Below are 225,030 nucleotides of genomic sequence, written 5' to 3' on the forward strand. Positions count from 1 at the left end.
TTCTGCCCATATTCTTAGGACACACTGAAGTCGTTAAATTCCTGATTGAGGCTTGCAAAGTGAATCCTTTTGTTAAGGACAGGTGAGTAGGATTAAGCTAAAAGGCGGGGATGGGAGGTGGGCAGCAGCTTCCCCACCACTGCGCTCCAGCCACCACAGTTATGTATATAACCGGGGCACTCTCGATATCTTCTTTGCCTAATCATGGTCTTTGTTCCTCCTCTTAGGTGGGGCAACATCCCCCTGGATGATGCTGTGCAGTTCAACCACCTGGAGGTGGTGAAACTGCTCCAAGATTACCAGGACTCATACACACCATCTGAGACTCAGGCTGAAGCAGCAGCTGAGGTCCTGTCCAAAGAGAACTTAGAGAGCATGGTGTGAGCATGGGGCATGCGCAGTCCCTGTGTAAGAAAAAGCACGAGCTGGCCACACACTTTAACATGTAACCACTGGACATGCTATGGAGAGCCACACTGTTTCAGTGTGGACCAAGACTTAGGCCAGTGCTTTCTGTGAGAGTCAAAATACCCCGTTCCCTTAGCAGACAGAGTACAGAGAAGTGCCTTGATGGACACCGGCAGTAGAGCTATCCATGGAGTTTGGGGGCTTCTTCAAGGGACAGCCTGATGGCTTAGGCCACTCAAAATCATCCCAGGTCTTCACCTAGGTCCCCTCTTCCTCTCCTTGAAGAAACCATTATGAGAGAGACTCTGGTGAAGGGGCTCTAGATACCAAGCACGCGCATACATCCACAGAGGAAGTGGGGAGCTATGTACCGGGCTTCAGTTGTCTGGAAAGATCTGCCACCCACGTTGGCCAGGACGTGCTGCTGCTACTGCTAACAGCAATTTCATAGACAGAAAAAGTATTTTGTGCTCAAATAAACTTTAATTACACAAATTATTTTTACTGGACCCAGTCCTTCTCTTTCTCCCCTAGCAGCATCTAGCTGCATCACCATCATAAAGGGAGAATAAGATGGAACCACAGAGTCAGACAGAGCCCAAGCAACACATATTTCACACACATACTCACTCACCCCACTAGGTTTTCCTCAGCTACCAATACTGCTTTAGGTTACGTGTATTCTGACAGGGGAGGCAAATGGGTCTGAGCAGGTCTCAAAATGGACTGTGTAAGACCTCAGGCCTCCCTCCTCCTTCTAGAAGTCACAACTGTAGCAAAAATGAAGATGGAACTTCCCAAGAATAAAGTTTCTAACACCAATTCCCTCAGTAAGCCCCAAATGTCTCTTCCCCTTTGGTCATGGTTGTAACTGGGTCCAATGAGTCCAACAGATTGACCAGGTGTCAGAGGTGTGCAGATTAAGGCAGATGAGCTCAGGTTTAGGAGAGCTGCAGCTGTATGGGACTGAGTCTGTAACACTAAGGTATTGGGGAAGGATGGCTGTTACTCTGATAGTCAGCAAAACACTTCCTGAGGGAGCCAGAGCCCAGACTGTAAATGCTGTACAGAAAGGGCCAAATCATTCACTGCACCACTCCTCCAGCCAGAGGTAGAAAAGATTTACTCTGGAGAGATTCGGTAGAGTCCCCAAAACAAACAAGTTACATGTGGGCAAAAGGAGGGAGAGGTAGCACAGTGAAGAATAAATTCAAACATAGCTGGAAATTAAGCCCCCAGGACTGAATACAGTCTGTGAAAGACCAGGGTACAGGGAGGCAGAGAGACTGAAGGAAGCAAGTCAGAGAAAGTACATTCATGACAGCCTAGGAAACTAGCAGTAGTGTGGGGGTGGAGAGAGGGTGGCTGTATGCCTAGCTTTCACAGGGTAAGGGAGTGGAAGATGACTAAGATATTGCACAGAAGACCCGACACTGAATTGTGGGAGCTAGCGGTTGCTTGGGGAACAGTTAAAAGGTTTCGGACACTTAGAGCGGAAGACTGGCCAAGAGCATGATTAGGTACTTCAGCAATGGACATACTAGAGGCCTTCAGGCACCTCAAGCCCTGAGTGGGTCAGCAGCTCTCCATCCCAAAGGGCAAAGGCAGGCACCACTGGACCCCGGAAATCTGTCTGTAGTGTGTGGACCACAGCAACCCGGCTCACATCCACCAGGCTCAGCTTCTGGGCCTCATACTCCAGCAGCAGCCCCACCTTCTCTGGCTGCCCAATGCCCTCAATAGGGGCTTTCTCTTTGGCGAACATGGTGTGCCACTTGCGCTGGGCATAGGTGAACACCCAGGAACGATCGTCAACACCAATGCAGCTATCCCGGGACATGTCCACATCTGCCACTCCTATTCGGAATTGCTGGGAGCGCTTCACTGTCACCTCCCAGTAGTGCCTGCCACTGGTGACCGCTGTGTCTGCCAGCACCACTGCCCACTCCCGGAATCGCTCCACATTCAGGGCCAATTTTGTGGGCTCCAATCCCACCATGCCATATTTGACACCTGTGTCACCTCTGAAGAGTACCAGGCTGCTGTGAGCGGTCTTTTCTTCCAGTTTGAAACTGATGCCTGCGGGCAAAGCAAAGAGACGGGATAATGACGTGGGCTGAATCTCCGGAAATAGGGACAAATACATATCCCGATGTGAAACATTCACTCATGAGATTACAAGGAAACACGGGAAAGTGAGAATGTCAAGCCGGCGAGAGTGGGAGCGCTTCAGTATGCACAGCCCAAGGAGCCGAAAAGCTCGGACTGGGGAAGCCCTGGTATTTAAAGAAACCAGAGAGTGTCCTAGGTTTGGAATCTTAAGACCAACGCCGATGGGGGAAGGAGAATGAGTCGAAGGGGCTGGAGTTGTTTCTCCGAGCGGACTCCAGCCAGAATAACAGACGGGAACTATTTTGAAAGCAAAAGAGATTAAAAGGATCTAATCCTACCTCTGCGGGCTTCCGCGGCGGCAACTCCCAATCGTTTGGCTCCCCAGCGGCACACGCACAGCGAGCGTGCAAAGGGCAGCGCCATCTTGCAGCACGGATGAACAGGGCCCGCCCCCCGGCCGAGACCCCGCCGTCTGCCCGCCTGCTCCCCTCACACGTGGTGCGCAAGAGGCTGCCGCGCAGTGTGATGACGTGAGGGAGCAGCACCCCCGCAGGGAGCCGCCATTTTCGTGAATTCTGTTCTGACTCCACCCGCAGTTGACAATTTATTCAATTTTTGTGCAAAGAGGAATGCTGCCCACATTTTAACTAAATAGGACGTTTAAAGAGATGGTGTAGCAAGACAGTTGAAAGTATAGATTTGAGTTAAATAATAATTGGATTCGAACCCTGCACCTCTGTGTGACTTTGGGCAAAATCAGTTCTCTGAGGCTGCGTGTTCTCATTTGTAAAACAGAAAAATGTCTAGCGGTCAGACTTAAGTAAAAGTTAAACGAGAGAATAACCCGAATACATAGGCAGTTAGCAACCACTGGGTAAATGGCAGTTCTAATAAATATTAAAATGCGCAAATACTATAAATGTTTGTTTTCTGTTTTCAGGGCCAGCAATGGAAGGTTTGACTCAATATTTGGTTTTCTCAGTTTACTCTCCAAATAACACTATTTTGGTTCAGTTCAGAATGGAACAGTTATGAGGTGGGTGGTTATGGAGGGCCTACATTTTTAACATTTTGATTTGCTTGAGGCTCTGTATCCTTGCTTTCTAAGTTTTTCAAACTATCCACTTCTCAAGGCTCTGCTGGCCAGCCCAGTATCAGCATCCCCTCTCCGTCCTCCCCTCCCTCGAAAAAGTGATCTCAGGACTTTAATAGCCTAAAATATTAACCAAAAATTCTTCCCTTACTGGAGAACTCCAACCACTGGTCCTGTGGAGATGTCCCTAGTTAAGGCCACTGTCATCCTTGACCTGAATTGGGGCTTTCCTGTTTTAAATGTGGTAATGTGGTCACTTCTACAATGGACACCCAACTTCCATTTGTCTGCTTTAAATCCAATGTCCACACTACAGTCAGAGTGATATTTTTAAAATCACAAATCTGATCATGCCACTCCTCTACTTAAATCTTTTAATGTGCCTAGAATATGTATATATGCATATATGTAGGTATCACTGAATCATTTTGCTTTACATCTGAAACTAACACAACATTGTAAATCAACTATACTTAAATTAAAATTTTTTTTAATCTTTTAATGTACCTGCATCAAATTCCCTTGCATTGTCATAAGACTACATAATATGACTGCTGCCTACCATCTTCATTCTTTCTCACAAAACACAGCCCCTCTTTCAAAGTGGGAGGAGATAGATGAGAATATTGGCAGCTGCATTATGATGCACTACATGCTATGACTGAAGTGATGACAGGATACTCAGGAAGCAAAGGAGAATCCTCTGATTGAGTACTATATGAGGGAGTGTTAGAGACTTCCCAGATGCCATAGCTATGGCTTGCAAAGTGAAAATGGTTAAGTAGATGAGGGAACCCCAGTTTGCTCAAGATCTTGGCCAATGTCTTCTCCTTGAATATACGTATTTTCTCTTGACTATCCCATTTACACTGGTGGAGTCCACAATCACCTATTGGAGAAGAATTCTCAAAATCTCTACCCCGTATTTCTTTCCTGAGTTCCAGATCTGTATATCCAACAGCCTAGTGACATTTCTACCTGGATGTACCCCAGTCACCTCAAATGTAACATATCTAAAGCTAATTTTGCCTTCTTACACAAACTTCCTCCTCCTGCGCCTACATTACCTGACTTGAACTGCAACACATAACTAGACATTTGCCCAGCCAGGAACTTGGAAGTCCCTGACTTCTTTGTCTCCCTCACTACACGTATGTGATTGTCATTAAACCCCTATCACATTATTTCTCCCTTGGACTGCTGCATTGGCCTTCTAACTGGTCTCCCATTCTCCCCAGTGCTGCTGAGGGAACACTTAAAGAGGCAACATTTAAAGAGGCAACTATCTCACCCACTAAGTTGTGAATTCTCAAGAATGGGGATAAAGTACATTGTCCTCTGTGCTTCAGGGCCTCGGTGTTCCCCTTAGTACAGAGTAAGTGTTCACTGCTTTTGAATGACTAATGAGTGAGTAAAAAGGGAGTTTTATACCATCATTCTGGGCATGCAATGGCTCATTCCTTCCACCAGGAGTCAGCCTGTCCCAGCCTTTTCATCCCACTTAGTATGTGAGAAGAGAGGTTTCTACTCTTTTCAAGCCTAGGAGCAAAGTCATGAAGGCGACGTTTCCTTCAGAAAAGTCCAGCTTTGTCGGTACTTTGCATTTTGGTAGTAATGAGAGAAAAGTTTCAGGTTTATGCTTCTGTAGGGTTTCTCCTTAGGTTCCACCTTGGTCCTGAGAGCTGGAACAATCACTGGTTCCAGCTTTTACAGACTGAATATCCATCTGATAAGTCAATCTTCATTCTGATGATTTATCTGCCTCGCTGCTAGTGAACAAGTAATTAACTCTTAACATTTCCAGGCATAGTAATTAGGAAATTATAGAATTTTACTTGACAGACAAAAGAGGAAAAGACATTAAAGGTATAGGGAACAGCTTAGGCTAAAGCACTGGGTTATGAAACAGAGTGGGTGTTTCCGGAACAACAAGAAGCATAATATTGCCAGAGTCTCATGCTAAAGAGATAAGGAGAGCAATTGGAAAAGCTGAGGCTGGATTATGAAGAGTTGTGTATCCCATGGTAAGAATGTCTTTCAGGCATTCAGGAGCTATTGAAGGGAATACAGAGAAATGACAAATTACAGGTACTTTTATAAAGATAAAGCTGGCAGCAACATAGAGAATGAATTGGAGGGGATGAAACTAGAAACAGGGTCAAGCAGCTTCCGAGGCCACTAGAGTTCTCACATGAGACATGGTGTGGGCTCAGCTATCTAAGAGGTAGAATTGATGGAACTTTGGTGACTGGTTAGATGGGAGTGAGAGGAAGCTGGAAGGAAAGTTGATTCATAGGTTTCTCACTTAATGAGGGGATACAGAAGAAAAAGCATATTTGGATGGGGAAAGATAATTAGTACAGTTTTGGACAGGCTGAAGTTGAAGTCTATGGAACATTCAGGCGAAAATGTTCTATAGATACATGGATAAAAATTTCAAGGGAGAGGTAGATGTAGGTGAAGTTATCCAAGGAGAGGGTGTAAACTAGAGTAAGTAGGGAATAAACTGAAGGTGCAATCCTAGGGAATATCAGTATCTGAGATAACACATATCAGGTGCTTAGAACAGGACCTGACCCATAGGGAGCACTGGTCTGCTGGCTTGGGGTTGTATCTGACTCCACAGGAAAGAAAGTGGAGAAGGAGGCTAGGACAGGATGGGCCAGTCTATTTACTCTGTTTCTTGGATTAGCCCATTTCTACCATGTGGGGGCCTGGATCTGATCCAAGTGCTAACTGGAGCCCTTAACTATGAGTGGGAGAGGGATGATGCACTCAGAGCTTGGTGATTGTTCTGGACTTTGCCAGGAGTCAGCAGTCAGCAAAGCATAACCAGAGAAAGGGAGAGAAGGGGGGCCCTCAGGAGCTAGCCAAAGGGGCTGCTAGGCTAGCTTGTGCTATGCTGGGGCCTTTGTCCTACTGAAACTGTCCACACAATGGAGCTGGGTTACATGCTGACCTAGCATTCTGGGTACGGGGCTGGGATAGAGGTTCCACGTGGTGAAAACAGAGATGGATGGTCACCCAGCCCCTCAGGACCATGTTGCTATTCAACCACATTGTAATTTCTATAGAGGGTGTTCAATACTTAATAATCATAAATTATGTTTATGTCTGATTAATTCATGAATCCGTTCATTTACATGTTGATTTAAGGCAGCTAACTTAACATGTGTGTATTGCTAGGGCATATTATCTCATCTGATCCTCGTACAATCCTGTACGATCAGCAAGAGAGCTATTTTCATGGAACTCAAATCTGAGGTATTCTTTAGGTCCTAGTGCTATGGGCTGGCTAGGGAATAGCTTCAGAAAGGTAGTGAGCTGGTCCTGGACACCCTCACAAATGGCTGTACTATTTGGGACCCACTGTGGAGAAATGAAGCAAGATGAAGAGCTCTGCCTAAAGATTCCCTAAGCTTTGTAGACTCACTTGCTCCCTAGTATTATGGATTATGCTTCCTAATGGCACCTCTCTGGGACACAGAGGGGGCCTTCTCTATTGAAGGGGGTAGTAAACGTAGGATCACTAGCCCCAGGAATATAAATAGGTTGAAATGTTGATGGTTAGTAAACCAAGAGAACACTCAAGTGTAGAGATAGATGAGACTCCAGGATGACCGCTACTACAAGCCATTAAGACTTATGATAAATTTGTAACTACCCCAAGTTTGTTATTTTACAGATCCCTTTTCTCCATTTCCATAGTTCCTAGTGGAAAAAAAAACTTCAAAAATTTCTGTATGTTTACTTAAGGCCAGAGGAGAGAAAGGTGGAGAATCTAAAACTAAACTTTGTTGGCAACCTCTGAAAAGAACCCCCAAGTACAAGAACGGAGTCAAGTGATAGCAAAAAAAAAAAAAAAAAAAAGTGAACAAACTAGTCAGAAAAGACAAAGATGAAATGGGGTGTGTTCTGGGTGATCCCAGGAGTGCTGACCTCAGGAATCCCCTGCACTCCCAGGCAATTCCTCAAAGGCACTTTCCTTTGCCAGTTCCAGGGGTCCAGATGCCAGTTCGGCACTGGTACCTTCCCGCTGGTTGACTCAGTTTCTGGTGAGGGATGGGAATGACCTTACCTTGCCTTCCCTGGAATTCTTCTCATTATCTTCCAGATAGATCCTCACTTTGGCTTTCCTCTTTACCTCTCTGGCTCCTGAAACCCAGGTTCATAAAAGATGATTAGGAAGTGAAAGAATGAGTCTCTCCCTTCACTGTGAGCACCTCTGGTTGACAGAAGATGTTATAAGCTCCTTCTCCTCATTCAGCAGGCCTGGGGCCAAAGGGCTAAAGAGGGAGAGAAAAGGGACACAGCTGGAGAGAGTGGATACCTAGGTGTGAGGATGTGTGAGTACAAATGTCCAGGGCTCCCTTGAGGAGAGCACTGCCTAGGGGACGGGGTGGCAGGTTGAGGAATGAGGCTCCTCTACTGGCTGAAGGAAGGAGACGAGGGTTGTTCCCTGACACAAGAGTGTAGCTCTCATCTCTGGCTGCCTCTTTCTCTAGGGTAGGTGCCTGAAACACTTGCTCCTCACCTCCCAACCCCACTCACCTAGACCTGATCTGGGAGATGAGAGTCCTGCAGAGAGGGACTTTTATCTATAGACTCCACCCTTCTCCCACTGAAGCCAAGCCCTTTCCCCTTCTCCACTGTTGAATCCCAGTCCAACCAAGTGAGGCCTTATTCTCTGACTGCCCCCTTATTCTGTCCCTCAGTTGTTCTTCCTTCCTTTCACTTCAGGTGCTTGGGGGTCAGCGGGTAAAGAATGAAGAGTCTGAGGCCTGGTGGGGAGAGTTTGTTAAAGGGGAGGGGAACAGAGAGAGGGTGGGGAGGAGGGAGTAGGAGAGCAGAGGAGAGGAGACAGCCTGATCTTTCCTTCCCTTCCCCACCCTCTCTCCCAGGACTTGAAGAGCCAGTGGTTTTGGAGACAGGTGCTGGCTGAAGGTCTGGACACCCTGAATTTTGTGGGGTTTGTCCTTAGGGCATCGTGCCTCAGTGGGAGCTCCGTGTCAGGCACAGTCCCTCACCCCCATGCCTGGAGAGCTGCTGGTGGAGAGCCTGGCACTGGTTTTTGATGAGGTCAGTGAGGCCCAGACAAATCCGGCCCTGACTGTGGCACTATTCTCTGCCCATTGGCTTGACCCTCTCCAGGGGTAGCCTATATCCTGGCCCAGAGCATGGCAGCCATCCTGGCCTCACTCTTCTTCTACCTGGCTCTGCCCTGGGCGGCTGCAGCCTAACTGGTCACCCAGGTAGGCAGAAGGCCCCCTCCCTGAGTAGGGTGACACTACGTAGGTAATGAGGGTGGATGACTGATATGGCATTAAGGAATGAACAAAAGAGGGGCTAGCCCTGCTCTGTGTATCCTGTCATTATGCCACTTTCAATATGATTGAAATAGGCCAATGAGTTAGGCTCAGCAACTCAGGAATTTGGGTGACTCGTTGCAGATCCTTTGCTCAAATCTTCCTTGGTAGCTAGATGATGGGGTCTGTGGGCCAACGGGAGGGATGCATGTGTTCTCTCACCCCTTGTCCTAGCATCACTTGTCCCTTCTAGGCGAGCAGGAAGAGTTATGTAGGTCAGGGCCTGGGCATGGAGTTTTTCTCCACTTTCTAGTTGGTACTCACCATGTTTGCTGGGCTTCGCTGGCGGGTGGACCAGGTGGCCTGGCAGTGGGTTTCTCAGTGACCTGAAGCACTGGTATGAATAAGAACCCCACTCAGAACCCTCTTACACTGTTGGTGGGAATGTAAATTGTTGCAGTCATATGGAGAACAGTATGGAGGTTCCTTAAAAAACTAAAAATAGACTTACCATATGATCCAGCAATCCCATTCCTGGGCATGGATCTGAAGGAGACTCTAATTCAAAAAGACATGTGCACCCCAATGTTCATAGCAGCATGACTTACAACAGTCAAGACATGGAAACAACCTAAATGTTCGTTGACAGATGACTGGATAAAGAAGATGTGAGATACACACACACAGACATACACACACACAATGAAATACTACTCAACCATAAAAAAGAATGAAATAATGCCATTTGCAGCAACGTGGATGGACTTAGAGTTTATCATACTAAGTGAAGGAAGTCAGACAGAGAAAGACAAATATCATGATATCACATATGTGGAATCTAAAAAAATTACACAACTGAACTTATTTACAAAACAGAAAGAGACTAACAGACATAGAAAACAAACTTATGGTTACCAAAAGTGAAGGAGGGGAGGGATAAATTTGGAGTTTGGGATTAGATACAAACTACCATATATTAAATAGATAACCAGCAAGGGCCTACTGTACAGCACAGGGAACTATATTCAATATCTTGTAATATGTCTAATGGAAAAGAATCTGAAAAAGAATAAATTTATATATATATAAAAAACTGAATCATTTTGCTGTACACCTGACATTAACACAACATTTTAAATCAACTATACTTCAATTGAAAAAGAAGAAAGAGTTGAAAAAAATAAGCAAAAAAAAAAAAAAGAAAGAAAGAAAGAAAGAACGCACCCGTACAAAGCAGCAGGCTTGGGGAAGGCTGGATTCCACTCCTCAAGGGGAAACACAGCTTTTTTTTTTCCTTTCAAGAGTCTAGGCTATCAGAAAATATTGTGTATGCTAATTATATGTAAATATATGTAAAATCTCAGGTTTTGAGAGCTCACCTCTAATTTGAAAGTTTGGTGTTTACCTAAGTGGGGAGGCTGCTGTGAAAGAAAATGGGCTGGGGTTCGGTTCTCCATAAGGTTCTTATCAACATTTGATAAGGAGTAAAGGGGAAAGGTTGGTAGCTTCAAATAAGGAAATCTGTTCATTGGTGTCTCCGAGGGCACGACATTAGCTGCTCTTTGCTCCTTATTCTAAGAGGCCATGGGGTCTATGGTTAGGGAAAATCCCTTCCGATTGACACAGCCCTCATCAAATGGCTCCTATTTGTTAAGTGCTTTATTCTGTGCCAGGCACCATACTAGCCCTGTACCTACTTTTTCTTTGATCCAGAGTAAACTGAGGCTCAGAGAGCTTACATTAATTTATTCAACAAATACTCATTTACTGCCCACTGTGTGTCAAGCACAGGGTTTGCAGTGGTGGACAAATCGACAAATCCCTGCCCTCCTGGAGTTTATATCTAGTGGGGATAATGTCCCCGCCTAGAAGATGGGAAAGCCAGGGCTGGGTTGCTGCTGTTCGTTATGGATTTCAAGTGCAGAGAATATTCCTTTGTTCATGACATCCCCCTCTCATTGGCCTATATATGGCTCCAACTAATTTTTTTTAAATAATTAAGCGTCATTATTAACCATCTACCCAACAGAAAAACTAGAACCTTGAGAAGCACTTACAGAAATCTGTACTTATGTATGTAAATATCCCGCTTCATCCCCTCGTCTCCCCTAACCTAAGGTAAACACCATCCTGAGTCCTGTGTTTATCATTCTTTGTTTTCTTTTTTGTGTAGTTGCATGTCATATATATGTGTTTTGAAAAGCATATTTTTATTTTAGATGTTTTTTTTTTTTACTTTATGAAAAGATTTTCATGCTATGTATAATCTTCTGGGGCTTTTTAAATGACATTTTATTGCTAAAATTTATCCCTACTATTGAGTGTCACTGTGGTGGTACCTCGTTTTGACTGCTGAATAATTTTCTGTTGTGTGAATATACCATCGTTTATTCATCCATTCTCCTGTCGATGGGCATTTGGGTTGCTTCAAGATTTTGCTATTGTGAACAATGCTGCTGTAAACAATCTTGTAACTGTCTCCTGGTGTAAGTATAGGAAAGTTTCCCTTGGGTATGTATGTAAGTGAGAAGTGAAATTCCTGGGTCAGACACCCCCACCTCCAGACCTTTCCCTAGGGATAGAGGTTTAGGACTCCAGTGTCCTGATAATGGCCATATCAGGAGGCATCAGACCCTCCCATTGCTTCATAGCCATGACTCAGTTTCCATCCTTTCAGTATTTTTGCTAGCACCTTGTGAGTTAGGAAAGACGAAGTACAAGCTGATTCTGAGATTTAACTACTAACCCCTCTTCCCCTGCCCAGCTCCCTGACCCCACTTCCAGGCTATCCATGGAAGACACTTTTTCCTGCTCTGTCTTTGTGGTTTAAAAGGCCAGGCTGAGGGCTTGGAAAGGGAGGTGCTGGCATGGGGTAGGGGTAGGGAACCCAGGCTCAGAGAAAGCCAGACGCAGCAGATCTATTCTGTCCCAGAGCTGCAGGGTCCACAGATTCCAGCCCAAACCAGCCAATGGGAGAAGGCCTTCTAATCCCAGAGAACTAAAGAATTCTCTTCAGTTATCCAACTTCCCTGCTGGACCCCACTCCTGACCCCCTACCCCCACCCTTACCCCTGGCCGATTCAGAGGAGCCTGGAGGCCCCCTTGAGCACAGTCTCATACTCCATGAAGTGAACTCAGCTCGACTGACCTTCCAAGCAGAGTTGAGGAATGTTCTAATATAGATGTCAAGTAGGGTGAGGAACCCCAAATTTGACATGAAAAGAGAGGCAGACTCTTCCAGTCCCCCTCTTCTTGGTCCCTTCCAGTCCTCACCCTACCCACACCCTCACACCCATGGCTCTGCTCATCTCCCAGTGGAGGAGGGAGGGGAAAATGCAGCAGCTTTATCCGATGCATGAGGGTGGGCCCAGCCCTCTGCAGCCGTGAAGGGGTTAAGAGGCTGGGCCAGCCACCTCAGCCTGCCCCTCCCAGGGATTAAGAGTCCTCTATAAAGGGGACTGTCCATCCAGGCCAGGGGGATATTAGGGACCCAGGCATTGTGCCATCCCCCCTGCCATGTGGGAACTGCGGTCAGCCTCCTTCTGGAGGGCAATATTTGCTGAGTTCTTTGCTACCCTCTTCTATGTCTTCTTCGGGCTGGGGGCCTCACTGCGTTGGACCCCTGGACCCCTGCATGTCTTACAGGTGGCTCTGGCCTTCGGCCTGGCCCTGGCTACGCTGGTGCAAGCTGTGGGCCACATCAGTGGAGCTCATGTCAATCCTGCAGTCACTTTCGCCTTCCTTGTGGGCTCTCAGATGTCCCTGCTCCGTGCCATCTGCTATATGGTAGCCCAACTCCTGGGAGCCGTGGCTGGGGCCGCCGTGCTGTACAGTGTCACCCCACCTGCCGTCCGAGGAAACCTAGCACTTAACACGGTAATGGTTGGCAGAGTGGGGCTGGGGGAACCTGGTGCCCTGACTTCCTGCCTGGTGCAGGTGGATCAGTTCCCCAGGGGTCTGGGACATTTTGTGTGTGTGTGTGTGTGTGTATGTGTGTTTCAGGGTGGGGAGGATCAACAGGTGGCTTGGAGGGGTAAGGCAGGCATAGAGCTTTGGACTAAAAATCAAGAAACCTGGGTTCGGGCTCCAGCTTTTCTTTCAACTCCTTGCTGGTTCTTGAGGAAACTTATTTTATCTTATGGGACCTCAGTTTCCTTATCCACGTAAGTGGGTGCAATGATTTCTACTGTGAAGTATCATTAAGAGAAACTAAGGAACAAATACAATTACTGTGAAGGAGGTTGTGTTGTCCTTCGTCTCCAGGGAGCTGATGCCATAAGGGGGTTCCTGCCTGGGATGCACTGAGGAGGTAAGGCTGTGTCAGCCCTCATGAGCTGCCTCCCTTCTTCTTCCTTTGCCCAGTTGCACCCTGGGGTGAGTGTGGGCCAGGCCACCATAGTGGAGATCTTCCTGACGCTCCAGTTCGTGCTCTGCATCTTTGCCACATACGACGAGAGGCGGAATGGCCGCCTGGGCTCTGTGGCCTTGGCCGTCGGCTTCTCCCTCACCCTGGGGCACCTCTTTGGGGTAAGCAGGAGAGGGGACCAACTTCTCCAGGGCCTCCAAACATTTGCTGACTTCTAAGCATTCTTCCTGCCCACGTCACTGTCAAACATGAACATTATCCACCTCCCTTGGTATCAGTCAGCACAGAGGAATCAACCCTGCTCTCTTTTCCTCTCTTGTGATGGCTATATCTAGTTCTTCCTGACCCCAAGGTGGAAAGGCATGTAACATGGGTAGATGCGGGCTTTGCCTAGGGATTCACATCAGTGCCTAGGGAGCATCAGTGACTTCCCTCCATCATGGGACTTCCATATGGGTTGTCCTTCCCTACTTGCTGCTGGCTGGAGGCAAGGTACCAACCCTCAGGGGCAGATGGGTTGTGGGAGAGAAGCTGGGGAGGAGTGGAGGGGAAGTGTCTCAGTTACAACTGTGTCTTTTGCAGATGTATTATACTGGTGCAGGCATGAACCCTGCCCGTTCCTTTGCTCCTGCCATTCTCACCAGGAACTTCACCAACCACTGGGTGAGTGAGAGGAGAAGGGCAAGATCCTGAAGCCCTTCTGGAGGGGTGTGGACTGCAGGTTCCAAGTCTGGTTCCTGCTCTCCATCTGGATGTGTTGACTGCTTGGCCAGCACTCAGCTAAGGGGGCTGTCAGAGTTTGCACGCCTGTGTGAGCAGGATTCATCATTTTTCTAGAAAGATGGGCTCTTGCTCATAAGGTTCCTTCACTGGTTAGTCAGAGATTTTTACTAAGTATCCACTGGCTTCCAAAACTAGGAGGTATGAGGAAAGACTAGTGAACAGGAAGACAAAAACTTCTACTCTCAGGCATCAGAGTGTGTATGAGCACAAATGGTGGGGAGAGGGGGAAATAGGCAGTTGTTATTTAATGGGTATAGAGTTTCAGTTTTGCAAGATGAAAAATTCGAGAGATGGGCTGCACAACAACATAAATAGACTTAACACTCTAAGTGTACACTTAGAAATGGTAAAGGTGGTAAATTTTATGTTATGTATATTTTACCACAATTTAAAAGAATTTTTGAAATTAACACAACACTGTAAATCAACTATATTTCAATTTAAAAAATTAAATTAAAAAAATAAATTTTCGGGGGGTGGGAGATAGAGCTCAGTGGCAGAGCGCATGCTTAGCTTGCACGAGGTCCTGGGTTCAATCCCCAGTAACCCCATTAATGAAAAAAAAGGGGAGGGGAAACAAATTTTCAAAGCAATGTGTAAACTAGTGCAAACTAATAACAATAAATAGAATATACATGTGCTAAGAAGGTGTGGGATAAAGGAATGATTTAATGAGTCAAAAGAAATGGTGAGTTCTGAAGTATAGGCAGTGGAGCTGTCTAGAGTTTTAAAACAAACAAACAAACACTGATTTTGGCTTAAATAGTGCCCAACTGTATGTGCCAAGCGCAGGATGTCTGTTTTTCAACAGTGGGGTTGGAAAAAGAGCAGCCTTGCTCTTGAGCCCCTCCCCAAACCTGATTATTCCTTTCCTCTTCCTGCAGGTGTACTGGGTGGGCCCCATCATTGGAGGGGGCCTGGGCAGTCTCCTTTATGACTTTCTCCTCTTCCCCCGGCTCAAGAGCGTTTCTGAGAGACTGTCTATTCTCAAGGGTGCCAGGCCCAGTGAATCCAATGGACAACCAGAGGCCACAGCGGAACCTGTTGAACTGAAGACCCAAGCTCTGTAAAAGCTCCAGTGGGATAGAGGGAGTAGGAAGCTTCTGGGTTTACATGCAGGGGCTGAGCCAGCCCCTGGATGAAGAGACTGTGGGGAGGGGCATGTACTTCTTTATTTTTAAATTTACGTTTTTTTTTTTTTTTGGCCTTTTGCCGTGTGAAATCTTTCAAGTTGCATTCATGAGCTGGTTGGTGCAAACTTCCCTTCCTCCCCCTCCCACCCTTCTTCGCCGATGTGTGTGCAAGATTGTGATTGTGCGTATGAATGTGTGAATGTGGCTGTGTCTGAGTTTTGGGGCATGGCATGAGAGGTAGGGAAGTGAAAAGAGGCGTTACCCTATACCTTCCTCTCCCAACCCAGTGTGGTAAGTTCAGGGCACCAAGACCTTGTTTCTGGCCTCTGCCCTGCTGCCAGTCAGGTGTATGGCTCTGACTTTCAGACAGGGCAGGGGAGCAGTAGTTACTCCTCAGAGGCAAGGCATTCCAAGGGTTGGGAGAAGCAGTTGGGTGTCAGGGAGGAAATGGAGGCATTAGCCCAGATCAGGATGCAATTGTACCAAAAAGTTTTGGAGAAGTTAACAGGAGAGTGTAGCCTACTTATCTCAGGGATGCTTGCCCCAGGGACTTGGGTGGGGAAGTAGCTCTGAGAAAAATGAACACTGGGGTTTGAACTGTTCTGTAAATCCACATCAACCTGTCTACATTCACTGCCTGGGTTTTGTGTTCATTCTGGCAGGATGGATCTCTTTGGAGGCTCTGGGCCATTAGCTCCCAACCTAAATAAAGGGTGGGTGAGCCTAGAATCTACAAAAATTAAGTAGCTTAACTATTCTGCCCAACAGCCACCCAGTGCAGCCTCTAGGCAGACAGTACTTGAGCCCAGAAAAGCTCCCTAAGGCCAAAACAGGAAATCTGATGCCTGGAGCAAATGCAGAAATGACGATGGGGACACAGGAGGGAGAGGATGTGATGCTCAGAGTTTTAATTTAGATCAGACCAAAACACTCTTCCAATGGCCTCTTTCTGCTTTTATTATTATTTCTTCGGTCTTCTTTATTTTCCTTTTTGTTGTCTGTCTTTTCAACTTTAGCAAACCTCTTCTAACTCTCCACCTGTCCCAGAAATTGATTCTTTCTATTCAAATGCTTAATAATTTTCGAGATATTCGTTTGATCCCTATCTTCTTTCGTTGTTGGCAAAATACACTCATCTCAGCAGAGGTCAGAGGAGACCTTGAACAGACCAATGAATACTTACTGTTGATCTCTTCCTTTTAGGAGCCTCCTGCATACTTCGCAAGCTTTAAACCTATACCTATAGTAAGAAAGACACCCCAGCCCCGCAAAAGACCACTCTCCGCGTAGCTCAACTCCACTTCCTCACAAATAAAGCCTAACTTTTCTAACTAACCTTGTAAGACTTTGGAATAATCCACTTGATTAGGAGATGGGGACGAATGTCTGTAAATTCACTTCTAATCGGACTTAGATCCCTATTATCTTAAGTCTGCACGAAATTTATAGCGCTGTGATTTTTGGCTCATGTAAGGGATTCGACTCAAATACTTCCGTACTCGCTTCCCTTTTCCTTACTTCCTCACCGACACCCCTCCACGCTCGGGGTCACATGGACCAGCCCGATCGCCCCGCCCCGTCCCGCGCGCAGGCGGGGTCTGGTCCCGCTCAGCCTGGTGGCGGGAAAGGCAGCGGCTCAGGACCTGGGAGCCGCTGTCTCCGCGGGGATCCTGAAGCCCGGCGGGGAACGAGTGAGTGAGTCTGTGGGCGAGAGGGCTCTAAGCGAACAGGGTCCCTTCGAAGCCGCGGGGGCACTTTTGCGAGGCGCGGAGTCCCGTTTCCCGCCGCCAGGTTTAAAGGAAGGGGGCGGGGCGCGCGCTCTGGGTGCGCACGCGCAGCTCCCCACCGTGCGTCCTCTGGGTGCCGCCGCGTTTCCACCTCGCCTGGGACGCGCCCTCGTTCTCACACCGCTCGGCACAGCTGGGTCCTCGCGCGGAGGTGGGGCCGTGATAGAAAGGGACTTGGAACCCCTAAAGTAAGACAAGGTTCCCTGGCATTTCCACTTCGAAACTCCCCATCCAGTTCAGACCGAAAAAATCAGATGTGCCTGGTGGTCAGCAGAAGCCGGCATTCACTGGTCGCTTGACTTAAATCTTGGGTTTTTATAAAGTGGATTTCTCATTCCCTTCCCTCCTTTCCCTTGGGTGTAAAACTTAAAGGAGAATACTGCCTCTGCTTGGGTTTGTTAGCTGGACCATCAGTCGTTAATTAAGCTCCTTCCCTTAAGTCTCAATTCTTTACTCGGCCCTTCGTGCTGCCATTTATGTAATTACTTTTATAAAGTCAACCTAGTCATTTCAGATTAAATTTAAAAGAGCATTTTGGCCGCCCACGGTCAGATTTGAATCCTTAGGTGGGTGTCCCTGGCCTTTGGCAGTCTGACCCTGACCCTGTCAGCTCATTTTCTCAACCACCCTAACAATTTTCTCTATCTTTCGCACTTAACTCTCAGCCTGATGAAAAGAGGGTGTCCGCATTGTGCTCTTTCATGCTTCCCTACCTATGCTCCTGCTGTTCCCTCTCCTTGAAGTTCTTGCCACTTCTCCGCCAAATGAACTCTTTCAGGACCGAGCTCATCTGTCCCTCTGAAAACCTCTATTTACAGCCCTCCTAGGCCAACATAGTCACTTCTTCCTTTGTGTCCCTGGAGTATTTTACTATGATTATGATTCCATGTATTGTCAGTGGCACTTACACAACTGAGTAAAAGGTTACTGAGCCCCTAACATGTACTGTGCACTGTGCTGGGTACCAGGTGGGCAGAGATGAATAGAACAGAATTCCTATCCTTAAGGAACTGGAAGGAAGAACACATGTAAACGAGCCCTCTGCAGTTACAGGTGACAAAGAAGTCTGCCCAGGCTTCCTTACTCTTCTTACTCAGAACTCTCTTTTTAAGTTTATCTACTTTAACAGCTTGACACACCATCTTACGTCCTGTTGCCTCCAAATCTCCAGCCCCAACCTCCTCTCCCTTTACTTGGAGACTTTACCTACTTCAGTTTAGAAAGCATTAATTAAACACATACATTGTGCTGGTCACAAGGATTCATGACCTCAAGGAATTTATATTTTAGTGCATTTGTTAACAGGGATTGAGTTAGAATCACCCAAGGAGTGTTTTCAAAGCACACTCGTCCAAGCCCCACTCCCTGTAAATTCTGATTCAGTCACTAGACTCTGAAAATTCAGAGGTAAATAAGAAACAGTTCCTTCAGGGAATCTAAGGGTAATGGAGGGACACAGACATTTTAAACAACCTGTTCAAGTATTATGAACAACATGAGCTGTAAATGCCATGTGAAAGCCTGTTTATAGCACAGAGTGACACAAAAGAGAGAGGTAGCTTCTGTGTGGAGAAATCAGGAGGAAGTGCCATTTGAGCAGCCTTAAAAGATGAGTGGCTAGACTCTAGATGAATGAGAGAAGGGCATTCCGGACAAAGAAGTGTCTTGAAGGTAACCAGCAGGCAGATCATGAAGGACTTTGTATTGTAGGCACTGGGGCCACTGAAACTTCAGTTTCCTATAGTAGCGCATGCTAATGGTAAACAATTCAAATAACACTGAAGAGAAAGATAAATATTTCTCCTAACCTAGGCCCCCCAGTTCTCCCCAGAGACAATTATTTTGAGTTTCTTATGTAGCCATTGAAGGGTTTTAAGCAGTGTGGTTAAATGGCCAGATCTGGTTACCATATTGTGAGTAGATCTAAGGGAACAAGACTGGACACAGGGAAGGAGGGTAGGAAGCAGCAGAGTAAACTAAGCACGAGATAGTCAGGACCTGAAGTAAGTCAGTAGCAATGGGATGGACAGGGGCCAGATAGAAGAGCTTAAGGAAATAGAATTAGCTTGAGTTAATGACTCAAGGTATTTAGGATGACTTCTAGGTTTCTTATGTGAATAACTGAGTACATCGTGTCAGTCCCTGAGAAGTTCACAGCAGAAGCCAAGACAACTTGGGGGAAAGATGTGCCATTTTGGACATGTCGAGTGTGACGTATCTTTGAGATGTAGAGATGTAGATGGAGAATGTTCTTCATTAGTGTAACATGTAGGATTGGTGCCGTGAGAGTTCAAAGGGGCAAGAGATACAGATTTGCTGGCTAATGGCTCAGAAATGGTAGTTCAAGACATGGGAGTGCATTAGTTTGCCCAAGGAGGCTGTGTAGAGTGAGACAGGAAGAGGACTAAAGATGCAGGCCTGAGGAGCATCATCACTGACGGAGGAGAGGAGGAGCAGCCAATATGGGGTCTAGGAAAGGTTTTGTTTTATATTGGGTTTTCCCACCTCCTAAGCTGGAACATGTGGGAATGAAGCCGGTATAAAGATGAAGTTGGAAACAAACGTGAAATGAAGAAGAACCAACTGAGGAATGGGAAGTGGTTGATCAGTCACATATAGGAGGACTTAGATTAGAAGCAAAAAGGTCACCGTGGGCATTTGAAATCTGTATGTTTTTAGGCTTGAATGGAGAGAGTTGAGAGAGTTCATGTCATGATCCCAGCTGTTCCTGAGAGAAGGGGCCAAAGACATCAGCTGAGAGATGTGGGAAGCAGTGCAGTAAAGAGGCTTGAGGGTAACGGTGAACATAAGAAACAGCTGTTCCTTGGGAAGGAGAAGAGGGAGGGGACCAGGTTCACTCGGAGATTTACTGGGCCAGGCTGAGGGTCCTGCTCAGGATGGCGACTGTACATTTGTTGTGTATCATTATGCAGGGTTGTTTGGTTTCCTCCAGCAAATCTGAGTCTAGTTTTGAATCCAAGAGTCTAGAAAGCAGATGACTGCATTGATCTGAGGGTGGGATCTTTTGTAAAATGAATGCAGTGAAAGGAAAAAGGAGACTTCACAGAGAGTGATATGTAGTGATACAGTAGTAGGATATGTGATCCCACTTATGCACCCTCAGATTGATCATTTTGTTTTTCAGCTCAGAAGTCTTCAGTTAGTTCCTGGTTTAAATTCTAAGTCCTTGAATTGGTAGACAAAGACAAGGTTTTCCTGTAAAGCTGGTTCCAACCTCCTTTTTCATTGCTTTTCTATGAGACTCCTCTGTTCGCAGTTGCTGCCTCCCTGCTTTTGCTCTGGCAATTCTCTGCCTAAATTCCCCTCCTCTTCCCAGCTGCCTGAACCCTATGCAGCCTTCAAAGGCCCAGTTCTAGTCACAATTCCTCCCATAAAACCTCATTGGCCACTTTAACCTAAAAAGAGCCCCAGTTTTTCAGAATTGTTTTCAATACACTTAATTAGAGCTTGTACTGATTTGTCTTTTACATTGTTTCTTCTATATTGGGTGGGTTTTATTTCTGCAACTAAATTCTTAAATTTCTATAGTACTGCAGCCACTGCACCTGCCCTGACTTTTGCGGAAAAGGTTCTCCATAAGCACTTCTTAGTGACTGAGTATAGAGTCCAGTAGATGTAGAGGAAATTAATATTTTTGAGAGTTCTTTTTGCTCAGCACTCAGTAAAGTGTTTGATATCAGTGCTTTTCAAACTTTCTTGGTGAAGGGCCAGGTAGGGTTTTTTCCCTCAAGCTGTTGCAGGCCAGTAGTTTTTTTTCTTTCTTTTTTTTTCCCCAGCCTTATTGTGATATAATAGACATATAAAGTACTTTTCTAAAAACACTTTTGTAAAATAGTAGAATCGTATTACTAGAAAAATTGAATTACTAGAAAAATAACATAAAAAAGACATACAGAATATAGACTTTTTAAATTTTAGATTGAACAACAACTCTGTCAAGTTGCTATAAGATGTTCTAAATGTGTATGCTTTGTTTCTGTATTTATCTTGGTGCAGACTGCCAACAGCTTGTGGACTGGCAGCAGGCCACAGATGACACTGGGTAGCACTGACTTGCACGGTCTCATTTGAACCTCTCCACATATTTTTCTCAATGTACCAATGAGGAAACTGAGGTTTAGGTCAAGCCACATGCTCAAGATCACCAACTTAGTACTGGACAGAACTGGAGTTCAAATGCCAAATGTCATTATGTTCACACTAGTGATTCTCAAAGCTGGTTCTCAGAGCAGGGTTGGTTTGGGGTAAAGTTTTTTGTTTGGTTTTATTTTGTTTTCAAGAAGTGAATTAGTTTTCTATTTTGAATTGCAAGTGTATTTCATATTCCACCCTTGACTTTCCTTTGGTTCTTGCATTTTGAAGCCTGTAAGTATTAATGTCAGATGAATATTACTTCATCTCAACTGCTTAGTACTTAGTTGAGTGGGAAAAGTAACTAACATCCCTTTTAAACGTCCAGGTCTGCTTTGTCTAAGGCATTTAACAAAGTTCTCATCTATACATGATGAAATGTGAAAATACAATGTAGTGAGTTTTTTCACAGAATCACATTTATGAAACTTAAAGGACTGTACTTTATCCTGGGATTTTGTCCTTAGTTTTTTTTTTTTTTTTTTTTCATGTTTTAAATACTGAAAACAAAATGTAGTAATTGAGTGTTTTTTATAATAGTTATATTGAGATATAACTCACATACCATAAAATTCGTGCTTTTAAAAGTATACAGTTCAGAGTTGTGCTACCATTGCCACTGTCTAATCTTAGAACAGTTCCATCTCCCCCTAAACCCCCACACCTCCCTCCTAGCAGTCATTCCGCATTCCCTCCTTCTCCTAGTCCCTGGCAGCCAGTAGTCTACTTTCTGTTCCCATGGATTCACTTATTCTGGACATTTCATATAAATGGAATCATACATTATATGACATTTTGTGTCTGGTTTCTTTCACAGAATGTAATGTTTTCAAGTTTCATCCATACTGTAGCATGTATCAGTACTTCATTCCTTTTTATTGTCAAATAATATTCCATTGTATAGATATACCACTTTTTGTTTATCCATTCATCAATTGATGGACATTGGGGTTTTCCACATTTTGGCTATTATAAATAATTCTGCTGTGGACATTTGTGTGCAAGTTTTTGTGGACATATGTTTCATTTCTCACAGATGTATACATTAGTAGTGGAATTGCTGGGTCATATGGTAATTCTATGTTTAACATTTTGAGAAACTGCCGAACTATTTTCCGTAGCAGCTGCATCATTTTATAGTCCTACCAGCAATGTATGAGGTTTGTGTGTCTATGTTGTTATTGTTGTTTTTAAGTGTCCTTATGTTACAAAATGTAAAGATTATACAACCTTATGTTGGGTCTCTCTAAATTGAAAAACAAATTAAAGACCCACCCATGAAGTCTAGAAGCTTGAGAACCACTACATTGCACCAGTCTGTATTTAAAAACAAAGCCAAGAGAACAAAACAAAAAACCTAACCAGGAGTTTATCAATGAAAAAAAAAAAAGAATTTCTTTTTTTCTTTTCTGTTGGCTCTTTGGCAAGCCAGAATGGCTGGTTTTCCTATTGTACCTTTTGTTCTTGGTCGAAGAAGTGGCATGGGAGCATTGTTCTCAAAGTAGAAAACTCAGGAAGTAGAATAAAGTGCTCTTATTAGAATAAAGAGAAATCAAAGGGTGTGCATATCTGTTCTGTCCCCTTATCTGGCAACAGCACATGTGATTTCTCCTTTTCCCCCTTGTAGGAGGAAAGAATTTGATGGAGGTAATTATAGTGAGATCTACTCTCATGTCTATGCATCAGGATTAATCTTTGATGTTCACAGAAATACAAGGGTTTCCATGCTGATTTACTGTGGGAGATAAAAAGCACAAAAATGAATGACTGGGAAAGGTGACCAAAGGAGAACTGTAGGTTTTGAGAGAAGAGATGAGGTTTCTGCGTCTCTGTGCATAGAAGCAGAGAATGGTAATAACTCTCAGTCCACCAGTTCACCTGCCCCATTATTTCTCCCCCCCCCCGGTTGTTAATCTATTTTATTTGTTTGTTTGTTTGTTTGTTTATACTTTTATTGACATATAGTCAGTTTACAATGCTGTGTCAATTTCTCATGTACAGCGTAATGCTTCGGTTATATATGAACATACATATATTCCTTTTCATATTCTTTTTCACCGTAAGTTACTACAAGATATTGAATAGAGTTCCCTGTGCTATACAGTATAGAATTGTTGTTTATCTATTTTATATATATTAGTTTGAGATTTGTCCTATTTATTTCTGAAGGAGAGTTGGGAAGGAGACCTTTGGGCTAAGAAAGGGTTTGGGAGGGAAAAACCTGGGATTATAGCCTTGGCTACCTTTTGTGTTTTTATTGAAGAGTAACATTTCACCAAAAGAATTAAAAACAATGAATATCTCTATTTTAAAATACAAGATTATTTTAACTGTTAATTTCCAAGATCCCTCATCTGCTTCAGATCATTCACGTTTTTATGAGTTGTTATTGGGAACGTTCTACTTTATGTGAGCTTTTTCAATTTAATAGGCCTTTGAATTTTAGTTTTCATAGTTAGTTTTTAAATGATATACACTTTATTGATATTCCGGTATGTTCCTAGCTGTTCTCCGGATTTAGTACCTCTGGGTTGTCTCTAGGGCTTTACCATTAAAGAGAACTTGTCTATAAAGATCTTATTGGGGTGCTTATTCTTTCTGAGCCTCTGTTTCTTCATCTGTAAAATGGAGATGATTGTACCTCTCAGGACTTGTGAGTTTCAAAGTGTAATAATGCTGTGACGGCGTTTTATAAACTAGAGTGCACTAGGAAGAGATGTTATTCTTGTTTTTGTACAAATGATTTCCTTTCTTTAAAAATTATTTTCTTGGGTTATATTCCCTAAAATGGGCTCACTGATTCAAACAGTACAACCCAGGATAATCTGTTGATTCAAAATTATTTTATTCAACAAATATGTACTACATGCGCACTGTATGCCAAGCTCAGTTCTAGGCGTTGAGGAATGCAGCAATAAATAAAATAAAATGAAACCTTGCTCTCATGGAGCCTTCCTTTTGTTGGGCTAGTTTATGACTTATATAAATAGCATATAAACAGGTATATAAATCCATGAATCCTGGGGGTGGGGGATATAGCTCAGTGGTAGAGCACATGCTTGGCATGCATGAAGTCCTGAGTTCAATCCCCAGTGCCTCCATTGAGGGAAAAAAATAAAAATGAAAAATAAAATCAATGATTCCTAAGTGCCAGTCAGAAGAACAGTACTGGTCTATAGTAACATTTCTAGCAATCTGAAGTGAATGAGAAAGATAAGGACAATATATGGACTTTTTCATAAAGACTTGTTTATGCACCTTAAAGGGAAGGACATAACTGAGTTTATATCATATATTCTTTGTGTGTGTGTTAAACTCTTTCTTTTATGAAACAACTATGTTAATAGAGATTAGTGGGGGGGTTTCAAGTGTTTGTTTTTATTTTTAATATCCGTATCTTTAATATCCTTACCAATCAGGATAAGATGGTTTCCCCAATTTGGAGGGATACATACTGTTCATGAAATCATAAGGCATGGGAACCACTGATTTTCAACTTAACTTTATCTTATCTATCACAGTTTACAATGTGCTTATGAAGCTCAGTGGACTCCTACACTATAATAACCATGTAAGGGAGGTGGTAGGGTGGGTTCTGTCAGTTCAGTTTCTCCAGGGAACAGGCACAGAGGTAGAACTAGGGATACAAGAAATTATTGAGGAGTATGCCCGTGGTAGATTAGCAAGGAGCAGGATGGGGGCAGGGACAGCCTCTAACCACAAGGTGGATCTGACAGTCTCAGCCAACCCAATGGGAAACTCTGAAGCAAGGATTGCCTGGTAGGAGTCCTTGTTGGACAGAAATGTCTAGTGCCCCCAAGCTTAGTCATTAACGGGGGGCTGTCCAGGAAGAGTCGGGCTGAGGTTCGTTCTGTCACCTAACTACATTCTTTGCAGCTAAATGGCAAGTTATTTCTTGAGAAATCTGAGCATACACCTACATGGCTGCTACAGTATCCTTTCCCCCTTATTTTTCAGATGAAGAAACCAAGACTGACTTGGTGAAGAATAAATAGACAGGTAGACAAGTAGGCAGTGAAGCCAGGACTTTGGCCCCCACCTTGCTACCATTCTTTCTATTACAGCAAATTGCATTTAACAGTTTTTTAGTGAATGTCTATCCTATTAAAGACATTCAGTGCATAAAGCAACATTTAGTAGAGGAGAAATGATGTATTCTGGGTAATTATAATGTAAAGAAGTAGTTCAGTGCTGGAGGAGGAAGGACATACGGAGCGATATGTGCTGTCAGATTCTGTCCTGCTGTAGGCTATCAGGGAGGGCTTCCTGGAGACGTGGCATTGGAATTGGCTCTTGAAGTTCAGATAGGCTTAAAACTTTTGGAAGTTAAGGGAGGGTGGACCTTCCACAAGGAGGGAGCAAGGATTTGCAGAGCATGAGGGGCTCTGTGTCTTGGAATGTGTATGTTTATGTTCCTGGGTAGGGGGGCTTGATAGCCAGAGGAGGCAGCTGAGCCATGCGTCCAAGAGGAAGTGGTGAGTTGGATGGGATGTGTGATGTAGAGAGAAGACAAATAATCAGAGTATAAGTGGTCTAGAAGAGGAGGATAAGGCCAGACAGACGAGGTGAGTAGCTTCTAGTTAACTGAATGAAAAGAGAGTGAACTGTAAGTTTTCAGTCCTTGTCTGATTTTTTTCATAGTGTGTTTCCACCAGTGAGGGCTGGAACTCCTGTTTAGAGCTCTTTTATTCTAGTTCTAATGAATAGAGACCCAAGACTGCCAGCTTGGCTTGTGTAAACCCAGCTTGCCTGGGAGCTTTACTATAGAGGTTATCTGGCTCATTTCTTCCTCTACTTTGCCTGTTGCTCTCTGGTTTTGTCAAAACTGCAGGGGATTAGAACCTGAAGTCCTAGATCTCTTACCCCACCTCTTCCCTTCTCACATCTGCAAGGACTGCTGCTTCCCTATCTCCTTTCCCCTCCTGCTTTCATTTCAGTAGCCAGGTAACAGGTAGCTGTTATGTTACCCACCTGGGTTCTTGGACTCTTTAATTAACAGAAATTGATAAGAGGCCAGAAGAGAAGTTCAGGCAAGGCTTTATTGGGAACGAAAATAAGTAACTGGTACCCTTGCTTGCTCCCTGAGGAGGGGTAGGCTGCTCCCTTAGATGGAGTGAGGGTAGGGATGGATCGGTGGGTCAGGCCAGAGGGGTGGCGTAGGTGGTCTGCCCACCGCCTTGGTGGGGCTGTGTGCAGGGATCATGCGCTGAACTCTGCTTTTGCTCCTGGCAACTCAGAAGTGGCATTTGGGTTTTGGCCTTTTTCTATCTTGTTCATAATTTGCTCCAACTGCACGTCTGTGCAGTTACTTTTTAGTCCCTCATAGGTTCTTTGTATTCTGTTGCTCCAGGACATGTTTGTCCAGGTGCAAGCACTGCAGTAAAGGGTCCCAGGTCCCAGCCTATCTCATTACCACCTCTCATTGTTTTTACTTTCCGGGTAAAGTGACGTGTTGGAAGCAGCGGTTTGAGTGCTTGCTCCACTGGGGTCAATTTTACAAATATTGAATCTTTGCTTAGAATTGGTCCACTATGGATGAGGCAAGATACAGGGGGAGGCAAGCTGGGAGGACTGAATGGGGTTATCTTTCCAGACATGGCTTTGTCCCTGTTGTTAGAAGACTTTACCTTTCGCACTTTTGAGTGTCAGTGTGATGCTGTGCTTTAGTTTGAGGAGGGTGTGTTGGCTCAGCGTCTCTACAGACAGCTCTGCTGTCTGTCAGTTTCGTAAGCTGCCACTTAGAGCAGTCAGGGAAGCCCTTTAGTGTGTATGTGTGTGTACACACCAGTGGCCTGTCTGGAAAAGCTAGATGGCATTTTGAGGAAAGTCAGAGATCTCACATACTGCACCCACCTCACTGGCGCCCAGATCTCAGGGTCTCCAGGTCCCATGAGAACGGGCAGCAAAAGGAAGTCTCCCTTCAGTTTTCCTGGTCATTCAGTGAGTGTTTTACTGGCTCACTGTCGTTGGGCTGAGCAGTCAGAAGGATAAGCCCTGAGTGAGGGTAGAGGGGTAGCAGGCAGCCTAGAGAAGTGGCCCAGTTACATAAATGCAGCGAGATGACATCAGGCATTAAACCCTGGCCCTTTGGACATGACCCATGTCCTGTGGGGGAACAGGGGTGGAGTCAGGGGCTAGAGGAAGGTATGGAACAGGGAAAGAAAGATCTTTTTAAAGGAAGCTGCCACGCGCTGAGACCAGTGCAGCTAAATGTGCTAAAGGGACAAGATTGATAGATACTCTTGGTTTTCCGCGGGAGCAGGATGGTGAATGTAGTGTGTGTGTGTGTGTGTGTGTGTGTGTGATGAGAGTATGAGAGAGAGAGAGAGAGAGAGAGAGAGACTAGTGTCAAGTTTTGAAACATCCAGGATTCTGGATCTATGCCTAGTTAATTATCTGATAAGGGGTTAAGGATCTTAATAAAAAAGAGCATGCTTTAGAAAAGGAAGATGATTCTTCTGGGGAGAAGGGCAAGGAGTTTAACCAGTTGCTGTTTACTTCTTTTTCTCATGCATTCTGTTAGAAGCTGGCTTCTACTAAGATCACCAAAATTTAAGAGTAACTTCAGGGAGGAGAGTGAAGGAATTTTCTCTACACGTCCTCAGGTGCCTCAGAAGCCTCAGGGCTCCTGGATCAGATCTTCAGTGCAATCACTGTACAGTTAGAGCTGGGTTTTCTCGATTCTCGTGGCACAGAAGAGCTGTAACTATGAAAGTAGAGGGACTGGGTCTGGCAATTTTAAGGGAGAGGGAAGCTAATTCCCCTCTTCCTCCACAAGGCTGCAGAGCTTCCCTGGGGGAAGGTCTCCGAGTTGACACCTTTCGCCACCCAGCCTTTCTTTCTACTGGGGGCTCTCTTGGCTCTGAAACAGACTTTCTACAGTTTCAGACCCAAATTAGAAGATGGGGCAGGTGCTTAATTCTTAGGCTTGGAGCTGCCTTGGGTTTTGTTTTTCTTCTTTCCTTTAAAAAATTTTTTTTATAGTTCTTTATTTTTATTTTTATTTGAGGTACTGGGGATTGAACCCACGACCTTCTGCATGCTAAGCATACGCTCTACCACTGAGCTGTACCCTCCCCCGACCCGGAGCCTCCTTGGTTTTGATACGGTAGAAGCCTTAACTTAAAGCTTCCCCTGGGACTAAGAACAGCACTTTTGGTTCTGACAAAAGTAAAGCCTTTGGGGATCTTGTTCAGAAAACTCTGAGCATTAGGGCCCTGCCTGTTCCCCTCTCCCTTTTATGGAGAGGACCTTACATTTGTTATCTTTCCTTGTCTCTGCAGGCCTCATCATTTCTGTCTCCCTTGCTCTACCTGCCTTACCTGTCAGCTGGCCCACTGATGTATAGATTTTGTACACGATGAACTGTGAACTCCTAGCCACGTGTAGTGCCCTTGGGTACTTGGAGGGGGACACATACCACAAGGAGCCGGATTGCTTGGGTAAATACCTTTTTGAGGAAACAGGTTTTTTAAAAAAAAAAAAAAAAAAAAAAACTTTCTTGAGTCGAGGTGTTTTGAATTTCTCAAGCCATGGGTGTGAAAAGCACGTGGGCTTGGGTGGGGCTCCTTCTAGGGTTCCGTGTAAGTGTTTATCCTGTCCCCGAAGAGAGTGTGAAGGATTTGATCCGCTACTTGAAGCACGAGGACGAGACGCGAGATGTGCGGCAGCAGCTGGGGGCCGCGCAGATCCTGCAGAGCGACCTTCTGCCCATCCTTACCCAGCACCGCCAGGACAAGCCTCTCTTTGATGCCGTTATCAGGTTGACTCCCCAGCTTTTTAACTTTTACCACATTCCAGCCTTTGGCGTTTGTGCCTGGTGAGAAAACTTAACAACATCTCCCTCCTTCGTTGCCTCCCCAGGCTGACGGTGAACTTGACGCAGCCAGCCCTGCTCTGTTTTGGCAGTGTGCCCAAGGAGCCCAGCTTCCGGCACCACTTTCTGCAGGTGCTCGCGTACCTGCAGGCCTACAAAGAGGTGCGGTTTTCCTTCAGAGTCCCCGGGGCAGCACCTGGGGGTGGTGGGGAAGGGGTGGGTGGGGACTACTTAAGGCCCATCCCCCTACTTCATAGGCCTTTGCCAGTGAGAAGGCTTTTGGAGTCCTCAGTGAAACCTTGTATGAGCTGCTGCAGCTGGTGAGTCTCCACCCAACAGGACCCCAGCGGACAGAGCCCCAGGCCGGGCACTGTCAGGACATACTGAGTTTGCAGATATGGTCCCAGGCCTTGGAGATAACATTGTCCAATCCATTGTCTCTGCTGCCTCAGGACAGCTAGAACTCTACTTTCTTAATTCTGATTCTCCTCTGTGCCTCTGTCCCCCAGTCAGGGTAGATGGCGCCCGCCTTCCGTAGGGAGCCTCTTCCTCTAACTCTTCCTCTGACTAGGGCTGGGAGGAACGGCAGGAGGAGGACAACTTGCTGATTGAGCGGATCCTGCTGCTGGTCAGAAATATTCTCCATGTCCCAGCTGACCTCGATCAGGAGAAGGTGATCTTGGGTTGTCCGAGTTCTTGTACTTGGTTAGGTCCAGCTGCCCCTTTTTCTCCGTTCTGTCCTCTGACAAGTCTGGGAGAACTTTGATCAAGGAATGTGTTGGAGAACTTCATGGAAGGCCGTAGAACTGAATGACCTCCCTCTTTCCCCTCACCCCTCACCGCTCAGAGGATCGATGATGATGCCAGTGTCCACGATCGGCTTCTCTGGGCAGTCCACCTCAGTGGCCTGGACGACCTGCTCCTCTTCCTGGCCAGCTCACCTGCGGAGCAGCAGTGGAGCCTACATGTGCTGGAGGTCATCTCCCTTATGTTCCGTGATCAGGTGAGACCCTGTCCTGTTGGCTCCAGTCCCTTCCCCTATGTCGTTTTCTGCTACGCATCCAGAATTGCTCTTGTGTCATGATTGAATTATCTGGGGAAGGCAGGTGACAGGTAGAGTTGCCATGTCTTAAGTACAGTGTCCCATCAACAGTGCTATTTTGTTCACTCTTCCTGTCCCCACTAGGAATGAACTCACAATAAGGAATGACTGTCCTTCTGACTCTCCCCTCCTTGTCCCACATGTAGCACCCTGAGCAGCTGGCAGGGGTAGGGCAGGGACGCTTAGCTCAGGAGCGGAGCACAGATGTGGCAGAACTGGAGGTGCTGCGCCAGCGTGAAATGGCAGAGAAGAGGACTCGGGCCCTTCAGCGAGGCAACAGGTGAGCGGCGGGGAGCTGCTCTACCAGTGTTCCCATTCCTGCGCTACTGGGAGTGCTGGGGCTTGGGCCAAGTGCAGACAGTGGTGGCCGGAGACCATTCTGCAGTTACAGCGTGCTCTGATGTGTTGGTGAAAGAGAGTAGGGATGGAGCTTCAAGAACATTGAGGAATCACTCTGGACCTTTTTTTCTCTGCAGGCATTCTCGATTTGGGGGCTCCTACATTGTCCAGGGCTTGAAGTCCATTGGGGAGAGGGACCTCATCTTTCACAAAGGTCTCCACAATGTAAGTATGTGCCCGTCGGGGGTGGGAACATTGTGGAGTGGGGGCCCTATGAAAGGTAAGCATCTCTGGAGTAAAGCTTCTCTGTTCTTGGGCTTAGAAAGCTGGAGACTAGGAGAAATAGAGCCTTTGGCATTATTGTCTTTACCTATATCTTCAGCTTAGTACCAGAGGGCAGAGGGAGAGCACCTTCTGTGAGTTTCTTCTGAGAAAACTGCAGTACCAGAGACGTGGGAAGAGCTGCAGGGGAGGGTGGTGGTTAGGAGTAATTCTAATCCCCTCAACCCACACCCCCCAGCTCCAAAACTATAGTTCTGATCTGGGAAAGCAGCCCCGACGGGTGCCCAAACGTCGCCAGGCTGCCCGGGAGCTGTCTGTCCAGCGCCGCTCTGCCCTCAACGTGAGACTCTTCCTCAAAGACTTCTGCTCTGAGTTCCTGGAGAACTGTTATAACCGGCTCATGGGCTCAGTGAAGGTGAGAGCCTAGGGAGGATGGAGTAGGGAGGGGATGGGGCCAGGCTGTGGGTAAGAGGGGCAAGCTGCGGAGGGGCCGACAGGAAGCTGACCGTGGAGTGTGGACTAGTAGGTGGGAAGGGCACCCCTGAGAGATGCTGTCGGGGTCAGGATGGAGTGGGTTATTGGTAATGAAAAAAGGGCTCTAGAGAAATTGCTCCAGAGGAAGGGGAAGGGGATGGGGGGAGAACAAGAGAAGGATGGAAATTGTGGGTCCTAGAATATTGTTACTGTGGTGTCCGGGGTCCACCTGGTCATCATAGGACAGCGGGAAGTTGGAAGCCCTGAGGTCATAGAATGGTCTGTTTTTCCTGGACGTTAGGACCACCTGCTTCGGGAAAAGGCCCAGCAGCACGACGAGACCTACTACATGTGGGCCTTGGCCTTCTTCATGGCCTTCAACCGAGCTGCCTCCTTCCGGCCAGGTCTGGTTTCTGAGACCCTCAGTGTCCGCACCTTCCACTTCATTGAGCAGAACCTCACCAACTACTATGAGATGATGCTGACCGACCGCAAGGAAGCTGCCTCCTGGGCGCGCCGGTGAGTGGGAGGAGAACTGGGGTTAGAGCGGATGTCTTGGCCAGGCTGGGAATCTGAATACCTGAATTTTGGATGGTACTGCCTTTCCTCTTTCAGGTTGAAGGTGGTCAGGCTGGGGAGCGAGGACTGGCTGAGTCATTCAGTTTTTGATGAAACAGTTTGAGGAGGGGAAGGTGCAGAAGGATGATGCTGTTTCCATGAGCCAAGGTCCTAAGTTGTCTTCATTTCACCTCTGTCCCTCTCGCAGGATGCACCTGGCTCTGAAGGCCTATCAGGAGCTGCTGGCCACAGTGAATGAGATGGACGTGTCCCCAGACGAGGCTGTGAGGGAGAGCAGCCGCATCCTCAAGAGTGAGGTCCCAGCCTGGCCTCTAATCCACCTCCCCCGCTTCTCCACCCGAATCCCACTCTTCCCAGCCCCAGCTTCGCCCATCTCTCCTTTGCCCAAACTTTCCAGGCCAGTCCTTCCATTCCTTTCTCTTTCCCATTTCTAGACAACATTTTCTATGTGATGGAGTACCGAGAACTCTTCCTGGCACTCTTTCGAAAGTTTGATGAGAGATACCAGCCCCGCTCTTTCCTTTGTGACCTGGTGGAAACCACCCACCTCTTCCTCAAGATGCTGGAGCGGTTCTGTCGGAGCCGTGGGAACCTGATGGTGCAGGTACTGGGCAGCCCAGGGTGTGGAAAGAGCTGGGAGGAAAGGGTCCAGGACGGGGGTTCTCACATTTTCTGTAGCTTAAGCTGATCTGTGAGAACTACCCTGAACTGAGGGCAAGCGTTTCCGTGGTGTTGCCAGTGTGAGTCTGCCTTGTGAGTTTCCTTCTCCCGTTAGGCGAATCCCTGATCTACCATAAATATCTTAATTCATTCAGGAACATTTATTAAACACCTGCTCTGTGCTAAGCACATAGACTCTGAGGGTTCATAATTTTAGAATTTAGTAATTAAGCTGTGATATTTCTTGATTATACTTCAGAAGTACTGTAGTGAGATGGAAAGAGCCTTAAATTAAAAGTCAGAAGGTCTGGGATCTCGCCCTGTGTCAGTTATTATTAGAATAACTCAAGCTGCTTGGGTCAGCCTCCAGATCTTTTAAGTTGGTTGCAATATCTATCCATGAGCCTGAAATGAAATAATAAATGAAAAGTCTGGGGCCACCTCAAGGAATTTGTATCCTGGAGACACAGGGACTCTGCTTTGTGAAAATATTCCTATAATTCTATTTGCTACAGCTTAAAATCCGGTCAGAGCTGGACTTGAAAAGGGCTGTAGTACCAATGAGACTTTGCTAAAAGTTCTTTTTACATTCAGGGCTCTGTTGTATTATCAGTACTAATGGATGCTGTCATTTATTGAGTGTTTACTTTGTCACAGGTGTTATGCTAAGGTTTTCCTGTAAGTCTCACCACACTAGGACACATACATGGAGTGGTTAAGCAACTTGTCCAGGGTCTTACTGGTAAATAGCTAGCGTCAGCACGTACATCCTGATCTGCCTGACTCTGGAGTTCATGCTCCTGATCTTTGGTGTGTTTATAAGTTCCTTGAATTGAGCATGAAGCTTATTAAGGGCCTGATAGCCCATGCTGTTTGCTCACAGAGAAGACTGGTTCACAGCCTTGGCTTAGGGGAGCAGGGCTGGAGTATCGACTCATTCTCCTGTTTTTCAGGAGAAAAAATTATAGTTTACATTTGCAGAGTGCTTTGCATTTTACAAAGCCTTTTCACGTAGAATTTCTTGTCCTCCTAGTAGATCTGTTCATTCTGTAGACTTTTGCTTAAGATATCACTGCTTTGGGGAAAACTCTGGCCCCCAGGAAATGAGCCAAGTGCTTTTCCTTTTAGGCTCAGCCACGTTCTCGGTCTTATCCACACTGCAGTGTCATTTGCTTGTGTGCTTACCTGTCTCTCCCCTAGTAGACCACAAGCACCTCAAGGGCAAGGAAATGTGTGTTCACCGTTGCCTTCCTGCTGCCATCGAGCAGAACATAGCGGTCACACTGTGAATGTCTAGTTAATTCAGAGGTCTAGTTAATTAATTAATAGAGAAGACATGGATAGGAAAAAGGCCTCTCTAGCTCTCCTGCCATCCCAACACAGCTCTTTCTCCATAGAACAAGAGAAAGAAGAGAAAGAAGAAAAAGAAAGTCCCAGACCAGTCCGTTGCTTCTGGTACGGTCCCCTGCAGCCCAGGGGAGCTGGAGGCTGTGTGGCCGTCCCTGGCCGAGCAGCTACAGTGCTGTGCCCAGGTACGTAGCTGCGGAAACCCTGTCTTTCTCAAGGGTAGTGCTCTGGGCAGGCTGTCTGGGTCCCCCCAAGCCCCTCCTCGCACTGTTCCCACAGCTTTAGTAATCCCTCTCTAGGATCCTGAGCTCAGTTTGGACTCTATGGTTCCCTTTGATGCGGCCTCAGAGGTGCCAGTGGAAGAGCAGCGGGCAGAAGCCATGGTGCGGATCCAAGACTGTCTCCTGGCTGGCCAGGCCCCCCAGGCCCTGGGCCTCCTTAGGTCTGCCCGGTAAGAACCCTGCTTACCCATCCTCCTGGATCCAGCCCCGGGGCTTTTAGGGGCAGGGGGAGGCTTTCTCTGAGGTACCAGGTTCTCAGTCTTCAAAAGGGAAGTTCCATCAGAAGTCCTGGGGCCCTGTACTGAGTCAAGTCCTGGCGAGTTTTGATTGGTTTATTGGGGAGGTTTATTGTTTGTTTTCATTTTACTTTTGAGAAATACCAGAAAGTACAGCTAATTGGGGGAAAAAATAAAGATAATTCTACAAGCCAAATATAGCCATCATTAACGTTGTTTTTGAGTTATCGTCCATAGTTTTTTTCCCCTCTGTGTTATATATACAGACACATATACCTTCTTTCACAAAATCAAAATATTGCAATACTGATTAATTTTTTCACTTCTTAAACATTGTGAGCATCATTTCACATCAGATATAATTCTGCAATTGTTAATGCTTTTGAAACACCATCGTGTTGAGGGGAGGATATAGCTCAAGTGGTAGAGCACATGCTTAGTGTGCACAAGGTCCTGGGTTCAATCCCTGATACCTCCTCTAGAAAGATAAGTAAATAAATAAACCTAAATAAAACACCATTGTGTGACTATGTACATCTGTTCAACTAAACATCAAGCATTTAGATTGTTTGCATTTTGTTCCTATATGGTTTTGATTGCAATGTGGCTTCTGAGGGAAAGTTTCCCTCCAGTCTTTTTCATCTTTGAGATAACCGTTCATATCCTCTTTCTGGCTAGAAAATAAAATAAGTCTAAATTTCTTCTCCCACTTCAAATTGTAACTCAGATTCCCTCTGGTGAAAGCCTTTTTCTCTCTGTGCCCCAGGGAGGTGTGGCCAGAAGAAGATGTGTTTGGTTCTCAAGACATTTCCCCAGAGGAGGAGATCCAACTGCTGAAACAGATCTTCTGGGCCCAGCTTCCCCGTGAGTCTCCATTTCCTTCATGTCTCTCTCCATCCAGCTCCTGTCTAGCCCTCGTCGCAGAGACCCAGTGAGCCCCATTCTTTCTGTAGGGCAGCAGGGCCTGGAGGAACGAGGGGTGGAGGAAGAAGAGGAGGAGGAGGAGGAGGACGAGGAAGAGTTGCAAGTGGTCCAGGTGTCAGAGAAAGAATTTAATTTTCTGGACTACCTGAAACGGTGCGGCCCGAGAGGACTGAGATGGTGCCCGGATGGAGACTGGGGCGGTGAGGGCGAGCAGTGTCTTTCTCATGCCGACGTCCCCTCCCTCCCTGCCTTGGTGCAGCTTTGCAAACTCAACTGTCGTCCGAGCCTACGTGCTGCTGCTGCGCAGCTACCAGCAGAACAGCGCCCACACCAACCACTGTGTCGTCAAGATGCTGCACCGGCTAGCCCACGATCTCAAAATGGAAGCCCTGCTTTTCCAGCTTTCCCTCTTCTGCCTCTTCAATCGTTTGCTTAACGACCCTGCTGCCGGGGCCTACAAAGTGAGGGGATACAAGGAATGGGGGTCTGGAGGTGTTGGGGGGCCTGGGATAAAGGGATAGTCTTCAGGAGATAAAGTGCACTGAGCGGTGCAAGGCTGAGAGATGAGCGTGGTGAGGAGGTGGGCAGGAGGGTTGAGGGGGCTGCAGGGGGAAGGGTAGAAGATCCTGAGCCAGGAAGGGGCGTGTAGGAACAGGTGTAGAGAAAATACCTGGAGGGCTGTGTTTATATTTAGGCCCCAGGCCTCACAGGCAGCGTCCCTCCCCTACAGGAGCTAGTGACTTTCGCCAAATACATCCTGGGCAAGTTCTTTGCATTGGCTGCCGTCAACCAGAAAGCCTTTGTGGAGCTGCTGTTCTGGAAGAACACGGCTGTGGTTCGAGAGATGACTGAGGGCTATGGCTCCTTGGATGGCGGGTGAGCTTGGGGATGGGGAAGGCTGGGGGGTGAGGGGGGTGGATGTGACAGTCCCAGAGTGTCAGAGCTGGAAGAGCTTGCAGATCAGTTAGTGTAACCTTTCTCTCCCTTTCACAGGTGAGAAAACAAGCCCTGAAGGTGAAATGCTTTACCTAAGGTCACGCAGGAGGGGAACTGGGATTGAGCCTACGTCTCCTGTCTACCCTTGTTTCCTTCTCCTTCATCAGCCTCCATGGGGTGGGGGTCAGTGGGGAGTGGGGTGGCCCCCTAGAGACAGAGTGTATGTACCCTGTCCCATGATGTGCTGGGAAACTGTAAGGATGCACAGACATGTTTGTCATCTCTTCCTGAGCATCTCACTCCTCTCCTTCCACTCTTCTCTCTTTCCCATAACACTCCCAGTCCCTGCAGCGGTCAGGTTCCATAGGCCCAACCTGGAAAATCTTAGTTTGACTTTTGGGTGCTTAAGTGGAAGAGGAGTGAGAGGAAGGAAACACACCTTAGGCCTCTGCTAACGGGCTCCTTTGCAGTACCTGCATCATCCTTATTCCTTTTGGAACTGACCAGAGGGCACCTTTGATCTCCTCTTTTGGGGCCAACAGCCTACATGCTGCCCTCCTCCTTTCCCTGTTTAGATCCTCCAGTCGCAGACCCCCTGTGTGGAGCCCAGAGGAGGAGGCCCAGCTTCAGGAACTGTACCTTGCCCATAAGGATGTGGAAGGTGTGAGGCCTTGAGGTCTGAAGAGTAAGGAGGGCAGCCTGAGCTCTGGGACCCCCCTTCACTGCCTTACTCCTCCCCCCCAGGACAGGATGTGGTGGACACCATCTTGGCACACCTGAAAACCGCTCCTCGGACACGCAAGCAGGTCATCCACCATCTGGTACGGCTGGGCCTGGCTGACAGCATCAAGGACTTCCAAAGGTACAGGCCTGTGCCCTGGAAGGAACTGAGATGGGGAATCCACCGTTCAGTCCCTGATTCCCCTCTTCCCTGGACACATCCCTAAACAGGAAAGGTACCCAGATTGTGCTGTGGACGGAAGATCAGGAGCTGGAGCTGCAGCGGCTCTTTGAGGAGTTCCAGGACTCTGATGGTAGGTGAGGTGGAAGCTCAGGGGGCTTCCGAGATGAGGGCCAGACTGTGCGTTTCTTCTGCTGCTTCCTGTTCCCAAGGAAGGCTTGTCCTGTCCCTTCTGCCCACTTGCTCTATTTGTGATGTCGTTTTTGAGTGAACTGAGCCAGCCTTTCTCCACAGACCTCCGATTTCCTTTATTAATCCCTTTCCCCTGCTGCTCTTGGGCATTCGCACTTCCCCTCTCTTTAGACGTCCTGGGTAATATCATGAGGAACATCACAGCCAAACGCTCACGGGCTCGAATCGTGGATAAACTGCTGGCTCTGGGGCTGGTGGCTGAGCGGCGGGAGCTGTACAAGAAACGCCGGAAGAAGTTGGCGCCCTCAAACTTGGTAACAGTCTTACCCTGGGTCTGCCGGCTGGGCCCACCCCTACTGAAGTGATCCTTACAAGTAGCCCACCCAGTTCTTCCTGCCTCAGGATGCTCTGACCAGGTCTCCCAAGTGGGGCGGTCAGGAACCAGAGGACTCCACCAAGTTCCTCATCTGGTCTCCTTTATTTATTTTACTCTCAATGAAATTTAGCCTAATGAAGAGGAGTCCCTGCACAATTTTTGCCAGGAAGATCTAGAAGAAGAGGAGAACCTGCCAGAGGAAGAGAGTGAAGAGGATGAAGAGAGATGGAGGAGCTCAGAAGCAGAACAAGCTCATGGTACCTCCAGCCTTTCAACTCAAAACCTCGGGCAAAGCCTGCATCTGGAAGGTGAGGAGGGAAGTCAGGAAGGTTGGGAGAGACATCTCTGGTGGCGGAGCTGGAAGTATGGGCCAGATACAGGTTTCCCTCTTTCCCATAGGCTTTTCTGCTCCCCTCCTGTGGCTCCAGAATTGCCTGATTCGAGCAGCAGATGATCGGGAGGAGGTTGGTAAGTGGATAAATGACGGTTTCAGGAGGACTGGAGGCTCCTGGAGACCTGGTTGTGAAATGGAGGACCAGTTCTTTCTTCACAGCTTCACCATATGATTGTTGACCCCGTCCTAGGCTGCTCCCAGGCAATTCCACTGGTGCCACTGACGGCAGAAAATGAGGAAGCAATGGAAAATGAACAGTTTCAGCAGCTGCTGCGAAAGCTAGGGGTTCGGCCTCCTGCCTCTGGGCAGGTAAATACACCAGTTATTGCATCAGCCAAGCCCCGCTGGTGCTACTTCAAGATACACCTCCCACTCCTCCTCCTCTTTTCCTGTCATCTCTGACCGTGACTCCTATAACAGCCGTCCTGCAAGTCTTCCTCCCTCCTGTCTTCCACTCTGCCCCCTGAGTTGTCTTTCTAAAATACAGCCTTGATTATATCACTCTCCCGTCCAGAGCACTTGCTGGTCCCCCACTGTTTGCAGAGCAGAATTCACAGCCTCCAAGGGGCATGCCTGGCCTTGGCCGACCTTTGCAGCCTCACAGCCATGCCACCCGCTCTCCTGCCTTACTCTGTAGTCATCCTGGGCTAATTTCCATCCTCCAAACAGTAGGCCTTTTCATACCATCAAACGTTGGCCTTTTCATACTATCAAACAGTTGATCGTGCCAGTCCCTCAGCTGGAAGGCTCCAACTGCAGACACGCGGTGACATGCACGTCACCTGTCTTCCTGATGAACTTGCACCGAGTCAGTTCAAGAGTCAATTCAAGAGTCAGTTCAGTCGTCACCTCCTCAGAGAAGCGGTTTCTATTACTCTTTCAACCCCTGAAGCGGAAGTACAGTTGCCTCTGGGTTTCCAAGGAGGGGATTGGTTCCAAGACCCACTGCAAATACTGAAATTCACAGATGCTCATCTCTTTTATAAAATGACATAATATTTGCATATAACCTATGCGTATCATCTGTAGATTATTTATAATGCCTAACACAATGTAAATGCTATGTAAATAGCTGCCAGTGTACAGCAAATTCAAGTTTTGCTTTTTGGAACTTTTTGGAATGGTTTTTTTGTGAATATTTTTGAATCACTTGGTTGAATCCGTGGGTGTGGAACCCATGGATATGGAGGACCGACTGTAGTCACTTTGGTGGCTGGAATTTGTTCATTCCCATAGTATAGCCCCAATCCTGTGGTCTTACAGTACATTGGTTCTTTCTCCCATTAGATTGTGAGTTCCTTGAGAGCAAGGATCAAATCTGACTTAGGAGATCCCCAGGGGCCATTATTCATTTACTTACATAATTGACAACTATATTTACTGGGAACCTCCTGATGTATCAGACACTGTGCTCAACACTGGGCATATGCTGGAAAAATAAGCAATAAGTAGAGTTCACAACCCTTGTGGAGCTTCACCAGTGTAAGCTCCACATGTAAGCTCATGTTTATTCAGTGAGTAATATCAAAATCTGGTGAACCAGAGGCTGCTCCTTTCCCACCACTCTCATTTTCAACTTCTTTGCCCCCGTAGGAAACCTTCTGGCGAATTCCAGCCAAGCTGAGTCCCACCCAGCTCCGGAGGGTGGCAGCTTCTTTGAGACAGCCAGAGGAGGAGGAAACGCTTCAGCCTGTACTAGAACCCAAGGTCCCTGGAGAGCAAGGCCCGGAGGAGGAGCACCAACAGGAGCACCGAGCACAAGCTCTGCGGGCCCTCCTGTTAGCCCGGAAAAAGAAAGCAGGCCTGGTGTCCCCGGAGGGTAATAGCAGGACCACTCTTGTATTGAGTGCTTACTACGTGCCAGCCGTGTGAATCAAGAGGGCTGATAGAGTATTTTGAGTCTATGAGGACCTAGTTCCCTAATTTTATTCCTCCTGTGGTCATTTCAGAGGAAGGGACTGATGAAGGGAAAGAGCAGCTGAAAGTGGCACCCAGGAAGAGACAACTGCTGGACAGTGATGAGGAAGATGAGGACAGGAGCCCAGGTAGAGCGTCTGGTCGGACCTGCTTTCTCCTCTGCCCTCTAGCACTCCTCTCTCCAGTCCTGAAGATAAATGCTGCCATCCCCCTTCTCCCTTAACATGTTTAGGTAACCTCTCTCTTCTTACCCCTGACATTCCCACAGCACCAGAGTCGGGAGCTCCAGGAATCAAAAAGAAGAAGCAGTTTCAAATTGAGGATGAAGATGAGAGCGACTGAGGAGCCAGGAGTCTGGGGGAAGAGATAGATCTGTTTTTGGGTGGTGAATTTAAATCTGAGTTTGGAGGGCGGTACAGGATCCAGAAATTCCTCTTCCTGGACAGGAACAGTGGAGTCCTGGGCTTGCCTATCGATTTACAGTCCAAGAAGTTCAGGCAACAGTGTTGGCTTCCTGTATAGTCACTTCTTCTGTCTCCCCGTTTTATCAGTGGGCCTCAGTAGCTCTCTGGAGACTTACTCCTCTTCTCATTTCTTTGAGTTGATAGCACCCCTTAGCAAATGAGAGGAGGGAGTGAAATATAGAGGGCATCTTGGACCCCTCTTACCAGTCTGTTCCTTTTGGCTTTCAGCTGGAGGGGGCTCACAGCACCAAATGGGGAGTTCTGTGACATGATGGGTGAGGTGTAGGACCATCTTTGAAGGGCACCAGATGCTCCCATCCTCATTTTCTTTCCTGTGATCACCCTCTAGACACCAGATTGAGCCCAGTTCCTGCATTTGAAGTAGGGTTGGGATGCAGTACTCTCCAGATGATGAGTGTGTTTGGTTTATATTTGGTATTGATTTAAACATGTAAAATTAAAAGTTGCCCATGTTGATCCGACTTGCCAATCTGTCTAAGTACCCCAGCTCTCCACCTGTTACATTCATGGAAGAACTTTTAACTACTAGGGTTAAAAGAGACTTACCAGCCTTCCCTTTTCTCCCACTTTCCCTATAGAAGACACAGAAAAACATTTTCACCTCAAGATCCTCTGTCTAGGATAAATCTTTAGTGACAAGAGCATGCATGAGAACAGGCACATGAAAAGAAGCTCAATATTAATCATAGAGAATCACAAATCAAAACCATAATGACAGATCACCTGACACCTGTCAGAACGGCTATCATTAAAAAGACCACAAATAACAAACGTTAGCAAGGATGTGGAGAAAAGGGAACCCTTGTACACTGTTGGTAGGAATGTAAATTGGTGCAGCCATGTGGAAAACAGTATGAAAGTCCTCAAAAAAACTAAAAATAGAACTATCATGACTCAGCAATTCTAAGCTTGGGTATACATCTGAGAAAAATGAAAACGCTAATTCTAAAAGATACATGCACCCCCATGTTCACAGCACCATTATTCATGATTGCCAACATAAGCAATTCGTGTCCGTCAACAGATGAATGAATAAAGAAGACTCACACATGTACACACAATGGAATACTACTCAGCCATAAAAAAGAATAAAATTTTGCCATTTGCAGCAACATGGAAGGACTTGGAGGATATTATGCTTAGTGAAGTAAGCCAGAGAAAGATAAAGCCTGTGTGATATCACTTATATGTGGAATCTAAAAAATAAGCTACTGAATGTAATGAAAAAGAGACAGACTCATAGATAAAGAGAACAAACCAGTGGCATTACAGTGGGAAGGGGTGAGGGGCAAAATAGGGGTAGGGAAGTAATAGGTACAAACTATGTATAAAATAGTTAAGTTAAATGATACATTGTACAGCACAGAATATAGCCCAATATTTTATAACTATAGATGGAGTATAACCTTTAAACATTGAGTCACTATGTTGTATACCTGAGACCTACATAATATTGTACATCAACTATACCTCCAAAAAAAAAGAAAAGAAAAAAGCATATGCATCAGGAAGAAGCAGGAGCAACAAGAGAGAAAAAGCCAGTTTGTCAGCACAGAGGTAGACAAAGTCCAGGTAAGAAAGATGTGAGTAAACCTTGCAAATCTCTTGTCTTTCCTTGTTCTTGGAAGCCATCAGTTCTCTGGCTCCCTTGTGTTTCCAGCTGAGGTAGGGTGAAGGTAGAATTGTGAAGAAAGCCATTCAGATTAGGGAGAGCCCTCGCAGTAAAGGATGTGTTTCAACTGCCTTGTTTCTCTGACTTGTTTTTTTCCCTTCCATAACCTCTAAAGATAGAGGTGAAGCTAAGTCCAGGGTAACTGAAGTTTTCAAGGGCTAAGACACATTTTGCCAGTTAGAGTAAAGTGTATAAACCTTGTCTCTCCAGGTGTCTTTACCCTCTCCCATTCATACTATAATTATCTTGAATATTTCCTCTCTATATGTTGAGAACCATATAAGGCAATGTAATATTTTATTTCAATTTCCTAACATAATTAGAAAACTCATGAGAAGATGGATGGTATATAATTATCTGTATTTTTTACCCTTTCGGTTGCTTTTTATGGAATCCAGACAAGCTGAACCCCCAAGAAAGTTAGATGCTTCTTTCAGCCACTCAGAAGAGGAAAGCTGCAGCCAGTGCTGGAACCTGAAGTCTGGAGAGCCAGGGCCTGAGGAGGAGTGCTGAGCACAAGCCCTGAGGGCCCTCCTGTTAGCCACAAAAGGGAGTAGGCCTGGTGTCCCAAGGGGATGATAGCAGGAAGCACATGTGTTGAGGACTTACAGTGTACCAGCCATGCTGGTTGAGGGGGCTGACAGTGTTACTTTGATGCCTCCTATTTCAGTGGGAGATCAGGCTGATGGGGACTGGCAACTAAAAACAGCACCCAAGATTTTTAAGGCAGTGAAAGTATTCTGTATGATACTGTAAAGGTAGATTATACATTATACATTTGGTAAAATCCATAGAACTATGCAATGCAAAGAGTTGAACCCTAATGCAAGCTTTGGACTTAGGTGATAACAATGAATAATACATAATAATATAAACTAAATAAAAATTTAATATAATAATCAAATGTAACAAAGGTACCATACCAGTGGAAGATGTTAATGGGAAACTGAGGGGTTGGGAGAGAGGATACTGCTGGGGGGCAGGGGGTGTCTATACTTTATGCTCAATTTTTCTATAAACTTAAAACTAGTCTAAAATATAAACTCTTAATTAAAACAAGAAACTCATTACCCAAGAAGTGACAACTAATGGGAATTGATGAGGAACAAGTAGACGAGGACAGGAGTAAAGGTAGAAAGTCTGATTGCGAGGACTTGCCCCTGTCTTCACCCTCTGTCATTTCTCTCCGTCCTGGAGACGAACGTACCACCACTTTCCAGCCTCCTGCCATATTGACACAGTCTCTCCTGTCATTCCCAAGGCACCAGAGTTGGAAAGTCAAGGAATTTCAACGGAAAGTCATTTTTATATTGAAGATGAGAGTGACGCTGACTGAGGAACTGGAAATGGAGACAGGACCAGTTATGGATGGTGAAGTCAAGTCAGAAATGGAAGAATCTGATAGGATCCAAAACTTCCCCAAGCTGGACAGAAGCAGTAGACATTCCCCATGGACGGGGTTGGATATCTCTACATCCAGTTCCCCCAACTTTAGGAGTGTGTCCCCAGTAGCTCTCTGAAGGCTTACTTCTCTTATTCTTGGAACTGATTTCTTCTTGCTTGTTAAGGGCCCCTCCTGGAACTGAGAGGAGTGAGTAAGAGAGGAAGAGGAACCCAGGACCACTTCTTGGACAGTTCCCTTTGGCAGTCTGCCAGGGTGGGTTATAGCACCACAGAGGAAGCTCTGTGGCACAATGATGTGTGGACTTTTGTACCAGTTTTAGGAGGCACCATAAACCATTGTTCATTATTGTCCAGACTGCAGTTTCTCACCTAGAATCCTGGATGAGAAAAGAAGTCAATCCCTATAGTTTTGACACAGGCTTAGAAAGAGGTACTATCATGTATTTAATTAGGGTATTTCACTGTAATTAAGAATGTCAAAACTGAAAAGTTGCTCTGGTTTGATCTGACTTTCTGGTAGGTACTATCATCCCATTGCTCTACCTGTTAAATTCATTGAATAAGAATTATTTTGGGGTCTTTTACCTAGAAATCATTGGCATCCCTGTCTTTGATCTCCCTGCTTCCCCAGAAGATGTAAAGGAATTTTTCCTGATCTAAGTTTGGGTCTAGAGAAGTCCTTAGGTTGGGGAGAATATGGGGCGGGAAAAGCAGTGGCCACAAAGGGAGCAGGCCTGATTGTTGGCATGGGGGCAAAGGTGAGGGCAAAGCCTGAACCACGAAGAGGTGGATAAATATTTGTGAATGTTATGTCCTTCACTGTTTTCAGAGGGGTCAACTTTTTTGGCTGGGATAAAGAGAAGATCAGATCTAGAAAGCAGTGATTCAGATCACGGAAGCACCGAGGCAAAGGACGTGTTCAGACCTCTTTCCTCTGTCCTGTTTCTTCCCGGAGTAGGTGAGTATCACCCACAGCCTATAAGGTCTGATGTCCGGGGTGATTAAAGTTCCCAAGGGCTAAGACACTTCCTAGCTCTGACCAGTCTCGGTGTCTCTTCATCCCAGGCCTCTCCCCGCTTCCCAACCTGAGCACTGCTTCTTTCCAGCAGGGCTGTTCTGCTGACCCACCATGGTCCAGGCTGTGCTGCTCCTTTGCTGTGTTTTCCTGTCCCCAGTGGCTGCCTTTCCAAGAAATGGCCAGAAAGGAGCCTTGAACTTCCAGCCGTCTTTCACAGAAACTGGGCATGCTCTGAACAGGCTCTCCAACCAGATCCCTCTCCCAGATCCCAAGACCTGCCAGGATCTTTTGGGCATGGCCTCCTCCTTAGCCCCTCTGCCTGAGTACCTATCCAGCTTAGCTCTGGAGGTGGTCCTGGAGGAGGTTGGCTGCCCAACTGAGGCCCACCTTCTGCAGCTTCAGCTTGTTAAGATGGGAGGAAAGGATACCACTGAAACCCTCATCCGTGAGAGTAAAAAGCACAATGAGGAGGAAGGGACTGGCATTACTACGGTTGTTCTGAGGGATCAGGGAGGACCCCCAGGGGAGCTGAGGCGGGTCCAGCGCTCAGTTACCCTTCCTGAGGCATGTAGGCTTGAACATAGGTGGGTGCTCTATGAGACAGCAAAACTGATAGCTGAATTTGCTGACAAGCTTTCTTCTACTGAGCTGGTAACAGAACTAAAGGCTTCTGCCATTAATGTCACCCAGAAGTGCACGGATGAGTCTTGGAAGCATTTGGAAGCAGTAGGGAAACGGCTGATGAAAAGCCCTGAGGCTAAGGGCCTCACGATGCCTATAGAAGATCAGATATACTTTGCCAAGCGTACCATAACCCTTCTGCTGCACATTATACTGGAACATATACAGGAAGCTTCTACAGGCTTCATTGGATAAGGAGAGCCTGTGAGGCATCATATTTCCTTTCTCAAAGGTCTCCGATAGGACTGTACACAAGGACTGAGCACAACAAGTCGTTAGAAATGGACAGAAGTATGCTATTCTTTTGATCCTAGAGCTAAAAGACATGTGACCGGAGCCAGCTTTGTCCCCTCTCTTAGCAAGTCCTAGCCGCTATTTTTTCGCCCAATTTCTCTCTCTTTCAGTTGTCGAATACTGTGGATTTATTATGTACTAGACGTGAAGGATATTGTGACCTTTCCCCATTCATGTGCCATTCACTTTCTAATTGCCCAACTGGGTACTGTAATTTGCTTATGTTAATTTTTAAACTGAAAAGAGAAATTAAAAGTTGCTTCTATATCAGAATCACAGTTACTTGATCTCTCTTAACTCCGGGTCTCCATGGCTTCTTTTGTGAACTAGCAATAGAATGTGGCAGGGACATGTTGGAAATGCCAAGGTCTTTTGAGGCTGAGTGTGTGACAAGGGGACAAGGTTCAGTCAGTACAAATGGACAAACATTTGTAGGAGTCATGCCCTTGCTGATCACTGGGGAAAGCAACCATCTTCCCTCCTCATGGGACAGAGAGCTGGGCAGAGTGGGTCTAGACCTACTAGAGCAGTCTCACTTCTCACTGACTGGATTTTGTGGTAATTTGGGGCCCCATAACTGCATGAAATGAGGTCCATGTGAAGCAGAGGAAGTCCCTGGTGATCTGGATGGGGAGACCAAGAAGAGAAATAAGGTCCCATTCCTCATTCCAGGCCCCAAACTTAAAACAAAGAGAGGCTGGGGGTTGTTGGGTAAGATGTCCTCTGACTGAGCCCCGGGCTCCTTCAGACCACAGCCCAAGGGAAACAGTTTGAGTGTTGTCTTCCATTCTAGCGTAGTCCGATCCAGCTAGGCTTCACCGAGACCCATCATGACCTGCTCCTTTACTGCCTCCTGCTGTACCTTGTGGTTGTCACTTCATGTGGCACCCAGAAAAAGACCTTTTTCCTCCTCTCTGGGGATCTGGCCACCCTCTGCAGGCTCTTGGTTTTGCCAGATTCTGCTCCCAAAGCCCTTGCCTGGCCTCACCCACTTTGTCCTCCACCAAGCACGTCTCTGGAGCAGGCTGATCACCAGCCTGATTCCTAGACCCTGAAGCTTCATCTTTACAGCCAGAGAATAGGAAAGCCGTACAAGGTGCCACACGGACAGCAGCACAGAGATGGGCTTCGCAGGGGATTCTCTGGTCTCTGTTCTGCAGCTAGTAGGCAGGGAACCTGCCTAATACAGGGATACAGGGAAAGAAAGATATGCCTTCTCTACCCTAGAATGTTAGTATGAGCAAGAGCAGCGTGGTCCAGCTGTTGCCAGCAGTGGGAATGTGCTGCAAAGTCAGGCACAGCTTTGTACTCTGCTGCTTTTTTTTTTTTTTAACATTTTTTATTGATTTATAATCATTTTACAATGTTGCGTCAAATTCCAGTGTTCAGCACAATTTTTCAGTCATACATGGACATATACACACTCAATGTCACATTTTTTTCTCTGTGAGCTTCCATAACATTTTGTGTATGTTTCCCTGTGCCATACAGTATAATCTTGTTTATCTATTCTACAATTTTGAAATCCCAGTCTATCCCTTCCCACCCAGTACTCTGCTGCTTAGAACTACTTCAGTAGACCAAGGAGTGAGGCTGAGGTGGGGCCATAGACCTGAGCTGCAGCCTTCTGATGATCACGCAAAGGTTGTCTGGGGCCCAGGGGTTACTGGTGAGTTCTGTGCTTAAACCTGCAGCGAAGGCTGGGGTTCAGCAGCTGATCCAGTATTACTATGAGAAAGAGGCAAATACCCCTCTGTCAGAGACTGAGGAGGAGGGGTTGGGAGGCACCACAGATGTAAATTGCCCAGGGGTGACAGACAACAACCACGACGTCAGAGGACAAGGCTCCTGAAGAAGTGAACTCAGCTCCTACTCATTGTGGGCCTTATTCAAGGACACTGTTCCTAGGAATCTTACACTTCGTATAAATAAAGGGGTTACACACAGGAGAAATTAAAGTGAATTAAAAATTATCACCAACTCCTTTGTCCTAATCCTCAGATATGGAATGAAATATTCAACTATGAGTATGTCACTCTGTCATTATCCATTCTAGTGAGGAGAATCCTCTTACCTCAAAAAAAAAAAAAAAGTTTTCCTTCATAATAAAATTGTGTGGCTTCTTAAATCACACATATGTTTTCTTTATTCTATTAGGTTCTGTGTACTGTAATAAGTCTAGGTTTCCCAAACAAAGATCCGATGGCCCCAGCAGCAAGAATGCTGCATAGCCCAAGAGATCTTTCTTCGATGTGCTAATCTGTGCATTGAAAATCAGAGGTGACATAAATCTTAACAGTCTTTGCTGAATTTCCAGGTGGTTTGAATGAGAATGATCCTCTGATTAAGGAAGGGAAGAGGGACCTGGGGGTGAATTAGAGCCAATTACAACCTTAGGAGTTTTATGACTTCTTGCACAATTTCTAGACCACTGCTATCCAACAGAACTTTGAAGGACGATGGAAATGTTCTGTATCTGTGCTGTCCAGTATGGTGGATGCAAGCCCCATATGTCCATTGGGCACCTGAAATGTCAGTAGTGCGACTGAAAAACTGAATCTGTTTCTTTCCATGTTTTAAATTATTAATCATAGTTTTAATTCTTGGTATTACAGGACAAGGTCTCTAGGTGTTACAGACTGAATTGTATCCCCCTCAAAATTCATACGGTGAAACCCTACCCCACAGTGTGACTACATTTGGGGAGGGGGCCTTTAAAGAGGTAGTTAAGGTTAAATGAGATCATAAGAGTGGGACCGTAATCCAATGGGACTGGTGTCATAAGAAGTGGAAAAGACAGCAGGAATGCATACACGCAGAGGAAAGGCCGTGTGAAGGCACAGCCAGAAGGCAGCCATCTGCAAGCCAAGGAGAGATATCTCAGGACTAACTAAACCTGCCAATTCCATGATCTTGGACTTCTAGCCTCCAGACAGTGAGAAATAAATTCCTTTTGTTTAAACCACTCAGTCTATGGTATTTTGTTATGGAGTTCTCACAGACTGACGCATTAAGTATAGGCATTTTTCACCTATTTTCTGGTATCCTGTGAGTCCATTCAATCTGAAAAATTTTTCTTCTTCATTCCCCTCCTCCAAAAAGAACCTCTTATAACTGAAGAAAATAATTTTCTCACTTCCTCTTTTTTTAGTTTAGTTTTTTAAAATTGTGGTGAAAAACACATAACATAAAATTTACCATATTAACCATTTCTAAGTGTACATTTCAGTAATATTAGCTATTCGCATTGTTGTGCAGCCTGTTTCCAGAAACTTTTCATCATATAAAATTGCAAATCTGCCCATTAAACAGCAACTCCCCATTTCTACCACCCCTCAGCCCCAGCAACCACCCTTCTACCTTCTGTGACTTTGACTACTCTAGATCTCTTCCTCCTCATTGCAATTTCCTTGTCATCTTTTCTAAAATATACCTCAGCAGCCTCAGGGCCATGCCACCCACACACCTAATTTACATTGGAGTCATCCTCATCTTGGGCTACTTTTCATTCTCCAAAAGAGGCTTTTTTCATGCTTCTAAATGGCTAGTTATGCCAGTCCCTCTACTGGAAGGTTTCGATCACACACACACACACACACACAGATACACACACACGCATCCCAGTTGTCCTCCTGATAAATCTCTACTTTCAAGAGTCAGCTCAATGGTCACTTCTTTTGAAAAGTGGTCCCTGTTACCCTTTGAACCTATGTAGAAAATGTGGCAGCTGGGCTCTGTTCATTGCACTGCTATAGCACCAACCCTATAGCACATCTGCTACTTCTCCCCCTAAAGTGTGAACTTCTAGAGGGCAAGAATCCTGCCTTACTCACTTTTAGATCTTTAGCATCCATTCAATAATTTATGCAATTAACAAGTATATTTTTGGGCCAGCTGGAGAAGTAAGTGGTCAGAAGCACCTCCACCCTACCCTTAGCACAGCCCCAATGCCACCTGTGCTTTGTAACCTATAATAGTGTAATAGCTGTTGTCAAATTTGAGTGCACATGAGAATCACCTGTAGGGATTGTTAAAACCCAAATTGTTGAGCTTATTCTGAGTATCTGATTTAACAGGTCTGGGATATGGCCCAAGAGTTTGCACTTCTTCTAAGTTCCCAGGCAATGCTGAGGCTGGTGGCTCTGGGATCACACTTTGAGATCCACTACCCTATAGCCACTGGGGGGTACTGATCCATGTCTCTCTCCTCCTTGTAATGATCCCTGCTCTGCTACCCGACTCCAAGGCCTCTCTGGAGACTCATTCTCACTCCCCAGAAAACTCAGAGTCCAGTGTTTGGTTCAGTGGGAGTGATGATTTAACCCACAATCTGATAATCTGATTTCCTCCTTTTTAATGCTACCTATAGACCCACTTCAGAGGCATAGTTTATTAATATTTAGATGTCCAACTATCCTTATAGAATTTTTCTATAACTGTATATGCACATACATTTTTAAGCAAAAATAGGACTTTATTGTTCATACTAGCTTGAAGCCTGTGAACCCTTAACCAGTCCCCCATCCCCCCATCCTGGACTCATTCTTAATTTCTGGAAATAAATTTCCAGAAGTGGAATTTGTGGGCCAAAGGATATACACATTTTTGTTGTTAGTTGAGCCATTCATCTCTTTGTTAAAATGAAAAGAATTGCTTTGTTTTTTTCTGGTTGTAAATGTAATACATTCACATTGCAAAAAATTTAGCCAACTTAAAAGAAAAAACAGTCCCTCAAGTCTGATCACTCAGAAATCACTTCTGTTAATTTTTTGGCTGAGGTATATTTTACTTATAATAAAACAGGGGATAGGGGTATAGCTCAGTTGGTAGGGTGCATGCTGAGCCTGCACGAGGTACTTGGTTCTATTCCCAGTACCTCCATTTGAAAAAGGAAAAAAAAAAAAGAGATACCTGTAATAAAACAGGCAGATTTTAAATGTACAGTTCGAAGCACTTTGACACACACAAAAACAAGCACACACAAAGATAGATACATAGATAAATTACCACATCAATCAAATACAAAGCATGTCCTTCACTTTGGAATGTTCCCAGTTAATTCCACTCCCCGCCCTCTTCTCTCATGACTCTCTCCCCACATACAAACATTGGACTAATTTCTATCCGTGCAGTTTAGTGTTGCCTCTCTGTAATTTCACACACATGGAATCACAGAATATGTCTTCTCTCGAGTTTGACTTCTACTCAGCCGTCTATGATTTATCAGTGTCCTTGCGTGTATATCAGTAAATTAGAGCTTTTTAATGCCGAGTAATATATCAGTTTGTAAATGTATAATGGTTGTTTTTAAAATTCATGTGCCTGTTAGTGGATATTTGGATAGTTTCCAATTTGGGGCTATTATAGATAAATATGCTATGAACATACTTGTCTTTTATGGGACGTGTGTTATCATTTCTCTTGGGTAAATATTAAGAAGAAAAACTGCTAGGCAATAAGGTGTGTATATATTTAACCTTATAAGAAATTGCCAGTTTTCCAAAGTGATTGTACCAATGTATGAAAGTTCTAGCTGATTCTCATCAACACACTTGACATTATGTCTTTCTAGTTTTAGCCATCCTAGTGAGTATCTCCTAATGGTATTAATTTATATTTCTTTGATGACTTACTGCACATCTTTTGGCCATTGTTACCTCCTCTCTTGTGAAGTGTCTGTTCAAGTCTTTTGTCCATTTATAAAACGGAGTTGCTTGCTTATTTAATATTGTGTGTCTATATGCATATTGTATGTATCATACCACTGATATAAATTATAGTGGCATATGGTCCTCCTTCAGTATCCGAGGGGGATTGTTTCCAGGACCCTCCGCCCATACCAAAATTTGCAGATGCTCAAGTCTCTTACATAAATGTCACAGTACAGTTGAGCCTCCATATTCCAGGTTCCACATCCATGGATATTGGCTGTTTATCCCTGATATAAATTTCACACACATATCATATGTGTTAGAAATCCTTTGTCAGATATATATTTACAAGTATTTCCTTTGCACTATGCCTTGCCTCTTAATTTTCACAGCAGCAGAAGCTTTAATTTTGAAGTCCAATTTACTGATTTTTAATTTTATGGTTAATGCTTTTTATTGTGGTAAAATATACATAACATAAAATTTACCACTTTAACCAATGTAAGTGTACAATTTAGTGACATTAAGTACGTTCACACTGTTGTACACTGTTACCATGTCCATAAACAGAACTTTTTCTTTATCTTTCCAAACTGAAATTCTGTACCCATTAACACTAACTCCCCATTCCCCACTGTCCTCTGTAGGTACTTCATGAAAGTGGAATCATATAATATTTGTCTTCTTGTGTCTAGCTGACTTCATTTACCACTATGTCCTCAAGTTTCATCTATGTTATGTAGTGTTCAAATTTCCTTCCTTTTTAAGGCTGAATAATATTCCATCGTTATGTATATACCATATTTTGTTTATTCATTCATCTGTGAGGGACATTGAGGTTGTGTGAACTGGTATTTCATTGTGGTTTTGATTAGCATTTTCCTAGTGTTTGGTAATGTTGAGCATCTTTTCATGCGCTCGTTGGCCATTTGTATGTCTTCGTTGGAGAAATGTCTGTTCAAGTCACTTGCTCATTTTTAAATTGGATTGTTTGTTTGTTGTTGTCAAGTTGTAGGAGTTCTTTATATATTCTGGATATTAGCCTCTTGTCAACTATATGATATGAAAATATTTTCTCCCATTCTGTGGATTATTTTTCACTCTGTTGTTAGCGTCCTTTGATGCACAAAAGTATAAAAATTAATTAATTTTAATTTGAGTTTTTAATGAAATCCAATTTATTTATTATTTCTTTTGTTGCCTGTGTTTTTAGTGTCACATCTGAGAAATCACTGCCAAATGCAAGGTCACGAAGCTTCCTCCTATGTTTTCCTCTAAGAATTTTAGTTTTAGCTCTTATGTTTAAGTATTTGATCCTTTTTGAGTTATATTTCATATTTGGTATAAGAGAAGGGTCAAACTTTATTATTTTGCATGTGGATATCCAGTTGTCCCAGCACCATATGCTCCATTGAGTGGTTTCAACACCCTCATAAAAAAATCATTTAACTATATCCACAAAGATTTACTTCTGGGTTCTCTATTCTATTTCATTGGTCTATGTGTTTATCTTTATGCCAATATCACACTGGGTTTTGTTTAGTTTTTTTTTTTTTTTTTTGCAAATTTTCTTTTCTTTTTTTTAATTAAAGTTTTTTGTTTTTCTCATTGATTTTTATAAGTTCCTGATATATTAAGCATAATTTCTTATCCACATATCTGAGTTAGGGCAAAACTAGAATTACTTTCAGAAAATACTTGCCCAAGCATATTGTCTTGGGAGACAAACCTTGTTGAGTTGTGTGTCCTAGTTGGTATCTTCATTTATAAGAAAAGGAATTCTCTCACCGTAGCAAAAGCATACAAGTATGGCTTTAATTGGCCTTGCAGAATAGCTCCTATGAGGTACTTGTCATTAAGACAATAGCACACTCTTTCCATTAAGGTAGTTTTGTAATAAATTTTGAAATCAGGAAACAAATCCTTCAATTTTGTTTTCTTTTTCAAGATTGTTTTGGCTATTTAATGTCTCTTGAGATTCCATGTGAATTTTAGTTTGGTTTTTCTATTTTGGGGGAAAAAAAAAACCCACTAGGATTTTGGCAAGGAGTGCATCAAATTTTTTAGTCTCTTTGGGTTGTAATGACATCTTAAGAATAGTAAGTCTTCCAGTCCATGGGCTTGATGTCTTTCCCGTTATATATGCCTTCTTTAATTTCTTTCAGCCATGTTTTGTAACTTTCATTGTACAAGTCTTTGGCCTCCTTGGTTAAGTTTATTCCTAATTATTTTATTCTATTTGATGGCTGTTGTAAAAAAATTTTTTTTTATTTCTTTTTCAGATTTTCCATTGTTAGTGTATAGAAATGCAACTAATTTGGGGTGTTGATTTTGTTGATCCTGCAACTTTTCTTAATTTGTTTATTAATTCTAACAAGTGTGTGTGTGTGCGCGAATATTTAGGGTTTTCTACATATATGATCATATCTTCTGCAAACAGAGATAATTTTGCTTGGATGTTCCTTTTTTCTTTTTCTTGCCAAATTGCTCTGGCTAGAACTTCCAATACCATGTTGAAAACAAGCATCTTTGTCTTGTTCCTGATCTTAGAGGAAAAGCTTTCAGTCTTTTGTCATTGAACATGATGTTAGCTATGGGTTTTTCATATATGGCTGTTATTATTGAGATACTTAGTTTTTTCTATTTCTAGTTTGTTGATGTAAAATGCCTTTCTGCATCAATTGAGATGATCAATTGAGATGATTTTTTTCTCCTTTATTCTGTTAATGTGATGAATTACACTGGTTGATTTTCATATATTGAGCCACATTTATATTCTAGAAATAAATAAATGGTGTGTAATACTTCTAATATGCAACCATATTCAGATTGTAAGTGTTTTGCATTAATATTCTCAAGAGATACAGGTCTGTGGCTTTCTTTTCTTGTAGTGTCCTTGTCTGGCTTTGATATCAGGGTAATGCTGGTCTCCTAGAATTAGTTATAAATGTTCCCTCCTCTTATTTTGGAAGAGTCTGAGGAGGATTAGTATTAACTCTTCTTTAAATGTTTGGTAGAATGCACCAATAAAGCCATTTGGTCCAGGGCTTTCCTTTATTGAGAAGTTTTTTACTGATTCAGTCACCTTACTAACTGTAGGTCCATTCAGATTTTCTGTCACTTCATGATTCAGTCTTGGTATCTTGTATGGTTCTAGCAATTTGTCTGTTTCATCTGGATTACCCAATTTACTGGCATACACCTATTCATTGTACTCACTTAAAATCATTTTTGTTTCTGCAAAACAAGTAATAACATTCCCACTTTCATTTCTTATTAAATTGAGATATAGTTGACATATAACTTTATATTAGTTTGAGGTGTACAACATAATGATTCAATATTTGTATACAATGTGAAATGATCACAATAAGTCTATTTAACAACCCTCGGCACACAATGATACAATGTTTTCCTTGTGATGAGAACTTTCAAGATTTACTATTTTGGTAATTTTGGAATATAAAATAGAGTATTATTGATTATACTAATTAATAATAATAATTATTATTATACAGTATAGATACCATGCTGTACATTCCATCCCCAGGACTTACTTATTTTATAAGTGGAAGTTTGTGCTTTTGACCTCCTCTATCCATTTTGCCCACTGCCCACCATCTGCTTCTGGCAATCACCAATCTGTTCTTTGTATCTATGAGTTCAGTTTTTGTTTTTAAGATTCCACATTCCACTTATGATATAAGTGAGATCATAAAGTATTTGTCTTTCTCTGTCTGACTTATTTCACTTGGTGTAATGCCCTCAAGGTCCATCCATGTTGTCACAAACAGCAAGATTTTATTCTTTTTATGCCTGAATATTCTACTGTGTGTGTATATATATATATATATACACACACACACACACATACACACCACAGTTTCTTTATCTATCTATTCATTGATGGACACTTAGGAAGCTTCTCTTGTAAATAATAGAACTGCAATGAGCATGGGGGTGCATATACTTTTTCAAATTAGTGGTTTCATTTTCTTTGGATAAATGCCCAGAAGTGAAACTGTTGCATCATACAGTAGTTCTATTTTTAATTTTTTGAGGAGCCTCCGTACTATTTTCCATGATGGCTGCACCAATTTACATTCCCACCAGCAGCGCACAAGGGTTCCTTTTTCTCCACATCCTTGCCAACACTTGTTATTTCTAGTCTTTTTGATAATAACCATTCTAAAAGGTGTGAGGTGATGTCTCATTGTGGTTTTAATTTGCACTTCTCTGATGACTAGTGATACTGAGCACCTTTTCATGTACCTGTTGGCCATCTCTATGTTTTCTTTGGAATAATGTCGTTCAGATCCCCAGCGCATTTTTAAATCAGATCGTTTGTTTGTTTGTTTTTTTGCTATTGGATTGTATGAGTTCCTTACTTATTTTGGATATTGTCCCCTTATCAAATGTATAGATTGTAAGTATTGTCTCTCATTCAGTAGGTTGTATCTTCATTTTGTTAATGGTTTCCTTTGCTATGCATCCCACTTTTATTACTGATGTTAGTAATTTGAGTTTCTCTCTCTCTTTTTTTTAATTCAATGTAGTCGAAGGTTTGTCAATTTTGTCGATTTTTTTTTAAAGAATCAATTTTGGAAAAAAAAGAATCAATTTTGGATTTATTGATTTTATCTATTGCTTTTCTATTCTCTGTTTTATTTATCCTGCTCTAATCTTTATCATTTCCTTCCTTATGCTAGCTTTAGGTTTAGTTTGTCCTTCAGTCTTTAGTCTTCTTTAATCACTTTTGATAATTGTTTGTAGTTTTCAGTGCACAAGTTTTATACTTCTTTTGTTAAATTTATCCCTAAGCATTTTATTCTTTTTGATGCTATCAGAAATGAAACTATCTTGTAAATTTAATTCTCAAAGTATTCACTACAAATGTATATAAATGTAATTTATTTTGTATATTGATCTTGTATTCTACAACTTTGCTGAACTCACTTATTTTAATAATTTTTTGTGTGGACTCTTTGAGAGTTTTCTATACTGCAATATCATGTTATCTGCAAACTGAGATATTTATTTCTTCCTTTCTAATCTGGATGTCTTTTATTTCATTGTCTTGCTAAGTCACTCTGGCTAAACCCTCCAGTACAATGTTAAATAGAAGTGGCAAGAGTAAGCATCTTTGTCTTGTTCCTTCTTTTAGGAATTTTATGTGGTTTTTTGTTTTGTTTTTTATCTTTCCTTGCTTTTTTTTTTAATTTTGGGGAGAGGTAATTAGATTTATTTATTTATCTACTTCATTTATTTTTTTTAATGGAGGTACTGGGGATTGAACCCAGGATCTCGTGCATGCCAAGCACGTGCTCTACCACTAAGCTACACCCTCCCCCCGAATTTTATGTGTTTTTTAACAGCATTTTAATTAGAATTGTTTTTCTAAGTTAACTTTTCAATGTATGCTCCTAGAACACAGAAATATTTTTATATTAATATCTTATCCTGTCACCTTCCTAAATTCACTTATTAGTTCTGGTAGTTTTTTTAAAAAATTTGGCTCTTTAGGATTTCCTACATAAACAATTATGCTGTTTTTAAATAAATACAGTTCTGATTCTTCTTTTCTACTTTTACGCCATTAATTTTTTATTATTGCCTCATTACACTACTTAAGACTCCCAGTACAATGGTGATAAAGTGGTAAGCATAGATATTCTTGCTTTTTGATAGATTCTAGGAGAAAGGGTTAAATATTTACCCTTTGTTACGTTGCTTCACAGAAACTGTAGAGTCCTCGGGATTCCCCAGGGATTTAGTGTCTGGTCAGTTCAGTAGGGCTGAACCCCTTCGCACCTAGTTCTTGCTACTTCCAATTTTGGAAGTGTGTCCTTACAGATCTCCCCCTCTTCTTTCTTCTGTCTGCTCTTAGTTGTCAAGGGCCACTCCTGAGAACTGAGAAGTGAAATAAATAGAGGAAAGGACTCTGAGCCCCCGCCCCACCTCTGGCCTGTTTTCTTTGGCTGTCTGTCAGAAGTGAGTGACAGCACCAAAGAAACTTTTTGCCGTAACGCTATGTAGGAATCTGTACCAGTTTCAGAAGGCATCCAATACCTTCTTTCCCTAATTTTTGGACTGTAGTTATGGCTAGACCCCAAATGAAACCAAATGTTTGGAGTTTTGGTTAGATTTGGAAAGTGTTACTACCTAGCTGATGAACATGTTTCATTTATGGTTTGCATTGGAATTAGAAAAGTGAGAAATAAGAGTTGCACTGATTTCATTTAACTTACCAGTCTTTTCAGTTTTCCTGGCCTCCACTCAATGTATCTTTTTGAAAAAGAACTTATGGAATGTTTTGGAGGTCTCTTACCAGAGATCATCAGCCTTTCTGCCTTATCCATTCTCCCCTTCAGAAGATACAGAGGAACTTTTCCTCATCTCATGTATAGGATCCAGGGTAAAACCTTAGGACAACAAGGATACGGGGCAGAACTAGCAGGGCGAAAAGGGGAAAGGCCTATTTGTCAGTATGGGCCAAAGGTGAGGAGGATAAAGTCTGGACCTAGAAGAGATGTATAAATATTTGCAAATGCTATGTCCTTCACTGTTTTGGGCACTGTCAGCATTCTGGCTTCCTCGTGATTCTGGCTGGGGTAAGGGAGAAAGAGCAATTAAAAAATTCAGAAAAGTCATCCCAGTCATGAAGATACCAAAGCAAGGGAGATGTTTGGACTTTTTTGTTCCTCTGGCTTGTTTCTTCCTCAAAACAGTTGAGGATCTCTCATGGCCTTTTAAGAGTGGGAGTGAAGTATGTCCAGAGTAACTGAAATTTCCAAGGCCTGACACTTCCTAGCTCTGACCAGTCTCGGTGTCTCTTCATCCTAGGCCTCTCCCCGCTTCCCAACCTGAGCACTGCTTCTTTCCAGCAGGGCTGTTCTGCTGACCCACCATGGTCCAGGCTGTGCTGCTCCTTTGCTGTGTTTTCCTGTCCCCAGTGGCTGCCTTTCCAAGAAATGGCCAGAAAGGAGCCTTGAACTTCCAGCCGTCTTTCACAGAAACTGGGCATGCTCTGAACAGGCTCTCCAACCAGATCCCTCTCCCAGATCCCAAGACCTGCCAGGATCTTTTGGGCATGGCCTCCTCCTTAGCCCCTCTGCCTGAGTACCTATCCAGCTTAGCTCTGGAGGTGGTCCTGGAGGAGGTTGGCTGCCCAACTGAGGCCCACCTTCTGCAGCTTCAGCTTGTTAAGATGGGAGGAAAGGACACCACTGAAACTCTCATCCATGAGAGTAAAAAGCATGATGAGGTGGAAGGCACTGGCAATACTATAGTCATTCTGAGGGATCTTTGGGGGACCCGCAGAGAAGCTTGGATAAATCCAAAACTCAGCCACTCACCCTGAGGAGTGTGTTAATGATGGTGAGTACACCCACTGGAGTGGCTGGTCTACCTGTTAGCTCAGATGGTGGTTGAATTTGCTGAGAAGCAAACAGCTTCCATGTTGCTAGCTGATGACACAATTTAAAGCGTTGCTATCAACAACCCCTAGAACTGCAGATATGAGTCTTGGAAACATGTTGAAGAATTAGACAAAGGCTGAAGACACCTCCACGTTATGGGCCTCTCAGTGTCTATAGATGATTACAATATAATTTATCAAATGTTCCACAGTTATTCTGAAGTGTTTTGGGGGAAACTGTTTCAGGAATTTGTCCAGATTATTTAATTCAGATATTCAATGTCACCTAGGTGACAAGTCTGATTTCCCACGACTCTGTTCAAGGATGGAACACAGTAAGTAGGCAGAATGTTGGACACCACTTAGGACAGATGCATGTTCTTTATTTCATCCCAGTGCTAAAACACACAGGTGACTGGTATTAACCTTGCCCCTCTCCACTTAGTAGCTCTCAGTCCTTATTTCTCATTCCATTTTCCCTTTTTTTCTTTTCTTTATTTCAGTTATCCTATGCTGGGCATGTAATAAGCATGAGAAATATTTTGACTTGTTTTTCATTCATCTACCCTGTGCTAAACCCCCAACTTGACAATATAGCTTGCTAATTTAATTTTTAAACTGAAAAGAGAAATAAAATAAAAGATCATGAAAGACATCTAATCTGTTCTGATTCTGTCTCCTTTCTCCTATCATGGACTAGAGTAGGAATGTGGCAGGGAATTATAGGAAATGCCAAAGAACAGGGTTTTAGGTATTGAGGTTGAGTGTGACAAGGGGACGAGGTTTGAGAAGCCAGCACAAACAGACAAATATTTGCAAAGATTACATCTCTTACTGGTGATAGGGGAAAACAAATACCGACTTTCTTCATGGAACAGAGGAGTAGGCAGAACAGGATCGAGGAGCTACCAAACCTAGCAAGGCAGTCTCACTTCTTAATCGCTGGACTGTGTGGTAATTTGGGATCCCCTACAAATGGGTGCAAGTAAGGCAGAGGAAAACCCTGATGACCTGAAGATTGAGAAGGCCAAGTGGGAACAATTGGGTTGCATTTCCTGTTTCTTAGGCCTTTACCTGAAAAGAACAGAAGTTTGGAGGTAATAGATGAGATGTGCCCTGAGTCCTGGGCTCCTTTCAGACCACAGCCCTTAGGGACATGGTTTGTATGTTTCTGGTTTCTCCCCTCTCCAGCTCACTCTGTTCCAGACATGCGTGGCCTCAGACTCATCATGATGCTGATTGAGCTACTTCTTTGCTACTATCCTGCACGCTGTGGATGCCATTTCATATGGAAACCAGACAAATGTCTTGATGCATCTTCCCTCATCCTTGGGATCCTGGCCACCTTCCTCAGACCCCTTGTCTTGCCAAATGCTGCTCCCAAAGTCCCTGCCTGGCTTCATCCACATGGCCCCTCTACCCAAGTTTCTGGTAAGCCTGCCACTGATGATCGCCCTGGAGGAAACGGGCTGTCAGGCTGAGGTACGGGTCCTGCAGCTTCAGCTCTATCGCCAGGTGGGTGTAAATGCTACCCAGATCCTCATGAGACATCTTCAAGAGCTCGAGAAAAGCAGAAGCACAGGAAGGAGAGTGTCAGTGGATGCCCTGGCCTCTGCTCTGCAGCTGTTGGCCAGGGAGCATCCAGGCCCACAGAGGGCCCGACGAGCCTTCTCTGTCAAGGACTGTGAACAGGAGCAGGAGCAGGGTGTGTACAATACAGTCCAGCTGTTGCCGGTAGTGGGAACCTTCTACAGCCTGGGCACAGCATTGTATTATGCTGCTCAGAACTGCCTGGACAAGGCCAAGGAACGGGGCCAAGATGGGGTCATAGATCTGGGTTATGATCTTCTGATGGCCATGGGTGGGCCCAAGGGACTACTGATCGGTATTGCACTTAAACCTGCAGTGAAGTTTGGGGTTCAACAGCTGATCCAGTATTACAGTGAGAAAGAGGCAAACACCCCTCCACCAGAGACCAGCAAGGAGGTCTTGGGAGACACCTTAGTTGCGAGTGACCTGGAAGAAACAACTACCATGGTCCCTTTGGTATCAGAACTAGTCAGTTCAGCACCTTCCTGGAGTTGGAACTTATTCAAGGGCTATGGCTTATAATCTGGGTATGGGAATCTTGGGGTATAAAAGAAGGTGGTAAACACAATTACTAGATCTCGTATTCTGACAAGCTCTGTGTGTGTTCAAAATCCAAATCTCTGAAACGTTATCAAGGAGAAAGGCAGTGCTGTAAAATGTAGGAACTTTAAAGTTTGCAGTTTGGCTGAGGACTTGGTTTTGAATCCAAGCTCCACTTGTTAGAGCTTCAGTGATCGCTGACTAGTAACTTAAATTCTTTCTCCAAACTCGGTTTTTAAGATTTCTAAAGTGAGGATGATTTTCACTTCAGTGGGTTATGCGGACATTAAAAACGATACGTTGTACTAATGCTTAGAACGATACCATCAATAAACAGGTTTCTGTTGTTCTTGTTGTTGTCGTTACTTAAGCCCTCCCCTTCCTGTCCCAAAGTGTCGAAATTCCGTCTCGCTTCTTGGCATAGTGCCTCCAAGGTCCTGAGCTAGTCTCGGTTCTGGTCCTGTGGTGCAGGTTCTCGGAAATCAGCTGTTTCAGTCCTTGGCTATTCTATTCATTGGACTCCTCCCTCCGGAGGCCCGGGGCTCACTTTAGCTTTTCTACCAATCGCCGCGGCTGGAGGTGTGGTTTCGGCTCAGCTTGTCCCGCCCCGCGGAGAGGGAGGAGTTGTGCTGGCACCAATGAGCTCACAGCCTGGTGAAGAGCTGGGCTGAATGGCAGCCAGTGTCCGGGTGCCCAGCTGGGAATGGCGAGTTTTGAGCTTCAGCAGCTCACAGAAGCTTGCGACAGGGGGCGGTTCCGAGAGGCGGGCCGAAGCCAAGGGCGTCGCAGGAGGTCCTGGTGCCGGAGCTCCCTCTGGGGACCGGAAGCCTGCACGGGAGCTACTGGAGGAAGCGGGGGCTGAGACCCTGACCAGGTACGGTCCCTAAGAGGGCGCTCAGGGGTGAGGGTGGAGGCGCGAGTTTCTCCTTGTGAAGGGAGGCAGGTTCTGGTTGGGTACGCCCTGAAGGAGTCAGACTCTGTCCCCAGGTTGAAATAGGAGCTGTCGCCTGCTGCATCCTCCTGTCCAACTTAGGTCCCCAACCCCAAAGCCCACCTCCCCAAACACCCTGTAACTTCCAAGACCCGAAACCTGGCATTGTTGCATTGATTCAGTGTCTTAGCCAACGCTTTTACCTTCTGGTCTGTGTTATTTTTGATCCTCACCCCCCAAAAAACAATGTCCTAAAGGTATCATTATTTGTTAAAGTGTAAGGTATAGAAAGGTGAAACGATTTGCCTAAGGTCACATACAAAATGCAGTTCATTTCAGAATAGCTTGTTGAGCACACAATATGTGCCTGAGAGCGTGACGGATAACTGGAGAAAAATGAATTTACAGTCCTTAACCTCGGTATTTGCAATGTATTTGGGAGGACTAGGTTTTCTGTTTTTGTTTTTCATATTTAAACCTCAGGGTTTACTTGCCGCCTTGCTCTTTTAATGTCAGCCGATTAGTTCCTGGGGAATTGGGGCCTCGTCATTTGTTTTTTAAAAACAGTACAGGTATACCTGGGGGGAGGGTATAGCTCAGTGGTAGAAATGCGTTCCTAGCACGGAGGAGGTCCTGGATTCAATTCCCAGTACCTCCATTGAAAAAAATAAAAGTACAAGTACATAGTTTAAAAAGTCAAGTTAACCCTAAAAGAATTAAAATGAAAAACAGGAGCCCCTGGCCAATCCTTTCCTTTCCCTGTTCCTACTTCCCAGAGGTAGAAAAGCATCTCATAAGTATTAATTCTGGTAGAAAAGAATCTCTCCCACCGCAAGCATTTGATCTGTAATAAAGTCGTGTGACCTCTTTTTAGACCACGGATGTGGGTGTTTATTCTTTTCTGTTAGGCTCAGGCTGCAAGAAGTTTTGATTTCCTAAACAGACAGATGGCAGTGGGCGGGGAAAGGTAGGCAAAAGATTCTCCACCCAGCCTGCTTGGTGACAAGCAAAAGCCAGTTTTGAGTGAAAGTTCTCACAAAGTTGATAATCCACTTGAAGAATCAGAGATTGACTGAGGCCATAAAAGTGTCAAAATCTTAGGAATTGCGATTAAATACCCTTGCACAGCATTTAAGCATCTTCTAGAATGGAGCTCCTCCTTCCAACATGGAGAGCAGTTTATAGGGTGTACCTTATGTTCAAGGAGGTTTTAGCCTCTGGCAAAGCCGTGGGGCCAGCAGGGATAATGCTGAAGTAAATACTTAGGACCAATCTTTAAACACTCCGGCATAAATGAATACAAACACAAACAGGTAAATTTAAAATCAATTCATTGGGGGAGATAGATGAAATAAAGATGGTAGAAATATCATTAATGTTCGTTGAAACTGGATGATGGGTACATGGACGATCCTTGTACTAGTCCCTCTACTTTGTTGTGTGTTTGAAAATTACTACTGAAACAAAAAGGCCTACATATTGGAGCTCTTAAATAGTACTCCCTGGAAGAATGTGTACCAAACTGATAATACTGGTTACTTCCGGAGAGGAGGGGAAAGGACCAAGATTGGGGGTGGGTGGGGCAATCTAGACTAATTTTTTTTCTTACCTGTATAATTTAAAATTTTTTAATTTGTGGGGAGGGTTATGTGCGAACTCTCTGTATTTTCTGCTCAATTCTGTTGTGAACCTGAAACTGCTCTAAATGAATCAAGTCTATATAAAAATGTTTTTAGGGGAGGGGATAGCTCAGTGGTAGAGTGCCTACCTAGCATGCACAAGGTACCCCAGTACCCCCACTTAAAAAATAAGTAATTATCTCCTCCCATAAAAATAAAAAGAAAGGGAAAAAATTTTTTTTAATTTGTAATAATAAACAATCACGAGACCATGAATGATTTAGTCCAGCCGAACTTCCAATTGGAAACCTGCATCCTTCAGGCTCAGGCCCCAAATGGCGCAGTGGGAGATGCTGCAGAATCTTGACAGCCCATTTCAGGATCAGTTGCACCAGCTCTACTCTGATTGCCTCCTGCCGGTGGACATTCGGCAATACTTGGCTGTCTGGATTGAAGACCAGAACTGGTAAGGCCATTATGAAGTTGAGGGGATGAGGAAAGTGATTTCTTTCTTCTGAGCCCCCAGGATCCTGGAGATATCAGGGGCAAAAAGGAGTTGGGAGGCCTCAAGATAGTAGAAACCCTGCAGAAATACTAATCCTTGTCCTTCCTGGTCCCCAGGCAGGAAGCTGCACTGGGCAATGATGATTCCAAGGCTAATATGCTATTCTTCCACTTCTTGGACCAACTGAACTATGAGTGTGGCCGCTGCAGCCAGGACTGTGAGCGTTTTTTGTTACAGCACAACTTGCGAAAATTCTGTCGGGACATTCAGGTATGTGGAGGAGCTGGGAATAACAAAGTAGGAATGGGAGCTGGGTGTAGAGGAGTACATTTTAGGGTATGGAACATGGAACAGGATCTGGAGGTTCAAAGGGTTGGAGGAAGATCTGGGGAAAAGGGGACAGAGCCTCGACTTTGGAGATCACTGGCAGAGAGAAGAGCAGTCTAGGTGATCCTGTTGGGAGGAGGCTAGGGTTGGAGAGACCAGTAGTGAAAAGGGGTAGGGCTTGGGACCCTGAAGGAGGGGGAAATACTGAGGTCACTGATTGGGAGGATCTAAGATGGTAGTTCATTGATGGCAGTTGAGCTAAATGAATCCTTTTTCTTTTCCTACTGCAGGCCTTTCCCCAGGGCCCTACCCAGTTGGCTGAGATGATCTTTAATCTCCTTCTGGAAGAGAAAAGAATTCTGACCCAGGCTCAGAGGGCTCAGAGGGCTCAGTTGGTGAGAGCAATTTGGTGGTGATGCTGAAAGCTCCTGGAGTAGAGAGGGACCATGCAAAAAACTCAGGAAATTTGTCTCAGAACAGTATCACTCCACATCCTGTGATATAATTTCCGGCCTGGATTTCAGGGATGAAAGGTCAGAGTTGAAATGTACTCAGAGCCTCTTATTTCAGGAGCAAGGAGAGCAAGCCCTTGAAGCACCCGGGGAGAGCCAGCAGCATGAGATTGAAACCCGGATCCAGGAATTAAGGACGATGATGGAGGTTGGTAGATGTGGCAAGAGCCAGGGTGGGCAGGGCTCAGCCTGCCTCTTTCCACGGGAGCAGCCTCATCTAGGTCTCATCTCCTCTGCAGAAGCTGGTGAAATCCATCAGCCAACTGAAAGACCAGCAAGATGTCTTCTGCTTCCGATATAAGACCCAGACCTCAGGTAGGAAGCACATAGAGGGACGGGAGAAAGGAGCCTACTGGGAGGTCAAGGGTGGAAGAGAGCAGCAGGGAAAAGCCTCAGTAGGCAACAGGCACCTTTGGCTACGTCTCACTGGTTGTGGTCCTGCTGTCGTGCCAAGCAAAAAGTGCCAGGGTACATTGTAGAGGTTGGGCTGGAGGTGTGGCTGAGGGACAGCTAATGAATGTTGGAGGAGATGCTTGGGAAGCTGCCTTAGCAGATTAAGTCAGCTTCTGGTTCTAGCAAGGCCATTCAGAATTCGCCTGAGGGCCCAGGTGTGCCTGTGCTCTGCTTGGTTCCCCTTCTTTTCCCTTCAAAATTCCCCTCTCCTGACTCCGATTGAGGTCTAGGTTGGGGAAGGAGAGGGGGAGGAGCCTTAGGTCTGCACACTTTTCTCACTCCTGCTCCTGCCATCCAGCGAGGACACCCTCTTTGGACCCCCATCAGACCAGACAGCAGCAAATTCTGCAGGAAACTCTCAATGAACTGGACAAAAGGAGAAAGGTGGGAGGCAGAAGACAGAGGGAGTGGGCAGCAGGGAACTGGGGAAAATGAAGGATCTGAGAGCCCTGGCCTCCTAGCCTTGGCTTCTTTGTCTCTTCATCTTTAGTTAGATGGTGGAGGGTGATGGTGAGAGGTGCTCAGTACTCACTTTATGTCTTTCCTAGGAGGTGCTGGATGCCTCCAAAGCTCTGCTAGGCCGATTAACTACCCTGGTCGACCTGCTGCTGCCCAAGTTGGAGGAGTGGAAAGTCCAGCAGCAGAAAGCCTGCATTGGAGCCCCACTGGATGGAGGGTTGGAGCAGCTGGAGAAGTGGTGAGAGGCACCTCCCTGCCCTCATGCTTACCCAGCCCTAGTCCTAACTACCTCTCTGTGCTTTGTAGGTTATAACGCCCTGTATATGACAAGAGGTATTTCCCTCCTTAATCTCTGCTCCCCAGAATGATCCCTGCTCCCTTGTCTGGCTGCAGCTCTGCTCTTCATTCTCACCACCCAGGCAGCATGGAGCCCAGTCTTTGCTTGGGGAAAGTAATGGACTGATCCACAGTCTGATTTCTACTTCCTGTTTAATCATCTGAGAAATATCTTTTTACTTTTTTTTTAGCAAAATGAATATAAAGCCAAAAAAATAAAAGAAAAGAAAAGAAGGAAAATTATCTATTACTTTAATATCCAGGGTAGCTACTATAATATTATTAAACAAAAATAGAATCATACTGTTCATACCATTTTGAGACCTGTATGTTTGTTTTTTTTAACTTAGCAGTATATTATATTTACTCATGTTACTTTTTTTATTTTTACTTTTTGGGAAGAGGGGGTCATTAAGTTTATTTATTTATTTTTTTAATGGAGGTACTGGGGTTTGAACCCAGGACCTCGTGCATGCTAAGCATGCACTCTACCACTGAGCTAGATCCTCCCCATCACCTGTGTTACTTTTAATGGCTGCATCATAGTTCCCTACGTGAAAGTAATATAATTTAATTAATGAGCTCCTATATTTTGACATTTAGATTGTTTTTAATTTCTTGCTGTTTTTAATTTCTTGCTATTGTTTTCCACCAAACTCTTTATTTTAAATTAATTTTATTGTGGTGTAGAAGAAATAACTAATGTGTCCTTCAACATATTCCAGAAATACCTAGTTAAATATTTTCTCGTGAGAAAATTCATTATAATTTAAACTATTAAAAATATACCACAACAGTTCAGGTAAATTGAAAACAGATGAATAGGGCTTAGGGTACAGGATAAGTATTTACATTACAGTTGCATCTATATTCACTATCTTCTACAGGGGTTGGCAAACTATGGCCTGTGAATGATTTCTTACTATTTTAAACAGTGCTGTAGTAAGTAACCTCATAGCTACATCTTTCTTTACATCCCTAGTTATTTCTGTAATGTAAGTTACCAGAAGTAGTATTCCTGGGTTAAAGTATATACCTTTTTATGTTGGTGGTGGTGGTGCTGTCATTATGTTGTTTCTTTGTTTCATTGTTTTTAATACAAAGATTTCTTGCTTTTTCTGATCATAAATATAATGCAAACCAGTTGAAAAATTTTCAGACAACTTAAAAGGGAAAAAAAGTAAAAATTCCCCATCTGCATAATCTGATTGTGCAGAGGTACCCACTATTAATGCTTTTGAATACATTTTTCCAGATTTACCCTATGCATATATACAAATACACATCTATTTTAGACAGAAGTCAAATTATATCATATATGTACTATCCTGTAATTGTTTTTAATTTAATATTCTTGGATATTTTTTAATGTTAAAAATTTGAGCCTGTATCATTGTTTTTATTGGTTGCATAGTATTCCATCATGTGAATATGCCATAATTTATATTCCCAATATCAATTGTTTCTAATTTTGCTATTACAAATAACAAAACTATGAACTTCCTTGTACATTTGTCTTTGTCCATTTGTCTGATTATTTCTTTCAGATATATCTTAGAAATGGAATACTGCAAAATGTATGCACACTTTTTGAGGCTTTAAAAAAAAATAGTTCCAAACTGTTATCTCTGTCTGTTTGCTTATATGTAGTAGATGATTCTTTTCCTGTCACCACGTTGCCCAATATTTTTTTTTCATTATAGAGAAAGTAAAATACAGAAGTTAAAAGTGTGGATTGTGCAGCCAGACTGCCTGGGATCACATACAACTTCATCCCTTACTAGTTTTAAGTCACTTAATCGTTCTGTGCCTTAGCTTTATCATCTGTAAAATGGGGATAATAATAGTACCTATCTCATGGGATGGTTGTAAGGATTAAATTCATGAGTATGTACAAAGCACTCAGAATAAGTAGTACATATCAAGCATCATATGAAAGTTAGGTTTATTATGTTAATAAATCTCTTAGCAGTTTTATATGTAAAAGTGGCTTCAATTTTCATTTCTTGGATTATGAACCATGTTGAATAATCTTTCATTTGCTTCCTGGGTTCCGTTTTCGTCTCAATTTCTGACTCTCCCCATAGTTAAAGAAGAGCTCCTGAAGTCTGTTTGGGGGTTCTGGGACACCCATGGGCTCTCTCTCCCTTGGATTCTGTCACCCAGGTTCACGGCTGGAGCAAAGCTGTTGTTTCACCTGCGGCAGCTGCTGAAGGAGCTGAAGGGGTTGAGTGGCATGGTTAGCTATCAGGACGACCCTCTGAAGAATGGGGTGGACCTGAGGAAGGCCCAGGTCACAGAGCTGCTGCAGCGTCTGCTCCACAGGTCTAGAGGCCAGGGAGGGACTTGAGGGAGGCCAGAGGGAAGGAATCAGGGGAGCCACCCTTACAGATACTGACCTACGTGTGTTCTCGCCACATCTCTCTCCCCAGAGCGTTGGTAGTGGAAACCCAGCCTTGTATGCCTCAAACTCCCCATCGACCCCTCATCCTCAAGACAGGGAGCAAGTTCACTGTCCGAACAAGGTTGGCATTCCAGAACTCACCCCTGTTTCCTTTTTCTAGCCCCGGCACTGTTTGCTTTCTGGCTTTACAAATCTTCCTACCCTTGGCTGTTTCTTTTCTCTTTTCTCTTCAATCCACTTACCTTTTCCATTCTCTTCCCTTATCTTTTTCAAATATCTGGTCTATCCAGGAGATTGAGGTTGTCCACTTTCTCCCATCTACCTCCCTCCCCTGCAGGCTGCTGGTGAGACTCCAGGAAGGCAATGAGTCTCTGACCGCGGAAGTCTCCATTGACAGGTAAGTTGGGGTGGGTGAAGGGTGGGACTAAGGGGTGGCCAGGACATGGGGTGGTGGGTTGGAGGAGACCCCTACTCTCCACAACAGGGCTCGAGGGATGTTCTCCCCCTTCCATTCCTGCCTCATAGAAATAACTCATCCTTTTTGTTGAGCGCTTACTGTGTGACATGCAGCTTGTCCACTACTCAATTTAGTTGTCACAGGAACCCCATGTGTTAGGTATTATCAATGCACCATTCAAATGAGGAAACAAATTCAGAGAATTTGTGTTTCTAGTGCAAGGCCATATAGCTAGTGAGCTGCAGGTTTGGGTTTGAACCCAGGTCTTTCTGATCCCCATAATCAAATTCCTAACTTCTATACTATTTTGCTACCGTTGATTTTTTTGTGTGTGTGTGTATTTCTTTTCAGGAATCCTCCCGAATCACAAGGGTAGGTGCCTGACAGGAATGCTGCCTGCAAACATTTGTGTACTGCATGACCTGCACAACCACATGTGGCAGCCCTGATGGGGGCACAAACAAGGAGGAGGTTGATTTTGGGTGGTGTGTGGACAGAGGGAGGAGGGGAGATCTGAAATGAAGTGGAGCTTTTGTTGTTTTCCTGCTGAGTTTTTAGAGTAACTCCACTCCTGACCTCCATATATCTTCTTCATCCTGCAATAGCTTCCGGAAGTTCAACATTCTGACCTCAAAACAGAAAACTTTGACCCCCGAGAAAGGGCAGAGTCAGGGCTTAATTTGGGACTTCAACTATCTGGTAAGAAGGGATGGAATCTTAAGCTTCTAGTCCAATGGAACAGGCTGGGAGAAGTTCCCAGGCCTTGGGAAGTCCTGAGGGTAGAGCAAGGGTTCCAGGGACCCTGGGGTCCCACTCAAGGATTCCCTCTCCTTCCCCTCAACTCACAGAATCTGATGGAGCAGCGTTCAGGTGGTTCAGGAAAGGGCAGCAATAAGGTGAGGCCTGGACAGATGGTTGGGGGGCAGGAGGAATTTGCCAAAGGGCTCTCTGATCACTGTATCTTGGGCTGTCCCAGGGGCCACTGGGCGTGACAGAGGAACTGCACATTATCAGCTTCACAGTCAAATACACCTATCAGGGTCTGAAGCAGGAACTGAAAGTAAGTGAAAATGAAGCACACTGGGGGGAAGGCATAAGGAGGGGTGAAGCAGAAACCTCTTAGGGTGGGGTATTACCTGGCCCTTACCAAATGTCTGCAGCTAGAAGCATTACATCCCTCTTATGTGATTCCTATTTCCTCCCCAGACGGACACCCTCCCTGTGGTGATTATTTCTAACATGAACCAACTCTCAATTGCTTGGGCCTCAGTTCTGTGGTTCAATCTGCTCAGCTCAGACCCCCAGGTAGGAGATGAGGCCAACAGGTGAAGGGTGGCCAAGAGGGGAGTTGAAGTGGGGCATGAGGGCACTGCTTCTGAGCCAGCCTGTCCCTCCCACCTCTGCAGAATCAGCTGTTCTTCTCTGGCCCCCCCAAGGCCCCCTGGAGCTTGCTGGGCCCTGCTCTTAGCTGGCAGTTCTCCTCCTACATTGGCCGAGGCCTCGACCCAGACCAGCTCGGCATGCTGAGGGATAAGCTGTTTGGTACAGACCTTCTCCTTTTCTCTCAGCCTTTCCACAGCCTTAGTGCCCCCACCCTCCTTCCTGTCTGCCTCCTCCCATCATCTGAACTGTCTGTCTGCACACAGGGCATCACTCCAGGACTGAGGATGCATTTTTGTCCTGGGCTGACTTCACTAAGGTAACTCCCTGCATCCTGTGCAGCTAGACCCTGAAGCCCCATCCAGTTACTAGCCCTTCCTTTCACCGGGAGCAACTCCACATTTCTTCGTCTTTCCCTTCCTCCTTCAGCGAGAGAGCCCCCCTGGCAAGCTACCGTTCTGGACGTGGCTTGACAAGATTCTGGACCTGGTCCACGACCACCTGAAGGATCTCTGGAAAGATGGGTAAGGCCTTAGGCCTCTCTCCACCTGCCCCACCCCCCCAACCTTCTCAAGGCCCAGGTGCCTTTCTGGGCTTGAGAGTGGACTCTGTGCGCCCTCATGTGGCAAATAGGGGGAGAAAGCAAAAACTGGTGCAAGGTCACACTCCACCACGTTTGCAATAATAGTCTCATAGCCAGCATTAGTCAAGCATCCGCTGTTTTCCAGAGCCTGCTGAGTGCTCTTTCTGAATTCTGTCACGTAATTCTTACAACCCTGCTGAGTGATGGGTGTTGCCACCCTCAAGTGAGGAAATGAAGGCTCAGAGAGGTTAAAGGGCTCATGCAAGGGGCAGAGTTGGAATTTCAACTCAGGCCTCTCTGACCCTAAGCCTATGCGCTTTCCTCCACACTGCCTGCTCATTTGTGTGGCACTCTGCCTTTTACAAGATGCTTTTCGCTGTGTGACCTCACTGAATCTTCACACCTCTTCCAACCCTGGGAGGTGGATGTTGTCAGGAAAGCTAAGTGACTTGGCCAACATGGAAAAGTTTGTAACAGTTTGGCAGTGCCAGGGCCAAAACCTGGCACCCTTTCCCTGTATAAGGGGAGCAGAGAGACAAGAGGGCCTCACAGCTGCTCTCTGTGCTGCAGACTGCATCATGGGCTTTGTGAGCCGAAGCCAGGAGCGCCGGCTGCTGAAGAAGACCATCTCTGGCACCTTTCTGCTGCGCTTCAGTGAAACATCGGAAGGGGGCATTACCTGCTCCTGGGTGGAGCACCAAGATGATGGTCAGCTGCTCTGCCCTGCCATTCCCACAGCCTCTCCCTTCGGCCCCTCTGCCTTCCCTTGGCTTCCCTGGCTCTGTCCTGAATCCCTTGGCAGGCTTGGGGTTGGGGAGCCTCTTCCCTCAAGCCTGCTTGTTCCTATATCCACTCTCCAGATAAGGTGCTCATATACTCTGTGCAGCCCTTCACCAAGGAGGTGCTGCAGTCACTCCCGCTGACCAAAATCATCAGCCACTACCAGCTGCTCACCGAGGAGAACATACCTGAGAACCCACTACGCTTCCTCTACCCCAGAATCCCCCGGGATGAGGCTTTTGGCTGCTACCAACAGGAGAAAGGTGAGGATCATTGATATGCGTCACTGGTAGATTACAGAGATTCACAGGCATCCACAAATCCAACTCCATCCTTCCAACATGGAAAAACTGATTTCCAGAGAAATTAAAGGATTTGTCCATGGGACACTGCTAGTTAGCTGGGAGACATGACTGTCAGGACTGTCTGCACTAGGGGACCCTGGGGCTATGTGCCCAATCCACTGACCTCCCCCTCCTCCTGTGTCTGTTCCCTACAGTTAATCTCCAGGAACGGAATAAATACCTGAAGCATAAGCTCATTGTGGTCTCTAACAGGTGAGCTATGAACTCTTCACCCATCCTCCCTAACCCTCTTTGGCTCATATAGTGACCCAAACCTGCCCAGTTCCTGTCTCTCCAGCCTTCTCTCCTACTGACCCATACTCTCCAACCCTCTAGGTTTTTTCCTGGTCTTTTAGTCTCTCTCCTCTCTATGTTCCTGCTGCCATCCTTAGGTTGTCTCTACAAGGGTTCCCTGACAATAATGGCCCTGATCGGCAGGGGGTTGGGGGTGGGGGGTATAGCTCAGTGGTAGAGTGAATGCCTAGCATGCACAAGGTCCTGAGCTCAATCTCCAGTACCCACATTTTAAAAAATGGTCATCATCACTGCTGTTAATGGGCACCTACTTGATGCCAAGCATGGTACTAGATTTTTTTAGAACATTTTTTTCATTTAATCCATATGGGAACCCATTTGAGTCAGTAATGATAACAGCCACGTTTAATGAAAGTTTACTATGTGCCAGGCATTGGGCTAAATGCTTTGTGTTCGTTTTCTCATTTATTGAATCTTCTTAATAGTCCTATGAGGCAGAAGACACTGTTATTAACTGTTTTCATCTGAGAAACCTGAGGTTTAGTGCGTTGAAGTGGCATGCCCAAGGTACATGGCTAATCAGTGATCCAGGTCTGTCAGTTTCCAAAGCCCTGCTTTTAACCATCATGCTGCATCTCAAGTATTATGAGGTATTGTTCCCTTTTTACAGATGATAAATCTGAGGCTCAGAGAGGTTAGGTCACTTTGCCTAACGTCACCAAACTAGTAAATAATATGATTTAAATTCTGGTAAGCCTAACTCCAAAGCCGGGGCTCTTAAGCCATCTGCTCTGTTGCCTTTTTCGACTAGAGAGATAGCCTCTGCTTGCTCTGCCATTCTCCACTTCACCTAAACCACTGAGCCCTGCTTCTCTCTGTACTGGGGTGTCTAGACAGGTGGATGAGCTGCAGCAACCGCCAGAGCTGAAGTTGGAGCCAGAACTGGAGTCATTGGAGTTGGATCTGGGGCTGGCACCAGGGACAGAGTCAGGGCTGGGCCTGGACTTGGAGCCGCTGCTGGAGACAGGGCTGGATCTGGGGCCAGCCCTGGAGTCCCCTCTGGAGCCCGTGTTGGAGCCCACACTAAATGAGGTGTCCCAGAGCGTCCCAGAGCCAAGCCCAGGACCCAGACTGAAAGAGGAGCCTCTTCTAGCGCATATTTCACAGCCAGTGCCAGAGCCGGATTTGCCCCATGATCTGAGACACTTGAACACTGAGGAAATGGAAAGTAAGTGATGAGGGGGAGGGTATAGCTCAGGGGTAGAGTGCATGCTTAGATGCTTAGCATGCATGAGGTTCTGGATTCAATCCCCAGTACCTCCATTAAATATAGACAAACAAAAAAACAAACCTAATTACTCCCCCCACCACCAAAAAACCCCAGAAATTAAGTGATGAGATGCGGCTAGGGAAGAGGGGACACATTCCCTTTCCCATCTCCCCTCCCTCACCCATTACAGAAAAAGGCTGTGCTCTAAGCTCCTCATTGGAGAAAGGCTTATTTCCCTGGGGTTGCTTTTATTAGGAAATGTACATGCCTTCCCTTGCCCCACCTGAGTGCCCTCTCAGGCCAGGCCTCTGCTGCCTTCCCCCCACCCCCCTTTTTTCCTGCTGGTTTGGGAACTCCTTGCCTAAGATCAGGGCCTTACTTTTTCTCTGGACTATCTAGTCTTCAGGAACAGTATGAAGATTGATGAAATCATGCCAAATGGTGACCCACTGTTGGCGAGCCAGAACAACATGGACGAAGCTTCCATCTTCCAATCCAGCCATTTCTACACGGATGGGCCCCTGATTCCTTCTGACTACTAGGAACTACGTTTCTTCTGTTATCTCCTTATGTTTTGCCTATCCTACCCCTCACATCATGAGGATGTGAAATCAGGCATGTGCCCCTTCAAAGCTGGATTAACCCTGGGATTTGGAATGAGAGGTGGACGCATAATATGGGTAAGGAAGAGTCACCAATGAATCAGAACAGATGTTGGCCATAGTTCCAACAAGGATCCTGGAGGCTGCCTGCTGTGCTGGGAGGTATAGGGATTCGGGGGCAGGCCAGGACAGTTCAGAGGTACTTGGAGGGCTCAGGGCAGTGGCTTTTTAGTATGGAAGGATTTCAACATTTTTGTAGCTGATAAGGCTAACCTGGTGCACACTTCGTCTTCCTGGGATGCCCTTTCTGCTCAGAACTTCTGATCCTGTAGTGATTGGGACTACTGTCTTTGGTGAAATATATACTCTTGGCTAAGAAAGCAGGGAAGGAAACCCTGGGTCAAGGAGCAAGAGGGCCACACTTCGGAGCCCTGCTTCCTAATCACAACCTTCTGTGATCTCATTCAACTTGCTTAGCCATATAGGGATTAAGGCCAAAAAGATCCCATTTACTCTATATCCCAGGGAGTCATGAGGAAAGATCCCTCTCCACCATAGCCCTGCAGAGTAGAAGGCTATATTTTGTAGTGCTTTGGCCCTGTTTTTCCATTTTTTCTTTTTCCCAACAAGCCTAGAAAGTAGACTCAGATATCCACATAAATAAGTCTTTATTGAAAAAAGTACATAATTCATTATAAATATAATAAATAATCCTCCTCCCCAAACCACTACGAGGATCAATAATCCCCAAATTTCCCTTCCCATGTAATAAATATTCAACCTTGTCCTAAGGCAGCATCGTAAGTCAGTCAGTATTGGTAATTTTTCAACAGAGCAAGTCCCCATAAAATTACTAAACTGATTAACTTGTGGGCTCACAGGTGTCTAGGCTGATAGATTCGTTGTAGCATTGCTGAGCCATGGAGGTCTGGGTGCCACCCTTAAGCTGTTGGATTTAGGGGCTCAGGGTTGCTGCTCCATGGGCAAAGACCCGGGCAGCTACAGCCACAAAGGCCTGGAGGCTGCGAAGGATCTTGAGGCGGAGAAGAAGACGCTGCCACGGCTGGCTGGGACTAGGGCTTGGAGTCTGCTCAGTCTCCCAGTGGTGACCCTCAGGCTGAAAGGACACAGGACACAATCAGAGAGGATTCTAGATCCTTCAACCCCCAGGCCCTGACACCTGCAAGCCCTCCCCACCCCAGATCCCTAGCTCATACCTGCAAGAGTTGCCTGAGGCCCAGCAAAGAGGCATGAAGCTGGCCCACAGGGCCATGGGGGAACAGAGAAGCCTCCCCGGTGAAAATGTCTGAGCCCAGCAGCTTCTCGTAAAAGACCAGGCCTTGGTGGATCCTTTGCAAGCAGGACTGGGCAGAAAAGAAAGCCATGAAAAACACCAGATACCTTCTAATCACTCTATTTACCGAAGACCCATCTGATGTTTGCCATTCTTAGGCATGGCTGACACCTGAATATTTGCGTCCTCACAGAATTCATATGACCCCCAGCATGATGGCATTAGGAGTTTGGACCTTTGGGAGATAATTAGGTCATGAGAATGGAGCCCTCATGAATTGGATTATTGCTCTTATACAAGAGACCCACAGAACTCCCTAATCCCTTCCACAACGTGAGGTTACATGAAGTCTGCAACCTGGAAGAGGGCTCTCACTCAGCCATGCAGGTACCCTGATCTCAGACTTTCAGTCTCTAGAACTGTGAGAAATAAATGTCTCTTGTTTATAAATTACCCTGTCTGTGGTTGGTGGTTATGGAAGGCTGAATGGACAAGGACAAATACAACTTTTACAAATTCACCATGGTGTCCAGTTCTGTCCCCAGTCCCCTCTTCCTTGTGGCTCAGCCTCATCTTAGTACCTGACTGTTGTCCCTGAGTCCTTGGGGATCACAGCCATCCCCACACTGGATATGGGGGACACCATTTGTAGTTTCATCTTCTCCCTCTTCTCTTGGTAGATCCTGGAATGGAGGAGGGGGTAGAAGAATGAAGAAATAATTACTTTCAAACCCCACCTGGATTCTCAGGCCCTGACTCCCCCTGGAACCCAACCCCCTTGTCCTCTTTTACCCCTTCAACCCTCCAGCTTCCACCCCAGGCCACAGAGTCTTCCACTGCAGCCTTGGAGAGTTTGGATGGGCTCCTGTTTGGTCCCAGAGGCTGCCACTCACCACATGTCCCATTGGCAGATGTGCACTCCAGGCCAGCGTGCAGAGCTGCTGTGAGAGCTGCTGGCCCTGAACCCAGGCAGGGCTGTTGCCCTCCGGCACAGCCCGGCCCTGAGTGGTCCAGGGCAGCACCAGCAGCAGCAGCATCACAGCTCTGCTTCCCAACATCTTGTTGCCTGCTTCTCAAATCTGGCTGGCTCCGTGCCTTGCAGTCCCTGTGGAATCTCTATTCACTTCCCCTTGCTCTGAGCCTGATTCTCTCTGTTCTGGTGTGTCTCTGGTTTGGTTCCCTCTGTTGTGCACCAAGTTTCTGAGCTGCTTCCTGTAGATTTTCTCCCCTTGTCTGAGTCTCTTTTTAAGATCCCTGCATTGGAAGACCCGCCCTTTATACTAGCAGGTGACTCACAGCAGGTGGGATTCCCCTCCCTGCATCATCCCCCTCCGTGGGGAGCCCAGGTATGCAGCCTCAGTCCCAGGGGAAATGAGTCGTGTGGTTGCTGTGGCTGGAGGCCTGGGATGAGACTTATGTGTAATGCTCTCCAGGAATCTAAGTGGCTGCGGGGTGGGGGGGGGGGTGGAGTAGGAGTAACGAATATTTAAATGAATCAAGTCTCAAGTTCCTTCCTGTTTAACCTTTCCCTCATCTTTTTGCCTCTCAAAGCTATATTCTCCCTCCCTTCAAACCAACTCTGATTTCCTCACCTCCTCCTGCCTGAGTTAAAAACCAAAAGAGAAGCATTCATTTATCTCGCAATAGAATGGCAAGTTCAGTTTGGAATGAAGTTTGGTTCCCACCTGATGCCCTCAACCTAAGAAAAAAGGGGCTTCTTTTTCTCTGTTGGGAGCGTTGTTTTTTCCACTAGGAGAGAATGGATAAGAAAACACTTTGTGAACTGGGAAGCCACATAAGTTCAGCATAAGGTATTATTGCTCCCTCACTTCAGGTCTCACTCTGGAGGCTAGAGGGCTGCTGGAGAGAGAGCTGTGGCTAAGAACCAACTGATTCTTCAGCCTTCGTGGCTCAAGTGTCATGGGCTCTGTGGGATTCAGGTGATTTTGTGGGGGTGGGGAACACCAGTGTAAGCAAAGGCTAGAAATCCAACTTAGATACTTCAGCACCCAGTCCCTTCCCCATGGCTAGGAAGTCTGGGAGTTCTGCGTAGTTGAAGGTGCACAGTGTCAATGACCCTGGCTGGTCCTTTAGCCTGTTGCATCCATGGGTAAAATCCGCTGACACTGATTTCATCACCATCCCTGATGCAACATTCAGTGAAACAGCTGAGAGTGTGAGGTCGGGTGTGGGAGTGGAGGGTGGTCTAAATCTGGGACTGCCCCAACCCCAGTGGAGGGTCCCAGGACAATTTGGACGTCAGAATGAGGCCATGGATGACCACACAGATGGCTCCCAAAGCCTTCCCAAGAGGTTGACCCTTTTTCTCTGAGAAATTTACCCTTGATAGAAGTCTTCCTTCCCTTAGGACTATGTAAAACTGCCCAATGAAACTTCTGATTCAAATATGACTCTGTGGTAAATCCACTCTTTGGATAAACATTTCCAGCATCAGAGAGGTTATCTCAGTTTGAGTGAGAAATGGTTTGCCTCTTCTTACATCGGTGGATACACGCAGAATAAAGACATTGGAGGTGGGGTGTGGGAGGGGGAAGGGGAGATCACCTCACTTTTGTATAATGTCTTCCATGCTTTTACCACCTCTGGTTCTCATTCTGGGAGCCCTTTAGGATAGGAGATGGAAGGTGAAAAGGAGGAGGAGGAAGTGGAGCCCTGGGGGATGGGATGAGAGGGACAAGGGTGAGTTGGAGGCACGGGGCTTTGTTTCACTTCCTGGTGCTTAGGGAGCTGGGTAGGAAGCAAGAGTGGTGGGGCGACTGTGGGACTGTTGTGTGACAGGAACTACTTCCAGGACTAGATCTGACCTGAAGCTGCAAGGAGACCTTGACGTCAGCAGGACCTCAACCGTTATGCAAATTACATTGACAAGACACTCCCATGCAGGCCTTTCCAGCTGGATGTCCAGATGCTAAATCCAGCTGAAGTTTCCCCAGGTGGTTAAAATTATGGCTTATACCCAACTCTCACTTTATGCCAAGTACTTGATTTAAGCACTTTTCACGTATTAACCCATTTAATTTTCACAACCACCCAGTGAGATAGGTACCATTATTATCCCCGTATTACAGATGAGGAAACTGAGATGCAGAGATAAGTAACTTGCTCAAGATCACAGAGCTACTAAGTGGCCAAAATTATACTGCAGATTTCAGAACCTGCATTCTTGGTCATTCCATTATATTGGACTATGTGAGGCGACACAGCATCTTAATAAAGCAGCTCATTTAGCCCAGGTATCCTTGGTATCTCAGGCTCTGTTATTCTCAGGGTGACGTCTTTCTTAATTTGAGACTTCAATATGGACATTTCTAAAGATGAACTGGCTCTGTCTCTCAGCACTGGTCTTTTTGGGAGACTTTAAATCTAGGGACCTGTGAAGTCAGCTGAGTTTGAGAGACCTTCTGAGTTAAGCTGTTTCTCCATCTATGATCTCTGAATAAGCCTAAGACCTGTCTGAGTCCTGGAAATTTAAATTATTGGATTCTTTTATGAAGGTCTATTTACCAGTCTTTATTGAGAGAGAAATGCTTTAAACTGTATCCTCTATAAGGAATTCCTTTCACCAAAAAGGCCCTCTCTGTGGCCTTTAGAAACTGAGCTAAAAAGCCCCAGAGACATCTAACAACCTGGATCTATTCCAAAGCAGTTCAAGCTCAGAGCTAGACTCCAAGAATTCCTCAGAGTTAGTGTTGACGCTAAACTTGTAAGAGCTGGAGGAATGCAAGTATCTCAATTTGCCCTTCTCCGCCCCTCTGAGGAATAACGTCCAGCTCCACGAGCTAGGGGAACTTGATAGCTGAGGATTCCCGTTCCCTGAAAATATTACCGGGGCCTCTAAGGAGGGAATAATCACAGATGGGAGTTTCAGACCGTAAAAGATGCATCTACTTGGGCCGTGTTAGGAGGCTGCCTCCCGCTTCCTTTTTTCTCTCCCATGCTTGGAAATGATAGGAAATGCCGGCGAGTTTCGGGGGTAACAGAGACTGAGGTGGCGAAGCGCTCACAAGAGCACCACAGGAAGAGGGGGTGGACTGGGCCATACTGGGAATACCCAGCAGTCGATTCCCAATGCTTTGGCTTGGGCTCCCCTTATTCTAGTTTCTAAAGCTATAGGGAGCATGAAGAGTTGGTTTCCAAGCCTAGGGCTAATTTTGTTCAAAGGAGGCCTAGAAGAGAAGAGGTTACTGTCTAACGAGACCAAACACGGACAGAGGCTGACTCCGTTTGTCCTCAATTGCGTCCCGTAGCTCGTTTTTGCCCAGCTTCCGCGTCATACGTCTTCTCGCGGGGCGGGGTTAGGGGGTGTTTGCGCGCGCGCGCTGTACCTGGCTCCTTCCGATTGGCTGAGGTGAGCCCCTAGCCCTTTCTGATTGGAAGCTGTCACTGGGAGTGCGCCCTCTTTTCCGTCGTAGAGTTTGGTTGAACCTGAGGCGCGGGGGAGAATTGGGGAAACTGGAATTTCCCGCGGAGCTGACGGCGCTTGCTCTCCCCCTACTCGTTTTAATTCCACGCGCTCCAAAATATCCGCCATGGAGAAATCTTGGTAATGACCCAATCCCCGTAAACATCCCAGGAACACATCTGACCCCTACCCTAATCCCTCCTCTCCCCGCTGCCGCCGGGGGAGAATTATGGGTAATTGATTTTTCTGGTTCCCCAAGAGAATTCTGGGTAACTAGCTATTTCCATCACGTCCCCCCACCTCCGCCCCAATTGTGGGTAGATGGCCATTCTTATTTTCCCTTGGAGAATCCTGGGTAACATTGCAGAGGATTCTAGGAAACTGACTTCTCTTGTACTCACCTCTCAACCACCCACCCCCACCCCTAATTCTGGGAAACAGGCACTTTAGCTCCCTCTACCTAACTCCTACCCCTGCAGTTGCTGCTCCTTCCACTGTTGGTTCAGGAATGAACCAGGCAATGGGAGGCCTGAAGGGAGGTGAAAGGGAAGTCAAGGATTAAGTTAGCTATGGGGTGGTGGGGAGTACAGAGTGCCTAGAGAAGAGGAAGGGGCAACAGTTCTACCTCTACCCAACTTCCCAGCCCCTTCCTGCCTGCTTCATCCCCTGCTTAGCATTCTCACATCTGCCTGCTTCATCTCCCTCCTGCTGGTAAAACCTAGAACATACTAAATACAAGTACCTCGTCCTACCCCTGACTCAGCTACCTCTTTCCCTTTGCAGGTCAGGATGTCCATTCTAGGTCCACTGGTGCCATCCTGCTGAAGGTTGGGTCAGGCATCCAAAGGGGCTGTGGCAAGGGAGGGTGTGACACAGGTCTAACCTGCTGCCATCATCATCATCATCATCATCATCATCATCATCATCATGAACTTCGAGAGCCTGGACCCTGGACTGGCAGAGTATGCCCCGGCCATGCATTCTGCCCTGGATCCTGTCCTGGATGCCCATCTGAACCCAAGTCTGCTACAGAATGTGGAGCTGGACCCGGAGGGAGTGGCCTTAGAGGCTCTTCCTGTCCAGGAGTCAGTGCACATAATGGAAGGTGTCTACTCTGAGTTGCACAGTGTGGTGGCTGAAGTGGGTGTGCCTGTCTCCGTCTCCCACTTTGACTTGCACGAGGAGATGCTGTGGGTGGGAAGCCATGGGGTAAGAACTGTACCCCTTTGTAAGGTCTGAAAGGAGATGTTGGAGGTCTGTTCTCTGGTTTTAGCCCAAGGACAGCTGCTTTGCAGGAAGCCAGAACTAAGTTGAGGTGACAAGAATTACCTGGGTCTCTTAAGTCAAGCCAAGAGGAGGGGAGTGGAGGGAGAAGGAGGGAGTCATAGGATCCAGAGGTGGGTTACATAGGTGTTCTTATTCAGAAGGCATCGCAATTCTACCGCAATTTGCCCATTCCATGCTTTGATTTATCTTGATAACCATACCCATCAGTTAGCCTATAGCCATACAAATCCAGTCTCTAATGCTCCTCCTCTGTTTTCCATTTTTATAATTATATAACATTTAACACATATTTCTGCAACATGGAATCATTTTGTCTTCTCTGGCTGATTTTAATGTCTCTGAGAGCAGTTATCATTGTTAATTTTTTAAAATGTGTATCCATATTGCCAGTTTGCTAGGGAGCGCAAAGATTTTTTAAGAAATAGCATGGTATCCTTGGTTTATTAATTTACCTACCATACGGTGTGAATTGTTTTTCCATTGGAAGCAATGAAGTTTTTTGGTAGTACATTCATTTCAATAGGCAGTGTCTACTGCTAGGCTAGGCCCAGGGAATAAAGTGGGAATAAAACATAATCCTTGCCCTCAAGGGATTCACAGGACAATGGGGGGTGGGGGGAAGAAAAACATGAACAGATAATTTTATGGCATTTAAAAGAAATTAAAGTGTTTCACTTAATAATTATGAATTTAGGATTTAAACTAGTAAATACCAGTGTGAAAATATGTACTGGGTGTTGGTGAGCATAGCAGAGGATCAGAGGATCTCCAGAAGGAAGTGACACCTGAGCTGAGTCTTGAGAGATGAGTAGGAGTCAGGTCAAGAAGAGGGGGAAATGCTCTCTTGGCAAAAACAGTGGGATAAACAATGATTCCCAAGGTATTACACAGCAGGGTGATTGAAGAGTGTGGGAACTACAAGCAAGTAGGGTTTATTGGATGGGAAGCTGAAGCTAAAGAGTTAGACATGTCTTCATTCAACCAGTGCTTTTTGAGTACCTAATAGGTGCCAGACCTTGCTTTGGGGTCTAAGTTTGGAGTAAGCATTTAGAAAGGCAACAAAAATACCTTTATGATACATCAGGTGTTGCTTAATATCCTTAAAAAAATAAAGTGGATTAAGAGGGTTGAGATATTGAAAGGTGGGAGATGTTGCTATTTTAGGTAGTTGGTCAGGGGAGGTCTCTCTGATAAAGTCATATTTGAGTAGAGACCAGAGTGCAGGCCAGGATGTCTATTTTAATCCCGTCTAGAAGGGAGAGAGGAACCCATGCTGACTTCTGGGGGAGAACGTTCTGGAAAACCTCATATGCTGTGTTAAAAGAGCTTGGACTTGAGCCTTCAGTCCACTGAAGATTTTTATCCAGAATGGCAAGGTCTGGTTTGCATTTTGGGTGGAGTGCTGAAGTAGCAGTATACAGTTTGACTTAAGGGGGATGGGTCAGGATTCAAGTCAGTTTGCAGGATATTGTAGGAATTCACATAAAATACGATGGAGGCCTGAATGAAGCACTGTAGAGATTTATTCATGAGAACTGATTTGGGAAATATTTAGGAAGTAAATAAATAAGACTTAAGTCAGCTACCAGTGACTTACTCCTGGGTAGATCATGGTACCATAGGGAATATAATTAGGAAGAATTGAAATGGTGAATTTGATTTAGGATGTGGGGAGTTGGGGTTCTTATGGGATATCCAAGGAGAGATGTTTGGTAGGAATTTGGATGTGTAAGTCTGAAGCTTGAGGCAATGGTTCGGGCTAGGGAAGGAAATTAGGATTCATCAGCTTTAAGATGAATGGTTAAAAACTTGAGATGGGGTGAGATTACCTAAGAAGACCAAGTAGAGTGAGAAGATAGTGGGCTGGGAATAGCCATATTTCAAGAGGGGTCATAAGGGTTGCACATAAGGAGAAGGTATGAGCTAAGAGTCAGGAGTGAAACCAGGAGTGAATGATGTCATAGGAGCCAAGGGTGGAATGAGTTTCACATTCTCTCTGCTGTAGTCTGACCCACAGTATACACTTGCCACATGGATTTAGACTTGACTGTGGAACATAAGAAAGCCAGCTGGCCAATAGAGGATTGGACCTGTGTCCTTGACCTTCTGAACACTGTTATAACCAACTGAGCCATTAGCTATTCAGCAGGGTCATTGTGAGGATAAAATGAAGTAGAGTTTACAAAAGTACTCTGTAAAGTATTAAACAAACATAAGATAATATTATCAGTGTCGTTATCACTAACATTGGTGCCCAGCCTTATACCTTGGTCACTGCCAGCCAGAAAGGCCAGGCAAGAATGGAGAAAAACTGAGCAATGTCCAGTCTCTGATTTGTATCTGGGATGGCCCTTCCCCTCCACTCAAGTTGTCTCATCTTTTCATCCGTTACAGGGCCATGCCACTTCATTTTTCGGCCCAGCTTTGGAGCGCTACTCATCCTTTCAAGTCAATGGCAGTGATGACATTCGGCAGATCCAGAGCCTGGAGAATGGCATCCTTTTTCTCACAAAGAACAACCTCAAGTATATGACCCGTGGGGGTCTCATTATATTTGATTACCTGTGAGTGGCTTCTCACCTCTGGACTGGGAAAGAGGGTCCCTCATAGAGTGGGAAGGCTAAACGACTGGAAACTTGTGAGACTCTGGCCCGTCAGCTTTTCCTTTCCCACAGGCTGGATGAGAGTGAGGATATGCACAGTCTCCTGCTGACTGACAGCAGCACTCTGCTCGTTGGTGGGCTGCAGAACCACATACTGGAGATTGACCTTAACACTGTCCAGGAGACTCAGAAGGTACACGCAGGACCCAGGGCCTGAGGTTGTTAGTGGGGAGTATACCCGGGCTGGAATCGCCTGTGATGTGTGTGTGACCTTTCTGTTCCTTTGGTCTGTGGGAAGAATCATTCTCACTGGTTCCTTCCGCTTCCCTCCCCAGTATGCAGTTGAGACGCCTGGAGTCACTATCATGAGGCAGACAAATCGCTTCTTCTTCTGTGGCCATACATCTGGCAAGGTGGCGAAGTTCCATTTTCCCTCCCACCATAGGACCCTGTTTCACAGATATGTGATTGGGCTCTGTCTTTCCCTCAATTCTGGGGCTTTAGTTGGTGGGGTGGGAGGAATGAATTGAGTTCCTGCTCAGTCATGTTACACTATAAGATTATCTTCCAACCTGATGTTTTCTGTTGTGAATGGGTACCTTGGAGGCAACAGGATAAACGAGAGTTCTCTTTAGGGTCCCTTCCAGCCCTTGGCTTCTCATTTTGCCTTTTCTGTGCTTTAATTGCCTGTATTCTAGAACCTTAGTTCTTTTAGTAGGAGCCTCACAGGGTTAGGTAGATGTCAGTTCCTCTTCCTGATAACAGCGTTGGCAGATAACCAAGTTCTCAACTCTTCAGGTTTCCCTTCGAGACCTCCGTACTTTTAAGGTGGAGCATGAATTTGATGCTTTCTCAGGGAGCCTGTCGGATTTTGATGTGCACGGCAACCTGCTGGCTGCCTGTGGCTTCTCCAGCCGCCTCACCGGCCTGGCCTGTGACCGTTTCCTCAAGGTGTATGACCTGCGCATGATGCGTGCCATCACGCCACTTCAAGTACACGTGGATCCTGCCTTCTTGCGCTTCATCCCTACATATACCTCTCGTCTTGCTATTATCTCCCAGTCAGGTATGAAGGGGTTGAAGGAGCGGGTAGAAGGCGCCAGAGTATACTCCCTGGAATTTCTCTGTTGGAGAGAAAGTAACCTTTCTGAGAGGTCTCAGGGTCTCACTTAGATTTGCTCAGAGATTATAGCTTTTATTTTCTCCCTGGGTGTGAAGAACACAGGAAAAAAAAAAAAGGTGGAACAGGCAAAACAACTTCAGAACTGCCCTTTGCTGGATAGAAAATCTCCCTGTGGTTTATGGGAAGGCATCAGATAATATGTTTTCCTATCTCTAAGCATGGATTGGGGGCCTGTCTTTTCTTGATACCAGGAGAAGAGGGTAGGAAGGGCATAAAAGGATGGCTCCTTTTCACTTTCCAGGGCTCAGTGGGCTTCCTCCTCCCTCCTAGGGCAGTGCCAGTTTTGTGAGCCCACAGGCCTGGCCAACCCAGCGGACATCTTTCATGTGAATCCTGTGGGGCCTCTGCTGATGACGTTTGATGTGTCAGCCAGCAAGCAGGCCCTGGCCTTTGGGGATTCTGAGGGCTGTGTGCACCTCTGGACTGATTCCCCTGAACCTTCCTTCAACCCCTACTCCCGTGAGACCGAGTTTGCTTTGCCCTGTCTCGTGGACTCACTGCCTCCTCTGGACTGGAGCCAGGACCTGCTGCCTCTTTCCCTCATCCCTGTCCCACTCACCACTGACACGCTTCTCTCCGATTGGCCTGCTGCCAACTCTGCTCCGGCTCCCAGGTTGTACCTCATCTCTGGGCCCAAAGGAGGGGGGGTAGGGGAAGGGCTGAAACACCAGGATTCTCTGTGAGCTCTGTTACTATCCTACTTCTTTCCTTATTTTTATCAGGCTTTAGTGTTTTCTTTTTTTCTGGCCCCTTGGGGATTGGGGATTGGATGGGCAGACACCACTACCTTCAAGCCCTAGAACTGTACTGCATTACAGGCGAGCACCCCCTGTGGATGCAGAGATTCTGCGCACCATGAAGAAGGTGGGCTTCATTGGCTATGCGCCCAACCCCCGCACCAGGCTGCGCAATCAGGTATGTTCAGGGGGGAAGAGGCTCAGCCTCCACCTCAACTCACTGGCATTTCTGTCTTTTTCCTTTAGTAGTCCTCAGTAGTTTTTTTTAGTCAGTCAAAAAAGATTTTTTTGAAGCTTATTGAATTGAAGGTACTATATGAGGTGTTAGCAAGGATTCAGAGACTTAGATAGGGTCCTTGCTCTTAAGAAGTTCAGTATTTGGTTGGCAAAGATAAGGCCTATCCGTAACAGAAATTACTTACTCTTGTTAAATGCTAAAGGAATGTTAGAAGCATTCAGTGCCAGAGCTATTTAGAGGGAAGATGCTACTCTGGGCTAGAGTGGTCAGGGAAAGCATACTGAAAGAGGTGGATGTTGAGCTGGCAAGGTGAGAGATGGGTAGGTAGACAGTAACAGGGGAGCCTTTCAAGATGAGAGAATGGTGTTAGTAAAGGTCTCAGGAGGCTTAACGTCAGGTGCATCTGACGGGGACTATGCTGGAGCAGCTGTTAGTATTGGGAAACAGCAAGAGATGAAGTTTGGGAAGGGCCTGATTGTGAAGCCTTGAATATGGAAAAAGTGATGCAGCAGAAGGGCCATTCTGGGAGGGTGAGTTTGGTGGTGGTATGCTGGACAGAGTGAATGTGGAGGCCCAGTGTGGAAGCCATCGCCGTGGTCCAGCTGTGATGAGATAGGGCAATGGCAGCGGGAATGAAAAGGAAGCAGTGGATGCTGAAAACCCGTGAAGTTAGAAGGTTTAGGACTCAGTGACTCTTTCAATGTTGAGATAAAGGTGGGGGGAAACCAAAGATGATTATACAGCCAATGAGGATACCTCTTTTTAAAAACCCTAGATTCCTTACCGACTCAAGGAGTCCGACAGTGAATTTGACAGCTTCAGCCAGGTCACTGAGTCACCCATAGGACGGGAAGAGGAGCCACATCTCCACATGGTCTCTAAGAAATACCGCAAGGTGCTGGGGGATACCAAGGAAGGAGCCCTGGGATGTGGGGAAAGTTTCCCAGGGAAGGAGAGTCATATGGTAAAGGATTCAAGGCCTCATTCAAGAAGCCTTCACCTATCACTCAACTCAGGAAGGAGGTTTTGGGGAAGGTTATGGCTACTGCAAAGATTTAAGGGATTCAGAGGGTATCTTCATCTTGCTCAGACTGTTTCTGCTTCAGGTGACCATCAAATACTCCAAGCTAGGGCTGGAGGACTTTGACTTCAAACACTACAATAAGACACTATTTGCTGGGTTAGAGCCCCACATCCCCAATGCCTACTGTAACTGCATGATCCAGGTAAGCCTGGGTCTTCCTGCGGCTTGAACATGCCTACTGCTTTTCTTCTTCCCTGTGGCCCACAACCCTTACTCTTTTTTCAGAACCCCCAACAAGCCCACTTTAGCTTCCTTTACCATTCTTTCTTGCCCCATGGTCTTCAGGTCTCCTGTAAACTTTCCTTCTTCAGTGGACTTCTGCTTTGTGTTCTCCATCGGCTTTTCTTTTTAAAATTTTTTTTGAGGGAAGTAATGAAGTTTATTTATTTATTTACTTGATGGAGGTATGGGGATTGAACCCAGGACCTCAGGCATGCTAAGCATGCCTCTACCAGTTGAGCTATACCCTGCCCCCCCCCCCCCCGGCTTTCTTAACCTTCCCATCCCTCTTCCTCTCTGCACAGTTGCCTGCATCATTTCTCCTGCTCTTACCTCCAGGTGCTCTATTTCCTGGAACCTGTTCGCTGTCTAATCCAGAACCACCTTTGCCAAAAGGAATTCTGCCTGGCATGCGAACTGGGCTTCCTCTTCCACATGTTGGACCTCTCCCGAGGTGACCCTTGTCAGGTCAGTGCCTGGAGACCTGGGACAATAAAGCAGAAGGGAGGTGGACAGTAGGCAGGGCAGCGCTCTATAAATGGTCACAAAAGAGAAAATAACCCTTTTCCACCAACACACTTCCTGGATTCCAGGGCAGTAACTTTCTTCGGGCGTTCCGCACCATTCCTGAGGCCTCAGCCCTTGGTCTGATTCTGGCTGACTCGGATGAGGCTTCAGGCAAGGGCAATCTGGCCAGGCTCATTCAGAGGTGGAATCGCTTCATCCTCACTCAACTGCATCAAGATATGCAGGAGCTGGAAGTACCCCAGGCTTATCGAGGTGCTGGAGGCAGGTATGGAATTGGGACAGGAATAGTTAAAGCCATTGTGACAGGCCCCTCGGTGACTTTTGGGTCTCCTAACTCCCTCAGTGTGAATATACTGCCCTCCTCACTCTTAGCAGCTTTTGCTCATCGGGGGACTCTGTCATCGGGCAGCTGTTCAGCTGTGAGATGGAAAACTGCAGCCTCTGCCGCTGTGGCAGTGAGACCGTGCGAGCCTCATCCACCCTCCTCTTCACACTCTCCTACCCTGAGGGTAGCAACAGTGGTATACCCCGCAGCTGGGTTGGGGAGGCTCCCCCGAATGTCCTGTAACATCAGGGAAAGGGTGTTGGGGGCCTAATGGTGGATACAGGGAGGACCTGGAGTGAAGCATTCAGTTTCCCCTCAGATAAAACTGGGAAGAACTGTGACTTTGCTCAGGTGCTGAAGCGAAGTATCTGCCTGGAGCAGAATACACAGGCCTGGTGTGACAACTGTGAGAAGTACCAGCCCACGGTGAGTGGGCTGTTGCACTGGACTAGAGTCCTGCCATGTTGGGGACTTGGCCATGGTCTCATCTGGGACTGGCTGGGTCAGCACTGCCATCCAGAGATCTGTGGGGAGTGGGAAGAACCCTAGTTTGAGGATACAGATTCAGGCTTACCTGTTTCTGTTGGGGTTTCTTTTCCTATAGGCTCCCTGCCATTCCTCGTTTGTTTTATTTTCTCAGATTCAGACCCGCAACATCCGCCATCTGCCAGATATTCTTGTCATCAATTGTGAGGTGAATAGCCTGAAAGAAGCTGATTTCTGGAGAATGCAGGCTGAGGTAAGGACTGGGGCTGGAAACAGACCTTTAGGAGTACTTTGTAGTTTTCTCCCTCTTCTGACCTCCATGTATGATTGATGCTCCTGAGGAATTGGATATTTTCTCCTTTGTGTTCAGGTTGCCTTCAAGATGGCAATAAAAAAGCATGGTGGGGAGATCTCCAAGAGCAAGGAGTTTGCTTTGGCTGACTGGTAGGTTACTGTCTGTGGAGCACTCACAGGATTGAGCTACCCAGTGGCTCCTCTTGTCACTGGCTAGATCTCCTCAGGACAAATTTCTAATTCTTTTATCCTGATAGGAAGGAACTAGGGAGTCCAGAGGGCATGCTGATGTGTCCCTCCATTGAGGAGCTGAAGAATGTCTGGCTTCCTTTCTCCCTTCGAATGAAGATGACTAAGAACAAAGGGCTGGATGTTTGCAATTGGACTGATGGGGATGAGATGCAGGTTGTTGAAAAACTGGGAAGAGGAGGGGGAATGAGGGAGAAAAGTTCGGGGCAGAAGCAGGGCAAGGGGAAGGTGGAACTTAGTATAGGAAAAAAGAGGAATAAGGCCTAGTAATTCACCAGTTGTGGGCTTCTCCAGAGTGATTCAGTTCAGGGTTGGGAGTCACAGATGGGCTAGGATGGAGAGTCCCTACCCTGGTCCCCTGTCCCCATACCCCAAACTCCCTGTCCTCTATCCCCCTTCCCCTTCCTTCCCCAACCTTAAACTTAGCTTAGCAGCCTGGGTACCCCCCTCACAGTGGGGCCCAGCCAGGGCAGAGGAGGAGCATGGTGTCTATGTGTATGACCTGATGGCTACTGTGGTACACATCCTGGACTCACGCACAGGGGGCAGCCTGGTGGCTCACATCAAAGTTGGAGAGACCTACCACCAGCGCAAAGAGGTGAGTGAGGTAATACAGGGCAGGGACACTCCTGGTGATGGCCACAAAGGAGTCCCAGGTCTGTCCTTATCTCGAGTCTGAGCCAGAGTGGTTCAGCCATCACTTTGGTATCAGTCTTTCTCTGTATCTCCACAGGGCGTTACCCACCAGCAGTGGTATCTCTTCAATGACTTTCTCATTGAACCTATTGATAAGGTTAGTTGTAACACATTCCATTCCCCCTTTCATCTCCCCCTTTCCTAGCATCCTCATCCTCAGTGCCCGAGAATGCCAGGCAGATTCAGGAGGGAGGGATGGGTCCTCAGTAATAAAAAGCATTAGCAGAGCTAAAAATAGTACCTGAGTCCTGTCTTCTCTCTGACTTGGGAAAGAAGGGAAAGGGGGCATATATGTAGGCTACTGAGTGCTTTTTCTCTTTTAGCATGAAGCTGTGCAGTTTGACATGAACTGGAAAGTGCCTGCTATCCTTTATTACATCAAAAGGAATCTTAATTCCAAATACAACCTGAATAGTAAGTGGTACAAAGTAGACCCAAGGGTGTGGGCAGTTTAGATTTGTCTTCAGGAAGAGCTCTGAGAAATAGCTTGTTAAGATTAGGATTGGTAATCAGTGTTACCAGGTAATCAGTTTCCAGGTAAAGAGATTCCTGCTTCTCAGGGCTTAAATTTAGAAGCTGGAGATCCTGAGGGTGTATGGGAAGAGGTGATGGAGAAGAAGTCTGATCAGAATGGCTAAGATTATGATTTTGAGCCTAGCCATTCCTATCCCCAAGTGTAGGTCTCTTCTTTTTTTGGCAATAAACTCATTATTAAGTCCCTTTTTAGTATCTTTAAACCATAATTTCTCTGTAACTTTATTTTTCTGAATTTTCTAAGCTAAAGTTCAAAGTGAAAATCTTATTGTCTCCTCTCTGTTGACTTTTGTTTTCTCTTAGCATATTTCCTGATCAGTTTCTGATTTGACCTGTTCCATCTATCTCCTCTGTTTGTCAGACATGATCTTTTTACTCACGTGCTTGGATTATTGAGGGAACACAGTGTAGACCTGGTCTCTAGTCAGACGCTCTGGCTTCCCTCCCCTGGTCCCTTCCCTTTCCCCAGCTGTCTGTCTTCTGGATTCTCCCTTCCAGTCAAGAACCCTATTGAGGCAAGTGTTCTACTGGCTGAAGCCTCACTAGCACGGAAGCAGCGGAAAACACATACTACCTTTATTCCACTGATGCCAAATGAGATGCCACAGGTTGGGGACCTGGTGGGCTTAGACGCTGAGTTTGTCACCCTTAATGAGGTAACCAAGACCAAAAGGGTGGGGTGTTGGAACAGAACTCTGAAGATATTAGGAGTCATAAGCATTTCTCTGATTTTCTTACTAAGTCTTTCCACGTAGGAGGAAGCAGAGCTGCGCAGTGATGGCACCAAGTCTACAATCAAGCCTAGCCAGATGTCAGTAGCGAGGATTACCTGCGTTAGGGGCCAGGGACCCAATGAAGGCATCCCCTTCATTGATGACTACATCTCTACCCAGGAGCAGGTATTAGGATGTTGGAGGTGCAAATGAAACAAGCCCTGTGCTTATACAGGGTGCCCTAAAACCCAGGGAAGAGTGGCAGGGGGAACTGTGCGCCTCGCCTCCTGGACGACTTGCCCTTTTCTCTATCCCTAGGTGGTGGATTACTTGACTCAGTACTCGGGGATAAAGCCAGGAGACCTTGATGCCAAGATTTCCTCTAAGCACCTCACAACTCTGAAGTCTACCTATTTAAAGCTTCGTTTTCTCATAGACATTGGAGTCAAGTTTGTGGGTCATGGTCTGCAGAAGGACTTCCGGGTTATCAACCTCATGGTTCGGGCAGGGCTTTTTTAAGAGTCTTCTTTGCATGTGGTCCCTCCAGGGTATACATCGTGCATTTGGGGAAATGGGAAATTATAGATCCCCTGCCTTCAGCCTCTTACTCTTTTATCCCTGGCAGGTGCCCAAGGACCAAGTCCTTGACACTGTTTATCTATTTCACATGCCCCGAAAGCGAATGATTTCCCTGCGATTCCTTGCTTGGTACTTTCTAGGTGAGTTGCTCTGCCCTGGAGGCCCTTGTGGTGCTCAGGAAGAACATAAAAAAGTATAACAGACCAAGGGGAGCAGGGAGGACCCTGAGTTAGTGGTGAGAGTTATTAACGGATTTAATTAGTTTCACGATCCCTTCTCTGCACTAGGGATGATGTGTAGCTCTTTCTCGTAAGGGCAGTCGGGTTTTTTATTACAGTTTATTGAGAGTTGGGGATGTGAGTAGAGGACATGTTCTTACCTCCCTTTGCTAGGTTCCAAACTATTCCGCCTCTACTTCCCCCAGACCTGAAGATTCAAGGGGAGACCCATGACAGTATTGAGGATGCCCGCACAGCTCTTCAGCTTTACCGAAAGTATCTGGAACTAAGCAAAAATGGCACTGAGCCTGAGTCCTTCCACAAAGTGCTCAAGGGCCTTTATGAGAAAGGCCGAAAGATGGACTGGAAGGTGCCTGAGCCTGAGGGCCAGACAAGTCCCAAGAGTAAGGCCTGGGATGGGACAGGGGAAACTAGACTAGGGGGTTTTGATTGCATATGTGAAAATTATACCCACCATAGTAAGAATGACATGATGTTAACAACTGTACTACCCCAGCCTTAATATTTGTAAAGCACTTAACACTTTACAAATCACTTAATCCTCTCAAAATTCAGTGAAACAGATTTTATTATTGAAATTCTCTATTGGTCCTAACCTCCTCTTGCCCAATTCTGAAGTGTTTGGAGCAGATCCATGCCCTTTTTTCTCTTGCTTTTTTCCTTTATAAGTAGTATCCTAGGTGCTTTTTCTCTGCTCACCTTAAGAGTCAATGCTTTTGGTTTTGCCTCTTGACAGATGCAGCTGTCTTCTCCTCAGTGCTGCCGCTCTGACCTCATCATCTCCCAATGAACAACTCCCTCTCCCTTCAATGTTCTGTGGCCCAAGAACTGGGAGATGGCTTCCCAAGTTGGCTATACCCTGTCTACTTCCAGAATTGGACCTGCTCAGGGTCTACAGATGGTGCTATTAATAGAACTGGAATGCAGCAGAATTGTTGCAAAGGGTCTAGGAGCCAGATTCCTTTTTCATCCTTTGCAGAATAGTGGGCGAGAAACAGTCTAGAATTGACCCAGATGGAAAATAATTAGCATTCTTAATAAATATCCTGGGTAATTAATACTCAGGCAAAGAAGCTCCTGGAACCAAAACTTTTCAGTTCCTACTTAGTAAGTACTGAAGTCCGAGACAATGACATGATACAACAATAGTTCAAGACCTAGCTCAAGTCTCTGCCTGAAGGATGCCTGGAGGGGCCAACATTTAGGGTCTTGGTGGCCCCAGCAAACCAGTGTTGCCAACATCATCATTGCCAAAAGGGCCTTTGGGTCCTAGACTAAGCTTGGCTGTTGGCTTCACTCCTGCTGACAGCTGAGAAGCATCTGTCTTCCATCCACTCTCCTGTCCTAAGTCTTGTTTTCTTGTTATTTTTTTAAAATTTTGTTTTAAACTGCATGTTTTATAAAATAAAACCAAAAATATTATTACGTGTCATCTATCTCACTAGAAACGTGCCACTGTGTGGTTCTCTGACTTCAGCCCTCATCTCCTTTGTGTTGGCGTTACTACTGGTAAAAAACACTAAGGCTTTCTTTCAAATTTACACCTAGAAATCAAAGTAAAGCTCTGGAGTCCAAAGTTAAGGATTTTGAAGGAGTAGAATTATGTCTCTCCTGGGCAGTGTTATGTCTTTGCTGTGGCAGCGTAGAAGCCTAAGGTCGGATTCTTTTAAGACGTACAGTATGGTTTCCCTGTTAAATGTGTAAAAGGGGAGTTGGAGAAGCTGACAAACTACAGGTCCCAGGACATCTTAAAACCTGTAGTTACTACCAAAGAATTGTGTGGTGCTGCGGTGCTTCCTGGGAGATGTAGTTTTCTCGGTACTGAAACCAGGGCTTCTCAGCGGCTAGCAGCGCACCTTTCTTTTTGAAGGTCCCAGCCCACCTAGACTGGCAAGCGCGAGCTTGACAGCCTCCATGCACCACGTCGGGCTCTGTCCCTGCTTCAAGCCACTCCTATTCTTCAGCTGGCCCCTGGTGGTCACGTGGAGCTGCTCGCCACGCAAGTCTGGGTCCTGAGAGCCACCGGGGTCCTCGCTGCCTGGGAGCCGCTCCTAGGCTGCCTGTTCGCGCGAGAGTTTGGAGGGGCGGGCTTGGGGTCGGTCTTCGGTGTGGGGCTCATACTACAGCGCATCCAAGCCCTGCTTAGCGGTCCGCTTAGGGTGCGAGGAGCTGAGCTGGCTCAGGCGGTCTCCGGGGCACCCCGCGTCTGGAAAGCGCAGGAGCGCTCTGGAGAAGCCTGGACAGCCCCGCTTCCCCGCAGCCAGGTGGTAGGGTCGGAAGCTAAAGTGAGAATCCGGCTGTCTTCCAGCGCCTGGGCCACAGCGGCGGCCCTGGGAGCAGAGGTGGGACGGATGCGAGTGGCACTGAGGGTCGGGGATGGACTGGAGCGAAGGCAATGGCGGGGTCTTTAGAAAGGGGGCTGGTCCGCATGGGGGATAACTTATAGGTTGGTGTTAGGGATGCAGTAATCTTCGGTGCTGGGTCCAAATAGGCCTCAGTTTTTGAGTGCTCTTCGCCAGTCAGCTACCTCGCTACCTCCTGGCCAGAATCATCTACTCTCCTTGCCAGCAGCTCCTCTGTGCTTGTCGTCCTTGTTAAATCGCCAACCACCGATCCGTAGCTGCCACATAGGACTGTGAGTCCTAGGCAGCCGACGCCTAAGTACTGACATCTAGGGCCTCACCTGTCGACGTAGTGTCTGGGGCTGAGCCCCAATTCCGGGCTTGAGCTCTCACCCACCGCCCCTGGGAATCCGGGTCCTTGAGCGCCAGAACAGAGGAACCCCTTTGTGTCCCGGCTATTTCCTGGAAAGTAGAGCCAGATCACACTGAGGCCTTTGTAGGCCTGGGGGGGAGGGGGGGCGGTAGGCAGCAGGGGAGAGTGGAGCCGGCTCCTCACACCTATGCTTTATTTCAATCCAAACCCAGGTGGAGCAACCCCATTACGCTAAAGATGAAAGGCTGGGGTTGGCTGGCCCTGCTTCTAGGGGCCCTGCTGGGAACTGCCTGGGCTCGGAGGAGCCAGGATCTACACTGTGGAGGTAAAGGCACGAAAGAAGAAATGGGAGGAAAGGAGGTGGGGGAGAAAGCGCCTTGAGAGGGCATGGGATCCAAGACCTGAGAAAAGGATGAATGGAAATCCCTGGGTTGATTCTTTTCTCCACTCCCTCCCCCCCCTCCCCTTGCACCAGCTTGCAGGGCTCTGGTGGATGAACTAGAGTGGGAAATTGCCCGGGTGGATCCCAAGAAGACCATTCAGATGGGCTCTTTCCGAATCAATCCAGATGGCAGCCAGTCAGTGGTGGAGGTAACTGTGACTGTTCCCCCCCCAAAACAACTCAATCTTTGAATGAGAACTTAACTGATTAAAGAGGGACCTTAGTTTAATAGAAATGAAGAAAACATTGACCCACAGAAGTGTCTAAAAGATTAGGCTGTCTCATTTGGAAAAGGCTGGAGGCTTATAACCTATGCACTTGCTTCCTGGCTCCAAACCTTAATACTCTGTTTCTGCTGTAGAAGTTGTTAGCAGACAGGGAACCTTGATTAGCCCCCTTATTCATATCCTTAATCCACATGACTTGTGTTTTCACTACGGCAGTATGGTATACATACAAACATTCGTTCGAAAAAGAGGTAGGTCTTATCCTTATATTTAGGAAATTTATTTTAGTTGAAAACATAACACACATGACATAAACCTGTACCTAGTGAGCATCTGAGAAACGTTATGGTTATGATCCTTGTGAAATGCTTTAATAGTTATCCTCAAAGCCTGCACTACCTCTCTAATGCTTTCCCACTGAGGGCAGGTATTAGTCGCATTTCAATACAAAAAGAAAATCATTACCTTACATCCCAAAAAATGAAAGGAATTCAAAAATTTTTTTAAATGAAGGGAATTCAAATGGAGAGAACACATAATTGACTAGGGTTAATCAAAGAGGCCGTTTATCTATAATTTGGAGCTAATGACACCTATTTTATTTTTGAGGCTCGTGTAACAAAGTAAAATAAGATCATATATCAGAACTACACAAATCATACTGTTTTTAAATTAGGGGAGGCTTTTTAGAATAGGTTGGTTGAGCTAGATTTGGAAGGAAAAGTAAGGAAATAAATTACTAATGTACAGAGGTAGAAGAATGTGACCCAAGGCTGAGGACATTTCTAGGTGCCTTATGCTCGCTCAGAGGCCCACCTCACAGAGCTGCTCGAGGAGGTGTGTGACCGGATGAAGGAGTATGGGGAACAGATAGACCCTTCCACCCACCGCAAGAACTACGTGCGTGTAGTGGGCCGGAATGGAGAATCCAGTGAACTGGATCTACAGGGCATCCGAATTGATTCAGACATCAGCGGCACCCTCAAGTTTGCGGTAAGCTATGGGAGTGGGCAGCTGGTTCTTGGAAATTAGGGGAGTTATTGGAGAGCCCAAGTGGAAAGTTGGGTTAATGTCTTTGTCCTCCTCTCTGGAGGTGGAGACCAGAGGCTTCCTCTTGTTGTCCTCTCTTACTCGTTTCTCCCTTGGGTTGACAGTGTGAGAGCATTGTGGAGGAATATGAAGATGAACTCATTGAATTCTTTTCCCGAGAGGCTGACAATGTTAAAGACAAACTTTGTAGTAAGCGAACAGGTAAGCTACTGCCACTTTACCTCCCATCCTCACAGCCCTGTGGAACCTGGCACATTCTCTAGCGTGTGTCCCACCCCCACTCCTCCAGTACCCTCCTAACAACACCCCCCAACCTAATCCTCTGAAACTAGCTCAAGCTTCGACTTCCATTACATATGGCGTAGAAGCCTGGGTTGTTTCTCTCCCTTCTCTGTCAGCTTTCAGAATTTGAGGCTCCCTCACCTGAGATACAAGTGAGAGGACATAAGAATGTTTTCTCGTTTAAAAGCACATGCTCTGAAAAATGGTGGGGGGGTGGTGTCCATTTGCTTTGAAGTATTTTTCTTGATAGTGGCATATATCAGTATGAGAGTGGCATTTTCTTTCAAACTGTTATGTGCTATTTGCAGATCTCTGTGACCATGCCCTGCACATATCGCATGATGAGCTATGAACCACTGGAGCAGCCCAGAATGACAGGCTTGATGGATCACCCCCAGGAGGGGAAGAGGGTGGCAATGCCTTTTATATTATGTTTTTACTGAAATGAACTGAAAAAATATGAAACCAAAAGTATGAACTGTGTTGTCTTTTCATGCCCAGAATTGGCCCTTACGTTAGGCTTGAAAATAGGGGATTCCAGACTGGAAAGAAAAGAGAAGGAAGAGCTTTGGAAACGATGTAGCACAACGGTAGGAGGAGCCTGAAGCTCTCATTCTTTTGCCATCTGAGATTCCTGCTGGACTCACAAACTAGATAAGCATTGATTTGGTGCCTATTCAACATAATGTGTTTAGAGTCTAATTATAGCAAGAAGAGGAACCTCTATGAATAAGCTAGGAAACATAAATAAGTGTATGGTAGTATAGAATTCTAGAAATTTCTTGTATTCATCCTGATGAAACATAAGGTAAGACAGAGCTTCGTCTTGAAGGAAACAGATCATTCTTCCCTCCCTGCCCTTCCAGATGGAGGGATCGGCAAGAGCAGACAGGAGGGAGCAAATGGATGTGATCAACTCAGCTGAAAAGGAAAGGCTTTGTCAGATAGGGAGAAATGAGGTAAGGAATGGTATTTAATGAAAAGCCTTGCTTGGTGGCCTAAGCTTTCAGATTTGATGCCAACAGCAACACTAAAGTATACATTTTATCATCTCCATCACTAGGCATTGTCAGTCTGGACCATAAGTCTGTCTCCACTTTTTGTGGGTAGAGATTCTGTACTGGGGCATAGGGATGAAAATATAAAGGATACCTTCTCTGAGGAGCTTCTCAAACACTCTCATGCTGAGGTGTGGCTGTCTCAGGGTTTGGAATGGAACATTTCGGCCCCAGAAAAGCCTCAGGGGGAGAACACCTGTTTTTCAGGTTTATTCGATTTCAAAGACTTTTTAAACTAAGCACTTTAGAAGCTAAAGGGAGCTTGGAGGTCATCTAGTTTACCTCTGCAGATTTTACAGATGAGGAGACTGAGACCTAGAGAAATCATAGGTCCTGAAGTTCTATATTTAGTGGCAAAACTGGATCTATAAGTTAGTGTTCTCAAGTGTCAATCTGATCTAATATAGCTGTGAAGTAGCTTCTCCTTTAAGTCTTTTTTCCTCCTAAGATCTTGCACTAAGCCCTGGCACACAGATTGAATATAGTCACAAAGCTTTCTCATACCACAAATCCCTGTGAAACCTAACAATTAACTAGCCCAGGGTAAGCACCCTGATGTTAGTTGACAACTAAACTCAGGGTCTGGTGCTAATTCCTTCTTCTCTCATCAGTCATAAGAGATGCTGTCAAATAGTTTTCCACACTAGCTGTTACTAACCTTTATTTCTTCTGTGATGCATGTAAATAATGTTCACATGCTTCATATCCCTGTGAGTATACCCAGGATTCTGTCCATTGCCTGCTTGGTGTCTAAAAAGTTCTTACTCTGACACCAGAAAACTTACCAGAGCCTAAGTGAGAGTGCTCTTATAGGGACCTTGAAACTTTTAATTTACAAAAAAGCAAATTATTTACAAGTTTTAATAAATAAAACAAGTTTAATACTAACCAGTAATAAATTACCTGGGGTACACCTCACTGGTTTGGCAAGGTATAGCTGTTCAGAACTCTCCAGTCACTGGGACACAGGCATGTCTCATATAAGGAAGAGTGGACATTATTATCCTTGACTTGATCCTCAGAAAGCCAGGAGGATATACTTTGCATATCTTTTAATTCATATCCCAGGGTAGCACAAGGAATCCATGAATTTATCTGAACCTTTCTGGAGGCTCACTATAACAAATTATTCTAGTCCAGTATTTGGTAGAGCATACACTCAACCTTGCATATCTGGTTACACCTTAAGTTCTAGATGCCTTCTAAATGAGTTTATCAGTAAAATGTTAGAATTTAAAGAAACATTCCCAAAGACAGTGTTAAATGAGATCCAGGTGTGACTAGGAAATTGTATATGTGAAAACCTAGTCCTTTAAAAATAAGTTTTAGAGGATTTTTTGCTGTAAAAAGGATTCAGAACAAGAATAGGATTCCTTTAAATACAGAACAAAGATGAGCAGCAAGGGGAAAAGAACTAGTATATGATAAATACTCAGAACAAGCACATACACACACTTAGTTAATTGTTACAACTCTAAGAAATATTAGATGTTACTCCCATTTTACAAGTGAAGTAACCAGGCTCAAAGAGGGACGGGGGAGCCAAGGCTTCAATCTTATTCCTAGGCCAAAGGAGTCTCCATGTAGTCCCCAGTGGCTATATAAAGTAATACTTCTTTTATTTCTTTGAAAACTACCTTCAAGTTTGAACATGTGTTCTCTGAATCTAGTAATATACAGTAAAAAAAAAGCACTATGTCCTCTTTTCAGTCATTTTTCCAGGCTGATTATTCCCTGTAAGAAGTCCATTCTACCTCCCTGGTCATTTTAGGTGCTAAATGTTTGTCTCTCCTACTTTTATTACTTGCATTCTGGGAGGGTCACCATTTATCATGTATTTCAGGTATGAGGGTACAAAGGTTTTACAGGATGAATAAGACTATAGTTCCTTATCTTTTAAAATATCGTTAAATATAGCAACACACTGAACTGATGTGCCAGGAGATAGTTAACAATGACTCAAAAGTCCCCTTCCTGAATTGCAGCTGATTATTTACAGTCATCACCATATAAAGTAGCTAGTAGTTAAGATACAGCTTCTGGAGTAAGGCCAACCTAGGTCTGAATTCTAGCAATCCAGTAGCAAGCTATGGCCCTGAGCAGGATACTTCATCTAAATCTTGGTTTCCTCCTCTGTAGATATACTAATATTACCTACATCCCTTAGAGTTGTGAGGATTAATTAAGATAATGCATGTACCACATTCAAATAGTATCTGTAAATATTAAGCATTCAATAAATTTTAGCTATTACCCATTAAATAAGAGTTTGGTTTACTGATAATGGATTTAAGTTTAGGCTGCATTCTTCCACTTATCCTTGGCCACTAGGGGGCACCGTTGCCTCTGTCCATTTTTAAGAGGTCATCCCAAGGTCAAGATGACCTCAATTCTCAGCCTTCTCTCCATTGCCCCTTCCAGTTCTCAGGCACTTAGTTGTATTTGGACCTAGAGCTCATTTGGCTGCTTTATGCATGTTAATCCTTCTTTCTTAACTTTTTCCCACCTCCCCAGGTCCCAGCCATGTTCAGAGAAACTCTATGCCAGCTCCTAGGAGTTTCCATTTAGTCCCTTTGATCCCTAGGCTTTCCCATTGGCCTTATACCACAGGATGCCAGGACTAAATAGCTTCAAAACAAGTCTAAGAAAGTCCTCATGACACTAGGCTCCAGGACACTGTGAACATTATTGTTCCCCACTCTTACCCCAATCACTAGGACTCCAAAATAGGTTACCCTTATGGCCACTCAGTAATATCCCTTTGGTAGCCTCACCCTGAGAATGCCTCCTGTCTCTTAGGGCACTGGAGTTCAGTCCTCTGGTCTGCTGGCTAGTCTCTGGTTAATAGATGATTAACCAGAGAGAAGAAACAAGGCCAGACTATTCTAGGGTTAGGAGGAAACCCTCTGTGAGATCCTAAATTGGGAGCAAATATTGATCAGTGGAGCTTTGAAGTCACTGAAGAGATAGCTGAGGTCAGTGCTCCTCTGGGACACTGCTTGGCTTCTCTTTATGACGTTCTTTCCTGAAACCTACCGATCTGATCCCAAGCCAGAGGAGCATTGGTTCATAGGTGTAAAGCTGAGTATGAGAAAACTTGGGAAGGAAAAATGGTGTCCTTCTTTTTCCAAGTTCAAGCTATAAACTAGGTTCTTTATAAGGTCTATCTAAACCTGGCTTAGATGGTACTGAGACCTCTGAACTTTATTACTGCTATGTGAGGAGATAAAAGGACTGTTCACTTGGGGCTTGGGTTTGTAGATAAGGTGTCCTGGTCCTTGGGTTAGTTCCCCTCTGTCCTTGGGTCAATGGAAATGTTAGGCTTAGGGAGGTAGAAAGGTCCTATGGTCTCATCTACCCAGAGGAATTAATGAAGAGTGATTTGTAAGATCACTTTAGTGCCATGGTTCATTTAATGGCCTCTAGGGAGCACAGGATAAGCGTGTATAGAAGATAGCCAAGTAAGTGGAAAGGTCCAGAGGCCCTATGGGAGTGACGGGAGTGATGTGACAAGAAGGGAGGGTGCCTAAATGCCTTATTTGGGATGAAGTGTTGGTCTGCAACTCCTTATCTTATGGCTAGATACGGGGTGGACTGGCTGTATGGGGTTATGTGACTGGAGTGACAGTGAGACTAATGCCCAGGACCCAGAGGCTCTGGCCTGTGCTGGAAGCCTTCATATTAAGAGGGCATTTGTAAGACTTGGATTTCCCGGCACTAGACACACCAACTGACAGCTGGATGGATATTCAAGCTACTGCCTTTGCTTTCCTTCTCTGCATACTGGGGTCTGTTGGTATCTATAATACCATGGCTCTACTTACCTCAAATGATCTCCACCAAGTAGCCAACTCTGGCAACACAGCCTGTGTCCACATGATGTCACCTCTCTGGCCATTAAGCCATTGACCAAAGACATTGTTCAAAACTGCAGGCCAAGAAAGTAGGAGGAACGGGCCATGATCAGTTGCCGTGATAGTATATTAAGGGGTTGGCTTCCGAGAACCTTCAAAGGTCGAAGTCCTTGAGGCTTTTTTCTCTAATATCCACTTCAAATTAACCCCACGTGTGTTAAGGGCAAGGGGAAAAGCCTAAGAAGGAAGTTAACTGAGTTCTCAGGCAAATACTTAACCACCTACACGCTCCCCTCGGCCCATCCACCCTTAATTAGCCTCCCTCGGACGGTCCAATCCTCCCCGCCACAACAGCTGTCAACGGCTTAGGACCCGCCCCCCACGCACACTGGACCAATGGCCGAGCCCGGGGCGAGTCCCCTGAGAGGGGGCGGGAGTGCGTTCCGGGCGGTAGGCGGGGCCTCGCTGAGGACCCCGGGCTGGGCGCCGCTGCCGGCTGGTCTACCCTTTCCCTCAGCCGCCTCCTTTCAACCTTGTCCCCCAGTCGGCGCGGCCTCTGGTGCGGCGGCGGCGGCGGCTCCCGTTCCTGCCGCAATTCTCTTTCCTCCATCCCTCCCCACCAGATCCCCGAGTCCGCCCGCCATGGCTTTACTCACTGCGGCTGCCCGGCTCTTCGGAGCTAAGGTGAGCAACTAAGGGACGCAGTGCGCCGTCTTAGGGTGGGGCTGAAGCGACTGCAGGCCCTCAAGCGCCGGGGTCTCCCTCCCCTACCCAGGCGCACCCCAGCACGCCTTAAAGGGGCCCTGCGCTTGGCTGGCCGCCAGCCCTGCATGGAAGCTCCCAGGGCCATGTGCTTCGCTGGCCTTCCGGCCCCAGGGAGTGAAGTGAGCGCTGCCCGCCCCGGCATTCGGTCTTGGGCGTGTGGCAAGGCTGGACCCTACTGTCACCCCACATGTCTAGAGTGGAAGGGGGGGCGATGCTTGGCCTTGGAAAGAGAAGCAGCCGCCAGTGGAGAACATAGGTGTTGTTTCATTGGAATTAGGGAAAGAGCCTGTTTGGAAGAGGGCGCGGGGGTGAGAGAAGTGGCAGGGGTGAGCAGGTCTGCTCACTCTATCCCTGGACCAGAGAGCTAGAGCAGTGGCTAATTTCGGCTTCTGCTTTGTAGAGGGGGCCTTGTCATTTTCTGAACTGCCTGATTCCATTTTTCCAACCCAGTTGTTTAAGCCTTTAGTGACCAAGCCGCAGCAGTTCCTGCTAGAGGAGTGTGACTGGGGTCCTCTTTGTCCTTGGGACTCTTGTACTTTTAATATATAGGAGGAGCTTGGGTGGGGTGGAGCAGTTGTGTAAAACCTGCATGATTATCACATATGATTGGAGAAAGAACCAGAAAGGTTGTTCCCCCAAACTGCTGGCCAATAAATGAAGATACTGGGCAGGAGACAGTAATTCCAAAGTCACATGACCGGCCCTACTACTTGCTCACTCAGGTTTTACTGTTCCTCTTAAGTCTACTCTACTCAGAAGAGATTCCTCTTATTCTTTGGGGCCTTCTACTTGACTTTTGTTGCCGTTGGGATCATAAGAATATTGCTGCAGATAAATGGTGCTATCAGTTTCATATGCCAAAATTGTCTCTGGGTAACTTGGCTTTTTAAAAGAAAAACTGCTGTGCTGAAGGAGTCCCAGTCCTCTAATCCAAGCAAGGACAGTCCCACAAGTGACCTTGACCCCTTCAAGGAACCTACACTTTCTCTTCTGCAGACAGATTAAAGCTGCCAGCACCTGAAAGGAAGGAAAGGAAAATCTTAGAATGGTTTTGGCTTACTGTGTATTATCTTGCATGGTTGGCAGATAAGATGAAGCCTGGGGTTCTTCCAGGCACCCAGCAGCAAGGTGGAGGCTGATCACTTGGGAGATACTTGTCTTACTTGACTGTTGTTCTCCTGCTGCCAGGGAACAGGATAAGGAAGCCTCTTGGGAAATGAAGCAAGTTCTAGACAGTAGTTTGGCAGAATAGGGGAATACTATAATTAGCTCATTCCAGAGCTTCTAACCCTACAGTGGAGTTTGAAAAAACCTTTAGAATTTACATTTGATTTTATTTTGTCTCTTAAGCCTCTGGGGAAACTCAGCTTTTGGGTTGACAGGGCTACCTAACTGGAGAATCATTATTATTTTGTTTACTTTCCTGTTAGAGATAGACCTGAGGATCCCCGAAACCTGTGTATTGGAAGCCGTCGGAAGGCTTTTGACCCTTAAAGCTAACAAAGCCCCACAGACTCAGGAGTGGAAATTTCCTGAGATCTAAGCAGTATAGCCAGGATACCAAGAAGCCTTTCAGTTTGTCAGCATTGCTAGCACCTGCCTGAGCTTTCCAGATCAGCCTGCAGCCTAACTGGTACTCTGTTTTACTTTTGCTGTTAAGCTAGGCTTTGTAAGGGAAAAATACCTGGAAAAATTGACCCCTGCCACTTTGATTCTCAAGGTCAGGTGTAGTTTCACTTTCCTGAGAAATTTTTTTTTTAACCTTACTAGGAGACACAAATGCTAGTCATTGTTCTATTGCTCCACGCTACCTCCTGTCAGGTAATTTAATGAACACCTGAGTTGGAGAGCCCCCCTAATAAAGAGCCTTGAGATTATTTGACTTCTTGTTTACCTGAATGAATTCCTACTATGCAGTGGCTTTAGTATTAGCTGTGGGTGCCTTAGCTTTGTGCTGTAGATACTGTCTTTTCACAGGGGACCTGGATTGGGAATTGGAGAAGGGCCACCAATTAACTTATGGATTCTTAACACCAAAGTGGCTTAACCAACCCTAGTTCCATCCTGTACCATTGAATTGTTCCTCCAAGCTAGGATGTGTGATAACGTTGAGTAAATCAATCCAAAAGTGTTTCTAGATTATTTCTAGACTTTTTCAAGACACTTAAATTAATACCCATGATTCTTTCACAGCAGACTTGTACCACTCACAACATATCCTATATAAAACCTAATCTGAAATTGGGTTCATCAAAACTGAGTCAGTTTTGTCTTGTGAAATGTTAGGCTTAAAGCCCAAAACTTTTAAAGGTAAGAACTCAAATCTCTTTGCTTTCACTTTGATTACCAGCCTACCCAAAGTAATGGCAGTTCTTTGATGCTTACTAGATGGACCAAAGATGAAAAATGGAGAATAAAGTGTCATCGTCATGTGCTAGTGGTGCGATGATTGCGTTTGTACTTCCTAGTGGTCTTTAGTTTGGTAGCAGATGAATGCATGGGTGTGGGGAGGCATCGAAATGAGCAGTTGTGAAGGAGATAATCAGAAAACGGGAAGGCTGGCATTCCTAGTTCTTAGAATCCAAGTGGGCAGAAGGCAGGAAACCAGACTTGGTGGGTCTCCCTAAAGCCACAGAGTAATTCCTTCTGCCCTATTTTCAGTGCCTTATGTGATAGATTCGAGCAGGATTTGAGTGAAATTTAAAACAATAGTGAGGCAACTTTAGTAATAGATCTTAGGATCTGACGAACTTTCACTTATTCCCTCAGCTGCCCAAGTTCCTGTATTTCTTTTAACGTGTTATTATTTTTAAAGGTCTGTAAGGTCACAGTGGGTGTCATCACCTGAGGTGTTTGTTTTCATTGCACATTCATAAATCCTGTCTTCACATTCTGATTCAGCAGCAAAGGTGGGATGGGATCTGAAAACTTGTATTTTTCAAGCACCTCGGTTGACTGACAATGCTTGGTGATCCCCTTCTGTTGAACCAGTAAAACCACACGCAGTCCTTTTTGTTTGCAGCTGTATTTAATGTATGTATGAAGCTTTGAATGTTGGGCTTTTTTTTTTTTTTTTTTGAATCAATGATTACTTTAAAATGACTTCATAAGTGATTATTTTAAGCAATAGTCCGTTTTAGTCTATTTTCTCTAGGTTTGTCTTCCAAGGCGTTTTTCCCCCCCCAAAATGCCTCAGGAAAAGTTTTTTGTAAATCCCTGAAACAAAGCATCGTAACAACTCCTAGTAGAAGTGAGAGAACAGTTTCTAGTTCCTGAAAAAGTAGTGTGGTGACAGATCATAAACACTTTATTCGCTACTGTACACTTGGTGTGCACATAATAAGTAGGTGTTCAGCAACTATTTGTTAAAGAACAGTAAGAATTTCTCTGAACATCAACTGTTTGATAAAGGACAGCAAAGAATAGTAAAGGAAAATAAGAACTCTTGATTCTTTTCTGAGGCTGAATTTGTGTCCTTGGCTGTCTTCCTCACTGAATAATCAGTGAACCTTTTGGGAAGGGTCTGTTAGACAATGAGAATTAGGTAGAATTATTAAGGAAACTCTTGTGAGTATGAAGGGGATCAGAGTATGAACTCTGAGGATTATTCTGCTCAGGCTGTCAACTGGCCTGAACGAGCAGTGCAGGCTGACTTCCAATATCACCATTGTGAGACAGTTCTCTGAGCTGGTTCTGGGGAGAGAGGAACCTTTGTCCTATGCATGTTCTTTTTCCCTTAATGCAAGTTGTTTCTTCTGCATTGGAAGGCTTTGTAGCACAAGATTTTTCCTACAGTTATTAGTGAATTATGTTTGCTTCATCAACTAAGCCAGTTCTGCTGGCTTGGCAAGCTCTGATTTTGTTTTATGAAGGAGGAGAAAGGGCTCTATTAAAATCAGGAGCATCTCTCACAAGTTTTTTTTTTAATTAAATTTTTATTGAGTTATAGTTGATTTATAATATTAGTTTCAGGTGTACAGCATAGTGATTTAAAAATTTTGTAGATTATACTACATTTTTTAGAAGTTTTTTTGGGGGGGAGTAAGGATTTATTTATTAATTTAGTTAAATGGAGGTACTGGAGATTGAACCCAGGACCTCGTGCATGCTCTACTGCTGAGCTATACCTCTCCTCAATTATTCTTCATTTATAAAGTTATTATAAAATACTGGCTATATTCCCTGTGCTGTACAGTATACCCTTGTAGCTTATTTATTTGATACGTGATGGTTTGTAATCGCTCAAGTTTTTGATGTCAGAGCTCCGGGATATGTGGCAGGACTTGTTCCTGAATGTGCCTAGGATGGAGGATCAAGGAAAATTTGGCTTTTCCCCTGTAGAGTAAGGATCCTAGATGTGGACAAATGATGATAATAGGCTAAGAGGAGTAAGGGAGAAATAACCTTATCCAAATAGGATTCTACTGTTTCCAGAATTTGGGGGAGAATGGAGTAGCTTTAATTGATTTTTGTTAAGTTATTTGGCCAATACCCTGTCCCAGAAATAAGTATTATAAGGAAGTCTTTTTTTAACTTTTTTTTTAATATAAGCAAGTTTTTAGCAGAATTTCCTGCTTGTATTATTTGTCTTTATCCTCCATTGGCCCTTTAAGATAGAGGTTCCCTTAATTATATTTTTCTATCCTAACATAGCGCATGTGAGAGCTACAGCCCACTTCTATCAATAACTCTTTTAGACTTGACCCTTGATAACTCCACATCCCAGAGCCTTTATATTCTACCCTTCTGCTCGCTTAACACTTTAGACCATGACTACGTCTCAAATTTTATTGTTCATAGGAATCACCTAATGAGTTTGTTAAACTGCAGATTTGTGTTCAGTGAGTCTGCGATGAGGCATTTCTGACAAGCTCCCAAGTAATGCTAATTCTGCTGGCTAGGCAGCCATACTGTAAATAGAAGGCTTTTGACTACTTTTACATATGTCCTTATTGGAGTCTTAGAATCAAACTTGGAGCTAAGTAGCCTGAGCATTACTAAATGTGGAGAAAGAAAGGGAAACAGTATTTAGTTGTTTTGCTTTGGATGTCTCAGTTACATAGGAATGGAGCTGGGACTAGAACCCAGATTTCCTTTCCTAATTCCAAGTCATGTGTTTGTCTCCTGCACTACTAGGTAAAGTTGCCCTAACTTGAATTTTTCCTATTCTAGCCTTTTGAGTGGTCATATCAATGAATTGCTGCCTTTAAAATCCTTCGTATTTCTTCAGTTTCTTCTAAGCTGCAGAGTAAGCTAAAAATATGACTAAACCTGACATCGAAGTGTGCTAAAAAGTGGCCATTCTATTTGATTTTCTATATTTCTTGTATAATAAATACAGAGCACTTGCTATGTGCCAGACATGGTTTTGAGTGCTTTGTAAATATTGGCTTGATTAATTCTCATAGCAGTCCTTTGAGGTAGGTACTATTATTGTTCTCATTTTACAGATAAGAAAACTAAAGCACAGAAAGGTTCAATGGCTAGGGTCACACAGTAAGTGGCCGAGAAGTGTAGTAGAAACAGAATATACTAGCTTTATTCTATAGCATAGAGCCAGCTTCTCCACAAACTAGCATTGCTTTGCAAATTGGAGATCTGGCTAAGAAGTGTTACTGTTGGAGATTAGGGACAGTTGAGATTAGCTTTCCTTAAGTTACTCCTGAGGCACCTCATTAAATGGCATAGCTGCTGTCTACCAAGGCAGTTAAGACTTTGCTGGTGGTAGAAGTGGGGTGATAGTTTAGTTCCAAGTTCTTCCTTAACCGTTGCCTTAAAGTAGTGTTTATATAAAAAGATCTGAGAAATGGCTGTAACTAAGCAGCAGTTGTAACCCATTTGATGCCCTTAAATGATGCTGCATTCTTACAGCCTTGTTAGGTAACCTTCTACATCCTTTTCTTTCTGATTTCTCTTTTTTCCTTTTCCTTTTTTTATTTTTTATTTATTTTTTTTACCTTAAGTGAAGTAAAAGAAGAGGGAAGCTTACTGATTCTAGCAGTTCTCTCTCTCAAGGGAAAAGACTGTATTTGTTTTATGTTTATATTGGTGGAAGAAAGACCTCCAGCCTGAGGAAATTTCTATTTTCATCTTAAGATCTGGCTCTCATTCTGTCTTTTGAGCTTTGGTAGATTTTTTTCCCATAAGATTTAACCTTAAACTATTCTTCTTACAATCTTTCCTCTTGCAAATGAAGCAGACAGCCATTATAGAAACCTAAAGATGGTTTAGAAGTGGACAAAATGATCATTATGAAGAGATTGCAACTTTTTTCTCTTAGATGATATGTTCCCCTATAGCCTTTTTAAAAACAAAACCAAACCACAGCAACCACCTACCCACAGTTAAAAGGTCCTGCTGAAGGCTGATGTGGTCTCTGGGAGATGGGACCTCTATAATAGGGGATCTGTGGGAGTATGGAATGGCTTGAACATGGTTAGGCCTGTAGAACAATAGTTTAAACCTATTCACAGGTTTTCCCTTGTTCATTTTTTGGTGACTAGTTAAAAAAAAAAAGAAAGTTATTTCTTGAGTGCTGGGTCCAGCCTCTGTTTGCCCCATGTAGGATGAACAAGCTAAAGGGCTATTTGTGCTGCATACTTTCTGCCCAAATGGTCCTCGGTGAGCTAGAGGAGATTCTTTTTTTTTTTTAATTGAAGTATAGTTGATTTACAATGTTGTGTTAGTTTTGGGTGTACAGCGTAGTGATTCAGTTATACATATGTGTATTCTTTTTCATTGTAGGTTATTACAAGTTATTGAATATAGTTCATTGAGCTATCCAGTAGGACCTTGTTGTTTATTCTGTATATAGTAGTTTGTATCTGCAAGAGGAGATTCTTTAGGAAGTTAATGTAAGGAGTTGTGAGCAGCCCTGGTTAACAAGTTGAAGCTTTCCCCCCTTTGTTTTAGGGCCATATCAGTTTGCTCTATGCTGTCTGAATTTAGCTTTGGGTTGATTCTTTTTATTTTTTTTATTTTTTTAACATTTTTTATTGATTTATAATCATTTTACAATGTTGTGTCAAATTCCAGTGTTCAGCACAATTTTTCAGTCATTCATGGACATATACACACTCATTGTCACATTTTTTCTCTCTGAGTTATCATAACATTTTGTGTATATTTCCCTGTGCTATACAGTGTAATCTTGTTTATCTATTCTACAATTTTGAAATCCCAGTCTATCCCTTCCCACCCTCCATCCCCCTGGCAACCACAAGTCTGTATTCTCTGTCTGTGAGTCTATTTCTGTCCTGTATTTACGCTTTGTTTTTGTTTGTTTGTTTTTGTTTTTGTTTTTTAGATTCCACATATGAGTGATCTCATATGGTATTTTTCTTTCTCTTTCTGGCTTACTTCACTTACAATGACATTCTCCAGGAGCATCCATGTTGCTGCAAATGGCATTATGTTGTCGGTTTTTATGGCTGAGTAGTATTCCATTGTATAAATATACCACATCTTCTTTATCCAGTCACCTGTTGATGGACATTTAGGCTGTTTCCATGTTTTGGCTATTGTAAATAGTGCTGCTATGAACATTGGGGTGCAGGTGTCATCCTGAAGTAGATTTCCTTCTGGGGTTGATTCTTTTTAAAATAACCTTTTTTCAAGGGCCTTTTCCCTTTTCAGTCCTCACTCCTGCCCTAGCAGAAAGAGGGGTATAAAATTCTAAAAAGGCTTAGGCTCTACTGAACTCTCACCTTAGGCATGTAGTCTTTTGGAGTTTATACAGTATCACTGGTACAAATGATTTTCAGCACAATCAGAGAGCAGTGCAGTCCAGTCAGCCGTCTGTATCTGCAGGTTCTGCATCCATAGGTTCAACCAGCTGTGGATCAAAATATTTTTTAAAAAATTCTGGAGAGTTCCAAAAAGCAAAACTTGAATTTGCCACCTGCTGAGAGCTATTTACATAGTATTTACAATTATATAACATTTACATTGTATTAGGTATTATAAGTAATCTGGAGGTGATTTAAAGTATATGGGAGGATGTGCATTGGTTATATGCACTTACTACAACATTTTATATAAGAGACTTGAGCTTCCAATTTGGGTGTCTGTTGAGGGAGAGGTCCTGAAACCAATCCCCTCTTGGATACCGAGGGATGATTGTAGTTACTACAAAAGATGTCTCTGGCCTTTTGGCAAAAGGAGGAGAGGTGTAGCCTTGCTCCACCATTAGTTTGTGTGCATGTGTGTGAGGTCTTTTTAATTTGCAAGGTGCTTTCACATCCATTGTAATTTAATCATCACAAGACAACCCTGTGAGATGTGTGGTGGATGTGTCAGCACCATTTTATAGATGAGGAAACTGGGGCTTACTTTGACTGTCTCATTTTATCTTCAAAATTATCTTGTGCAAAAAGGCAATCTCCTTGCCTAAGCCCTTATGATAAACTTGGTAGTAGTATAACTGGTTGTCTTTTTCAAAGGCAGTGTTGAACTTTCTCTTGCAACTCAGCAATCTTCACATAGAAAAACGTAGGCTAGCTACACTATTTATATTTATAATTGCCAAGATATGGAAGCAGCCTAGGTGTCCAACAACTGATGAATGGATAAAGAAGATGTGGTATATGTGTGTGTGTGTGTTTTCATATACACACACAATAGAATACTACTTAGCCATAAAAAAGAAATTTTTGCCATTTGCAATATGGATGGACTTGGAGGGTATTATGCTAAGTGAAATAAGTCAGAGAAAGACAAATACTGAATGATACCACTTATGTGTGGAATCTAAAAAATGAAACTAGTGAGTATAACAAAAAAGAAAAACACTCACAGATACAGAGAACAAACTAGAGGTTACCAGTGGGGAGAGGGAAGGAAGGTGGGGCAAAATAGGGGCAGGGGATTAAGAGGTACAAACTGCTATGTGTAAGGGATATATTGTACAGCATGAGGAATATAGCCAATATTTTATAGTAACTATAAATGGAATACAACCTTTAAAAGTTGTGAATCACTGTGTTGTACACCTGAAACTTACATAAAATTGTGCATCGACCGCACCTCAATAAAAAAAAATTCCTTTGGTACAGTGTGTAGGTGATAAACTCAGCTTTTGTTTACATGAAATGTCTTTATTTCACCTCCTTTAAGATTTTTTTCCTCACCTGGATAACACAGCTCTAGCTTGATAATTATTTTCTCTCAACACTTTAAAGATAATTTTCCAGTTTTCTGGTTTCCATTGCTCTTATTGAGCAGTCTGTCCACTGTTACATTGTAGATATTGTCTTCTCTGTGTTTTTTTCCAAGAGCATTTCAGGTAGGGTTGTAATAGGCTGCTTCCACCTGTGGGCTCTCCTAGACTGGTGAGGTTGAAGTGCTGCCAGAAGACCAGGTGCTGAAGAGACCTTCCCATCTGGGTTAAGTAATTGATCAGTTTCCTCATTTGCTTTTCTCAGGGCTACTCAGAGCTGTTGACAGCTAGCTTAGGGTGGACTAGGTACTTTAACAGCTGCCTCTCTGACCTTTCCTGTGTGCCTAACAAAGCCCAGCCCTGGAAGCCAGGTGATGTGAGTCTCTGTCTGGAACACTAATGAAGCTGCTTCCTCCAGACTGATGCCTCCTTCCAGATTGTTCAAGGCCTTTTACACCTTTTTTACTTCAGACTGTCCTTTGACACTAAGACGAAGAGAGAGGTTGCGTCACCGTAACTACTTTTTAGTACATAAGAGGGAGGACGATTGCATAAGGTTTTGTGTTTTCTTTGCAGAATGCATCCTGTCTGGTTCTTGCTGCCCGGCATGCCAGTGCTTCTTCCACGGTAAGGTTTGAAAAAGACGGCTGAGAGTCCTCGAGGCAGCCTGACCCTGGGATGGGGCGGGCAGGAGGGCTACCACCCAGCCTCTCATCATTGTTGTTATATCTGTTATTACTATTACTGTTTGTTTGTTTATACTATTACTGTTTTAAAATAGCCAAATCACTGTGAACGTGGTATGGGTTGTGGGTTTCGGCTGGAAAAAGTAGCTCTGTAATGTACTTCAGCAAAAGTAGCATTCTCTTTACTGACTATTCAAAGCATTCTGACCCATACAAGGAAATGCTGGAGCTTATGGTGTTCATTAGAAATTAAACTATTCTTTATAGTTCAGTGGCAGTAAGTACATTCACATTATTGTGCAACCATCGCCACTGTTTTCATCTTACCAACTTGAAGCTCTGTACCCATTAAACAGCTCCCCATTCCCTTCTCCCTCTGCCTGATTCTTTTACGCTCATATGTAGGGTAGTTGACCATATTTCCCTGACAGACAGGAAATCTGAGAAGCAAATCTTGACATACCTACTTTGTAGAAATCTAATTAATATTTTGATCATCACTTAGCCTCTACTTCTCTTTTTAGAATTTGAAAGACATATTGGCCGACCTGATACCTAAGGAGCAGGCCAGAATTAAGACCTTCAGGCAACAACATGGCAAGACAGTGGTGGGCCAAATCACTGTGGACATGGTAAGGTTTGTGGGGTTTTGGCTGGGAAAAGTAGCTGTGTAACGTGCTTCAACAAAAGTACCATTCTCTTAAGGTAGGGTATAGCTCAGTGGTAGAATGCATGCTTAGCATGCACGAGGTCCTGGGTTCAATCCCCAGTACCTCTATTAAAAAATAAATAAAAATAAATAAACCTGATTATTCCCACCTCCAAAAAAAAGAAAACCAAACAAAAAACTCCCCCTCCCCCCCCCAAAAAAGCACCATTCTGTCTTATACAAGGAAATGTTGAAGCTTCTGGTGTTTGTTAGAAATTAGATTATTCTTTTCTACAGATTTAATAGTTGAGCCTAACCTAATTCATGTATGGGAGGGATGAATGAAGTTTCTGTTCCTTTTCCCAACCCCTCAGCTGTTGGGGCCAAGGCTCTCTGTCTTTGAGTTGATGCTCTACTGACCATCCAGTTAAACCGCAGCTCTAGCAGGCCTTATAGAACAGCTTTAGGACAGCTTCTTCTCCAGCCTAAGAGTCTAAGCAGCTCAGATGATAATTTCACAACAGTGTTTAGCCATTCACCTTTGTCTCCTTTCCCTGCAATTAAACCCTTTCTGTTTACTTTGGTTGGTGGGAATGAGGGGATAAGAGTAGACAGGAGAAAAATTAAAAAGAAAAGGGAGCAGAGGCAGAAACTAATTAAAGATAGTGATTTCTCAACTTAAAAATTCATTTCCCATGTTAGCAGTCTTCCTCTCAAAGTTCCATTCTATAATAAATAAACTTCTCAGAAATCTTCCCCCAAAAGAAGCCTTGCAAGTCAGAGAATAAATCTCCTCTTCCAGATCCCGTGAAGCACTACCAGTCTCTAGCCTGAATTATTCTTTTTTTTCCCTTTTTTCTTTTCTTCAGTAGGGGAGGTAATTTTAGGTTTGTTTATTTTTTTTAAATAAAGGTACTGGGGATTGAACCCAGGGCCTGTGCGTGCTAGGCGTGCACTCCAGCCCTGAGCTATACCCTACCCGCTAGCCTGAATTATTTTAATGACTGGTTACATCTTCCTTTCTTTAGATGTATGGTGGCATGAGAGGCATGAAGGGATTGGTATATGAAACATCAGTTCTTGATCCTGAAGAGGTAAGAGACTCATTGACTTTACTGTTGTGCACACCATGGATTAGACCACTAGGGAGCAGGAGAACCAAATAAAGCTCCTACCTGTGTATTCTGGAAGGTGAAAATAGGTACATATGGAATAACTAAAGCACGAATTTACTTTTTTACTATATCAACTAATAAAACTAAAAGCACAAAGCAGGAGTAAGTTACCTGAAGATTTTCACTTTAAAAGTTCTAACTTGTTGACAGGTCTGATAAAAGTGGAACAGGTCAATTATGTGACTTCAAGGCTAATAAACTTAAGAGTTGTAATCCTTACTCTTCTCCCTCCCTCAAGGGCATCCGTTTCCGAGGCTACAGTATCCCTGAATGCCAGAAATTGCTGCCCAAGGCTAAGGATGGGGAAGAACCTCTACCAGAGGGTTTATTTTGGCTGCTGGTAACTGGACAAATCCCAAAAGAGGAACAGGTAAGCCGAAGGACATTAGCTGTCTCATTTCCCTCCTTCTTTGCCTTTCTCTAGTCTCAGACACTTAATCCTGATCTGGTTATGGGTGGTAGTTGATAGAGATGTGCAGTGAGGGTAAAGAATCAGCAGAGTTACATGGATTGGATCGAATTATCTTGGATTTTCTTTACTCAGAGGTCACTGTCTTTTTATTTCTCTTCTTTTTCCTTGCCTAGTGTTGTGAGCAGTGTCTCCCTTTCCACAGGTATCTTGGCTTTCAAAGGAGTGGGCAAAGAGGGCAGCTCTGCCTTCCCATGTGGTCACCATGCTGGACAACTTTCCCACAAATCTACACCCCATGTCTCAGCTCAGTGCAGCCATTACAGCCCTCAACAGTGAGAGTAGCTTTGCCCGAGCATATTCAGAGGGTGTCAACCGAAGCAGGTACTGGGAGGTAAGGAAACTTTGGTGCAGTGATTGATGTGTGATGGAGAATCAGGACTTGAGTGTGAAGGAAGAGAAAGGAATGTAGAATCCTTAGGAAAATTACTACTCTGAGATATGCCAGAAATTCATTTTACACGTTTTTATTGTAGGCTTGCTTTTTATTGGTTGTTGGGATTGCAAAGAAAAGTGGAGCATGCTTTCTATCACCAAGGCTATTGATTTAGTTAGGGTGATATACATATAAAAAAAGAAACTACAATTCAGTAATCTTGCTGTAATAGAGGTATGTACTCAGTGCTGTTGAAACATTGAAAAAGATGTGACTCAACTGCAGGGTTCAGGGTTCCCGAGGAAGCTTTCACAGAATAGTCTTACCCTGGCCCCAAAGGATTCCTTCTCCTCCCCTTCTCCAAATAAGGAGAACCTTGAGAAGTTGGGTGAATGGCAGCTGAGTAACTGGAGCCTAGGAGGGCTAGTGCCTATCAGCCACAGTTCTGCACTAACCCACTCAAGATACCTGTCAGGAGTGGAATGGTGGTTAGCATCCTAGAAGTAGGATCCAAAAAACAAAAGAGCCACATTTTCTGAAAATGAAATATGACCTTAATAGTTTGAACTCTGTGGTTAGAGTACGAGAAGATTTTTGTGCCTTGTCCTAGCACACAGGACACAATTCCTTCCACCCTGTTTCTAACACCCCACATACTCACAAACACTGGGTACAGTACAACGTATCTGGCTAGGTTTACAGGAGGACATCTCATCTTCTTTTGTTTATTTGGAGACAGGTAGCATAGGAACAGAAAAGTTCCTTTTTACAAAGCAGATACACTAAGTGATTTTTGACCAGGAGAAGGCCCCCAGTGAGTTCATTATGAGGCAAGGCAGAAAACAGCATGGGCCACTGGTCTAAACAAATCCTCTTGGGGTTTTCACAACTCCTGCTTCATTTGGTTGGTCAATATTTATTCAATGCCAACTGTGTATTTAGAGAATTGTGTTTACCGTTGGGGGAAAGAGGGAGAAAAAGTTGTGTAATTGATGTTAGTCTGGTTGGTATTGAGGAGGAAGGTGTAGGAATGATGCAAACTAAACATATTCACAAGCATTTAAAGCATTTGTAGTTACACATCGGCAGGTTCAGAAGGTCATATAACCTAAATATATTGCTTTTCATTTTCTTTTTTAAATGCTGTTTAAGTAACTGCTATCTTTGTGGGTCACCATAAAAGGTTAAATCAAGCCCAACAGTTTTTCTACTTTATAACTTTTAGAAATGGACCACTTAGTAGTGCCTGTTACTACTTACAGTGCTATTGTCTTGTCTGTTGTAAAGTTCTGCATACTTTGCAGTAAATACTGTCAGATATTTCCCTTGTAGCCAAACATGCTGCATTCCTTCACACTGTCCTTTACTGAATCACTAAAATGAATCTTGTTCTCTGCTTGCTATTGCCTCCATTTCAAAGGACAGCCATTGACTGGTTGTTCTGCCACCTCTTTGTGAAATGTTATTGGGTGACTTTTGAAGTAAATGTTGTATTTCAGGACTTTGCTGCCTGGAGAGTATTTATAAGCAGCACCAGTATATCTGTCCGCTTCAGGATATGTATCTATTAAGTTCACACTGAACAGAAATTAGCACCAGTAACTGCTTTAGTTTAGTGGAGCTTAGTGCTCTTTTGCTGCCCTGTCTTGTGGTCTCTCTCTCAAGTCAAACATGCTATTTCGGTTCAGTTCTCTCATCTTGGTTAATTTAACCATAGGCTGCTTAAGTAGAATTATGTGACAGCATTCAGCTGGTTATTTCTGTTGAAAAATTTAAGTTAAGGAGTATGTGTGATCTAAGTCTTTACTAAAATCATCAGTTCATGCTGTTTTTTACATATACCTCAAGAGGATGATTTGCCTACAACATTTTCTTCCATCATAGTTTACGTGACTTTAAATAGTGTCATCTCTTGAGGTGAAACAGGTCTTTTTCTAATTGACTTAACTTCACTCATGACTAGGAGATTACTCTGATGCAACGAGCTGTTTAATTGTGAAGTAGCCTTAAGATATTGTTGAATTGAGTAAAATTTGCAAAGTGCCTGACAGATAAGGTTTTTCTAGTAAGGCCTATGAATAGTTTATGTAGGTTTTGAAGCTGTTTATAATAAAATCATCATCCCAGCACATAAGCTCTTGAAAACATACCAAGTATTATGTTTAAATGCTTTCTATTCATTATGTGAACAACTCAGAACAACTGCATGAGATAGATGTTACTACTTATTCCCATTTTACTGAATGGGGAAACTGAGGATTAGAGAAATTAAGTAGCTTGCCCAAGGTCATGCAGCTAGTAACTGGTAGAGACCAGATTCAGACTTGAGTTGGCTTCACTTTAGGGTCTCTTCACATTAATACTGGCTCTCTTCTTTTTCTGTGTCTTCTCAAAAATGATTAATAGCTAAATGCTTGGCCAGAATTTCTCTAGCAGTAGAGATACTGGCTCACAATGATGATTATGGTCCGTTTTACCTTTACTCCAGGCAGTTGTGATAGTGGCATATTTTAAGGTCTTTTTTTCCAAGGCTTTATAGATAAAGAATGAGTGAGTACAAGTAGCTAAATAGCACCTCAGTCTTAGCTTATTAAAGAAGAAATAAGGAGTTCTCTGTCGGTGTGTTTATTTCATCTCTTGACTGCAGCTTTGCCACCACACAGAGCCGGGTAAGGATCCCACACCGTCATACCTGGTCTGATACGTGTTCCTTTATAAACTTCATCTCAGTGGTAGAAGTTGAAACAGTCTCCTTTTTGTAGTTTTTTATGATGTGGTCATTCATACTTTACAGATGATTTTTGAAAGTTAGTATATACTCCACAGATAACCAGTTTGCCTAGCCCCGGATCCTGTTCTTGTCATACTGCTCATGAATCCAGGTCCCTTAGAACTGCATATCCTTGATGCAGGCTTCTGGAAATAACCTACTTCCTTGGGGGATGTAAATCTGCAAGGAGGTATAGTTAATAGTATGATTATCTTGCAGGTAATCTCCTGAGAACTTGCAAGTGTTAGCTAATATTTCTTGCTTCAAGTAGCTTTTTAATTTTGGCAGTATTCTCATTGAATCTTGGTGGCATTGACAGAATTCACTGAGTTCTTGAGTAATAGATGATTTCATAAGGATTAACTCATTTAGGCTAGTTACTGTAGATTTTGCCCTTTGTTCCAACAGAACTACTGAAACCTCATGACTTACTGCAGTAACATTTAGCCAGTAAGCTCGATAGGACAGCACCATGTGATATCATTCAGCAAGTATTTTCTCCATGCTTTCCGTATGCCTGGAAAGTTACGCTTTCTATGTACCGTGAATGAAAGTAGAAATTGTTTGTTATTAAAAAAAAAAAAAAACTACTAAAACTCTGTCCCCTCCCTAAAGGAACTTGAAATCCCTTTGAGAAGATGAAATTGAGACATAAAAGTTGAGCAAGCTATTAACATCACAAAAAGCAACCAGATATTTTATGTTTCTCTTAATAAATGAACACAGCACTATTTATCAAATAGTCTTGCTAAAAAAAATTGAACCTGAATCTACTCAAGCCTCTAGCTCTGTCAGTTTGTTGGAAATACAGTGGACAGAGGAACATGTTAAATGACATCACAGGTACATAACCAGCAAAATTTAAACTGTGAGAACAGATAATCTGATCTTCCACAAATAAGCTGCAAAGTAAAAGAAGGACAGCATAAGAAAGAAAAATTGATTAAAAGAGACTTCAGAGACATTATCAGACAGTTGCAATGTGGGCTATTTTTAATCCTGAATGAAATGAATGGGGGAGGGCAATTATAATAAGTGAATTGAGATGTGAGGATGGATTTGAATACTGAGTAGGTATTTAGTGGTATTGAAGATTTATTCAGTTTTTTTTTTTTCCAGTGGGATAATGATTTTGTGCTTTGATTATGAAAGCCCTTTATCTTCGAGAGATACATGCTAAAGTATTTACATGTTGAGATATCTATCTATCTATCTATCTATCTATATCTATATCTCATGTCTGGGATTCACTCAAAATAATTTGGAAGGTGAGAGGGGAAAGTAAGGGTATAGATGAAACAAGTTGATAATTATTTAAGCCAGATGATGCTTATTAGCTGAGTGGGTGACCTTGTGCATGTTACTTAACCTGGCAAGCCTCAATTTCTTCATTTGTATAATGAGGGATACATAACCTTACAGGATTATTGTAAGAGAAGAAAAAAATGCAAATAATATGTGTAGCACAGTACCTGTTACATAGTAAGTGCTTAAAAAATGGAAGCCTTTGTTAACTAACAACTGAATGCCACTGTTTGACCCTTGGCATATGTGATGAATTTTCTTTCAAAGATGAAACAGACTCATTAAAACCTAGTGTCTTAGCATTCATTGAGTGCAAAGTCGTGTAGCAGAAAACATGATTAAACATATAAGGATTCAAAATCTGACTTTGGCATTTAACCAAATGCTCCCTGAGCCTCAGTTCCCTATTCTGTAAAATGGAGGTCATTATATACTTTGTAGAGTGGAAGAAACTGGGAATAATGTTTTAATATACATGAGATAGTGTGTGTCAATCCCTCAGTGCAGTGCCTGGGTCACAACAGTTATTCAATTAAATAGTCACTTTTGTTATAATCCCTGTGTAACCACCCAGCATATAATCATCCACCCAAATAGCCCAATCCATGGATGACAGACACCACCCCTGCCTAATTCTTCTTTTTGATAATTTCTTTTTTTCTCCATTTTCCTCTTCTTCCCTCAGTTGATTTATGAAGACTGTATGGATCTGATCGCAAAGCTACCTTGTGTTGCAGCAAAGATCTACCGGAATCTCTACCGGGAGGGCAGCAGTATTGGGGCCATTGATTCTAAGCTGGACTGGTCCCACAATTTCACCAACATGTTAGGCTATACTGATGCTCGGTTCACGGAGCTCATGCGCTTGTACCTCACCATCCACAGGTGAGGGAGACCCAGCAACCGTAGCCACCAGGTGCCTGGATTGGTTGTGAATATTAAGAAAAGCTCCTTAACATTCTCATCTTCTGGGAACAGGTGGTGGGCAGCAAGGAGATGGAAACACAGCATAAGAGATGATACAAGGCAAAAAAGGGGTTCAGTATGGAAGGTTAGGAGGTCTAGGGAAATTACCATAACTGCCCTAAGATCATACTTCTAGCCAGGAAGAGGTACTAGCTGCTCACATTGGATAGGTCCGTCAGCTTTCCAGGAGCTCCCTCTTCTGGCCATTGCTATTAAAGTTGGGGTGAGAGTCCGGGAGCTTGGCACAGCAGCATCATCAACCAGTCACCTCTCCAGCCCTGTGGATTAGTGAACAAAGGCTGGTAGTAAGATTGGGGCATCTCTTACAAGAGCTTATGTAGAAATGACTGGCTGTAGGCTTGGTGAGCCCATAACTAGGCTAGTGTGTGGCCATAAGAGAACAGCAAGGTCTGTGTTCCCATAATCTATGCCTTCTTTCTCCTTTCTCTCAGCCTTGATTCTCTTTTCTTACTTCCCCACAGCGACCATGAGGGTGGCAATGTAAGTGCCCATACCAGCCATTTGGTGGGCAGTGCCCTTTCGGACCCCTACCTGTCCTTTGCAGCTGCCATGAACGGGCTGGCAGGGCCCCTCCATGGACTGGCAAATCAGGTAAGGCTACTCTTTTTCTTTTCCTGCTCCATGTTTTTCTTACTCCCATGCTGTGTCTGATCCTGTCATTCTCCCCCGGCATACGCATTGACACTCTTTTATTCTCTAAACCTTACTCACAGGAAGTACTTGTTTGGCTGACACAACTACAGAAGGAAATTGGCAAGGATGTGTCAGATGAGAAGTTACGTGACTACATCTGGAACACACTCAACTCAGGACGGGTAAGCAGAGATGCTGAGCAGTCAGGAGAGAAGCCAAGACTCAAGTTCTGTAATTTGGAAGAATGAAGGAGAAAAGAATGAAATAACTCCCTAAATTACAGAGGGAGATTTTTTTTTCCCATTTGCCTACCCAGAAGAATTCAGAAGAGATAAGAATCTCTGAGACTACAACTGGCTTTTCCCCTCATTCTTTACAGGTTGTCCCAGGCTATGGCCATGCAGTGCTAAGGAAGACTGATCCACGATATACCTGTCAACGAGAGTTTGCTCTGAAACACCTGCCTCATGACCCCATGTTTAAGCTGGTTGCTCAGCTGTACAAGATTGTGCCCAATATCCTCCTAGAGCAGGGCAAGGCCAAGAATCCTTGGCCCAATGTAGATGCTCACAGTGGGGTGCTGCTCCAGGTGAGTCCTCCCTTCCCAGCTTTCTCTCATTTATACCAAACCCTACTGTTCTCTACCGTGCACAGAGTCAACTCCCTAGTCAGAGCAAGGACTCTCACACCTCCTTCCTTCCTTTTTTGATAAAGTTGCCTTTGTTAAGGGGTGTGGGGGAGGGTGTGGGCTGGAGGAAAGGGGTGCTCTCTCTTCAAAATCCAATTGCTATACTTTTCCCAATGTCATTTCTACTGAAGGCTAACTAGTTTAAGGTTTTTATCACCCTGGGCTTGTACATGCCACTACCTGTAGGCCTTTAACAAAACCTGTTTCTCTTTACCTTACAGTACTATGGAATGACGGAGATGAATTACTACACAGTCCTGTTTGGGGTATCGCGGGCACTGGGTGTATTAGCACAACTCATCTGGAGCCGAGCCCTGGGCTTCCCTCTAGAGAGACCCAAGTCCATGAGCACTGAAGGTCTGATAAAGTTTGTGGACTCTAAGTCAGGGTGAAACTGGAGGCTAGGAGGAAACTAACTACCACAAAGTGAGGGAGCTTAATTTAAAAAATATACTTTTGTTTCAGGGGGCTTTTAAAGACTTAAGATTAAATTGTGTCTGAGGCACTGATGATAAGTTTGAGTTTAAAATATAAATTAAGATTTTAAAAGATGAAAAGTGACCCTTCTTCCCTAACCACCTCTTTCCCCTGCCTGGTATGAGTTGCCCATCAACTGTTGATGACCAGGACTAATGCACGTGGTATGCGTTAGGTTTGCCACCCCCTAGTCTCCAGAGAGAGAATCTGACTCCTCTTTCCCTGGGTCAAAGCTGGTTGCAGAGAATCTGCTGTCACTTCAGAGCTTTTGGTTCTATTCTGCCCACCCTTTAATAGGCCAGCAAACCAGGACTCTGCCCCTTCTGTTTCCATAGGAATCATGTTGGATCGTCAGCTGTACCAAGCCCCATTAACCTCCCATGCACACAGACACTTCCAAGCAAGGCCTATTGGTTATGCTTTGGCTTTTTTTTTTTTTAATGCTACCACATGATCTTTATAAAGGCCATGGCATTTGTTGTGACTGGCACCCAGTGTTTGATTTTTATTTTATCTTTTTAAAGTTATCCCATTAAAACTAAGATCTGGGAGTGTTCTGTTGCCCACTACTTTAATACTCACCTCCTTCCAGATTTCCTATACCTGCTGCGCCTCAAGCCGAGGTTGCTCTGGACTGTCCCCTCTTGGTCACTGTTAGAGGCCTCTTTCACGGGTTGTATATAGCACTGTCTGATCTGTGGTCTTTCCTAGTCATTTGGATTTATCAGTGCTTAACATAAGCTAAGCTTTTTACTTCCACAGAACACAAACCACTACCCTTTGGCTTTTTTCCCCTTTAACATGCTATGGGCTATAGAATAGAGACTTGGGGATGACTGACATTTCTTCCCAGAGGTGCTAGCACCTCTTTCTGAACAGGGAAATGATTTAAGATTGGACATGGTCTCCTTTGAATATCAAGTACTGGGACTGAGGGCATTAAAAATAGTAAACCTCCCTCCTCATCCCCTGCCACAAGCAGATATCCCTTTATTTATCAGGGTCCTTAATCCTGCACCTTCCCCAAGAGCTCACAGTACAGTGTTTGTTTTTAGAAGCCCCATATGCACAGGTTTCCAATGACTCAGAATGCTCTACTGCCTTTTCTTTTTAAGAAAGGATTGAAATACACTCCTGCTGTGCCCCTTTCCTCCCTCGCAACTCCTGCCTGTGTTTGTGTGGATCCCTAATCCCCAGAACCACGCTGTTGAGATGGATAATACTGTCTGTAAACCCCTGGGTAACTGTCAAGTCATAATGCAGACTTCAGGTTGTTCTGTATAAAATACAAAATAAATGTTTTTATTAACAATGCTTGAGCCTATTAAATAAGGTCTAAAAGAGTCTCTATTATGAGGTAAGGAATCTGGCTAGCAAGATCCTAGACTTAGTGGATTATAAGTTATCCTGTGTATCCCTTTATCTTGAGGCAGGTTTGGCATTCATTTACCCTAATTAGAAGACAGGCTCCCTGTGAGATTTCCAAAGGTGATTTTTGTCTTTCTTCAAGGTTAGAAGTCTTTGACCTTTAGCCCCCATCCTTCCTAAATTTGTTGTAAGGTAGAAGCCTCAAGGACTAGAGCTGAGACCTCACAACTGCTTATGTGACTGATCCAAGGAAGCTAGTCCAGCCCACTGGGTGAAAGGTACAAACGATACCAAGGGCAAACAGGATGGGACTGCTGGCTCAGGATCTGCACCTCTAGAGCGCTCGGGTACTTCACTGAGTGCCTATTCTTTGCAGCCTCTGTTAAGGAGACCCCCCAAAATAAGAGGTAGTCCTGTGGGCATCAGTTATATAGGAGGTCTGAGACCAGATTGCTCTGTCCTGAGAATCCTGCAACAACTGACCTTCTGAAAAAGTCTATAAATAGGCAAGGGAGTGGGTACTAGGTCCTGGCTTGTAGAATGTGCTACTATAGTTAGCAGGGACATTATGTCCAAGAGGCCTTCTTCCACCTTCACTCCCCTAGGGAAGGAAGCCATGACTTTTCTTCTTTGCTATATCTACATCATTCCCCTCCGAAAAACAATATAAAAAGCCAAATTCACACTGTCATAACTTATTTATTGAAATTTTATAAAAACTCAGGCCAAGTGGAAGAATAAGATACAACCCAAGAGTACAACTGTTCAGTGTTTTTTGCTCCTTGCCCCTGTGGCACTGGTGGTAAGAAAGCCCTTCGCTCTCCACTATCCAGGCAGCATGGAAATACTCTTAAAGTGAGGTCATATGGATTTCAAGCTGGGGCCAGATTTCGGGCATCTGAGGCTTTCAGGCAGGCAGAGTTATTGACCACCCAACAGCTCTCTGTCAGAGGAAAGAGCTCAATGAATTCAGTCCTTAAAAAGTTGCTGTCTTTCCCTGGTCACACACTAAGGCACTTTGACAAGAGCTGAGATAACTCTGTAGTCCTGATTATAATTCAGTGTGAGAAGGTTGCAGGCATCAAGCATTCAGGGCTCTCAGGATGAGCCTGACCATTTCCAAGGCATTTCTCCTTTCCATACCTCCCTGCCTTTTCTTTCTCCCAGCATTTCCAGCCAGCTTAGAGCCCAGTGTCTGGGGAATTGAGAGGGAGAATAGTATTACGAACACAGATTCTTCTCTCAGATTAGAGCAGGAGCCAAATGAAATAAATAAGAGAACTGGGTGGGAAGGGAGAGGAGAGGAGAGGCTAGGGAACAATCCTTTGCCTCAAGTCTGGTGCACCTCATGGAACATCATTTCACGGGGGATGATTGTTTCTGGACCAAACTTGGTTGCTGCCCGGCGCTCGAAAGCAGCGACATTCTTTTTGACAACCTCATCAAAAAACATGGCGGCCAGCTTGGAGTGCAGCAGAGAACGAAATTCAAAGGAAATCTGGGGATGGGTAAGAGATGGTCAGAAACTCTTCAAGACTATGTTGGATAGTCCCTGGACAAATGCAAGGATACTATTCAGTGCCTTTTCCTCCCTCCCCCTCCATTTCCTTAATCCTCTCAAAAGCCCCAGAACTGAGTACAAAGTACAGGTTTAATACAAGCTCAGACCTGTGGAAAGCATCACTGACTTGGAAAATGCTAAGTGCTAGCTATGCTTTAAAGAATAACCGTCACAATACTTCATTCAGTTCATCCCCTACAACCCAGTGGTAACCCTGTGCTACACAGCCTCTTGACTCACCGAAAAGTCCACAGTGCAAGTTCGGGGATAGGCAGGAATACCAGGGCTAAACCGCCAAATGGTCTCTAAGTGGTTGAAGAGCCTGCCATCAGTGCAAACAGCCTACAATAGGACAATTAGTTAAACAATATTACAATGGAATAAAGCCTGTGTCAAGTATAGGAGACATTAAGAAGGAATAGAAAGCCATTTTCCTTTCCTTCTAATATTTTATTAGGGAAATATTTGACACATGGAGACAAAAACCATTACAAGGAAAGGCAAAATAGCCCTTAAATACAAAACTGCCAGAGAACTCAGAAAAAACTTCCTGATCAGTCCCTCCCAGATTGGCCTCACCTTGACCATGTGAGGTTTGACCATGGAAACAGCAGAAGTATAACGTTCCACGACAGGTGGAAAGCCAACCTCCAACTGGGCCTTCAGGTGACCTTTGCGGCTGGAGACCACCAAAGACTTCTTACACCAGGGCACAAATTCACGATACTCCTGGACATTGGCTACCACCTCGTACATCTCCTGCATTGAGTACCTAGGGGGAGGAATCACAGGGAGAGGCCAAGGAACTGCCATCTGGGCCAGGTTCCTCCTTGCCCAGGCACCCTCACCTCATACTTTTGCCCACTAACCATGCACCTTCAGGAGCTGGAGAACCCAAATAAGCCAGGATGAATGACTTCCCAAAAGCAAATGTGCAGATTTCCATGATGTTCATGTTACCGTAAGTTTTGAGGTTTACAGAATGCTTTTGCATTTACTATCTGTTTTGATCTTAAGAGGGACCATCTAGGGAAAACAGGTTGTCAGTTTTACTAGTGATCACGCAAGGAGTCAGATCGCAGCTTTACAAATTTCTGACAATGTGGCCTTGGATAAATTACCTGTCTCCATTATCTCCTCTGTAAGTCATAGGTAATAATAGTACCTGAGTCATAGGTTTGTTGAGGTAATCATGAGGAAATCTATGGTAAAACACCTAAGCATCCTAACTGCCGGCAATAGCAAGTGCTCAATAATTTAGTTCTCATCCTGCTCAGAATACATAGTTCTGCAGAGAAATAATATCCTGTTGTCTTACGTTATTGTCCAACCCTAGTCATGTTTTACTTAATGCACATGCACAGCAACCAAGAAGGGGGGAATTAAGGTTGGAAGGCTGGTAGAGGAGGATAAAGGGTCAGTAATGTAGCTGGGGAGAGGGATGACCAAGGATGAATCTTGCCCAGTATCGCTACCTTTACTTTCTAGCCCGGACATGGCATTTTGTTTGGAGGGAAAGGGAATGTGGAGGGATGGTGAAGAGGAGAGGATGCTCACCCCATGATCCTACGCTCCGAGTAAGCCTTTCGCTTGTTGGTGAAGGGGGCAGCAAAGCCCATGAAGGAACGGCTGGGAGGTAAGCCAGCCTCAGGCGCCAAGACCTGGGCAGCTCGGGGCAAGAAGAGGCTGCAGGAGATCAGAACTCTAAGGCCAAAAGGAAAGGAGAGAGACAACGTCACGATTCTTTCTTTGTGTCCCTCAACCATTCCCAGGGGAAGGGGAAGAGGGGCGCATCCCAGAGGAAGGTCGTCCAGACAAGCTTTTCCTCTAGCACCTGCTGCAGTCGGCCAGGCTCCCTGGCCAGGCAGTCACGAGTGCGAAAGGTCGAGGGCAGCTGAGGACGGTGCCGGGGGAGGAGATGGGGAAAAGTGGGGTGAGTGCGAAGCGCCAGCTGCCTTTGGGGGCTACCCTACTGCTGAAAGCGAAGACTCTCAGGCAGCATCACAGTCCCAGGGGCCTCTTCAAGCTGCGCCCGCGAGGGGCAAGTGGGAATTTGCCTCGGTAATAACTTGCAAAAGCTTTCCCCAAAGCTCTGCATTAGACCCCAGGATACGACCGCTGCCGCCCCCCGCCGCGCCTGCAGCCAGAGTTTCAATCCTCCACCGCGGAACTTCGGGGTCCTGGGCGACCCCCTTTGCTCGGGTGCGGACATCCGCACCTCCCTCTCACCTCATTGGTCCCGGCGGTCGCGGAGGGCCCGGGGGCGGGGCCGGGTGCTGCGAGAGGCCGCAACAGCCTCGCGTCGCCGCGCGCGTCCCGGCCGGGAGCCGCCGCGCACCCGCCGAGGCCATGCGCGCGACCCTCCCTTACTCCCTTCGCTCTGTTACCCGCTGCGCCCTCCTCACTCTAGAGGAAGAGCGCAGGGAAGCGGCCGCCGGGCGGGTTCAGGGCCCCGAGCACAGGGGCGGCGCGGGGCGGTGGCTTCTCTCGCCCTGCTCCCGCCCGGGCGGCCGGGTAGTCAGAACTGAAGCCGGGACCGCGGCTCCAGCAGCTCCCAGTACCCCCACGTCACGCTGTTGCCATGGATCGGGACCAGGAGATGGGGGAAGGAAGGGGACCACGCGGCCTGTCGGGAGATGTAGTTTCACACCTCTGGCGAGAAAGGGCGCTGCAGTGGGTGTTTGAGAAGCTTGCAGATATGGCCCAGTGGAGCGAGGTCGCCAGGCAAACTACTTAGCGAGTCTGTGGTCAGGAACCTGATACATAAGCACTGAGGCGATTTCATGGGCGTGTCAACAGCAGACACTCGTTGGTCTTCTGAACGTCTGTCTTTGAACCGTTACCAGATTCTGCCTTGTTTATAGCTAGAAGTTCCATTCATCATTGTAGCCTCCGTGGTGCCTAATACACCTGGTACACCCTTGAGAAGGGAAATTAACGTACCAACCTCTGGGCTAAGACTTTGCATAGTTTTTTCTGTTACTATTTATAGAAAGAATTCGGGGTAGGAAGAACCAGACTTACTTTTAGGGTAGAGAATCATCTTTCACTTTTGGGGAAGAGAACCATCTTTGTCTGGAAAAGTGTGCACTTTATGGAGGTGAGACCTCATGAACAAGAACCCAGGCAAGGAAATGTCACTACACTGCTTTCAATCATGATACAAGGAGGGGGAAAAAAGCTCTCAACAGAAGTGGGGAGAAGGAAAAAAAGTGGGGAGAGAGAAGAGAGAAATCAGATATTAGAGAGAGAGACTGGATCTGGTGGGTACAAGAGCCCTTGAAATTCTCCTACGGCAGAGTAGAGGAAGGACATTTTGAGAAAGGTGGTGCCTGCTGTTGCATTTAAAGATGTTTATGGTACTATAGTGCAAGCCTCTCCTTTGTTTTCTTTCTAAGTCTTTAGTCATGCTCTCCACATTCAGGAAAGTTTCATCTGAGTAGTGTTGTGGAGGTGAGGGTGAGGAGCTAAAATAATTAGAGTCTGTATTGCCTTTTGGGTCTAACTGGTATGGAAGAGAGACATCTTGTCCAGAAATAGGGGCCTGGAAACAGATATAAATCCTCCAACCCCCGCCCCCCGTCTCCTTGAGATTGGCATTAATTTTGGGAATTCCACGGGATTTGAGTTGATATAAAATGCGAGCCCATTTTATCTGGATTTCGAGGAACAGGAGCCCTCCCATAAAACTCTGGCTTATATTTAACATTTTGTAAGAAAAGCATTTTAATCCTTACTTTATATTATACATACATGAAGTCCCAAATTGGGGAATGGTCTCACCTCTTTTTTTCTTTTAACATTTCTTCTTTCTCCCTCAGCACTCCCACCCCCACCATTAAGATACAGTATCTCCTTCGAGGAGCCACTCTCAGAAAGGCATGTGACTTTAAGGAACAGACTTACCCTTTCCAAGCCCACTCTCTTGTCCAGCCCCACTCCCTCTGACTAAGGGCTTACACATGTGAGACAGCTGCTTAGAATGAGCAGAAAGGATCTGGTCAGATAAAGACAGAAATTAACTGAGATACATGACTAAATTGTGACCTCTTTTAACACTATGCCTTAACCGAGTTAACTGCTGCAGAGTCCCCAAGGTACAATAGGCCTGCCAAGCCAATTTGCTTGTTGTCCCCCCACTAATTAGATTAGGTAATTATTGCCATTTAAACTTCTCCTAGTTCATTCCATGTTCCTGAAACAACCAACTTCCTGCTATTTTCCTGTCATTCTACATCGATAACTTCCTTCAAGTATTGACTCAAAACACACCTCCTCCAGAAAGACCTTCTTGACTGAACCCATCTCTCAACATTACTGTGAACACATAATGCTGCATGAAGTAGCATGAATCCTATATTCTCTAGTGGTTTCACATGTATATGTATATTCTACTGTTATGAACTCCACAGAAATAGACACCATTACTTCAAAGTTTCTACCTCCAAACCAGGCTGAATACAATGATGAATCCTCAATCAACATTTGTTACAAGACTGAAAACTGAGGCTTGAAGACAGGGAGGCATCTGTCTAAAGTTATTCAAATATGAATTCAGTAGTCGAATCCAGAAGGACTGTTTGCATAAGAGAGCTTTGCCACCACTTCCGGCCTCCTCCTCCCCCCAACACTATGCATCTCCCTGAGCTCTGGAAGTATCTGTGTTACCTACATCACAGTCCTTTTTTCCCTACTGGGAAATCCTCTTTCTGTGCTCTGAATAATATTAAAAATAACTCTTCTAGCCCTTCCTCCTCCTTTCAGCTGCCTAGAGAACCCGTCTGGCAGATTCCCTTGTTCACCTACACTCAGGAGCCAGAACTAGGCACGTGACCCCAGCTCAACCCCTGACTCCAATTCCTCAGGTTACCAAGAGCTATTTTGGGCAATGGAGGCCATGTAGTCCCCTCCTCCCTATCCTCTGGCCCATATCCTAGCTTAGCCCTTCCTGGAAGGTCCATCATAGCCAATAGCCAAGTCAACTTGTCCCAACACCCATATCCAGTGGATCCCCAGCTACCTTCATTTCTACGTCTTCAGCCTCATCGTCTTCATCATCATCATCATCATCAAGCATTAAGTGTCTGTTCCCATATGCAGCTCTACCTGAGCTACAAAGAAAACTTAATGTATATACTTGCCTTCAGAGAGCTCAACATCCTTTTTTTCATAGAAAACCAAGCCAAAAACAACGTACAGTCCTGTGTTGGAAGACTGGCTAACAAGGAGTTTAAAATTCATTCTGAAACATTAGACTCCTGTATGTCAAAGATGTAAGGTGAAATGAATGATAAAGGTGTGTAATTTAAACATGATTGTGACTACAATACAGGGAATATAGCCAATATTTTATAATAACTGTAAATGGAGTATAGCCTGTAAAAATTGAGTCACTATGTTGTACAGTTGTAACTAATATTTTACATCAATTTTATCTCTATTTTTTAAAAAGTAAAATAAAATAAAAAAGATTGTGACAGTCTAAGCTAAGTATGGAAATGTTAAGGAAACCTAACAAAAGGGAAAGAACATGTTAACCAGGGAAGACTTCCTGGAAGAGGTAAGTTTCCAGGAATACTGTGAACTTTTATTTTCAAAATGGTAAAAATTCAAAAAATTTAAAGGTATATAGTGAGAGGTAAATTTCCTTTTCATTCCTTATTCCCTGTTTCCCAGTTTTTCTCTCCAGGAAAAAACACTGGCACCAGTGTTGTGTGTATCCTTCCAGGGGAATCAAGATATTGAAGGTGATGAGGAGCATAGATTGTTGGAGAGCAACGGAGGGCTTTTATACCTCTACCTTGAGGGGGGCCAGTGTGCTACATTTCCTAAATGTGTTTCTTTCTTAGGACACATATATTGAGTTGCTAAGCTCTGAACAGTACCTGAATCACCTTTTATAAATTGTACCAATTCTTCAATATCCATTTTTCTTCTCCCCTCTTTTTCCCTTTCTGGGATGGGATGACCTCCATCCAGATCTTGCCTCCCTGGCTGCTCTCTGGCCTCTCCAATGGAGTGGGGTAAGCATCCCGACCGTTTTCTGGGGATAAACCGTTGAGCCTTTTAAAGTGTAGACACCCTATCACCTAAGCCTGGCAACAAAGTAATTAGGGAGTCAAAAAGCCCCCTTCTGCAGGCCTTGGAGGCTGCCTTCTACTGCCAGCTGTCCCAGCTTCTTCGTGGGGTCTGCAGCTGAGAGTCCTTGCGTTTTCTCTCTGCAGTTTGGCACTTTTGCTCTTTCCTTTCTACCCAACTCTTGTCACTGCCAGTGGAGACACGCGCCTTCCCTTCCTCTGGGACTATTGCTATATAACCCCCAGATCTCCACGCCCCTGCTTCCCCAAGTCTGTGGGGGGTTTTGGGGTGTGTATCGCTGACAGGAGTTAGCTCCAGCAGAGGTATTGTGGGCTGGGTGAGATCTGGTCAGCTATCTGGTCCTCAGGTTGGAAGACACCGCAGGGTCAAGGCGCGAGTTCGCGCTAGGGTCTTGAGGGGGACGCCCCGGACCGCCAGACCGGAGCGGAGAGCACGGCGCGGCCAGCCTGGGCAGCCGGAGAACCAGCGCGCGAGATGCGGGACGCCGGGGCCGCTCGACCGCTAGGGCGGGGCGGAGGGTGCCGCGGCCCGGGGCCGCCTGCGCGGCAAGCGCCCTGCGGCCGGACCCAGGACGGCCGCCAGGGAGCGCTGCAGGCTCCCGCTCGCCCGCCCCCCGGTAGGCGGGGCCGCGCTCTCCCCGCAGCCGCCGCCGCAGCCGCCGCCTGGGCCGCCCCGTGTCCCCGGTGGAGCCGCCGCCGCCGCCGCCGGGAGCTCGATGCGGACGGAGCCCGGGCCGGGCCATGGGGATCCTCAGCATCACGGACCAGGTCAGCCCTCCTGCCCTTGCGCGCTTCCTCCTTCCAGGGCCGGCCGCCGCCGCCACGCGAGCCCGGGGATGTGCGGCCTAGGCTGGGCCCGAGCCCGGGGCTCCCGCCCCGCCCCACGCCGCGCTCCCCTCAACCGAGCCGGTGTCCTTGGGGGCCTGGCGACCGGCGGAGACACCGCGGGAGCCCCCTGCAGCTAGGACCCCAGAGCGGAGCCCCTCCAGCGACGCCCCCCAAACCTGGTGCCCCCCCGCACCGCTCCCTTCCCCGGTTCTGCTCCGGCCCGCTCCCTGAACGCCGGTTCTCCCTGCAGCCGCCCCTGGTCCAGGCCATCTTTAGCCGAGATGTGGAGGAAGTGCGTTCCCTCCTCTCGCAGAAGGAGAACATCAATGTGCTGGTGAGTTGGGATCGGGGAGGATGGCGAGCCGGTAATCTGGGCCCTGGTGTTCTGGACCCCTCCCCACCAGTGGGGCGATTCCGTGTCTCCTCGGCTTGGGTGAGGCCACAGCTCTTTCCACCCTGGGATGGGCGACTGCTCCACATTCGGGGATGGAGAGCAGGTCAGACTTGGAGCACAGACCAGTGGAGCTGAGGATGCCCAGAAACGGTGTTCTCTTCTGAACCATCCGTGTCTGCAGCGCCCCCACCTCTCCTGGAAGAAGGAGACTCCGTCGCGGGCGCCGACCCTCTGACTCCACCCTCCCTAGGTGCTTGCTTTGACCTAGGATGGAGGCTTAGGAGGCTGCAGAATCTATGGGAAGAGGTTCTGGGGAAAGGCCTCGAACTCTAAGACTTGAGCTGGGGTCCTGGATAGTTCACCCCCACAGCTGCTCCTCTTTTCTGCCTTCCCAGGACCAAGAGAGGCGAACCCCACTGCATGCTGCTGCCTATGTAGGCGATGTCCCCATTCTCCAGTTGCTACTGATGTCAGGTGAAAGTGGGGAGCTGGAAGGTGTGGCGCCAAGGGAGGGGGCCTGAGGGAGGAGCCTTCTTTTCATGTCCAGAGATTGTCCTCTGGTGGTTGGTCCAGATGAGGTTCCATCTCCATCCAGATTCTCTGGCCTGGTTACTGCCCTCCTTCCCTACCTGCTCTCCACCTCCCACCAAAAGTGCAAATTATATCCCCACAGGTGCTAATGTCAACGCTAAGGACACACTGTGGCTGACCCCTCTTCATCGTGCTGCTGCCTCCCGAAATGAGGTACTGGCCTCCCACCTCCCTTCACCCTTCCAAAGAAGATGAGTTGGTTAAAGGTGAAAGATAAGGGTTGGAGAGTCTCTGTCCTCTGCCCTACAAACTGGTCCTCCCCCAGGTAGGGAGGAGACCAGACCTCGGCCCCTCCCTCCTACCCCTAGAACTGGCTGGTAAGGGGGAGCTAAGTGTTGCCAGCTGATGTGACGTCAGAGTAGAGCTTAACACTGGGCTGGCAGACTGTAGGGGGCCCTGCTGCCAGGCCTGAGTGACTCATCCCTCCCTGGGGGGCCACCTTGGAGTCTGATCCCCCCTGGGCACTGAGATTACTTTCCTTGTGATGGAGGGATGAGGGTAGTGATCTTTTGCATCCCTGCCCCTCAAACAGCATGAAAGTTGACAGCACAAGGATGAAACATTCCTCATCAGCAGGGTCCTTCAGCCCTGAAAAGTGGGAAAAGGAGATCTTCCTCTGGCTTTGTCAGTCTCTTCCCTGGCTCCAGCCACCAGGGGGAGGGACTGAGGCCAGTGGGTGGAGTGGGTGGTGATTAGGAGGAGCATTGTAGCCTGGGTTTTGGAAAGAAACCAGTATCTGTTTGCTTACCTAGGTAACGGAAATGACTTTGATGCCTATAGAAGGGCTGAAGGCATTAATGCAGCAGGAGCATTTATCTTTTCCCAGAAGTGGTGGGGGATTGGGATCCTCCACGTGTGTAGATTCGCTTGGTAGTAGCTCTACGTGTGGGTGAAGATTTTCAGGGTCTGGGTTGGGGAATGATACTAGGTGACTGAAGGAAGAGATCCACGTTTTCCTCAGCAAGGTGGGGAAGGTTTTAAGCTCTAAGAAGATCCAGAAGATGGGAAGTAGGTGTTGAGAGGCTAGGTATGTTGGAAAAATGAAGAGACTCTGCTTGCAGGGTGCGGAGACAGGGCCACGTGTGCTGTGCTGACCTCCTCTCCCCTCTGTTTCCTGTTGGTTTACCTCCTCCCCCTCTCTCTTCTCCCCTGCCCCCCAACAGAAGGTGCTGGGACTGCTGCTGGCACATTCAGCAGATGTGAATGCCCGGGACAAGCTGTGGCAGACACCATTGCATGTTGCTGCCGCCAACCGGGCCACCAAGTGTGCTGAGGCTCTGGCACCCCTACTGAGCAGCCTCAACGTGGCTGACAGGAGTGGGCGTAGTGCCCTGCACCACGCAGTGCACAGTGGGCATCTGGAGGTGAGGACTGCTCCAAGTCCACGCCAGCCTCGTGCCTTTTCCCTTCCCTTCCTGCTCACCTTCCCTGGCTTCCGGGCCATGAGGCCTGGGGGGAAGCAGCCCAGATGATTATACAAACACTTGGGTTCAAGCACCAAATGAATGGTCAGGTTAGATTGAAATTCTTGACTTGGACCTCAAGAGGGTGATAAAGTCTCTGAAGTTGCATGGAACATGTTTGTCTACATGCCTTTTTCTGAAGTGAGAGTCCTTGTCTTTCAGCACGTTTCGAAGACTTTTCTTAAGAGTTTAAGGACCACCAGATCACCTGAGAGACTCCCTTGAGTTTACCTCAGACTTCCACATCTACCTGGGATCTCCTTAGTGCCTGCTTTCTCTGTCCCCTCTAGTTCTCTAGATTGTGCTTCCCAAGAACAGAGATGTTAGGCTGCCTCGGCCTTTTCAGAGGCTGAGGGCTCTGCTCTTAGGGATGTTGAGGACATGAACCCAGCTCTGAACAGGAGTCTCTCATGTCCTGATACAGACGGTGAACCTGCTCCTCAGTAAGGGAGCCAGCCTGAATGTCTGTGACAAAAAGGAGCGGCAGCCTCTGCACTGGGCAGCTTTCCTAGGTGAGAGAAGAATTATGGGAGGAGCAGACATTGGACATTTGGGATTCCTAGGGTAGAAATGCGGGGGTTGCAGCCTTTGGAGAGAGGTGCTGGGGCATTAGAACTTGCCCTCCACCTCCTTGAGAGCATATTCTCTCTTCCCAGGGCATTTGGAGGTCCTGAAACTGCTGGTGGCACGGGGAGCAGACCTAGGCTGCAAGGACCACAAGGGCTATGGGCTGCTCCATACAGCTGCTGCCAGTGGCCAGATTGAAGTGGTGAAGTACCTGCTCCGGATGGGGGCTGAGGTCAGGGTGCTGGGCACGGGGGCTGAGGCTGAGGGTACGGAGGGGGAGGTCTCACACAGTCTGTTAGGGAGATGAGGTGTTGGGATTGCTGCTGTGCTTTGGGGAGGTCAGGAGGATGTGGTAAGAGGGTCTGAATAATGCTTATTGGAAGCAGTAGTGCCTTCAGTCTTTGGGTTTGGAACCTGAGGCAGTTGTTGGATTTCTGGGGTTCTCTAGGCTGCCTGTGCTGGCTTCCATTTTAAGCTGATACCTCCCTTATCCCCTTACCCTCACCCCTGGAAATCCAGATCGATGAGCCCAACGCTTTTGGAAACACAGCTTTGCACATCGCCTGCTACCTGGGCCAGGATGCTGTGGCTATCGAGCTAGTGAATGCAGGAGCCAATGTCAACCAGCCGAATGACAAAGGCTTCACACCACTGCATGTAGCTGCCGTCTCCACCAATGGCGCGCTCTGCTTGGAGCTGTTGGTCAATAACGGGGCTGATGTCAACTACCAGGTGCCTGAAGGGATGAGTCTGAGACCAATGGGGAGAGGAACCTGGCTCTGGGGGCCCTGACCGTATCATCCCCACTGGATAATTCTCTGGGGAACTGTCCACTGCCTCCTGGGCTGATCAGACCTTCCCAGGGACCCAGGAGGGTGTGGGCTGAGAAGATGTCCACACGATCACTCCGTTCTCAGAGACATGTCCTTTGGAAGGGGGAACAGGGCATTCTTCATGCTTTGCACTAGAAAAAAATGCCATGTTTCCACAGAGCAAAGAAGGGAAAAGTCCTCTGCACATGGCTGCCATCCATGGTCGTTTTACCCGCTCCCAGATCCTCATCCAGAATGGTACGGACTTGGGAGATTTTGTGATCTCTTCTCCTCCCCACCAGAGAACCCCTCCCTAGAAACCCCTTTCTTTCCTCATTCCGTCTCCCACCCCGTCTTCCAATCAGGATGGGCACCTGGAGCTCTGAGCAAGGCACCTGTGGAAATGGCCCTGCTCTGCCTGCCCAGCCCCCTCAGGCTCACAAACAAGATAACACGTGTAGAAGGCTTAGCCTGGCCCCTGGCACATAACAAGCACTCAGACGGCAGCTAACTAGCGTAAGTGGTCGGAAGCCTAAGGTCTGAGTGTGTGGGTGTGCATCCCCCCTTCAGGCAGCGAGATTGATTGTGCCGACAAATTTGGGAACACGCCACTGCACGTGGCCGCTCGCTACGGACACGAGCTGCTCATCAGCACCCTCATGACCAACGGCGCGGATACCGCCCGGTGAGTCCAGCCCCCGACCCCACTTCTGGGCTGTCTCAGGTCTGAACAGACTGCTCACGTCAGACCTGGAGAGACCACGGAGAAGCTTCCACAGCGAAGCTCGCTGTCTCCTGGGCTGGTGGGAGGTCCCAGAAAAGAGGTCTGCAACTGCGCCCTCCTTGACCTGAGGCCTGAATCCCTCCACTCCTCCCCAGGCGCGGCATCCACGACATGTTCCCCCTGCACTTAGCTGTTCTCTTTGGATTCTCTGACTGTTGTCGTAAGCTTCTTTCCTCAGGTATGAGCTGACTGGTTCGGGGCTTGGGCAGGAGGGAAGAGGCCTTTCCCCACTCTGCTCAGTGCCCTCACGTGGGATCTGCGGCTGTTCTGGCCCCGCAGGTCAGCTGTACAGCATTGTGTCTTCACTCAGCAACGAGCACGTGCTTTCAGCTGGGTTTGACATCAATACGCCTGACAGCCTTGGCCGCACCTGTCTTCATGCTGCTGCTTCTGGAGGGTGAGTTCTCTTCCCTCTCTTCCAGGTCTTGAGAGGAGGGCCTGTCGGCAAGGGTCTGGACCCCTCCTTTCCTGCCCGGAGCTCTCCCCTCTCACAGTGAGAGCAGTCGTGGCAGAGAGGGCTGTCTGGTTGCAACCTCCCTCAGCCCCTCCCTGGGGAGAAGCCAGAGGCGCTCTTTCCCTCCCTAAACCTGCGTCCTCCTTCCTTCCAGGAATGTTGAATGTCTTAATTTGCTGTTGAGCAGTGGAGCTGACTTGAGGAGGAGAGACAAATTTGGAAGGTGTGCTGATGTGCAGGGGTATATATACATAGGGAATATCTGATTTGAGAGACAAGAGATGGAGGGTGGGGTGGGGAGTTGGAGACTAAGTGAGGAGAACATTACAAAGCAGCTTTTGGCTGCACATCCAGTTGCATTTGGCTCTGCCCCTGATTCTTTTACCTACCCTCTTCCACTTCTCCCCAGGACCCCACTGCACTATGCAGCTGCCAATGGCAGCTACCAGTGCGCCGTCACACTGGTGACTGCTGGGGCAGGCGTCAACGAGGCTGACTGTAAAGGCTGCTCTCCCCTCCACTATGCTGCTGCCTCTGACACCTACAGGAGGTGAGACGCCCACCTGGTTCTTCTCAGCACCCCCCCCACCCAGGCTCCCCCCAGACTTCTTCCCTCTCCCTCCCCCCAGGGCGGAGTCCCACTCATCTTCCACCCACGATGCTGAAGAGGATGAGCCGCTGAAGGAGTCCCGCAGGAAGGAGGCCTTCTTGTGAGTAGCTGCGGAGAGCCCTGGGGTGCGTTCTCCCAGCAGTGCTGACTCTGGTCCCCTTGTTCCACCACCACCACCACCGCTGCTGCCCTGCGCCTGAGCTTAGTCCTGGACTATGCACTGTGGGCGCAGGAGACACAGTTCCTTCCCTCAAGGAATGATCTTGAAGGAACTAGATAAGCCGAACATACAAATTCATTAGTTTATTCCACAAGCATTAATTGAGTATTTACTTAATAGGTACCAAGTACTGTGCTAGGTAGTAAGGGTAAAAGATGAATTACCCCAAATTTCTGCTCTTTGAAAACTAATAATTTGTTGGGAAAGATAAGCAAAAGGGCACTTATACACTCTAACATAAGATATTAATAATAGGGGAAACGGGGTGAGGGATATATGGAAACTCTGTATTATTTTCACAGGTTTTAAAATTAAAGGCTTCTTTAAAAAAAAAAAAAATCCAAGAGGCTCAGCTGTGTGACCTTTAGCAAGTAACTTAACTTCTCTGTGCCTCAATTTCTTCAATCATAGCAGGGATAAGAATAGTATCTACTTCATAGGATCATTATGAGGATTAAATGATTTAATACACATGGCGTACTTAGAGCAATGCTTGACACATAGTAAATACCGTATTAATATTACTACTAGTACAACCACAACAACCTATGCGAATGGTGCCAATAGAGTACAGAGGAGGAGGCACCTGACTGGGAAGGTTGGGAAAGGTCTCACAGAGGAGGAGATTCTGGGAGCGAGTTTCAGATGAGTCGGACTTTTTCAGATGGGCTGGGAAGAGAAAGCAGGGGTTCAGCATGCCTGGAGATGGGCGAAGAGTGTGTCAATCAGCAGGTTGGTAACTGATGATTGTGCTCCAGGTTCTCTAGGAGAGCATTCAAGAATAAAGGAGGGCATTGAAGCCAGGGCAGACCTGGTGGGTCTGGAGCTGGAGTTGAATGGACAGGAGTTAGTCTACCAAGAGCAGGGGATGGGTGTTGGCCAGCTAGGCCTGGAGGGGCTCCCTCACCCTCTCCTCTGCCCCTCCCTGGCTGGGCCTGTCCCTGCCTCACAGTCTGTTCCTGCCCCCAGCTGTTTGGAGTTCTTACTGGATAACGGTGCAGACCCCTCCCTGCGGGACAGGCAGGGCTACACAGCCGTGCACTATGCAGCTGCCTATGGCAACAGACAGAACCTCGAACTGGTATGTGTGGGACCTGGCCTGGAGGTGGGGAGCAGGGCAGGGCACGGCCCACAGTCTACCTTTGTGTTTGTGGATTCTCAAACCAAGGGATGAATCAAATGTGGTCTCTAGATCCAGGGGCTAAGGGGATTGCTGTAAGGGGGTCAGGAGTAAAATGTTGGGAGTACCAGAACCTCAGCACCTACTGACTGTTCTGTCCATTGCAGCTCTTAGAAATGTCCTTTAACTGCCTGGAGGATGTGGAGAGCACCATTCCAGTCAGCCCTTTGCACTTAGCTGTGAGTCCCAGGTCTTTTCCTTTCGCCTTCCTTGTCCCTACCTGCCCCATGCCTACACACAGCTAGAAGCACCTGTGAGTCGGTCCTTGCTTCCGCCTTCTTGTAGGGATGTGTTATGCAGGCAGGGGTCTGGAGAGAGGCCCGAGGAGCCCACAGCTGGGCGCAGGCCTGCTGCCTGGAGTCTCCCCATGGGCCCTGAGAGCCAAGTAGGGGCAGTGTCCTGAGCTGTTTCCCTTGGTTGCCTGTGCCCCTCCAGGCCTACAACGGTCACTGTGAAGCCCTGAAGACACTGGCGGAGACGCTGGTGAATCTGGATGTAAGGGACCACAAGGGCCGGACCGCGCTCTTTCTGGCCACTGAGCGAGGCTCTACTGAGTGTGTGGAGGTGCTAACGGCCCACGGCGCCTCTGCCCTCATCAAGGAGCGCAAGCGCAAGTGGACACCCCTGCACGCTGCTGGTGAGCGCGCCCTTCAGGCTGCTCCCTCCCCTTGCCACCCACCCCAGGCTTCAGAGACTGGTCCCCAAATCCCTTCTGATTGGGACCAGGCTTGGGAGTGGAGTAGGGTGAGGGGAATGGAAACTTCAAGTACTGATTTGCAGCCTTCTGTCCCAGGTCTTCCCATAGCCTCCACGCTCAAGTCCTTTATGCTTTACCTGGTCTCCTCCCCCTCACTATGCCCTGACACAGGCCCCGTTTCCTCCTAGCTGCCTCTGGCCACACTGATTCCCTGCACTTGCTGATCGACAGTGGGGAGCGAGCTGACATCACAGATGTCATGGATGCCTATGGACAGTGAGTGTGGGCCGGGTGTGGGGTGCAGGTTTCCCGTCCCTGCCGGGCCCTCACCCTTTCTCCTGCCCACTCTGTAGAACCCCACTGATGCTGGCCATCATGAATGGCCACGTGGACTGTGTACATCTGCTGCTAGAGAAAGGATCCACCGCTGATGCTGCTGACCTCCGCGGCCGCACTGCCCTCCACCGTGGGGTGAGTGAGCTCCTAGGTGGGTCACTCACAGATGGGCCTGGATAGGGAGCACAGGACCCACCAGCAGTAAGACATCAGATTGTCCAGCAAGTGGGCCAGGATCTTGTGCCCATGGTCTTAGTGGGCCTTACTGTGTCTGCTCCAGGATGCATATCTGACATCTGTAGCTAAGAGCCCTGATTACCTTGCTCTATAATCACATACGGCCACCTGCTCACTGCCCAGACTCTGTCCCAGGATACCCGGCTGGCCCTGTCCCGTTAGATAACGATGTCACTACCTTCCCCACAGTCACCTGTCCTATAGCCGCCTCCTCCTCGTCCCCTGGGATTCTTTGGCCCCTTAGTCTCCCTCTGCAAAGGGCCAGGATTGACTCTCACCATCCTGATTGTCTGTTGGCATAGAATCAGGAAAGGAGACGCTGCTCCCTAACACTTAGAATCATTGCTGTAAAGATGGGTTGGAGCCTTGAAAGTGATTCTTCCTCCTGAGCCAGCCCTGGTGACTGGCCACTGGAAACAGAGTAGCTCCTCACCCTCACTCACACCCCCATGTCACCCACAGGCAGTGACTGGCTGTGAGGACTGCCTGGCTGCCCTGCTGGACCACGACGCATTTGTGCTGTGCCGAGACTTCAAGGGCCGCACCCCCATTCACCTGGCCTCCGCCTGTGGCCACACTGCAGTACTGCGCACCCTGCTGCAGGCTGCCCTTTCCACAGATCCCCTGGATGCTGGGGTGGATTACAGCGGATACTCGCCCATGCACTGGGCCTCCTACACTGGTGTGTTTCTGGGGCCTCTGGAGGCACAGCCATGTGTGTGTGTGGGGGGAGCAGACAAGGACAAGTGGGTTGAGGGAGGGACCTGGGTTGATCTGGAAGTGGAATGGAGTGTCAAGAGATGGGACAGGACAGACGTGGGGGACTTTGTTGTTGTTTCTCTCCATCACCACTCTTCCCTCCTCGTACCCAGGACATGAAGATTGTCTGGAGTTGTTACTTGAACACAGCCCGTTTTCATACCTGGAAGGAAACCCCTTCACTCCTTTGCACTGTGCAGTGTAAGTCCCTTCCTACACCCTAGCCCTTCTCAAGGCTCTGTGATCTAGGCTTAGGACAGGCAGTCTGTTTCCCCTGCCCCTCCCACTCACCCTTCCTCTTTCCCCAGAATTAATAACCAGGACAGCACCACAGAGATGCTGCTGGGAGCTCTGGGTGCCAAGATTGTGAACAGCCGAGATGCCAAAGGACGGTGAGTGTTAGGAGCCAGGGAGAAGCCTCCGTTGCCTCTGGCTTCCTCTTCACTCGGGAGAAAGGGCCTTCCCTGTTTCACTCTTCCCCGCCCCCCGCCCCCCAGGACCCCTCTTCACGCCGCTGCCTTCGCGGACAACGTCTCTGGGCTCCGGATGCTGCTGCAGCATCAAGCTGAGGTGAACGCCACTGACCACACTGGCCGCACTGCGCTCATGACGGCGGCTGAGAGCGGGCAGACCGCTGCTGTGGGTGTGTAGGGGCCGCGTGGGAAAGGGAGGCGCTCCCCTGGGTTTTCACAAGATGGGTCAGCCCTGCCTGTGGGACTCAGGATACAGGAGGCATGTCTTTAGCTCTTTCCCCCTCTGCAGAGGGGATGCAAAGTGTGTGCAGATAGGAGGGTGGAGAGCCAGGATGGTGCTGCCCTGGAAGGGAGCGTCAGTCTGCTCTGCCCCTTTCCCTTGTAGAATTTCTGCTGTATCGAGGGAAGGCAGACCTTACTGTGCTGGATGAAAACAAGAACACTGCCCTCCACTTGGCCTGTAGCAAGGTACTGCCTGGGCTGCTGGTAGGGTCCATGCTTGGTGAAGGGGGCTGGGTCTGGGGACCGAGAGCACGCTCAGTGGAGGGCAGGATTGTCCAGCCTGTCTGACTGGTGGAATAGCTTTTTGTCCCCCTGCCATGCCCTCAGCTCCTACTGTCGTGCTTCCACTTCACGAGCCCCCACCCCGTTCTCTCCCTCAGGGCCACGAGAAATGTGCCCTCATGATCCTGGCAGAAACCCAAGACCTTGGCCTTATCAATGCTACCAACAGTGCGCTGCAGATGTGAGTGCATGGGGAAGGGGGCTCCTGGCTGGGGGAGGCAGGTGGGTAAAGAAATTGCTGTCCACATCCCAGGGGCAGCGCACAGGATCCGCTCAGCACCCTTGCTCCCGTGGCTGGGGGTGGCAGTGCAGCAAGCTGCCTCCACACTCCTTCTTTTTCCTTTCTTCCAAGGCCACTACACATTGCTGCCCGGAATGGTCTAGCTTCCGTGGTGCAGGCCCTGCTGAGTCGTGGGGCGACAGTGCTGGCTGTGGATGAAGAAGGTGGGTGGGGTCCAGAGGCCCCCGCCTCTCCCAGGTTTGGGGTCAGAGATGTTCTTCAGGAGGTGACTTCTTAACCTTACTGGTTGAGAAACTGAATTTTCTTCACATGGGAAGTCTTCAGAGCAAGGCTCCAACACCAATACGCTAGCGTCTCTGAGGGGAGTCTGACGGAACTAGGTGGAGGCAGCGGAGTGCTCAGGAAGACCTCCCACACACCTCAGTGTCCCAGCCTCCTGACCATCGGCTCTGCCCTTTACCCCATGTGCGGACAGTCTGCCTGTCAGCCTCCCTGGGCCCTCATAGCCCCTGAATTCTGACCATGCTGGGTCTTGCCTGCCTTGGCTACCCTGCACAGATAAGAGAGCTCAGGGCCTGGGGTGGGGGGGTGGAGGGGGACTCAGGGATCCAGGACCCTGGGGCTCAGTTCTCTGCTTTGCCCTGCAGGTCACACCCCGGCATTGGCCTGTGCCCCCAACAAAGATGTGGCAGACTGCCTGGCCTTGATCCTTTCCACCATGAAGCCTTTCCCACCCAAGGACGCTGTCAGTCCTTTCAGCTTCAGCCTGCTCAAGAACTGCAGCATCGCGGCAGCCAAGACGGTGGGTGGCTGCGGCGCCCTGCCCCACGGGGCCTCCTGCCCCTACAGCCAGGAGCGGCACGGCGCCATTGGGTTAGATGGCTGCTACTCCGAGTAGCCCCTCCAGTGTCCCTCTCCCTGCCGGTGGCTTGATATCTTATTCTATTTATTTAGAAAAAGTCTATACATTTAGGGCACTTTAAAGGAGAACACGACTGGGTTGGGGGGCGGAGGGGGGAGAAAAGCACTGGGGAGCAGCTGCTCACCCCTTTGCCACACCATCCTGGCCTGGCAGGGCTCTGGGACTGACAGGGAGCACCCCGGGCCCTTGGTCCCCCCAGGGCAACCCCTTCTGCCAAGTGTCCCAAAATGATTGCTCAATGCCTGGCTCCCCTTCTTTTATCCCCTCTCTCAGTACCCCTTTCTGCTGCCAGCTCCCTCAACTCTTCCCTCTGACTCTCCGCTCTGTCCCCTGCCCCTGCCAGGCAGATCCCTCCCTCTACTTCCATACCCATCACTGCCTCCCTGCTCAGCTGGCCCCTCCATCCCGCAGCAGTGAGAAGCCTTAATTTCTGGTACTGTGTGAGCACTCTGGGGGTGTCCCCCTCCCCCTTCAGGGGCAGCTAGTGGACGAGGGGGGAGGGTATTTAGCACTGGGGCCTGGAGCTTTTCCCCCACTTCTGTTTCCCATCACCCCTAAAGTTCAAATGCAAAACACTTGAAGCAGCAACTACTGTACCTGGGCCCCAATCCTGCACTCTCCCTGGCTCCTCATATGCAAATCAAGGGCTGGTTCTGCCCCCACAGCCTGCCCCGCCCTGCTTCCCTCCCTGGCCTGGCCCCCTGACCACGCACTTTAACCTTGCTTCTTTCTTTTAACTTCTTTTGGGAGGGTGGAGCCTGTGGCCATTCCCCCTCTGGCTCTCCTCTCCCTTAACTTTGAGGCTTGTCATGAATTTTTAAGTAAGCATTTTATCCTTTAGGGGAAGAAACAAGTTAATTTCCTGCCCATTTCAAAACCACAGCCCTAGTATGTCCTCTGTGTTTCAGGCATGTGTTTGCATGTGTGTGGAGGGAGGGACCATATTCTTCCTCCTAGGCCCCCTAACCCCACAGCTCCTCTGTGCCCCGTCTGCCGCCACCTTCTATTAGGTCCAAGAGTACCCACCGCCCCCAGTCACTCCTGATCTGAAGCCAAAGATGGTGGGAGGGGCAGGGCAGACTAGGGACCGTGGCTACTTAGGGACCCAGGCTTCCCCTCTTGTGTGAGGATGAAGTTCTGATCTAGGGAGCGACGAATAGACACTGAGGCTTGGTTCCTGCCTTCCCAGCAGCGGGGAGAGAAGGGATTGAGCTAGGGGCTGCACTGAGAAGATTCCTAAAAGTCGCACCCCGAAAGCCAAACTGGGCTGGAGTGAGGAGGGGGCAGTTTTCTCTCTAAATGTAGCATTGCATTTGGCCCTGGTCCCTTCAGATGCCCTGTCCATCCATCTCCTAGCCAAGCCTCCTGGACAGTTGGACCTGCTCCTGCAGCCCAGTGTTCCCTTCCTCACACTCAATACCTCAGCCAGGGGCCAAGACACAGAACTTGAATAGAGGTCATGCCCCCTCCGCCCCCACAGTGCATCCTTGCCCAGTTTGGCTGCCATCAGTATTGTCCCCTGAGAACTGGATAGGCTTCGTTTACACAGAACAGGGTCTCCCCCTGGGGGTCCCTCAGCCTCCTTCCCCCACCCATGCTTGCTTTATTCATGATCTTACCCCCTTTTCAGTTGTGTTCCCTGCAAGTCTTGCCACTCGTGCTGAGGGTGAGTTGAGGGGAGAGGGGGGCATCCCAGTGACCCCTCCCCACCGACTGACACCCTTAGCCATACCTCATGCTGGTTCCCTGAAGCCTGGGGGTGTTTGTCCAAGTCCTTGTTCTTTTTGTCGTGGTCCCTTTTTATCCCCTTTCTCTCTGTGTCTCGCTCCCCTCAACCCTCAGTTCCTAAACCATTTCAAAGCTTCCAAATGACCATTATTGGTGAGAAGGATTGTGCAGTTTTTAGTTTTTATTTTTGTTTTCGAAGCCAAAGGGCCTTGCGACGCCCCTCTTGCCCACCTCCCTTCACACCCTATCCTCCCCTATACGACAATCAATGTGACCTCTCTTAAGGGCTGCAGCCCCCACCCCCAACCCTGCTGGTTCTGCAAAGCTTGCCCCCAACTTCAGTTCTCTCTCCTCAGATCTTCCCGTTCCACCCCCCTCTGCCTTCTCATTTTGGTGCTGGGAATTAGCTGTTGGGGGGCAGGGGAGTGGAGAGATGGGTCCTCCAGAGAAGACACTCGGGGTATCAGTCGTGTTCTCCTTTATCAATGTTTGGCGACGACAGGAAGAAGCTGAGTATTGTCAGGAGCCCCATCGTTGTGCTAGATGAGATTTCTGGTGGCTGCCCGTTCCCTGCTGCGCCTTCAGCACCCGTCAGCAGTGCTGGGGCCAGTTGTGGGGAGTCCTCTGTGCCTCCTCGTGTGGTCTTGAGGAGGCCTGGGGGATGGGCAGCCTCCTGTCCTTATGCCAAAGGAAACCCCACACCCTACCCCAGGCTCCCCAGCCCCTAGTGTCTTTGAAGCATTTTGACCATTCTCATGGCCACTGCATATTTATTTTAATGTTAAGTTGTTTTTTTTTTTAAACCTCTTTGACTTAAACGGGTGTGGAGAAGTAAAACAGGCAGAATGCCCCCCAATCTTAAGGGGGTAGGGTGGGGAGGAAACATCTTCCCTTTGCCCTCCCTCTCCCCCTCCCCCTCTCCCCACCGCAGCTCTAAAGCACTTGCTTCAAGTAATAAGCACTTTTGAGAAAAGGCCTATTTTAAGTGAGGACCCTGGGTGCAGCCCCAGGTCCCAGCAAAGGAGACAGAGCGAGGGCTACATAGGAGACAGGGAAACAGACGTGGGAATCAGAGGGCGAGATGAAAAGAGCCAGTTTTTAGTTTCTGATTTTTGGGGAGCTGTTTCTGATTGGGCGGTGGCTTTGGTAGGGTTGTGTACTATCCTTCAGAAAAACAAATGGCACAAACTGTGGGTCCCAGGATGGACCAACAGACCCAGGTCACTGCCACTGTCCAACTGAGACTGACGGGCCACCTCCCCCGCCCCGTGGCCCCCTGAGCCATAGGACTGCTGAAAACCACTGAATGTACAGCCCAGGTTGGGGTGGGGAGCAGCCTCTGGGGGAGGGGGCTTCTCCTTTTGTTTGGTGCTGTGGGGGGTGGGAGAGATGAGACTGAGGGACTGCCACCCCACTTAGACATGTGTTCCTTGGGGTGGAGGGGCTGAGGAGGGCTTGCCTCCCTCTCCAACCCCAGCCATGGCCCCTCTTCCTTCCTCACCCCTATCCGTTTTGACTGTAAGTCCAGCTCACCTTTGCCTTCAATATGTAACCAAAGGAAAACTCAATACTGTTTCCACCGCTGTCTGCCCACCCGAGCACCTTCTTACTCCCCAGACTTAGGAGGGGAGAAGGGCGGGGGTGGGACAGGGGGTGGGGGCCAGAGTGAACGGTTCTACAGCTGTACCCCCAAAGCCTCCTCTGGGGTCTTGGAAGGGACCCTGGGAGAGGAGGTGTTGGGGCCAGGCTGGAGGGACTGGGAGCAGGCATGCTCAAGATCTTGTGCACATGAGTGTGACTTCGTCTGAATGACTCCAGTGACTGCGCTCCAGAGGGAGGCCCCTTCCTCCTTCCCTCTCCGCCATTTCTCACCCTTTCCCCGCATCCAGTGTTCATCCCCCACCTCCCCTTCCCACCACAAAGGAAAATAGCCTTACAGACCCTAGCCCAGAAACCCTCCTCCCGGGGCACACCAGCACGGGGCCCCATCCTGCCTAGTTTGAACCCTACCTTTTAAGAAGGAGGGATAAGGAGCAAAGCAGCCCCTTCCCCTCCAATCGCAGCGACTCCAGCCCTCCGCGGCCCAGACTGGGCGAGCGTGGAGGTGAGGAATCCTTGAGGACCAAGCCCAGTGGTCTGGGAAGAGGGAGGTAGAGAGGGAAGGGTCTGACTTGGGGACCCCCTCCTCCTGACCCAACCCCTAGAGAAGCGACCAAATCCCAGAGATGGGAGGAAGCTGGGGTGGGGAGGGTCTGCTCTATGAATTACTTGAAGGTACTGACTCCAAGGCTGCTGTTGCCCACTTAGGTGTGAGGGGGACACTGTCACTGCATTTGGGAGGGCGGAGGGTGGCGGGTGACGAGAGGATCTGCCCTTGGCCCTCGCTCACTCCTGCTAGGCCCTTTCCCTGAGGAGCCTGTCTTTGTCCCCAGGGAAGCCAGGGCGAGCCTGCCCCTCCCACCTCCATCCCTCACTCTGGGCACCCTCTCCAATTGCACTAAAGTAGCTGTGTGCCAGTCTTACCCCACACGACACAGGGTGGGGTCTCTGCTTCCAGTCCTTTCTCCCCACTGCCTCTGCTCCCGTCCCGGACAATCTCCTTGATCCCCTGTATTCCTGGATAGCTCAGCTTTGTGTGTGTGTGTTTTGGGGGTGGGGGGTGGGTTCTGGCTGGAGTGGGTTTGGTAGGGGTTTGGGAAGGGCTAGGGGAAAGATGGAGGATGCATTCTTCTACCCCCTTCCTCAACTCCAAGCCACAGAAGCCTGGGAGGGAGGGTGCCTACTCTAGCTGCCGTGTGTCTTGCAGATGTGCCAAAATGGGGGTGGGGGGAGGGGAGGGTGCCTGGCAGAGCGGCCCCCAGGGTGACTCTCTCAAAGCAATACAGTTCCTCCTGCCTGGGGGATGGCAAGACAGGGGAGAGGGTTGGGTTAGGCACCTGGGGGTTCCCTGTGTACAGCTGTGTATTTTCAGGGGTGTTCTCTGTCTGGTACCCGCTGTGGGCGTCTCTGTGTGTGTGAACCTCCCCTTCCCTGTGCCCTGCATGACCTGTGATGCTGCAGACACCACCATCCTGTGTGCAGGGGTGTGTTGGGGGCACTGAGGGGCATGTCCCATGTCCTGTTGCACCCTCCACCCTGTGACCCATGTACTCGGTTGTAGGAAGTAAAGAGAACTGAGCACAATTCACTGGATTCTAGTTGAATCTTTCTCTAAGCAATGTTCCCCTTCCTGCCCTTCTCCCTGCCCTGGATCCATCTGTGGTGCTAGTGTTGGGGTTGGGGGTGATTAATGCTGGTGGGCAGCAATAAAGGGCAGACCTGCCCAGATGCCTGTATCCCCAGGGTGCTGAGGGCAGCAGGAAAAAGTGGGGACTTCAGTGCATTTGCCCCACCCCTCCCCCTCCTCCCTGGGCTAAAGCACAATGCTCTCCCCGCAAATCGCAGATCGAAGCACCCTGCATCCTCGAGGCCCCTCCCTCCCCCCCTTTGAGCCCTCCTCCCGCCACATCCTGGTTTTCTATGCTGTTTTGGTGCAAGTACAACTGTCGTAGTCATGGCTTTGGGATGGGTTCTGTTTATTAAAATCCTATTGCTCCTACTGGCCCTGTGTCCCGCTTCCATTCCTGTGGTTGGGGGGAAGGAAGGGCAACCTGGACGCCTTTCCACTGGCCCCCATCAGCCATCAGAGACCAGGGGCCACAGCCGCTCCTCCAGCAGGGCTATGGTGAGCATGAGGCTGCCCCCCAGCAGCAGCCCCAGCCCCTGCAGTAGCACGTTGAGCATAGGGAGGGGCTCAGGTGGATGAAGCAAGGCTGGGAGCTGAAAGAGAAGAACAGCGTCAGGATCCTGGCCTGGTCTCTGCCCCTGAAACTCCAGACGAAGATGTCAGAGTGTCAGCAGCCCCACTCAGACCCCTCCAAGCCCTTGTTTCTCAGACACTTGCAGGCCTGTGGTCCAGCCCCCTGCCAGGTGGCCACCGTGAAGGCGGAGGGACCGACACGCCCTCTCCTCCACACCCACCTCCCCGCTTCCCTTGGTCTGTCTGTACTTCCCCACACCTCTCACCATGTCCACAAGGGCCACATAGAGGAAGACCCCGGCAGTGGCCCCAAACACCCAGGGAGTGAGGGGGATGGGGCCCAAACTGAGCCCCACCCCCAGGGCTGCACCCCCCAGTCCCAGGACTCCAGACACCAGGCTCAGCAGCAGCAGGCTCCGGAAGGGCAGGCCTGCCTGGAGCAGCATCGCAAAGTCACCTGTGGGGAGAGGACAGGGCTGTCCCTCAGCCATGTCACCCACCAGCCTCCAGCTTCCATCCCTTGCAAGTCTGTCCTTTCTGAAGTCCACCCCACATGCTTCTGCCATCCCTACCCAGTTCGTGAGGCAGCTCATGGCAGAAGACTGCTATGGTGGTGCTGAGACCACTGGAGAAGCCGTCAGAGAAGGCAGCACCTGGGGTGGGCAGGATTGGAGGTGGTCAGTCCGAAAGGAAGCTTTCCCCAGGGGCAGGGGCCTGGGTTCCCTCTGTGGTCCTCCCATCCCCCTTTCCTGGTAGCCCTCTCCTAGCCCCAGCCAGTAGCTGAGAGCCCTGCCTTCTCCTTGGACCTCACTCCTTCCATCCCCTCCCCTCACACCTATGGCCAGCCCGTCAGTGAGGTTGTGCAGACCGTCTCCCAGGAGGACCATCCACGTGATATTGGTGCCACTGCCACTATGGTGCCCATGACTGTGGCCTTGGTGCCCAGGAGGTGCTGGGGCCTGGCTGTCCTCCCTCTGGCCCTGAGCCCCTGGCTCTGCAGAAAGGAGGACAAGGAGCAGTGTTGGTGGCTGCAACTGAGAGCGAGGAGTCAGGGGCCTGCTCTTCATTTTCTCCTCTGGTCACCTGGAGCTGCCTGTAGGGGCTGAAGTGCCATCCCACTGACGTTTTCCGGGTCCAGGTCTGGTGTTCCAACATCCTTTCTTTTCCGTCGGCAGTATCTCTGAAATGGGAGGGTATCCCTCTTGGTGGAGGAGGCAGCAGAGCGGGGACTAAGGAGAGGCCAGGCTACCAGCTGGGAAAATGAACACCCGGTTCCACCTCTGGTACTTGGGGGTGTTCTTTGGCCTCTGCTCTCTTCCCAGGTTGGCACCTCCCTGTTTCTTGCTGACTTGAACTCAGAGAGGAGGCCAGAAGTCCTAGGTCTATGCTGAGGAGCCCCCACCCACTCCCTGTTGTCAGGTCCTGCAGTCAGGCAAACGGCAGAGCCAGGAGCATGCTCAGCCCTTCACCTCCTGGCTCGAGTGGCCATTTCTAGGACTCTGGTCATGGCAGAAAGAGGGAAAAAGGGTGTCACTCACTGGCCCGAGCCCTCGGCGCCGCAAAAGCCCTAGCATGTTCTCCAGCACGAAGAGCAGGAAGAGACCACCAAGCACCGACAGTCCTGGTCCCAGGTCCTCCTCTGGCCTCCCGCCAGATCCAGCGTGCTGCCCTCCATGTGCCTGACAGAGAGGCAGTCAGGGCAGACTCTGGAAGCCCCGGCACCCAACACCAACCCCCTCCTGAGTGGGAGGTGGCGAGCCTTCACGCATACGCTCTACCAGAAGGCAGCTGTAGGCTGAAGCCGGGGTGGGAGAGAGGATGTCCTATGGCTGGGAACATCTTGGATTGTGGAGGCTGTCCACCCCTGGGGGCAGGGGAACAAAGAAGGGACTTCACGTACATGTGGCAGCAGGTGTAGCAGCGCATCCCCACAAAGAGTGCCCACGGCCAGGGCCCCCAGGAAACCCAGCAGGGGCTGCAACAGACGAGGTCCCAGGAGCCGCAGCAACAGCAGGGAGAGGGGAGTGGGGAGGCTGAGCAGCAGAACTGCCAGGGCACTATGAACCAGAGCTGGGGAGAATCAGGGGCTGAAGTTAGGCAGGGCTGGATGGAGGCCTCCTTGGAGGTGAGGTGGGGCAGAGATATGCTGCAAGGGGAGGCAGGACCCCAATGAACCCTCTTCCTCGGCTTGGGGCCCACCACCCACTCTCACCCACTGACCAGACAGTAGATCCCCTGGGGGAGTTGGGGCTGGGGTCTGGATGCAGACACGGCTCTCAATCTGATAAAGCAGGGCTGGACACAGCAGAGCAAATTGACGAGGGGTCAGAGGAGCAGCAGGGCTCAGGCCAAAATTGACCAGCAGCTGGGAGCCATTCAGACACTAGGGGAGTTGAGTTGGAGGTCATACATTGGGGAAGTCTGAGAACTGTGACTCAGATCTTTAATGTCTGCCCTTCCATTGTGTGGACTCCTGGGTCTCTCCCAGGGTCCCATTTGTTCACTGGCAGTGCGTCAGGGACTGGGGACAGTTATGTATAATCAGTGTGTGTTAATTATTAGTGAATATTCAATCCAATGTAAATATTCAATTCAGTGTGAATTGGGTGCTAGTGAACATTGCCACCAGCTCCCTCCTTCCCAAGCCCTTGATGTTTCATTGATTTGGTGATGGAATTGGTTGGACAACTAGAGCCCTCCATCCCGAAATCTTAGAAGGGAAAAGAACCTAAAATGCCATGTACCCTTCCTCTCAACAGCCCTGTCACTCGTTCACCCAGCCTTCGCTGGAATGCTTCCTGTGATGGGGTGCTCACCCTTACCAGGCCTGCTTCGTGGCTGGTTTTGGCTGCCTTCTGGTGTACGTGGAACAAGTTCACTGGCTTTCTGGAATGAAGACAGCCATCTACCCCCTGCAGGCCTCCTCTCCAGATAACCAACGCCAGATCCTACCCTGGGCTGCTTCTCTGAATTCTCTGCTTTGCAAAATGTGGCCCCTAAACCAAGTCTTGGAGTTCTGAATGTGGGTTTATCTGTTCTGAGCCCAGAGGGAACATATTTCTACTGGAGTAACATACCCTAAGATCACACCTGGATTTTTTTTTTTTTAAGTAACCATTTAAAATTACTGACTCTCTAAACATTTTAGGCCATCGAAATCCCGTGACTCATTCCCCCTCTCTAGAGATCATCAGACTCACATCCTCATTCAGATGATCAGCCAGTGAATGGTCCAGCAGCAGAAGCCTGTGAAAGAGGCCCAGGCCCGAGGGGCCTGGCCCATGAGGTGGTACTGGGGCCTCTGGCTCCTCCAGGTCGCCCCACCCTGAGGGATCCAGCGGCAGCCCTGCCCAGACATCCACACTCAGCTCAGGGTCTTGTGGCCTAGAATGGATGGGATAGCCAGTCAGACTCATGCTCTTTTAGAAAGGGGGCTTGCAAGGATACAAGGAATCAGGTTCCGAAAAATCTGTAATTCCAGGAATCTGATTTTAGGGAGCAGAGATGGGCAACTGCAGACTGAGTCAAGCACTGAGAAGAGCTGGGGTGTGACATTTTGGGGTGGGGTGGGGGTTACTACCTGTGCGTGAAATTGTCTCCAGCTGGGGGTATAGCCCGGCCAGCTGGCGGCCCATGGTGTCCCAGGTGGAGGGCCTGAACTCGGCCTAGCCCCAGGCTGTGGAGCAGCCGCGCCAGGCCCCCTGCAGTCAGCGTCCCATTCTCCCCGTACAGGCCAAACAGCTGGGCCAGGTAATGGTTCTGCTCCTGCTCAGCAGGGCCCAGGTTGGGGGCTGAGCCCCCTCCCCAGCCCAAGGACACCCATACACACATGCCAGCCAGCAGATGACTCATGGGGGACCTCATTATTGGGGGGACCGGGTAGAGGCTCTGGTCACGGCTTCTACTCCCCCAGGAGCATCCTGAACACTGTGCCCTGGAAGAACAAGGAGGAGGGGCTGGGGCTCCTGCTCTGCCGTCCCTCGCAGGACCTGGGGAGCCCACACACCTCAGACTGCCCCCACCTCAAATCCAGCGGCAGCCCCTTCCTTCCTCCCCCCAGTGCCACCTCCTGAGCAGCACTTGTTTGCCAGTTCCTAGAGCACCATCTCTGAACCAGAACACTCCCCTTACCTGACCCAGAGCTGACCATCCCTCCCCTGTTCCCCAAACCTGACCCCTCAACCTTGCCTCACCTCTGTCCCCCCTCAATCCCCAGGGCCTCACCCCCACTGGCAGTGTGAGAGCTGTCACTTCAGGTCCGTGGCAGGCCTTGCTGTGGACACTAAGAGGTTCCTGAGTCAGGAAGGGGAGCTGGGCTCAGCCTCCAGCTGCCCAGGTAGATTGGAGGCCACGTCAGGCAGGGGCTGGATGGACAAGCTCCCCACACCCCCAGCCCACCTGCCTGGGGGCGGGGTCAGGGGAGGGGCCAATGTGTGAAGGCTCACATCAGATAGGAGTTAATGGTTCACTGGTCTCTGGGATGGGGGAGTCAAAGGTCAGTCTTGGCTGGGCCCCTGAGTAGGGAAGGGCCACCCTCTGCCCCTAGAAAAGCCACATGGCTAAGAACTGGGCCTGATCTTCTAAATAATTTGCACACATACCAGCCCAGCTAGTACCATCTTAGCCTTTCCCTGTGTCCACTCCCACCCCACCTGCCTGACATCAGGCACTGGGCTTCATTCATCTCCACCCCCATCCCCACATTCCCTGGGAGGGTGGGACCCAGGTGTCCCTAAGCTGGAGAAGAAAGTGAAGAGGCAGATTAAGGGGCCACCTCAGATGTATAGGGCAGAAATTGTTTGTAGAACTTCCTCATCCCAAAAGAGTAAAAGCCAGAACTCTGGGAATCGATGACCAAGAAAAGGGAAGCACTGGTGGGAAAAGAAGTATCTGGGTCCCCTTCATAAGTCTGACCTGGTTTAAGATCAGGGAGCATAGTCTGATTGGGGTGATTGGTCAAGGGGGTCGAGGTTGGCATTACCTGACAGCAGGAAACAGGAAGAACGCCCAGAGGAAGAGGGACACAGCCTTCTTGGTTCCAGCCTTGGGAGGGGGGTAGGCAGGCAGGCGGACAAGGGTCACCAGCAGGGAGGGGGCAAGGGAGGGGCGCTGCCTTAAAGGGGCAGGCCTGCTTTGCCTAGGCCTTACCTGCAACCTATCTCCCCTCCGCCTCCTAGGGACACCCCACCCTCCCAAATGCCCAGCTGCTGATCTCTTCACTTTCTCATAAACAGCAAAGGAGTCTAGTACAGAGTGGTAATGTTTATTAGGAAGGGGATTCAATTCGACTTCCACATCACACGCACAAGAAACAGACTGTAATTGTCGTTTCTACAGAGGAAGGAGGGCCCTGAATTCCGGGGGACAGGCAGCTTCAGCTGGACAAGGAAGGGAGTATGGGCTTAGGGTGGATAAGGCCACTGTTCACCAGCCCTCCAGTGAAGTTTAGTGGCTAAAATACTGCTACAACCCCCCTGCTCCCCAAAGCCAGCAGCCCAGTATAAAGCTGTGTTCTCTAGCAGACACCTGGGTTATAGTTGGTGGGGGGAAGGGAGGAAGAATGTCTTGCTATCTCTTGCTGCTCCTCCGGGTTTCTTTGCCGTTACTGACAGGGTTGCTGGAAGGGCCAGAAGGGCCAGCAGGCGTGTGGTTGGGCTGGCTTCGGGTAATCCGGGTGCTGGGAGGGTGGGAGGGAGTGTGAGGGGGGTGCGAGCCACCACCAGGACCCGGTGGGGCACTCAGTCCATTCCCGTTCTGGCTCTCAGAGGCTAGTTGTGGGAGAAGGGGAAGAAACACAGGAGTTAGAGAACTGAGGTGGGAAAGCTGTCTACCCGCAAGGCCTCCCTCCCTGCTCCAGGAAGCAGCAGTCTTCACCAAGCACAACTGTGCACTGATGTCATGGGAGCAAGTGCAAAGAACATTAAGTTGTAGGAATGCAGCCCCAGAGAAGACATTTTTGACAGTTGCTACGTGAACCCTCATATGATATTTTTCCTCCTTTATTCATTTCTGTATTGTTGGGAGTCAGACCTAGAATTAGCTGTTTAGTTCTAGGCTCAAAGACCACTGACAAAATATCCCTTGACCAAAAGTGACAATAAAACTGGAGAAGCATTGGGAAGGGAAGGGCCTGAAGTTTCTGTGTTTAAATATAAGAAGGATCTTAAAAAAGAAAAAGAAAGAAAAAGGTGTGGTGTGTATCATGATGAAAATATAAATAAGAATAAGCAAAAAAACTATTGTACATACTCTCATGCCCCCAAAATAATGAGCAACATTTCTGTGTATGTTTTCAGCCTTTGATGGCTTCCTTAAACTACCTGAGCTGTGTCTATCACGATCACTGCACTCAACCAAAGTATATTATAACCGTCACCTGTGGGACTGCTTCCTTCATGGACTACAAGCTCCTAAGGGAAGTGCTGTGTTTTTCCCTTGGCATTCCCCGTCAGGAAATGCTTGTTACATGAAGGCAGAAACCTGCCTCTCACATACATAGGGCACCAGGGACCGAACCATATTCTAGATTTTGAGTTGGAAAAATCATAACCCTGAGGGTCAAGGCCTAGAAGCAAAGTCTAGTTTTAAGAAGATTGGCAACCCCGAAAGGGAACTATTTAGCGTTTACAGCTGTGCAGTGTGGACTCCATGTTGTCATGTAAGTAACACGCTGTATTAGAATTGTGTGATGAATCGAAATGGGCAAGGGGAAAAGGGGCAAGGTTCTTCCAGAGAAGAAACAGAGAGGAACAAGCAAAATGAATGAGGGCAATCCGTGTGGAGAAACTGCTCTCATTTTTGCCTTTGAGTGGTAGTGGCAAAAGGGAGCTCCACCAGTGATAGAAACACGTCCCTAAATATTTTCACCCCAGAGACTTGCAAAAGAGCTGGGAGAAGAATCAGGTGGAAGGGGATATATTGAGGAAAGAGAGATTTGGAAAAGGGAAGAGGGCAATGCATCTTTCCAGGCTGTGGAGATTAGGAGAGCAAAGAGGACCAATGGGTGGGAAGGAACAGGTTTACCTGTAGAAGTGGCAGGGGGTCCGGTGGTAGGCTGGGGAGCCGTGGGGCTGCTGTCGTTCTGTACCTGAAGGTACAGATGGCATATTTAGACCTTGCTCCCTTCCATGCTTCTTGGCCTGACATGCCCTCCTTCCCCACATCATGGCCATGGGACTCACCGTCTTGTTGGGTGCCTGCTGGGCGCTGTACTCAGGGTTTGGCTCACTGAAGTTAGGAACCTCAGAATAAACCATACAGAATCTGCGAGGGCAGAGAGTGGCAAAGCCTCAGACCCATCCTCTGTGCCATTCTGGAGGCCTCCAGGACATGAAATGAACACCCTTATGCTGCCTCCTTGCAAACCTCAAACTCCCCTCCTGGTCTGGTTCTTCTACATCCCAATCCCCAAGATAGGACTTACTCCCCAATCTTCTGAAGATCACCCCCACGGCCAGTGTACAGCGTCAGACAACCCTTGAACACTGAAGCGTACCTGTTGGGGGCAAAAAAAGCAGGATTCAGAATTACAGACTGTTAATCCCACCCCCTTGACTGTTGTTGCCGTTGGATAGCCAAAAGTCACCACCTGGCTTACCCTTTGGTGAGCCGGATAATGTCCCCAGGCTGGATCAGGTTGCCCACGTCGTCCCAGACAGAGATGTTGATGCTGCCAGTTTTGTCTGCCACTTTGCAGGTCCGAACCTCGTGCCCGTCCTTTGTCTTGGTCACTCGGCCTGGAGGGAGCAGATCAGTGGGGGTAGGGGGATGCTCAAATAAGTGGGGGCGTGGTCAGAGGGATGAGGTTTAGATACCGGTGGAGTGAGGAAAAAGGTGGACAAATAGGGCAAAGCCAAATCTCTGGGGCAGGTACGGGGGCCGGGGGGCAGCGGGGGAGGAGGGGCAGCACCATGGAGAGGGCCCTGAGTGGGAAGAGGCCCAAGTGGCATTGGAGGCTTGGATCTGGCCAGAGTTCCATCTACCCTACATTCTGGGAGGGGGCTAGGGGAGAGACTGGGTGTGCGCAGTATCCTGGGGTGCGCCCTGCATCCCAGGTGCAAGCTAAGAATGGAGATGATGTTCTCCCCCTCCTGGCCCCCAACTCCGAGAACCCGCGCAGGGGGCCCACCACCCCAGCATAGCCACCTGTCTCCAGCACAATGAAGATGAGGTTCAGGTTCTTGAGCCCGGGCTTGATATCCTTCACGAAGGTCTCCGTCGTCATGCTGCCCGAGCCTCAGCACCCCACTAGAAGGGGGAAAGGGGGATGAAGTTTCAACGCTTGGAGTCTTTGCCCCCATGTTCACTTCGCAAGGCCTATCTACTACACTAAGCTGGGGTCAGGCAGCCTCACACCCTCTAACTCCTCTAAAAGGTTAAAAACGAACTTCCCCTGGGGTCTCCAACTTAAGATCAGAATTTGACGACCTCCGGATAGGCTGCTGCGGGGCTGGAAGCCCCCCTCACGGCATGCTCTTTCAGTCTCAGACCCCGAGGTGGGAGAGACAACGGAGACCTGATTAGGGAACCTGGTGCAGAGCCAGGGAATGGAATCTTACTCATCAAACCTTCCCGAACCCTTATCTGGACAACCGGGGGCTCGATCCATCCCCTCCCCCACCCACAGCCCACCACCCACCAGCCAACCGGCCGGACAGTGTACGCCGCTGAGCCGCCTGCAGGGGGAGCCAAAAGCCCGGCTACCGCCGGATGCGGACCAATGAAACGCAGCAGGGCGAACATTCCCGGAAGTTTCCCCCGGCGGGCCCCCTCCAGCCAATCAGCACCGCCCTGGCTCGTCCCCGCCACCCCGCGTCCTGCCGCCCGTACCCGCTCAACCAATCGGGATTTGAGATTCACGCGCCCCCAAGGGGGTGGGATTTCAGGCATTAAAGGAGCCTCGGAGAGGGTTGACTCCGCAAGGAAAAAGATAGACCACGAGGGGGCGCATCAGATCCCAATTTTCCTCTACTTGAGTGGGAGAAAGCACTTAGACTAAGATTTTCTCTCCGAGACGTGACACAGTAGAAAAAGGGCCAAAGGTTTTTGGAATCCGGCGGACAAAAGCATGAAACCTGGCTCATCACTTCACTTCTTTTCTCGACAGTTCTTAAATTTGTGATTCCGTTTTGCAGAGAAGAAAACGAAGTTATATAAAAAGCAGTGCCTACCACGCAGCAGGCAGTTTCCTCCTCTTCTGCAACTGCTCTAACCCTCATCTTTATTCCTGATTTGGGGTCTTCATCTTTAATGCACTATCCAGCTTGGTCAAGGTCTCTAGAGAAAGTAGCATTCACACCAGAGACAGACGATAGGCTAACTCCCCTCCCCCTGCAACACACACACCTTTGGAAGTAATGGAATTAGAGGCCCAAAGAGCAACATTCGCATTAGTCTCTCTCACAGTTCGAAAGCCACCTGTTCCTAATGCACTTATCTCACTAGATCTCAGGGTCCCCCCGAGGAGTGAAAAGAGGCCTGAACCTTTAGTTTCCTTTGAGATTTGTTACATAGTCAACAAAAGGTAGCTAGCTCTGTAATGCTGTGTGTAAACCAATTACATACAAACAATGTATATACACGTCCATTACCATTTGCTTAGTGAATATCCATAACAAACAGTGCTTAATATTAGATTAACCTAAGAGGTCATGTAAATGTAATGTCTTGTTTTGGTCAATCAATCCCTTACCTTCTCCTAGAGCGCTTTAGGCTCCACCTGGACTTTTCCTCGAAGATCAGGTTCTCTCCCTCCCACACTCCCAGCCACGGTGTTGTACCCCAAGGAAATCAAACCACAACCCAGGAAGAAGGACATTTTATCTCCCTTCTCTCTCCTTAAGTGTTTCAGGGAGCTGTACGAGTGTTCGGAGAGCCGCCTAAGTATGCCATGAGTGCAGCTAGGAGAGAGGCGGACAACCCATAGGGCACCCTAGATCAAAGTTTTCCGGTCAGACACTCCCGCATTCCCCACCCCTTGATCGCCTTGTTGACTACAGTATCCACTCCCACGACTATGCGTCATAAGATCGGGAGGCTCTGGGATGCTGACCGCGGCTCTGGAAACGGGCGAGGGGCCGGACAGACGGCAGGTCACACTGCAGGCCAGCCTCCTAGCGACGATCTCGCACCAAGCCGCATCAGCCTTAGGGCATGGAACACGTGCACCCCTCCAAAGCCAAGTCTTGCGCCCGGGGGGGAAAGTCGGCCTCCAGCTCTGCCCCTGACGTTCACGCTGAGAAGAACACAGAGTTCGCCCTCCCAAATGACTACACAGCTCTCGCTGGGACCATAAAGATTTCCGGTCTAGAGCGGAGGTCTGGCTAGCCTTCCACTCTCCTCGTTGGCCGCTCGTGGTTTCTAGTCCAGGGCTGAGTTAAACAAAGAGGCGGGGTTTGGTGACGAGCTTCCGCCGGGTTGCGTAGCAGCGGTGGGCGGGGCCAAGGCTCTGTCTCACACCGCGACGAGTGGTCGGAGCTTTCTCCCCTTTCCTTCCCCTTCCCCTTCCCCTCCCAGGAAAGGCTGGGACCCGGCGCCCGGGCTATCCCGCGGCCGCTGCGGCTTCAGCTCCAGCCAGGCCAGGGTACGGAGAGTCCAGACCGCTTCCAGGGCGGTGCGTACGGCGCCTGCGCGGGCTCCCACCTTTAAAGAGGGTGTGGGAGGGGAGGGGGCGATGTCCCAGGGGGATTGGGGCGGGGGTTTGAGATACTGGAGGTCGGGAACAGGAATGGGAGTAAAGATGAAAAATGGAGGAAGGGAGCAGCGATAGGGAGAAGTCCAGAAGTGATAAAGAGGCGCTGGAGGGTGGGTTATTCGGGAGGTTCTGTGGAGTGGGGGAGCCTTAAGAAGTGCAGGAGAGGGCCTGAGCTGGCTGGAGGACTGGGAGGAGGGGACTCAGGCGAACAACGTGGTGTTTAAATGGGCAGTGACTGACGGGCTGGGAAGGGAGGAAGGGAACATTCTGGGGGCCAGCCTGGGCAGGGGCGGCGGAACCTGAACCCCCGCCCTCGAAACGCCATAGCTTGGCTCCTCTCCCATGCCTTGTCTTTGGCAGCCTTGTCTTCCTCCTCCGTTCCTTCCTCCTCCCCCTCCCCCCCTCCATGAAGGAATCTCACATTCCTTACATCCCTGCCCAGGGTTTGCAGCCAGTCCCTCTTCGCAGGCTTCACACACCGGAAAGCCTTCTCCAAACCAGAACGCAGGGGAAATTGAGGAGTGGGAGGAGGGGGCTGGAGGAGTAGAAAGCTGAGAAAGGGGGGGGGGGGTGTTTTGCCTGAGGCACTGACAGACATCTTCCCCATTCAGAAACTGATTTCATTCCACATCGTAGCGAATGTGGTCGTTAAATGAGACTACTGAGCCACTGTTCTTGTAGACTGGGCTGTGAGTGATAGTCTAATCCCTTCCTATACAGGTGGTTTTAGTCTGACAATAGAGCAAGAAGCTGATAGTGTTGCAGGCTGATAGTTTCCCCCCAGATAGGTATGGGGTAGACTCGTGGTAGGGAATCTGAGTGATGCAATAATGTTACTACTCTCTGTGTCCCGCCGACTTTGTGGCTGCGTCTGGTTCCCAGTAATGGAAAAGAAGGAACAAGCTTCTTTCAAGCATTTCTTCATGGGTCCTCAGTACTCTAAATTTACTTTACATTGTATTACTACAAATACCTTACCTGAGAACAACAGTATTTGGTATGTTTTCACGTTTATCATGTCATTTGACTTTTCTTAATAATATGGGTAGGTAAGGCAGGTTGTCATTTTCCCTACTTGACAGGTGAAGGAATTGGAAAGTACATAAGGGTTACATGGCATGATAAAAGTCATACAGTTGACAGAGCTGGGACCAGAACCCATGTCTTCTGGTCCTCTCAGTTGAAAAATCCTGTTTTGTTCTGATCAAGGAAGCACTGATGTAGGATTGGTTTTCCTAGGATGGACAACTGTTTGCTTTTTGAGTCTGGAACATTTCACTAGAAGAAGACAACGTAGCCAACAACACTGGTTCCTGAAAGCATTTCTTGAGGTGCAGGTGCATATGCCAGAAGTAGGGTTAGGAAGTAGGGTGTTGTCAGAATGGAAGAAGTATTATACCTTCCTGTGTATTATGGATGAGGGAGAGCCATATCAATTTCCACCCTACCTTCCTTCCCAACCACGGGGAAGAGAAAGTGTATCTGGCATTGCACCGTTATCTCTGATTAGTTTTAGAATACCACACTAACGTGTCGTGGCTGCTGAGCACAGTAAACTTATGAGCATGTATACCAGACTCAAGATGAAATGGTCTCTGTTTTATGTGTAAAGATCATCGTCATCCTATTCCTTCCTAACATAGCCCTTAATCTTGATGGATGTGAAGGTGAGGAAAGGAATTTGAATAGTTTCTATTCTGCATTTGAAGCCTTGTCTCCCTCTTCTTGATTTCATCCTTTTAGTACTGAGAATCTGAGCAGCCTAATCATACTGCTACCTCCAGTCTTCCCAGTTGCCTACCCTGGAATAACTTCCTGATCCATTGCCTCTTCATTTTTTTTTTTTTTCTAAACCCAATCCCCTCAGGAATATTTCCTGACTTGGGAAGTAGTACTGCACCTGTACCAACATTCTTGAGTATCCTCTCCTTATGAAATAGTGTTTTCCAAGTGGAGGGTAGGACAGAATTCTTTTTGTACGAAATACTTTATGTGAAAGCACTTTGGAAACCTTAAAGCCTCATCTTGTGCACACAGGGTATGTGGGTCACTGCATTGTATAGCTACAGATGTGGACTCACTGATGTTACTTACAGTTGTGTGCACTGAAGAAAAGACACTTTTTCTATCTCAAACAGCTCCTCCTCACTGCCTCTCTTCTTGTCCCTTTCTTTCCCCCTCTCAGCTATGTTTGAATCTCCTGGCTGGTGTGTATGTGATTCCTTAGCCAATGATCGCACTCCTTAGGGGGTCGTCCTGGATGCCTAGCCCTGAAACCTGTAGTACTTATGGAGTTGTTCATCCTCCTTAGCCGACCTCCAGATCCAAGTCTGTCTAGTCTCACTGCCAAGTGCAGGTGGTTCTCCTGACTCACCTTTTTCTTCCTTGTTCTTATTAATAGAGTGCTCCTGATTGTGACATCACATCCATCCCCTTGGCGATGGAGCTTGTCACTAGGAAGGAAGACTCAGTCGGAGAATAGCCAACAAGATGGGTCACTGGGAGCGTCTCCTGAGTGGCACTGAGTGGAGGCATCAGGGGGTTGGAGCCTTGTGAACAGGGAACCTGCCCCCCAACACTTGGAAGGTAAAGAGCCTTGATTTAGAATCTCATGCCAGGCTTCAGCCCCCTTCTCTGCCAGTCTGGGTTCCTTCTGCTCTTGAAAACCTGATTCTGAAAACTTGTATCATAAAACTTTCTGTGATTAACCCACTTCAGTCTGTTCTTCTTTGCATTTTTATGTGTTACATGAACTATGAACTTTTATTTGTTGGTAAATTGCTTAGTACACTTATGTCTTTTTATGTGTTTTATATCCTGTATACTCACGTATTGGGCTCAAGCCTATAGCTTAGTTTGAGAATAAGGATTATGTTTCTGTTTCTTTTACATGTCTCTACTGGCAAGGGGACTGTGTATATAGGGCGAAGACGAGGTTTGGGGTGAGCGTACAGATAGCGCTGGCGACCAAGTGGGAGGCCCTTGCTGGTAGGCCTCACTTACAGTGTCAGATGACTTCGTGAAGAATCATGTGCCCTCTGGATTCTTTTTTAAGTTGAACCAATTAAAGTTTGCTAAAGAAGCCTAACTTAAAAGACCCCCTGGGGCAAATCCCATATGGGTCACAACATTCTAGACTCAACCTTAGAGGCTATGTACCCCACCTCCTCATCTTAGAAGGGAGGAAGCTGAGTTCTGAGAGCTCAGTTCTCTAAGAGGGGGAGTGGCTTTAAGGACTCTGCTAATTAAATGAAAAAGACCACTTTCTTTCACTTAGAAAGTCGAGTTGCCTAAAGAGAATAAGGTCACACTTTGCTCTGGTTAAGCCAGGGTACCTTTTATAACATAATTATCCCCTAACATAACCTTTTATTGTTTTATATGCTGAATCTTAGAATCATGGAACTTGTATTAGTATTAGAATTAGTAAAAGGGAGACTGTTTACCTGCATTTTAACCTTATGCTTTTTCCAAGAATTGGTGACAGCATGCCCAGTTACCCTAAAATGGGTTGGAGTGGCTTCTCTAATGTTTCTCTTCCTCTTGTGTGTGTGTGTGTGTGTGTGTGTGTGTGTGTGTATGTGTGTGTGTGTGTGTGTGTGTGTGTGTGTGTGTGAATGTGAATATGCATGGTTTGCACATCTGTACATGGGTTCAAGAAGCCCTGAGTAAAGGAGGCTAAATGTTCGGGCTCCTTTAGGAACAGTCTGTTTTGAATTCCTCGCTGTCTCTAGTAGAAGATCAGAGAAAACAACTGCAGCAGTAAGTTAAAAGGGCATAGGAAAGGGTCTAGTAAAGTTCTTGCACTTTTATAATAATGCTGACAAGGAACAGAGAGAGACACCCTAGTGTAACATTACGGAAGTATAGCAACATAATTACCTGGTTATGTTCTGGCCTGCAGAATAGAAGGCTGGGAATACAGTTTCCAGTTTGGGTTCAGGATGTTCAAATCAGGGAAGTTGGCTGAACTATAAGCCTGAAGGGGCACCTCAGTGCTACTTTAGTTCAGCTCCTTAACTTAAGTGAAACCTTCCAAGGCCTTTTCCTTTTCCACAACTCAAGGAGAATATCTAGGAAACTGCTTCCAGTGGTTGTGGTGACTGGCTATCTCTTGAGGTCCCTGGGGTTTCAGTTTTATTAAGGCTTCTGTCCCCAGGGCAGTGAGCAGTTGAGTTCTCATGAGACATCCCCCTTGGAATGATAACACATCCCTATGACAGCCCCGCAGCAGTGTTGAGAGTCCCAGAGAGTGGAAGGAATAGTCAAGGAGCCTAGCCTGTCAGCTGGACTGTCTGCCTAGGGGCAGGGCGAGACAGGGCAAGGAGCTGGCTTCCAAGGTTGTGTATAACCCACGTCAGCTTTTGTTTCCCATAGATGACAAATGGGAAATACCCTGACCAGATTACAAATCTAAATTTCTCCTTAGCTCTTTTTCAGCACCTCTAAAAGGATGTAGTTATAGGAGGGTGGACAAAACAGGAGCATCTCTAAGCAGATAAAGGAGAGGTTTTGATTTAGGAAGAATAATGCCCAGCATCTCTGCAGAGTTTTGGAAACCCTGACTTTACGGTGGGAACCTTGCAACTCCTAACCCTGACTGGTGGCTTCCCACACCCTCTGGCTGTCTCTGCCCCAACTGAGACAAGTTCTTTGCTGTTTCTTTTGGGGACATGGGATCTCCTGAGACCTCATTAAGATAAGTTTTCAGAATTTGTATGCCTCCTTAAGATAACATTATTAGCACTGTTTTAAAACGAAAGTGCAGTGAAACACAGTGCAGACTTACAGCCTGCTTTCTACATTGCCCTACAGCAACAAGGGAGAGAAGGGTAATGTTTGTTTGTTTTTTGAGAAGGGTAATGTTTTCATTTTTGCCCCTTGCTTTAAGAATAACTGATTTTTTAAAATTAAATCTTGCAGAAACATATAACCTAGATCAAAAGTATAATCTCAGCATCTATATTTTTAAAATATCCACACTACATACACTACTTGGAAAAAAAAGTTCTTCTAAAAACAGGACCATAATATTCATACTGTTTTTGCAACTTGCGTTTTTCAGTTTGAGAGGCAGTTTAGCATAGCAGTTAACGGCTTGGGCTCTGGGGCTGGTCTGCCTGGGTTGGAGTCTGGCTCTACCACCTGTTAGCTGTATGATTTTGGACAAGCTTTTTAACCTTTACACATGTTTCTCATCTGTAAAATGTTGATCATATAGTCCCAACCCCACAGAGCAACTCATAAGAGTTGTAAGAATTAGTTAATATACGAGAAACGCTTGGAATAGTGCCTAGCATATAGAAATATTCAATAAATACTGACTTCATTGTTATTTAGTTGTATAAGTAAAACATGATCATTGTTAAAGAAAGGAGAAAAATTAATGAAGCAAAGCTGTGAGTGAAATTACAAGTACTAAAAATTTACATTTAGAGACAGCTTCTCTTGTATGTATCCTTCAGTGTGTGTACACACACTTTTTTAGAACACAAATGGCACTATAATATAATATGTATAATAGTATGTATAGTGAATGTTATTTTACTTACTATGTAAATAATGAATACATTTAAGTAATATAAATATTAACAAGAATCAAAAAAAAAAAGTCATACTGGTGCTACATTGTGTCCCATTTTATGGATACAAGGAATTCTACTGGATGTTTATATTATTTCTGATTTTATTTTTCTTGTATAAACAATCCTTAAACAATCTAGTATATTGTTTTACACCCTTGTGTAATTATTTCATTAGGCTAAGTTACTGGAATTAGGATTGCTAGGTTAAAGGATATATATATATTTTTTAGGACATTTACTGTTTTTTTTTCTTGGTTATGATTCACCTGATCACCTTGATCAACTTTTTCTTGCAAGAGGACATTTTTCCAGACCTTGGTATAGTATATGACATGTTATATGTGTATGTCATCTATGTTTTATTACATAAATGACAGGTATAGTCGGTGACACATTGAGTACTTTGGACATGTTTTTTGATTTAACCTTAATATTCCTTCATAACAGGATAATTATAGCCTCATTTCTTTATTTGAATATTGAATATACACACAGAGAAAAACTTTTTGAAAGGTACCAAGGAATTTTTAATTTCCTTAATTATTTCCCCCACTCCTCTTCCTTAATTACCCCTCCTCAGCAGCAACTACTGTTGGCAGTTTCGTGCGTCTCCTTCTGGAGAGTTCCATGCATATGAAAGGATATACATATACATACTTTTTTTTTGCACTCATGGTGGCATACCTTACATATACTATTATATACCTTAGTTTTTTTCTCTTAACAGTGTGTCTTAGAAGACTGCATACCTGGTGCATTTTAAGGCAGCAATAATTTTTTCCCCTGTGATTAGTTTTATAGATGTTGTAGAGAAACCAACTTACAATTTATTTAATTGAGGTAGATATTGTAAAGTAAGCAGTTCAACAGTTCAGTTATGGCTGTTTGGGGATATTTTTGCAATCGTGTAGAAGCTGTCTCAGGTAGCTCCTCTTCCTGACTAAGCAGTCTAAGGTTGTATTAACTGAAGGAGAGGAGAGGTGGTGATAGTCCCATTATGTCCATGTAGGCCAGCCCACAGGTGGCGCTCTGGGTGCCTTGTTTTAGGGGCCATGGGCATCCTAGAACACTGTGGGAGAACAGAGTCTGGGCTCGGTGTTTCTCCTCTGTGCTCTTGCTGCACCCTATCTTGACCTTTCCCAGGACTGTCTGAGTGCAGGGTGACTGCTGTTGGGTACTGTGGAGAGGATTCTTGCTCTGGGTTGTTAAACCAGATTGACTCTTACGGTCCATTCTAATTCTGAAGGCAAAAATAAAACTCACTTAACAGGGTCAATGGGAAAAACTTCTAGCCATGATCAAATTCTGTCATCTTTTATTCCTGTACTTCAAAGTAAAAGCATTCTTGTATTTTTTTATTCTCAAGTAACTTCTAAATTTAAATTTATATTTTTTCCATATTTGTGGAAGACAGATGTTTAAATTTGAATTATGACTTTTGGGGGATGGTTGGAGGTAATTAGGTTTATTCATTTAATTATTTTTGATTGTGGTACTGGGGATTGAACCCAGAGCCTCATGCATGCTAGGCGTGCACTCTACCACTTGAGCTATAACCTCCCCACTGAATTATGACTTTTAAAAAAAAGTATACTAATTAAAACTTTCGGTAGTTAAAAATAGAAGAAGAACATTATACTCAGTCTTACATCCAAATGAAACCATTGTTAATATTTTGATAATTCTTTCTGGTCTCTTTGTGTATGGATTGTTTATAAATACATGCTTTTAAACAGATCTGTATGTAAATTTGTGTCCTACTTTTTTCACCAATTATTATATCATGTTACTGAATATTCCTCATAAGCATCATTTAAAAGATATGTTATTCCATTAAATGAATTTGCATTACCATAATTGTTTAACTACCTTTACTGTTCATTTAAATGAATAAGTGATTATCTGATTTTTTTAAGTTTACTGGTATGATTTTTGCAAATCTATTTGGACCTCTTTTACTACTATTCTTTCTTCCTTCCTCCTTTAGCGGTGTCCCTCTTCCTATTTAACATAATTCCAGATCTCCTCCCTACCTCTCCCTCAGTGACCAGATTCTTTCCTGTCATTATTTTTCCTTCTTTACTAGTGTTTTCCTCTCAGTACATAAACATCTTCAAGCCTTTCTCATCCTGAGGGAAAACATCCCACACAAGCTACTTCCTCACGCTCCTGTCCTCCTTTAGCTAGTCCTCTCTTCTCCCTTGGAGATCAGCCTTTTGACAGGGTTCTCCTCAGTCCCTGTTTCTCTGTGTCATTTGTTCATTTTGAACTGCTGCAGCCTGGCTTCCACTGGCCACGCGGCACAAAACTGCTCTCCGTGGCGCCACCCAGCTCCCCGGAACCACGGAACCACTCTCTGCTGTGGTCTCCACAGTTCCATGTCCTGACAATTTTCACTTTTTTTTAATCTGACTTGTATTTGCAGTTTTTGACACCTCTTTTCCCTCTAAGCACTCCACTTCCTTAGCATTTTTTTGTGGTAAAAAAAAAAATTCACCATCTTAAACCATTTTTGAGTGTAAAGTTCAGTGCTGTTAAGTATCTTCGCATTGTTGTGAAGCAGATCTCCAGAACTTTTTCATCTTGCAAAACTGAAAACTACTCATGAAAGAAAAATTCCCCTTCCTCCTCCTCCCTCTGCAACTCCCTTGACTTTTGTGAGTGATTTTCTCTTATCTCTAGCCAATCTTTCTCAGTCTTTTTTGCAAGCTCCTTATTGTTTTTTCCCTTTTTTGTCATTGTTAAAGTATCCTCATGCACTGTTAGTGGTAGTGTAAGTTGAAAAGGCTTTCCCAAAGTCCAGTATGGAAGTGTCTAGGGAAAGAAATAGTAGGCACACCATTCAGCCCAGCAGTCCCACCTCTGCGTATCTGTCCTAGGAGAGAGATTTGTCCTTGTGCTCCCAAAAAATCGTATTACAAAGATGTGAATTGCAACATGAGTTGTTCCAGGGGAAAAGTTGGCAGTCAGGTAAACTTTAGTCATGAGGGGAATGGCAGAATACATTGTAATCAAAGTATAGACTGGTGGATTGGAAATTCTTACAATTAGAATGTAAATTACATGAGGGCAAGGACCTTACGTGTCTTGCTCATACATGAATCTTTGTAGAGCAAAGAAGAGCAACTGAAAGAATGAATGTTCACCAAGCAATGGATGGGGAGAGAAAGGTGGGAAGAGAGGCCATCTTCTTTTCAATGAGAATATAGTCATATGTATTTCTTGTGGAAAAGGAAAGACTGAAAAATAAAGCAAGGGTACTATAGTCTTCAGACCCACCTTCATTTTCTGTTTCCATTCTGTGCACTTTCCCTGTGTGGCTTCTCAGAAGTCATCAGCTAGATCCTACAGTAAAACACAATTAAATATAATTCACCATAGCAAAAGTTAAAAAAAATAAAAGAGAGAAATCATAAGCTATCACCTTTAGGATTCCTACTTGGAATCTTTTTCTTTTTTTAATAGACTTTATTTTTTTTAAGAGCAGTTTCAGGTTTATAGCAGAATTGAGGAAAATACAGAGTTTGCACATATATACTCCCCTACCCTCAACATCCCTCATCAGTGTGGCATATTTGGTACAACTGATGAACCAACATGGACACATTATTATCAGCCAAATTCCATAGTTTACGTTAGGGTTCACTCTTGATGTTGCCTACTTGAAATCTTAAACTCTGTATGTCCAAAATTAAGATCATTATCTTTTTACCCCAATCCTGATCTTTTTTTTTTTTTTTTTTTTTTGAAATTCTTATTTTGGTCAATAAGAATTCACCACTTGTTATCCGAGGCAGAAACAAAGGACTCATCATCTTTTTATTGCTTTCTGAACCAATATAGATTCTTAAATGCCTTGGTTTGAGCCTTTATACTTTTTTAAAATCTGAATTTTTACAACAACCTCCTAAAAAGGTCTAACTTTCTCTAATCTTCCCTATCCCCTGTATTTTCTGCATAGGTGCCAGAATCATTTGTGTAAAACAGAAAACTGATCGTGTCAATTTCTTAAAAATCCTTCAGGTGTACACACACTCAGAGAATTGTCCCTCACAAGATTCTCATTAATTACAAAGGAAAAAAGTAGTAACTCTACAGTAGAGAAACCTGACGGACAGCATTTAACCAAAGGGTCAAAGTTAGTATCACCAGGAACAGTACAAATCAACATGTGCTCCGTGGTATTTTTGCCCAAAATGAAACCTGCACTTAATCATGAGGAAACATAAGACAAATCCAAATTGAGAGGACCTTTTTTTAAAAAATTGAAGTGTAGTTGATTTACAGTGTTGTGTTAGTTTCTGGTGTACAGCACAGTGATTCAGTTATACATATATATATGTATATATTCTTTGTCATTATAGGTTATTACAAAATATTGGATATAGTTCCCTGTGCTGTACAGTAGGACCTTGTTGTTTATCTATTTTATGTATAGTAGTTTGTATCTGCTAATCCCAAACACCTAATTTATCCCTCCCCCTACCCTTTTCCTCTTTGGTAACCGTAAAGTTTGTTTTCTACGTTTGTGAGTCTGTTTCTGCTTTGTAAATAAGTTCATTTGTATCATTATTTTTTAGATTCCACATATAAGTGATAACATATTTGTCTTTCTCCTAACTTACTTCACTTAGTATAGTAATCTCTAAGTCCATCCATGTTGCTGCAAATGGCATTATTTTATCCTTTTTTATGGCTGAGTAGTATTCCATTATATATATATAAGTGTGTGTGTGTATATATATGTATATATAATTGTACATATACACACCACATCTTCTTTATGCAGTCATCTGTTGATGGACATTTAGGTTGCTTCCATGTCTTGGCTATTGTAAATAGGGCTGCTATGAACATTGGGGTGCATGTATCTTTTTGAGTCAGAGTTTTCTTCAGATACATGCCCAGGAATGGGATTCCTGGATCATATGGTAACTCTGTTTTTAGTTTTTAAGGAATCTCCATACTATTTTCCACAGTGGTTGCACCAAACTACATTCCCACCAACAGTGTAGGAGGGTTCCCTTTTCTCCACATCCTCTCCAGCATTTATTGTTTGTGGATTTTTAAATAATGACCCTTCTTACTGGTGTGAGGTGATAAACCGCATTGTGGTTTTGATTTGCATTTCTCTAATAATTAGCAATGTGGAGCATCTTTTCACATGCCTGTTGGCCATCTGTATGTCTTTGGAGAAATGTCTATTTAGATCTTCCGCCCAGTTTTGATTGGGTTTGTTTTTTTGTTATTGAGTTATATGAGGTATTTGTATATTCTGGAAATTAAGCCCTTGTCAGTCACATCATTTGCAAATATTTTCTCCTAGTCTGTAGGTTGTCTTTTCGTTTTGTTTATGGTTTCCATTGCTGCGTAAAAGCTTATAAGTTTGATTAGGTCCCATTTGTTTTGTTTTTGTTTTTGTTTTTGTTTTTGTTTTTTGCTTTTATTTCTGTTGTCTTGGGAGACTGACTTAGGATAACATTGCCAAGATTTATGTCAGAGAATGTTTTGCCTATGTTCTCTTCTAGGAGATTTATGGTATCCTGTCTTACGATTAGGTCTTTAAGCCGTTTTGAGTTTATTTTTGTGTATAGTATGGAGTATTCTAACTTCATTGATCTACATGCAGCTGTCCAGCTTTCCCAACACCACTTGCTGAAGAGACTGTCTTTTCTAAATTGAGAGACATTCTCATTTAATTGGTGTGTATTCTTAAAACATGTTAAATTTATGAAAGACAAAGATTTAGTAACTTTTTCAGATTGAAGAATTAAGGAAGCTTGACAACTTAGTGCAACACAGACTTGAATGTTCTTTTGCTAAAGGAGATTATTGGGACAATAGGCAAAATTGGAAAAAGGTAGATACAGTATTACATCAGTATTAATTTCCGGATTTGCATAGTTTTACTATCATTATGTAAAATAATGTTCTTCTTTTTAGGAAATACAGTACACATTAAAGTTATCTAGGGTTAAAGGCAGCAAGTCTACAATTTACTCTCAAGCAGTTCAGAAAATTTTTATTCATCTGTTTATGTATATGTATAGAAATTATAAAGTAAATGTGGTAAAATGTTAACATTTAAGGAATCTGGATGAAGTATATATGGGATGTTTCTAAGTCTGAAATTGTCAAAATAAAAAATTAAAACCTACAGGTTTATATCAACAAAAAGAATCCTTCAGGTATTCCTGTAGTTTTCAGGTTAATTCTAGTGCTGGTGTAGTGTCCCAGGGCCTTCCTTACTCTTAATTTATCCATCCCTTTCCGAACCTCTGGTGCTAGTATGCTATTTCTTTGCTGTTGATTGAGCCAGGATTCTTTTGGTTGTAAGATACAGAAAACCAATTTAAAGTAGCTTAAGCAAAAAGAGGATACACAGGGTGGTGTCTCACAGAAACCAAAGGTTGGAAGACAGCAGGGTCTTGGGAACAAATCCAGCCCTCTGAAGCCTCAGGACTTTCCAGCTCTCATCCAGGCCTTTCTCACTGTGTCTGTTTCAGTCTTGTCTTTCGCTCTGTAGATTTGTCTTCCTCAGTCCACATAACAGGTAGAGAAAGAACAACTTCTCTTTCTTGGTGTCAAGCTCAAATTCTCAGAGATAGGATCCTTTGACCCTGCTTGGCTTGCACGCTCACCCGTGGCCCAGTCAGCTGTAGCTTAGGGTCAGGTCTTACTGGTGAGCCATGTGGCTGAGAGAGAAAAGGAGATTTCCTAGTGAAGCACGCCATCGGTACGCACTGCAGCTCTCAATGACGGAGGCACACAGGGCAGTGACACTGTGGGCTGCTCTTGGCTCTCTTTCCACCATCCTCATTGTTCATTTCAGTGAGTTGCAATAAGGAAAATCACAAGGGGCCTTAGTTCTGGGTTTTACATTTCACTTTATGTCTTTAATATCATCCTTCACGTTCTCATCCTAATCCATCACTGTTGACGGATTATTCAAGGGAATGTTGGCATAGGAACTGAAGGTCAGCAGTCTAATGAGAGACACATATATGGATATCCCCATTTTATATGAAGATAGCCAGACGAGGGTGGTTTACAGTAGCAATTTTGGAGGGATTGTTAGTAAGCCCAAGGCCCTGAATTTAGGCCCTTGAGATGGAGGAATAAGCATGCAGAGAAATGGTGGTGACGGAGGTCAGTGTAATTGTAGCAGTGGCATCGGGTATCATTGTCTCTTATAAAACAGGTAAAGAAAGATAAGTGGTTCCAAAGTGAGCCTTGTAATTTCTTGTATCCATCAGCCTTGTGTGTTAATCAGGATTTTTGTCAGGTTAAAGAGATAAACTAGTAAACATACTAGGGAATTTACTGGCTCGTGTAACTTATGTTTGGAAAGTGATTGTGGCTTCATGCGTGGCTAAGTCCAGGACCTCGAGTGATTTCATCTGAATTTGAGTTCTCAGCTCTGCTTTCTGCATTATAGCTGCATTCTATAAGCAGCCTTTCCTCAGTAATGGCAGAGATGGTCACTGACTACTCTTGAGCTGAGCATCCTACCAGCTGTGCACCCCCAGGGGAAAGAGCACCCCTTGAGAGCTCCAGTAGAGTCCTAGGCATCTCTCACTGACCCGGGTTGGGTCACATGTCCACTAGGAACCAGGGTGTGATTCCTGAGGGAAAACTGGTGCTGTTTGCAGACAATAGGGTGTTAAGTAGATAAAATACATGTCCACTCTACCCTGCTTGCTGGGAAGCTTCCAGTTAAAGCAACATTTAATTACACCAAACATTTTATTGTTTTGTAAAGAACTGTGCTTGCTGCAAAATTGGATGTAGAATATGAGTTCCTACTCCTGAGAAATTTTTAATCAAGTAATAGAAATTAGATGTGTACATAAATAATGGTTACTCTCATGTACTGAGTGCCTAGTATGTGCCAGCAGGCACTTTGCTAAATGTTTCATATGCCTTGTCTCTTTGAGGACAACTCTGTGAGAGTCACTTCTATTATTACTTATACCCATTTTATCTATTTAAAAAACCATTTAGGCTTTGGAAATGTGCAGCGCCTACCCAAGTCACACAGCTAATCAGTAGTAGACTTGGGGATGTCACAACCGTCAGTTTTGATTCAATCCAGTGCTGTACTTTGGCTTGCACTTGACCTGTCGAGGCCCTCAGCATCCATCCCATCCTCACCGCCCGCCCCGCCCCTACTGGACAGAGTGATTCTAAATTCCTGAGAACAATGTGATTGACTCAGCTCATCTTTTTCAGGACATCACAGCTGATGGCTGATCTGTAGATTGTCTGCTCATCCTTGATCCAATTAGCCCACTGGTTGGATGTCCACAGGGGAGTTTCAGTTACTGTTAAGTGACCTCTTCATTAGGTTTGGCCTTTAGGAGCCCAAAGAAGGGCACGGCAGCCTCACTGCCCTTTGAGTCTTTGTTCTCCTGAATTTCCCTCCCATTCAGACTCTCACCATTCTCTCCTGCCTAGATGTTCTTCCTGTCTCAGATCTTGCCCCTGTTCACAGACTGATTCTTAAAGGGGACTTTTATCACATCATTCCTTGTATGTCTTTCAGATGCTCCCCATAGCCCTCAGGATGAAGTCCAAACTCCTTATATAAGACTTCTCAGGGCCTGGCCCTTGCTGGACTCTCCAGCCTTATGTTCTGACACTCCCTTTCTGGCACCCTTCATATCAGCCTTTTTCTGAACCGTTTATAATTCCCTGAACTCATCGTATCCCTTCCTGCTCTGGGCCATTAAATATACTATGTCATGTGCCTAAAACTCTTATGTCCCACCCTGGTCTGCCTCCCCCTGCCCCCCTACCCAGCCTAGCTAAGTCTTGTGTGTCTTGCTGGTGACACCTAGTTCTGGAAAACTTCTCAAAACCTCCTTCTCCTTTCAGCCTGGGTTAGGTATCCACATCTCTTGCCCTCATAACGCCCTGTGCTTATCCTAAAAGCATTTATCATTTCATATTCTAAGTGTATACTTATATAATATCTTCTCCCATTAGAATTAAATTTGAGTCAGCTTTATCTACCCCCCCCCAAATGACTGGCACATAGTAAGCTCTCAGTAAATATTTATTGGACAAATGAATGGATCTTGGCAATGAGAGAAGTTGGCACATATCTGATCTTCTGAACTGGCCTCTTTTTCCTCTGTTGTTCCTTCCAGGACCTGGGTTTCAGTGATGAGACATGGGGTATGATGTAACCCGTTTCCAGGGGGATGTTGACGAAGACCTTATCTGTCCTATTTGCAGTGGAGTCTTGGAGGAGCCAGTCCAGGTGAGTCTGACGGCAGCTTTGGTGAGGCAATAGGTGGCAGTGGAGCTAGTAGGAGATATTCATAGGTGATGGGGCCAATGGGGAAGTCAGTGTGTCCTGGCTCCCGTCCCCACTCCCCACACTCCTGACACACACAGAGGTTTGGTGCAGAGGAGCAGTGGCAGCTACAAGAGGAATGGGGCCTCCCAGAGTCTGTCTAGAGGTGGACGCCGCAGGAGTGCAGCGGTTCAGATTTCCTTCTGAGGTCACTGTGAGACTGCTGTGCTGTGAAGCGTTTGTTTGTTTCTGTCCTCTGACAGTAGCTTGGTAGCTTCTTTTCCTCTTCAGGGTCTCTAACTAGGTTCTATCTTCCTACCCATGACTGAACTTCAGGACTCTCCCAAGAAGTTCTCTGCATTTTCATGATGTAGTATTTCGGGTAATCAGCCAGTCTCCCCTCAGGCCTCTTCTGTCTGCCTACTATTTAACAAATAGGAAATAGGGGAACTGTATGTACTGACCTAGTTTCTTCCTGGGATTTATTGAAAAAAAACAATTTTTGATGTAGCCATATACTCTGCATTTCGGTATGAAAGCTGCCATTTTCATTAGGTCATTTCTCTACCAGCCTTGCCAGACCAGAGTCAGTTGTGTCTTCCTGGGGCAGGTATGAGAAGAAGCTCATGATTAACCAGGCAAGTATAATGAGTGAGATGAATTCTTAACAGTTGTATTCATGGGACATCATCCTGTATGGTCCTTATTGCCCACACTCTGTAAATACCAGTTGATCCTCCATCACTCCTGCCTGGCTGGAAATAATCCCATTTTCCAAACCAGGACACCAGTCAGTGAGGTCTCTTGGCCCTTCGCCTACTCACTGCTTATACAGCTCCCTGGAGCTCTCCTCGATCCTTGAAGTTTATTCTTACTGTCCAGTTTTCAACTCCCCAGAGCACAGATGCCTAAGCTGGATGAAAATCAGACTGCATCAATGACAGCTAGCCCTGGACCTATCCCCTGCCTAGGCCTTTGCCGCCTACTGCCGTTAGAAGCAGATTGGCTGGGTGTGGAGCAAGCTCTCCTGGCAATGTCAAGAGGTCATGGGGTGTGTCAGTTCCCTCCCCACCCTGGCAGGGCCTTGTCTGTTTTCTGGCACTATCATTTGAGGTAAGTCACACGTGGAGAAGTGACTGTCTAAGGCAGAAACCACCCCCAGCCCCCAGGCTTTACCTTCTGAGGTTACCAGATACATTTCCAAGGGTAGAAGGGCCCCTGATAGGGATGCTGATTTCCCTACATGGTATTTATTTATTTATTGAATAGACGAATTCATACGGTTCAGAAATCAAAACAGTATAAAAAGATACATGGTGAAAACTTTTGCGTCCATTCTTGTCCCAGTTTAGCTAATCCCCCCATGGATAACCATGTTTATTGGTTTATTTGGTATCCTTCCAGTGTGTATATGGGCAGAGATAAGCAAGTATGAATGTTTATATATATATTTGCCCACCTTTCTTGCACAAAATGTAGCACATTCTGTATACTTCCACAGAGGTGACAGGTTTAGAGAAGAAGGTCACTAAAGAGGTGCCTTTGAGCTGGAATCTGAATGCCAGGAGGCATTCTGGCAGAGGGGAGCAGCAAAAGCAAGAGCAGGCATGAGTAGGGTGTGGACAAGGAACAGAGAGAAAGCCCAAATGGCCTGAACTCGGTGCTGGGAGCATGGTGTGAGGCGAGGAGAGGCCAGAGGCACAGGGCCAGATCAAGCAGAATTTTATGGGTCCTGAGCAGGAGTTTGGATTTATTTTAAGTGCAATGGGAAACCATTGTAAAGTTCCAAGCAGGCAAGGGATATGATCTAGTTTGCATTTTTAAATGAGTACTCCGGCTGCTGAATGTGGAATGGATTATAAAGGGGCAAGGCAGAAGTAGGAAGACCAGTTAGAAGACATATTTAATAATGTAGATGTGTACACCTGAAACTGACACAACATTGTAAATCAACTATACGTCAATAAAATTTAAAAAAAATAATATAGATGAGAGAAGATAGCTTGAACTGGGTTAGTTGGGGAAAGTGGACAAATTTAGGATTTTTTTGGAAATAGGGTCTATAAGATTTTGGAAAGGATAAAATATGTCTTTAAGTGAAAAATACAATGTACTGACAGTTGGATTAGCGATACTGAGAATGACTTCTTTCGTTATGAAACCTTTCTGTTACAGACTTTGGTGTTTGTGAGCATCTTGAGGGTAGAAACTGTCTTTCTTTTTTTATCTCAAGGACCTCGTGAACTGCAGGGACAGAATAGGCACTCCAGTTACTCATTCATTCATCCACATCTACTGAGTGCCTGCTGTGTTTGTCCCACTGGAGGCCAGATAGTGTCTCCCCAAAGGCCAGGGAATCCTCGCACTTTGAATTATCAGGGAAGCAGGCTGAAATACCTTTATGAAACTGAAAAGAATGTGATTCTACAAAAAAAAAAAAAAGCTTGCCCTGTTTTGGAGCATAGGCCTGCTCACTGGGTCTCAGAGCAACGCCTTAGATGGGCCCTCATGAAATAAGAGCTTGGGCCCACCAAGAGAGGACCCTTAACCCCTCACCAGAAGTTCAAGGTTTTTGTTTTGTTTTACTTTCTTATATTGAACTTTAGCCAGTAAATCTTTGCCCCCCTCATCTCTACTCATCCCTCAAGACCTGTATCAAATTCTATCCTCTTCAAAAAGTTCAAGTAGAAAAATAGACAGTATGAGGTGGTAGAGGAATACCTTCCAGGCCAAGGTACAAGATAAAATCCCAGATGAAGTAAGTGATGAAGATTTAGGCAATCTATCCAAGAAAGAGTTTAGAGTAATGGTGGCAAAGATGTTCAGAGAACTCAAGAGGAGTATAGATCCACAGAGCGAAGTTTTTAGCAAAGAGTTGGAAATAACCAAACAGAGTTGAAGAATAAAATTACTGAAATGAATAACACACTAGAAGGAACCAAGAATAGACTAAGTGAGGCAGAAGAATGGATCAGTGAGCAAGAAGACAGATGAGTGGAAATCACTACTGCAGAACAGAAAAAATTAAAAAAGAATGAAAAGAAATGAGGATAGTTTAAGAGAACTCTGGGACAACATGAAATGCACTAATTGCATTATAGGGGTCCCCGAAAGAGAAGAGAGAGAAAAGACCTGAGAAAATTTTTGAGGAGATAATAACTGAAAACTTCCCTAACTTGGGAAAGGAAACAGTCACCCCAAGTCCAGGAAGCACAGAGTACCACACAGGATCAACCCAAAGAGGGACATGCCAAGGCACACAGTCATCAAATTGACAAAAATTAAGGATAAGGAGAAAACATTAAAATCAGTAAGAGAAAAGCCACAAATGACATATAAGGGAACTCCCATAAGGTTATCAGCTGATTTTTCAGCAGAAACTGTACAGGCCAGAAGGGAGCGGCACAATGTATTTAGAGTGATGCAAGGGGGAAACTTAAAACCAAGAATACTCTATCCATCAAGGCCCTTGTTCAGACTTGATGGAGGATTCAAAAGCTTCACAGATAAATAAAAGCTAAAAGAATTCACCATCAAACCAGCTTTACAACAAATGTTAAAGGAACTTCTCTACTCATCAAACCACAAGAAAAGAGAACAAAAAGAAGAAAGAAAAAAAAGACCTACAAAAACAAACCCAAAACAATTAACAAAATGGCAATAAGAACATTATTACCTTAAACGTAAATGGATTAAACACTCCAACCAAAACACATAGACCGGCTGAACGGATACAAAAACAAGACCAACTGACAGGTATGCTGTCTGCAAGAGACCCACTTCAGAGCTAGAGACACATGCAGGCTGAAAGTAAGGGGCTGGAAGAAGATTCCATGCAAACGGAAACCAAAAGAAAGCTGGAGTAGCAATACTTATATCAGACAAAATCGATTTTAAAATGAAGAGTGTTAGATTTTCTCAAAAACTTTGTGTGGCATCTACTGAGATGATCATATAATTTTGTGTTTTTCACAAAATTAATTTAATTTGGTGTATGTAATTTAATATGGTGTACTATGCTGATTGATTTTCTAATGTTAAACCAACATTGCGTTTCTGGGATGAACCCCATTTGGTCATAATGTATTATCTTTTTATAAACTGAGTTATATTTGCTGAAGTTTGTTAATGTTTATATTTATGTTCATGAAGGATATAGGTTTGTAGTTTTCTTTTTTTATAACGTCTTTTCATGATATTGGTATCAGTGTAATACTAGTCTCGTAGGATACGTTGGGAAGTGTTCCTTCTTCTACAGTTTCCTGGGAAAGATTGTGTGGAATTGGTATTACTTCCTCCTTAAATGTTCAGAAGATCTTATTAGTGAGCTCATCTGTGGCTGAGGTTTACCCTGTTGAAAGACTTTGGGGTATTGTTTTTTGAGTTTTGGGTATTTTTCAACAGCTGTATTGAGATATAATTTATATACTATTAAAAGTACGATTTTATGTGGAAAAAAAAAATCCTGTCCTCTTCAGAAATATCTGCCGTGATTGACCTAGACTGGAAAGATCTCACCCTCTGGATTTCTTTGGCAATTATTGTGTATATAATCCAGTTAGCAATTAATAATTGCCTTATGTCATCTCTCCCATTGTCTTGGAATATTATTTATATCTTTTGTTGTTAAATAACTTTGTTTTTCTTGTGTCACAATCCATTTGGAATCTTGAGCACAGGAAACACATCTGAAGCCTGTCGCCCACAATGCTTGGCCCATAGTAGATCCGTACTTTGCTGTGACCCCGGGGACCTCTGGTCCTAGAAGCTGCTCAGAGGCTTGATTGGCTTTGCAGAGTTAGTGTACCCAGGCTCTTAGCTCCCGCTAATTCTCTTGTGCCCCTTTTGCCCTACTCCCCCTTCTAGGCGCCTCACTGCGAGCATGCTTTCTGCAACGCCTGCATCACCCAGTGGTTCTCTCAGCAGCAGACGTGTCCGGTGGACCGTAGCGTTGTGACGGTCGCCCACCTGCGCCCAGTACCTCGGATCATGCGGAACATGTTGTCAAAGCTGCAGATTGCCTGCGACAACGCTGTGTTTGGCTGCAGTGCTGTTGTCCGGCTTGACAACCTCATGTCTCACCTCAGTGACTGTGAGCACAACCCAAAACGGCCTGTGACCTGTGAACAGGGATGTGGGTAAGATTCCTACCCTCCTCCTGCCCACACAGATAAGGGCCTTCCCATTTATACCCCATCTCTGGATCCCCTGCTCACTCGCTGAGGAGTTTCCTGTGCATGTCGGCAAAGAGTGTTCTTGGCCCCCCTGGCTCCCTGCTCCAGGATCTCACTTTTGTGCTGCTTTCCCAGCTATGGTCTTTTTGCTCTTGCTTTAATAAAAGGAGAGAGACAGCAATTCAGCAATCTGTGTGATAGCACTAAAAACTCGCTTACTTTAGTCCTCCCTTTTGTCCATTACTACTTTTTCTTTGTCAGATTGACTGCTCTAATTTCCAGCCTTCTCATATTCCCTCTGGACCTATTTTTTTCTTTCTTTGGGGTGTGAAATATTTGATTAAGTGCTGATAGCTAGGCCATGAATCTAGGGCTTCTCAGAAGGAATGAGTGCACAGGCAGAATCTAGGGGGGGAAGGAGAGGCACGTGGGAGATGAGCCACTTTCAGAGAGGGAAGGAGCCCCAGAGAAAGTAGACAGCAAAGGGACGGAGGGGAGTGGGGCAGAAGGTGGTGAAGGAAATAAACAAGAGGGAGCCTGAATGTTAGAAATGACTGCATGTTAGAAATTTGGGGTAGGAGAGAGCGCTCTCAGCAGTTGTGCACCTTTGGCCACATGTATCATTGAATGCTCCTGTTGTCCTATTCTTTTCCCACCCTGGGGGGCAGCCTGGAGATGCCCAAAGATGAGCTGCCAAACCACAACTGCATTAAGCACCTGCGCTCAGTGGTCCAGCAGCAGCAGACACGCATTGCAGAGCTGGAGAAGACCTCAGCGGAACACAAACACCAGCTGGCGGAGCAGGTAGGGCCCAGAGGACACAGGGCAGAACATGTCCTCTGTAGGCAGCTGTAACCTTGTGCCTGTGGGTGACAGGCTCCGATGTGAGTGGCAGGTCGGTGCCTGTGCTTGCGAGCCTCGGTTAGTACATACTCTGTGCTTAGCAGCCAATCAGACTGGAGCTCTTCTTGCTTCCCTTCTTCCCATCAGTGACATTCATTAACCTACTGTTTATCAAATGCCTTCCTTTGAAGGCACTTTGCTAAGCACTGGGGCTAGAGCTGTGAATGACAGTCGTATCCCTGTCTTCATGAAGCCTCCAGTCTGGTTGTTCCTCAGATCTCTTGATTTCCCTCATTCTCAGACAAACTTTTGTCTTTAGTCTGTTGTCTGTCATAACCATTATCCCTCATCTTCCTTCCCTCTAACAGAAGCGAGACATCCAGCTGCTAAAGGCATACATGCGTGCAATCCGCAGTGTCAACCCCAACCTTCAGAACCTGGAGGAGACAATTGAGTACAACGAGATCCTAGAGTGAGTGTCGTTCAGGACGTGGAGTCACTCCACATGCTGGCACTGAGCCCTGCGGGGGAGGAGCAGGGCAGTGGCAGAAGGAGGGTAATAAGAGGGCTGGGCTGGGGCCACCGCCTCTCAGATGTTGGGGTGAAGAACAAGGCCAGAGGAGAAAGGGATAATCTTGAGGATCTCATTCTTTTGGGTGGATGGAAGGGGAAACTTACCCAAGAATTAGGTGGGTACCCACATGTACAGAGCCGTCTGTTAAAGGCCTGTGGAGCGCTAGGAGGACCAAAAAGAAATAGAAGATATTGTTCATGCCTTCAGGGGGCTTACAATTCAGAGAAGAAGGTGCAAATCCAGGAAAGAGATGTAAAATGTAGCAAGAATAAGCAAAGTAAACAAGCAAAATCTAAGATCCCTTTCAGTTCTGGGGTTCTGTACAGTTCATAGACTAAACTGTTAAGTGTGAGTCAGTATATACAGCACACAGTGCTGCACGGGACACAGCAGAGGGGGATAGCTGCTCTTTCAGTACATGTTTGTGGAGCGCTTCCTGCATGCCAGGTACCATGTGCTAATAAGTATTGAAATTTTTAAGAAAAATAACAGGGACCCTATAGTCGTGGAGTTTAATCTGGTGAGAAACATGTAGTGACTTAGATGGGACCAACCAGGGAATTGTTTGAAGTTTCTGAGCCAATGATGGAAGGAAAGAAGGACGAATCGGGTTAGGCTGAGTGCAGAGCAGGTGGTCGTTCCTATTTGGAGGAAAAGCCAATGCAGAGAAAGGGGATGAGCTGGAATGACCACCTCCAACTCCCTCCACACAGGTGGGTGAACTCCCTGCAGCCAGCAAGAGTGACCCGCTGGGGAGGGATGATCTCGACCCCGGACGCTGTGCTCCAGGCGGTAATCAAGCGCTCCCTGGTGGAGAGTGGCTGTCCTGCCTCCATTGTCAACGAGCTGATTGAAAATGCCCATGAGCGGAGCTGGCCCCAGGGTCTGGCCACATTAGAGACAAGGCAGATGAACCGGCGTTACTATGAGAACTACGTGGCCAAGCGCATCCCTGGCAAGCAGGCTGTCGTCGTCATGGCCTGTGAGAACCAGCACATGGGTGACGACATGGTGCAGGAGCCGGGGCTTGTCATGATATTTGCGCATGGTGTGGAAGAGATATAGGAGATCTCGACGGGCTATGAGGAGGAGATGAAAATCAGAAAATCCTGTCACTCCAGCAGCGGGGCCCTGAGTCCTCCCCACTTCCCTTAATACCGTGGCTTACACCTGAGCCACACATCTCCCTGCTCTTCTGGCACTGAAGGGGGGCCCCGGGGCACTCTGCTCAGCTTTTCAGGTGGGGAACCCAGATTCCCTTCTTTTGCTTCATTTCTTCTCCTAAGATGTCTGTAAATTTTCCATCTGGTTGGGAAAGCCCCCACCTCTATATCTATTTTCCTGCCTAGGGTCCCTGGTTCCAGTTATTTTCAGAAAGCACAAGGATACTCATTTTCTCCAGAGGATCAGGGTGGAGTGAGGAATCTCTAACGGTTCCCCTCCTCCAAAACCAAGGAATCAGAACAGGCAGGACTATTGACTCTAAACAGCATTTAGAGGGCAGCTCTGGGGAGAAATGGTAAGGGTGGAACAAAACCCTAGAAATGAATAAGGAGGCCAGCCGGTCATTGTTGGTGGCCCTTAGGGGAAGACTGGACCTCTGTGCCAAGCAATACCCCATTCAGCCCACCTTAAAGGTGTGGGCCCCCGCTGGGTCTGCAGGTGTGCAGGTTAGGATGCTGAAAATTTCCAGATGAGCTCTTCTTTCCTACACTTCCTCGTGGTTAGGGAATGACAGGGGTGGGGGTGAGGGGTTAGTCTACTGGGGTGAATATGCTCAGCAGGAAGCAGCTCTCTGGCGTTTGCTGGAATCGGGTAGGCGCTGCCTCTGTGGCACAGGCCCGAATGGTTCCGTAGACCCTTCTCCAGCCCTGTGATTGTAACTAGTTATTTTGATAATTTCCTTTGGCCGTTGTTACTTGTTTATATTTCACTCCCTCCCTCCCACTTTTTTTTTTTTTTTTTTAAGAATGGCCTGATTATGGCTACCCCACTTTTCCAGCCCAGCCACATTGTTGGCAATTTAATTTATTTACTTTTTTTTTTTTTTAAGAAAGGAAAAAGAAAAAAAATTAACAAAACTTAAAACTTTTGCTCTTCCTATTGTGGGGATTCTGGATAGGGTGGGACAGGGATGGGATCTGTTTTATATTTTTCCTTTTCAGCACAACCTTTGGCTTTAATATAGGAGGGCCAAGGGAGTCCTTGGCTGAACTTATGTCTGTCCCAGTCCTCCATAACCCATCCGAGATGAGGAGCTTCCTCTATTCCAGTGATGGATGTGACAGTCCAGCATCGATGCCTGTGCCCTCTGGAGAACTCTGCTCCCAGCCTATCCAGGGTCTCATTGTAAAACTCTGGACTTAGAGTATTAATTTTGAAGAAATCCTGCCCACTACGCGCCTCCCCCACCCCCCTGGTTTCCTTGGAGATAAACAGCTGGGTTCTAAGCTTCACCAGGCAAAGTGGGATAGAAAGTATGCCCCTGAGTACAGGCTGTACTCTGCCTCACCCAGGCCCCCAAGGACTTGAGCTCCACTTCAGGCTGCCCAGGGCATGCTGTGATCCCTAGGGTGACTGACAGAGTAAGAGGAGAGGAGATGGTGGGTGTGGGGTAGTGGGTAGTGGGTCTTAATAAGCAGGTGGGAGGTGGGGTTAGAGAGATGGCCGTGTAACAGCTGCTGCTCTTTTTGGAGTTGCTCTCCTGGCCAGCTTGCTGTAGGTCTGGGTAGTTGGGTCATGGCCCCAGTGGGACTGTGGGCAGGAGAGGGATACAGCTTGGAGGGCGTGCGGAACAGTCGTCATATGTTCCAGCTCCAGGACGTTGTGCTCAGGAATTTGAAAACGCTGCTATACTTAGTCTGGTTACGACATTTCTTCCACCCCCACTGCCCCGGCCCGCCTTACCAAGGCCCATACCCTCCTGTCGTCACCCTCAGATGGAGCCAGGAAGCTCAGTAAAGGCTTCCCTACCCTTTGCACTAGTGTCTCTGCAGGTTGCTGGTTGTGTTTTATGTGCTGTTCCACGGTGTTGACTGCACTAATAAACCTTTTACTCAACTCTAAATTCTTAATTCACATCACTCCCCTCTTGAAGGTTCTCCTCTGCCTTGTCCTTTCTCTCGCCTTAATTCCCCTTGCTTCCTCCCCACTTTGTAACCCACTCTTGTCTCAGAGCCTCTGTTTTAGGAGGATGTCTGTCTGGGAGGAGTGCACTTCGTATCTTCTTTGCCCTGCGTGCCCTCCTTTGTCCTTCCCTCCTGTCCCCTGTTTTGTACAACCAAAGCTCTCACTAGTGATCTGAACTGTATTCTTTTCAGGGTTTACCTTTGCTCCAAATCCACATCTTCTTAGGTGCTCTGGGATTTCAGGACACTTTCTATGATGATATGCTAGTAACTTTCTCCCTTGTCCCCCAAGCACCTTTGCTTTGGAGTCTGGGATTCCATCACAGGCAGGAACCCTCCACCCTTGTGTCCTAACCAAGAAGGTAAACACAAGGGAAAGAACCTGGAACACCTGCACCTGCTGTGGTTGCTAAGTCTTGCTAAGCCCTTTTGTAGGCATCTGCTGCCATCTTCCTATCATGAGAAAATAATCTTTTACCGCAGTGCTATATTTTAAATTTCTTCAGCATTTATCATGCACCTAATATAAACTTGGTAGTACTCTAGCTACTCTAGTGGGGCAAAAAAAAAAAAAAAACCCACAAAACACCCACATATGGGCATTCCTGTGCCCACTGGATCTACTACACTTTCATAAATACAAGGTCTGATTTAAAAATGCCAATGAACAAATCACAACCTAGAGCACAAGCAGTAATATTTGTACCCTAGTGATACCAGTAGTGTTTAAAAAAAAAAGCTTCAAAATTACTTTCAGAAGCTGCTGTTCATTCTTTTGAATGTCATGAATGATGCAAAATCTTTTGAGGGTAGATTTGGTTTTTGCAAACTATTCATTGAGTGCCTATTCTACAAGAACTCACTAGAGTGGGACTGAGGGGGCAGTGGTTCATGTAGCAAAATGGCACCTATGTGAGCAGAGGGAAGAGAAAGCCACAATTCTGATGGGTTCCAGGAAAGACTTTTCCAGGAGATACAGTGTTTGCTCTAGATCAGAGTTTGGCAAACTACAGCTTGTATCCTGCTGCCTGATTTTGTAAAAAAAAGTTTTATTGGAACATAGCCATGCCCGTTTCTGTTTACATATATTGTCTATGGATGCTTTTAGATTACAGCAGTAGAGCTGAGTAGTTCCCATAGAACTATGGCCACAAAGCCTAAAAGGTTTGCTATTTGATCCTTTATAGAAAAGTTGCCAACCTATTCTGGACTTTTAAGGTCAGGAGAATGGGCAGGGAAGTGCAGAGAGGGTTGGTTGTTTTGATTTTTCACTTCAGTATACATTTGAAAAGTCAGAACATTTTCCTACCAAAATAACAAATGCTTAAAATTAATATTAAATTAATATTCACAATTCCTCAATTGTCCTAAGAAAAGTACTTTTGGAGCTAGTTTTTGTCCAACCCTGGATCCAGTCCAGGAACCCTGCCATTACACCAGTTAAGTGTTTTAACCCTCTTAGTCTGGATTCCTGGAACAATCTTTTTTTGGTGACACTAATTGAAGAAATTGGGCCAGTTGTCTGGAGAGTGGCCTTTTGGATTTGATGGATTGCCTCTTGACAGTGTCCTTTAACTTGTTTTTCTAACCCCTGTTTCTACTAAACAGAACTAGGTCTAGAGTCAGAGAGATTCAAGTTAAACAGTTCTGGGGATAAAAGACATCACGGGAGAGGTGTTCTTTACGTTGTGAAACATCAGGACGTAGGCCCAGCCGTCCCACCATTACTCTGATCTCTCCACTGTACGCTTGAGAGATGTTTTTAAAGCTGGCAAGGTGACAGACACGTGCCCTGAGACAAGGGGCAGCTGGCAGTGCAGCTCCGCCTGGTTACTGCTATACGAGAACAGGGCCCAACATTGCCCCTATTTTTCAAGAACTTTTGGACACCCTAATGTTTATACTAAATGTCACAACTTTTAAATATTAGCTCAATTTTTTAAAAAATGTGGGCCAAAAAAAGAACAAAACAAAAACATCGGGTCCACCAGTTTGCAACCCCTGTTTTAGGCTAAGATCATAGCATGAATAAGAACAAATAGAGGTGAAAGATTTGTTGAAGGAAGAGACTAGTTAATCAGAATCTGAATTTGTTGAAGGAACTCATGGAAGATAAGACTAGAAATAATTTGGGGTCGATTCTCGGAAGGCCTTGAATACAGGGCAGGGAGTTTGGACTTCAATTTTATAGGTAGTTTTTGAGAAGAGTGACTTCCAACTTGTGAGTCTGATGGCGATATTATTAAGCTTTGCAGTAATTCATGCAAAAGAGAATTAGAGCCTGAAACAGAGCAGGAAAGGGGACAAGAGACATCAGAGGAGAAAAGTCAACGGCTTTAGTAACTGACTAGATTCACTCAGCAAACATTGATACCTGTCTTATGCCAGATGTGGTTCTAGGCATTTGAGATATACAAGTAATTGAGAAGCCTTGAAAGGAATGTGCAGCTTAGTAGTTGACATACACTTGAACAAATAATGGAAAACACAGAATACCATGTTGCTAATAGGTAAGAACTAAGTACAAAGGGACAACAAGGAGGAAGGGGGTCAGCTACATACCTGGTGGGATGCAGGAGAGAAGGTTTCTCAGAGGAATCATTGGAGTTGAGTTCTGAATAGAATCAGATCCTAGCAGTGAGGAAAGGGGCCAACAGCCAGACTCAGCATTTACTGTGAGTCACGCACTAAGTATTAAACATCTAGTCATCCCAACAGCTTCATAAAAAGATGCCATTATCATGTCCATTTTCTATGTGGGAAGACCAAAACAAAGGACAAAATTAGCACAGCTAATACTCAGAACTGGGACTTGAAAGTCATGCCAGAGCCTGAGCTCCCAACCACTGCACATAACACAGGGCAGGTAACCAAAGATGAGTCACAGCTAAAGACGGATTTCTAGTCTGAATGAGAAGATAGGTTCATTAATCTGAATAGGGAGAAGAGGATGAGCAGGTTTTGGGGGTGAAGTAATGAGCTAATTTGGGGGCCAATGGGTTGGAAGTGCTTCCACACAGAGGGGTTTAGCCAGAAAATGGAAATGTGGGTCTAGAGCTCAAGAGCAAGAAGTTAGGATTACAGAGGTGGATTTGCAAGTTATCTGCCCAAAGATGATGAAGAAATTCTAAGAATGAATGCAACCACTAAAGGAAAGAACAGCAAGAAGGCTAAGAATGTGACCTTGGGGAATTCCAGAAGTAATCTGCAACAAAATCTGGAAAATAGATGAGAGATAAAGGTGGCTAGTGCTTCAGCTTTTTTTTAAAAAGAAATTTTGAAGTAATGAATCATTTAAATCTGGCTAATGAACTAGTTGTGAAGGATTTCCAGAAATGTTTTGTGCAATGACAGCATTCCTGAAATAAGCGTAGGTTGAGATCATTTCAGCTGAAGTCCTCTAATTTGCTTTACTGGATAAACTGCAGAGATCCAAGCCTCTTAACATTTGGAACAAGTCAACAACTTGGAAGGGGATAGTGAGTTCCTATGTGTTAGATTTCCCCACTTTAGCTTTTTACTCAGGTAAAAGCAAATTTGATTAAAATCTAAGAAATTGTAGCTGAAAAAAATCAGTATAGGGTGGCATTAGCTAGTCATTGGTTATAAGGTGGAGACAGAAGGAACTTCACGAGAGAAGGAAGGAATTAGGCTGTGACGTGGAGGCGCCTAGCCTGATTAGATTGGTGGTATCTTACTGGGAAGAATTAAGGATTAAAAATGGGTGATTTAGGCAGAGTGTATCGAGAATAGGAGCATGTGTTTGAACAGATGGGGCTCTGAAATTCCTAGACGGGATTAATACGATGAAAGTTGTGTTTTAGAGATTTAAATGGTGAAACTGGGGCACCTGAAAGGCCATTGTAACAAAAGCGTGAATTAGATGATGTGATGGAAGAGGCAATGATTGATGAATGATGGGCACGGGAAAAGAAAATGTCTAGTAATTCTTAAGGCTGAAACTAGACGAAATTAAGGTAATCGTATTAAATGGGAAAAATTGAGAACGTGATTCTGGGAAAGAGAGTTTTGTTTGTGTTTTAGGAGACATTAGCTCAGCCATGCAGATGAACACGCAGACATATAGGCAGAGGGAGATACAGGACCACAGTTTGCCTGAGAGGCCATGTCCGGGATGGTGGCATGGGGTTTTTGTCTTGGGAGGAGAGAGAAGAATGCAGCTTTCATACAAAGCCACAGAGGAAGGGAGAAAACAAATGAGATGGAGAAATAGTGTTCTAAGAGAAAAACAAGAAAGTACAGAGTCTCTGAAGCCCGATAATAAATCAATGGTTTTCAACATAGCAAAGTTTTCTGCCACAGTGTTATTAAAGATAGCATGAAGCTGAGGTAGAAGGTATACATTTTATTTTAAAAAAAAAAGAAGTAGAATACAACATGGTGATTTGGAAGTGTCGGGTGAAGGTGTAGTTCTGTTTGTCCTGAATTAACGAAGGATTGAACCAGTGGGACAGGAGCATCTTAACTTGTTATGGAAGAATATTTATGGACGGTTCCTTAGGTGGTTGAAATGAGTGAGACTGCAAGCACAGGTGGAGAAGGTAACATCAGGGCAGATGGATGAGCAAGGACAAATACTGAGCCAGAAACTAAAGAATGCCCGTGAGTAGAACGTAGTAAATATGTAAGAAGGGGGCGTGTGTGTGTGTGTGTGTGTGTGTGTGTGTGTGTGTGTGTGTGTGTGTTGATTATGCAACACAAAGATACAAGGATAGAGAGACAGGATTTGTTGGGATGGAAGAGTGAAAGGATTGTGGAGTTGTGGGCTTTGAGGATGATAAAAATTTGAAGTTCTCTCTCATACACGAAGGTTCGAAGTCTTAGCCCCTCACCCCGAAAGTTACAAGGGAGGTATTTGAGAGTGAAAGGTAGGATCCCAAGTACCGAATAACCTCAGCCCACTATTCTCGGTCCAGATCCTCCATTTTGTAAACCATGGGGGTGGGGGGAGTGCTTCTTCTCTTCACAACATAGTTGTCGGTTGCCCTCTGCTGGTCAGTTTTGGTCTTGGCTCTCTAGGTGTTTAAATTTGAGAGCATGCGCAAAGTGGGATTTGGTAGGAAGTCCAGTACTGAGCCCATTAGATTCCATCCATTCAGTACGTTTTTGATCACATCTATGTCTAAGGCCTAGTAGTGGAGATGCAAACAAAATACACAGTCTATCTCTCAAGAAGCTTACAGTCCAGTCTTAGTAAAGATTAAAACATGTACACATAACCATGTGAAAAAACAACCATCTCACATAGTAAGATTAGGGTGTAGGATATGGTGGGTGACAGGTGGTCAGAGAAGACTTTCAGGAGAACCAACATGTAAGTGAAGACTGAGAAGGTGAGGATGAGAAAGATTATTTCAAGCAGAGAACAGCATGAACACAGATAAATACTACAGCAGGAACTAAAAGAATACCAGTGGATGAAACACAGTGAATATGGAAGAGTAGGGAGAAAAAAAGGAACCAGGTCGTGGAACACAGAAAGCAGCCATGGTAGGGTTTACAGTCTCTGCTACAGTGTGGATGCTTTATTGCAGCTTTACGTAGAGCAACTCATTAGTCCTCACAAGTACCCCTACCCTCCAAATGAAAGCTCTGGCAGGTTGTAGGTCCATCCTGTACTCACCCCTGAGAAAAGTGGACACAGTTGAGACTATCTATATAGGAAGTAGACACAACATTGTAAACTGGCTATAACTCAATTTTTTAAAATGTTAAAAATAAATAAATAGGAAGTAGAATAAATATAACTTGTTTTTATTTTAATTAATTTTTGCAGAAGCATGTCAAAGGAGATGCCTTGCATGCAACCTAGTGGATGGTGGTGGTAGACTGATCGGTTCCAGCTTTTGTAATCAAGAGCCTTACAGAGGAAGAGTAAACAGACCTGCAGGATGGAAAGTGAGAATGGGAGGTGGAGGGGAGGCAGTGAGGGTGATCTTGGAAAATACAGCATGAGGAATGGTAGGAAAGGGGGAAACTCCAAAGTGTAAATGTGTAAAAAGCTCTATGAACCCCTGCCCTCTGTGGATCCTACTTGGAATTGAAGCTGTGCAAGAAATTAAATACAAAAAGAACATCGTCAACTAGTATCCTAGATATTCCCCACAGTCAGAAATTGGAGATAGTAAAAACTAGCTGAGGTGAGTACAGGAGGGTTAGAGGTTAGAGAAGATAAATTCCCTAGCTAGGAATTTGGAACCCGGAGAACGTAGAACAGTACTGGCACACAATGAGCACTCAATAAAAAGTAAGTTATCTTCCCACACTCTAGCTCCAGCTAGATTGGCAGTGTTGGTATTTCAATAGGCCACTCCTCTCTAGCCCTGTGATACCTGAGGAGGTGCATCTCCTCAAGGAAATGCCGGTGAGACAATGTCTTGTTTCCTGGGTCTTCATTGTAATCAGACCTACAATATGTGACATCTGGTCATGAAAGCCAGCGTGCCCTTTTTCCCCAGGGAACTCCAGTTTTGACTATTGTGGCACAAGAGGCATTCATGTTCCCAATCAACAGTTAACCCTTTCACCAAATCCTTTGCTGTGCCCTCCCAAAATAATGAAACATGCCGAAACTCTGCCTGCAAACCTGAAGTTACAGAATTCTTAAAGTGCTTTGTGTCCTAGCAGCCAATACAGTTGTGCATAATTAAGCTTCCCGTGATCACTCTCATCCCCCTCCCCCAAATCCGGGGGTGAGACCTGGCTTCTATTTCCTAGACAGAAAGGGAGGTGCACGAAAGGCGTGTGAAGACAAGGGATTTCCTTTAACACATCCTAATGGGAAAAAAACGGCCGTCACGAACAGGATTCGAACCTGTGCGGGGAAACCCCATTGGATTTCGAGTCCAACGCCTTAACCACTCGGCCACCGTGACTTCCAAAACCGGTCTTTACCGCACTTACAGAAGGGGTCCGCTTTGCGACCGGGGAGGGAGTGTGGCAGCAGCAGGAAGCCGGGCCCGGGGCCGAACACGCACACCCTGTGACCCCCTCCCATTCGGTTCCTTACCTCTTGCTTCATGCCACCCAAAGGAAAAAAGTCGTGTGGAACGGGTGACACAAGGAGGGAGAGTCTCTCGCCCAGCGAAGATTCGGGGTCTCAAGGAGCGCAAAGCTATTTAGGAGGCGATGGCGTGGCCTGCGAAGAAAGCAGTTGGAGGGAAGAGAATGGGCCCCTAGGGTGGCGGCTAGGGGACTCCTCGAGTGAAGGAGTGAGAGGAGAGCTAAGACAAGGCGTTAGGGGCGAGGGAGGCTCCGAAAGAGTTTAAACGGGGAACTTATGGGGATGGATGAAAGGAAGGAACTTTTGGGGGAAGGACTCGGGGGTTCCTTGGGATTAGGGGCTGCATAGGGTTAGTAATGTGCAGTGGGGTTAGGGCCACTCGGGGCTATGGGCTGGGGGCTCCTCAGGCGACGGGCACCCCCTTGGGGTAGGATAGAGAGGTACCCCACTCCCTGGGCTCAGAGGCAAGAAGAGAACAGGCTTCACGTCAGGTAAAGAGCGATCTCAGGGGAGTGTGCGCCCCCTCCAGGAAGCAGCCTCCGCCCCAATGCTCCGGCCGCCGCGGCCGCCGCCGCCCGGGAGGCCGCCGGGGTCCGCCCCGCGCCCGGCGCTCCGCCGCCGCCGCCGCCGCGCCAGGTCGGCCGGCAGGGGGCGCTGCACGAGCCGGGGCCGGCCTAGGCGGCGGGAGGCGGCGGCCGCGGCGGCGGGAGGCGGCGGGAGGCGGGCGGAGGAGGAGGCGGAGGAGGCGGGAGCTGAGCTGAGCGGGGCGGGCGGCGGCGGCGGGGCCGGAGCCCGAGAAGATGGCGGTGCGGAAGAAGGACGGCGGCCCCAACGTGAAGTACTACGAGGCTGCGGACACCGTGACCCAGTTCGACAACGTGCGACTCTGGCTCGGCAAGAACTACAAGAAGGTACGCGGGCAGGGCCGCGCGGGGGCCGGGGGCGGGACAAAGGGACCGCGGCCCCGCGGCCCCCCCGGATCCTGCCCACCCTCCCGCGGCCCGCGGCCCGCGGCCCCTCCCCCGTGGCGCCGGGAGCAGCCCCAGCGCGCCCTCCGCCGCCCCGCGCCCCTCCCCCAGCCTCTTTTACCGCCCCCCCCCCCCCCCCCGGCTCTGATTCCAGCCCCCGCCCCCGCTGCTGCGCCCTCTGCCCCTTGTTTTTCTCCACTGCCCCGGCGGGTCCCGTTGCCAGCTGCCCACCCTCCTGTAAACCATCGCCTTCCGGGCTTTTCCGGGAGAGACGGCCGGGGGCGGACGGAATGCCCCCCCCGCCCCACAGCGTGCCCGCCACGGTGCCCGCCAGAGCTCCCCACGGAGCCAGGTACCAGCAGGGCTGAGGCCTCCCCTGTGCTTTGTGTGTGTTCAGAGAGACGATGAAAGCAAGAGGGTAAACAGCCACAGAGCAGGCCCTTGACTGCTCATCAGCCTGAAAAGGGCCCCCACCCCGGGATCACCTGTCTGCCGCTCGTCCCCCACCTCGGTCCAAGGGGCAACAGAACCTCTTTGGGAACCAGAGTATAGGAGTTCCTGGGCAGCGACCCCTTCTTAAACCACTCCTCAGTCTCACAGTGAAGTCACCCCGTCACCTGGGCGTGCATTGCCTTGGGTTTGGGGTTCAGAAGCTAAGACACGCTTTATGTCTGTAGACCCCCACCCCATAACAGGAGATAATAAGGTAATGAACAAAGGGTTCAAGAAGCCTTACCTGTCTTTTCTACCAGACCTCTTCCTGGTGGTGTCTTTGTCTTTAGGCCTGGTTGAAGGGAATCTCTCTACATAGAATTTTCCTCTGGAAATGATCTCTCTTCCTTCTCACTACCCCCAGTTAGGGGTTCTCTTTATGACTTTCCTTCGCAACCTAGTTCTTCCTGCCCAGCTTTGCAGCCTGCCAGAAATGTGATGGGCGGTTTAGGAGAACGCCCCTCTGATCCTGGTTATGAACCCGGCCCTGCTCTCGGAGGTCTCTCTGGGTGTCAGGATCCTGACAAACAGCTGCTGGATCTGTGGCTTGTCTGTTCCCCAGCGTGAGACTGTGGTTCCCAGGCTTTTACCTTTGACCTTTTGGAAGGAAGATCAGTCTAGGGGCTTAATCAATGGCCTCGGGGGATTGACAGCCTGTGACCTGGTTCAGCTTTCTAGCTCTTAGCTCTTTGTCGTTTACCTTTTCTTTGAGGGATCTCTGTACACCTCCCACTGAAAGGTGCACTTTTCTCTGTGATTAGGGTTGAGGAAAAAGGTGTCAAAAGGTAAAGTGAAAGCTAGCTTCCTGGCTCAGTTTTAAATGAGAACAGAAGGCTAGGATGCTAAGTAGCATACTGTGGAAATGTTTAAGAAGGCTTAAGGTTGCTTGTCTCGGGTACAGTTTCCTGAGAAATGACAGATGTTACCTTGCTGTTTCCCACCAGGCTGGGTAGTAGCTGGTCTTTCCCACCTAGGAAGGCCTTTGAAGACTTTTGTGTCCAGTTCCTCGCAGAAGCAGAGTGTACACTTCACTCTCCATCTGTCCGCCCCACCTTACTTCCTTGCACTTGCCTCATTAGGCTGTATTATAGGGGGAGTCTTGACCTGCCACAAAGTTACCCCAAGAAACAGACGGTTGTCTCGCTTAGAGCCTTGAAGATGTTGCTTCCATCTTCCATTCTGAAGTCCACGAATCTTTAGAATTTTACACCCCTCAGACATCAGGGTCCTGAAACCCCATTTTTAGGGTGTAGCTGAGGAAGAGTAGGAAGCCGCCTTTACCTCCGGCACACAACACTGGCCGCCTAGGCTGGGGGCAGCAGAATTTCAGCTTCCTGGTGAGGGGCATCTAGAGCCTCCCTTCTGCCATTTTCTTTATAGAGACTAGACACATCAGGAAAGAAAGACACTATTTTCTTCTGCCCTAGATGCTTCCAGAGCTCCTGAGGAAGAGATAAGGAAGATGGTGGACGACTGATCTGGGGTCTATTTTTCTTTCCTCTCCCTTGTTTCCCCAGTATATACAAGCTGAACCACCTACCAACAAGTCCCTGTCTAGCCTGGTTGTACAGTTGCTACAATTTCAGGAAGAAGTTTTTGGCAAACATGTCAGCAATGCACCGCTCACTAAACTGCCGGTGAGTGCAAAAAGCAAGGGGGTGAATCCTCCAAACCGGAAAGAGAGTTGTTTTCTATGTTTTTGTAAATGTCAAAATTTTGAGATTTGGATAATTTCCTACCATCATCTTTGCATTACTGGCTTGACCGAGTCCCCAGTTTACCAGTCCCTTTGTCCTAGTAATACTTTGTGCAACAGGTTGTCTTGGAGTATCTGAGCACAGTCATGAAACTCATGGAATGGTTAAAACATGTGAGATTTGCATTTGCATAGGCTTGTGTTCAAATCCTGGCTCTGCCACTTGGTATCTCTGTAATCTTGGTCCTTCATCTCTGGATGGGATTAATACATCTACCTTGTAGCGTTTCTGTAGTGGTTAAGGAGGTGACCTAGTAAAGTGCTTGGCACATGACGGGGCTTTGCGAATATTGGTTTCTTTTTCTCCCCTCTTCCGGGCCACGTGATACAATGGCACAGGGGTTAAAGAATTCCAGCTTCCAGAGGGAGATCAGTTCATCATGGGATTTTGTTAAAAGATTGTTAAGCCATAAGACAATTCAGGATGTAATTCTCACATACTTCTCTGTCTCAATTTTGTAGATCAAATGTTTCCTAGATTTCAAAGCAGGGGGCTCCCTGTGCCACATACTTGCAGCTGCCTACAAATTCAAGAGTGACCAGGGATGGTGAGATGCCTTCTCGTCTGTCTTCTGTGCTTCTTATCTTTAGTTTAGAGGGAATCCCCCTTTATGATTACCTGGGGTCTTTGTGGGGTGGGAGAGCACAGACATTCTCGCAAGTCTCTTACTTTGCTAGGTCAGCAGGCCTGACTTGCTAGGTCAGAAAAATGGCTGGAAGTCAGAGCCAACATAGACTCTAGGAATGAGTGAATGTGTGTGTGTGTACATCAGCATGTGTGTTAGAGAGGAAAAGGGATTCTTAGGTTGGCATCTCAAGCTTTTCTTTGTCCTTTTGGACTAAATATGAAGTGATTCATGGAGTTGAGATTAGTGAACCCCAGATCCCAGGTGATTTTGGCAAAACTGAAGGCAAGATTGCCTCCTAATTTCCCATGTTAAAAAAGTCACATACTCTAACCTCGTCCCCAGTCTTGAGCTTTGCCACTTACTAGATTATTGCCTCTTCACAAGGCGGCGTTACGATTTCCAGAATCCATCACGCATGGACCGCAATGTGGAAATGTTCATGACCATTGAGAAGTCCTTGGTGCAGGTAATTGTCAAGAGCCTCCCGCATCCATCTCCCTTCCCTCAGTGAGAATCCGAAACACCCTTTTCCTGTGACCTCATCCCATTTATTTCTTCTCCCCACAGAATAATTGCCTGTCTCGACCTAACATTTTTCTGTGCTCAGAAATTGAACCCAAACTGTTAGGGAAATTAAAAGACATTATCAAGAGACATCAGGTGAGTGGATGGGTCAGGAGAGGTTTCAGAAACTCCATGACCCTCTTCCTGATGTTTTCCCTGCAAGAAGCTGCCCTGAGGTAGCCCTACCTACTTGGAAAAATATTAGAATTAAAGCATTGAGCCTCTCTTTTTGTCTGTTTCTCCATTTCCCAGTCTTGACAGGTTTGGATCACTGTTCCTAGAGACTGCTTGGGCCTGGCGGGGAGGGGCATCTGCTTCCGTTGAGCTAGAGGTTGTCTAATTCCAGATAAATGAAATTTTTGCTCTTTGTAACTCTATAATAACAAGCAGGTGTCGCTGGGACGTACAGGGGCATAAAATTGACTTTACATTTCCCATGTGTAATAGATTGTCTTTTCAGAGGGTTATCTGTAGCAATTTTCAATTCTTTGACTTTTCTCCATTATTAGCACAATCCCAGTTATTTCCCTCTGCCACTCAGCTGATGTGTGCTTGGAGAATGCAAACTAACTTTAATACCATTCTGAGCAAGATCTAATTAGGAAGGCATAGCTGTGGTTAAGTCTTACTTTGGTTTATTTACACCCGTGAGTCATTCGGAGGGGTCCATAACCTCTGCTTTACCTGCTTCTCCTTGTGCCATACAGGGAACAGTCACTGAGGATAAGAACAGCGCCTCCCATGTTGTGTGTCCTGTCCCGGGGAACCTGGAGGAAGGTGAGACTGGGGTTTTCTTGGTCACTGCAGTGGATGGCTTGGACTAGGAAGTGGAGGACAACTCAGCAGCTACATAGGGCCTGGGCTCCTCTCTCCTTTCAACCCTGAATCTTCCTACCATCTTTGTTCCTATTCCTAGGGTCCCTGCTGCAGCAGGCGTTGGGTACAGAGTTATTTTTGGTGCATATCCCTTTAGCTTATGTCTCTCCCTGCTCTGTCTCTGTCCCCAGAGGAATGGGTGCGGCCAGTCATGAAGAGGGATAAGCAGGTTCTTCTGCACTGGGGCTACTATCCTGACAGGTGAGGACGGGTTCCTGGGGCAGGTGTAGGTACAGGAGCCAAACTGAGACGCCCTAGAGCATATAGCAGAGCAAGAAGGCACTCTTTAGGGGTTATTTTTAGGTCTGTTAATTTGTTCTCTGCTCCCCACCCCCCCACCCCCGTTATGCAAATCCTAAGTCTTGGACATACTAGACAAGGCTTAGGCTAAAAGGATGGGGGTTTTTTGTGTGAAATGATTATCATAGTATAATTTTTGATAAGTAAATGGTAGAAATAATCTAAATGTCTAAGAGTGGGAAAATGTTTCAACAAATTTGTGTATCTAGTCAGTGGGCTGTTTTGCAGCTTTTAAACTGATAGACGTAAGATAGATAATTTGTAGGTGAATATTGTAAAAAGTAGGATGTAGTTATTATTGCAGTTATGTGAAAACAAAATTGTACAGAAAAAAGTTACTGGGGGAACAAATGCGCTGAATATCACAAGTATCTGTGTTAGGGTGATCCTTTTCCTTCTTCTGCTTTTGAAATGATTTATGATCATTTGTATTTTATACTGAAAAGAATCCCAATATTAATTGGAAAAATAATCTTGCCAAAAAATAATCCAACAACCCAATACTTTTTCTAAATGGAAAAGGGAAAAAATTTGCGCTTCGTTTTTCCATGACTCCATCCCACTGATTCTGGTTCACGCTTAATCCCCATGGCAGTTATGACACGTGGATCCCAGCCAGTGAAATTGAAGCATCTGTGGAAGATGCTCCAACTCCTGAGAAACCTAGGAAGGTGAGCTTTTCTTGTCCGCCCCTGTCATCCCCCAAGAAGAGTGCCAGGACCAGCCCACTCTTTGGAGGTGAAGCAGAGGCTCCTGTGTTAAGGGTCCACAGACAGAGCTGGGGCCTCCAGGCCTCTCTCCAGCACAGTCTGCCTTTGTGCTTCAGGTTCATGCAAAGTGGATCCTGGACACAGACACCTTCAATGAATGGATGAACGAGGAAGACTACGAAGTAAATGATGACAAAAACCCCGTCTCCCGCCGAAAGAAGATTTCAGCCAAGACACTGACCGATGAGGTGAAAGCTCCTCTTCTTTTCTTCCTTGAGCCTTTAGCTTAAGTCTCAGAACAAGTCTTCGCTGGAGATTGTTGGCTGACATTTGCCCCAATTCTCCAATTTGCAGGTGAACAGCCCAGATTCAGATCGACGGGACAAGAAGGGGGGGAACTATAAGAAGAGGAAGTGCTCCCCATCTCCTTCACCGACCCCAGAAGCCAAGAAGAAGAATGCTAAGAAAGGGTAGGCTAGCCCCTAGCCTGCCCCACCTTCACAGCTCTGTCCATATCCTGTTGAAGGCAGGAAGGACAAATCCCTTCCCTTAACCACTGGGCCCTGACCTGGGTGAGCCTGAGACAGAGCTGAGGAGGCCTTCTGTAGCTGGCCAGTGGTTGGTTCTGGTCCCGGCCACTAGTAAACTCAATCTCGAAATGAAAGGTCTTCACCTCTTCCCATCACTCTGTAGTGATTGGTTTCTCTTTTTGCTCAGCCCTGCCCTCAGGATTCTCTCTCTCTCTCTCTTTCCCAGCTTTATTGAGGTGTAGTTGACATACAGCTTCGTATAAGGTGTACAGCATCATGATTTGGTATACATACATCATGAAGTGATCATCACGATAAGTTAGGTGAACATCCATTATCTCATATAGACACAAAACTGAAGAAATAGAAAAACAAGTAAATGATATTTTTTCCCTTGTGTTGAGAACTCTTAGGATTTACCCTCTTAGCAGCTTTCATGTGGACCACACAGTGGTGTTACTTGTATTTATCACGTTCATCACAGTCCCTTTGGGAATCTCTCTTTCCTTTCTCGAACCTCAACTTCCAAAGGTTCCTTGTCTAAGGAGGACTCAGTTCCCTTGCACTGTCTTTCCTCCTCAGTCCCTCAACACCTTACACCAAGTCAAAGCGTGGCCACCGGGAAGAGGAGCAGGAAGACTTGACAAAGGACATGGATGAGCCCTCACCGGTCCCCAATGTGGAAGAGGTGACACTGCCCAAAACAGGTATGGACCAGGCCGCCCGCCTCTCCCAGTCCTGCCCCTCCTGTGTCAAACCCCTTGGTTAGGCTGACCTCTCAGGCACAGCTTCAGCGTAGAGGACCTTGCCCTTCAGCTTAGTTAGTTATTGGAATCGTTTTCATCACCACAGACAATCCTCTGACTTCATATCCATGTCTGAGTTGAGGACTGTGCTCTATACTTGACAGTAGTTGTCTCTAAACTCAGGGTTATACACTACTGGCAGTAAAATGTATTTGAGCACAAATTATATACACATACTGTTTACTGCTACTTTAGGAACATTATAAAACAGGCAAATGTTATCTAAAAATGGGAAAATGTAAAGAATAAGACTAAAAAGCAAATACAAACAGAAGTCCTAATGCTCTCAGCCTGTGTTCCAGTGGGCCATCTTTCACATCTTCACTTTGGAGACCGCTGATCTGCAGTGCTGCTTACAGCCTATATTCCACAGACGTCCAGGAGTGTGTTTCAGGAGTAGGGCCGGGGAGGCCACTGAGAGAGAGGCCTTCCAGCTCCTATCCCCTCATCAGTCAGGGCAGCTCTCCTCTCTGTCCGTGTTTCCTCCCAAACTTTAATGTATGAATTCAGTTGAGGCGAGTGTCCTTTGCTTTCAAAAATGTTTTAAGATTTGCTCAGACTCTATCTCAGTCTCTTAAGAACTTACAGACACATAGATGAAGACAAGGGTTTATCAAAGACAAGAATGCTGTATGAATGTACATAGAAGACACCTCTTTATAAGAAAGAAGTTGAGTTAAATGAATTTTTGGCAGGAGAAGGGGGGAAGGTGGCCAGGCCAGTGAATTTCAAGCCCTAGAATGATTGTGACTGGGGGAAGTTACTACATTTTGTCATCAGATGGAGCAGGATTTTGAAGAAAGTGAGCTCTCTGAAACTGTTAACAGTGGAGGTGAAGGTCTGATTTAGGCAGAACCTATCTGATAAAGTGACTCTCTCCTCTGGCAGTCAACACTAAGAAGGACTCAGAGTCAGCCCCAGTCAAAGGAGGCACCATGACTGACCTGGGTAAGACGGGGAGCTCGGGGCAAGGCATCCAGAGCCTGAAGGAGGGGAGGGGACGCTGCCACCCGCCCCTGCCTGCTGGGGCCTTTCAGAGAGCACACTTGTCCTCCCCTGCCTCAGGAGGCTCCAGCCTTCTATCTTGATGTCTCTCTTTCAGATGAACAGGAGGATGAAAGCATGGAGACCACGGGCAAGGTGGAGCCAGTTTAGAGAGGCCCTACCTCTCTATGTGATTCTGACTTGTGATTACAAAATTCCTTCTACCCAGAACGTTCCACTGCCCAGACTCTTCCCACCCCAGACTTGTTGCTCAAAAAACTCTGACCCTGTCAGAGTCCTGGGGCCCATAACTGTTGATTCCCACCCCCATCTCTAGTGCCCACATTCCTGGGAGGTGGGAGAAGCACGGGGTTGCTGGGGCGAAATGGAAATGCTGAGAGTCCAGCAGCCTCCATACTCATAGGATGAAGATGAGAACAGCACAGGGAACAAGGGGGAGCAGACCAAGAACCCAGACCTGCACGAGGACAACGTAACTGAGCAGACCCACCACATCATCATCCCCAGCTATGCTGCCTGGTTTGACTATAACAGGTAGCAGTGCTTCAGCGTCTCATTAAACCCTTACTTCCCTGCTGCTGGGGCTCAGCGTGCTGTTCCTCCTCCTGCCTCCAAATAAGTTATTTCTTCCTCAGCCAGACAGGCCCGGGTACAGTTCAGTTTTAGTGGGGCTTCTGGCCTCTTTGAATCATCCAGCCCTGGCGGGAAGTTCTCTCCAAGCGTCTCATCCTTCCTGCCCGCCCCATCTTTGGGCTTTTCCTCTTTGAGGCTCCCGTCTCTCCACTGGCGCCTTCTGAGCACACCCTGACTTCTCTTGCAGTGTTCATGCCATAGAGCGGAGAGCGCTCCCCGAGTTCTTCAACGGCAAGAACAAGTCCAAGACTCCAGAAATGTAAGGAAACCTCAGCTCGTGATTCTCTCTCCCTCCTGCCCCCCATTCACCCTTCCCAATCCAGTTTAGCAAACATTTCTTGAGCTTCTTCCACGAGCCAGGCCCTGTGCTAGGCTTCCAAAGACGTGGTCCCTGTCCACAGACACCCCCAGCCTGCTTGTCTAGGATCTGCCTGGGGGCGTGCTTTTCTGTACAAAACAGGTATCTGCCCCAGTGCCTCCATTTCTTTCAACAGGGCACAGAGCCTTTCCATCCATAATTACTGACGCCATCTAAAATGCACACATCCCTGGCACAAGTAATAGCTTTGACTAAAATGTAAGTGACTGTTACTAGGCTGGTCCCTGAGAATAGGTTTTGATAGAAAAAAAATGGGAGGAGGAACTGTGAAGACCCAAGTCTGTGAATTAAGGGATGGAGAGGGCTCTCTGGAGAGAAGTATTTTATAAAGTGGGGGCTTGGGGTTCAGAAGTTTTCATGTCCTTCAAGGCTCCCCCTCAGGCCAGACTTGCTTGGCTTTGGATGAGTTTGGCCATCTTCTGTGATTAGGGATGCTCCAGGATAAATGTGGTGAGGCAGGTGAGACTTAGTGCTGAGCTCAGGCCCCCTGAGAACTGAACAAGCTTGCTTCCCGGCCGGTCCTCAGCTTCCCCGCTCCTCACTCTGAGGCCACCCTCCCTTCAACTGTGTTTCTTTCCCCGTAGCCTGGTTTGGTTCTCTCCTCCTCCTCTTCCTGGGGAGAGCAGTGTGTGCAGAAGCCTTGCTCTCTCCAGAGAAAAAGGAAGGCGTGACAGGTGACATGAGTTCACCGTGATCTGCAGGCAGGGTTGGAACTTGAGCTGTTCTACACTGTGCACTCTCAGTATGAGATCGTAAATGATGGTAGTTGCCTGCATGCGTGGAGTGCTTTACTGTCTCCCAGGCACTGCCCTTAGTGTCCTACATACCTCAACTAATTGAATCTTCACATCAGCTTCAGAGGTAGGTCCTATTATCTTCAGTTTCCCGATAAGGAAACTGAGGTAGAGAGGGGTTAAGTCGCTTGCTTAAGGTCACACAGCTCGTCAGTAGTAAGACTGGGACATGAATCCTTTAGCTCATGTTCTCAAGCTTTACACCACACAGCAGCTACCATTTTTGGAGCTCTGCCAGCGTGGCCGGCATTGTACTTCATCTTTACAGACCCTTCTGATTCTCAGCAGACACTTTACACGTGAGGAAATTGAGGTTCAAAAAATCTAAGCAACTTGCCCAGGGCTGTCACGGGAGAACTAGGATTTGAACTTAGACGTTTCCACCTTCAAAACGTGTATTCTCAGTACCACGTCATGCTGACTAGGTGGGTGCGCCAATAAGGACTCCCTTCCCTTTAGCATCTGCCTTTGGAGTTAAGGGCACCTTTTCTTACCTTTTGATTCCTTGTTCATAAGTTGGATGAAACATCCCCAAGTATAGCCAAGGAGATAATTTATTTAACTAACAACATCAAGGGTTTGAATACCTTGCGTCTAGCACACAGTAGACCCAAGGTGGGACTTGAGCCAGGTGAGTTCTTCTGTCCCTGTCACCTAGGAGGAGTCCTTAGCCCTCGTGTCATCTTCCCTACCCTCCAGCCCTCTCATCGTTCACCTCTTTCTCTTCTAAGCTACCTGGCCTATCGAAACTTCATGATCGACACTTACCGGCTGAACCCGCAGGAGTATCTCACATCCACTGCCTGCCGCAGGAACCTGGCGGGCGATGTCTGCGCCATCATGAGGTGGGTCTGCAGCTCAGGGGCAGGGGTATGTGAGGATGTCTGCCCACAGATGCCTCTTGGCTGGGGTAGAGAGGCCAGCAAGGAGCATAGGGGACGAGTGGGAAAAGCACCTCTAGAGAAAGGTGAAGTTCAGGTTTGGTCACCTGAGGGAGTGGCAGTGGCAGTCTCTAAAGGGTGGAGGAAGGAAAGGAGCAGGTCTGTGGAGAAGGATCCTGGTTCACTTTACTAGCTATCCAGCGAGATACCCAAGAAGAGATGTTAAGTAGGCGGGTGGATAGGGAGAGGGGCCCCAGCTGTGGTGTAGACTTGGCTGTCACTGGCATTTGGGTGGTGGGAGGAGGTGGGATTTCTCAGGGCGTAGAAAGAGCAGAGAAGAGGGTGCCCCACCTCCACCCCAGCTCTCCTCTGGGTGTGCCTGTCTGGCTGTCCCGTGTGACTCCGTCTCTGCCTCTCTCCTCACAGAGTCCATGCCTTCCTAGAACAGTGGGGTCTTATTAACTACCAGGTGGATGCTGAGAGTCGACCAACCCCAATGGGGCCTCCACCCACCTCTCACTTCCACGTCCTGGCGGACACACCATCAGGGCTGGTGCCTCTGCAGCCCAAGACCCCGCAGGTAGGGTGAGGGGCTGTGGGGACAGGGTGGGGTGGGGCAAAACGGGGCTTCTTTGGACTTTTCTTTTCTGGTTTTTTAGGATAATGGTTCAGGAGTGTTTTGAGGCTTCTTCCTTTTCCATGAGATGCAAAGGGCCACAGGAATCAGCCCCGTGTGTTTAGCACCCTCTCTCAGCCTTTGTACCTAAGACTGGGAGGACGTGCTGAGGGAGAAGAGATGTTCCTTGCCCTCAGGGAGCAGACAGGCTCATGTAGGGGATGAAGCAGATACAGAAAAATGGCTTAAAATTAAATTGCATGAAATTTTTTAACTTTGTCATGTTTCCAACATTTTTTCATTTTTGCCTCATAGTTTTTTTTCACTTCCATTTTTTTTCACTTCCATTTCATACATTACAAAAATTAAGAGGAGAAAGGTTATGTGGCTTGCCCAAGGTCACAGCATATTAAATCCAGGATTAGAACCTACTTGTCCAGCTCCTAAGAGAACTGTAAAGATATGTGTGAATACCAATGGGTAACATGCCAACTACTGATCTAATTAATCATTAAGGGAACACGGAGGAGTGGCATGAGTGCCCCCCGAACTTGCGGGCCGCCCAGCATTTGGTCTTGAGGCCTCCAGGGCCTCGGCCTGCTCGTTCCTTGCCCAGCCTCCATGACGCCAAGCTCTGTCCCCCAGGGCCGCCAGGTTGATGCTGATACCAAGGCTGGGCGAAAGGGCAAAGAGCTGGATGACCTGGTGCCAGAGACGGCTAAGGGCAAGCCAGAGCTGGTAGGTGGGGTGTAGACCCCGCTGGGCTTCTTATTTGCCCCTTAACTGGGGGGCCCCTGCCCGGGAAGAAGAGCCTTGAGAGCAGAGGACCGCAGCAGTGAGGGAGGAAGTCCTGCCCAGGGGTGTCCCTGGCTGCGGGAAGGAAGCTCCTTCTGTCTGTTCTCTCTCTCTGTCTGCCCCTGGCTCCTGGTGGCCACTCGGACTCACCTCTTTCTTTCCCCTCCACAAATAGCAGACCTCTGCTTCCCAGCAAATGCTCAACTTCCCTGACAAAGGCAAAGAGAAACCAACAGATATGCAGAACTTCGGGCTGCGCACAGACATGTACACGAAGAAGAACGTACCCTCCAAGGTACGGGGGTGCGGGCTGCCCGGGGGGAGTGCACCTTCACTCCTCTGGGGCTGTGGGCGCCTCTCTCTGACCTGCCCCTGTTTCCCCTGCAGAGCAAAGCTGCGGCCAGTGCCACTCGAGAGTGGACAGAACAGGAGACCTTGCTACTCCTGGAGGTAACTGGGGCAAGGGGAGGAGAGTCCTTCGAAAACAGAAGTGGCCAGGGTGCTGGATGCAGTCATGAGTAGGGAGAGCATTATCTTGCCCTGGGGACCAGCTCCAGGCCAGGGATTTGGGCCATTTCGTTAACTCCTGGTCCTCTTAGTGCTACTTGGAGGTCCCCTTGGCCCCAGCAGAGTGCACAAATACCAGGACACGGAGCTTTGAAGCCAGACCCGCCTAGCGGGATGGGGGGAGCGGACCTTCAAGGGAAGTGGCTAAGTAAGTGAAGTTGTATTTCCACCACCAGGCACTGGAAATGTACAAAGATGACTGGAACAAAGTATCAGAGCACGTGGGAAGCCGCACGCAGGACGAGTGCATCTTGCATTTTCTTCGGCTTCCCATTGAAGACCCATACCTGGAAGACTCGGAGGCCTCCCTGGGCCCCCTGGCCTACCAGCCCATCCCCTTCAGCCAGTCGGGCAACCCAGTGATGAGCACCGTTGCTTTCCTGGCCTCTGTTGTCGATCCTCGAGTGGCTTCTGCTGCCGCGAAGTCAGCCCTAGGTAACGTGGAGGGGTCCTGGCCCTCTTTGGTTTGCATTTGAAGGGCTGGGTACTCAGGCTGTGAAACCTCCTCAAGCTTGGCTGCCCTCCTGGCCTTTCTGCTGCTGGCATCAGCCCAGGCAGCTGTCCACCTCCGTGCGGGTTTAGATGAAGAGATGGGCTTGTGAAGGTGCTCTTACAGGGAGAGCCAGAACTGCCTACCTGCCCCCTCCCAGCCTCTTCCTCTCTGGGTTTGGGTCTTACAGAAGAATTCTCCAAAATGAAGGAAGAGGTTCCCACAGCCTTGGTGGAGGCCCATGTTCGGAAAGTGGAAGAAGCAGCCAAAGTGACAGGCAAGGCGGACCCAGCCTTTGGTCTAGAAAGCAGTGGCATTGCAGGAACCACTTCTGATGAGCCTGAGCGGATCGGTAAGGCCTGCACCTTCCTGGATTCTTCCCTTTTTACCAAGACCCAGAGCCTCTTGGCCTCCTCGTGCTGTTCCTGCCTCCAGTTGGCCTCAGAACACAAGAGATATGGGGAGAAGTGGGTGAGGTTTTTATTTTCCCTGGAACTTTACCTTGGGGACTGTGGCTCCCCGCTGGTCCTCTCGCTAAGAGCTTAGCTAGGAGAAGAGGCTGTTAGAAAAGTGTTGCAAACAGACTCTGTCAGACATTTCCCATTTCCTCTTCCCCTGGGCCCAGAGGAGAGCGGGACTGACGAGGCACGGGCAGAGGGCCAGGCCACGGAGGAGAAGAAGGAGCCCAAGGTATCTCAGGACTGATGTGGGCTGGGAGGGTGGAGGGGCCAGGCGTGGACCGTGGAGGGGGAAGCTGGCTCTGTTCGGCTCAGGCAGGCGTGGGCTGGGCTTGGATGGGGCCGCGTCCCGGAGGCAGGTCACCTCCCAAGTAAGAGGCATGAACTCAGTTCCTGGTCTGAGCCCTCTGCGTGCAAACCAGCCTCCCTGATGCTCTCCGCTCTCCTTTCCCTGGGACTTCAGGAGCCGCGAGAAGGAGTTGGGACTGTAGAGGAAGAAGCAAAGGAGAAGACCAGCGAGGCACCCAAGAAGGATGATGAGAAAGGCAAGGAAGGCGACAGCGAGAAGGAGTCAGAGAAGAGTGATGGGGACCCAATAGGTGAGCCACCAGTGTGGTGGTCGGGGCCAGAGAATGAAGAGGCTGTAGGGCTGACGACCCCTTTCCTGGCCCAGTTGATCCGGAGAAAGAGAAGGAGCCCAAGGAAGGGCAGGAGGAAGTGCTGAAGGAAGTGGTGGAGTCAGAGGGGGAGAGGAAGACGAAGGTGGAGCGCGACATCGGCGAGGGCAACCTGTCCACCGCCGCCGCTGCCGCCCTGGCCGCTGCTGCCGTGAAGGCCAAGGTGAGGGCCAGAGACCCAGGGGAGGAGATTCCCCTTCCCTAATCTCCCGTCACCTGGAGGAAGTCCTTCCTGGTCGCCCTTCAGGTATTGCTGGCCTCTTTCCTTTTTCTTTTGATCATGAGAGGGGGCCCCAGTCATCACTTCTCTAAGCTGTTTTAAGCCTTTGCCGTTGGGCCTGTTCTCACCCTTGAATTATTTGACGTTGTCTTATCCTTTGCCCCTGTAAAGACAGTCGAGCCCATGCTGTTCTTCTGGGTTGTGACCACAGCAAGTTATGTCTTAAAACCTGCCAGCCTCCGCACTACCCTTCTCTGCCCCAGAATGTCTGCAGCTGGGTCCTCCTGCTGACGGGCCGCCCCACCCCTCCTTCCTTAGCACCTGGCTGCCGTGGAGGAGAGGAAGATCAAATCTCTGGTGGCCCTGCTGGTGGAGACCCAGATGAAAAAGTTGGAGATCAAACTCCGGCACTTTGAGGAGCTAGAGACCATCATGGACCGGGAGCGAGAAGCGGTGAGTTGTGTCGCCTGTAGAGGCCAGCCAAGCCCCGGGCCCCCACCTTAACACTGAGCTGGGCCTCAGTTTAGGACGGAGAGGGCAGCAGTTTTTTTGATTAGTTGCAGACTCCTTAATTTGGGATAGCTGACCCTTGAACAAAGCAGGGGTTAGGGGCGCTGATGCCCCCACACGGTTCAGAAATCTACATATAACTTTACAGTCAGCTCTTTCTGTGCAGAGAGCCTGAGGCTGACAGGGCTTCATAGCAGAGCCCAGGCCAGGGCAAGAGGAGCCGGCCCAGGTGGTTAAGAACAAGTGAGCCACAGGTGGAGCCTGGAGACCAAGGTCCTACAGAATGTCTGCTCCATGGGGGAGATTCCAGTCATTTTTTTATTACTTCATCTCCAGGTCCTTGAATGGTGCTTGGCCCGGAGTAGACTCTCAATAAATATTTGTTGAGTGATCGAACAAATCCAAGGGCTTCAGGTCCAGGATGTGAACATAGAAAGGGGATGGGATGGACAAGATGTTGAACCATTTTGTTTTTGAGAAAATATAAACAAAATAGAAGACAGGGACCCTGACTCTGATCTCCTTAAAAACATCAAATATACAGTATGGAGACATCTAAAACAGTGCTTAAAGTGTCTGATAAATGTAAATTAAGAGATTTCTGATCAAGTATAAAAATCCTGGGAGATAACAGAATAAAGGCAAAGCTCAGGGGCTAGTGAGTTGATCTGGGGTGGCTTCCTAAGAGTCGTTAGTTTTTCTCCAGTTTTGAAGGAAGAAAAGAATATGAATTGACATGAGGAACTAGAGGGTTTTCCAAATTAACGTTATGACAAATTCAAAGCTTTGGAGCTGAAATGAGCAAGGGCTACCACCAGATGAGCTCCACCGCAGTGAGAAGCTCTGTGGGCCGCCAGATCTGCTGGTGGGAATTGGTGAGGAGAGGGCAGGGAGGACAGAGGAAGCCAAGCACAAGATTGAGATTTGGCGTGGGAAACTTCCAGAACAAAAGTCTGGGTTTGTCAGGAGACAAAGCAGGGGGCAAGGCCTTTTCCCTTAGGACCTTCTGAACCCGGATAACAGTACTCAATTGCCACTGGCAGCTGGAGTACCAGAGGCAGCAGCTCCTGGCTGACAGACAAGCCTTCCACATGGAGCAGCTGAAGTATGCGGAGATGCGGGCTCGGCAGCAGCACTTCCAGCAGATGCACCAGCAGCAGCAGCAGCCACCGCCGGCCCTGCCCCCGGGCTCCCAGCCCCTCCCAGCTGCAGGCGCTGCTGGGCCGCCCAGCGTCCACGGCTTGGCTATGGCTCCGGCCTCTGTGGCCCCTGCTCCTGCCGGCAGTGGGGCCCCTCCTGGAAGCTTGGGCCCCACTGAACAGATTGGGCAGGCAGGGTCAACTGCAGGGCCACAGCAGCAGCAGCCAGCTGGAGCCCCCCAGCCTGGGGCAGTCCCACCAGGGGTACCCCCCCCTGGACCCCATGGTGAGTGATGGGATCTGGAACTCTTGCTGACTAGAGGGATTGGGATGGATGTTCCTGTCCTCCTCAAAGGGGATATGTGATAGGACTGGAGATCATTTCTACAGGTGGGCCCACCTCAGTTACATCCCTAAGCCAGCAGGAGTCCCTCCTCGACCCAGAGTTTTGTTCTAAGGATTTGCCACTTATTCTAGTATCAGGAAAGAGCAAGGTGGTGCCTAGGAGTGGATAGGTTACCTCACTGTGAAAGTGAGTTGGTGAGCGAGATTTTATGTCTCTAATCTTCTCAATCTCTCCTCTTTGTTCCCAGGCCCCTCACCGTTCCCCAACCAACAAACTCCTCCCTCAATGATGCCAGGGGCAGTGCCAGGCAGCGGGCACCCAGGCGTGGCGGGTAATGCTCCTTTGGGTTTGCCTTTTGGCATGCCGCCTCCCCCCCCTGCTCCATCCATCATCCCATTTGGTAGCCTAGCCGACTCCATCAGTATTAACCTCCCCCCTCCTCCTAACCTGCATGGGCATCACCACCATCTCCCGTTCGCCCCGGCCACTCTCCCCCCACCTAACCTGCCTGTGTCCATGGCGAACCCTCTACATCCTAACCTGCCGGCGACCACCACCATGCCATCTTCCTTGCCTCTCGGGCCGGGGCTCGGATCCGCCGCAGCCCAGAGCCCTGCCATTGTGGCAGCTGTTCAGGGCAACCTCCTGCCCAGTGCCAGCCCACTGCCAGGTGAGAAGGGTCCTGGAGGGGAGAAGGGTGAGGGAGAGGGGTCCATGTGGAGGGCTGGAGGGCAGGTGGGGAGGGGTTCAGGCACTAGAGCTTCCACGATCCTTTTTGAACGCTCTGATAAAATTAGAATACAGGAGGGAAGGGCCTCTCTGGCTGTCCTCCACCATTCCCTAGCCTGGCAGCTGCCACCTCTGGGATGACGTTGGGGCCTTTCACTGGTGGGTCACGGAGGAGTCCTGTGGCACAGAGCATCTCAGTTGTAACTGGAAAAACAGCTACTTGTTTGCATGATGATTGGAGTCCCCTTTGCTTGTTCCCCTCACGTTCAAGTGCCTCATTTAGAGAGTTCCCTTGGGGCAGGAGGATGATTTGGGGGTATACCAGTTTTCCCAGGGTGTGATGGGAGAGGGTGCTGGGGAAAAGAAGTTGTACATTGTGGGTGTTCATTCATTGCCCGTCCATTGCATGCCAAGCCCTGTTGTCTGTCTGTGGTGGTCTGGGTCTGGAGCCCTCTCTCCCACACACCCCAGCTGATGCAGCTTCCTTCTCTCCACAGACCCAGGCACCCCCCTGCCTCCAGACCCCACGGCCCCGAGCCCAGGCACGGTTACCCCTGTGCCACCCCCACAGTGAGGAGCCAGCCAGACATCTCTCCCTCACCCCACATGGAGATCAAGGGTCCAGGAACAGCCCTCTCCCCACCACTGGGACCCTCCCCCAGCCTGGAGAGTTCATCACTACGTAAGGAAAGCTCCTGCCCCTCCAAAGCCCCCACCATGCCCGTCAGAGGCGTGCATTTTTATATCGGATTGTTCAAGGACTCCTGTTTGAAAGATGTTTCTAATGTCTGGGAGAGAAGATAGGACGGGGATGCTGCCCTCAAAGGAAGGGCTGGGGGAAGGTGTTTATACAAGGTTCTAATTAACCACTTCTAAGGGTGCACCCCCTCAAAACTACTGCATTTTTTTATCGATGAAAAAAAGATGAAGCCCTTTAAAAGGAAGTAGAGAGATTTTAAAAAGCCACATTGGAGCTCCCTCCACTCAGTGGAAAAAATCCAACTTTTACATTTTTTGGAGGAGGGAGGGGAGAGTTTTAGGAAAGGGGAAGAGGGTCTGGGGATAGAATAGGGTGCAGAATCTGTCTCCTCCAGCCCCTCATTAGTAACTCAGTCAGCTCCCCCTCAGCCACCCACCCCCCAGTTTATTCCCTCTAAGCTCTCCAGCTGCTTCCTCATTGTTGCTGTTTTAGGCCACCCCAGCTCAGCCAATGACCCCTTTCCCTCTGAATGTCAGTTTTGTGTTTTTTAAAAGTCACCTGCGTAGTTGATGTCAGTGTATGTGTATTTGGTGGGGAAACATTTTTGGGGATTCCTGTGGTAGGTAGTAGAGGAGGAAAGGGCACAGGGGGCTATTCTGTCTCCTTCCCTCGGCTGTCAGCGAGCGGGCTCCCCGAGGACACCGAGAGGGGAGCTGTAAGAGGATGGGGAGTTTTAAAAACCTGACATTGTCAAAAAGCACTTAAGCACCTCCTTCTCTGACTTGGTGGGTTACCCCTCTTGCCTCTTCCGTCTCCCACCAAGACCTTCAGAATCTTGGCTGGTAGCTAGGGACTCCCTGGGATTTAGGGGCAGCGGTCAGGGGCCGGGGGATGGTGCCTGACCTGGGGTAGTGCCGACCACCAGCAGCTCGACCACCAGCTTGCAGCTCGGCTCTGCTCCCCAGATTCCAGCGCCCCCGGTTCCAGCTCTCCCCTCTTCATCCTTGTGTGAAGGCAGAAGTGATTCCAGGCTCTCCAACCATTCTTCTAGTTCCCTCCCACCAGGCCCTTTGTTCCTCATGTCCCCATGTTTCTCTTCCTCTGCGTCTTGGCACCTTCTGTTCAAAAGTTTTCTGTAAATTTTTTTTCTTTTTCTTTTTTTTTTTTTTTTTATAAATTAATTTGCTTTCAGTTCCATCTTGTGGATGCCTTCTGTGTTCTCTTACCTGTGGCTGTTAGGCAGGGGGACTGGGCTGGGGGCAGCATCCCTGGAGTCCTTCCCAGGGGCATTCACTGGGGCTAGAGGCACTCGGCAGGCCATAGGCCCGCAGACACTGGGCCTCTCTCCACAGCAGGCCAAGAGCAGCACAGCTGTCAGGACCATGCAGCTGGCACAGGAGCTGGGCAGAGGCTCTCACCTGCCCTAAAAATAGCCATCTAAGACTTGGAAGGACATCCTCACAACCTGGAGATTTTGTCTATTTATCCTTTCAGAAGCACTGGCTTCATTTCTTCCCTTATTAGGCGGGGAGAAGGCAGGCATCTCACTCACTAGTTGTTATTATTGGCCCCTAGCCCTGCTGAGGTGACAGACAGGCTCAGGCAATGCTAATATGGCCTGGCTTTCGCTCCAATAAACACTCTGGGCTCCCTCACCAAAGGCCTTCAGTGCTGGGGAGGGCTAGGAGAGAACTCAGCCAGATACGGGATGGAACAAGGGTCCTACAGGGATTTAAGGCTTTCCTAATCCCCAAGGGGTAGCCTTTGTAGCATCAGTGAATGGGGCCAGCACTTCTTAAATGAGGCAGAGATGGCTCCTACAGGCTCTTCCCCAGCTGTCCCCAACCTCCGGTCCATTGACCCTGGACAGTCTCGCCTCGCCTTCACTGGCTCAGGAAGGAAAGGAGACCCGCACGTAGGGCACAGAGTTTATTTGGTGACTGCTGATGGCAAACATCATCCAAAAGAGACAAGTTGGGAAAAATACTGTGATGACAAGGGAACCTAGGAAGCCTTCGGGGCCACATACACAGCCTCCCACAGGGGAAGGCACAGTCTCCGGGCACACGGGGAATGTCCTCAGCCATTCAGCACCATGCGGACGAGCTCTGTGGAAAGGAGAGAGGGGTGAACCGGCGAGCAGGGCCAAGGGGAGGGGTCCGCCAGGGGCTAGGAGACCACAAGACCACGAAGGCAGCCTAAGAAGGAACGTGCCCACAGCAACCAACCTGGGGGGTCAGTCTGCAGAGGAGCCACCTTGAGTCTGACCGGTTCCCTCGGCCCCCAGCTCCCCTCCCGCCAGCTGTTAGTTCCCCACCCCACCCTGAGCAGCAAGAACACAGCAGAGGCAGAAGGAGTTCCAGCTACACCTACAGCTACTGTCAGCCACTGGTGGAGGAGAAGACAGAGTTTGGGGTTAGGGTACCTCCAAGCTGCCCAGCAGAAGGAAGGGAAGAGACTGCAGCTACAGCAGCACAATGGGGCACACAACCCACCCCTCTAAGCCAAAACTGCCCCTGCTCCCGGGCCAGAGGATCACCCTAAAGCAAGAGGGGACAAGCTGGTGTGAGTTCCCAGACACCAGTGCCCTATAAGCCAACCTCAGAGCCCATTCTAGGAGAGGAGGTACCACACCCCCAGGCTGTCTTCCTCTTTGAGGAACCCCTCCCCTCCCCAGTCAGCTCCATGCAGAAGCATGCCAGGAGAAAGTCAGATGGGAGTAGGGGGAGGGCAGGGGCTAGAGAGCAAAGGCCAGGAAGAAAAACACTGGGGAGGTCAACTAGAGAAGGGGGGGGCTGGGAGGAGCCGTACCCGCCCCATGGGCCCGTCACCCCGACAGGATATGCCTCACAAATGCTGCAGGAAGGAAGAGACATTAATGGTGAAGACAAGACACAGACATGGGGTGAAGGGGTCAGGCGTTGAGGGAACAGCCATCCATTTACTTCCCATCCCTTCCCCACCCTTCATGCCACATGACCCCTTCTTTTCTTGTCACACCCCCCTGGCCTCCCACCCCTAGGCTGGGCTGGGCCCTGCCCCTTGCCTCCTGGCACTTTCTGGAGCCCAAGTCCAGGGACAGGGAAAGCCTCAAAAGCTGTGCTTGACCTGCCCTGTGTGGCTGCTTCCTCCATGAGAGCCCCACTTCGTCCCTCACCTTCATAGTTGATACAACCATTGCTGTCCTCATGTCCTGCCACCAGCATCTCTACTTCTTCCTCTGTCATCTTCTCACCTGCAGAGGGGAAGAAAGAGTGACCACGCTGGAATCAGGTAACAGATGAGGTGTATCAGGTGGCATCTCAGCTCAAAGAGCAAGGGCAGAGCTTTACCCAGAGTAACGAGAACGTGCCGAATTTCAGCACCCATCACGGTGCCGTTCCCTTCCTTGTCAAACACCCGAAGGCCTTCGACATAGTCCTCATAGGTGCCCTGGTCCTTGTTCTTGGCCACAGTCTGCAGCATGGGTAGGAAGTGCTCAAAGTCCAGCACCTTCACGTTCATCTCTGCCGAAAAGGAGGTGGAAGCAAAGTCACACGCGTTCTCAGGACTGGGGATTATGGGGCTCGCACTCAAGGCAGGAGAAATCTGTGGGATTTGTTAGTCTAGATAAGACCCGCTTGAGTTCAGGGCCTAGGAAGATGAAGGGAAGCTCTTAGCTGAAGACTGTGGGCCCACTTCCCACACTGAGGAGTTGTACTTAATGACCCTCACCATCACTCTTGGGGTTCCCCAGGACTTTTAGCACCTCGGCGTTGGTGGGGTTCTGGCCCAGGGCCCTCATCACGTCCCCACACTGGCTGTAGAGGATCTTGCCATCCCCTGTTCGGTCAAACAGCTGGAAGGCCTCCTTGAACTCTGAGGATTCAGATAAACGTCAGCACTGGGCATGCAAGGGTTAACCCAAACCCTCCCAGGCAGTTCCTACTGCACATTCAACCAGGATCATGCTGAGGAAACCAGATATTTATACCACTGTACACCCAAGTCCTCTAAGAGGGATCCAGTGTCTCTTACTCCCAACTCAGATATCCCACATAAAGAAACAGCCTTCCTCCCCACTTTGGCAGAGTGGCAACATCCGTTCACATACCCCCTCCACCCTCAGCAAGCCTGCCCAGCCTCCTCACTACACTGCTCAGGGCAGGAATTTGCCACCGCCCTGTCTGGGCCCTGTCCTTATAAGGAAGTGGGAGCAGCAGCCTGGGACTGGGGTCATCCCAGCCTGCCGCTTCTCACCCCTCTGGTCAGAGGAGAGGGCACAGCCCTCTTTCAGAGGGTACAGCTACAAAGAAGTACCCTCAGCAAAATCCCCTTTTCACAAAATAACAGGTCGCTGCTTTTTACAACCGTCACAATTCCAAGCTGTGGGAGGAGGAAAGTTATCACAGGAGGAGAGGAGAGGCAGAAGTAGCTGATGAAGGAACAGGGGAGCACAGGCAGCTTAATACACCGCCCCCAAACCTCACACACAGCAGGCATTAGGTGACCAAGTTGTTTCACATGCCCACACCACCTAAAACTCACCCAGTGCTTGGGGCTCAGATCTAGAGTAGAAGGGGAGGGAGGAAGAAAGAGTGAGAAAAGAAAATGGAGGAACCAGAAGGAGGGAGAAGGGAATCCACGAATTACTCCCCTAGGGGTGCTGAAGGGATGACAGGTTGGGGGGTAGGTGCTAGAGGCAGTGTCCCTCTCCCTAAGCATGACCTCAGTGGGTCGGAGATTACCTACCTGCGGTCTGGTCCTCGGTGAAGTCACACTGCTCAGAGAAGAGGGGAGCGGTCAGCATCTTAACTCCAATCCCCCAAGCTTCTATCCCAGTCCCACGAACTCTGAACCACAAACTCCTGTTCCATGCTTGGGTCTCACTTCCCAGCAGGACAGGATGCCCGACTTTACAACCCCACCTCCAACCTTCGAGGCCTTCAGGTTCCTTTGCCCGCTACCCTCTACCTTCCCCTCACCCCCTACACCCGGCTTCCCGCCTCTCGCCCCAAATCCCGCTCATCCTCCCGGGCCCGGGCCCCACCATCTTGACTGCTCAGCTCTGCGGGACCTTTTCCTGCTGTAATGGCTCCGGTTCCTGGCCCAACCCTAGTCTTAGTACGTCTCAATGACGTCATCCCCAGCGGACCCAGCCAATAGGAATCTTGGCCCTGGCTTATGCAGATAATATTCCTACATTAGTAATGAGGTGGGCGGGGCCCGCTGTTCTTCATTTCTCCAGAAGAGCCCTACCTGGGGCACAGAATCCTCAGAAGAGGGTGGAGTGGGGCGTAAGCAATCTGCTCCTCCGAGCAGCAGGGAGATCCCAGGATGTTAGATTGGGGAGAAGAGAGTCCTCCCTTCCCTTCCCTTCCCTCCCCCACCTCTGAAGAAAGCAAGAGTCGGAGGCCAGGGAGGAACCATCTCTTTATTTTCAACAAAAGGTGGCCTCCTAGTGGCAGGAACGTGCTTTCGCCTTTGGGGGCCGGGGCGGGCAGTGCTCGACCCACTGCACCTGTGGAAAAAGAGGAACTTTGCCAAACCCTGGCGTTTGCGAGCAGCAGGACGTGAAAACGTACTTCTCGGCTTTTCTACCCTGGCGGGAGAAAAGGAAGGAGGCTTGCCTTTCAAGGCGGAGTGGGATGGCCCTACCTGTAATGCTCAGACGCTTAGGATGTGCTTCAGGAAGGCTGCAGAGAGAGGAGGCAAGATGGCCTGATGATAATCCATCTGATTTTAGATAACCAGGCCCCAGGGTGTCCCCACCCACACACGCGAGCCTCCTGCCTCCCTTCCTCTCTTGTCTCTTCTGCTCCTCTGGTCTCTCACCTTCATAGTTGATGCAGCCATTGATGTCCTCATGTCCTGCCAGAACTGTCTCCACCTCATCTTCAGTCATCCTCTCTCCTGAGCCCCAGACACAGCGTTTTAGCCCCAGCCTTCCCTCTTTCACCAACCCAGGCCTCAGTCTTCTGGGTGGTATCTCCTTTTTTCCCACCCTGGAGACTTGCCCATAGCAACAGTCCCCCAAGAGAATCCTCTCTTTGTAATGGTCATGCCTTCAATGTGTCCCTGAATCTTGCTTTCCATTTCACCTCAATTACATCTGGTGAAAACTTTGACAGACAAGAAAACTGACCTCCAGAGGGTTAAGAGACATACCATATCATAGAGTATAACCATCTATTCCCAAACAGAAATTCAGGTCTCCCACCTCATCCTGTTTCCTCTGCCCTCTGGGGAGGCATCTGCATCCCCCTCACTTTAGCCTCTACAGGAGGAAGACCTTCAGATTTGGCCCCCAAAGTTCTGACCTTCTCAGTCTCCTGCCCATGACCTACAGGACAATAATCACTCCCTGACTCTGCCTACTTGGCTAACCTTTTTTTGGTTCACCTCCTCCTCTCCACCCCACAATTTGGTCCCTGCCTCACCCAGGGTGGTGAGGACATGTCTGAGCTCTGCTCCCATGACTTTGCCGTTCCCCTCTTTGTCAAACACCCGAAGCCCCTCCAGGTAGTCCTGGTATGAGCCTTTATCCCGGTTCTTGGCCACCGCCTGGAGCATCGGCAGGAAAGTCTCAAAGTCCACACGCCGGGACTTCAGCTCTGGAGATTAAAGAGGTAAGGGAGAGGTCACCGTGGTATCACCTAGAACTCAGCTCTCATCCCCACCACGAACGGTTTTATCCGTTCAACATTCAGGATGTACTTCTGCCCCTGGGTTTGACAGTTGTTGAAGTCCTGGGACCCACTTCAACATCCTTTGTTACCTTACCGACATTCCTCAGTTCTACCACCAAACTGAAAACCTGCATTGTTCCAGGGGGTCCATTACCATCACTCTTGGGGTTCCCCATGACCCTGAGCACCTCGGCGTTGGTGGGATTATGGCCCAGGGCCCTCATCACGTCCCCACACTGGCTGAACTGGATCTTGCCATCTCCCACTCGGTCATACAGCTCGAAGGCTTCCTTGAACTCTGAAGTATAAGGAAGGGTCAGTGTTGACAAGGAGTTCCCATTAGCATCAGAAGAAAGGAGATTCAGAAACTGTGTGCTTGAGCTGGGTAGAGCAGGGAACACAAAGAACACTAGTGTAGGAGGTTTCAAGGTCGGGACCAGAGTTAGGGGAAGAGAAAGAGGATCTGACCAGGGGCTTGGGACTGGATAGTGGGCTCAGGGGACCAGCTTCTCCTCACCCTCCAGCTGGTCCTTGTTAAACTCGATCTGTGGAAGAAAAGAGCAGGTGAGGAAGGATGACAGGGCTCATTCCATCCCTCCCCAGCACTCCTCCCCACCAACTGGCAGCCACTTCTGGGGAGGGGCCCAAAGGGACCAGGCCAGGAGCCCAGACACCTCAGTCCCATTCCCAGCTCCAGACCTTGGGAGAATCCCAAGAGGAGGAATTATTGGGGGGAGGGTTTCCTGGGAACAGGGTTAATCCCATGCCACCTGTTCCACTCCCTCTACTGCCCTGAGCCCTGCATCCCTCACATAACTGGGGGCTGAACAAAGGCTAAATTTACCCCTGGCCCCCAGCTGTGATTGTCTAACAAGTCTGTCCTCTTCAGCCTTCCCTCCTGGGGTTCAGAGCTGTGGACTTTTGCAGTGAACAGTCAGCCAGGCACAGACACAGCTCCCTCCCTTCACCTTGAAACTGTCCTCAGAACCCAGATGTTCCCCATCGCACAGTCCCTGCCTCCAGCAAGAGGGTCAGTGAGAATGTGTGTGTGTGTGTGTGTGTGTGTGTGTACACACGTGTTATAGGTTAGAGGAAGAGAGCAACAAACACAATAGCACAGTCATAAACCTGGATTGTTCCAAATGGAGGACTAAGGGGAAGCCCCAACACCATCCAGTGCTTACTGATTCCCTACCTTCTGGATGACCCCTAATCTCCTAGACTATATCCCACCCTTGTACCACCCCCTCCAAACTCTTTTCTCACTTCCCAGAGACTCACCACCACTTTGGAGAGATCAATGGGGGGCTCCTGGACTTTCGGAGGGGGTTGAGGTACAAGTGGCACTAGTGCTGGCGCTGGCTCTGGTGCTGGCTCAGCCTTGGGCTTGGCTGGAGGGGCCCCTGCTGCTGGCTTGGCAGGGGGCTTGGAGATTGGGGGTCCCGCTGGTTTCTTCACGGGAACATCCTTCTTGGGAGGCATGATGTCCGGTAGCCAAAGGACAGTGTGCCGATGGGGGCACCCATCTCTGTTTAAATAGCCAGGGAGTCTGGGATGTCAAGGGGCGGGGGCAGGGGCAGGGAGCCAGTTGGCGGTTGGGAGGGTGAGATAGAGGAAAGATATGCCGGCCTGTCCTCACTCCCCTGGGCTCCTATGGTTCAGGACTCCTGCCCCAAGGTCTTCTCCCTTTGGATCACCCCGCCCCAAAAGCTGACCAGAACAATGGCCCCTTTGGGGGCAGGGGGAGGAAGCTAGCGACAGCCCAGAATGGAGGAGTTAACCTCCAGAGTGTGGAGAGGATGCTTGCCAGTGACAAACACTGACTAGGGGTGAGGCAAAGAAGGAGATCCAGGTATTCCAGGCCCTCAACCCCCTGATTCAGAACAGCCCTTTTTCCTAGCAGCTTTAGACACTTGAAGGTTGAGGCAAGAATGGGGGTCTTGTGAACTGGGATTGTTAAAGTGGGGTCTGGGAGCAGTGAAAGATGGGGGGAAAAAAAAGCAGTCCTTCCTCTCCACTGACCATGGATGAATAGAGCAAGGGTAGTTGATCCCACAGCCTAATGATACTCAATGCTTAAAGTCTCTGACCCCCTCCCTCCCAGCCCAGAACTGGAACTGTGCACAATATAGAGAAAGAATAGTAATAGAAGAGTGTGACACACACCGCGCATTGTCTCCTGTGCCTAGTGTTGTTTTAGGAGTAGGGATGGGGGCAAGGACCAATTTTAACACCCACCACCCATACTCTCAAGGAAGAAATTCTTGTCCACAAGCGTACGGTCATTCAAGTCAGACAAAGGTAGGCTGTCTGCTGAACCTGTAGAGACTCCGTGGTGGCACCTGGGGGGAAGGGCAGGCTCTAAGAGGCAAATGACCTAATTTCTAAAATCTGTAATCCAAAAGGTTGTGGGAGGTCCTCTGGGCTCCATGAGTACTCACCCCCAACCAGAGGGAAAATAAAACCCTGACTCGGTAGCCAGGTTACACACCTTGCTTAGAGCGCTGGAGAAGGGTCAAAGTCGGGGGCGTGTAGAAGAGGGGAGGGGTTGCTGGCTTTTTTCTTTTGGTGGGGGTAAAGAAGGAGATGATTTAGGTAGCAATCGGAGGAAGATAGTAGTGATTCCACTTAGGCCCTAGGGTTCAAAGAGTTGATGCTGGATCTCCCACCCCCAAAAAGCGTCTGAATCTCATGACGGCAAATTGTCTCATTTTAGGAAAATCAGAATAATTCCTCCAGCCGGGTGTACATCACACACACACACACACACACACACACACACACACACACACACACACACACACACACACACACCCTTGAGCCTTAAATAAAAGAAAGAGTCCCTCCCCAGCTCCCCAAAACTCACCCCGCGGGGTCCAGGTAAGGGGCGGAGGCGGGGCGCAGGGCGGCCGCGGGCCCTCAAGGGTTAATTCCGGCGGCCAAGGAGCATGCTGGGAGTCGTAGTCCTCGGGCGCCCGCGGGCTCACGGGAAACGCCGTCCTCCGGCGCCAGGCGGACGCCCGCGCAGTGAGTGGCTTCCGGCCCGAGGCGTCGGTTGGTGACTCAGGAGCTTTGGGACCCGATTCTTGTCCCGGAACCAAAAGGCAATGAGCACTTTACAGTCCCTATCCCTGACCCTAAAACCGCGTGCGGCCCCTCAGGATATCTCCCTTGCTTAGCCTTGAGTTCCCCGTTTAGCGTGGGCGGGGATATTTTCCGGGATTCACCGGTGAGGAAGCAGAACCAGGGGAAAGGCTGAAGCTGCAGCTGTAGCAGGCCAGGTAGAGGTAGATAGTAGGAGGCAGTTACTGCCCCCGCAGAGTGGTTCGGTCTCTTTAGCTTCTCTTGCGGTTTGGTAGAGAGAGAAAAGAGGCTATTGAGTTGCTGTGTGACTTGGAACAGTTACTTTAAAGTTTTTTGAAATGAATTTCAAGTACATGTTAAGGAATTTATGCCGAGTCACCTGCCCCAGTCTCACCAATTGAAGAGACGCAATTGAAATTCTCAATTGAAATGCAGCTGAAGCCTCCGTTGAAATTTCTCCATTCTGCGGCCGCGTTTGCGCCAGTCACCCTGTTTGCTGCTGACAGGTCTTGGAATGGAGGGCTGGGTTTTTCTCTGATATATAATTCTCCCAAGGTGTTTGGGGGTTTTTTAGATTTTTAAAAATGGAGTTGTAGTTGATGTACAATATTAAATGTTTCAGGTGTACAACATAGTTTTACAATTTTTAAGGTAATACTCCATTTATAGTTATAAAATATTGGCTGTATTTCCTGTGTTATACATACCCCAGATGTTTATCAACAGTCTCCTCTGTGCTGGGAGAGAACCAGCCCGGCCAGGCCCAGCCTCGCTCAGTGGATCCGTAAATGCCCGTAGGCACATACTGTGCTGGAGACGGGGGCTTGCATGGGCGTTTAGGCGGTGGATCAGAGTGGAAAAGCCGCGGGAAGTCAGAAGGGTGAAGGCATAAGTGAACTTTACGCTGGAGACGGGGGCTTGCGTGGGCATACAGGCAGTGGATCGGTGTAGAAGAGCTGCTGGAGATCAGAGGGGTGAGGCTTAGGTGAACTCTATGGGCAATGCAGTAAGTGATGTTTGCTGTTTGGGAAAAGCTTCTTGGAAGAGTGGAAATGGGTTGTATGATAGAAACAACACTGGTGATGAGGATGTTAGCAACCATTCCGGGAAGCCTCCACAGAGCAGGTACTGCATGAACCACAGTGTGTGTTAGAGTATGGATTCAGACCAGCCTACTTAAGATTTGAATCTAGGTTTTGCCAGGTACTTGCTGGTAACCTACAGCAAGTTTAGTTATCTTGCTGTGCCTCAGTTCCTTCATCTATAAAATGAGAATAATAATACCTACCTCTTAGTGCTCTTGGGAGGATTCGATGTGTTGATAATTTATAAAACAGAATAGGCCAGGTACAGTAAGTGGTATATGAGTGTTAAATTTCCTTTACTCTTCCCGACACATGAAGTAGTTGGTATTTCCTCATTTTACATCCGTAAAGGATCACTAGGCATGAAGAGATGGAGAGCAAGAAAGAATACATTTCTGTTTAAAGTGTTTGGTTATAAGACTCAGGGAGGGCCACATCACAGATGCCTTTTTATGTCTTTCATCACTTCCACAGAGGTTGATTTCGAAGATGTGGTTTATCTGATTTTTTCTCTCTTCCTCTCCTTTAGCTAGAGCCATCTCTTTGGCAGTTTGCCAAGTAGAAGTGGTTATGGCATCATCTGACTTTCTAGCATTTTTTGTCTGCTTTATAGAGAAGTAGTACAAGGAGAAAAGATGAAGACCTTTGGCAGAAATATAGGTTGGAGGACTGTCCTTCATTTTCCATATTATCTCTGCTTTTTAATCATAAATAATGTTGACTAGGTTGAACATAATCTTAACTAGGCATAGGTGATTTATACATCATGTGTGTGGATTTTCTGTGACAAATGCCTGTCTCCTCTCATGTGACTTGTATGTTCTTAAGGATTAGGTATTCTAATATTAGTCAACATAAAATACACTGTTGGTAGGAATGTAGTTTGGTGCAGCTATTTTGGAAAACAGTATGGAGATTCCTCAAAAAACTAAAAATAGACTTACATTATGATCCAGCAATCCCACTCCAGGGCATATTTCCAGAGGGAACTCTAATTCAAAAAGATACATGCACTTTAATGTTCATAGCAGCACAATATACAATAGCCAAGGCATGGAAACAACCTAAATGTCCACTGACAGATGGCTGGATAAGGAAGTTGTGTTTGTATACAATGGAATACTACTCAGCCATAAAAAGAATAAAATTATTACATTTGCTGCAACATTGATGGACCTTGAGATTGTCATTCTAAGTGAAGTAAGCCAGAAAGAGAAAGAAAAATACCATATGATATCACTTATATGTGAAATCGAAAAAAAAGACACAAACTTACTTACAAAACAGAAACAGACTCACAGACATAGAAAACAAACTTATGGTTACTGGGTCCCAGGAAAGGGCATGGGAAGGGATAAGTTAGGAGTTCGAGACTTGCAGATACTAACTACTATATGTAAAACAGATAAGCAACTTCATACTGTATAGCACAGGGAACTATATTCAATAGCTTGTGGTAACCTATAATGAAAAAGAATATGAAAAGGAATGTATGTGTGTATATGTATTACTGAAACATTATGCTGTACACCAGAAATTGACACAGCATTGGAAACTGACTATACTTCAATTTAAAAAAAGGAAAAAAAATTTTAATTAGGAAGGGCACATTTTTTATACAGTTTTTAAGGATTACTTTCCATTTACAGTCATTACAAACTGTTGGCTGTATTGCCTGTGTTGTACAGTATGTCCTTGAGCTTGTCTTACACCCAATAGTTTGTACCTCCCAGTTTCCCACCCCTGCATTGTCCCTCTGCCGCTTTCCCCAGTGGTAACCACTAATTTGTTCTCTGTATCTCTGAGTCTGCTTCTTTTTTGTTATATTTACTAGTTTGCTGTATTTTTAAGATTCCACATCTAAGAGATATACAACATTTGTCTTTGTCTGGTTAATTTCACTTAGCATTATGTCTTCATGCAAATGGCAAAATGTTGTACTTTCTAATGACTGAGTAGTATTCCATTTTGTGTGTGTGTGTGTGTGTGTGTGTGTGTGTGTGTGTGTATGTATACACACCACATCTTCTTTATCCATTTGTCTGTTGATGGACACTTAGGTTGCTTCCATGTCTTGGGAATTGTAAATAATGCTGCTATGAGTGTCGAGCTGCATGTATTTTTTTGAATTAGTGTTTTTTTCAGATATAAACCAGGAGTGGTATTGTTGTATCATATATTAGTTCTATTTTTAGTTTTTTGAGAAACCTCCATACTGTTTTCCACAGTGGCTACACCAATTTACATTCCTACCAGCAGTGTACAAGTGTTCCCTTTTCTCCACATCCTTGCCAACATTTATTATTTCTGTTGTTTTTGATGATAGCATTCTGACAGGTGTGAGGTGAGGAAGGGCACATCTTTAAAAGGAAAAGAAGATATACACTAAAAACCTAATAGAGGGGTGGGTATAGTTCAGTGGCAGAGCACATGCTTACCATGCCCCAGGTCCTGGATTCCATCCCCAGCACCTCCATTAAAAAATGAAACACAACAAAAAACCTGATAGAACAATTTTTGAAATTACATGACACTATAGATCTTCAGTAACTTGAAAAATTGTGGGTTCACCCTATACAGCTTAACTAGCTCTTTCACCACTAGCCAATGTGTTAAGATGGATGATAGTTTAGGTGGAGAGAACACAATCTCAACCATTAAATAGAAATGTCTTTGGTCCTCTGGTGTTTTGACCAGAAAGGTGGTACTGGTGGTAACACAGAAGAGGCAGGATAATGAGGATGTTTTATGATAAGTAGGGGGTTTATAAAGTTGTTTTCAAATCCCATTTTTGTAGACACATACTAGATGCAAGATATAAACAGGAAAATAGATTTAATGGTAAATAATGCTAATTTGATTTTTGTAACGTTCTAAAACAGTGGTTCTCAGCTGTTCTTCACAATCTACCTGGAAACTTTCTAAGAAGACAAACTTCCAGATTCTGCCCCCAAAGGTTCTGACTCTAGGTTTGCATTGGGGCTTATTTTATTTGAAATATTTTTAGCCTACTGGAAAGCACGAGAATAAACTAACAGACATTGGTAACCACAGCTTTAATAAAAGGAGTAATCTTTTTAAACAATGCATTTGATCATGTCATCATCCTACTTAAACCCCTTCCATGTGTTTTGGTAAAAACTAAATCCTTACATTGGCCCACCAAAGCCAGCACAGTTTCAAACACTCCTTGCCTGGACCAGCCACACCTGCTAGCTTTCAGATCTTCAAAAGTGTGCTATGTCCTCTTTGCTCAGGTTGTCCTTTTATGTTTCTGCCCCCTCTCTACCCACCAACACACTATTTCCAGGGCCAAGGAGAGCACAGTGCCTTGCATATACTGGGCACTCAAATATCTGTAGGATGAATGGCTATCTGGGTGAACAGGAAGAATCAAGGATGGACACTGATAGGTTGGGGATTCAAGAGATTGAGAGAGTTCCCATGTATTGAACTCTTTGTTTTGTCCTGAAATAGAAAGTGAGGTGATTGATTTGCTAAAAGGGGAAACAGAAGGAGGTGACCTGAGAAAGTATGAAGGTTTTTTGTTTGTTTTGGGCAGGGAGGCAATTAGGTTTGTTTATTTTTAATGGAGGTACTGAGGATTGAACCCAGGACCTCATGCATGCTAAGCACACACTACCACTGAGCTCTACCTTCCCACTAGTAGTGAATGTTTGAAATAGGTGCTGTGAAAGATGGGTGACAGCTTACTGGGGACCCATCCACAAATACTCATTTGACATTTACTGAGTGCCTAGTCTGTGCTCCACACACGGACTTTTTGAGCAGCATGGAGGATGGTTGCACTGGGAGGTTGTGTGTTTGTAATGGCTTCAATCTGCAGGTAGTGATTTCCTTTTTCCAGCAGTACTCAGCTGCTTGGATGATTGAGCTGGAGAAGAGAGGCACCTGGAATGGTAATGGGTTGCAGTTTTGTGGAACAGGGATAATGGGTGGACTTGGGAGCAAGGAGGTTGAGAGTCTGAGTAAAAGAGGGCTTGTGGTTCAGGCCAAATAGAGAAGGAATGAGTATGAAAGTGGCTGATTAGATTGAGAGAATATGGAAAGTCACAAGAGGCTCAAGTCTCAATGAGGCTGAAGAATTAAGGTGGTTGGAGATCTCAGAGTTTTAGTTGGAGAAATAGTGCATTTGAGATTAAAATTTCAGAGGATGTAGAGGAAGATGGGAACTAGGATGAATGGCTGTGGGAGTGAATGTTTGAAAGGGTAGTGAGGTGAAGGTCTTTGGGTTTGAGGAGAGTGTCCCTGAAGGTTCTTTCAATTGCAAATAGCAAAAAATCTGACTAACACTGGCTAAGCAATAAAGAGGATTTATTGGCTTATGTAATTGAAAAGTCTACAGGTAGGGTGGGTTTTCAGTTCATTTGTTTGTTGTTGTTTTTGTTCGGTTTTTGGTGTGTTTGTTTTCTTAACAGAGTTACTGGAAATAGAACCCAGGACCTCATGCATGCTGAGCAGGTGCTCTACCACTGAGTTATATCCCTCCCCTCTTCAGTTTATTTTGATCAAGAATTTCATGACATAAAGGGACCTGTTCTCTAATTCACTTGCCACTGTCCGTGTGTTAGCTTCTTCCTTGTGTCCCCTCCTGGGGCCAGATATGGCTTAGCTGTTACATCCTTATACCACGAGAGGAAGAGCAAGCTTTTCTTGACCATTGCAGTCAATTCCTGGACTTCACTCTGACCAGACTTACAAGAATACCCATCCATCCTTGAACTAATCACCATGCCCAGGGAAATTGCCTTGATTGCGTTAGGTCTGGGTTATTGCCTTTCCCGTGGTGGGGACGATGGTGTTGCTCTGATTCACTTGGGTCACCCAGGGTGTTTCCCTGCCAGTGGAACTGGATTGGAGTCCATCCAGGTGGGGAGGAGAGGAAAGGAAACCAGCAGTGTCCACCCCAGTGAGGAACTATGATACTAGTTATTGAATTACCTACAGTGTACATTGAAGACTCCAGGGTGACAGCAGTATCCAGGGTGACAGCAGTATTCAGGGTGCCACACCCTTCTGTAAATACTGAGTGTGTGTGCATTTAGGGAGTGATAGCAATGGGAAAAGGTAGAGACAGTATATCAGATTGGCATCATCCCCAAAGAAGCTGAGATTTTCACTGCTCTGAGAATAAGGATGGGGAGGCAGCATTGGGGCACAAGGAGAATGCACAGCTCACCTCCCAGTATCAGTATATGGGGTTCAGGAGAAAGGACGTTCTCCCCTAGAGGG

The 225,030-nt window shown here is 46.9% G+C and overlaps 18 protein-coding genes, 2 long non-coding RNA genes and 3 other non-coding genes across 54 annotated transcripts in view; 12 read left to right on the forward strand and 11 right to left on the reverse strand.

Moving 5' to 3' along the window:
• GLS2 (glutaminase 2) overlaps positions 1-903 on the forward strand; it is a 13,579-nt gene extending 12,676 nt beyond the window's left edge. For 2 of the 3 annotated variants that reach the window (XM_014555187.2, XM_032493065.1), the window contains 2 exons: positions 19-82; positions 228-384. In XM_014555187.2, coding sequence (XP_014410673.1) covers positions 19-82; positions 228-384 — 221 coding nt within the window. Of the gene's footprint in view, positions 1-18; positions 83-227 lie in introns of all 3 variants that reach the window. The other variant, XM_014555185.2, reaches the window with a different exon arrangement.
• On the reverse strand, positions 872-2,997 carry SPRYD4 (SPRY domain containing 4). The gene is made up of 2 exons (XM_006179854.2): positions 2,859-2,997; positions 872-2,487 (listed from the first exon to the last, which is right to left on the reverse strand). Exons 1-2 carry the CDS (start codon positions 2,941-2,943, stop codon positions 1,949-1,951), a joined length of 624 nt encoding a protein of 207 aa, XP_006179916.2. The 5' UTR covers positions 2,944-2,997; the 3' UTR covers positions 872-1,948.
• A 9,438-nt stretch (positions 2,998-12,435) lies between these two features.
• On the forward strand, positions 12,436-15,953 carry MIP (major intrinsic protein of lens fiber). Its single transcript, XM_006179853.2, has 4 exons — positions 12,436-12,795; positions 13,282-13,446; positions 13,868-13,948; positions 14,953-15,953. The coding sequence occupies exons 1-4, from the start codon at positions 12,436-12,438 to the stop codon at positions 15,136-15,138; spliced, it is 792 nt and encodes a 263-aa protein (XP_006179915.1). The 3' UTR covers positions 15,139-15,953.
• Positions 15,954-16,768: 815 nt separating this feature from the next.
• On the forward strand, positions 16,769-40,858 carry TIMELESS (timeless circadian regulator). Of its 4 annotated transcripts, none has more exons than XM_032493066.1 (29): positions 16,769-16,892; positions 28,445-28,603; positions 28,770-28,923; positions 29,025-29,139; positions 29,235-29,297; positions 29,549-29,650; positions 29,825-29,980; positions 30,226-30,359; positions 30,556-30,643; positions 30,939-31,115; positions 31,476-31,693; positions 31,941-32,044; positions 32,188-32,357; positions 33,811-33,945; positions 34,060-34,211; positions 35,044-35,141; positions 35,231-35,378; positions 35,461-35,662; positions 35,932-36,077; positions 36,713-36,798; positions 36,882-36,999; positions 37,089-37,171; positions 37,402-37,544; positions 37,737-37,914; positions 38,006-38,074; positions 38,191-38,309; positions 39,594-39,819; positions 39,950-40,045; positions 40,186-40,858. In XM_032493066.1, exons 2-29 carry the CDS (start codon positions 28,522-28,524, stop codon positions 40,257-40,259), a joined length of 3,636 nt encoding a protein of 1,211 aa, XP_032348957.1. In that variant the 5' UTR covers positions 16,769-16,892; positions 28,445-28,521; the 3' UTR covers positions 40,260-40,858. The 4 variants fall into 4 exon arrangements, with proteins under 4 accessions (XP_032348957.1, XP_032348960.1, XP_032348958.1 ...); XM_032493069.1 differs by having other exon boundaries at positions 35,231-35,354; XM_032493067.1 differs by having other exon boundaries at positions 16,805-16,896.
• Positions 24,170-24,241, forward strand: TRNAA-GGC. The gene has a single exon. It is a non-coding gene; the product is annotated as a tRNA-Ala (tRNA).
• A 3,405-nt stretch (positions 40,859-44,263) lies between the features above and the next one.
• APOF (apolipoprotein F) lies at positions 44,264-61,019 on the forward strand. Its single transcript, XM_032493070.1, is given in 3 exon segments — positions 44,264-44,436; positions 59,731-59,797; positions 59,799-61,019. Coding segments are annotated over 3 exon segments (1,074 nt in total). The 5' UTR covers positions 44,264-44,282; the 3' UTR covers positions 60,652-61,019.
• Positions 56,398-56,469, reverse strand: TRNAA-GGC. The gene has a single exon. It is a non-coding gene; the product is annotated as a tRNA-Ala (tRNA).
• A 327-nt stretch (positions 61,020-61,346) lies between the features above and the next one.
• STAT2 (signal transducer and activator of transcription 2) lies at positions 61,347-75,633 on the forward strand. The gene is given in 24 exon segments (XM_032493073.1): positions 61,347-61,543; positions 63,542-63,685; positions 63,841-63,994; positions 64,342-64,446; positions 64,622-64,711; positions 64,803-64,878; positions 65,315-65,400; positions 65,565-65,713; positions 67,978-68,136; positions 68,244-68,336; positions 68,553-68,612; positions 69,024-69,044; positions 69,278-69,371; positions 69,521-69,568; positions 69,649-69,732; positions 69,879-69,977; positions 70,079-70,214; positions 70,319-70,371; positions 70,482-70,581; positions 71,206-71,343; positions 71,496-71,678; positions 71,915-71,972; positions 72,908-73,242; positions 73,684-75,633. Coding segments are annotated over 23 exon segments (2,595 nt in total). The 5' UTR covers positions 61,347-61,543; positions 63,542-63,554; the 3' UTR covers positions 73,827-75,633.
• Positions 74,842-76,859, reverse strand: IL23A (interleukin 23 subunit alpha). The gene is made up of 4 exons (XM_006179851.3): positions 76,074-76,859; positions 75,762-75,863; positions 75,104-75,250; positions 74,842-75,003 (listed from the first exon to the last, which is right to left on the reverse strand). Exons 1-4 carry the CDS (start codon positions 76,236-76,238, stop codon positions 74,842-74,844), a joined length of 576 nt encoding a protein of 191 aa, XP_006179913.1. The 5' UTR covers positions 76,239-76,859.
• Positions 76,860-79,589: 2,730 nt separating this feature from the next.
• PAN2 (poly(A) specific ribonuclease subunit PAN2) lies at positions 79,590-93,027 on the forward strand. 6 transcript variants are annotated; one of them, XM_006179846.3, is made up of 26 exons: positions 79,590-79,744; positions 80,387-80,812; positions 83,285-83,454; positions 83,566-83,686; positions 83,829-83,906; positions 84,292-84,559; positions 84,947-85,289; positions 85,495-85,591; positions 86,427-86,546; positions 86,758-86,877; positions 87,294-87,422; positions 87,548-87,747; positions 87,855-88,003; positions 88,127-88,233; positions 88,448-88,546; positions 88,664-88,737; positions 88,845-88,992; positions 89,291-89,434; positions 89,570-89,629; positions 89,856-89,946; positions 90,565-90,722; positions 90,822-90,965; positions 91,098-91,277; positions 91,405-91,498; positions 91,783-91,980; positions 92,334-93,027. In XM_006179846.3, the coding sequence occupies exons 2-26, from the start codon at positions 80,531-80,533 to the stop codon at positions 92,366-92,368; spliced, it is 3,609 nt and encodes a 1,202-aa protein (XP_006179908.1). In that variant the 5' UTR covers positions 79,590-79,744; positions 80,387-80,530; the 3' UTR covers positions 92,369-93,027. The 6 variants fall into 6 exon arrangements, 5 of the variants coding, with proteins under 5 accessions (XP_006179908.1, XP_006179907.1, XP_006179909.1 ...); XM_006179845.3 differs by having other exon boundaries at positions 87,855-87,991; XM_006179847.3 differs by having other exon boundaries at positions 87,858-88,003.
• On the reverse strand, positions 82,396-101,533 carry LOC116667615. Of its 3 annotated transcripts, none has more exons than XR_004324525.1 (5): positions 101,196-101,533; positions 88,382-88,668; positions 87,288-87,438; positions 86,436-86,573; positions 82,396-84,617 (listed from the first exon to the last, which is right to left on the reverse strand). It is a non-coding gene; the product is annotated as an uncharacterized LOC116667615 (long non-coding RNA). The 3 variants fall into 3 exon arrangements; XR_004324527.1 differs by having other exon boundaries at positions 84,602-84,699; XR_004324526.1 differs by lacking the exon at positions 86,436-86,573.
• Positions 93,425-96,787, forward strand: CNPY2 (canopy FGF signaling regulator 2). Its single transcript, XM_006179844.3, has 6 exons — positions 93,425-93,939; positions 94,525-94,637; positions 94,788-94,903; positions 95,771-95,974; positions 96,136-96,232; positions 96,622-96,787. Exons 2-6 carry the CDS (start codon positions 94,550-94,552, stop codon positions 96,663-96,665), a joined length of 549 nt encoding a protein of 182 aa, XP_006179906.1. The 5' UTR covers positions 93,425-93,939; positions 94,525-94,549; the 3' UTR covers positions 96,666-96,787.
• A 118-nt stretch (positions 101,534-101,651) lies between the features above and the next one.
• Positions 101,652-122,676, forward strand: CS (citrate synthase). Its single transcript, XM_032493071.1, has 11 exons — positions 101,652-101,909; positions 111,724-111,774; positions 112,358-112,465; positions 113,511-113,576; positions 113,896-114,027; positions 114,272-114,460; positions 119,263-119,462; positions 120,026-120,155; positions 120,278-120,379; positions 120,577-120,786; positions 121,107-122,676. The coding sequence occupies exons 1-11, from the start codon at positions 101,868-101,870 to the stop codon at positions 121,275-121,277; spliced, it is 1,401 nt and encodes a 466-aa protein (XP_032348962.1). The 5' UTR covers positions 101,652-101,867; the 3' UTR covers positions 121,278-122,676.
• A 733-nt stretch (positions 122,677-123,409) lies between these two features.
• On the reverse strand, positions 123,410-126,872 carry COQ10A (coenzyme Q10A). The gene is made up of 5 exons (XM_032493072.1): positions 126,521-126,872; positions 125,849-125,995; positions 124,871-125,063; positions 124,532-124,633; positions 123,410-124,228 (listed from the first exon to the last, which is right to left on the reverse strand). Exons 1-5 carry the CDS (start codon positions 126,640-126,642, stop codon positions 124,061-124,063), a joined length of 732 nt encoding a protein of 243 aa, XP_032348963.1. The 5' UTR covers positions 126,643-126,872; the 3' UTR covers positions 123,410-124,060.
• Positions 126,873-131,020: 4,148 nt separating this feature from the next.
• On the forward strand, positions 131,021-150,931 carry ANKRD52 (ankyrin repeat domain 52). 2 transcript variants are annotated; one of them, XM_032493084.1, is made up of 29 exons: positions 131,021-131,157; positions 131,468-131,551; positions 132,007-132,085; positions 132,285-132,355; positions 133,366-133,566; positions 134,090-134,177; positions 134,322-134,464; positions 134,752-134,964; positions 135,224-135,302; positions 135,615-135,729; positions 135,924-136,006; positions 136,108-136,225; positions 136,437-136,505; positions 136,692-136,832; positions 136,912-136,992; positions 138,082-138,193; positions 138,400-138,471; positions 138,728-138,929; positions 139,178-139,265; positions 139,343-139,460; positions 140,025-140,244; positions 140,435-140,522; positions 140,630-140,713; positions 140,819-140,964; positions 141,180-141,262; positions 141,457-141,539; positions 141,711-141,802; positions 142,247-142,401; positions 150,808-150,931. In XM_032493084.1, exons 1-29 carry the CDS (start codon positions 131,131-131,133, stop codon positions 150,850-150,852), a joined length of 3,180 nt encoding a protein of 1,059 aa, XP_032348975.1. In that variant the 5' UTR covers positions 131,021-131,130; the 3' UTR covers positions 150,853-150,931. The 2 variants fall into 2 exon arrangements, with proteins under 2 accessions (XP_032348975.1, XP_032348974.1); XM_032493083.1 differs by lacking the exon at positions 150,808-150,931 and having other exon boundaries at positions 142,247-147,845.
• On the reverse strand, positions 147,808-153,125 carry SLC39A5 (solute carrier family 39 member 5). 4 transcript variants are annotated; one of them, XM_014555171.2, is made up of 12 exons: positions 153,030-153,105; positions 152,273-152,330; positions 151,629-151,982; positions 151,249-151,432; positions 150,269-150,431; positions 149,949-150,118; positions 149,587-149,727; positions 149,132-149,228; positions 148,884-149,042; positions 148,621-148,701; positions 148,315-148,505; positions 147,808-148,068 (listed from the first exon to the last, which is right to left on the reverse strand). In XM_014555171.2, exons 3-12 carry the CDS (start codon positions 151,910-151,912, stop codon positions 147,925-147,927), a joined length of 1,614 nt encoding a protein of 537 aa, XP_014410657.1. In that variant the 5' UTR covers positions 151,913-151,982; positions 152,273-152,330; positions 153,030-153,105; the 3' UTR covers positions 147,808-147,924. The 4 variants fall into 4 exon arrangements, with proteins under 4 accessions (XP_014410657.1, XP_014410655.1, XP_006179903.1 ...); XM_014555169.2 differs by having other exon boundaries at positions 152,273-152,341; positions 153,030-153,102; XM_006179841.3 differs by lacking the exon at positions 152,273-152,330 and having other exon boundaries at positions 153,030-153,125.
• A 167-nt stretch (positions 153,126-153,292) lies between these two features.
• On the reverse strand, positions 153,293-158,396 carry NABP2 (nucleic acid binding protein 2). 6 transcript variants are annotated; one of them, XM_014555175.2, is made up of 7 exons: positions 158,100-158,396; positions 156,194-156,295; positions 155,646-155,799; positions 155,472-155,543; positions 155,230-155,311; positions 155,072-155,135; positions 153,293-153,816 (listed from the first exon to the last, which is right to left on the reverse strand). In XM_014555175.2, the coding sequence occupies exons 2-7, from the start codon at positions 156,270-156,272 to the stop codon at positions 153,617-153,619; spliced, it is 651 nt and encodes a 216-aa protein (XP_014410661.1). In that variant the 5' UTR covers positions 156,273-156,295; positions 158,100-158,396; the 3' UTR covers positions 153,293-153,616. The 6 variants fall into 6 exon arrangements, with proteins under 6 accessions (XP_014410661.1, XP_006179901.1, XP_014410662.1 ...); XM_006179839.3 differs by having other exon boundaries at positions 155,646-155,784; positions 158,100-158,392; XM_014555176.2 differs by lacking the exon at positions 158,100-158,396 and adding an exon at positions 157,740-158,064.
• A 79-nt stretch (positions 158,397-158,475) lies between these two features.
• On the forward strand, positions 158,476-183,285 carry RNF41 (ring finger protein 41). Of its 3 annotated transcripts, XM_032493088.1 has the most exons (7): positions 158,477-158,660; positions 161,143-161,327; positions 173,479-173,591; positions 178,494-178,765; positions 179,470-179,605; positions 180,013-180,116; positions 180,932-183,285. In XM_032493088.1, the coding sequence occupies exons 3-7, from the start codon at positions 173,502-173,504 to the stop codon at positions 181,281-181,283; spliced, it is 954 nt and encodes a 317-aa protein (XP_032348979.1). In that variant the 5' UTR covers positions 158,477-158,660; positions 161,143-161,327; positions 173,479-173,501; the 3' UTR covers positions 181,284-183,285. The 3 variants fall into 3 exon arrangements, with proteins under 3 accessions (XP_032348980.1, XP_032348979.1, XP_032348978.1); XM_032493089.1 differs by lacking the exon at positions 161,143-161,327 and having other exon boundaries at positions 158,476-158,660; XM_032493087.1 differs by lacking the exons at positions 158,477-158,660; positions 161,143-161,327 and adding an exon at positions 174,199-174,265 and having other exon boundaries at positions 173,477-173,591.
• LOC106729017 lies at positions 173,367-191,038 on the reverse strand. Its single transcript, XR_004324528.1, has 3 exons — positions 190,815-191,038; positions 190,377-190,505; positions 173,367-174,540 (listed from the first exon to the last, which is right to left on the reverse strand). It is a non-coding gene; the product is annotated as an uncharacterized LOC106729017 (long non-coding RNA).
• On the reverse strand, positions 190,161-190,242 carry TRNAS-CGA. Its single transcript has one exon. It is a non-coding gene; the product is annotated as a tRNA-Ser (tRNA).
• Positions 191,039-191,103: 65 nt separating the features above from the next.
• SMARCC2 (SWI/SNF related, matrix associated, actin dependent regulator of chromatin subfamily c member 2) lies at positions 191,104-210,137 on the forward strand. 7 transcript variants are annotated; one of them, XM_032493080.1, is made up of 30 exons: positions 191,104-191,281; positions 193,348-193,467; positions 194,049-194,134; positions 194,600-194,681; positions 194,783-194,875; positions 195,487-195,556; positions 195,787-195,856; positions 196,551-196,626; positions 196,782-196,913; positions 197,020-197,135; positions 197,778-197,902; positions 198,890-198,949; positions 199,104-199,141; positions 199,410-199,540; positions 199,827-199,898; positions 201,544-201,657; positions 202,120-202,273; positions 202,955-203,047; positions 203,280-203,399; positions 203,492-203,554; positions 203,848-204,106; positions 204,352-204,513; positions 204,787-204,851; positions 205,083-205,218; positions 205,293-205,459; positions 205,835-205,969; positions 207,070-207,451; positions 207,759-207,842; positions 208,116-208,181; positions 208,738-210,137. In XM_032493080.1, the coding sequence occupies exons 1-30, from the start codon at positions 191,171-191,173 to the stop codon at positions 208,812-208,814; spliced, it is 3,459 nt and encodes a 1,152-aa protein (XP_032348971.1). In that variant the 5' UTR covers positions 191,104-191,170; the 3' UTR covers positions 208,815-210,137. The 7 variants fall into 7 exon arrangements, with proteins under 7 accessions (XP_032348971.1, XP_032348972.1, XP_032348966.1 ...); XM_032493081.1 differs by having other exon boundaries at positions 203,283-203,399; XM_032493075.1 differs by having other exon boundaries at positions 207,759-208,181.
• Positions 210,138-210,856: 719 nt separating this feature from the next.
• MYL6 (myosin light chain 6) lies at positions 210,857-214,087 on the reverse strand. 2 transcript variants are annotated; one of them, XM_006179834.2, is made up of 7 exons: positions 213,970-214,087; positions 213,672-213,699; positions 212,655-212,798; positions 212,273-212,446; positions 212,098-212,175; positions 211,752-211,796; positions 210,857-211,048 (listed from the first exon to the last, which is right to left on the reverse strand). In XM_006179834.2, exons 1-6 carry the CDS (start codon positions 213,970-213,972, stop codon positions 211,768-211,770), a joined length of 456 nt encoding a protein of 151 aa, XP_006179896.1. In that variant the 5' UTR covers positions 213,973-214,087; the 3' UTR covers positions 210,857-211,048; positions 211,752-211,767. The 2 variants fall into 2 exon arrangements, with proteins under 2 accessions (XP_006179896.1, XP_006179897.1); XM_006179835.2 differs by lacking the exon at positions 211,752-211,796.
• Positions 214,088-214,334: 247 nt separating this feature from the next.
• On the reverse strand, positions 214,335-218,602 carry MYL6B (myosin light chain 6B). 2 transcript variants are annotated; one of them, XM_006179836.3, is made up of 8 exons: positions 218,475-218,601; positions 216,890-217,136; positions 216,126-216,153; positions 215,763-215,906; positions 215,360-215,533; positions 214,755-214,832; positions 214,578-214,615; positions 214,335-214,440 (listed from the first exon to the last, which is right to left on the reverse strand). In XM_006179836.3, the coding sequence occupies exons 2-7, from the start codon at positions 217,088-217,090 to the stop codon at positions 214,587-214,589; spliced, it is 654 nt and encodes a 217-aa protein (XP_006179898.1). In that variant the 5' UTR covers positions 217,091-217,136; positions 218,475-218,601; the 3' UTR covers positions 214,335-214,440; positions 214,578-214,586. The 2 variants fall into 2 exon arrangements, with proteins under 2 accessions (XP_006179898.1, XP_032348981.1); XM_032493090.1 differs by lacking the exon at positions 214,578-214,615 and having other exon boundaries at positions 214,335-214,521; positions 218,475-218,602.
• Positions 218,603-225,030: the final 6,428 nt, after the last annotated feature.

The sequence above is a fragment of the Camelus ferus genome, chromosome 12 (genome assembly GCF_009834535.1).
Source record: "Camelus ferus isolate YT-003-E chromosome 12, BCGSAC_Cfer_1.0, whole genome shotgun sequence".
NCBI classification, from domain to species: Eukaryota; Metazoa; Chordata; class Mammalia; order Artiodactyla; family Camelidae; genus Camelus; species Camelus ferus.

What these genes read in the sequence shown, in the direction of transcription:
- SLC39A5 (XM_006179841.3), bottom strand. Translation starts at nt 151,912, where the DNA reads ATGAGGTCCCCCATGAGTCATCTGCTGGCTGGCATGTGTGTATGGGTG. An exon ending in CCCAGGGGATCTACTGTCTG is followed by an intron (nt 150,119 to 150,268) that starts GTCAGTGGGTGA and finishes GATTCTCCCCAG; the next exon opens with CTCTGGTTCATAGTGCCCTG. An exon ending in TGAGCTGCCTCACGAACTGG is followed by an intron (nt 148,506 to 148,620) that starts GTAGGGATGGCA and finishes CTCTCCCCACAG; the next exon opens with GTGACTTTGCGATGCTGCTC.
- MYL6B (XM_006179836.3), bottom strand. Translation starts at nt 217,090, where the DNA reads ATGCCTCCCAAGAAGGATGTTCCCGTGAAGAAACCAGCGGGACCCCCA. An exon ending in GGGGAACCCCAAGAGTGATG is followed by an intron (nt 215,534 to 215,762) that starts GTAATGGACCCC and finishes TTTAATCTCCAG; the next exon opens with AGCTGAAGTCCCGGCGTGTG. An exon ending in TGGCTGCATCAACTATGAAG is followed by an intron (nt 214,616 to 214,754) that starts GTGAGAGACCAG and finishes CTCTCTCTGCAG; the next exon opens with CCTTCCTGAAGCACATCCTA.
- CS (XM_032493071.1), top strand. Translation starts at nt 101,868, where the DNA reads ATGGCTTTACTCACTGCGGCTGCCCGGCTCTTCGGAGCTAAG. An exon ending in GCCAAATCACTGTGGACATG is followed by an intron (nt 112,466 to 113,510) that starts GTAAGGTTTGTG and finishes TCCTTTCTTTAG; the next exon opens with ATGTATGGTGGCATGAGAGG. An exon ending in ACCGAAGCAGGTACTGGGAG is followed by an intron (nt 114,461 to 119,262) that starts GTAAGGAAACTT and finishes TTCTTCCCTCAG; the next exon opens with TTGATTTATGAAGACTGTAT.
- IL23A (XM_006179851.3), bottom strand. Translation starts at nt 76,238, where the DNA reads ATGTTGGGAAGCAGAGCTGTGATGCTGCTGCTGCTGGTGCTGCCCTGG. An exon ending in ATCTGCCAATGGGACATGTG is followed by an intron (nt 75,864 to 76,073) that starts GTGAGTGGCAGC and finishes CCTCCATTCCAG; the next exon opens with GATCTACCAAGAGAAGAGGG. An exon ending in GCCTCAGGCAACTCTTGCAG is followed by an intron (nt 75,004 to 75,103) that starts GTATGAGCTAGG and finishes GTGTCCTTTCAG; the next exon opens with CCTGAGGGTCACCACTGGGA.
- RNF41 (XM_032493087.1), top strand. Translation starts at nt 173,533, where the DNA reads ATGTTGACGAAGACCTTATCTGTCCTATTTGCAGTGGAGTCTTGGAGG. An exon ending in TCTTGGAGGAGCCAGTCCAG is followed by an intron (nt 173,592 to 174,198) that starts GTGAGTCTGACG and finishes TTTCTCTACCAG; the next exon opens with CCTTGCCAGACCAGAGTCAG. An exon ending in AGAAGCTCATGATTAACCAG is followed by an intron (nt 174,266 to 178,493) that starts GCAAGTATAATG and finishes TCCCCCTTCTAG; the next exon opens with GCGCCTCACTGCGAGCATGC.
- SMARCC2 (XM_032493075.1), top strand. Translation starts at nt 191,171, where the DNA reads ATGGCGGTGCGGAAGAAGGACGGCGGCCCCAACGTGAAGTACTACGAG. An exon ending in TCGGCAAGAACTACAAGAAG is followed by an intron (nt 191,282 to 193,347) that starts GTACGCGGGCAG and finishes TTGTTTCCCCAG; the next exon opens with TATATACAAGCTGAACCACC. An exon ending in GGTGACACTGCCCAAAACAG is followed by an intron (nt 197,903 to 198,889) that starts GTATGGACCAGG and finishes CTCCTCTGGCAG; the next exon opens with TCAACACTAAGAAGGACTCA.
- MIP (XM_006179853.2), top strand. Translation starts at nt 12,436, where the DNA reads ATGTGGGAACTGCGGTCAGCCTCCTTCTGGAGGGCAATATTTGCTGAG. An exon ending in GAAACCTAGCACTTAACACG is followed by an intron (nt 12,796 to 13,281) that starts GTAATGGTTGGC and finishes TCCTTTGCCCAG; the next exon opens with TTGCACCCTGGGGTGAGTGT. An exon ending in GGAACTTCACCAACCACTGG is followed by an intron (nt 13,949 to 14,952) that starts GTGAGTGAGAGG and finishes CTCTTCCTGCAG; the next exon opens with GTGTACTGGGTGGGCCCCAT.
- MYL6 (XM_006179835.2), bottom strand. An exon ending in GGGGAACCCCAAGAGTGATG is followed by an intron (nt 212,447 to 212,654) that starts GTGAGGGTCATT and finishes CCTTTTCGGCAG; the next exon opens with AGATGAACGTGAAGGTGCTG. An exon ending in TGGTTGTATCAACTATGAAG is followed by an intron (nt 211,049 to 212,097) that starts GTGAGGGACGAA and finishes TCCTTTCCACAG; the next exon opens with AGCTCGTCCGCATGGTGCTG.
- SPRYD4 (XM_006179854.2), bottom strand. Translation starts at nt 2,943, where the DNA reads ATGGCGCTGCCCTTTGCACGCTCGCTGTGCGTGTGCCGCTGGGGAGCC. An exon ending in CGCCGCGGAAGCCCGCAGAG is followed by an intron (nt 2,488 to 2,858) that starts GTAGGATTAGAT and finishes CTTTGCCCGCAG; the next exon opens with GCATCAGTTTCAAACTGGAA.
- TIMELESS (XM_032493066.1), top strand. Translation starts at nt 28,522, where the DNA reads ATGAACTGTGAACTCCTAGCCACGTGTAGTGCCCTTGGGTACTTGGAG. An exon ending in TGTATGAGCTGCTGCAGCTG is followed by an intron (nt 29,298 to 29,548) that starts GTGAGTCTCCAC and finishes TCCTCTGACTAG; the next exon opens with GGCTGGGAGGAACGGCAGGA. An exon ending in TTCACAAAGGTCTCCACAAT is followed by an intron (nt 30,644 to 30,938) that starts GTAAGTATGTGC and finishes CACACCCCCCAG; the next exon opens with CTCCAAAACTATAGTTCTGA.
- ANKRD52 (XM_032493083.1), top strand. Translation starts at nt 131,131, where the DNA reads ATGGGGATCCTCAGCATCACGGACCAG. An exon ending in ACTCCTTTGCACTGTGCAGT is followed by an intron (nt 140,523 to 140,629) that starts GTAAGTCCCTTC and finishes CTCTTTCCCCAG; the next exon opens with AATTAATAACCAGGACAGCA. An exon ending in GCTGGCTGTGGATGAAGAAG is followed by an intron (nt 141,803 to 142,246) that starts GTGGGTGGGGTC and finishes TTTGCCCTGCAG; the next exon opens with GTCACACCCCGGCATTGGCC.
- NABP2 (XM_014555175.2), bottom strand. Translation starts at nt 156,272, where the DNA reads ATGACGACGGAGACCTTCGTGAAGGATATCAAGCCCGGGCTCAAGAAC. An exon ending in CTTCATTGTGCTGGAGACAG is followed by an intron (nt 155,800 to 156,193) that starts GTGGCTATGCTG and finishes CTACCCCCACTG; the next exon opens with ATCTGCTCCCTCCAGGCCGA. An exon ending in AGCAGGCACCCAACAAGACG is followed by an intron (nt 155,136 to 155,229) that starts GTGAGTCCCATG and finishes CTGTACCTTCAG; the next exon opens with GTACAGAACGACAGCAGCCC.
- CNPY2 (XM_006179844.3), top strand. Translation starts at nt 94,550, where the DNA reads ATGAAAGGCTGGGGTTGGCTGGCCCTGCTTCTAGGGGCCCTGCTGGGA. An exon ending in CCAGGATCTACACTGTGGAG is followed by an intron (nt 94,638 to 94,787) that starts GTAAAGGCACGA and finishes CCCTTGCACCAG; the next exon opens with CTTGCAGGGCTCTGGTGGAT. An exon ending in GCGGCACCCTCAAGTTTGCG is followed by an intron (nt 95,975 to 96,135) that starts GTAAGCTATGGG and finishes TTGGGTTGACAG; the next exon opens with TGTGAGAGCATTGTGGAGGA.
- COQ10A (XM_032493072.1), bottom strand. Translation starts at nt 126,642, where the DNA reads ATGGCCTCGGCGGGTGCGCGGCGGCTCCCGGCCGGGACGCGCGCGGCG. An exon ending in TCGGAGCGTAGGATCATGGG is followed by an intron (nt 125,064 to 125,848) that starts GTGAGCATCCTC and finishes TCCTCCCCCTAG; the next exon opens with GTACTCAATGCAGGAGATGT. An exon ending in CTTGCACTGTGGACTTTTCG is followed by an intron (nt 124,229 to 124,531) that starts GTGAGTCAAGAG and finishes ACCCATCCCCAG; the next exon opens with ATTTCCTTTGAATTTCGTTC.
- PAN2 (XM_006179846.3), top strand. Translation starts at nt 80,531, where the DNA reads ATGAACTTCGAGAGCCTGGACCCTGGACTGGCAGAGTATGCCCCGGCC. An exon ending in TGCTATTATCTCCCAGTCAG is followed by an intron (nt 84,560 to 84,946) that starts GTATGAAGGGGT and finishes CCTCCCTCCTAG; the next exon opens with GGCAGTGCCAGTTTTGTGAG. An exon ending in TCTGGAGAATGCAGGCTGAG is followed by an intron (nt 88,547 to 88,663) that starts GTAAGGACTGGG and finishes CTTTGTGTTCAG; the next exon opens with GTTGCCTTCAAGATGGCAAT.